The sequence below is a fragment of the Hippoglossus hippoglossus genome, chromosome 7, assembly GCF_009819705.1.
Source record: "Hippoglossus hippoglossus isolate fHipHip1 chromosome 7, fHipHip1.pri, whole genome shotgun sequence".
NCBI lineage: Eukaryota > Metazoa > Chordata > Actinopteri > Pleuronectiformes > Pleuronectidae > Hippoglossus > Hippoglossus hippoglossus.
Genome location: NC_047157.1, coordinates 18,434,921 through 18,639,500, shown reverse-complemented (window position 1 = coordinate 18,639,500; position 204,580 = coordinate 18,434,921). Strand labels below are relative to the sequence as shown.

Below are 204,580 nucleotides of genomic sequence, written 5' to 3'. Positions count from 1 at the left end.
AGAGTGTGTCTGTGTGCATAACTCGGTGTGACTGTCGCTCTGTCAAGACGGCAAACAGAGGCATCTCTCTCAAATCCACACTGGGCCGCGGCTTACAATGAGCTCACGCAAAGAGGGGAGCAGGATAAAAAAAAAAGAAGCCGCCGCTTAAGTGTGTACTCACAAGTTCAACAGGCACACCCTCCGTCCCCCCTGAGCAAATATTAAGAGAGACTTCACTCCCTGCTAATCTAATTCACAAACACGGCAGAGCACACACACAAACAGGCAAAACACACAATTTGAATGCATTACCTTGGCCCTCAACATGCAACACTCACTTATAACTAACGCTCCCACAAGCCACTGTACAACGGCAAGTGAGCAGCACAGTGATTTACATATAGATAGAGAAGTGTTTATAAAAAAACACATTTGTATATAATAGCCCGGGGCCCTGTTGTCACTCATCAAGCTGATCAAAAAGCAGCTACTATACAACACTGATGAATCTCGCAGAGCATTTTGCGAATCCGTCCTTCAACCGCAGGAAGGGAAAAAAAAAAGGAGGTGAGATAAAGGAAGAGAAATCAAGGGGAGAGGAGAGGAGCATCTAAATATAGAGAGACTCACATTTTGGAGTCAGAAAAGAGACAGTGAAAGGTATGAAGGGGGGGAGGCAGGCGGGAGATGCAAGAGAGACGGGGAGAGGAAGAGAGAAACGGAACAAATGAGGAAAGTGGTGTTGAGGCTGCGAAAGACAGAAGGAACCGGATCGATGGGTGCCGAGCCTCGGTGGGTTTCTCATCTGCTGTAGCGTTGCGTAGTGGACGACTGGCGAAGTGGACATGCAGGACACTGCGAGACTTGAGAATCCAAATACGGGACACTGTATCAACACAGAAGTTCATCAATGGGAGCGTCGATAGTGAGGCTCGGCCCCTTCGCTGATCCTTTCAATGCACTTTCACTGAGTTCCCTCTGCAAGACGCAAAAACTTAAAGTTGTTAGTCGTCTTTGTTCCTGTGCTGTGTGGTGATTGGCTGTTCATGCTGCTAAAGCTGTACTGACAAAAAAAAAAAAAAAGTCGGATTACAACTTTTTGCAACTTTTTGCATAGAAGGCGGTGTGGCTCGAGGCGACCATGTCCTGTGTGATTTACGGAAAGCGAGGTTCAGCCAGACAAACGCCTCACCTGGATCCCCCCCCCCTCCTCTCGTATCTGTCTGTCTTTTCACTCTGAGCGCGTTTACCCGAATGCGGTTTGACATTTGACTGTCACCTGTTGACTAACATTAACGGCTGCCATGGCTCGCAGGCTTTTGGAACCACGGCTGCTTTTCTCCCCTACGACAGCGACGGGGGAAGAGCTGCAAATAAAATCCATGTACAGAATAGTGGCCAGACATAAAGAGAGACAAAGAGCGAGGCAGAGACAAAAGGACCACTGTGCAAACTCTCATGATCGTGCTCGCCATCGCCGAGGACAACACCCACCTTGGAAACCTAATTTTGAAGAAGTCACACATTCCCACATTGTGAGGCAGTGCCAGTATCAGGTGTCCGTCCAAACCACCAATCAAACGCCCCCCCCCCCCCCCACCGTGACACCCCAGCGCACACACCAAAATAAGCGGGAGGGTGGGTGAGATAGAAGGCAGGAGGGAGGGGTGCGCGGGTGAGAAAGAGAGTTAAAAAAGAAGAGGGCAAGGGAAAGAACCACCGAGAGACAAAAGCAAAGAGAATGACAATGAGTGAAAAGAGGAAGAAAGGCGGGGAAAAAAAAGAAAATACAGGGGACGAGGTGAGGTGAAAAACGCACTGCCAGCTCCCCGTGTGCCTGCACAGAGCAGGAAGAGAACAAAAAGACGGCAACAATGGGACTTTCATGTATCTGCATGTTTCAGTGTGGAGCTGGAAAGAGCAGTGAGACGGCCGTTGGGGGAATTTGCCCCTCGCCACTGAAAAGGGGATGTGAACTTACTCACTTCTGTTGGCCTCACATCTCCCGTTCATAAAGGGAACTATAGGAACGCAGGAGAGCTCATAAAATGTCCAGCAGTGACGGAGCTCCACGTCTATGGCTGATTTATAAAGGTCACATAATAATACACACTTAGGAAAGCAGAAAAAGCCTGTATATATCAAGACAACACCACTTCCCCTTAGAGAAGTCACCTTCGAACCTGAACAGAGAAGTTATTCTAACTTGGATGGCTCAACTTGGCAGCTAAGAGACAGAAAAAAGTGTTTATGTTTTAGCAGAAAACTGGAATCCATGTCCATTGTTGCAAGCTGTTGCATTAACAGGATGTATAAATATGAGCTAGGGTCAGGGGAAAGGATAAAAATGAGAAACGGAACAGGGAGAGGGTAAAAATGAGAAAGGGAGTAGAGGAAGGGTAAAAATGAGAAATGGAGTAGGGGAGGCCACAGGAGGCACCTGGCCCACTTACAGCAGAGGAGGGGGTGGTGGAGGAGGAGAGGTGGAAGATTAAGGAGTGGGAGGGAAAAATGAGAAGGAGAAGGTGGAGGAGGATGAGGGAGAGGAGGAGTGGAGAGGGAGTAAAAAAAAAAAAAAATTTAAAAAGGGAGATGCAGCTGGGACGGAGCAGAGGGCACGGGGAGGACGGGGGTGGGGCTGCGAGGGTGAAGTGACGGAACGGGAAAAGGTGAGGAGGGAGAGGAAAGGATGTGGGATGAGGACGCAAGTGTGTGTGGGGGGGGGGGGGAGACAGAAGAAAATAATAGGAAGGGGGAGAAGGGCAGAGGGGGAGGTGAGAGCAGGATGAGAAAGAAAAGAGAGAGAGAGATAGGGAGAGGAGGTGGGGTCTGGAGAAGAAGAGGTGGCCTTGTGATGCAGAGAATGGAGGTGGTGTGTGCGTGCGCGGCAGGAACGTGTGGCTTTGTGTGTGTGGGTGTCTGAAATTATGACGATAAACCAACACCTCGCCCAAAGTATGAATAACCAACCACAACAGGCCAATGTAGGTTCAATCTCTTCTCCCAGCAGCCTGTCTATACCACTAATATCCCACTAATACCACCCACAGTCCTCGCTCCACCTCACATCAATGAATATTTCATGTCCTGATGGCACTTTTAAAGCAAAAACTAATTAGCAAATCCAAGTTGATCTGGCATTAGTCATATCAGGCCAATTAAAAGCCCAGTTCTACTGTACATGTTAATAGCAGCGAAGTGGAATAATTGTATGTTGAGCAGGGGAGAGAATGTTAAACAGGCCTTGTTAGCAGCACTTTAGCACTCTAGCCCGAGTCCATGGCTGGATTACAAAACTCTACAAAGCAGGATAATGTTCATCAGGAACACACACACACACATGCAGACGCACACACGCACACACACACATCTTTGAAAGCTGCAAACGAAAAAACTCCATCCATTAATTACAGAGTCGCCATCTACTCCATGGGGTCAGAGCTGGTACTTTTTAGCAAAAGAGGAGAAATATTTCCAGGGAAAATGATGGTTTTATGCGTCGGTAATAATATTAAACAGGGATCCAAATATTGGCAGAAGCCGGCAGGTCAGATGTTACGCGGTATTAGTGGGAGAAAAACCATTTTGCGCACCACGCAGTGTCTCGGCGGTCAGCGCCAGTCAACGTGAGGTTGTGGAGACAGTGTTTGTGTGGTGCTGAATAGAGAGAAGGTGTCGGTTTGTGTTCGAGTCTTTCCAACCTTTCTCTCTCTGTGTGTTTTTTTAATGCAGAAGACAGACAGCACGGACACACACAGACTAAACTGTGCCGCACCAAAAAAAAAAAAAGAGACAGAATAACAAGGGCTGGAACTCTTTTGGAGTGTTTCATCAGCCCCCCCCCCCCCTCCACAACCCACCTCCTCACTCCTTCCCCCCCCCCGTTCTCTCTCTCTCCTCCACGTCCCCTCTTTTCCTCCCTCTCTCTCTCTCTCTCTCTCTCTGCCTACCTCTCTCCCTCACCTGAGCTTTGATATGGAAATCTCTCACCAGCCAAAGCCCGAGGCTAGTTGACTGTTTCTAAAGATGTATTTGCTCAAAGCCACTCAATTTCTCATCAAATACTCACACTGTGCGTATAAAAGACAAACTCTTTCACTGGGAAAATAACAACTAACAACTTATCCAAAGCTTTCAGCGGTTTTCAAAAACCCAGACGTCACGACGACAAAAAAAAAAAAGAGATTTCCAAGCCCAAACCTTAAAGCTCTTAATAGCTTATATAAATCTGACTGAAAAGATGGTGACCTTTCTGCAAAGTGGAGAGCTGAGGACGCTAACTATCTTGTCGATAGAGTACTTCGAAAGAGTGTGTGTGTCTGTGTTCTTTCCCACTGGTTTACCAGCCGAGCAATTATACATTAAGGATGACCAGCCTGCACAGCTACATAACAGTCAGCCAAATAAAGTAACAACTACAGCCACTCAAGATCTAGAAATACGTGAATAATATAGGAAGAAGTCAGAAACTGAACAGAAATCAGTCCCATGTCTGCTCATTACCAGAATATCTGTGGCTGATGTTTCGTGATATTGTGTGAATCACAGAGATCGAGGTGATCGAGATCAGGGAAAGCAAATATTCTTATCTTTGAAAATAGACATTTTCTTCATGTTTCCTTCATGATTCTCAAAGATAAAGAAGGTAGAAGACAGAACTGAATGACACTCAGTGAAGAGCATGTCTCCGCCAAGGCCCAACCGTCCCCTGAGGAAACCATTTAAATTATTAATAATAATAATAAACTTTATCTGTATAGCACCTTTCATTCAAGAAATGCAGCTCAAAGGGCTTTACATACAATATAGATAAATAATAAAAACGTGTTAATAAAAATAAAAACATGTTCAAATGTAAAAGAAAAGAAAAAGAAAAAGAAGTCAAATACATTTTTTTGTTTAAATGCATAATAACTTATTAAATTAACTAGATCAACTTTCACACACTAAAAAATATCAGTGCCCTAAACATGCCTGATTTCTTTCATCAAGATCCAAGAATCATTCTCTGAGAAATGAACGACAATGTTGGAAAAACACCGCGTCTCGTAATGTTCAAGAAAGAAAACACACAACCAACCAACCAACAAACAGACAGGGATGAAATGATCGCCTCCTTGGAAGAGGTAGACAGAAATGTTTCAGTCAGAGTATCTTAAAAGAATAAGCTGAGTAATTATGGAGGTTATATGTAAAAATCTAAAACACGTAGAGCATTTAAAAAACATAAAGATAGAGTTTTTATCTCTTCCTTTGTTATTTTGTTAACCACTGACAGATACCTACATGATAATATGCACATCTGGCTTGTATTACCTGACGCACGCTTGTTGCAGCATCTTAACAAATGAAAATATACAGCATTTTAAAACTAATAATTAGGACTGCATTAAGCAGGAACCAAAATAAAATGTAGAAATATATATGATCCCCCAACTTCTGACATGGATGCAACTGATAAGTGATGTCAGAAAACAAGAATTATGTGATTGTTATGGGACCTGGTTTAAAGATCAGATCTGCATTCCTCAATAAAAGAAAAAAACACACCCTGATGAAAACAAACTGAAATCCCTCATCTGCCTCCTCGGCAACGTGTGATCCAAAAACGTGTTTCGCAATATCAACAACTTCTGAGAAAAATTCTGACATCTTGCCATAAAAAATCCCTTGGGTTTATTTTTAGCTACAATCAAAGTGTAGTTTTGCTTCTGGACGTTAAATTCTCCGTCGTGGATTAGAGACGTTCGAGCGGCGACTGAAAGTTAGCTCCCAATTTAAAATAAAAAATATGGAGAAAAGAAAACAAAAGAGGGCTTCTTGCTTGCATTGACATCTTACCTGCGTGCAGGTCTATGAAATATTAACACCTATGTGAAAAGACAAGTGGGGGGGTGGAGAGCGTTTTTGTGTGTGTGTGGAGGTGGGGGTGGGGGTGGCTTAAACTCACCTGTTCTCCCTGCTGGGGAGGAGGGGGTAGTATGTGAGATAGGTGGATAGAGAGGACAGCTGTAGCACACACACACACACACACACACACACACACACACACACACACACACACACACACACACACACACACCCCACAGCATCCATGTAACCCCATGGGGGATGAGGAACACCTGTATTCAGCACTGCACAATGAGCTATAGAGGCGGTTAAGCTAAAAAGCCTTGGGAGTTATTAGTGGGGGTGGGGGATGGAGGTAGTTTTGGCTCCGCGGGTTAATGTGTGCCAAGCTGTGTTCGCACAAAATCAGACGTGAGAATGATAACGTTCATGGCATGACAGATTACACACACACGCACACACACACACACACACACACACACACACACACACACACGCAAAACCCAGAGTTGTCAGAAAACTCCGGAGAGACGCGCCGACTCATGTAAGTCGTGCACATGATGCGAGTGTAAACGGTGCATTTTGCTGAGTGTAAGCCTAACAGGTGTTCCCATTAACAAGTGAACTCCGAGGGGGGACAGGGACGAGAGAACAGGCAGAGGGAGATACACGCAGAGAGATGAATGGTGTATAAGGTTGCTAACCGGGAACAAATGTGTCTTCATGGAGCATTTGGCCTCTTTTCTCTATTTCTGGAGAAATGCAGATGAGGTTAAGGCACGGTGCAATTTATTGTCATGTTGTCGACACACAAAGATGCACACGAGTGCTCCTGTGAGGGGGTAGTGTACACCGCTTCCCCCCGGGTTTGTGTAAGTTGAAGCCGACTAAACCTGCTGCCGCACGGATCAGCCCACAACCTGCATGGGAGCAGTAGGCACCACCTACACAACAGCAGGCATACACACACACAAACACACAAACACACAAATACAGCAAAGAGGCAAGTTTTACGAGCTCCAAACCCGACTACCACCAAAACCAAGCCCCCTTCCTCTCTTTTCTCACCCTGAACCACCTTCATTGATCAAAATCAAGAGTAACAACCTCCGGCGCCTTCAACAAACGTCAACTTTGGCTTTGACCAGGACAAAGAGTGAAGGGTAAATTGAACACGCGTATTATCGCCAACTTTAAAGGTCCATTCATGAGAGACTACACGAGTGGAAAGTGCTTCAAATCCTCCTTTGCAGTCACACACGCACGGCTGATATTTTTTCCATCTTTCGTCCGATCTCGCCTACACTCCTCCCCCACTCATCCTTGTGGCTGTTGTCTTGGTCTGTATTACGTTTTTCCCCCGTGGAACACACAGATGGAGAATGGGCACACACACACACACAAACGCACACTGTCACATGCACATGCACACTGATGTCCACTGCTCTTGCAATGATAATGCTACACGTGCCGCCACCTCAGGGAAGCAACCTCAGAGGGGGCAAACACACAAAGACCCAAAGCATTCTGGGAGATAGTCCGTGTCAAGGTACCAAATATAGGCAGTCAGCATTAAAGTCAGATACTGCTGCTAAGCTCAGACAAAATGTGCATGGACGGACACACATGCATGTGGATAAACATGCACACACGCCAACAGTAATTGAATTACCGAATCAAAGACTTGAGGGTTTATCATATTAAGTGCCAACCCTTAACTCTCTTCAAGGAAGAACAAAACAACCACACAAATCCAGTGAGGCCTAAGACAATTTGGAATAATCACTAGATGGTCTATTAATCCCGAAGATCCAGTTAGCCGATGTCAAACTGAGCAAAATGCTGCGATCTAACAAGCTGCGCACGTAGTTAGGGCCCTGAGCTCATAGGAAACACTCTACAGCAAAGTTTGAAATGACTTCCCTGTGCTGGAAAGTTCCTCAAACTACACAGAGAAATAACCAGACACCACACACACTGACTATTCTGATGAAGAGTTGGGGGAATCTCCTGTAAATTGCGTGGCGGTTTGATATAAAGTCAGCCGCTGACAATGTGGCTTCGAGTCCCTTTGCTCTCAAATGATCAGCAACAGCAGACTCTATCCAGACTTAACATCAAATAACAAGCAATTACACATCTCTCCAGAGGAAGAAAACCCGGTGTTCATCTATGACACACAATCTAAAAGAGTTGAGAAAAACCTCAGAGCAAAGATAATGAGCGACATGAGGTCATATCTGTGTCACTCTCACAGATCGTGTTCTCAGGACTCACCTGGCTGCAGGACACATGCCAGGACGCACAGTGCTGCGTGCGCGCGTGCACAGCGTGTGGAGGAACAAGTGGGGTTGTTCCCCTCTGAAGCATGGCAAGAAAATGGAGGAAGACGGAACTGGCCGGTTAGAGAGGGCAGACCCAGACAGCAGACACACACACACACTTACACACACTTACACACAGCACAGGAGGCAGACAGAGGAGCAGCGAGTCTGAGACGCTTTCAGCTCCAGTCGCCAGTAAACAGCGAACACTTGACGCCACACTTTTCAACTCTCGAAATGGATCAGATGGTGATCAGCGGCAGTACCTCGACAATTACAAGAAAAATTACCCGAGAGCACAGTCTGCAAACAAAAGCCCCCCCACCACCACCACCACCCCTGTCTTGTCTGGTACTCGAGGGCTGGGTGTTGACGCAGCAGAAATTTCCAGCTGGAGAAATCCCCCTTTTGAGGGTTAATCGAGGGGAGAAGGAGGAGGGCTTAAGCCCTCTTGTCTTCCAGCCTCCGAGCGCTTTCATTTTGAATCCCCTGCAGACTGACTGCTGCACGGAGCATCACTCTGCAGCCTACTTTGTGTGGCACGATATATGCGTGTGTGTGTGTGCACGACATGCCCCATGCAGCCGCTGTGGCACCGCGGCTTATGCGTGCTGTTCACAAACTTCGCACGTTTCACCAGGATCCCGCTCGATCAGCTGGAATCAAACCCAAACACAGGGCGATGAAGTGACACATCATGTGGTTGCACAACCTGAGCGTGTGTTAGCAGGTATTTCTAAAGGCACATGTGTGCAGGTGTATCACATTCATTCAAACTAATGTTCTGCGAACTGGAAATGTGTGTTCCTCTGTGCGCTCTGCGTGCGCAACGTCCAATTTAAAAGTGTTTTCCATTTTTTAAAACATGCATTATAAAGTAGATATAAACGTTTTTTCCCCCTCATTGTGTTTGTTCCATTATCATGAACACATTGTGAGAAGTGTACAATGTTCGATCCCCGTCAGAGACTGACAGCTTCTCCAAATATCCACAAGCGCAACAGACAGCTGGCTGTCACGTATGGAACAGGTAGGCGTACTTTCAGACGGGAGCCTGCTCACTCGGCCGAGTATTCAGCTGTCAGTCCACACACTCAGGCTGTGATGCCAATGGACTGGAATAAAGAATAAAAATAGAAAATAAAAAGCAGACAGGCCTTCATAGAACAGATCACAGAGCCGCGGCTGCGAAGAGTTGCATTGTGTCATGTCTCCAAATAACCTGCGCGGACACCAACTATCAGCTGGAGACGCGACGGCTCCGCGGGGGGATGAAAACTAATTGTTGACATGATGTTAAAAAAAATAAAATAAAAAAACCTGCCGCGTCTGGATGAGGATGTGTTCGCAGCGGAGCGAGGCTGGATTTGAATAAAAGAGAAAGAAAGAGGTGGAGGAGTAGTGACATGAGGAAGTCGGACATACCTGTTACCCCATGGGGTCTGGGGTGGACGCGGTGTCGGTCCTTCGGAGTCCAATCCGCGGTGACAGCCTGAGCGCAGAGCGGAGGGGATGTCCACGGCACCGGCCACTGTCCTTCCTCTCCTCCGTGTGCTTCCTTCAAGTGTTATTCCCCCTGTTTTCTCCCACTCCCCGCTCTTCCTCCTCCACCAGCCCCTTTTTTTTCTCCGTTCTCTCTCTCTCCCTCTCTCTCTCTCTCTTTCCCTCCCCTGCTTTTCCGTGTCTTGGTATCAGGAGCCTCCCCCTCCTCCCTCTCCTCCCTCTCCTCCTCCTCTGTGCATATCTATGTCTCTCTCTCTCTCTATCTCACTCTGCCCATGCAATCTCTCTCTCTCTCTCTCTCTCTCTCTCTCTCTCTCTCTCTCTCTCTCTCTCTCTCTCTCTCTCTCTCTCTCTGGGCAGAGTCAGGAAATGAGACACGCATGTGTATCCATCTGATATGAGTCTTGTCTTATCTGTTATTTAATAAACTATAATAACAATAATATTAATACAAATGATAATAATAATAACAATAATAATGATACAAAATTATAATAAAATGATAATAATAATAATGATAACTGTCTGTGTTGTGATGTAAGCAGTGGGATGTTGTATCCATGGGGCTTATGGGTCGTGCGTTTGTTGCCATAGGGCTCAATAATGACCAGGGGCTTCGTGTAACTTACCCCCTCTTGTGGCAACAGCAAGAAAACACCAGTCGGTCACATTTACAGAACACAGGAGACTGACATGTCTGCAGTTTGACACTGTTTGGCTGGAAAACACCTTTGTGTGCCACGTGACGTGCAGCATTTAGGCCAGTGTTTGGTAAAAAAAAACAGAAAAAGTCTGGGGTAATTCCACCACAGCTGGGCCTCTCCTTTTTATACTCAGGATGATTTGTTTTTTAAGTTAAGGGGGAAATTATGAGAAGATTATTTACCGCTTGGGAGACGGAACAGAGAGAACGACATGACCAGTGGTTTCTTAAAAAAACTAGAAGATATCGCAGACTAGTATGTTTTGCAGTCGTCTGTATTCTGACAGGAAATTACATGTGCAGCGCTGGTCCTAATTGGTCAAGTACCCAGTGTTGTGGGAAGTAAGCAGCCTCTTTAAATAAGTACATTTAAAAATACTCTATTGCAAGTTGCAAAGTACTGGACTCAAAATCTTAGAGTTATGTTCTTAAATCATCGATCTGTCCATTATCTAGACCACTTATCCTTTTTGAGCATTGTACCAGTCACCAGTGTAGGGCTGACATATAATAGTAACTTTATAATAATAACTTTATTCGTATAGCACTTATCTAAACAAGGTTACAAAGTGCTTCTCAAGATCAATTGCAAGAAATGAATGAGCTAAAATCAAAAGGTATTTCATTCAGTTAAATTTTAAGCACCAAATCATAACACAATAAGGTCAAGACCTTAAATTCTTATAGAGAAACACAACAGTTCCCACGATGAGCAAACGCTTTGGTGACTGTGGAGAGAGAGAAAAAACTCCCTCATTTACTGGAAGAAACCTTCAGCAGAACCAGACTCAGTGTGGGCGGCCTCGACCGGTTGGGGGTGCGCAGAGAATAATGGGGAAGAGAGGAGAGGTGGCAAAGAGGGGAGGGAAGAGAGAGAGGGGGGGGGGGGGGGGGGAGCAGTTGTGTAACCATCACATTAAAGCTCCGCCAGACTGGTTGTTACCATGAAAATAATACTAATCTTCAGTTGTACCTCGGCGTCATCGGGTGTTTCGGCCTTTTAATGGCAATAAGGTTAAAAGCCAAATCTGAGGCTAAAGGTAAATCTGACTATATACATATATATATGTCTGACATATACTACACTGTAGAGACAAACAACCCCCCATCCTCACATTCACAAAGACTCTCAAATTTACCTAACTCCAATCTGCATGTCTTTTGACTGGAAGTCAGAGAACATGCAAACACCCCACAGGAAGGCCCCAGCAAAGCCAGGGTTCGAACCAGGAACCTTGTTGCTATTACCCACTTTATCCCTGTACCACTTCCTGAAATCGTTAAAATTAAAAGTACTCGTCATGGTGAGAAATGGTCCTTGTTAGATTGCTTTAGAATGTACAGTATGTGTCATTTTACTGTTGTAGAGGGGTTACCAGGTCATTAAAGGTGATAACTAATGAAGCAGAAAAGGAAAAAAAAAAAGTTGTCTTACAAATTTGTTATGATTATTTTGTTTCGCACCCTTACCGTTTGCTTTTCTGTGAAAAAGAGGATGATTTTACTTCTCTGGGCTTTGACAGGTTAAAAGGGAAAAAAAAGTTTTGATAATTTTGATATATCTGAAATGTGACTATAGGGCCTCAACAAGACACAACTTTTTTATGTAAGGTGTCACAAGGAGGTTTCATCTTTAAAATAATCTTAATGTTAATCCTAAAATATGTTGTATTTTTGAAGCAGACGGTATTTTTATATATAGATTTGATCTGAAGAGAAACCGTTACGATAGTTGCCAGAAAAATATAGATGGGTGAAAAGTAGCCTATGCAATTTATAACAAATGTAGGGCACTGGATGTACACAGCAGCATAAAAGTAATTTACTCAAGTAAAATACAAGTACTTTTAATACTTAAAATTAGTATTTAAGTGCAGTAGTTGACTGAGTGTACTTAGTAATTTGTACCACGCTTTTCTAATGGATTCGACTATGGTTTGTATAAACAAAGCTGAGGACGAACAGTAACTGCAAAAGGGGATTGAACCTGTCTGTTTTTATTGGAAATGGGGTTCGAATTGCAGTAAAATGCTTTTGAGAGTGACTTGGTGTGTATGTGTGTGTGTGTGTGTGTGTGTGTGTGTGGGTGTGTGTGTGTGTGTGTGTGTGTGTGTGTGTGTGTGTGTGTGTGTGTGTGTTTCAGTACACAGGGTCCGCCCCTGTGTGTCTGTACTAATAAGGAAGTGAGGAGGGGCTTGTTTCTTAGGAAATAGTCGTGCTGTGAGCAGGAATCGTTGCAGGTTTGAGGAAGTGGGAAAAGTGCATGAGGAAGAGAGTCGATGGCACAGCAAAGCATGTAGTGTGTGTGTGTGTGCGCGTGTGTGTGTGTGTTTGTGTGTGTGTGTGTGTGTGTGTGTGTGTGTGTGTGTGTGTGTGTGTGTGTGTGTGTGTGTGTATTAAGAGAGTGATGTGTGGCATGACAAAGCAGGGGGGTAGAGCCATGCCTCCATCAGTCTGGGTAGTTGGCTGCTGCGGGCCGGATAACAGAGAATGTCAGGCCATGTGGATTAAGGATGTAGGTCTGTAATGCCCAGGCACAGATCTCTCTCACTCTCACTCTCTCACACACACACACACACACACACACACACACACACACACACACACACACACACACACACACACAGACAAACTGTCGCTCACTCACTCTGAGTAGGGTCCGCAAACACAATCCCTGCCTGAAACAAGCTGCTTTACTCAAAGCTGTGCTCCCTCACGCCAATGTGGCCTTCCAATCCTCCTAACATGACAAGCATGACCCCAGAGCCCCCGGTTACACTAACCCCCCCACCCCATCACTCCCCTCCTCTTTCTGCTCCTAGATGGGTTTAGGAGTCATTAGGCCACTTTCACATGTATTAAGTCCTAGGAACACTCATCGCAGCACTCAGGAGGGAGAGGAGCGATGTGAGGGGAAAGTGGGACTTCTCCGTTTTTGTGTGGTTTTGTGCCTCTGTTTGTGTGTGTGTGTGTGTGTGTGTGTGTGTGTGTGTGTGTGTGTGTGTGTGTGTGTGTGTGTGTGTGTGTGTGTGTGTGTTACCTACAGTGTGTGTGCTACCGTCTGTTCAGTCCTTGAAACACAGTTTGATGGGTGTGTTATATACGTCTGTGTGTGTTTTCATTGAGGGAGGGAGGGGGTCCGTGTATTCCGTGTTTCAGACAGAATTCTGCTGCTTGCAGAGAAAGTCACTCCTCTACTGTCTGACTTTGTGTCAGCGAGGAGACATTAGATGCAGATGCACATGTCTTTGGAAGGAAGAGAGCGATGAGGAACGTAAACGCACTTTAAACTTAAACTTTTTGAAGTCGAGCATTACTTTGCTCGACTCCCCTAGATCCCCCCCCCCCCCCCCCCCCCCCCCCCCCTGCTGCTGAGGAAAGCAGCGGTGTAATTGGTCACATTGAATTAAACAGCAAAAAAAAATACAAAATCTACAACTGTCGTAAAAATAGCACAGGGCGCTTTCAAAGCCCCATCCACTACCCTTCACTATCAATTTACCAAGGGGAACAGCTGTGTGGTGCTTGTGCCATCCTAGCCCTGCTTGTATAGAAAGCAGAGCCGGCGGCTGAAAGAACACTATCTCTACCAGGTGCAGGCAGGGGATGGGGGAAGGCTTTACAAAGGAATATTTGGCACAAGGTGTGAGAAAACAATATGTGTGAAGGTGCAGCTCAGTGATACTCAAATCAGTATTGGAAAACGACAAGGCTTTTATAAAAAAAGTCCTCCCTCGGAGAGAAAGAGCAAATTAAGAGTATACGGGAACCAAGTCCGTTGATGGTGGGAAGGAAGAGAGGACGGAAAAAAAGGATCGGGAGGGGGCAAGAGAGGAAGGAAAGTTGGCATTAATAAAGGAGGAGAGGAAGCCAGAGAACGAGCAGGTTTCTCAAAGAAAAGTGTAAATGAATGAATGGAGAATGACAGAAGGAGCAGAGTGAATCGAGGTTATTGGATTTACAGGCTGTATAATCATCTGGAGGATACAGGGAATGTGTTTGTGCTCGCTGCCCACACATTTTGTTCCTGTGTGAAGGCGACATTCGGGGGGGGTTGGGGGTGCCGGGGCTGTTCACACCACTGCCTGTCCTCACGTCACCCACAGGACTTTTCCTGTCCTCCGTGCAGCGGCAGGCCTTTTGTGTCCATTGTATGTATATGATGGAGAGATGCCTCTGGACAGGGACGCAGATATCGCTCCCCGTCACCCCTCAAGTCGTGGTGTTCGTTGATAAGAATGACTCCTGGCTGACCTCGCTCTGTCCATCTGCACGTGTGGAGTAAACACATGTGTCCCCCCCTCACCCACCCACCCCCACGCTCCCCAGTTCACGGCAGAAATAATCTTCCTCCCAAATGAAAAAGAGCCAGACTCATATTCTGGCCCTTCGTGCCCTGGATTTCTGAGATTTCAGCCCCCGTCTGCCCCTCCAAGCCACTTTACTTTAGGGGAATTCAGATCTTTCTCTGTTTATCATATCTTGCTCCTCTGTGTTATGATTCCCACATTGCACTGCCCTCCTCCATCTCTCCATCTCTCTCCCCTCTCTTGATCCCCTCCTCCTCTATCCTACCCCGTCTAAATCTCATTTACTCCAATGGAGGTAGTAGGCGAAAGAGAGAGAGAGAGAGAGAGAGAGAGAGAGAGAGAGAGAGAGAGAGAGAGAGAGAGAGAGAGAGGGGAGTACAAAATGACCTTCTCTTCCCCGAAGCAAGAACATCTTCTTATTGTGGAGGTCACCGTCTCAGTGCAGCCCCACGCTCAGAACACTACTCTGCTTGTTTTAATGATGCACAGAGCGGAGGAAGAGGGAGGGAAAGAAAGAGAGAGAGACACAGACTAAGAGAGAAGGGGGAGTGGATGGAGATGGGAGGATTGGGCTATTTTTTTTTCTACTGACTCCGTTCACCCCCACCCCCTCTCCTACCTTCCCTCCCCCTCTCCTGCGCAGAAAGTGCACCTCTCTTTCCACATCCATCTTGAAAGATTCTTCTAAGCCGTCTAACCTCTGAGCGATATTATATATTATTGCTTGCTTCAACCCACACTGAAACCTGGGTTGCTATGCTACAATAATATGACCTCTCATCTCTTCTCCTCCACTACATTTCCTTCCTCGTTGCTTCCTCTCGTCTTCTGCAGGGAGGCAGGGGAAGGGGTTAACAGCATCCCCCGTTCAGCCTCCCCCATCAGGCCTCTCTGTCTCTTTAATGACCTTCTTGGGCTCCGTGCTGCTGTTAGATTTGACCCCACTGACCGTGTGGGGTCATGACCCCATTACACACCACAACAAATTATCTTTGACCCTCATGGAAGAGAAGGGATCTTATTTATGCTAGTCCCCATCTATCTGTGTAATTATGTACACTATCTATCTATCTATCTATCTATCTATCTATCTATCTATCTATCTATCTATCTATCTATCTATCTATCTATCTATCTATCTATCTATCTATCTATCTATCTATCTATCTATCTATCTACCTATCTACCTACCTATCTATCCATCCATCCATCTCTCCATCAGTCTATCTGTCTATCTATCTATCTATCTATCTATCTATCTATCTATCTATCTATCTATCTATCTATCTATCTATCTATCTATCTATCTATCTATCTATCTATCTATCTATCTATCTCTCTATCCTGCATTTATTTTTACTGAGATAAAAGTCCAGAATTGCTAGTAACAAAGTGCACTCAAAGCAAGTTCTTGATAAAGTATTTGAACTAGTCAGAAGGTGTTTCATTGTTATTTGATCTGTAGTAATATACTCTCATATTGCATTTGGCTGAGGATGAACATATTTATTTCATATTCTATTAGCTATAGCATAACACAGCATCATGTTGTAAGACAAAATGTATATTTTAATGTCAAATTTTAATCTGAAAACAGTTGTGTGAGAAAAGTAGCATAAAAATGAAAAATCCCAAAGTAAGATACTAAATATTTTACCACAAATTTTTCCTCCAGTACAGATACTGTATGTTCACACTGCTACCTACCGACTGTCACTGGATTCCTTCTTCCAGTACAAAAAGTGAAAATGAGAATGATGGAGATATAGATATAGATAGATATGGGCTGGTATGAACTGCTGGTTCTCTCAACCCAAATCATGAGGCAGAGCCAAAATTCCCTGTTACATCATCCATCTCCAATCCTTTCCTCCTCCTCCTCGTTCTCTCCCTCTGCCATCCTCTTCTTTCTCTCTTATCTCTGCTGGCCCCGTCTCTTGGGGGTCGTTCGTTTTTTGTCATAATCACCTTGGAGATTGGGGACCGGTGCCCATGGCAGAGCTGAGCTGAGTGGAGGAGAGGAGAAAAGAGGATGAGAGAGCGATGGTATGGGGGTGGTGGTGGTGGGGGGGGGGGGGGGGGGGGGGAGTGTTGAGATGAGCAGTGGAGGACAGTCTTGCGCGGGGTGGAGGGGTGGTGGTTGGGGGGGGTGACGGCTTGTCTGGCTCAGTCCCGGCTAATGTGAGGGGACAGCCTTGGCTTTGCCTTAACCACACTTGCGCCGTCGATGCCAGCCAGAGCACGGAGGAAAGAATAGATGGATGAAACGCTCTCCTTTTCAGCGTTTCCTTCTCCCGCCCGCACTGGCTGCTATCGGGGGCGCGTGGGGCCCCAATGTCACACCCTGTAGGTGTTTAAGCTGCTTACTTACAGCAACAAGAGAAAGGGATGAGGCAACAGAAGACAGGGAGACAGAAAGGGAGAAGGAGCCGCAGAAAAAAGGATGAGAGAGGGAGAATGGGAGAGAGTCAGAAGAGGATGGGGGCGGAAGGTCACAGCTGGAGGAGGATGTAATGTGTAGCTATCCCAATTTGACTGTCTTTACTACCAAGGATGGGTTGTGTTGTATGGGGGGGGGGGGCAGCGTGGTGTGAACGTTTTTCATGTATCCGAGTGTGACGATTAGATACCGCAGTGACAAAGACAATCGGGAAGAGGCCGAGTCATCACGATGATTCAACGCGATCGGTACTTTTCCCCCAGACCCTCCCTGCTGACTTTCCGACTTCTCAGAGTTTTACACTCTCCATGGGGGAGAGTCAGGAGGTGGTTTCAGAAGTATAGGGGGAGACTGGGCCGCGGTGAGTTACGTGAGTGATCAACTCTGCTATGGAAGCTCCTGGCGTCTGCACTATGGAGTTTAAGAGCCGCTAGAATGGAGAAGTTTTGAAACTCTCCTGGTTTTAGTTTGAAATCTCCGGGGATGCATTTTAGTCTGGACGGGAACAAACAAAGATGTTTGGAAACAATGACCCTTACTTCCGCTTGCTGATTGGATCTTTTTGGTCATAAAGGGGCCTTCGCTGATTCGCCAGGCTGCTATCACATGACTCCCTTCCGCACGGAAACAAGCGCCACTGGTCTCAGCTACCACTGTACAACTCAACATGGACAATAAATTACCCTGTTGTCTTTGCTAACAGACGCTGTGCAGTAAAATTCTGTATTTTACAACGATGTGTAGGAGACGTAGCGGAGCATTTCCTGTGCACACCGGCACACGCATGGCCTGTGTGCGTGAGTGGTCACGTGATGTGCTTTTTCAGGCATGTTAGTATGGGCAGAGATACAGAACCTAAACCTAAACACTCCAAGAAATCCTGTCCTGCTGTCAGGTTGTGCTGCTAAGACCTGGGTTTCTCACTGAGGTGTGTGGGGGTGATGATGACATATGTCAGGGGGTTTATGATGTGGGGGGGGGGGGGGTGATAAGGCTTTTGTTTGGATAATTTGGGGCAATGATGGAAGAATAGACCCACACCCACACATACAAGGGGAGGGTCAGAGGGTGACGGCCTGACAAAGACCACTCTCACCAACACACCTAGTTCGACGTTGTGCTTTCACTGTGTTTTAACTGGCCTTTCTGTCCTCTCAGCAGCCTCCTTGTTGATGCATGCTGGGTAGAGTTCTCAGACACTCCCTCCTCAGCTCAGGTCGCTGACTCTGTTTGTCCTAGCCCTCCTTTCCTTCAACCCATCTCCTCCCCTCCTTCCCCTCCAACTCCCCTCTGCCTCTCCTCCTCGCCTGACCAGTTCCTCTAATTTGGTTTGTAATTTTTTTCTTCTTTACCTCATCTCCTCTCCCTTTAGCTATGTGGGGGTAAAGTCCAGCCCCTCCTCCTGTTGGCTGTGCTTGTGTTTTCTCTGGTGTGAGTCAGTGTGTGTGTGTGTGTGTGTGTGTGTGTGTGTGTGTGTGTGTGTGTGTGTGGGTACATCCAGTTGCATGTAAATCCCCTGAAGTATCCAAGGGTTTCAGCTGAAAAACAAGCCCCACATACAACTTACAGGTAACATGTTTTGCCATGTGTAAGAAAACACACACACACACGCACACACACACGCACACGCACACACACACACGCACACACACACACGCACACGCACACACGCACACACACACACACACACACACACACACACACACACACACAGTATCGAGCAGAGCAGACAAATGTGTAAAATGTTGAGCTGCAAGTCAGACTACAGTCCTACTTTGTTTTACATCTGAGGCAGAACAGATCATTTTTTCAAACATCAACCTGACAGGTTGTGAGTATGTGTGTGTGTGTGTGTGTGTGTGTGTGTGTGTGTGTGTGTGTGTGTGTGTGTGTGTGTGTGTGTGTGTGTGTGTGTGTGTATGTGTGTGTCGGACAATGAGATAGAGAAAAAAGAAAAATTGAGCGCAATGTGATAATAGAGCTTACAGTAAATGGAGACATTTAGGAAAGCAGTGGATAGACAGCCACAACACACCGATCAAAAAGGTTTGAACATTACAGTACACTGGGGAGCAAAAGGAGTAGACAGACAGAGAGAGAGAGAGAGAGAGAGAGAGAGAGAGAGAGAGAGAGAGAGAGAGAGAGAGAGATCAATACACCACAGCTTGAGCCAGTGAAGGAGCGGAGAAACTGCACGAGGAAGAGAGAGAGAGAGAGAGAAAGTGGGTCAATGAGACGAAAAAAAATGAATGTTTGCGCTCAGGACACCGAGAAGGGAACGAGAGATGTGATGGAGCAAGAACAGGGTCAGGAGAGGAAGAGCGGGAAGAGCGTGAGCGCACAAGCCTTTCCGACCCCTGCTGACCCCTCAGTCAGGAGGACCCCAGGAGCTCAGGACGAGGGGTATGGGAGATAACGGGGAAGGTCTATGGGGAGGTTGGGAGTGGAAGGAGGTGATATTGACGTGGCCGAGAGACGGGGGATGGGGACGTGATGCGTTGAGGAGGGTGAGGAGGTGGAGTGAGGGTGAGGATGAGAAGGGCCAGGGGGTCAGGAGACCATCCAAGGACAGGGGGTGGTCTTCACTTCTCACATCCATCACTGCAAACCATCATATTCACTTCACCTTCATCTGTCTCGTGTGTGTTTATCTCTCTACTGATAACTGAATGATGTCATTGAGCATCACATCACATCTGGATTACACTCAATGCCGTTTTCCACTGAGAGCCCTTTACACCAAACAGGATTTAAAGACAAATCATTTACTGTTAGAGCGTCTGCCATTTTATAGTTTTGTCTAGTGAGGCTCAAATTATCCCACAATGCATCATAACATGTGGCGAGTAATTAGAACTTTAGTTGTCATTTATCAAGTGCCAACTGGCATTGTTCACAGTTAATGCTGGATTACAAACCAGGCACAGCCGAGGAACTGCCCCAGGGCACCGTAAACAACTCCTCAGCCCAAAGCTCCAGGCAGGCAGTGCCTCCATGTTTGTGTCAGGTTAACCGCTCACTTGTTTGAGAATGCTAAAGCCCAAGAGAGACTAAATTATCTATGGGATTAATCCATTGTTTATTTGCCTGTGGTACAAGGACTACACAGCAAACATGGGGCCATTCCAGAATAGAAAAACTTAACAGGTTGCACAAATAGTGGGAGGAATAAAGGTGTTGATAGGAGCCATGTCCATAGGCCCCCTTTCCCCCCAAAACACATTCAAATGTCACAGTAGGTAAACGTCATGAAATTAAAAATTAAATTCATAATGGCTGGATTCCATTCAGTTGCTTTAGTGTGCCTGGTGTTGTGCTGCATGCTGCTGGCTCGATGAATGCAGGAGTCATTGTTAATTACTTCATCGTTTGTTTGTATATTTGTTTGTTTGTTTGCAGGAATTCACAAAAACTACTCAATGGGAATTTTTCAAAGGGGAGGGGATGAGGAAGAACCATTTTGGGGTGGATCTGGATCGGGGGCGGATCCAGGGAAATATTTTTTCTTAATTTTCTCTTACCTTGTGAGAAAGGACTTTTTCAACATTTAATTGATTTCTCAGAGAAAAATCCATGGATCTCGATAAAAAAACAAAACATGCATGTTTGGGGGAGTGATATTTATTGGTGTGTGCAATTTGGTTGGATTTCAGGCCATTTATGGTTCATTGGTTACTTCTGTTTCTGCTTTTTCCACAATGATGTCAGCCAACATGTCTGCTGTGAAAAAAGGACCATTGTGTCTGTTATTGACGGAAATCTGACAACATCTCAAAAACACACTTTGTTTGAAGTGTGAAACGTCTAAACAGCACATTTGTGATCTGCATGTGGATCAACGTGCACAGTGACAGACAACCACTGGATGCATCAGTATACACACCTACTTATTTAGTTGGTTTATTGACTTAGATATCACAATATATTGTATATATAATGTCTTTACATGGTCTTATACCAACATGCCACATATGCTCACAGGGTATGAAGTAGTACGGCTCCTCAGGTCCTCTGTTATAAAGTGCAGGACAAAAACCTTTGGTGAGGCAGCTTTTAGCTTCTATGCTCCAAACCACGAGAATACTAACAACACAAGGTACAACCTTAAAATCTTTTAGAGTGGCTATTAAGTACAGTTTATTTTATAATATTATCAGAATCCGTTGTGTTTTTACCCTATATTTTCTTCTAATTGTTGTACTTAAAAACATACTGCTATTAAAACCTTTAACATCTATTTTACGTCATCTCATTGTCAGCATTTTTATTTGTTCTGTCAGTCAATCGTGAAACACTTGAAACTGCACTAACTTATATGACAGGTGCTATATAAAAGTTTGAGTGATTTACATAACCATATAAACACCAGTATCCCATGTACACAGCACATGTTCCAACAACTTCAGGAAAGTCTGCACCTATAACCTACACTGTCCTGTCTGTCTGTTATAAATAATGATCGTCACAGTCTGTGGTCAGATTTTACCTAGTAATACTCCCTGTCTGTGATTCTGAATGTGAATGTCACCGCTCGGAGACACAGTACAAGCTGAGGGTTGTATTATGTGTGTGGAATATTTTTAGCAAGGCATCTTCATAAAGAGAAAACTGAGTGAATGGGTGGGAACGCCTTGCAAACACAAATGTCTTTTTCTCAGCCAACGCTCGCATGTGCACGTTCGCACACCTATTGTGTCTCTGTCAAGTGAAATCAATACATGTTGCAGGATGTTGAGTATAACAGTAGAAATATGTAGCGTAATGACCGCGAGCAACATCCCTCCCTGTGTTGCTCTTGCCTGTAACTCTCTCCCCCACACCCTCAGTTTTCAGCTCTGCCTCCCTCTCTCCTTCGCTCTCTTCTCATCCCCCTGCACCCTCCTTCTTGCTTTCTCTCTCTCTCTCCTTCTCTGTCTCCCTCTCTCTCTCACACCACCACCACACTCTCCCTTTCTTCAGCCTTCTCGCAGTCCAGATGGCCTAGCTGCCCCCACACTCACTCCCCCACACACACACTCACTTACTCCGTGCACTCCACCCCGCTCCTCCTCTCCCCTACAGGAACAGCACTCCCTACAGAGGAATAGACCTCACCCCCCCTCCACACACACACACACACACACACACACACACACACACACACACACACACACACACACACTTCAACACATCTCTGCTGTCCCTCCACAGACCACAGGCTTATGTACGCCCACTCGGATACACGCAGACACAGAAGATCTCGTTCAGAAATCTCCTCTTCTGCAGCACAATGCCTGATGGGAGTTTAGTGGGGATGCTGGTTATTGTTAGGTGTGATATATGGTGTTTGTGAGACAGTGATCAGATCAGAGCGTGGCTGTTCTTGCCATTTGTGTGTTTTGTTTCCGTTGTTTTTACTCTTAATTATTCCATCTCTTTCTCGACTTTTGGAAATGGGGGACTCAAGTTTCGCTTAGCTTAGATTTGATCCTTAATATTTCCTTCAATGGGAAATGCTGCCAACCTGTCACGAGTACCTGTAGCACGAACATGCCTGCATACACACGTGTTGACTTACCTTTATATTTAGTAGGATGGCACAGAGGAGCAGAGAAAAAGAGCGATGGTTGTCAGGGCAGAAAGAGAATAGAAGAAGGGAGATGTGTGACTAAGAATGAGGGAAGAGGACTATTGTTAGAGTGTGTGCATGTGTGTGTTCATAGGCCACGGAGAAAGAGAGGAGAGTTGGTGTGCGAGCGCTTTCTGGGGCTTGGTGTGTGGCGGTGGTAGGAGGGGGGTGTAGGCCGGGGGAGGAGGGTGTGGTTAACGGTTATAGCGCTCACAGGAAGCCGTGAGGCAGGGAAAGGGGAAGTGAACCACTGCCCCCCCCACACACACACACACACACACACACACACACACACACACACACACACACACACACACACACACACACACACACTGCCCCAAGGCCGCGGCGGCACTCTCCTCAGGGCTGGAGCTATAACTGACCTCAGCTCACACCAAACCTTTCAACCCTCTAACGTGCACACACACACACACACACACACACACACACACACACACACACACACACACACACACACACACACACACACACACACACACACACACACACACACAGAAGATGGATGATGCTCTGTCACTTCCTCACATAAACAGTGATTGGTCAAGTAGAAGATGGCCATCATGTAGGTTTACCCATTGGTCATTTATCTGTGTTGCACTTGCTGCTACACTGACTCACAAAAGTTTATATTTTGATATTTATATTAAAAAAAATACTGGTAATGTGTAATGTTTTAGCCCCTTTTGCAACAAATCCCATGATCTTTATATTTTTTTGAGTAATCCTTTGAAGCATATTTGAATTAAACAACAACACAATTAAAAGATTCCTTTGTCAGAGCCTTGAAAATAGCTTGACACGGATAATATGTCATAATAAACTATGTTTGTTTTGGTTATCATTATCACATAATGGACGAGAACAGAGAGAGAAAAATCCTTGCATTTAATTGCTTTGGTCGTACATTGATTCTGCATCGTGGAGTTGTTTGTCTCCTGCCAAAAAGTCTAAATGAGAACGGCCAAATATGGAAATGAAACAAATGAAATTGTTGCCTTTTACATTAAAGTCGTTGCTGCTCAGATTCATATCTAACGTATAAAGAGGGAGGATTTTCAGACGAGTCCATCACAAAGAAATCAAGAAACATAACAGTGACATAAAAAATAAATATGATTAAATATTGACTGTGATCGGGAAACCATCTCATTTAATTTTTGTTAAGTATTGACTTTCATACTGTGGAAAAAAGCCACAGTGCCTGGAAGATAGAAAGTCAGTTATAAAAAAATATACAATTTAAATACAAAAGGGCTCAAATTTAAAACGACATCTCCGAAACATGAGAGTTTTATTATAAGGCTGAAGATCAGTTTCACTTTTAAACCAGGAACATGATGAAATCTGAGTCTTCACATGTCCACAGTACATTCAATGAACTTTTCTTTTTCTTACGTGACATGAGCTGACCTGGACTCGCCCGATCAGCCTCAGACGGAGCTGTATGCCAGCACCTCGTCTCACACTCAGCCGCCAAGATCTCGCTTTTTACTCCACACACACACACACACACACACACACACACACACACACACACACACACACACACACACACACACACACACACACACACACACACACACACACACTGACACATTTTCATTCAACTCATTCATTCCCAGCAAAGTGACCCCAGGCAACGTGGCTCAAACCCTTAAACCCGGCGGACAGACTCACAAACAAATAAACAAACACACAAACAAACAAAAAAGCAAGAAACTGTCGGGGGCAACAAAGGTCAAAGCTGGGAGCTCCAACACAAAAACACACAAACAAAAAACACACACATCATTATGGTAATTCAGAAAACTGTGAGTGTTATGTTTTGTTTAATCGTTTATTATAGATTGAAATAAACATGACAACATGACGAAAACCAACATGGGCCTTTCTTTGGCTGTGAGATTAAAGTCGGAGTGTAATAAATATCAAAGTGAGTGCTCACCATTGTGACCCTGGTCATCCTGCTCGCACTTAATGTTACCTTGGTGACCTGCTTTAATCTCTCCACAGAGAGCTGGATCCCAATCTGACCTCTGACCCCAATGAAAGAAAGGTCACCAGGGTCACACACTCCTCTGGTCCCTTTTTCCACGCGACCATTTTCCTCTTAAAAGGCTGTTTGTCAAATCAGTTTTCATGGCAACACTGGACTGACGTCAATACATTTAACTGTAACCAAGTTTTCCTGATACAATTACTGCAAAGCAGATGAAATAACGTGAGAAACAACAAATACTGCAACACTCCATTGTCCTTTAAATATGGTCTGGGGTGGGACAGCGAGCACCTGCCGTCTCCTCAAAGGAGTCAATCACACTTTCTGAAAGGGAGTCGCTAACATACAGACCATTAAGCTAAAACAATACCTGCAAACCACTATAGGCCAATAAAACCACTAAAGCACATTTATAGCTGATAATCAAACGTGTGTCGTACAAGTGCAACAGCTCTACGGTGCTTTTAAGAACACGTCGACGTTTATACCCTCTCTGAAATCAACACATGCCTCATTTCCGATCCAATATTTAAAGAAAAACCATGTCAGAAGCTGTGTTGGAAAAAAAAAGACAAAAAAAAATCAGAAAATGTCTGGAGTGTATTTAGTTAAATTAATTTTACTTGTGGGGATAGGTGATGGAAAATAAAAAGCTTCGAGCTATCTCACTAAATTTAAAACGAGTTTGGACAGATCTGTTTGTGTTTCATTTAGCTCCTCATATTATACCTGGGATTTTTAGATTGATTTGCATATTAATCCCAATGAGAGATCAGCTTGTAAAAAGATGATGTGTTTGTGCTTCTGCGCAAACCACAACACAAACAGAGAAAATAGAGAATTCACCAGAAATGCCCTTTAAAAAGCAAAATTCCAAAAGAATGTCTTTCTCAGAGCTAAATGTCACTCAAACACTTTGGTTTCCTTGTAAAAAAAAAAGATATTTTCCCTTAAATTATGATTTATTGAACAGTTTGGAGAATTGGAGACAAAAAAAAGGTGTGATGTAACAAATGATGAATCTTCCAGCCTGAGATGCTTCGAGAAAACAAGTTTCCTTTTTGGAGAATGAAAGGAAACTGAAGGGCGACGTGTACGAGATTAAAGATGCAGCAAAATGCTGCGACGCATCTGTGAGCAGTTTTTTTTTGTTGGACCATCTTAAAAAAAACATGATGTACTAAACTAAACTAAAAGATAATGACCTAAGAGTTTTCAAATGTACAAATGTTTTTTTATTTTATTTTATCTTGCTTATATATATCTCATATTGTCATGTGTCCCTATTTGCTGAGGTCTGTTTAAAAATTCAAGATGATTCAGTAAATGCATAATTTATTACAAACTGGCAAAAATAATGCATTAGATTCAAAAGTCTGGTTTAAATTGTTTTTCTTTTTTAGGAATTTGGGTTCTGAGTTTAAAATATCTACCAGAAATGATGTACATGGAAAAAATGATTCATGTTGCATGAAAAAAAAAAAGGAAATTCTAAGTAACAGTTTTTTATTTATTGAAAACATTCCAAAGAGTGCAGCTAATAAAACAATAATAATAATTGAGCAGCATTATACTTAATATATGAACATACTTTCTTATCTTGCATCTTTTTAAAAAGTATTAAAATGTTCTGTTCTTAAACAATTCACATTCATTCACATATGTGTAAGCTCATAAAAAATAAAGACAAACAGAACCGATGAACAAAAATTCCATGCCACTGAACAACAATCTTACTGCGGCTTAAGTCCATCTCCAACAACAATGATATTTGGTCTCCGTGTTTTAAAATTCCATCATATTTTAACTGTGGCATGTTTCTGTCGCACAGCGTAGAAGAAACATTTGACGCTACTCACAATATATGTATTGTTATATTCAAGACATTAAAACATATTTGACGAATAGATGACTCTAGTGACTTAGTTTGGAGATTAAAATCAAAATGAGTAAATTTAATTCCAGAGGCAGCTCTCTGGTTAGTGTGCACGTTACTCCCTCTACTGGTGAATAGTGACTGGTGAACACTGTTACTCTGTATCTCTAATTCTCTCTATGCAACTTAGTTCAATATATCAGAGAAGAACCAGGAATTTAGTCAAGTCAGTTTCCGCCATGAGATAAAATATTCAGCATTTACACATTTGATTAAATAGCTTGTGATCAGCTGTTAATCTGAAATATGTTCCACCTCTGTCCAGGCAGGTTTTGATCTTTTGTTATTGGTGCTGAGGTGAGTTAGTGTTTCATGGGCTGACGAACCTGAGATTGAGCCTGAATTCACCATTCTCAGGTTGGACAGTCCGAGAAAGAACTACTCAAAAGGTTAGAGTACGACTGGCTGTCGTCCACGGGCTGCTGCGGGAGCCTCGCTGTGCACTGTCTGCAACTCTTCGGACAAAAACATAAAATTGAATAAAATATAAATAATAATGATGATAATTTGTTATCAAACAGACAAAAGATGATATAAGATTTCACAGTTGGTCATGTTAACATTGTAAATCGCCATAATTCAAAGACTTTATTGGTTCTAAAATGGTAAACTCTAAATATAATTTATTTCAAACATATATATACTCAATCAAACTGTAAAGAAGCTTTGCTGTTGGTTTTTAATTCTTGTGTTGTCAAGTTACAAAATTAATATCACGTTATAACTATGCAGCATCTTTAAAATAAATCCGATTTTCTGCTGCATGAATAATCAGAGATGTTAGATGATTTTGGAACCACAGTCATAAATCCAGTGAGGTTAAAGTGGAGAAAATGCACTTGTTGAAATAACTGCAGTTTATTTAAGCGACAACAATGATTACTATTCATTCTGATGATATTATCTCAATAGGTTTTAATGTTTACTGTTAATAAGAGGCTGCAGACACTGTGTTCACTGTAAAATATCATATCTCACTTTAGCAACAGCAATTTAAACAGAAACTGTAAACGTGGAAGTTAATTTATTCAGAAAACGGAACTCACAATATCTCAGCACAACATCTGACTGTGTGCTAACCTGAAGTGTAAGAACAGTTACACAGCCAAATAATCCTTCTGCACAAACTGCATCACATACATGATAAACTATGCAGATGGAGAGCACAGAAGAAGACACACACACACACACACACACACACACACACACACACACACATACACACACGCACACACATGCTCGAGGAGGAAAAGTAAAGACTGTCATACTTTACCCTGTTCAACAGCCCTCTTCACGTGATTCAGAAAAACTTCAGTGTCTGAATAATTCATCCTCATGTATCTGAATTAGGCCACTGTACTACTCCATCTCTTCATGTTTACAATCCAGAACACACTCACTGTCGGAGAGCACGTCCACCAAAACCAATAACCCTGAGAAAATACTACTATTTCCTCAACAATCATCAGAATAAGTTTCTGAAATCTCCTCTGCCTGCTCCTTACCCACACGGCAGATCCTCGGACTCCTCGGCCCCAGTCCGAGCAGACAGGAGGGAAGAGAAAAAGAAAAGTTAAGTTGAGACCAGGAGGAGGCACAGAGGAGGAGAGGAGAGCAAAGCTGGTGACATGAGGATGGAAAAGAAAGACAGGTCGCTGAGTTATAGCTGCCTCACTCCTGCTGTCGTTACTGAGCTGTGACCTCATCATGCTCTGTGCTAGCAGTGGGGATGCAACACACACACACACACACACATACACACACACACGCACACACACACACATCACCTTCCTGTTTGTCAGTGATGGTTGTAAACTTTCCACTGACGTCTCCATTCAAGAGACTATGAAGTTTCACACATTTTATCGTAAATCTGAAATAATGATAAAAACTGTGTTTTAGCAGATTGTCACCATGCAATGAAATATACTTTGCATGTGTGGGTTCTTGTACTTATGACTTTGTGAGGACCATTTTAAGCACAGGCCTTAAAGAGGACATTTTGACCGTTACCCACTTTTTTAATGTTTCACTGTTTGCAGGTTAAGACCTGGTTTTAGGATTATAATTAAGTTTAGGTTGGAGTTATGGTAAGGGTTAGGGTTAGGCATTTAGTTTGGGTGGTTAAGGTTAGGGTGAGGGGCTAGAAATGCATAATGTCGATGAGGGTCCTCACTAAGAAGAAGTACAAGGATGTGTGTGTGTGTGTGTGTCTGTAGGTGTGTGTGTGTGAAAGGAGAAATACAATTGTGGTGATACGAAATACAAAGCCAACTTCTCATCTTTTTGCAAATTTAAACATATAAAAATGAACTCATTACATTTCATTAAAATCTCAGGCACTTAAACTTTTGCAGAAAATTTAAATCTTTTGACAGCTGCGCTTAAAAAAAAAGACCGATAAACTAGAGCAACAGAAAAGTAAAAATGTCTGTTGCTGCCGGGCTTCCTGATATTCTTAGCGCTCGCACGTCTTTTCACTGTCCCTCTCACGCCTCCCCTCTCAGAAGAGAAGATGCCTCCTGTGGGTCAGTTCCTGCCTGATCGGCCTCTGCTTTCTAATCGTCCATCAGTCTCGTCAAACGCGTGTCAATCACACTTTAGCCGTCTGACGTCTTGACAGCTGTCAGAGTGATAATTATGGAAGTAAGTGATGGAAGATGTCAAGGTTACTTTCCATGAGAAGAGGACAACCACAATATCCTTCCTGTTCATTTTCAACATGCAGGTAATGTGTCATTGTGTCTTCAAGTGTGTGATAAAGGTAAAAATATGCAACTCATGTTCGCCCAGTTGTCAGTTTATTAGGAACCCTAAATGTTCAGTTTTGGTGTTGAGGTGTGATCAGTGTAGTTTGTGAACTGAATTGCATTATACAAAAAGCTGAGTCTGTTGTTTAGCTTACTGTCATTGAGTTGAATGAGGTGGACAGAATAATAGGAACACTTTATGCAAACACAATGCAATGTGGGTCAACAGCACCACAAACTATATCCTCCAAAACTATGGGCTGACAAAAGCCTGCATCCGACCACATTTATATCTGCTGGATCAGGATTTTTATTTTGGTCTGCATGAAGTAGATCACACACGTTCAAACAAATCCTGTAAATATCTCTGAAGTTTTTCATAAAAAATCCTCGATCCACCCCGGTCTAGATACCCACCAATATTTTATGGCTTCTTCTCTGACCTATTACACATCCTACCACCAGGTTTCGTGGTAATCTGTCCAGTAATCCTGCTCGAAAATGAACAATCCAACCAATCAACAACCGCAGGATTTATTGCAGGACTGCTGTATAAAACTGCATTAATCAGGTGTACCTAATAAAGTGAGAGTGTATATCTCAGCAGGATTTTCCAACATGGTGAATAATTTACATGACTTTTGTAACAACGCTGCCTGAAGAATATTTTAAAACGAGTTGTAGCTAAATATGTTCGACTGGGGAAATGAAACGACGCACTGGACGAAATCTAAAAGCTCCATTGCACTTTTTTTTATTAAATATACAGTATAACAAACATGCATCAGAAGAATTAAAGACCAAAAACAGCACGCGGTCAAACACTGAGGCTGCAAACACAATCACTGCATTTTCAGTACGGAGCGACTCGCTAACTGTGGAACTCCAGCAGTTGACTAAATGTTGACATAGTGCTGAACACAGTAGTAACAGTAGCTATAATGTGACAGGATGCATGGAGTTACATTTTCAACACAGTCCCCACAGTGTTTATGTTTATCCTCTTACAGTGCATGTGAATAAAATGAGTTGGTGCATTGATGATGAGTTGTGAATGCGTAGAAGAGAGCGTCACTATTAATTGCATTCGTTCAAAAAACCATGTGACACTGTGGAGAGCTGTTGAACTGATCCTTTTAAGAGCAAGGCCACGTTAAACAGGCACAGATTCTAACAAGCACATCTCATTTGTTTCAATACTGATTCCACGTGAAGAGATCAGGCACTAGCAGAAAACCTTCGACATGTTCTGAGTTCACATCCTAACAACCTTTTCTGTTTTTAACTAGAATAACACAATTCCCTCTCAAGCAGAAAAAAAAAGAGGCATAAATCAGGATGCGTGGGACAGCAATAAACACTTAATCTCTGTGTGTTTAAAAAAAAAGGAAATGCAGATGACCCATTTTCACAGCAGTAAAAAGAGGTATGACTTCTATTTTCACTGGTCAGGTCTATCCATAGTAAAAATATGTAAATGAAGGACATACTGCATAAATACACATCACAAGTGCATACTTTCAGCTGTATAATGAAAATCGGTTTTCAACACCCTTTTTAACTGGTGAGGTTGGCATCCACAGAGAAGGGAAAGGCTGAAGCAGAGAGCAAAAAAAAAAAGAAAAAAGAGACAGATACACCTACACATTTTCCGATTGAATGGTCCTTCAGAAAGTGCTCGTGGCAATGGAAGTTGAGCAACATGAGTTCATGTTCAGATTTTTTGTAACTTTTGTAAAAGTTGTGAGGAAGCTGTTTGATCGAAATGACCTTGAAGCGTGAATTGTTTTTTCTCTTGTACAGCACGTGCAAATTTACATTCAGTTGTGTCGTCCACAGTGCACGGCTTAAGGCAAGATATATCTTCTTAAAACAACGGGTCTGCAGATTTCCAAACAGAGATTGCCAAAATTCAAGAACCAAAATAAAACATTTGGACTTTATAACTTTTATAACTTAATCAACATATAAAAATATTTAACCTTCATAACACCACTTTCCACAACAGTATTTACACAAGATTAAATAATATAATTTAAAGATTTAACAAGGTGACTGTAGCGATATCTGTCCTGTTCACTGTATTTCAGGGCCCTTGTGTGGCTCTTAGAGGACAAACTGTACAGTATGTCATGGCCTGACCGAAGCAAAGAGCATGTCCTCGTATTGTCCTCAGAGGGGCACTGACCAGCAACACCAGACACTTAAGTGCACAGTCAATATCATCATTAGTAACTGGGCTCGTCCATCTCTTCATCGCTCCAGTCAGGGGGCGCATCTGTTCCAAAGTATCGATCCCCAAAGTTTCCTAAAAGTACAACAAATGAGATATAATGAGTCAATCTGTAAAAATCTGAGAAGACGTCACACAACACACAACATGAAATAATTAAAATGAATATTCTGAGGCACTTTTACACTCTGATATTAACTCAGTTTTAACCCACCTATGCCAGGTATGATGTGGAAGAGGTCGTTGACCTTCTTGTCGACGGCTGTTGTGATGATTTTGACCTGTGGAAACGCGTAGGCCACTGAATGAACTCCCATTTCCGCCATTAGCAAAGACACCAGCAGGATTTTCTCCTCCTGAACATCGTGATCCTGAAAAAAACAAAAACAAGACATGGCTGTGAAAAGTGGTGTAATGCAATTCACTGCCGTGGATGTGGATTTGTGAACCATGTGTCGCACCCACCAGCAGGACTCGTACAGCCATCATGGCAGCGGCTCCAGTGGACACGGTGCAGTCCATCAGAATCACATGATCCTCACCGATGTCTTTGGGTAGACGCAGGTAGTGAAGCTGATGTGTTCAGAGACAGGATGTGGGTTAGAGATATTTCTCATGAATGCTTATGTGTGAATAAGCAGGTATTTATTTTTAGAGTTGCCATATGTAAGATAACGGAAGCAAAAGGTTCTACACAGATCAACATGAAAGGGATTTACAGTTTCGAAATCTATAAGTCATATTTCAAACTGTACCTCTGGTTCTCCTGTGTCCTGGTTGGTCTGAATGAGGATCTTGCCGATGCGGACGTCTTTGCAGACGGCCCTCAGTGCCGGCTCCATGGTCTCCCCGGCTCGCAGGATGGACACGCCCGTGATCTAAAGAAAAACAAAGAAAAGGAAAAAAACAATTAAACTAAGGTTAATTGCATCGGTTGAGGTAGAGACAAACCCCCTCTGAATGCTCTTTGAAAAAAACATGGAGTCGAGAAAATGGCTGGAAATAAATGGAGTTCACTCACCCTCTTCCCATGAAAAGTCCTGCCTTCATAATCCTCTCCTTGGGGGGTCTGGACTAGGTGGACCTGAGATAATATTAAAAATCACAACAGTGTGAGCACATTGCTCATCACGACAGGAGCCAGGAAAATAGTCTGTGACAAGCTGCAGTGAATTACAAACAGTCACATGTGTCTGAGAGTTAAATGGTTTAGGTATGGAAACTTTCCATTGTGGTGAAATGATAAGTTTCCTTGTTCGTGCCACTCACCGCTAGGTATCTGTCTATCTGATTCTCTCTTAAGCAAAAACAAGAACTCACTCTATTTAAATTCATCTTCTATCTTTCAATCGTTTCTTTCAATGTGACACACGGTGCTGTATCTCTCTACCCATCGCTCGTCTCACATTGTCTTTCTGTTCTACGTCTCCATCCAGGCCCAGGTACAAAAAGGTTCAGAGTTCACCTCCTTAATACAAAGGACTACAGAAGCTTAGTGCTGTGCTATGAATTAATTAACAGTGAATGTCAGTGTCTCACACCTGTGAGGGGAGGAAGGAGAGCGCTCGCTCGATCAACAGACGCATCAGCCTCTTGGAGTAGAAGATGAACTCATCGCGGCTGGTTTCCTTATTTCTACATGTGGTGATTAGGAACAAGAAAGACACAAGATTTAAGTGGCATATGCTTTTACACAGCACATTTCTCAATGGAAACAGATGTAGTCGTTAATGTAACACACTCTTAAGCCTTTACCTGATGATGGTGTGCATACCCCTGACCTGGGGTGTGCTCTCCAGGACGCTGAGGGTCTGGGGGAGGGGTTGTGCCTGGTGTGCAGATGCCAGGGCTGCCCTGTAACCACGGCAACAAATGGTAGAGCGGGGGTGAAGCAGGGTGAGAGGAGCACGGAGAGGGAAGATGGACAGACATGAATAAGAGTGCAGGTAACACTGCTCTGCATGCATACGATGTGGACAGCATGTGCCAGTTCACAAATAAGTGAGCCCGCACATACTCTACATACAGTTAGAAAACACACATGAGTAGATACATGCACAAAACATATTTTAGAAGTAGTTTGAGCAAGGGTGGTGTGTACAGACTGTGAGTGGAAAAGGCAGAAACAGAAAAGTACCAAGCACACAGTGTTGACACAACAGCACAGAGACCATGATAATGGAAAAGAACATTAAGAATTTAAAATGAACAATTCAAAAATTAACATAATATATATTCCCCGGTATGATTCAAATGAAAATGCATGAATGTTATTTTCCATGACATGTCTCTACTAGTTTTACTACTACTAGTATTCCACACGTAGTTGAACACCAGGTTAGCGTAGGGCCACCCTGAGCTCTAGAGGAACACACTGTTAGAAATACTCAGTGATGCAGTCATGTTGACACTACAGTCTCCACGATGGCACTGCAATAAACATTAGCCAGATGCAAAGAAAAAGAAATTATAGCAAATCTGCTCACATATCCCAGCGAAGTTTCCTCTATGGGGAGAGTTTTTGCGATGAAACACAACAACAATCACAACAAAGAAGACACAGAGAGACGAAAATCAACAGATAAGAGGTGGAAACATGAGAAAAGACACAACATCAGGTGGATGAAGGCTTGACGGACTATCTCACACAGTGAAAAGTGTGTCAGCAGACACTAGACAATGTCAAACGTCTCTGTAAGATGCTTACCACAGAGGTGAACTAAGAAAAAATGATCTTTCCTGGTTATCACTCATTGTATTTGTCATTATCTGAGAATTAATAGAATAACAGGTCATGATTTTAAAGATCTTTATATATATTTGGGTTAAAGAGACCACAACCAAGTTTTGGACCAGATTTGGGTATCTGTACCTGTGCATGCACTGTGTGTGTGTGTGCGTGGGAGGTGCACAAGTTACTGTGCCGCTGTCACTTTTTCACCATGTGGAACAGAAGAGGTTGGTATTTCAGCTCACAGGCCCCAGCACATCCTGTGTCTAAAGACAGACATCAAGCTCATTTCCTCTCTCTCGGTCTCAGATACTGTGGCCGACACTCAATGGAAAAACTCAGCGCTTTGTAGTAGGGTATTGGAAACTTTCTCTGTGGCTGAGGTATGCGATAGTCAACAATAGCTGTAGCAAGAGCTTCCTCTCTCTCGCTTTCTGTTGTAGTCACTCTCTCTCTTATTCTCGCTGACGCTGAAAGGAGGGGTCAGTGACTTGACTCATCTGTGTATTTTTAGACACAGAAGCCAGGAAGAGTGTGAGTTGTCATTTTTCTAAAAGGTAGAAAGAGGGAAAACCAACGTCTTTAAGCTAAGTGCTGGCTGCACCACAACACTTCCAAACTTCTGATCAAAGCTACACTTTTAAAATTTATTCCATGCTGGTGTGAATTCAATCTTTACAATGTTTTTTGGCACAGGCCCATGACTGATGCTTTAGGAGCCATGTTTGTTGACAGATACAGCCCGATAGTGCCGCCTGGTGATGTGTCATAGCAGCCAGCAGATCAGTGCGGCAGAGGTTGGCTTTGCTGGCCTCTTTTTTTTCTCTCCCTCCCAGTAAGAAGCTGGAGTGATTGGGGAACTGGGCAGATGGTGAGGAAGAGAATGATAGACAGGATAAAGACCACTCTACCTGACGCTGAGCTCGCGCTGTGAGCCATGGAGGGATTTGGGGTGGGGGGAAGTGGGGGGGAGAGAGTGGGAGAATAGTCCATCAGCAGCATGTGTGTCACTGTGTGTGTGTGTGTGTGTGTGTGTGTGTGTGTGTTTGTGTGTGTGTGTGTTTAGAGTGAGGAGGAAACAAAGTAAAGTGCTCTGTGGCACAAAGTGCTCCTCATGGGCAAAAATGTGTCTTTGGTGAAAATTTGTAAATGTTGCACATCAACTCCACACAAGTACAAACCATGAATCAATGAGTTTTACATGGATAAAAGAGAAATTGACCTTCTCCTAAAGGTTCAAACTGTTTCCTTTTAAAGTAAATTATCAAGTTGTGTGAAATTGTGTCAAAACTCTAAATTAATGTTATATTCCAGTAGCTCATTGTATTAAGTACATGATTTATCAGAACACTAGTCTAAATGCATCATTAATGGGTTATATGAATGTATATACAGTAGGTTATGGAACAATTGCACTTATAGGACATCTTAACTCCCCTTTCTTCTTTTGTATTTAACCACATGTCAGAACAAAATTTGATTACCTAAAAAATGTATTACATGAGAAATATTAAGAACCTTTAAAATCTTTGTCCAAAGTGTGAAAGTACAATGTATAAGGCAAACTACCATGGACATTCATCCTCCCCTAAAGTCTATGCATTGCATTTTCTATCCACTAGAGGGAGTAATGTAGTTTGCAATCACTAACTAAGAATGATGGGCTACACAAATACTGAGTACAGATCCTCCCTGTGGTGAGTTATATAGTATATATTCATAAACTTACAAAACAGCAGGAAGTAAGACTGAAGGTTCATAATGCTCTAATATGAACATGTAATTTTAAACTGGAGTGTGTATGTGTGTGTGTGAGTCTGTCAGTGTGACCTCTCTTACCTCCTCCAGCTGACTGTGTACATGCTGCACGATCAAATCAATGGCCACCATGTTGCCGCCACCTGACAGGACGACAGACCACACACATGAGGGGACCTACTACGAGTACCTATAACTAAAAATATAAATGTAACTCAACACCTTAAATATAGCAACTGTACTACAGCTCTGTATAGTGAAATCGAGAAGTAGTTATGTGAAATGGATCCTGTATGTATAAAAACATATGCGTGTGTACGCACCACGTGGCACCACAATATCAGCCAGGCGCATGGTGGGCTCAATGTACTGCTCAAACGCTGGCTTCACAAACTTGTTGTACTGTTTGATGACGCCCTCGATGTCTCGCCCCCTATCTGTAATGTCCCTCCTCAACCGGCGCACCAAGCGAATGTCGGAATCCGTGTCCACAAAAATCTTCATGTCCAGCAACTAACAGGAGAACGTGAAAATGAGTCAGTATAAAGCTTCAAAACCCACATTCACACAAAGAGGACGAGAGAAATGGAAAGCTAAATATAACATCTTGATATTATTTTTAGCTTGTGCTATATCAGCAAACATATACACAGATTTTGACAACTCTAATGTCAGAAAGAGGATACATCAGTTCTAATCTTATTTCATCCCGATCCTTTCCCCAATTTGATTATATTAAATCAACATGTTTTTTAATCAACAATAAATTATAATAAAACTGAAAAGATTTCACATGTGAAAACATGTTTGACCTTATGCACAGAAAACAATAAACTTAAGACCAACAACTTCCAATGTGGTGAACATACTAGAGGACAATAACCTTTTCCTACCTGTAAGAGCTCTTTATCTGTAAAGGCCATGATTCCCTCAAAGATGATAACACTGGCTCCATACACAGTTTTCTGTGGTGGACAAGTGCATGTAGCATTATAGTGCAATGTGTACATAAACAACAGCATGTGAACATACAGACAGTAATGGATCACGACCACTATGGAATTTTGGGGGGCAGTGCTGATACTGATATTTGGGTGTAAAAAAATGTCCAATACTTAAATACCGGCCAATTTACATATAATTGAATACATAATAAAAAAAATGTTAGCAATGATTTCTTAGATGTCGTTTTAAAACCCTCATTTTAAAGAAATTTACAAATATCCAAATAAATATGTCGGGCTCTAAAAAGTACACATTAGCAACAATCATCAAGATCAACCAAAACTGACAGTTGCCACTGATGTAAGAATGTCCAAGTGCAGTTAATGGGCATTTAAATATAAAAGCAAGCAGAGAGAAATAACACAAATGGTTCGTCTGTGACCATCTGCAGTTGCAGATTTGCAGTGCGACTTTAAACCTCTAGTGATGGAGATTAAAAGCCTTTTAGGTAATCGAGAAACTGAGATTACTGCATTTGCAGTAGCTCTGACATGCTACTGATTAACTTACACAGTGCATTACCACATGTTTAGATGTGTGCATTCATCCTTACCCACTCCTTCTGTCTCCCATGGGTTGTAAAGTCATACACAGGGATTTTCACGCTCTTGCCTTGTTTGAGTTTGCGCAGGGTGTGTGTCAGCAAACCAAAGTCAAAGGCATCAGGGTGGTCAAAGTTATAGTCGTTACTGGCGGCAAGAATCTGCTTGTCTGGGGACAGGACCTGAGGACGAGCGCAACAATGTTGGAATGACTTTACAGCAGTAATGGCACAAAATTAAGCAACATCATTTTCTGAGTAAAATATTCTCTTTTTCTGGCACACATATTAACATTAGCATATCAAAATAAATAAATAAATACTGATAGACCAGAACTAGTGAGACAAAACACACGCGCTCAAATTATGTTTTAGATAATTTACATATGCGTCTGTAAAAACACAACACACAGGCCAGTGCTCAAGAGCAGTTGAAGTTAGGAGACCTAAATTTAGGAGAACATCATGCGCCACTGTGACGTCTGTACCAGGTGGTGTGCGTGTGTGTGCGTGTGTGTGTGTGTGTGTGTGTGTGTGTGTGTGTGTGTGTGTGTGTGCGTATGTGTGTGCGTGTGTGTGCGTGTGTGTGTGTGTGTGTGTGTGTGTGTGTGTGTGTGTGTGTGTGTGTGTGTGTGTGCGCGCCTTAGGGTGGTCAAGCATTAAAACCCCAGACGTGGTATGTGACGGTTTCAGAACAGACCAACACTCCCCTCTCAAGTTAACTGATTACACACTTAATATGACAAACCAGTGTTACCTGCTCTCAGGGGCCTGTGAGCAGGCATGAGGCAAGTCAAGTCAAATCATTGTTATTTTACGTGGCGCCAATGCAGAAGAGAAGGTATCTCACTGAAACACAGCATGACACTATGTACAAGCACTTACAGTACAGTGGTGCAGAAAACTTGTTTGAGAAAGAAAGAGAAGAGACAGAGAAAGGAAGGGGAGAGAAAGAGAGATAAGGAGAACATGGCACAAAGCAGGTTCCACCTAAATTGCTATAATGGGACTAGTAAATTAACTAATAATTAATATTTGCAGCAGCACTGGTTGTTGAGCAGGATCATGGGAGAAATTATGAAGTATTTTGGCTGCTGACCTCTGGTAATGCAATGTGCAAACTGCAACTTGCTAAAGGCTACAGCACCACTGGTCACTGGTACATCTCTGTTACTCCTGACAATCTGAACTGCCGCCGTCAGACTGTGACAGGATTACATAACTACAGTGTGGGAGGAGGTATAGACAGGCATGAATGATGGCTCTTGATTGCTCTTCTCCACTTTTTTCCCCCCAATTCACTCACCACTCTGCTTCTCTTTCAACTCATCCGCCCTCTGGTATTTTAACCTTTATGTCCTCTTTCTTTCCACTCACTCCTCATATTTTCTCTCAGGGATTCAAACTGAATCCTGTATTCTCTCTTTTACTATGTCTTCTGCACTTAACGCTTCCCTCCGGCTACTGGGTTGTTATCAGCAATACAAGACAGGGATGACGTAAAAAATAAAAGGTTGTCTCTCAAAACTCAGACAACTTAAAAGTAATAGGCATCCAGTGTCCTTACTTCTCATTGCAACATTCATAGACAGGTGTGTTGCTGTATTCAAATACACATACCCATCAATGGATTCCGAACATACTGCACACACATGCACACCTTGTAAAAAGAGTCCATTGAAAGTAGCACAACCCAAGGCACATCTAGAGCCTCGATGATTTTCCTGGCTACTGTTGTCTTTCCTGAGGCACTGCCGCCGCACAGACCTGTGACAGAACACGGATATAAAGGACATTACGTAATGTTTTCATGCATGTTTTCTGCTTACTTTGCATGTTGGGAACATACAGACAATAGCTTGACAAGACATTCTGTGATGGTATTTTCAGAAACTCCTTATATCCAAAACAACAGCAAAGTAGTGCCACCTCTAATTAGGTTTAAGCATCAATAAGGACATTGAGTGAGCTTGTCAATATACATTCGCAGAAAATATGGTCATTGCTTATTTCTGCAAAAGACACACTTCAAAAAATCTCCCTGTGTGTTTATTTTGTTTCCAAAAGATAAATATTCCTGTAGATTGATATTCAATTTTGTTTGGGTTTAGACTTTGTACTTAATCTACTACTTTTTTTCCTTCAGTTTGGAGAGCTCACTCTTAAGAAGATGAATTGGCAGTGCAATACAAGCTGATTTGTATTGTGCTGTGTGACACAGCAAATTAATAGGATAAGGTAAACATAGAAGGAAATAAAAAACATCAGTACTGTGCATCTCTTTTATGTGTTTTACCAATGACAAAGGCCTCTTTGGACTGTGTTCCATGTTCGTTGTACCAGGGCGGGCGTCCAGCGGTGTAGATGGTTCGTTTGGAGGTGCGTAGGAGAGGAGGCTCAGACTTGCACTGGCTAGTGGTTCTTTTCCGAGGTGTCAGGCCTGTGCTCACTGAGGGGAGGAGTCGGTCCAGTGATCCATCGCCACCTCCACTATAAAACAACCAACATACAACAGAGAGGACACCATTACTGTCTGGAGAAATGGTAGATAACAACTTGCTTTTGGTTAAAGTATTATTAGACTAGCAAAACGCCATAGTACAAGTTACATAGTAACAATAGTGTTCAATAGGCAAAAAGGCATTGACAGAAAGGGATGGAGACAATAAACCACAAGTGTATCTTCAAAATTGCCATCATCATCTTAAGTAAAAGAAAAGCTCCTTCCTGTTAAAGCTTCCTGTTATACTGTAACTCTAGTGTTTCATGCCTATTTGGCAAACAGACACAAACATCAGTTTATGTTTGTAACTGTGGAATCATGAAGAGAAGTGACCCAGTTACAAAGACAAAGCAAGTGTTGTGTTACTCTGGCACAGCCTATGGTTACTGTGTTTTACACTTCCACCAGGAGAGCTTTGTACAGTGTTGTAGAGCATAGTGTCACTGGCTCAGGAACCAAAGTACACTATACGTTAAGTCTGTGGACAAACAGTCATGTGATCAGTTGTGCAACTCAAACATGTGTGCATGCAGTATATGCTCAGGGTGTTGACTAGGATTAAGACAATAGTGAAGATGTGAGAAAAAGTCTTCATAAGCAAAAAACAACAAGCCAATTTAAAGCAGGTATGAGGTTCTTCAGTGGAGCCAGACACAGTGAGAATTTGCATTAATAGACTATTCAAATCAAACACACTGGTCAATCATGTCCACACGACACAACAAGAATACTGGTTACTAGATTTCCACGAAAAGAGTTGTATGTAATACTTAAGTGGGCATAAACTGAATTTGAATCATTTATATTTGAATATGAATTATTGGACAGAGAAATCCACTTGATTTCCTGCTTATTCAGCGTCATTATTGACATTTGAACCGAACCGAAGGTGGCTCTGCTTCACCACTGTTTTGGAAACAGGAGTGTGTTTTGTGCCAGAGAGGAGCTGGTGAAATACCTTCACTTTATTAATTGGGATGTTTATTTTGAAGAAAGCTGCGGTCTGTTTCTACCTGCCTCTCTACATGCAAATATTGGCCTTAAGCAACCTCAACATGCACTTCACAGGGAGTCCTGTCAAGCTAGCGCTTGTATGCTCCCACCCAGCTAAGGTATTTTTGAATAGAATACTTTAATTTAACATATATGCAAACATTGCTTATTATCTTTAAGTCAATATTTGGTCACGGGTCTGTGTGCCTGCTTCAGGAAAGATAATAATGAGAAATTATGTTTTTACTTACAATACATGTTTTCTAAATTTTGACATGTTTGTGCCTGTCTTTGCAAATTACGTGTGCTACGTTTGATATAAGTTTTCAGCATGTTGCAGCATGACCAAAGACTTGATTCACATGTTTATGAGAGGAGTTCTGTGAATCTGCACTTGATTGCTCTGCCTCGATTTTATTGGAATTAAATTCAAAATGATGTTATTAAGACACAATTACTCAAATTAAAAAACTTAGATTTTAATGTAATTATTCAAGTTGAGCAAAGTCTCTTTCAACACCAAAACTTGTGCCAAACTTTTGCAACGGCTTTTGAAATTCTGCAACAGCATTTGGCAATAAAGCTACTACTTGCTCCACACAAACAACAGTTATGTAGAAGAAGAGGAATGCACATTAACATTCAGTAAATGGTTGTGGCTAATTATGATTCAGAGCAGAGAACGACAGCACAAAGAACTGTTCAAACACATGTCTTCATTGAATTAACAAACACAATTATGTTTGCGTGATAAGTCTAACCAGGTAACGGTTACTAGCAACACTTACTGCAGCATCTGAGAGATCCACACTTCACCCAATGGGGACTGTAAGAATCCAGAAGCCATAATAATGTACGAGAGCAGTAAAAGATGTTCCTCTGTCTATTTCTCTGTTATCCAGTCAACTCTCGGCTCCCACATCGTTTTATAGGCCACACACCTCCCCAGGTACAGGATCAAAAGGTTGGAGGTGAAGCAATCAAGAGAGAGCAAAGGTTTATCTTATCGCACAGGGGTCACCTGAGCTTGGATTGAGCCTGGGAGTGTACTGAGACTTAGACAGCACTGTGAACCAAACATGAAGCATAGCACACTCAGGCTGGGTTATCAGTTAAAGTAAAACTGGCATGCCATAAAAGATTAGCCGGGTTGTACTGTGCTGAATCATGCCCTTGTTCAATGGTTAAAGTAATAGTGCTCAGTGCCCTTAAACATTACACTGATGTCTGAATGCACCTTTGTGAAAAGGATGGCATGAGGTCACAGTGGAGCTGAGACGAGACGGTGGAGACTTGTGGAGCATCTACGCCCTATAGTCGTAGATGCTCCAGAATAATTGAAGTAAATGATTATCTTATACTATGTGCAGCTTCATTATTCTCCTTTTAAAACCTTGTTTAAGACTGGTTTTACGGAGGGCGACATAAAAGCATAATGTCTCACACCGGCCAATTTACATTCATTTAACCATAAATCTACAGCAAACATGGCAACAACTGTTTATATAATATCAATTCTTAAATTGACATTCATCTAAGTTTTCTGTTTTCAACTTTTTCTGCATCTGACAAAACTCCTCAAACAACACTTAAATGACTCTTTCCAAGGTTTTTACATTATAATTTGCATCGTATAATTTATTTGTGCGACGGAATTATGTGAAAATAATAACGATCATTTCATTACATAACCATTCCACTGACTATTTGGGCGTCAGCACAAAAGCACTACCGCAGTAACTCACACCAAGTTACGAACGGACAGATGCAAACTTTCCCAGAGCATGTCAACAAAAACCTTACAGATCTACTGTTGCGTGATAAAGACTAGAGTTGTTGATCCCGTTCATCCGCATTTGGAAGACACAAACCCACACAGCTAAATCTTCACTATACAAAACACAAATTTCCAAAGTACACCTGGAAATGCTAAAGTTAAAGGGAAAAAAGGAAAAGTATATAAATAAATAAAATACACTTACCTGCCATCAGATCTTAGAGTCCAACAGCCAGATATTCTAGCTCCTGAATAAGCCGGTAGACAGTTCATGCCTGGAGACAATATAATTTTCACTCTTGTGCTCTCTTCAAGTTCTGTCTTTATCTAATATTATAGCCTCAGTATATATTCACACTCATCCACAGTAGAGCACTTAACCGCACTGCACTCTGGCATAACACATCAGAGGTAGAGAGATGGAGGGAGGGAAATTTAGAGGGGAATCGGCTTGGAGGAGAAACGAAACTTTTAACATCTGTTTAGCTTTCAGTTTCCACCATTCAGTCCTGCAGCAGAGAGGGAGCGAGGAGGGGAGGCACTGCAGCTTGGTAGAGAGAGCGCGTTCAGACTGCAACTACAGCAGAGCTTTTCCCTCCTCTTTCACGCGCTCTCCACTCCTCCCCTCAGTCGTGCAGCCAACAAATGTAAGAGGATAACCTACCCTCTAGATTATGTTCATTAGGTGGTATTAATAGCACCAGGGTAGAGCCGGACCTCCCCACTCCTGGTACATGCACTCTCTCACACACACACACACATGCACAGACACACACGCACACCAAGCTTGGGTCATCTGTCTTTGACAGTCAGTGTTGCAATATGCGGTTGGACAAGAAGGAGGAACCAGAAGGGAGTGACAGAGACACCAATAGATTGGGCCAATAGAAGAAAAGAAAAGAAAACTAAGAAAAACACACAGTGGGTACAAACAAACAGACGGCTATTGTTTTCATCTGTTATTGACATAATTGACTGAATGAACAACACAAGATGTTTCAGGCCGTGTTGGGGCGATGAGGAGAGGGAGAATTGGAAAGGGATAAGACAATAGAGGGGAATCGAAGGGGAAGGCAATATGTGTTTTTGTTTTTTTTACCTGCAGGGACTTGCCATGTCGCCATGTACCTTACACTAGAGTCTGGAGACGTCAGCACGACAGCAAACACAAACACACACATGCAATGAACTGTCCCCTCTCTAACTTGACTCACAGGGAATAAACAGCATGATGAAACCCAACACTACCTCCACCGCGACATCAGCTGACAAGTCTGCAAAACAGCTCGGGGCAAAATGCACATACAACCAACAAACACGCATGCACACGCACACACACACATGATCCCGCCCCACCCGGGCACAACTTGCACAGACAAACAAATCGTTATATACCCAGAGATCAGAAGAGTCTAACTAATTCTTTTATTAAAAACAAAACCAAGCACTGTGCAGGTTACAGTTAAAGAACCACGCCACTTAGAGAAGATTCGATTTAAACCAACAGTTAAAGCGTTTCCAAATATTCTGACTGTGGACTTGACAAGACCTCATTTCTGCTGCTTCCTTGTTAAAAACCACAGAGAAGATACACAAGGGATTTCAATTATTTCCTCTAATCTTCAGTGCAGTCAAGGAACTCTCGCTGTTTCTTTAAACTGCTTTCAGGAGACAGCTGCAACGCCAAGAAAGACACATCCAAATGAGAAGCCTGAAGTGGTTGCTATGCCAAACATTCAGCGACCTCTCCATGGCTACAGAGACACAGAGCAGAGTTTAAGGCCCCAGCTGAATTACAACTTCACAACAACTTATATTATAAGAGAGAGATGTTTGACTATTTATTCCCACAGCAGATAATGAGGGACAAATTCTCTTGTTTCTAAATTCTTATGACTCATTTAAAATCTATAAATGGGAGTCAGGTTTCACAGAGACCATGGGGGTTCACAATATTTCAACATGACCCAAATTCCAAATACTTCATATCTATTTTATAAAATAGGACAGTCTTATGCAAGTATATATATGTATGTACATAGGTTAGGCAAAATAATGAAAAACTTGTCCAATACATTACAGTTCTATATGGTAAATGTACTGCATTTATATAGTGTTTTTATAGCCTTAACAACCACTCAAAGTGCTTTACACTACAAGTGTATTCATCCGCTCACAAACACATTCATTCAGCCCTTCTACACGTCTTTTTTTTTTTTTTTACAGCAAATCATTCACACTCTAAGGGAGCAGCCATCAGGTTTAATTTCAGGTTTAATGTCTTGCCAGTTAAAATCTACCAGACGGGACTCAGGTGCAAATCAGGTTCACGGTTGGGGTAATGTATTGAAGTTATATTCACGGTACGCAGCTAACAGGAATGAATAACTGTCATCCGTTACGAGTGGAAGGGGAAAAAAACAGCCAACTGGCTAACTGGCAAGGAGAGTATTTTTCCGTACAGCGTTTGTACCTGAAGTAATAGCCGAGACTGGCAAAGCCACGGGTAGAGCGGATTGTGACAGGCACATTCTAAACCTGCAGCTGAATCGCACAACCACAGTCTGTGACGACCTTATCTTGGATTGCATTAGATTCATCTAAAGAAACTGCTTTTCAGAAGTTGAGATACACATTTCTGCCAATTTTGCATCATCAAAATACAGCAAACATACAGTAAAGGCGTGTGCATTTACTCAATGATTAACATAGAGTTCTACCCTAACTTGGCTCTTTTGACAGCAGTGAAGCAGATATTTTAGTGTAAACAAGGCTCACTGTGACCATGTGGGGGAGTTTTTTTCTACTTCAATCCTTCAAGCAGGAATAAAGTCTTGACTGGTGCAGTGACGCCCCCTTGAGGCTCAGCACGGTAGCACGGGGAGGAGATGGCGTGTGTCTGTGAGGAAGCAGCTCTCTCTCCCTGTCTGTCATGGTTGCCAGCAGCTCACACTGTGCCATGCTTCACCTCATCTGCCCTTTTTTATTTGTATTCAGCCATTTGTATTTGTATTCTCTCCCGCTTCGTCGCGGTTTAGCGCACACGTTAAGGAGCGTTAGCATTAGCCACGTAACGTTAGCTTGGTGTGTCCCCCCCCCCACTTCCGAGGAGATGGAAGTTATTTCTTCTGAGGGCACGTCGTGTAAAAAAATATGATGAAGTGTCATAACCGAATGGACAAGAGGGTCACAATACGGACTAACTGGAACTCGGAGATAATGTGATATTTGTAATAAAGTAATAATTACACTGTCCTTCAGGCAACATGCTACGTATATACACATAAGCTTTAAAGGGACTGTACTCATTATGGCACGTTGTGTGGTAGTTTCCTAAATATGCCTAAATAACTGCGGGTTATTTCCTGATAAAAGTCGCCCTATATATTCAGAATATAACTCCACACGTTACCGAATAAAAACCCGTTGTTTCTATTCATTTACCTGTTCGGTAAAGAGGCAGTTTTCTCCTCGTTCTCCATCTTTGAGAGCCTTCCTTCCTTGTTAATGGTAGACTTTACCACCCTGTCGACAAATCAGGTGAAGTACAGTAAAGCCCCGAGGCATCATGGGGCTTGTAGGCGTTTGGCGTCTCGGCACAACGATAGGCTTCCACAGCGTTGGGCCAAAGAGGGACTTCATATCCCAGAATGCAGCAGTGTTAAATTTTTTTTTTACCCTTTCACGTTCGCCACACAGCAGCCGGGCACAGATTCTTTACTGAGCTGCCAGTGCCCAACAGACCACGTGCCAGCTGGTTTCAACATCATTTCAATAATGGCTTAAAAATATATATATTTTATTGTTATGAGTTGTTGTTTATTTATTTAAAATTTGAATGTGATTTAGTTATAAATCAGAAATATATATGATGACTATATTTCTCAGGCTTTATTCTAAAAATACACTGAACTAAACAGTTGGTCACAGCTGAACTTGGCATTAAAGTATAGAGTCTGCAATAAATTCTACATTACAATGAATTACTAATGAATATAATTAAGATAAGATAAGAAAAGATAACACTCAACATGTGTTATCTTTTAACATGTGCCAGCCTGCTTCAAGATTACAGTATCAACAATAATACAATACAGGGAACACAACAAAAGAGTATTAAGTTTAAAAATATAAAGTGAAAATAAAGATTTAAAAAGTGTGTTGTATACAGAGTAATGCAGAGCCAAAATGTTATCAATAAACCTTTATTTATGAGTTTGACATGGAATAGCTAGACAACCATAAACCAATTTCCAATTTGGTGTATGGACGGTTGCTGCGCCTGGGAAGAACACATTCGATTTTATTGAGGACATCTATTAAAGGGCAGATCCAGGATTTCTTCTCACTTTCTTTAACTTGATTTTATGACAAATAAATCATTTAGGATATCTGACCACTTATTTTATCTTTTATATTTCTACTATAAGAGCAAGACATTTATGTGTTGGATTGTTTGACCTTTGCGGAAGTATGGGCTTGACCGAGTGCCATTCTAGTTTTACGAGTGAACCAGGGAATGTTGGTTAAATTAGTTGTCACACTAAATTAGTTAATTGTTAATAAAAGAAAAATATTCTTAGCATTATTTTTGAAAGCATCCTCACTTAACACTTACTGCTTTAAATGTGTTGCGACAAGTACTTCCATAATTTACCTGTCTATTAAATTCTAATTACATTCAATATAATATTTGATGTAAGATAACAGATATCCAAACTTGACACAGTCGACACAAGTTTAGTCAACAAACTTTTATTAATTAGTTGAGGGATACTAATGCACAGGTAATACAACAAGTTTTGGAGAAAAATTGTAACAGTTCAGACTCAAAGGAGGCACTGACGCCTCCCACGTTAGATACTATACAGCTTAATTTCAGATATGGAAATCTTTAATACATCATTAGTCTAATTTCACCTGTTACTTATATATTATAACCAGTTAGGAGCTACAACATCATCTCGTAAAACTCTCAACAGTTTCATCACAATGGCCCCAACAACAAAGGCGGAAACCATTTCCTGCTTTTGAAGTGTAGGTAGCATATAAAATGAACCACTGTTGGCCAAATAAAGGGTAAAATTCTCAGGCTGTCGAAGGGGATTTGTGAGGATTAAGCTTGGGTTTGGAGATAACATTGCTGACAAAGGGAAGACGCTCGAGCCTGCTGTTTCCCCAGGTACAAAAGTCACACCACACACAGTCCAGGTAACTAGAAAGCTCCAACAACACTCCTATTTCAAGCCTATTTCATGGTATAGTAAGTGCACTAAATACAGAAACAAACACACATACATATGCCTTGTTGTCCCATATTGAATAGATAATAATAAAGGACTCTCTCTCAATGTGTTTGTCGTTGTGTACTGAAAAAGCTCATTTTATGTGCATCATCAAAATGAATAAAATAACAGTGTATGCCGACACATAGGCCTACAATGTTCCTTGTGGTCTACAAATTTTTTCAACCTTTTCTTTTTTAGACTTCATAATATGTAAAAAGCATTTTTCAAAGCAAACAAACAAAAGTAGGGGAGTGAAAAAAAAAGCCATACATTTCTGAAAAGACACATCAATATCAAAATATCAGCAAGCCAACAAAAACAGCTAATTATGGTGTATTGCTGTACTCTCTAAAACATGTTGCAGTCAGCTCACACTGCGGGATAGATATGTTTTCCACATCGTAGGAAGACAGATAGTAAAGGGTGTGATAAAATATAAAATACCCACTGTTAAAAGCAGTGCTAAACTATCATATTGCAACACCAAAGCTTGTCAGGTAAACACAGTCAATGTGACGTTATTAATGAAATGAGTAACAAGCAGCTGATGAACTGATTCTGTGCCACGGCGTAACACTTGACGCAAAGTGTTACCATTTCTGACATCCAGTCATTACAAAGGTGCTAACTGTTTACCACAAACACACACACACGCACGCACACACACACGCACGCACGCACACACACACACACTCTGGACGACTCCTATTGAAAAGGTCATAGGACCAATCAGTGCTTGTCTTGCGTCTTCCCGTCCGTTGAACCTGGATAGAAGTTAAACGTCCATCCCACTACCAGAGACAGACACATGCATATTCATCCCCATCCGAATAAACTCCATCAGTTGATTAATAATGGAGGAATTCAGCTCGAATCTTTGCTTAGCAATGTAAAAGGTCACGGCGCAGGGGTGACACCACCCGGGACACGTACCGAGAAATTCAAAATCCGATGTTACGTGAAAATGTTCTGCTGACATCAGTGCTTGATTTCAATGACGACATTGACATTTGTTGGTGCAAAATTTAGAGGATGGATCAATGGACTTGAATTGAGTTGTATCAGGTCCTTAAGGTAGAATGGCAAGTAAAGCACCCTTATTATCTCACCAGAATATCCTCACATCACAACTTTCCCCAAAGCTATCAGATTGCTACCTACGTAATACACACAAGAGAATATAAAATAGATTTATCATCTGACTTATTTTAAGTAAGCAAGTCATTTTTTCATGGCCATACACCGGAAATATAAATCAAATATTTATGGAGTTTTCATTTGCTCAATTTCTTAATAGAACTTTTGGTTCAAGTACTTTAAACACATTTAAGTGAAAATATTCTCTGATTGCACACATTTTTAGATTTGAACAGATGTAATAATATCGGATTACTTCTCTTGAATCTCAAGATAAACCAACAATAAATGCGAGAGCGGTCTTAAACATGACCAGTTATGGCTTTGCGTGGTGAGTCATAATAATACGGTCATGTTGGATCACACATAATGAATAGAAAGAGCTAACCACGCTGCTCAATAACAAATTTAGATTATCTCTAGTTTAATTTTTCATCAGAGTAAAATATTCCCGCTCCTGTACCTGACGGCCGCGAGGCCAAGCTGAATTTCTCCTGGAGTGCAAAAATACAAGAGGGGAGTGAGAAGGGTTAAAGTGCAAGGCAATAACTTTGAGCACCCAGGAATTAATTCATAAACCGTTTTATAAGTATTAATCTTGATTTGCATTTTTTTCGTTTTAATAAAAGATTTTTTTCCTCAAACTCTATAAAAGATAGTATTTTTAATTCTCTCCTCTGTTCTGAGATTCAAGCTAAAGCAGGAGCCAAAACATGGCTTTCTTTAACATGGTGTCACATCATTTGATTGTGCTGCAATGGTGCAACAAGCTTCACACAAAATTCATCCTTCTGTCTAACATTGCCAGTCCTATTTTAGACAGAAAACTTCAAGTTTTTCTTGTTTAAAATCAATTAAACAAAGCCATATTAAGTATTAATGTAACTAACTCATAGCTTACAGATGTAAATCTCAAACAATCACTTTCTGCTTATTAACCTCAGTGTAAAAGAAGCGCGTAAGACACGATAATTATGGTTGTCAAAGCAGATTCCTTTCACTGCCATGTGATCCAGATGAAATAAAATCAGTGTCCCTGATGTGACACTCACGTAACTGTAGGATAAAATGGAGTAGAACAGGATTTACAACTGACCAACATTTTAGCTTATATGACAATTGCTTACTTGAGACATCAAAAGTAAAAAAAAATGAACAAAGTAAAACCAGGAAGAAATTAAAGAATCAAGTTCAAAACGACATTGCACTACAACACACACTGCAAAAACTCCTGACTGCTCATGATCCAATTGGACGTGTCAGGCTCGAAAAATAATAGATGGCATCATTGCTTTGAGTATATAGATATATAGATATAGATATTATTTATGTACACAGTACAGTATATCTGTGAAAAAATGTGAAAACAGTAGCTATCATTAAATGACTTCACCATGCTAATAGAATATCTTTTTTAAAAACCTCTCAAACATTAATGAATCTCTTGTAGAGATTTACTCTCCATTTGTTTGGAGTACTACCTCTGTTTAGAAAATCTACCCAGGATTTAATCTTTCATTACGACTGTCGCCCCCCTGCTGTGAGTACAGATACTGAAATGTGTGCCTTGAAAACGAGATAAAAGTGGAATGGAGAAATAAAACACTACTGTTACATGAGTATTGTTTTTAACAATAGACACATAAAACTCTGGGGATTGTGTTTTACTTCTTAATGGCTGTTTTAACTTTCTTCTCAGTGCCAAGTCCTTGCCATAACATTTACAGTGAGCTTCCTCTCTGTCTCCTGGGTCGACGAAAGCAGAGCTACTCTGATAACGACAGCCTCTTGGGTTTGCTTCGCCTGGTGGCCGAGGGGACGGGCTGTCTGTTTTGGCCTGAATTAGCATTGTCCGTTGGGTCGGGGATCAAGGTCGGAGATTGTGTTGGGCCCAAGGTAGGAGTCACGGCAAGGGTTGAATTTTGAGTGGCGGCAGGTGCTTCAGTGTTTGTTTCAAGAGGTGCGATCACAGAGGGGCGCTCTTTGGGCTTGCGGCCCCTCTTCTTACCAGTGGTGGCACAGTTCCTCACCTCAGGTTTGATCCCGTTATCCTCCGGTGCTTTACTCTTGCTACTGGAGACCACTTCAGTGGCTGCAGTACGAAACCAGTTCTGAAGCGCAAAAAAGTGATTTAGTGATTATCTCAAGCAGGATATGACCATATACAGCTGTAATTAGTGGGGTAAACCTCCATGTACGAATAGAGTACTATAAATATAAATGTACTGGACTGATTTCCATGAAATGTTGTGGAGAGGTGGGGAGTGACTAGAGGGAGAACCCATTACATTTTGGAGCAGATTTAGATAAACAGGCAGATCTTTGAGTATTTTTCCCATTCTGATTCCACGCAATATAGCGATAATGTGGCCAATCAACTTTGGCGGAGGTATGTCATCTCCGAGCGCCCCTCTACTTATTTTTATGGGAAGAAAATCAGTATATTGAACGAGAAATACATATACTGTATTCGAGCAGATAATTAGTATTGCAACAAGTCCTGTAGAGGTTTGGTGCAGGAAGTTGCTGATTACCACAACATAGGAAAGTATGAGAAATATCCATCTCATCTTACTGGATAGTTTTACTGTGTATGAACGGAAATGGAAATACTGCCTGTAGACGTGATACTAAATGACACGGCTGTTTGTTATAAGGCTATCTGTGAAATTTAGACTGAGACTGACCCACCTGTGAGTGTGTCTTGCTGATGTGGTACTTCACACCGCTCTCTGAACTAAACTCCTTCTGACAGATCAGACACATGTACTTCCCCAGTTCTCCTCCACCCTGCAACACACACACACACACACACACACACACACACACACACACACACACACACACACACACACACACACACACACACACACACACACACACACACACACACACACACACACACACACACACACAGCAGTCGTTAACATTAACACCACAGCATGTCACCTGTTACACACCAGATTAGGTATCAACCAACACCAGTTATCGTTTAACCAGAAGTTAAAAATTAATATATGCACCAAAGTAGACTCAATTTTCCACACACTCTTTATGTTGCATTGCTATTCTGTATTGATAGAATTAACATATTCTCTTTACATTAGCAGCTATTTATTGACATTTTTTTGTTTTCAAATCCGTTTATGTTTTTTGAGAGTCTTCTAAATAAGGTTTTTTATATGATACACATGTTCCAACTCTTATACCGCATTAACTTTCATTTTACCTCCAAATCCGTCAAACTTACTTTCTGTGTTTGTGTTTTACTATTTTTTACTTTAGTATCTACAGAGACAAATGTGATCAGGCCAGTGTCTTAGGTCCAGGTGGGTGTTTGTACCTGGCTGCAGTTGGCAAGGTGAGCTTTAAGTCCCGACACACTGGAATACACAGCTTCACAGTTCTGAGACAAAACAGAAATCAAGAGTGAACAAACAAATAACATCTTGACATCTATAAATTTCACTCTCATGGTTTTTTAATTATATAAACAAACTCGTCCCATCCAATTCAATATTTTGTTGTTATGGAAATGTTCTGTATATGGTGACACGTTAAGCCAGTTTATGTTCTTACTTCATTGGTACAGCAGATGAAGCCCTTCTCCTTGACTTGGTTCTTCCAGGTCTCTAGTAGCTCTGGGCTGAAATTGGGGAGACCAGGCCGCGTGTAGTTTAACTATACAAAAGAAAAACATGTGTATCATTATTCCTGATAGATTCACCATTTAGTGTGAGTTTAGAGGAGTCTGGGGGGTCTGGGGGACGTGTTTATCTCCTGGTTTCACCTTTATATTTTCATGGAAAGGTCGGTTTTGACGCATGTTACTGTGTAATCTTTTTTGTTGTACGTTTTTTATATTTTCATGGAGATATCTTCTTGCAGTGCAAAATGCAGATGTACAGGTATCTCTGTTCCTGGTTCTGTGTGTGAGCCGAGTATGCATCTCTCATTATTGTACATTTTGGCATGTAGGGGGCCAGTGCTTGAGATTTATTGCTATGGTGTATTTACTAGGCCACAGCTGTTGTCATCCTCAGCTGGGATGTAATTTGAACCGATTATGTGTTTGTCAGACCCTGATGAAGATGAAGACCTACACGTTGGTCTGTGTGTCTGCCAGTATGCTCAAGAATCAAATAATAATATAACTTAACTTGAAGATGAATACCTTTTTAGTTTTTTGTCATGATTCTCTGCATTTCTCAACATTCAGCAAGACTTCTGGGATCTTGTTGTTTGTACTTCTAGAGAGTTAAATCCACTGCAGCCCTTCCTTCCTTCTTTGTACACTGAATACTAATCCACTTTATGTACTCACCCTCTTGCTGTCAGGTACCAGGTCGTCCTTGATGCGCCGCTTAGTGCCCCAGTCTTTGGCCAGCTCATCCTCTGCTATCTCCTGCAGGTGGAACACTGCCACCTGAGCAGACCGGCGCCTCACTCTGCCACTGGGTGTCCGTTCAAAGTCCTCCACTGCTCTTTCATTGTCCCGCTCCCTCCCCTTTTCTTTTTCCCTGTCCTTCTGCCTGGCGTCCCTTTGCTTCTCCTTAGGGTGGCAGGCGGAAGGTGCCTTCTCCTGCCAGTCCGTCTTCTCAGACTGGCTCTGCTGCTTCTTGCCTCCTGATGGAGTCTCCTCAGGGACCACCTGGTGGAGCGGTGGGACGCCCCTCTGCGTAAAAAAAGTGGAGAAACTGCGGCTACTTATAGGCTACTACTTATTTGGCAAAATATAGAAAAATACATCAATAAACAAAACAGTGAAAAACAGCTGTCTCCTAAATAAAGTACAGTGACTGTTTTCTTACCCTCTCTTTGCCGGTGTTGTTGTTGGTGTCAGTTATATTGTCCTTGTTGTAGTTGTTAGTGGTGGCTGTCATGGTGGTGATGGTCGGGGGGTGTTCAGTACGCACATGGTAGTCTCTGCCAGCCTTGGAGCGGTAGGTCTTTCCACAGTGCTGGCACAGAAACACAGGCTTCTCATCATCAGACAACTCTCCTCCACAACGCTTCTGGTGGTACTGGTAGCCCATCAGACTGGAAAAGTGGGCTGAGCAGCCCTGTAAATGTGTGTGCGTGTTTGTACACATGATGTGTGTGTGATTGTGTGAGGCCAGTGACAAAAAAGGGACAGAATTAAAACAAACATTAAGTTGGAAAGTGGGTAAGTGAGGCAAAGTGTAGGTTTAATGGAACAATATTAGAGCACTTGGTGATTATTATGTGGTTCCGCTTAAAAAAACAGAGAAAACAGGAGTAAACTGCTCATTTTTCTGAGTGAAGACGTCACTGAAGCTGAGTCTATTTTTCGCAGCTCTCTCTCCTCCTCTCTCTGCCTTTTGCACTCCAGTGTGAGTAATGGGAAGCAGAGTGTTGATGTGGTTTTGGGCAACGTGTCAAGAACAAGGCATAAAGGAAAAAGGAGGGAGAGTGCTAAAGGAGGCGGACACAAAAAAAAAGGAGCCTGAGGAAAAGGGAGGAACGAAATCGAAACTGGCATTTGCAGAGAGAGGAAAATGTGGCTTGAAAGACAGGAAAGTTGGACAAATGGAATAAAGGACAAAGAAAAGTAAAAGTGAAGAAAAAAAAATAGAGGAAAAAAAATAGAAAGGGTCAGAAAGAAAGAAAGAGTGCATACCTCACTAGGACACTTGATTCGTCCCATCTGTTTGAGAACTCGGCGCAGCCTTTCTCTCTCCTCATGCTCGTCGCCCGTCTGGCCTTCGCTCCTTGAGGGCTGAGGGGCAACAAACACAACGGTGCATATGTATTACCCACCACAACATCGCCCTCTGCCTAATAACTTGGTTGAAATGGTGATGGAAATGTGTTTTCCATCTTCTGCGTTCTCACTGTGCCAGGATCATTAAATGGTTTCATGGTGAGGCTTTTTCTCAAGGCATGTTTATGACAACTGTCAAACTCATGTTTTTACTCGAGTGCAGGCTGGTGCCAAAACCCAGCCAAGACCAGAACAACAGATGGCGGGGCTGCCAGGGAGAGGGAAGACGAGAAGTGCAGGGGACTGGAGAGAGAGTCTGGACTTAGGAATCCCAGAGGAGTGAACTTCATGTGTTTTCTCATGTGTGAACACACAGAGAAAGAAGTAGGATGACACAACCCTAGCTTTCTGTAAAGTTAAAAGAGGAGATGAGATACCACCAGTCCTTCACTAATTCAAGTAAATCACGCTCAAGCCTGCCGGCAAGAAAACAGACACAAGCTCAGCCTTTCATTTACACTGGCAGTGGAGTAAACCATGGGACAACATCAGCATGCATTAATGCCTCTCCCACTCAAAGACTGAACACGCCTCTGACAGAAGAGATGGCGGGATCACAATCGCAGCAGCGACATCAAGGTCAAAATCAGCGGGTGACCCCTGTCCTTCTGTCAGCACACTGTGTTTTTCCACACTGCACTGGGGCTAGTCCATGTGACCATGTGCCCTGACAAAACACTAGACGCGGGGTCAGGGCATACGCCAAATTAAATCATATAAAATCAAATCAGACTTCACTTCACATACCAGGCTGAAGTAGAATCTGCTTCACAGAGGAATGATTCAACACAAATGGTAACACAACGAGCAACATTAACACAGACAAAAACACAGTGGCAGTAGAATAAAAAGAGTTAAATGAATTAGTCTCATATATGAACACACTTCTACGCAAAAATATAGGTACTTTCCTCACTGACTGTAACACAACACTATCACTGCTGTGTAGACAGCAACTCTGTTAATATGTCCTTTTGTGACCATGGGCACAAACAAGACAAATAACATGAGCCTCTATACCAAGAAAAAAATGTTGTCCACTTAAAGACACAATAAAAGTATTTTTTTACATATTTGAATTAAAAAAACTGTGTCAGCAAAACAACAAAACATGACCACAAACAAACTACAATACATAGTATGACAAATACAGTTAAAATATACACGGACAAGGTAGCACAGCAACACTCTTCTTAATGCAAAATAAAGTTTAAAAAAAAAATCTGGGAATCTGATCATCTTATTTTAACACACACACACACACACACACACACACACACACACACACACACACACACACACACACACACACACACACACACACACACACACACACACACACACACACACACACACACACACACACACACACACACAAACACACACACACAGTGCTGTCTTTTTCCCTGCTGCACTGGGATGGGGCTAATAAGGTCAGGACACAACAGGTCCACACTGAAGACAAATGGCAGTATCAAACCCTTTAGCTGGGCCCGGCACAGATGGCACAGTCATCTATTATCTCTGTCAAACTGGCAAACAACACACACCCAAAACACTCACGCACTCGGACTGTATACATTCATGTGAACATATACCATGAATACTAAAGGAAAATGTGCTCACATAAAAACACAAAGGCACTTGCAGCACGTCACAAGGTTTTCTGCACGTTCATGCATTAATCTTTCATGATACTTTTTTGAAACAGGCAGCGTTGAATTATTCAGCAAACTTCATAGCAGTGCCATTGCTCTAATGCAGGAGTGTCATGATAATATCTTAATGAAGCTCTCTGCTGTCAGAGTTAAGACAGCTGAAGAAAGAAATGTGAGCACTTTCAGGACAAGAATACCAATCACCAGTTCAAATGTATCATCGTTCACAGACCCCGAGATCAAATTTTTTTTAGAGAAGGGCTCAGCAGCTGACAGTGAATATAAAACAGACACAATGAAGTGGTGGTTCATGGGAAATGAATGGGGTTTTGACTCTGTAGGTGAATCTATATGGGACGATATCTAGGACAGCACTAAACAAGCCCAGTGCAATCTGACACCAGCATTAGATATGGTGGATTTCTAAAATAGTCACAAGTGCAAGTTTGACCAACCCCTGAATAGGTGAAGTGCTCTGGTGTGGTAACTAAAAACTAACGACCCCTGATCAGTGGGTCAGTGGGACAGTGGTGAAACATTTGCTCCCCGTCTGGATACTGAACAACTGAGTTATGGATTACTGGGCAGATTACTAGTCACACTGTCAACCTACTTTAAAGCTAAGTATTTGAATTTTTGACACTGGCTTCAGGTCCCACAGGATCAGAGGGGGTACCTTGGTGCTGTGTTCAGCCATGGTGTGGTAGTTGAGGCCGGCCTTGGATCTGAACTGTTTCTGGCACTGTTGGCACTTCAGGGCGTCCTGGAGCTGCAGAGGATGAAGGCCAAACAGAGGATCACATAACATTTCTAGGAAAGGAAACAAACAAGTAGCCCACTCTTGCTGGCTTTATTGGATCCATCAATTTAACAACATTTCATCTGTAACCTAATAGAGTTTTTTTATTAGTGCACAATTCTGGTCAAAATAAAGGACAAAGGACATGATCGAGAAACTTTGGGAACCAGATAAAGCCAATGATAAGCGCAGTGTTCCTTTCCGTAGACTTCCCTCCTCGCCTCAGTATTGATTTGGAGACAGAGGTGTTTTGATGGTGAGTGACCCAGTGGTAATGTGGTGATTCTGTCATTACTTAATGGCAGGCTGTCACTTTAATGACACACGGGCCACTGGGTGACAGAGCCATTAAAATGGCTGTAGGAACACTTCTCTCTGAGGGCCCAGAGGCGACTGCACCACTCGACACGCTGACTCGTCCTCAAGATGAGCTCAATGTAGCGCAGACGTTTTAACTTTTTCCATGTGTCACCCCAACGTCCTTTATTATTACTATTGACCACAATTGAGTGCAATGTAAACAAACCACAGAAGAGTACAGTGCCCTCCACTGATCCATTCCAACTGATATTAGCTTTCATATCAGTGCAGATGAGTGAAGGATATTACATGGCTGAGATTACGGAACTGAGATAATGCCTGATGTTATTTCTTCAGCCCTCCAATCAATATCTTTACAGTAAAGGCTCCCAAGACTCTGCACAATGGGCACCTCAGGGAGAGCTATCTAATAACACTGCCGTCAGAGTTATAATCCAATGTGGCGACACATTTCACACTGAGAAAAAAACCCCAATAATTATAGAATGGAAACAATTTGTCAATATGTAAACTGTTTTTTGAGACAGTTTCATGAGGCTCCTGTACATCACATCATGTGTATTGCAGTGTTAGATGTTACACAGAATCATACAAGGACAGCACCGTTTTAAAAGAGACATATTATGCCCATATTCAGGTGACAATTTTTGTTTTGGTTCTTACTTGATAAGGTTTACGTGCTCTAATCTTCAGTAAACATATCACGTTGTGATTGGTCAACCACTTCCAGCGCATGAATGTTAATGTCGGCCTCCACTCTCGCTGTACCTGGCTTTGTAAGGGGGCGGGCCAGACTAGCTGCTAGGCATGCATTATGCAAATGTGGGGCATCATGATGTCATATGACATCAGGATAACCTGTAAATACTGGGCTATTAACGATATGTTTCAGCAGCTTCGGGAGCAGTGTTTTCTGTGGTGGGAGAGGAGCTCACTTTACCACATACTTTGGGCTTTTTAACATTACAGAACTTTAAATACACAAAAAATGTATATAACACACAAGAGGAAAGGGGAAAATGTTAAAAGCATAAGACGTCTTTCCTGCTGACGTACATGATGTTATAACATTAAGAACATTAATGTCCTATTCAATAAGTTTTCACCAGGCAGACTCCTCCAGAAGCAGCTTCCATTGATGCAAATATCTGAGAAAGTCACAAGAAAACCCTATATAGGTTTCAGAGCTGTGACAGCACACCCACCCCGCTGCAGTCTGATGAATGGCTGTGTCACACACTGACCTTCTGGCAAATCTCCATGTGTTTCTTGAGGCCGTGGATTGTTTTCCTGGTGACGATGGAGCAGGTGGGACAGACCACTTCACCTCGCTCTGAGATTGCTCGCTGCCACTGGGTGTCAGGAACAGCACCTTAGAAACAGGATAAAAGCATTCTGTCAATTAGCCAATCAAGTGTTACTGGTGTTAGATCACTATGGGCATAACATAAAATGTCATCACAGACATTGTGTCCCTTGGCCCATCAGAACTTATGGCAAGGCAACAAACTTAAATAATTTTTTGTTATTGACCAAATTATTTCCACAGCACCAAATGCTTTATCAGTTTACAGTTTGAAACTAGTCTTCAGAAATGATTGATTGATTGATTGATAAAATGATTGAATGGAAGAAAATAGATTTTGAAGATCTTTGTAATTTGATAACTTTTTGGTTATAACACAACTGATTAATTGAACAAATTAACATATAATGAAGACACAATTGAGACATTAAGCTCTACTGAAATTAATCATTAGTTGTATTCCTATAACAATTTTACTTGTGAAATTGAGGCTTGAGAAAAGTTCTTGGACGGTGGCATGACATCAGTGGTGGATTTGGAAAAGATAACTTTCTAATGAGTAAAAATCTAGGCTTTTGATTAAATTATATATTTCTATCAACAAATTGTATCCCTTATAAAATTGACATAGAAACTCACCAGAGCTTGTTGTTGCCGGGTCTTTCTTGGAGGACTGACTTGAAGTGGGTCTTTTCTGCGGCTCCTCACTGAACCCACTCCCCTCTGGTCTCTTTGCACGACCTGCTTTTAGCTTTTCCTCCACCTTAGTCATACCTGACACACAAGCGCGCGCACACACACACACACACACACACACACACACACACACACACACACACACACACACACACACACACACACACACACACACACACACACAGTGCAGCAATTAATACTCCCAATGAAAGTATTCAAGGTAAAATGAGATACGTAAGTAGAGAACGACGGTCGGAGGACAATGCTGAACAAGAGAAATTCTAAAAAAGAGAAAGTTGATACTGAATATAAAAAAGCTGTGAGAAAGAAAGAGAGAGAGAGATGGAGAGAGAGAGAGAGAGAGAGAGAGAGAGAGAGAGAGAGAGAGAGAGAGAGAGAGAGAGAGAGAGAGAGAAAGAGAAAGAGAGAGATTGTTAATGAGTCACCAGAACAATGACAAGCAGACTAAAAGAGCAAATGAGAGAACAGTGATGGGGACGGTATGTTTGATAAATGCTGATAAAGAGTTTACACTTTATGAGTCACTATACATTTAAAACTGTGTAAATGAGATGTGAGCTTGATTCATTTAGTTGCCTATGAAACATCTCTGCAGTTGCCACATTATCTCTTGTAAAAGATCCGCACCATTAATCAGTAGTTATACTCACATAGCCAATGGCATGATATGGCAAAACATGCCTCCACAGTCCTCATCCCTATCTTCTAGCAATGGCACATTTGTACTCCCAAGGTTTCTATTATTCAGTATATAAGCACAGAGATCCTGAGGCCTGCTGTTTTTGTGAGCAATCAATGATGGATCAGCCAACACAGCACTATCTATTCTCCACAATTTCTTTTATTCACTTATTAACAGGGTTTCCCTACAGGTTTCTGGAGGGCTTAGACTCTTTGATGTATTTTTTCAGACTGTCTTTGAATGCATCATTTGAGACAGTTTTTCTCCCTGGTTCATGGTTAGACTGGCTGTAGGGAATACTGGGACAAATCCTGATTGGTCCCCGCATCAGTTGGCCAGTGGAAACTCAAGTTTACCATTATAAATATTTTACTGGCCTTGTCACTGTCTTTACCAACCCTCTCCGTGTGCCTGTCATTGGGGGTACACATGCAAATGTGCTGCACTCGAGATCAATAAATCAATTTCCTCTGTGACAGCAGAACATGTTACACCAGCATTCAGTGGCTTCTATAGGTTAAACTGGACTAACGAAACACTTTCAAAGTTTATTAACGCAGAGAGCTCACTTCGGACAGGCCAACATGAGATTACCTTATACATTTATATGACTATTATCGGAAAGTCAGCATGAATATTAAATGATTTAAACTTTTTTTTTGAACGGTTACGTGAGAAACATTTTACCGTTTTTACCTTTCAATCCAAATGTTCCAGATATAGAAGGCTGCTCTCCAGTGAATTTCTTGGGAGTTTTCTGCTTCCGTCCTGGCTCAAGAGAAAAACAGAGCAAGGAATGGTCAAACACGTATTGTGCAAGAGTGATGAGAATATGGAGTCTATGACAAGAGATATGCTGTAATCTTACTGTGCTTCATTCGCTCTGGGTCCTCATCTAGGTAAGAAGGGGGAAGACTTCCCCCATCACTCTCACTGCCCCCTGCATCAGACGATGTGCTCTGGGACTGCGACTCCTGGGACTGAGGAAAGACTGGCTGGGACTGGTGAATCTGCTGTGAAGGCTGGCCGTGGCTGTGCTGTTTCCTCTCACTCCTCTGGTGGGCCAGCTCCCCGTTCTGAGAGGGCGCGGACACCTCGTGGGTCTTTTTCACTTTGAAGAACACAGGAGAGGGTGGGCTGTTCTCCATGGGCCTGGATTCACAGACCGAGGGAGGACAGTTTTGGGCAGTCAGCATGAGGACCTTTCTAACACCATTATGTGGGTCAGTGTGGGTGGGAATTTGAACTCTAAAGCCCAGTCACCTTTTCTTGGTGTTAGACTTGACAGGAGCCTTTTGAAGTTTATGCTGCTCATCCTTGGGCTCCATAGTAACCCTGTCAGGGTGGTTCCACAGCTTGTGCTTCTGCAGGCGGACCTTTGAGGCGAACACTGCCTCACAGTAGGGGCAGCCATGACTCAGCTTCTCGGCTACAGTGGCCTGATACGAACACAGACACGAGGAGAGGGGATTTAGAGTCAGCTTCCTACCTATGCAAAGTCAGATGACAGTTGGTAGCTGTTAGTTTTAAGAAACCTTCAGTTAACTCTTCACAGGTAGATTATCGCTCTTGTATGGTCAATAAGCAAAACATTACTTATTAAATTCTCAAATTCTCCCACTCATTTCTCACAGGATTTTATGTTTGTTTATTTTAGGGTTTTCTGCAGTACTTAACATTAATTTGCGATTAAAATCTACTTGGAAGCATAAGATGGAAATAGCCGCATAGCAGGAAAGAGCAGAGATTAGTAACTCACCCCCTGGCAACGTTGATAGTGGTACTTGACGCCATAGATGCTGGGAAACTCTAACCAGCAGCCTGAACACGGACACTTAACCCTGGAGCGGCGCTTAAACTCTTCCTTCCATTGCACTATCATATGGGCCTGCTCGGGGGTGAGGAAGAGAGAATTGAATACATGCACGCTATACTGTGCAGCATATTGTGCATATTCATGGGGCGCTGCCTACTCTGTGCAAGAAAAGTGAAGCCCACTTCAAACACCCACACAGTTCAAAGAGAGATACTCACAGGGATGCTTCTGAGTTCCTGCACTTCTGCTTTGGGACGACCTTTCCTCTTCCCTTCTGCTGGCTCATCACACATTGGACCTGGCGAGATGAGAGAGAAAACAATCTCTGAGTTTGCACGGAGTAATGCCCGTGCTTCATATTCATAGAATACAGGGATTAAAGAAGTCGTTTGACAGAAATCTTCTGATGGAGAGGTAGGAACGGTGGGGGATCAGGGGATTGATTACATTCAGACACTCCTGAGTGTTACTTTTGCATCACTTAAAAAAAAATAAGTGAGTTGCCCAGCACACAAACAGCACGTTCTCATATGGCCTCATGTAGACAGTCTATCGGCCCAGCAGAATGAATCCCTGTTATCTTACACCAACAGGAAACAACACTGTGTGTATAGTTTATCCCTCATTACAAGTTCACTCACTATTACCCATGCTCTGTCTTTATAGCTCACGCTGCAAAATTTTCTTAACTCTATACTCAGTGTTAGCTATTATGTTCTGCATAAATATAAATTAGTATAATGACCCCCCTGAGGGTGAGACACTAGAAGGTATGAGCAGACTCCACAATGAAAAAAACAGAAGCAACCCATACAACCCAAACACCAACAAGCTGGTAAATAAACGCTTTTAATCCCTTATGCTGGGCTAATGTAACATATAAATAAGCTTCACAACACTTCACTAAACCCAATTATCTTTAACTAAAACATATTGACCCTCAGTTAAGATATGGATTATGTGCGCAGAGGCCAGTTCTGGGTTTTGTTCTCTGAAGCTAAACTCTCATACATGGCCTCTAGACTTAAATTGACAGAAAACGAAGAAAGCAAAGCAGAACTTCAATCCCTGAGAACAGGAATTTTACACACACATCCAACTTTAATATATATTTTCAAGTTTCCAACATATCTGAATATGATTGTATATTAAAACCTAATAGGGAAATGAATACAAGTGGAATAAAATCCTCAAATTAATCGCTAGGGTGGGTGGTGGTGGTGGTGGTGTGTGTGCGTGTGTGTGAAAGAGGAGGAGGGGAGGAGGGGGGGCTAAAGGCCTTCTATTGAGCCAAATAGATCAGCTATAAATCGCTGGTGTCGGTGTGAACCTCTGACACAGCACACAGCAGACCGACTGCCTCAGCTCTCTCTCTCTCTGCTCCCTACTCCCTCCCTCCATCTCTCACACTGCTGCTTCCCTCTTTTCTCATCCCATGTTTTCTTCACCATCCTTCTCTGTTCCCTCCACACACTCTCCCTGGTCTTCCTCCGTGTGAACTTCAGATGCCAGGCGGTGCACAGCCTCATTACTGCTCTCTTCTCTGCTACAATTAAAACCCCTGCGCTATCAGCCCCTGCACTTTATTTCCTCTATACAGTGCTACTTGAGAGAGGGAGGGAAGATGGAGAGAGCCAAGGATGAGTGTGTGCGTGTGGAAAAGAAGAGGGAGGTGGGGGGGGGACAAAGGGAGGAGAGGAGAGCAAGGGATGCAGAGGGAGAGAGGAGAGAATTGCAGAGACGTATGATTTCTTCCTCTGACCAAGCACAATGCTGGATGACAGTGCTGCAGGTAGGAGCTGAGGCTGCGGGCCCTGCTCCTCACACTGATATTTAGTGTCTTTACAAGTGCCTTCAACTCCACTGCATTCATCTGGTAAGATCAGTTAGCGGCAGCAAGCAAGAGACAGATTTAAATCGGTCATTTCAGATCTAAGAAATGTCAAAGGGAAATTACCTGAAGAAGAGATGATATTTCCTCTATTGAGAATCGAAAGAGAAACCTCGCACACTCTCTTGTATGGAGTACCAAACGTGTCACATAGATAGTAATAAAAGCAATTTATAATGAATTGTCCAATAGGCATTGAAACATTCATACATTAATACAGCAAGTTGCCTAATTCGTCCTTGATACTGTATTTTAATGAGAAATAAATAGAAAAATCTTAAATAAACGTACAAATTAAATATTCATCAATCAAGGAATGGTTTCAAATTAAAGAGAGGTTTATAAAATAATATTAAATAAAGCATTTTAAAATACATGAATTAATTTATAAATAGATAATGGATTTCAAAAATCAATGTTAAGAGTTTTAAAAGATAAATAAATAACTGGGTTCACCAATTGTATTTTAAATTGTTACGAATTTATATAACATTTTCATTATCCATTTAAAAATAGAATTATAAATTCATATATCAATAAATAATCTATAAGCACAGGGTTTTTTTGTTGTAAAATTATTTATTGATTTATGAGAGGCTTCATTACTCCTTTGACACTTGTAGTCCTTCATATTTTTAAATCAGTTGAACTTCCCCAAGCTGACAAACATGACATTGTGAATATGCCAACTGCTTTCCTCCCCTCCAAACTCATTGACAAGCGGTGACAGGATGACACATGCCCAGTGCAGCCCATTTGTGGTGGCTCCCAAAGTGGATCAGAGCACTCTGTGTGCCTACCAGGATTATACAACTGGTTGGAGGATTTCTCATCAAATAAATGAACTGACTTCCTGCCATTGCTGCTCATACGAAAGCAGCTCTAGCTGGCAAAGGCCAAAATAGCCTTCGACCCCAAAAACATCTCTCTCTGTCAGTGACGTTAATGTGTACAAGAAACACTCCAACACTAACACACCATGACCTCCCGCTCTCATTTCCCTCTGTGTTTTATTACACTGTATCAACTTTCCTTTTCTCCCTCATTCGTCTTCTTTTTGGTTCTCACTCACGAGCGCGGACCCAAACGCAGGCTGACAGATTATAACTAATCTTTTACTTCACAGTCACAATAATAAGATAGAGGGAAAATAAGGCAAGGCTGAATAAGATTGAATGAGAAGTACCACGCTGTTGCTGGCTGGTGGGAATAGTTCACGACACAAGGTGTAAACACACGTGTGAAAGCACACGCTGGTACACACGTACAAGCACACAAAAACCATTACCAGTGTGTATGAGAGCGTGATTTGTGTGCATGGATATGAGTATATTAATATTCTCCAGGCGACACAGCATTTCTCTATTAGCCGTCTGGGTAGCAGCTGGAGAGGTGATGCAGTCGACGCTGCAGCTCTTGTGCCGGGGAGGAAATTGAGCATGCATTCTAATTCCTGTCTTAGAAAATAAAGGTCTTGTAAAAGAAAGGCATAATTAATGAATTCTGCTCTTGGGAAAGATATGTTCCTGTTGCTATGGGAATAAGATCCTCTTGTCTTAGTTACCACTATCAGAGGCCTCTTTCCAGCGAGCAGAACAATTAGACCCTACGATTCAGATAGGCACGTACACACGCATGCATGCCAAGGTAGCACAGGTGCACGTGTAGATTTACTGTAAAATGAAGCATACAACAGCACACTTGTTTTTCCTGGTGTGGTATGCAAAAGGAATAAAGAGTGTTCAGTGTCTTTTACTTTGTTTTGCTTGTTTGAATGTAGCACGCTCTGTCTCTCAGTCGTCCCAGCAATTGCAGCCATTGTCTCGATCTGAAACAAAGCAGACCCATTGTGTCACATCTACACCCCGCTTCTCAGGCGCAGGCCATGGGGATAAAACAGCTGTTCAACTAATGTCAAGAGTATGACTTGCTCCCAGCTGTCTGCAACTGTTGCTCTATAGTGGTAAAGCCTGATAGAGGAGAGGAGAGGAGAAGAGAGGGGAGGAGAAGCGAAGAGAAGAGAAGAGAAGAGTCTGGGCCCAGGAGTGCTGGCAGCTGCCTAATGATCTCAAATAACCTCTGAGTTCTCCTAGCTACGCCTGCAACTGCTCCCCCACATTACCCACAAACACACACAGGCGCGCACACAGAACAGTCATTTGTTTCTTCGACAAACACTCACACAGGAGCCTTTGTCTGTGTCTGCACAGTAGGCTTCAGACATACTGTAGTGTGGAGCGACCGCACAGACAAACACAAACACGGCTCACACAACTCAGTGGAAAGAAGACGTAGTATCAGTGATTCATCAATCACAACGGACAATAGATGGAGAAACTGATACACCTGGACACACAACAGAGTAAACACGCTCACTGTATGTGGAAGCTGTCCTGGTTCACTGTGTAAGAAACAACTTACTTTCACTTTCACGACCTTCCGTCACAAAATTTGTCTTTAGTGGCACGTCAGGACACACACACGCACACACACACACACACACACAGAGCCCGACACATACGCACCTCTCTTTGAAGACGTCCCCATAGTTCCCTCCCAGTCAGGCCTGATTCCAGACAGTGAGTAAGAAGAAGGAGAGAGGTGGAGCAGCAGTCTTGCTGCCCAGACACCGAACTGAATGAAAACCAGACTCTCTCTCAGTCAGTCCGGCTCTCACCCTCTGTCTTTTGTTTTTTCCTTCCCTCTCACTCTGTTTTTGCCCTCCCTCTCTCCCTCTCTCCCTCTCTCCCTCTGTCTTTCTCTTTAACTCTGCATCTAAGATAATCTCTTAAATAAACACACCTTTTGACACACACACACACACACACACACACACACACACACACACACACACACACACACACACACACACACACACACACACACACACACACACACACACACACACACACACACACACACACACACACACACACACACACACACACACACACACACACACACACAGAAGCTTGTTTAAATTTTTTTCTCGATTACACCATTACTACTCCTGATAATTAATCAGTGAAGTATAACTGTAGAAGTAAATGTGTTAAATATCATAATACAGCTTCATGTAATTTAGGAGCTAAGAATGTACTCTCCATCTCACTACATTAGTATAATTTTTTCACATAAAGTTTGGGGAGATTTCAAAACAACAGGCGATACATCATATCTCATCCTGACTCAGACCTCAACTAACTTAATTCCCCCATAATTTAATTGTGATGCACTGATAAAACAGTTACCAGTTAATATAGTTACAGCCCTATGAGAACTGGGCAGCCTGGATGACAGCTGGAAAACCAAGTTGACGAAAATGATCAGACATGAAATACATGTACTCCCATGCTGCAAATGTGACCAATTATAAAATATAACGTAATATGCTGGTGAGTGATACGCTCTACTGAGATGAACAGTAACTGCCCAAAAGAGACACTGGCGAACACATCTGCACCGCAATGAAGCAGTGATGATATTATTAGTCAACATCACACCCAAGATTCTGTTGGGTGGGGACTTTTGACAGGGTAATTTTTAAAAATTCCAAGAGTGAGAGGAAGAAATCTGACACTAGAATTAGCGCCATGCAATTGTATGCCTCCGCTAACCAGTGCAATTTCAGTCTACATTCATTCTTCTTGCAGTCTTTCCATCTAATCAATTCATATTTTAGTCCAAGTGACAACAGGTCAAAATTCAAAGAAATTCCCTGAAGGAAGACTTGAAATATAGTGTTGAAGAGACCAAAAACATGTTTTGTGTGTGGCAATGACCTTTGACCACCCACATCTAATCAATAAATCCGTGAACATTTGTGCCATATTTGACAGGATTCACTTGGAGCAGTACTTTAGAAAGCATGCTCACGATGCAAAAAGGGTTTTGTGATGTGTTAGTGACCTTAACCCTTAACCTTTGAGCACCTTAACCCTTAACCTTTGAGCACCAAAACAGTAAGTGTGTTGTAAACAGGAGCAGAGGAAATCTGCATGTACAAGCAGGGACCATCTGAGAGAGAGGGCAGGGTTTTGAGGGAAAGCATTGCAAAATGTGATTGTGAAAAAAAGAAATAATGCTCTCAAAATAAAAGACCAGGCTCTTGAATAAAGATAGGAAAGAAACTGAATGAAGACAACCATTCCTCGGTGGAAATGTTTATCATTCTGAAGGTGCTCCGGGGGGTTGCAAGTAAGACTTTATTTTAGGGGCTCCGAGCAAAAAGGGAAAACAGCCAGGGAATCATTGGGATCATTGTAAAGAAGATGTGAGCTGCGTGCATCATCTTTTAATTTGTTACTCTCTTTATTCAGTGGTTCTGGAAGGTAGATAATGACACAGTGCGTTAAACTTTAGGGCTGTATTTAATGGGCAACACATTTCCAAGGTATAATGATGCTACTACTATCTACTCTATTTTGTTATTGGAAGCCACCATTAGCAACAGTTTAGTTGTAACAGTCTATTCTCAATGATACATAATAAAACCATTGGGTTCACCAAAGATTTGAATTTGAAAAAAACTGTTATTAATGCTAAGTCTCTGAAGAGTGTCCTAAACCCTTTACCTCTGTATAAGGAATCATTCTATGTTAGAGGCAAGGACTCACCACACACACCTGTGTTAGACTATCACCAGACCGGCATGATTAATCGCACTTTGATTTTACAGCCTTCTTCCACATCAGGTGCATGCGTCATATTATTGGAAACCTAATCTATTGCCTGATGCCCATTTGGCCTATGGGTAATGGTGTGTATGGTGACATCCAATCACAAGAGTTTCTCATGAGTGGCCACATCTGTGGCCAGTGAATTCCTTGGGGATGATGCTGACAGCCAAGCAAATAAAACGCTTTAAAATTTAAGACTGACCGGATAGAAATTAAAAACGTGATAAATACATGAGGAAGATGGTCCAATTTACAATTGTTGCACAGAGACATGTTCTGCAATAAACACGCAGCCATGAAAAAAAGCATGTGTTTATACAACAGTGCATACAGCGCTGTATATGTGAGCCAGACAGACAATGCCTGCTCCAGACTGTTTGCGGTGCCCTCCTTATGGACAGTGACTCACCAACTCAATCTCTCTCCTCACATTTCCCTGTGCTTCTTCTCATCTGCCATCCTCAAGCCTGCCAAATAAAGGTGTGACAACGATAACAAAGAACTCTCCTCAGAATGAAATGCAGCATCAGGCCGAAACAAACATTCTCTGATCTATAAATCTTTTATAGATTTTATCTTTTCTGGTATTTCTCCAAAGGGAGACTTTAAGTTTCAACAGGTGAGAACTACAAAATATAAGAAATGTGAAAGGAGTAATGATGGTCAGCGAGGATGATGGTTTGAGTAGGGGTAATAGGGTAAATCACTGCCGCTGACCATACTGCTTAATATGTGAGACAAGAGAGAGATGAAGAGTTTGAGTGGGAGAAAATGGAAGGAAACGACAGTTATGTGTGGAGAATTGAACAACAACTACCCCAGAGAGTGAGAAGTGTGTGAAAACAAAATATAAGAGAGGAAAAGAGCTGAAGAGATGGCTGCTGAAGCAAATGTGTAGGGTCAGCACATGGTGACTGTGAGTCTGAAATAAAGGTCAAAGTAGTGGACATTTGAGAAAACACGCACGCACGCACGCACGCACGCACACACGCACACACACACACACACACACACACACACACAAACATGTAAATTCAAACTCACAACACAAACCAACACATTCAACATTCACACAGACACAAGCTTACAGACCTATGCAGACAGATCACCCTTCCCCACACCAATAGAGACAGCATCGACTGGAGAACCCACCTCCCCTTACTCAATACTCAATGATCAGTGTGTCCTGTTATCAGGTACGTTCCTGCACAGCTCTCACAATCACACACACGCATATACAGACCCACACTCAGACACTGCCTGCATCACGTGTTTGTGACATCTTCTTCACTGAGGTGCTGCAGTGTCCACACAATGCCAGCATGTCCGGTGCTGCATGCTACTGCCAGCCCAATCGTTCTACACAGAGTTTGCCTTGGATAATTAATGGCCATCAATTATAATAATCATCTGCCCTTAATGAGCGGTCCGAAAAGTGAAGAGTTGAAACCACAAGGCAGTCACGTGACTTATGTTTGTTGTCAGAGCAACAGAGAGAGAAAGGGGGTCGAGAGTACGCCAGACAATAGCTAAGACACTGAAACTATGGTGAATGGTGTCAGTTTTTAAGTAATGTTGCTAATATGATGTCAATCTGACTCACCAGATCCTTTCCTTGTCTATTTTTGCTGGGAGCGATGCAAGTCACACGTGAGAAACTGACAAGATACCGAAACTTAATACTGAACACCACAGCAGAGAGACATGAGCCACACAGGCTATGTGGCCACTCTAACATGTTATCAATGTTTGTAAAAAAAGCCTTAATTCATAAATTTCCAACAGCACTTCGCAAACAAATATCAGTTGTGTTGGAGAAAAAATTACAAAGGGTTTGAACGAAATATGAACAAAATCTCAGAGCAAAAAAAGAGGAAGGCAAACAGAGAGCATGTCACCCTCAAGGACCACATCCTTTACTCTGGGTTGTCTGATGTGGCAAGGGAACAGCTGAGCCACAACACAAACTCAATTTTCAGTTTTGACTTCCATGTAAAGAAGGATGGAAGTGAAATTCAGGGGATTTCATGGAACCAAAGAAAATCTTGGTTGACTGATATCATATCTGCTCTTCAACCAATCAATTGGTCCTATAGAAAAACATCTGCACGTTATCTGGAGACTAAATCTGCCAAAGTGCACTGAGTGCATATAAATATGATAAGCTAGTATTTGCAGAATATTAAAGGATTTCAAGGTAATTAGACCAAAGATATTGGAATCTGCCAATTCTGATATGCTTTCACTTAAAGCCTCATGCTTTATAAACCTCCATCACAATGCTGGACTTGGTCAACGCCCCAAAATGTCCGTGAATGAATGATGAATAACCAGCATAGTATCTGATAATACGACAAGGAGGACGTGACCCAACTTTCCATGGAATCGCAATGAAGAATGAAATGCGACCAATGGGAGGAGGAGTGCAGATGATGCCGTTATCTGGTTATCTGACAAACAAACTGTTTACCATGGGCATAGACAAGCACGAACAAAGATCCACTGGGAGCGTTACATATTAAAGCTTTTGTTTCTCCAAACCTTGGCTCACAGCCCCCCTGGGATAGACAAGGTAGGGCCAGGTTCATTATGATTAGCAATGTAGCATTTCTCCTCATAAGCTACAGAAGGCTTAAGGCAGTCACTAGTGAGCAATATGCAAAGAAGTCCAGATTTGAAAAGATGGCTTGTATGAAAAGAAAAGTATGAAAGAGACCATGTTTTGAGGAGGGACCAGACCAATCGTAATTGACGAATACTGTCTTGCCTTGACAACGTGTACATCCTTTATGATATAACGGTTTAGGAAGACAAATTCTACAGTAATCAAGTACCTTTTTGAAAGGAAAATGTACAACTTGTGATGCATTTCTTATGCTTTCCTTTGTGACTAAATTAATCCCTACTGTTACAGTAAGTTCAGCATGTGTTTCAGAAGCTTTGTGTTTCCCCTCAGGGTTGCTGGATGTTCTTAACGGATCTTCAAACCAGAATCACATAAAACTCAGTTCACTGGCAATGTTAGGAACTAAGCCTCTCTAAAGGCCAGGGAAACTCCTGGTAATGTCCTCGATAAGAGAAACTTCCCAGCCAAATGAGACAATTCGTCAACTACAACATTGTGGAATGTAAATTCTTATCATGTGCAATCAAATTGTGCTGGAGGCTGTCCTTAAAACAGTCCTAACACAAACAGACTCCTTAGCAGAAACGTACGGTATTAAAAACAGTGATTTACTCACTGCACTGGCATTTTTGAGAAGCTTTAGCTTAATGAGAGTCAAAGGCAATCAACTGTAGAAAGAGAAAATGAAATAGACACGCAGAAACAAGAGAGTCAAATTACCAGAAAAAGTCCCGTAAATCCTGGACCAAGCCAGCACCTGGTACATCATAACTTGAACACACACACACACATCCGCACAGTCACACCACCAATCAACCGTTGTCATTAACGTACCTAAGCCGAGAGTGTTTCTCTCAATTCTAGCCTCCAGTCAGGGCTGATCCCACCACCAGCTTTACACAGATTGATTTATAAACAATCCTTGTTTATTGAGTAGTAAAGCGTAAAAAGTCTATAAAACGCAAGACATAAAACATAAGAAATACACGGCCTTCTGCTACTATAAATTCTTTAAGAGCAAATACAACACATCAGCCGTCAAACTCTGTACAGTAGGTAGCTGGAGAGTATACTCTGAGCGAGTGCTACAGAGCTAACTAAGCTTTACATTACTGTCCACAGCAAGAAAGACACACACATGCATCCACCCGCATAAACATGCAAATCCAGCCTACAGGGCTGATTATTAACACAGAGAGAGAACAAACTCAAGCACCTAGTCTTGCATCGGTGCTCTGTGTGTCTGGGGTTTAGAGTCTATTTTGTAGCAACCAAAACAACTGGGTCATATTAGAGTAGGACCCAGTTTTCCAAGTCTGCCTGACTCTATTAACAAAGTCATGATCATCTGCTCGTTATTGGATTGAAACATAATTCCCTCGCCCGGCTCTCCCTTTCCAAAATCTTCCATCCCCATCCAGATGGCTTGGGGTTTCACTCAAGTCAGTGCTTGGCAATACTTGTTTGTCGGGTTTTCTCACTGTAAGGCAGTCCGAGGAAAAAGTCTGTAGTTTCCAGGCCCTTCTGTGGCGAGAGGGGTAGAATTACATCTAGCCTCATTGATTCTGAGTAAAACATAACCAATTCAAAAAAGCAGGATAGACAGTTTTATGTTTGGTGAACAAGTCTTTGAGAAACGGTACTGAAGTTCTGAAGAGGAGGCCTAGACTTACAAAAACTCCAGCCTCAGGAAAGTCAAAGGAATTTAGCGAGGCATGTGCAAAAGTGCTATTGCAAATATCACATACATACAGTATTTGTATGTGTTGGTATGTCATGTGATATGCAGATAATAGCAACACTTTGTGCTGCATCAAGGCATGGCATTCATCTTGGAATCAGTCCAGGAGCAAACCTGGATCACACAAAAAAAGCTCTCCCAGTTCCCACATTCAGAAACAATCTGTGAAGTAACACTGTACAGATCTGAAATCACACAGTGTTTTCATTCAACAAAGTGCAGCAGCTCGTCACTCACTGTGTCTGTTGTTGTTTTCAGGGACTGGCGTAGTTCTGACAGGCTCCTGGGGATGTCCGTGCTTGGGAGTCCGGCCCTTTGGCAGCCCTGATGAGGACAGCTTCCCAAGCCTGGCGGCACTTGGGCTCTCCATGCCTGCAGTGGTAGTTGAGGGGGTTACAAACACGCAGGAGAGAGACAGAGTGAGAGATAGCTATAGGCATTGTTGGGATAGTTTCTACCCTCATTATTCCTGTTCCATCGCTTGTCAAAACATTATTAGCAATGTCCACTGCATCAATACGCCGTGATGATGCAGTCTCCTTGTTCCACAATGCACTTTCGTCATTACGGCCGTTTGGTGCTATTGGATTGAAGGTTATCTGAGTGGAGGCACACACATCATCTGCAGCGGTAATGAGGGTGTGACCTTCCATGTTTCATTTCAAAATCAATACTCTCACTTACACACTAACTCCATGCTCTGCCCATTAGACAAAAGGTGAGTCAAAGAGAGGTGGGGGGGGGGGGTACAAAGCTCCCCTGCTTTCTCTCTTTATTATGAAAAACCAGTACTGCAGCTCTTGATGAGGTCAAATGGTCAGCAGCAATGTTTTTTGGGGCTTTAAGTGGTGGCTAATCTACATTTAGTGGCTTCTAGATATATAGTCCATCAGCCCATAACATATTTCCTCGCCGCCATCATCCATAGTGAACCTATATGTCAGTTTTGGGCTGTATGTGCTGGAACACTGTCATGTCGGCCTGGAACAGAGTCTGATAGATGAAGGATGACAATCCCTAATTATGCAAAGTGGGACTGATTACGATCCGACATGCTTTCTCTTAGCACACATTCATGTCACTCCCATAATGAACTACAGCAGCACACAAAGGGTCACTAGGTGGGGGCCCCTGTGTGTCTGCTCACACACCATAATATTCACTGTACATCGAGTTATGACTGCTCATCGGTCACAGTGATTATGTGCACACAGTTTTTTTTACAAGTTGTTAACAAATTTGACATTAAGAGACATATGGTGAGAACGCTGCACGTTGCAAGTTGCAGAGAGATTGCACACAATAATAGACACCTTCCTTCCCTTTGCCTGGATTATGTGTGTCAGCGTGTGAAGAGAAGCAGCGTTTAACAAGTTGAACAAATGTGAGAACGATGGGGACACAGTAGGCCTGTCTGCTGAATTATCACTGGTAAACAAACGTTAGCTTAGGGCTGGGCACTATGGCCAAAGATGTCCAAAATGATGAGGATAAATGTTACATTATCATTTCTTTTAAGTTTAAAGCAAGACATTTTACAAATCTGAGGTAAATCAACTTTGCATCATACCTCCTAGTTGTGTTTACAAATGCATAAGCATCGTATCGATAAATATTGAACATTTGTGTTACTGTATTGCTTTTGATGAAAAGGATATTGCAATAATTATTGATATTGTTTATTGCTTACAGCCGAACTTCAGCTCACTTTAAAGAAACAGCGTGCTTGTTAGATTTACTTGTGAGCTTCAATAGACACGTTTTGTCAACACAATGCATATTTATTTCCTGTTACAACTTAACAATTCTTTTGATATTGTTGTAGGATGACACTTTTAAGACAAGACCTCAGTTTCACAAGAAAAAATAACATTGCAGCTGGTGTTTTCATAAAAGATTGATTCCACTACAGCAACCTACAGAAACTACTTTACCATATATTTCTGCTACACACAACAAAATATACTGAACTTTTGTAATATAGCTGTTGATGAAAATCATTCTAGGATAATTACTTTAGTTCACTTTAAAGAAAACCGTACTTCAATTGACACATTTTGTCTATGAAATGCATTTTTATTTAATGCTAGAACTTTAAAAAAGACACTTTCAGATTAGCCCTCAGTTTGAAAAGAAAAAATTTACATTGCAGCTGTTTTTTTCATTAAAGATTCATTCTACTACAGTTACCTACAGAAACTACATTACCATACATTTTTGCTAGACACAACAAAACCTGCTGACACCCACTCACATCATCTCCCTCATACAATGTGCTGACAGAACAACGTGGAAATAAGTATTTTAGCTCCGCACGTGGCACACTGCCACACTGTGTGTGTGTGTGTGTGTGTGTGTGTGTGGTGGCTGGTCTTTGTAGAGTTATGAGGGCCAATTATGTTTCAATACCATCATTGTGAGGACATTTTGGGCCGTTGTTTGAGGGTTGAGATTTGCTTTTAGGATTAGGGTTAGGTTAGGGTTAGGCATTTAGCTGTGGTGGTTAAGGTTGGGGTAAGTGGCTAGAGAATGCATTACGACAATGATTGTCCTAACAGCTAAAGTGACAAACACAAGGGTGTGTGTGTGCTTGTCTTTCTATAGTTATTAGTGCCAATTATGGTTCAATACCATCATTGTGAGGACATTTTGGCCAGTACTCACAAATTCAAATTGTTGTTTGAGGGTTAGGATTTGCTTTTAGGATTAGGGTTAGAATTAGGGTTAGGCATTTACTTGTGATGGTTCAGGTTAAGGTAAGGGGCTAGGGAATGCATTATACCAATGAGTGCCCCCAGAACTACAGAAACACAAGTGTGTGTTTGTGTGTCTGCGTGTGTGTGCATACTACAACAAGGTTACAGAGTTCTCCATTTGTGTGGTAAAGAAAAAAGAAAAAGAAAAGCGAGAGTGCTCCACTTTCTCCCTCCTGCTCGGCCACACCTACCTGAACTGTCGGACAGTCCCCCGGCTCCGTGGGGCCCGGTGGCCCCGGGTCACCTCCCACGTGAGGGCGGGAGGTTGGGGGTCAGGAGACGGGCACCTGAGTGGGCGTTCGTCTGTCTTCTCCTCCACCGGTGTTGCGTTACATCTCAATCCCACCTGCTGTGCGTCAAGGAGCGGTCACACCGGGGCTGCCGGTGGCGGAGGGGGGACAGAGAGGAAGTGGACAGCCGTCACCGTCGCCCTGTCCCCCCCCCACCTCCTCCCGCTCCTGCCCACTCGACGAGGTGGAGGATGAAGGAAGGAAAAAGAGAAATGTCGTCCACGCATGAACAGAAAAATCCCGGAGAGTTTTCACCTTATTCCCAGTTTCCAGTCGGCTCGCCCCCTCTGCTCCTCTCCCGCATTAACACGCAAAAAAAAACAAAAAAACCCCACGAGGTACTTCTTCTTCTTCTCCTTCCTCCTCCTCTTCGTCACCCTTCCTCAGTCTGTCTCCTCAAACGCTAATGGCCAGAAATCAGCTGGAAACAGCCCCGCGACTCCTTCGGGGTGGGGGGGGAATAAAAAAATATTAGAATACGGGACGGTTTATACAGGCAGTGAAGCAAAATGGCGACTTTATTACGAAGGAGGAGTAGTAGTGGGGGGAGAGAGGAAGAAAAAAGAAAAAAAAATCCTTGCGCTGGCTGGAATCTAAAGGAGGCACGAAGACATGTGAAGTGCGGTAATGTCGACGGCGAACGAGCTGACGGCTGGTCCGAGTCACCGCGGACGAAGCGAAGGGAGACACAAAAATCAGCGGAGACGCCACAACATCCCGCCCGGGTCCGCCTCGGCTCCTCGGCTCCTCACCTCGGGATTATTTCGCTTTTTTTTTTTTTTTTTTCCTTTTTTTAATACGGATATTATCTCGGCGGCCGTGTACAGTATTACAGTAATGTGTGTGGGGTCACGCGCGTCACCCACTCCACCTTTTGACAGTTGCAAGTACAGTCTTTTGAGGCAACTTGCAAACTCTCGCGTTGTTATTATCGATATCGAGCAGATTAATATTGAGGAGGGAGGGAGGGAGGGAGGAGGGGGGGGGGGGGCTGTCTAATAAACGCTGGCTCCTGTAGAAAGAGGAGGGGGGGGGGGATAAAGGGGGGGTCAGGGTTTTAAATTCATTTAGATCAAGTGTTTTAATGTTGTTGCTGCAAGACAAAAAAAAGTCATGCAGATTTAGCAGAGATCACACATTAAGGAAGTTGTCATCCTGGTTGTCATTGCATTACTGTCCATTGCTGTCCTCATGAATACAAGCAATGCAATGACAAATATTCCGAAAATAAACGTCTGCACAACTGAATGTGCAGCAGCATCACACACACACAGGCCTAACCCGAACCATGGAGGAAGTTATCATCTTTTCCTTTTCTGGTTGTCTTTGCATTACTGTCCAGGCCACTGCTGTGCTCGTGTATAAACACAATGCAATGACAAATATTCCTAGAATAAATGTCCTGCAGATTTAGCAGAGATCACACAGAGAGGGAAGTTGTCATCCCGGCTGTCATTGCATTACTGTCCAGGCCGCTGCTGTCCTCATGAATAAAAACAATGACAAATATTCCTAAAGAAAAAGTGTGCACAGCTGAATGTGCAGCAGCATCACACACACAGGCTCAATAAACAGATTCAGACTTTTGTGATCATGCAAATTCAAGGTCAATACTAAGACACTGTGGATTCCTCCTGTTGATGTCATTGTCAACACAGGGCTTTTGAATTCCTGTAGCTGAACACTGGCTACAGGCTGTGTGCACACTGCTGGCTCCCCCCCCCCCCCCCCCCCCCCCCCCCCATAGCTAATAATACATGTTTCACACATGATGTGAAGCCTGCGACTCTCTTGTGTCACAGCTCAGCTAATGAATAACCACTGCCACCTCACTCATCCGAGTGAAAACAACACAGGGCCTCTCTCAGTCTTTGATTGGTGCCAGTCATCGTGACCTAATATTTTCCATTAGTGGAAATCATCTGAAACCATGATGTCATGTAAAAAAAAAAAAACAGAGCTGTTTTTAACTCTGCCAGTGGAGGGCAGCAGAGCCTCAGTTTTCTACTGACTTCACTGTGATGTATCAGCCCACAGTAACAGAGGCTTAAATTAAAATTATGTTTTATTAAAGTTATTTTAAAAGAGGGGAATTACAAGGTGTTTTACCCTTTGAAAGACCATGACGCCAAGAGGTGCACACATAGAAAGTATATCCAAAAATGTCACCAGAGAACAAAGCACAAACAATCAATGGATTTAGTTAAAACATTATTAATTATATACTGCAGCTTAAAAAAGTTCAATTCATAACTTATTGTACTCTCAAGTGCTATGTCGTATTTAGCTATTTATGAAAAAATGAACACATGAATACATTTAATATTTATCACTTGAAAACATGTATTATTACATTGTCATAGTCAGTTATGTTTCATGTGATGTTCGGTGGGTTGCCTCTGCTGAAATGTGTCCTTTTGTGTTGATTGTACTGAAATGACTGTGAAAACAAATGAAACAATAAAGTATTTTATTATTATTATTACTACCTTCATACTAACTGTATGTAGGTGCTAACATAAATACTCTCAACATAGGTAAAGAAAAAATACCTGAAACCTGCCATTACTGAGTTACAACCGAAGAAGCCTTCCAGATGAGAGGTGAAGCATCTTCAAGAAACAGTTGCCTTCGTACACTTGTACGATGTCTGAAGATACCTTCAAATATCTCTTGAATGTCTACTTAAGGTTTGTCTGCATTCGTTTTCCACTAGGGGGCAGTGCTGTTCTGCGATCGGTGAGGAGCCACTCGTAAACCATATGGACACATACAGGCCCCTGCAGCATCTTTGTCACTTTTACATTTGTGTGGTTGTTTTTCATGGCAATGTGGAGCGTGTTGGTACAGACACATGGAGACTGGAGGGGGCGCTCAGCTGGTTTATGGCTCTCTGGGCCTGAGGGGTGTTTCTCCCTCGACTGACTGACAGCCGCCTGTTTCTCCTCAACAGTATGTTCCAGCTGGTTAAGCTGAATCTGTGTTCTGCTTTCTTTAATGGTTGCTGATGAGTGGTTCACGTGGGGGCTTGTCTGACCCGTGATTAATCCTTTTACCATGGCAGTGATTTATGTTCCCACTCCTCCTCTGCTGAGTGAGCAAAAGGCCACTTAATGGTTTTTAAAGCGGGCCAGGTGGAGTGGCGTGTGCCCCAGACGGCTCTCCAAGAGTCCATCCACCAGCCGTTTGTGTAATTTATCTGTTGACCTTTTCAGTGAAAGTTGAGTGAGCACATATGCACTTTTATCATACTGATGTCCTTTGCAGTGGTATGCTGAATATTAATATTTGGGTGCTGGCCAGAAAAATTACAGACTTTAGCGGTTTACGCCACTGAGCAGCTCCAGTGAAGCAGCTGCTGCAGCGAGCTTCTTGATGAGAGGGTGTTTCTCATTCGGCTTCAGTGCTGTCAGAGGACTGAGATCCAGATGATCAAAGCCACGGGCACATAACGATAAACAAGCTGGATGAGGAGGCTCACAGAGTAATGACGAAAGACAAGCTTTCAAAAACGAATTGCGCATCTCCAGACGTCACAGAGAGAAGGAACAGACACTTAACAGTAAACAGTACCCAATTAACTGCACCATCCTTCAAGCCATCTGCTCCACGGAGTTCTGGTTTGAGAGGGCCACTGTTCACTGAATCTGTTCATCATACGTGTGCCTTGTTACTAACAGGTGAGACGCTTCATGTCTCCCGGTAATTGGATCACAGTGCGTGTATGTGAGCAGGAGAGCGACAGTGTGTGTGTGTGTGTGTGTGTGTGTCTCCAGGCAGCCGCCACTGTTTTGCATTCACACAGTCTGAGTCGTGACTCCTGGCCCTGACTGATGGGTCAGAGTGCAGCAGGTGCACGTTTGAGACGTACTCACAGTCAAGGAACGTGTATAAACGGGCGCTATTTAATGAAATGAATAAATTAATAGATTCATGGATGAATTGAAAGAAGGATAAATGAGAGAGAGCAAGGATGGGAGAAACTAAGCGAGGAACAAACATTATGAGGAAGGTGGTAAAGAAGAAAAAAATCCACAAGAGCTTTGCAATAATTCTTGATTATGGCTAGAAAAAGATATCTGGCTTCACTCTGGGCCACTTAGGTGAATCAACTTAAATCAAGGAAGTTGGGTCTCTGTGTGTGTGTGTATGTGTGTATGTGTGTGTGTGTGTGTCATTTTTCTCTCCTCTTTAAGACCTATTCCAGCATAAACACTGACCTTTTCAGGACCAGTAGACATTCTGGGGACCAAAGCTTTGTCCTAATGAGGCAAAACATCATTCCTGAGGTTAAGTTTAGGGGTAAGATGTGCATTTTTGTTAGGTTTGGCATGAGATTGTTAGAGTTAAGGTTAGGGTAAATGTTTTGGTTGGGCTATGCACAATGAATGGAAGTCAATGCAAAGTCCTAATAAGGATAGGAGTCCTAATAAGCCTGTCCGTGTGTTTGTGGTTCAGGTATTATTCATGTTGTGGGGACCTAAATCTGTTTACACAGTTACATTATGGGGAGTTGTCTTCCTTATGGGGATAAAAAGCAAGTCCCCATCATGTAAATCATCAAATTTTTGGTAACAAGGTTAGTGTAAAGATAAGGAAAGTAGAGTCTCCAGGAAATCAATGTAAGCCAGTGTAAGGTCCTCTAAAGTCATGGAGATACAACTAAGTGTGTGATCTTGTAGTATTTCTGGATGCTCAGTAAGTACAATATAGTGGAATGTTTTATTTCTAAAATTGTGAATCCAAATGTTTCTGTTTCCACTTTGTGTGCCAGAGAAGCACAGAAATAAGAAATGAATGATGTTTTGGTGAAGTGGGTATGGGAGTCAGTATTAAGCAAAATTCACACTTGCTCTGTAAAGACTGGAACAGCTTAATACCAGTTAAACTTAGACTTTAAAGTGGTTTTATACTTTGGTCATGTTTCCAAAAAATGTATTCCTTAGTGTAACTGAAGAATCACTGCAAAACTAAAGACGAAACCCTGACTTTGGTCTCATATTTTCAAATTGCCAATGTATATAAACAAATCCTCCATCCCCACAGAAACAGGCTATTTTTAGATGTGCAGAGGACATTTCATCACTTCCCTCTCATATGGAATCAGCTTTGGGGATGAGACCACACACACATATATTCTCTCAACAACACTTTCATCTTCTTCACAAAGATGTTACAATAACACAATTTCTGATATACATTTTGGAAAATGTTGTTTCCACCACTGTGAGCGCTCCTCTACAATACCCTCAGATAAGATACACTTGACTTTTAGCTGCTTCAAATTGAGCTGAGATTTAGATATGACTTGATTCTGGTGTCTTTTTTAAATTGTATTTTTATTTCCTTCTAAATTCCTATCAAATGTTGTTGCTTTCATATTAACTTTGTAATCCTGGATCTACACCAAATTTTAGTGGGTTCTTCCTTGACCCATATTACTTTTATATTTCTTATATATCCATCCTTCCACCAAGTTTCATGTAATTTTTCTCACAAACAAACCAACAAACAAATGGACAAAGTGAAAACATAACCTCCTTGGCGCAGGTAAAAATGAAATCAATTCAAGAAATCAGGAGCAAAGCTTAATCTCAATTAGTTTATTCTAAAAAGACAACTTTCATCATATTCCATACCACATGTCTTCATATCTGTAAAGCAAATAAATATTTTTCATTCTTTTTTTTGCATTTCAAACAGTTCATCAATCATTTGACTAAATAAACTGAAAGTGTGTATATACAGTACGTCAGATAATCCAAAAACATGTGTTTTACTCCTTCTAACAGTCACTTACTCACTTTAGCCAAAGATTCCTCTTCAAAGGAGAGACAGGAGGATGCTGGGGGGGTTGGGAGTTTATTTATGTATGTACGCATTTATTCATTTATTTATGTGACTTTAACTTTGTCATCGTAGATAGCTGTCTGCTGCTGTCGGGGGTGACATCTCAGGTGCTCAATTCAGTCCCGCTGGGAAACTGCGTCACTGTCACAGTGTCTTGATTTCGGAGCATTTGAAAATCACAGTGTCACATCAGGGACGGAAACCAGGAGGAACACAACAGAGGCTCGTCCCTTCTCTCCACATATCTGTGTGTGACAGATGACATACACAGTACAGCACACAGAGAAGACAGAAGCTTTGAGGTTGGCAAATGCTACCACTGTAACAGGAGCAAATCTACAGTATACGTTTCCCTCAGCAGACTCCATCCCAACGGTGTAAAAAAAGGTTTCCTTGATATTTATCCAAGACAGTGCTTCTCCTTTAAGGATTGAAATTATTGCTTTGTCAAGCGTCGATAGTCAGTGATTATCACATTAACTCTGTGCCCTCTGGATCGATTTCATTAACAAAAGACTACTGTTACATACACAGATTGAATTCTATGTTATTCTACAACGCTCATACTGTATATATATGTGTGTATATTTCTAAACTTCTCACTGACAGCAGATCAGTCACAATACAAAAAGATTGATTGTGGGAATGACATTCAGCTTCAAGCGTTATTGTTGATCCCTCTGAACCCACAGTTCCAAAACTAAAGTCCTGAGGAGAAAATGTAGCGTGAGCAGTGGCCGAGGACTTGATTAGACCGGCATCACTCCAATCCATTTAAGACCAGCTGTAATTTCTTCTGAACAGGCTCCACGGAGATCGATCCAGTGGTCCAGCGGTGGCACTGCATGTGTATGTGTGTGATTCAAAGAGTCATCTACATGTTTAAGCTTCCCTGGGTTCACAGACTTGAACTCATACTAAATAATTATTCATAATAATAACCTTAACCGGGAGAGAAAGTGAACCAAAAATTGTGAATCCTCCTTGTGCATGTGTCAAAAATAAACCTGCACACATTCACCAGGTTTCTGATTAAATCGCCCAATCAGTCCAGTCCGACTGAGGCAAGAAACCAAAAGGAGATTTGCCGTGATCAGGCACATACCAGTGACAGGTCTACATCATCTCTAGGGTTGTGAATCTTACATATTATCACTATGTTACAGTGGAGTACCTCGGCCTGGAGCTTTAAGGCTTTGTCTCTGTGTCAGTGTCTGTAAACCAGATTGGCTGTGTGGAATGAGAATCCTCCAGACTGGCTGGCATGTCGTCTGTGAGGCTTGTCCTGTCCCCCCCCCCGTTCACTCATTGATTCTCCGCTCACATATCTGAAGACGGTAGCTCTTCCATGGCTCCTACTGTGACATGGGATGGGGGAGAGGGCTGCCAAATGGATCCAGGGATGAGCTAAGAGAAGTTTCCAAAGGAGGCTGCAGAGAGAGGGGAGAGGAGGGAGAGCATAATTAGGGTCCGCATGGATAGAAAAATGGAGCGTTGAGAGTGCAGCAAAAGTTTGTTCTAACATCTTGCCCCTTTGAAACCTCTGTGCATCGTTAAAAATTCAGTACATTCCTCTATATTGGTCTTTATCTGTTAATGCATCATGAAGTTGTTTGTCCTTTGTGCTGAGCCCTAAAAACACACTAGTCTCAAAGATCCAGCAAAGCTCATCTATTGGGTTCAAAGCCCCTCTGAATCCGTATGAGACCCCTGACTCCTCCAGACTTACTCTGATCGGTGTGGCCGAGCTCTCACCATGTAACACACTGTATCAATCGCAGCACAACAACCTGCAACAAACAATAATTTAGTATGAAACTAGTATGAATTAATAAGTAAGAGGATAATTGCAGTGCATGAAAATTACTGCAGTGTCACTGATGCAGGTAATGAAAAACTGACTAGAACAATGATTTACAAGCTCAAAATAAACGTGTTCTAAGTTTATGTGAGACTTTAAAGTTGGACAACATGAAAACTCTTCAAAAGTAATGCCAAATCATCTCGCAGTATAATATCTGCCTCTACCAAGTAAGCGGATGGGACAAAGTCAAAGTACATGCCAAATATTTTTTCTCAATTTCTGTCATTGGCTCCAAATTACTTCAAAAGAGCAAGATGGCAGCACCTGTATCCGGGATATGTTAGTTTAATATTACTGCAACAGGAGGAAGTGGGGACGTGTTGTCCATCCTTAAATACAGTCTATAGAAGCGGACAGTAGATATATTGTAAATATAAATATATTTTACTATAATATACCTACTAAAATATTACACTGTGGAGAGAGCAGCTATATAAATCATATATCAAAATTATGACATTATGTAAAACAGCATGTAATGAGAAGCCTTTTTTCCTTAATGTCATTATCTTTCTCTCTCTCTCTCGAAACAACAGATGTGGCCAGGTGGTTTCCCTGACAACTAGCCATCCTGAAATAACACCAAGTGTCAGTGGGAAAGCAGACATTCCTCTGTCAGACTGTTAGCATTTCAGCTCTAAAGCCCTCATTTTCTGATCCGCCAAAGAAGATGCGCCACCTGTCTGTAGACACAGACAGACGTATCGTGGCACCGGAGTGACCCTGGACCAGGAGATGACAGAGAGGCATCGATATGACCAGCGGCTTGTACAGACACAGAGGGAACCACCCCTTTGATAGAAATCATTTTAAATGAGCTCCCTGTGGAGCCGTCAGCCTTAAAGGGATAGTTCACAGAAAAATGAAAACTCACTCATCATCTACTCACCACTATGCCGATAGAGGGGTGGGTGAAGTGTTTGAGACCAGAAAACACTTAAGGAGTCTCAGGGGTAAACTTTGTTGCAGCCGAATCCGATACAATTGAAGTAATTGAGGCTTAAAACATGGTGTAAATGACACCGTTTTGAGTCGAATATGAATGTCGGGGCTTGTGGACACTTGGATGACACCACACGAGCTGTATGGAGGCATGTTATGTTCTTTCTGTTGTTTTATTACGTCTGAAGTTAAAGTCGCCGGGTACCTCAATTGTATCGGATTCGGCTGCAACACTGTTTACCCCCGAGACTCCTAAAGTGTTTTGTGGACTCAAACACTTCACCCGCCCCTCTATCGGCATAGTGGTTGGTAGATACTGAGTGAATTTTCATATTTCGGTGAACCATCCCTTTAAGGGCTGACGGGACGAAGGGACAGCTAGAACGGCAAACGGGACAAATTTGTGCTGAAGAGAAATGACATGTTCCTCACTTTGCTCTGTCTGTTACACACAGAGTTTCATTCATATTGTAAGTCAGAGCTACGGTTCAGCTGGCAGGCATCACACAGAGCCCTGAATAAAGCTTTTCAAGGCTGGGCGCCATCACAAGAGTGGTTCATAGCTGCTAACCAGGCTTACCAAGACAGTGTTCCAGGGCAGCCAAAGTGTTGCTGACAAAAGGATGAAATTTGATTTCAAGGCTTTCTGGCAGAAAGGTTTTCCTGGCTTCACTTTTCAGTTGCAGGTTTTGTTAGGTTGAGGCAGGCTTCAGAAAAGGTAATAGTTTGGGTTAAAATAGACCCTTTCAGGAGGCTCAAAGCTTTGAAGCTACACTTCTCCCATGTGTGCCACCTCTTAGAGGCTGAAACCTGGCAGCTTCACAATTGCATTGACCAACTTTGATGACATTTTGGTGTGTTGAGAAGGAAGGGCGGCGCTGACAGTTTATCATAAAGATATACCAACAACCAGCGGCTGAGGGGGAGGAGGGCACATCTAAAATCTCCCTCCACAAAGCTTTCCAGATGTTACAACAAACCCCTGCAACCCCTGAGAGAGCTATGGCTCTGGGCTGTGGAAGACATCATCTTTACCTTTCACAGATAACACAGCCTACTGAAAATACATCAAAAATACTGTAGTGTCTAAAAAATACAAGATGTATGTGCAGCACCTTTCCCAAACATTACAGGTTTATGTACAAGAAGCATGTTTAACAGACTGTGAAGTATTGCAATGCACAGTAGTGATGGATGAAGATGTGGACGGCCCTATATGTATGCATTTTCATTTAACTTTGGAGCTCTGATTTAAATTTCTACACTGTGTGAATTTTTTACTTGACTTTTGCCTCAGGTTTAAAGTTCCAACCCCCCCCCCCCGTATTCATTCAATATTCAGCAGAAATTACGTTTTTCTGTGGGAAAAACTTTGAAAATATTAGGAAGACATGGAGCACACATATAGAGCAGAGCGGGTGGATTATGCTGCAGGTGCGTACTTCTTTATCCTTTTTGTTCCACCATGAAACTAACTGTATTTTTTTGGAGCCCATTTTATCTGACAGGAATTGAACCTCTCCACGGTCTCTGCTCATGAAGCATGAAAAGGAGTCGAGTTGAGTGTTGAGCATGACTAACTTGTTTTCTTAATCCATTTTTATGTAACAAAATTTTACCCTTTGCTCAGCACAGAGAAAAACATGAGAAAATCATATCAAATTTGTGATAGTTGCATTATTCCACAGTTGTGGTTTAAGTTCATTTATTCAGCTCTTATGTTCATTGAATAAACTGCATTCTTGTACAATATTATTCCACTTCAGATTTTTTATATCAGATTTTTCTGCACTGTGTGTTATTATTCCGTCATAGTGAGCAAAGTAAGAGGAATCAAACCGACAGCGTCCTTTTAATCTTATAACATACATGTACAAAAAGCTTCTGTTTATTCAATTAAAAAAGAAGACGATGGCTAGAATGGGGACTTTATGTATTTTTACATATTAAATATCCATGTTACTTCAAGTGTTTTCTATCATGTTGAGTTAGTGTGAATAAATCAACTCACTTGAGTGAATTAATTAAATAAATTCTGTGTTTGATATAAATATTTATGTATAACTTTATTCAATTGAAATACTTAAAGTCACCGTTTTAGGCAGATTTTTTTTTTGAGAGAGACACTGAAGAGCCTGCGCGAACTGAGCTAAACCACGTCACTGTAGAAGTCACCAAGGTTAACTATATAATATAAATTCAATTCCACTGTTAAATGTCTTGAAATGATTTTCTATAAATTGTCAACTTAATAGAATAAATAAATAGAAACCAAGCTGGAAGCACAACACTGATGCGTTATCACCTCTAAACCTGATATCGTGATGTTGTGGATAAATGGAGCAACATTAGTATTTATAGGCTCTTTAGCTACTAAATGCAGTATTCACATGATACAATGAGTAAATACTTTTCCAATTTGTATGTTTTTCTATGGACATATGTTGTTATTGTGTGAACAACAGCCTTTTCAACAGTGATTTGCAAAAGAAGTAATGTGATTCCATGTTGAGTGTGAAATGTTATTATGGGGCTTTGAGTCTGCCGCAGACAGATTAGCCTGGTGCAGACAGTAGGGCCCCACAGCCAAGGAGTAAACGTGTTACCAGTCCAAGCTTTGTTTCACTCTTTCCCACTCTCATTTCTTTATCTGTGATCTGTAGATTTTATCCACAGTGTTTTTAAGGCCAGTGACGTCTGTGGCCGGAGGTGTAATGTTTCTGGGTTGTCCGTCTGTACGTCCATCTCATTATTTTGAAACTGATATCTTGGGAGTGCAGTAAGTAGATTTCTTGACATTTGACACAAATGTTCGCTTGTACTCAAAGAAGAACTGATTACATTTTGGTGGTCGAAGGTCAAAGGTTACTGTGACCACATCCGTTACCTTTCTTGTTTTTTAATTCACCAGTACTTTGCTATCACCATTGCACTTAAATTATTATCATCACCATAGTTGTCTGCTGTTTGCAAGTATGTATTTGGTTTTAATATGTTTAATCATTTGTAATCTGTATATAAATCTTTAAATGTGTGACTTATCCGTGGAGAATGGCATAACAAAACTTTGTCTCGAGAAGTCATACGCTAATTATGACAACTATCTAAAAAGATGAAATTAAGTTTTACATCCAAGGGTCAAAGGTCAACTTCACTGTTGCACCACAAAGCTCTGCAAAGACAATTTACTGGGTATCATTTATTGACACATCACAGGAACAGAAGGGGGTGAAGACTGTGACCATATCTCCTGTTGGCGAACGAGATAAGTCTGGTTTCGTATCTGTGAAAGATCTCACTTCCAGTCTCAGTTGTCCGTCCTCATCTTTATTACATGTCAGTCGTTCTTTTCTCCACTCTGTCTTTGTCCTTAACTTAAAGAACCCACTGGTTGTAAAGGTTTAAGAAATCACTAATGTGAACAATGTGAGAACCTTGTAAGGGTTGTGTTGAGCTCCGCTACAGTTGCTCAGATCAGAGACAATCTCACATCAGAGTCAAGCTTATTTGTATTTTCGTCCTCTTTTGGAAAGTTACTGTGAGATCAATATTTAATTTTTGGTAAATCTATTGGAGATGAGTCAGACTTGAGAGGCGTGTGTGGGACATGAGGCTCCGCTAAATCACAGCAGAATTGTAAATATGTCAGGATAATTGTCCAGTGAGAGGAGCTGGGAGTGTGTGTGGAGGACGGTGAGGAGAGACCAGCATGAGGGCAAATTCTGAATCTGCATTAGCTGCTGCGCGACGAGTCTGAACATTTCTTTCTCACCTCACCTTTCTGTCTTGTCCTCTCTGTTTTCAATTTCACCATCAATCAAATCACCAAAATAAGAGTCATACTTTCTATTTTCACCATGGAAATCTGCACAATTTCTTGTTCAGATGTTTTTCTGAAAATCAAAAGAGTCTTGAGTGAAAATCAAGGAACCAGCACAGCAGATTATGTTGAAATTCCTGTTGAGATATTTTCGTCTCGATCAAATCAAATCAGTCAAGACGACCTCCTGAGTTCCCACGTCCACAGCTCCCGCTATCTCTACATGCTCTATCAGCTCTTTTCATCCAATCACAAGCTGACACGCTGGCCTTGAGCCAATCACCTGTAAGCTGTTAAAGTTTAAAATGTTCTCTCTCCCTCCTGTCATTCAGGTGTCAGTCACCCACCTGCATCCCTGCAGCACCTCAACTGAACGGGTCATTGCCTCTTCATCATGCATCAATGTTTCATTCCTCAGAAGCACAACCAGTTTCTAGGCTCTGGGGAGGAAGGCTCCTTCTGCCCAAAGCACCTAATTCACAGCAACCGCCTCCATGGTGTTCTACTTCCTTCTGGGGTCTATAGTCTATTCCACCTGTTGACAATATATCTATTTTACTCATTCTCATTCGTTTCTCTTTAAGTCCTTCCTCATTGAACTAGAGCCATGAGCCTGCATTATTAAAATCATGTTCATACTGCGTGACGTGTTTGGAGAAATAAAGTTGCCGATGGCCTTTGAAGTGTTTTTCTTTTCAAAATGTTCCAGTCCCCATGTGGACGTACATCACCTCTGCAGTGATCTCCCACCATATCACCACCTCATCACACTTCTCATTTCTCAGCACCCGAAACACCCTGTTATCGCGCCTCCAGTCCAGACACCAGGGTGTCCTACCTCCATCACCTCTGAAAACCCTGTAACCATGTGGACCTCAGGTGTTTTATGAGGCCAACAAATTAGCCTGTCCTTGTCGCCTGCTGAGAGTCAGAGTCTGCTGAACTGGCAAATGACATTTGCATTGCTCTATCAACACAAGTGTCAAACAGGAATTTAATTATTCCTCTTAACCAGTCAATTGCGTCCCACTTCTCAATTTAATACAGTTTAATTCAATTCAACATGCTTCACTGCCATGAATGTCACCACAAACTTTAACACTTATAAGTTGAGTTAAAATGATGCGAGGGAATAATAACTTAGAAAACAAAATAAAGGGATTTACAGCATCCTGGTGGTCAGAAGGATTGAGGCACGAGCCAAATAGCCTTGACTTCTCTGCTTTGATTATGGCCACAAGGCTTTTGGTCACATTTCATCATCACTTCCCCGCTTCCTTCTATTTCTCATCAACCCCCTATTCACTGAAACAAAGATATTTTATGACGTTTGTTAAGTTTATGCCTAAAAAAATGGGCTGGTTGATTTGTGGTGCCTGGAACCTCAGTGTGTTTCAGTTTGCGTATGCAGAGAATTAAATAATTATATATTTTTAAAATCTTTATAATAACTGGAGAGCAGCCTTGCTTTATTATGTAACTGCTGCCCTTGTTCTTTCGTTGCTGTTGGATAATGACATGGTTCACTGTTCAGGGTTTACATGGGAATGCTTTTCCTGGACTATTTGATGTGCCCTTGTTTTACTCTATGACTTCAGCTGAATTGGGAACATTTCATTTAAAGTTTTAGTCTTTAGAGAACAACCTCTTTTTTCCTCCCTCAAACACGCACACACCACACACTTGTACTTCTATCTTAGTGAGAACACTCATTGGCATAATGCGTTTACCCTAACCTTAACTATCACAACTACAGGCCTAACCCTAACCCTAACCTAAATCCAGTTGTAACCCTAACCCTAAAACCAAGTCTTAACCCTCAAACAAGCCTTTGAAAAAGGGAGAACTCATCTTTTTGTGAGGCATGGACCTCAATACTAGACATGCTCCGATTCCAGCATCTGAAATGCCTCCAATGCTCCCGAAAATGGGGCGGGGATCGGCAAGTACGCAAATCTATGTACTGATCCGATAACGCATTTTTGTGTATTAGTTTCACTCAGGTAAAAATGCAATTGTTTTTCTAATCCGGAAATTACTTTTTCTTCATTGTCCAAAACACTAGTTGCTGTTCGTTATTGGCCGATATGCAAAGGCAGGGACGGAATAAATGGTATCAGAACATCTCTATTCAAAACACATTGTAGTACGTAAATACAATTTTTAATAAAAACAACAGCAGCAGCATGAATGGTCAGAGAGCGAATGTGAGCTTGTCATATTACAACAATGACTTCATTTACTTATTTAGATATAGCTGGTGCATAATAAATATTTGATTGCAAAAACAAGGTCATTGTTTGGGCTGAATTCTATTTTGGTCCAAAGCATTTATGCAAACAGAGATTTGTTTACAGCGAATGGTTGTGTATTTATGTTTTATTTTTATTAATAAAGGCCCTGCACCTGGACGCTCGGTGAATAAGAGGAGCACAGTAAAAACATCCAGACACGTTTTCTGCCTCTTGTTTGAGGAGTGAATTACTAGGCAGCACATTGGAAACAACTACAGCAACAAGCAGGCTGCAATTTCACTTAAATACTGCAGATCTCCTCTTATTCTGGGGAATGAGCGCTGCCAGGAGGCTGCTGCTGAATATAGGTCATGATCTTGAATAATGGAGTCCAATGGAAAACCTGAGTGAAATGGCTGGAAGGTGCTCGGTGCGTCTGGCTCGGAATACAAAATCATGAAAAACTAAGGCACTACTCATCCATCAAAAAACTTTGTGCCCTGTGAGCCTTTACTAACACAATTTAGGAGTTTAAAAATATATGTACATAATATATGTCTGTCTATATATCTGCATGTTTTACATTGTGGATGACTTTTCATCCAATTCATAGCTACCTTTTTTATCCAGGTAGTTACTGGGAATAGTTGAAATCCAGCTCTACACAGTGAAACAAAATGTGTTAGACTTTGATGCCACAAAAACAGTCACCAGAACAGGCTCATGAAAAGCGAGCCCCATCAACTGTTGAATCCAGGTCAACAGAGATGGACTGGGCCAGTTTATTGATGGCTGAATAATAAAAGCGTTTACTAGAGCCCTCATTCAAAAAGCAGGGCAGCAAATCAACAGTGTCGATCAATAAAACCGCACACAGCCACTAGCAATTGCACTTCATGTGTGTCATGGAGGACATGCATGGCCTCGGACTGTCTACATCCAATTTAACCAAACCCTACTAATCGCCTTTTGCTTGTCGGTTGGCTTTTCTTTCCCTCTCTTACATGAACACGCTTAGAAAGACGACTCCTCACAGAAATGTACAGAAAACATGTTGACTCTCACACACTCACACACACAAACTGTCTTGTTACTCACTTCTGCTCAGGAGCTGCAGGTTGCGGACCTCTTCTCTGACCTGCAGCTGGAGGACCTGTTGGAGGACCTCCTGCCTCAGCGTCTCCTGCACGATCCCCATCCTCTCAAGCTTTTCGCCGTTCAAACGCAGCAAAGCCCGTCCTGCCAAGAGGAGGTGTAGAGTGGTTAGGAATCGCTCAGAGTGGTTAGGAATTCACTCATCTAGAGAAATAGCCCTCTCTGCACGGCATTAATATGACCATAAGAGGTGAAGTAATTTGATTTAGCCTGTGGAAATCAATCATTTAAGTCAATCAGATGGTGGAATTATTGCTAACACTTATAACATAGCTGTAAGAAGATATGAGACATTTCAAGTGATTATTTATGTATGGTAATTGACGTCAATAATTTAACTATAACTCCGTATTACTCCATTAAGTAGTTAAGTAGTTATTAGATCCATTAGTGTGTTTTAGAGCATTTTACATTCACATACTGCTAATAAATGCTAAACTAGAGCGACCTAAAGTGTTTCCAAATAATTTAGTAAATTGGTCAGTGCAGTGTGATTGTATATCAGGTGTATGCACAGACACAGATGTGCTCCACAGAAATCATTCAACCAATATCTTCTTAAAATACTAATTCTGTCGGTCAGTGATACAAACACCCTTAAAATGTGTTCAGGTTCAAAACACAGCCCGCTCTCTGAGGAGTTTCTGTGTTCCTGCAGGTTTCCTCAAAGTCTTCAAACAAGTGCATTCAACAGGGAAAGGAGACTATTAATTTCCAGTTAGTCTGAATGTAACTTCCTCTCATATGCTGAGAATATGTCTGCAACTGTATATTGGATATTTTCAGATGTTTAATTTACGTCTCAGGATGAGGTGTTTATTTTCTGGTGTGCCCGGCGGCCTGGCAGTAAAAGACGGTGGCGTGGGCAGGATTACCCGTGCTGGCTGTTTGCTGTGGCTGAGCTTTACTACAGAGTTTGTCAGTTAACCCTGTGGGACACCCCCATTTAACATACCATTACCCACAGTAAACAGCTTTTACAAGCAAGCTGCTCTCACACAAACACAAAGAAAACGGGAAAAACTTGAGACATGCATGTGTGGTGACACAGGCGCACACACGCAGGTTACCATGGATATGGGAGCTATGTCCTTCACCAGTTCAGACAGAAGAGGAATCCATCATATCTGCAGCCGCTCCGTAAGATGTCCAAATCATAATTAGACTCATTACTCATGCAGCTCACTCTCTGTACCATTCATTCCCATTTTCTTCCCTTGGACATTAGTACACCCCTCTGTCTGTTGGTTCAACTCTTTATTTCCCTATACAGTATGTACATTATGTATGTGCTGCAGAGGAACAGTATCCCAAGTAATGTATGCTTTCACATAGTATGTGCTTCATACACATAATACACAAACACATGCAAGCACAGAGTTACTTTATTCATCCACAGCAGCCAATAAGCATGTCTGAGAGAGGAGAGCAGAGAGAGCAAGAGAAAGAGAAATGACAGAAAAGAAAACAACAGAATAAAAGAGAAGATGACCAGAAGAAAGTTAGTGAAAGGAGAACTGGAGTCCTTTGTCCTTTTTCTGAGCCCATGAAATATATATGTCCTTAATAGAGAGCTGGCAGTCATATTTTATAAAACAGGTTTGAGGTTGGAGAACAGACTTGAGGTTGTAACAGTGTGATAGACTCAGGTAGGTCTGTTGTGACCCCCAGTGGTTCCAGGCCTGGGCTAAAGTGCTCTGAAAGCATGTGTATAACAAACTGAGTGACTGTAACAATATCACAGTACTACAACAAACTAGAATTACTGCCCTGCGGTTGAATGCCTCCGCCAACCAGTGCAGTTTCAGTCTACAATTTTTTTTACGAGAGTCCAAGTGACAACTGGTCAAGATTGGAATAAGTTCCCTCAATAGAGACTTTTCTCATGTCCAAGAGGCCAAATCATGTTTTGTGAGGTCACCGTGACTGTGACCTTTGAAAACCCAAATCGAATCAGTACATTTTTCGGTCTAAGTGAAACATTGGTGCCAAATTTGAGATGATTTTCTCGACACGTGATAATATAAAGTATTCACAAGGTTTAAAAAAAGAGTTCTGTGAGGTCACAGAGACCTTAACCCTTTGACTGCTAGAATCGAATCAGTCTTTGAGTCCAAGTGAACATTTACACCAAATTTAAAGAAATTCCCTCAAGGTGTTCCTGAGATGTTGCGTTCATAAGACCAAAAACGTGTTGTGTGAGGTCACAGTGAGCTTGACCTCTGAGCTTTGACCACCATAATTTAATCCTCGAGTCAAACTGACCAAGAAGAATGGGACGGATGAAGAACCCTAAAACCTAATGCCTCTGTCCACTGGCTTTTTTCATCTGCGTGGAGGCATCACAATCCTTGGAGTTGTACCACATTGGTCTACAACATCCATATTCCTCTTTTGGAATATTTTTTCCTCAATTATGTGGCCAGAGTTCTCGACAGTCTTCCCATGTTTTCAACCATTTGTCCCAGTTCACTGATCTGCTGACCGATGCACTCTCACAAATCAAAGCTCATGAGGCTCTGTCTGGTCCAATCTTCATTTTCTTCTTTTTATGCAACTCTAACTGTGCACAGAGTCGTGCGCACCCTCTGGAGGTAAAACACATTTGATCAAAGTATTGAACGTTTGAGAAATCCTGTACTGAATCCAATCTCTTAGAGTGGCACTGAAGTAGGAGCTAAAGTTTGATTATCGGGACAGAGCTAGAGTTCTGTACTTTGACCCCAGAGATGAGGGAACTTTTATTGTTAACAAAGCTTTGTTGAAGTTGAGTGATTGATTCTTTGATGGCAGCAGACAGACTGAACATTATATCAGCAAGCAGCAATAATTATGGTTTTCTTCTTACATCCCATGTCTCTGAGATATGAGACGCAGCCCTCACTGGAACTTGACAGGCCAAACATGGACAGAACTGTGAACTAGTCCCCTGACAACCAAAGGGTTGAACAATGAGTACAATAACCACGTCCACTGTGGGCAAGGCATAAAAAAACAGTTAGCTCTCATTATGTTTTATTGGATGTGCGTGCGTGCGTGCGTGCGTGCGTGCGTGTGTGTGTGTGTGTGTGTGTGTGTGTGTGTGTGTGTGTGTGTGTGTGCGTGTGGTACTGTGTGATTATTAACTGCTCTTCAGAGTCCAGGTGCCCTCTTTTTCTAGCACATAGAGCTGAACAGTATATTGTGTGTGAGCACAACTACCTACGGGATACAACAACAATAGTTGTTCATTTATTTTGTGCACAGTTACACAATTTTGTGCACAAACACACTCCCGTATGCACATACACACTCATCAACCTATTCTTCCCATCGCCGCTATAGTTTTCAAAGGTGTGTTGGCCAACAGTGTGCACCAGAAATACCACTGCTGTCAGTCTCTGTCTCTCTCTGTCTCTCTCTGTCTCTCTCTCTCTCTGTCTGCCTGCATGCATGCGTGTGTACGAGCACCGAAATGAGACAAAGCAGATGAATGGAGCTCAAATCAATTCCCTTCAGACAGACTTAATACAGGTCCTATAATAATTGCCTGCAGATAGGGAAAGTAGTGCTGTCAAAGGAGAGGAAGAAAAAAAAAAGAGACACAAAAACAAAAGCTGTTTCAATAGAGATTGCTTCTCTCAATTTGGCTTCAAAATAAACTGCTTATTAACAATGTCTCTGGGCAAATGGGAAGCAGTTCTGCCTCGGCCGGGACCATAATGACGCTTAAAACAGGGTGAAAAGCAATCCAAGAGGGAGAAAGGTAAAGGCTTCCTTATAAGAGAACAACCTTTAGATTAAACCTTTGATAGGCCACCAATTCAGTCCCTGCTTTCCCTGAAGGCCTACATAATGTATCACCTCTCTGGCAGCCTGTATATACAGTAGCATCAAGGTTGAGTGTGTTGCCCTCCAGCTACATTTCCCATGTAACTCACTCCGTTTATTTCACTTTCACTCTGGGTAAATGTATACACTGTATATTCTCTCGATATATCTTCATCCCGTCTGGCTTATTTGGCACACGTGGTATTAAAATTGTGACCCGTGTCAGGATATGACCTTCGATAAGATGAATAGAACATTAATGCAAGGTGTAAATTCATGCCGCAGCAGCTGGAATGTAATTCTACCTGTAAGATCACATCTGGAGGTGGTTTAACCTGCGTTTTTGTCAGATCTCAGTCTATAAACGTACAGACCGACCGCAGATGACAGTTTATTGACTGACACCTGAGGTGCTGAAGTCGAACCTGCTGATTGACTGTATGGCTGCAGTTTCTCATGGCAGAGCGGACGGAATGTGGAGAGCAATAAATAAATGAAATCAGTAGGTGTGAATGCAGTCATGCCATTATTCAGAGAACCAATTTAGGCACAGACCACATCAATAATACCAGGGGGTATGAATAAACAGGGCTTCTGTCACTAAATCCCATTCACACCATGGCCCCCCTTTCACTGTCAAGCTTTCATCTGCCACTATTGATTAATATACACAGTTTTTTAATTACCTAAATATTTCCTTAACTTAAATTACACTAAAATCTGCTGCAGTTGTATTCAGACAGTTGACTTTAAATAACACTGGTATCTAAGTTAATTCTTTAAAATATGAAAAGTTGAACTCATAAGAAATGAAACACCCCCCCCCCACGTTCAAATCACTTCAGTCAGAGTGTTTTCTGCAGCTGCCTCACTTGATCCGATTGGAGCTTTTAGCAGCTAATGATATCAAACTTTTAAAATATGCTAGTTGCAGTGTAATTTCTGTTGTGTGATGTGTAACTTTATAAAGTTAGACTTTACAAATCTTATCTTATGTTACTGGTAAACTACATTTATGTATTTCTGATGATTCTGTAGGTCCCAGCGCACCAAAGGTTTATATTTATCAGTAAGAAGAGTAAATCACAAGGCAACTAATTTCCTTCACATATATTACTGTGTGGTGAAAATGCCTGGCAGTCAATTTCCTACCCTTGACCATCAGCAGACAGAATTATCTAAATGTAAAATATTTGGAATATAAGAGCCAGTAAAAGTATGAGGAAAGATGAAAGCATGAATTAAATGTAAGAGCGAGAGACACTGAAGAAGCTGCACTGACCTCAGGCAACTTGTTTCACGGTAATGGTGCCCTTACACTGAGAGACTGAGAGAATCACTTTACTATTACTTTTGGGTCAGTAGACAAAGATGATACACACACACACACACACACACACACACACACACACACACACACACACACACACACACACACACACACACACACACACACACACACACACACACACACACACACACACACACTCTCCATTTCTTCACTGCTGCTGAGATCCAACCTCCTTCTTTGTTTGAAAACGGCAGAGACTTTGTAACAACATAACAAATTTTCCCCAAGCCGCTCCTTCTGTGTGTGTGTTTGAAAAGACATAAATAAAAGTGATCACATCAGAGCTGCTCTAACTGTGACGGTGGCAGCATTGTTAACCCTGAAGCCAGTGTGTGTGTGTGTATATATATGTGCCTGTGTGTTTATGTGTGTATATGCAAATTTGAGTGGTGGCTAACCCCACGGCACAGAACAGCAATCTGTTCTCAGCAAGACACTAAAACAGAAACTGCTCTACCGTGTGGTCTGTCATGGCCGTCTGAGGGTGTGTGTGAATAAATGTGTGTGTGTGTTATTCTCGCTCGCAAGTGGCGTGCATTTGTGTGGGCTCACTCCAAAATAAATGCATGTGTGCATGTGTGTTTTTGTGAGGGTGTTGTTTGAACTTGAAACACGATAACCTCCCATTTTCTTCTGCGGCTTTCCCTTTCTTCTCCAAAAATAGGCTGCACTCCTTTTCGTTACCTCACATGAATGCCTTCTAAATCTCCTTTGGAGAGATTTGGGTGTAAACCTGTTTCCAGTTGAAAAGGCTAAGCCCTGGAACCACAAACCTAAAAATAATACGTGCGTGAGATTTGGTAAGCCTTTTATGGCATTGCCTTGAAATGTCTTAGTCCGCGGGAGAATCACGGAGGTCAATGAGCAAGGTCCTAAAGATATTAAAGGATTTTTTCTGCGTCAGTCTTAATATTGATGTGGATCTTGGTGCCTTGGTCTGTGCTGTAAGGTATGAGGGAGAAACTGCACCGATTTTGCTCGGTTCAAAAAACTGCACTCCCATGTTTGAGGCGCGTATGAAACCTCTGCAGTCCCACTGAGCTAAATCAAGTCGCTATATATAAAAGTTCCCCACTGAGCTGTGATGGACAGATACCTTCTAATGGTGGCATGTGGGTTTTGTTGCTGGATTTGACTTAATGCTCAAGTGTTACTAACAAAGTGAATGAGAAACACGGTACAAACATAGCTACATGTGTACTGGACAATGAATTTGAAGGGTTAATTCAAATTGTCCATCTTAACCACTGTTAGCCTCAACCTGATCCTTTTAGAATCTCTCAGGGGAAATCTACAGTTGTTTTTTATTCTGTCTAATATGCTTTAGATGAGACAGGAACAAATCCCAGTGTGTTTGGTGGACAAGAGAAAACTGGAGCGACTCCAAGACGTCACAAATATAATCCGAACCCAGAGTCAGAGTGGGTTTTTACCTAATTATTTGAGTCCCCGCAACAACTAATTTGCATAATGTTTCTTGTAGGTAGTCTCAGTGAAATACAGACGGCATGTTTGTGTGGCTGTGTATTTTGTCCCCCATTTCTTTTTTACCTATTTAATGCACACATTGACATATCAGTGTTAATAAGGTTGATTTTAAATGTTCTAAACCTATATTCTTTAACCAATCCCAGGTCACTTTCATTTGATTTACACTATCAAGAGTCACTACAACAAAAGGATTCGATATGAGCATCTGGTCTCAGCAACAAATGATGCTTGACAATGGTGTGCAATCAGCGTGGTGTGTTGTGGACTGTACCTGTGATGGCGTGATGAGAGAAGGCCTCGACGTAAGTTAGGTAGTTGTGAGGACAGTGTTTCTTAAGCCACTTGCAGACGTCCTGCTGAGTCCACAGCACCACAGGTTTGGACAGACTGGAGAGTGTCGGACTGGTGTGATACACAGTGAAGGCTTCACCCGGACGCAGCTAAAGAAACACACAAGAAGCAGAGATCATTCCAGGTTAGTGCAGGTACAGTAATAGTTATACAATGTCAGTGAGTGTAGGTATATGTGTGCGTATTGGCAAGTTCCACATTTTTCAGATAATCACCTTGTAATTGCTCCGAGCTTTTAAAATATACGCAACATGCAGAATGTTCTCATTAATGTAAAATCTGTTGCAGTGTGTTTTAATGCCACAGTTTGCAGGAAAATCCCTTTTGGTTGTCAAATAAATCAGTACGATGGAGTATTAGAGCCACTTAGAGCGAGAATAACGTAATAATAATAATATTATGAGAAAAAAGATGTAGCATTAGGAGAAAAATGTCTAATGGGCTCTTCTTGCTGTTAACTGGTAATAGTTTGGTAATTTCACTTATTTCTTATTTGTGAAATTTCCAATTATATTTTCATATGGTCCTCATTACTCATATGTGATATATCAGAAATGGAAGAGTGCATTAAATAAATCTCTTTTTTATTACAGATACAAGCCAAATCATTACTGTAGTGTTACCTATGTAATAAGCTTAAATCTAACCCACTGTAACAGTGAATTTAGTGTTTAGGTTTGTAGGCACAGATGGACAAACAGCTGCTGTTCTTCTGATTAAAGGGCTCCCAGAGAGAACACCTTTCAGAGAGAATGAAGTTCCACTGCTTCCTTTTCTCACACATTACATTATTTTAAATCTGTACTACACTCTACTGTCAACAACTCATCCTGTTGCGCTATCTACATTCCACTGGTTATTCCCACCAGCAGCACGGCTGCAAACGCTGTGTCGTATTGTGTCTGGCACGGTCATTCCCCGGAGGTAATTTTCCCAGACAGCAGTGTCTTCATTATACAGTCTGCATAATATTAGTGTGACTCTTGTCATCTTTATCTTTCAACTTTTCGCCTTTACTCCTCTCATCCTCCATTTCTTTTCTTCTTCACACGCTTCTCCTTCGCGGCCCATCCTCTGTGCTTCAATGTGCGGGGAATTAACACGGACGTTAATAAAGTCACAACCGGTTCAGATGGGCAGAAGACGCAACCAGTTGTCTTCTCAGCTCTCCCTCTCCCTTTCTCTCTCTCTCTCTGTGTTGAGCGACTTAACTCTCATATCTAATCCTTTCATTCAAGCCGTGACTGAGCCAACTCCGCAACAAAGGACTTGGCTGATTTTCAACAGAGGAACGCTGAAGTGCTGCCAAATGTTCCACATCATAACTGACTGCATTTAATGGGATTGTGTATGCTGAAATGTCGCACACTCAAACGAAAGATGCACGCGTTTCCGTGGCTTCATATCCATAGTTATCCGCTGTTAACGACACAAAGTGTAGCTCCCACCTCCATATCTCAAAATGTGATGGAAGCAAGTTCATAACCATCTTTGCCAGCTGCTGTAATGAGAACTCCTGTCGATTTAAGCACCAATCAGCCCCATCAAGTTCTGCTTGGTCCACTCGCTAAGTGTGTTCTGCTTTGTAGGCCTTAATTGGAAACAACTCCATTTTCCCTGCCCCAGTGTGTTTCCTTATTACGCGCATGCACATACATCCCGACTTGACAGAGCGTTGAGGCCATTTTAATAACCCAAATTTACTGCTCACCCCCATCATTAATTGAGATCTAGTTGGGAAAGGTGTGGAAACCCTCCCTCTCGTGGGTGATTGAGTGTAGACAAGAGAGGGTAAGAATGCTCCCTCATCTTTATGGATAATAACTGACTCCACAGAACCCTGAAGCTGCACAAAGATCTGTTCATCTTTTTATTCAAAGTTCAGTGAAGCTTTAGTCGGTACGCAGAACCCTCAACTGGAGACTCGGTTGTTGTTGAATTTGTCATAAAAGTAGTGTAAAACAAACGTAGGTATACCCACTTATTTTTCAATCTGCGAAGTGTTTACCCACTTCTAAATAGCCTGTGGTGCGCATCATTCAATCGTGTCCTGCATTCGAAGAAGAAGACTAACCTGCCGTGATGTCATTACTCAGCTCAGCTTGGTAAGTATGGGTCGCTGGAAAACATGCGAGTACTGGTAAATGTGTATTCGTGTGTAGTATAGTTCTTAGGAGTCACAAACAGAAGTATTTGTGCTGGTGTTTTATCAGCGTGTCTGCCAGTTTCCTCAGTGAACATTTCTTAGCATAGACACCATTATTGTTACTCAGCGAATTTCTTTGCATTGGTAAACCAACCATAATACCAAGCTAATTCAGAATGAGCTTGTGTTAAATTATTATGGACATTTGTGGATATAACAGCACAAGTTCACTAAATAGGTGTGTTGGTTTGAAGCCTTAACCTTCACCTTTAACAATACACATGCACGGTGGGAAGGTAATAAGATGTGTGTTCCAATGGTTGATATTGCCAAATGCACATCCCGGAAAAATTCCTAAATATTTATATAAAATATGACTTCATCATAAATAAAAGTGGTTGTTGTTGACCGTTTCTTCAGAGTGCGAATTATTTACCAGAAATTTACATTTTCTAGATACAAAACATTGCAGAAGATTTCTGAAGCGGAGACTGTGAATTATTTTTGACAGAGTCGAAGAGGATTGCTTTGTATGAAAAATTGAAATGATGCAATTGGAAAGTCATATTTCAACAGGAGAGATACGAGGTAATAGGAAAACACGAGGTGTTTTGATGTGCATCATCCAAAGACGACACTTCTCAGCTCATCAGGGAGCTTCACTCTCCAATGTATCAAAGATTAAAGATGTTTCTAAACTTTTAGGAAAAGGAGTACGTTTTTACTACACTATCATTATTTACATGTGTGCTGCCTGTATGATGGAGCTGATGTGTTTCCCTGCTGCCCCCACGGCCCATGACATTAAAACATAAATCTAAATTATCACAGTATTGAGTCAAAGATTTAGCCGGCATATTTATAATAATCCAAGGATCTATCTTATATGAGAAAATACATTTTAATACATAGTGTATACTTCTAAAAAGATGACCCAACAATCTGTAATAATTCATCTTATATTATCTTTAATAGCATCAGAGGCATTGCATCATAATAGAAGAATGAGATGTATTTAAGATCTATTGTAGGTCAAGAGAGGGGATAATATAATATTCTCTGAGATTTTAAAGTCACAAATTCACAAGAAAAAATAAATAAAATTGCGTTTTCTTCTGTGAATGAACCATATTGATTTACTCTACACGGTTGGATTTACATCATCACTCCACATATGCTGCTATTTTCAGTGTGAAACGCCTGCAGTGAAAGATCTAATCAAATTATACCTTTAAAATCGGAGTCAAGAATATGAAAAACGCTTGTCTCTGCTCACAATCGCATTATTATCAGACTTTGAAGAGAGACATTGCCATGAAGCAACATACTGATTTGAATAAGTTGAAAGCTTTGTGCATCTGGGACAACAGCGCAGTGGAAATGATGCTCAGCAAGCAGCTGCATCTCCGGTGTGATGAGATTGATACAAGCTTTCAAAGTGAAGCACATAGCAGTGTGGTTCCTGAGCAATAACACACTTCTAATTTCTGACTTTAATCTGAAAGAATTTTAGATTATTTTTCTATTCTCAGATTTTTTTCCCGTGAACATTTTTTCCGTGTAGATTTACTGTTCGGTACAGTACCAAAGAAACATGACAAATACAGGATGAACAAAGAACAACAAAAAGAAAGAGAAGACAATACACAGGGGAGTGGGGGGGGTACTCCTTGCGTGAGTAATGGCCTTCATCATCAAGAAGCCATACAGCAGGAAAATGGAATGATATGTCCCCATCATCCCACCTCCTCTCTTCCTCCTCCCCTGGTTCTCGCGTGGTTCTTTCTGCAGCCATCCATCAGTGTGTCTCCCCTCTGGCTGGCTCTCTTTCGTCCCTGTTCACCCTCTACCACCCCCACTCCTCCCCAGACCTACTTCTGTCCAGCGGGAGCAGCACCCTCATTCATTACAGGGAGGAGAGTGAGGGAGAGATGGACCGGAGGAGGGGAGGAGAGGAGAGGCACAGGCAAAGTGGAGGCTGTATGTAGAGCGGAAGCTTTAATAGGAGAATGAGGAAGAAGAGGAGGAGGAAGGTGGGAGATGTATACTGTAGGGAAAACAGACTGTATGGACAATTTGAATGACGCATCTCCACTTCCTCCCACTATCGAGAAATGAAGCAAAAATATCCCGAATACGAACGCTGCCATTTTGCACATTTGGATCCAGAGGGTGGAGGTGGAGGTGGAGGGATGGAGCCACGGAAGCGAGGTCCCACTGATAAATGCATTCCACCATTCAGCTGTCAATCATCATGTTTCATTCTAGTTTTTATAGCATCAAATAACTAACTGCAACCAAACTTACTGGAAAAAAAAAATCAACATTTGCACATACTTCAGTGTAAAAACTACCCAAAATGACATAACATTTATTTGATGTGCACTTTATGTTTGGTCCACGTACCATAACACGGAGGAGGCGGGACTTTTGACCTATAGGCTACTGTACCCAATCGAGATGCTGTGGCTTCACTCTAGGGCAGCAGTCATGTCGTCCATCTCCATCTACTCTCTATAAAATAGACTGCTACAAGTGGCTTTTTAGACAAACGGAAGGAAAACTTGTGATAATTGATATCAGACTGGGCCTTTTTCTTTAGCTCCCATATCAAATCATGTTGCAAAACAAAAAACTAAAGATTGATACCACTCTTATGTTTGTAGCTTAATATGAAACTGCAGCCATCTTAGCATCAATTTAAGGATAATGGCTGCAGTATAGGTCATAAATCCTGCCTCCTACATGTTAGTGGATGGGACACGGACCAAATTAAAAAAGTGGTTTTGTCATTTCTGGTTGTCCTTATCACAATAGTGTTCCATGGTTCATTTCTCCAGTGAGGGTATGTCCAGTCTCTTTATGCTGAACTATAAGCTAATTGGCTAGTGGCTAGCTTCAATAATGTTGTACAGATATGAGAGGGGGAAATAAGGCAAAGATACCTGATCAATTATTAACATCACAACAGATGGTAATAAAGGTGTGTCTGTTCCACATGTTATTCTGCCGTCCTGCTTCCTCACATCCCATTTCCCCTCCGACTCCACATACACTGACTTACCTCTCCGCACTTCTCTATTGATCAGTGTGTTTGTATCCCAGAGCAGCTTATTGGTCCTCCCCTGCTTACTTTGTTTTATCATGTCTCTCATCACCCCTCTGCTCGCTCCTCATAGATTTTACCCTGTGCCTGCCTGACACCCTGTCATCCCTTTCTCTGGTTTCTTCCCTTCTTCCTCCCGGACTTCTGTGCACTGGGCTATGATTTGTGTGTTTGTGTGTGTGTGTGTGTGTGCATGCCCTGCCTCACTGTGTAGCTGCTCAGGGATTAGCTGAAAGTCAGGAGAGCGTGGGGAATCCTAAACATTCCCTGTGTGGCCTGTGACACATCTCTTCTGATCCCTGCATCTGTCTCTGCACATCCAGATCCTGCTTCAGATTCATCAATGAGGCTTTGCTAATTAATTGTTAGAATCCCTCTGTGTGTGTGTTTGTTTGTTTGTTTGTTTGTTTGTTTGTTTGTTTGTTTGCTTGCGTGTGTGTGTTTGTTTGCAGTATATGCATGCACATTTGGGTGAGTGACTAAAACATGGATGCCATTAGCTCACACCTGCCGTTCCCACTCAGCTCTGCATCCTTTCGTGCGGTCACTTCATCCCCCTCCATCTCCCTTGTCTGCTCTGCTGTCCCACCTAACAACTCTCCCTTTCCATCTCCACACCTACTGTACCCATCTATCTCCTTCCCTGCCGAGAATCCGATCCCCACTCTCCAATCTGCCTCTCCTGTCCCGCAGAGTCAGACATGTCCTGACATGTGATCCTTCGTATCTCTTCCACACCTCTGTATCCCTCTTCTCATTTTATCCCATCCTTCACTCTTATCTGCTCACGTACAACAAACCCTCCTCAGTACCCCAGCTTCTGTTGCATCATTTAACTCACTTTTGTCCGCCACCACTCTGCAGAGCCTTGTGCATAAGCGTTTGAGTGTCATTGTGATTCTTTAACTGTTGATGTGCAAGATTTTGTGAGTGTCGGCTTGAATGTTCCTGTGCAAGTGAGTGTGTGAACTGTCAACCCCTGTTAGCGTTGTGCAACTGTGTCTTCAGTTGTCCTCAGGACTCTGAGTGTGTAGACGTCTTACACTCATGTGAATATGAGCGGGCTCTCAGTGGGTGGACAAAAGGCCAGATGGGATGTTTCACAAAGCTCTTGATTTTGAATGAGTCAAACATGTGTCTTGGGAAGAACGACACATCCCTGAGTGGCCGGACGAGGACGGTACAGAGTGAAGCATTTCTGCCTCACTGCACAGTGGCTCTGTGTCGCTCTGCTGTGTCTCTAAAACCAAAAGACTACACTGCATCAGTACAGCAGCACATCCACTGACTGAGGGGATGCTTCATAACAAGTCCTCAAACCTAAACCATAGACTGTAAATAAAAACTGCGAAGTATTTACTGTGTCAAAAAGCCCATATGAGAACTTTCTGATCAGAGGCTCCTATCAGCAGCATGATGTTGGTCTGTGCCCGTCAAAAATGACCCACAATTACATTAAAATTCATATGAAGGTTTGATCTGCCACCTTTATTGGTAAAGTTTAGGCAATTAAAGTTCTAGGTCAAAGTTACAGATGGTCCGGGTCCCAGGATACGAACGTGAGCCCAGTGCAGTCTGTTGCAAGGAGGTGTGACGCAAGCTGCTGCTTATGGTGTCAAAGACACTTAGAATAAACATCCACCCGCATGTCTCCTCATTCTGAGGTTTTGGAGCCAAATACAAACATCCTCATCATCATCCTCATCAATCATCATCATCATGACAATACTATATGTTTACCATGTTCACTGTCTTACATTTATATCTTAGCATGCTAACGTGTTAATAATCAGCACAGAGGAAAAAGCTGAAGTCCACACAATGACAATGTGCTATTCTTCAAGGATTTTCTATATTTGTTTGTAAAATTAATAGTATTGAGTAAGAGCCCGACCAAGATTGATTTTTTGGGGCTGATGGCAATACAGATATTCGGGAATAAAAAAAAATGAGCAATACTGATCTATACAGTATATATATATATATAACAAATAAAAAAGATGTCGGTATCAAAACCTTAAGACAAAGAAATGTAAGTGAGGTTTGATATTTTGCAGTTAAACTAAACTAAGATGATATAAGTAGCTAAAAATAAAATTACAACCAAACATAGAGCTTGAATTAAGAAAATAAACATATTTTTATGTACAATATAAAGATTAATGCACAAGTTTTCATATCAGCATTCATTGGCAAACAAATGCTGATATATATATATTTTTTTCCCGAAAGGCTCACATCTATTCCATCATATATCCAAGGTTATCGAATTTTTTCGAAGACACTGGGCTCATGTCATTGTCTGACTCCAGAGAAGAGGAGCAGGACAACAACAGCTGCAGTTTCTCATGAATTCCACATGTGAATCCATAAAATAATGAGCTTGACCGGAGGCAACCACCTTAAAAATGTAGGGTGAATCTCAGTCGTTCTGTTGAGAGGATTTGTCAAAGCTAGGTTTCTGGTGGTACATGTTTTTTTTTCTTCGTCTCCTTACGTCACCGCTTTGTGTCTGTGTCAGCTGAGGTCAGCCACTGTGTTCTCTAATGAGGAGGGAAAGAGAATCATCACACTGCTCCTTCTCATTCGCCCACCCAGCAAACTAGTGAGACTCACTTCCTGAAACGGGGGGGTAGCCAGGTCCTGATATGCAAATCTACTTCCAGTATTGTGTCTCTGTTATTCCACCTATTCCCCGGTCTCATCTAAAGGTTCATCCACAAGCTGTGTGTGTCTGAGAGCCAACCACTAACCCCCCCCCCCCCTTCATCCCATCTGGCTGCCCAAACGGCAGCCAATCGGAGGGCACAGGAGATGAGCCAGCTATGACTCATTATTTGGAAAAATCCTATCAGCAGATAGGTCTGCACATATAGGTCCACCTTCTGCAGCGTGACCACACAAACGAGTGTATAGCCTCCATTTTAACAGTTCATTTAAGCTGTTACTGGGTCAGCAGCAGCTACTGGGTGACATAACACATAGTTACACTGTTTCCAGAAGAAAAAACTTTGTGTCTATTTTGAAGAAAGATCCACAACTATTCTCTTCATGGAGGAAGAAATGTTTCATAGTGAGGTTTCAGAGTTTTTGGAAGCTGAGAGATTGGAACTCCGGCGAGCACAGTCTGTCCTTACTGCTAATTCTCTACTTTTCTTTTTCTGGAAATATTATGACTTTTTAAAATCATTAAATTATGACTTTTTTCTCGCAATCTCTTTTTTCTCCAAAATGGCCCCAACGCTGCCCTATAAACGGAATTATCCTCTATTGTTGGTATTTTTAAATTTCCACCTTTTATATTTATATTTGATTGCACTATTATACAGCGTACTTTGAAAAGTCTATACACAGAGTGATGCAGGGTGAAGGCAGCGCATAATGTGTTTTTACCAGCTATATTAAAATGATAAGGAAGATTCCCCAAGTGCCACATTATATATCTATATATATATATAAAGAAGCTGAGCTCTCTTTCACTTAACTCCCTCATTACAGCTGATGTGTGCACAACTAGTGTAATGAAGAGAAATCTAAACATCACTCCTGACACACACACACACACACACACACACACACACACACACACACACACACACACACACACACACACACACACACACACACACACACACACACACACACACACACACACACACCTGAGGGAACTGGACTGCTCTCCCATTTGTTGAATTATGCATAAAGAGGCTTGTTGCCACAAGGAAATGATAAGCCTTACTTCTCATGGTATGGAGGAGGTTTAATTATCCAGTCTCTGTGATATCACATGGAAACAGCTTCCCACTCGTCTTTTATTAAGTCTTTTATAGCTGTTATAGCTGAGGGGGCACTCATTTATGAATTATTGAAACAATCTTATGCAGTGCATATGTTCATCTTACAGCAGCAAACTTTTTTTTTTTAAAAAGGCAGCGGGAAGTCTCTAACAAATGACCTCCACTGGGCTGTGTGCTCTTTGTCGTGTGAGGAGTAGGAGCCAGGAGGGAGGCTGATGTGTAATGTGCTGTTCGACTGTGGGTCAAACACAGGCAGAATGCCTTAAAAATAGATCTTTCCCCCCCTTTGTTTTGCCTCTCTCCGGTGATGCACAGATGGGATGCTATTTTGCACAAGAGCGATATGTGGAAGTAAACGATGCTCTTATACTGCTGAGTCATTGAGCCACCAACCAGAGAGCACTGAGAGCACTTCCATATCCGGCGTGGATATCAGTTGCAAACATCTGTGGGATAAATTGTAATTTTACACGATTAACTGTAAATTCCCTGAGAGTCTATTTCCTGCGTTCCCTCGGACTGAACGAGCACAGTTACATCACAGGCCATGAGGTAACAGTTCCTTGTACCGCTCTTCTCTTACGTAACCACTTTCTCTCTGGTCGTGTCTGCCACAGGCTCCGGTGAGACCAGCCGACATCATGTACAAGAGAAAACAATTAGAACTTCCGTCACCACTGAGCTTCGACAGCTCCAGATGCAGCACTGATGCGTTTCCTCTCGTCTCCCTGATAACAGATTATCTGCCATGTTGCATTCACAGTACGAATTTTCTCCACCAAAGATAGAACAGTTTCATTCCACCAACACACAGCTTTTATGAGTCACCAGTTAATTCACACTGGACGATATTAAATTACGGCAAAGCTCCCCCCAAGGGACATAATGTTTTCTTTTAAAAAAGTTCAAACTACTTAATTAAAATATTTCATCCACTACTAAGATGTAATTTAATGCAAAAGTGAACCGTTATATTTCACTTATTACAACATGAAATAGGATGTGTTGTACTTGAAATATTGAGACACTGAAATATTGAGCTACTATATCCCCCACGCACCTGCCTGGAGATAGTCTTTCTTATACTATATCTCAGATACAGAAAATCCTTGAGATTATTTAACTGACATTTTCACCATTGATGGTTGAGCTGGTAACCTACGATCACACAGCATTTACAACATGTCACTTTATATCAGTTTGACATATTTGTTGTGTTAGAGTGTTAGACTATAATATCTGTGTGTATGGAAAGAACCATAATAAAAGATGATGCTTCACAGATGTGTGCAGGAGATTTACATAAAGGCAAACAAACAAACATTAAGGAGCGTGAACGTGTCACAGAAGTTGGGAATTCTGATTAGGAGCAGGATAAAAGGAGCAAATGGGTAAGAGATGAGTTTAATGGACCAAGAAACTGTACTTATGCACACACACCGGTCCCCAACACACTCAAAAGACCACTGACCTCTTACCCTCTATGCAAAATTAATCAGGTCAAAGAGTACGGAGCGAGTCTATGGATTTATTGGATTAGAGCCACAAAAGTACAGTCAAGAGCTCAAGGGAACATCCCAACTCAAATGTTGCAAGAGGCCTTTGTCTGCGACAGAAAATACACAAAAATCTGTTGGCTTCTGTTTCAACTTACATGTCAAAAGGCATGGCACCAAATATACATGGTCGAGAAAAGGTAGTAATGGGTAGGAATGTAAAGTAATGGGATATGAGAGTTTGGTCAAATCACATAACCCCACGTTCATCAAAGTGCTCTATCATCCCATTGGATAGAAACACATTTTAATTTTCCTTCAATGTCTCTAAAAGTGGATCTCAGATGAACAAAATCCTTAAAGTTAAGGCTTGAATATGAAAAAATACACTATTTCCTTCATATATCAATTCCGCTTATAAATTATTCTTTAAAATAGCCATTAAATGAGTCATTGGATGAACTGACTGACCCCGAACTGAACGGATTAGTGGGAAATATTAAAATACTGCATTTTTGATTTTGGCAAAAAAAGATATGTTTATATAAATTATGTAAATGATAACCACAAATTGCCGGGGTCTGAATTTATTCCTTTTGAAAACAGATTATGCCTAAATCATTTTCCTTCACCAGTGAAAGTCAAATACTTGCTTTCTCTTTACATGTTTACTGAGGTCAAACCCTCATGATTCTGAGCCGTCCCTTGTTGCTTGAACCTACTTTAGTGATCTGTGATTTTATTTTCATAGAAGAAATCTGCTTGTATATGCTTCTAATATGCTTCTAATGCAGTTGTTTGTACGTCTTTATACCTGGATGCCTTCTGTGCCAGGCTGCTGCAGTAGCTTGACGGTGCGTGTGTGTGCCGTCTTCTGGCCGCGGCCGTCGTGCCAGGTCAGGTTGCTGCCTCCGGCGCGACGCGGCAGCTGGTAGCTCAGCTCCTCAGCAGACAGCGTGTGCTCCAGGGAGGCACGGCAAAAACTGAAGCTGGACGCCGCTGAGAGGAGAGAGAGAGAGAGAGAGAGAGGGAAGAAGACGAGGGGAGACAAGCAGGAAGAGAAGAACTGATTAACTATCACTTTGTATGGTCTTTGTTTAAGGGGTTGGAAAACACGTTGTCTGTGAACTGAGCCACAGGAACACCAAAAAGAAAACAACGAAATAAATGATTGATAATCCTCAAAGAGCTTAAAAGGCTGCGCTCACTCCCGGTTACTCGCTTTGTGTGCTGACAGAGCTGCAAACAGATGGCTGTTTTGGTGATGCTGGTGGGCAGCAGTGTTACTCCACTGTGATCTCCAATTATGCTGAGTGCTCATTCACAGAGGCATGCAGGATTTTTGGGAACTGTCTCCCATGTCAGATTAATCCTTGATTATTGAAATCCCGCATTATGAATATTTGATTCATTTTTTCCTTCCCTCTGTGTCTATCCTTCCCTCTTTTCCACTAAGGATTACGTTTTTCTAAAGGTTCAAATACAGTCACTGGTCCTCTTACCTATTAGTAATGGTAATGATGAAAGAGAATATGTCTGCACATTAGCCAGACGCAACAGAAAGGAGACAGTGGAAAGGAGCAGGAAAGGTCAAAGAAATTGTGAAACAAAGTAAGAAACACTTAAGTAACCTTTACGTTTCTTGAGGCTTAAGAGAAACCTGGTTATAAAATAACATACAATGCGAAACAATGAAATCAAGGCCAACCATAAAGGAAATAAGTTGCAGTTGCACTCAGAACTCAGAGCTTTTCCACACTCCACTGCAAAGCTTCAGCATGATTCACCACAATCATACTTTAAATATACAGCACCGCTCCTGGTTGAAAATGTGATAAAGGAGAAATCAGATCACCAAGCCCCTGCCAGTAAATGCAGGGTTGCAGTACTTTGTGATTTCCATTTGAAATTCCCCTGTTTTGTGTGAGTGCATGTAAACGCTGTCATTGAGACAAAGACAGAATCGTTAATGATGGTTGTACAAGCGGAAGGAATGATAAATGTTTAAAAAAATAAAAAAAACTGTCTCTTCACAATGTCAGAGTGTTAGTTTGGAAAAGCTTCAGTTCATCTCCCACCAATGATTCTTAATTTATTTTTCCTGCTCCTCCAAAAAAAAGATTGCATTCAGTACAAGTACTGAGACGAAAAACAGCAGTTTAGCATCGAAACAGAAATGCAAAACGCAGCAAAGTGCAAAGTAATATATATATATATATATATATATATATGACAATGAGGGGTGATATCTATTTACATGAGTATGCTTAGATATATAAAGCCTATGATATCAGTGATAGTATGTAATAAAGTACATTTACTTCTTTAATGGGCAAATGTACATTTTTCATTTATCGTACTTTACTTAGGTACATTTATTTATTTTCTTATTCTTATTTAACAGCAAGTACTTACTTAGTAAAAAAAAGTTAATGAGGTATTTTTTGTTTTACTCAAATAAAATGTGAGTACTTCTTCCACCGCTAAATAATATGAGCAGGAATAACAGTACGAGTAGAAAATGACAGGTATATAAAGAAAGACTGACTTATTTGAACTCTGTGTGTAAAACTATAGGGTGTTTGAGTATGTTCATCTATTTTTCCCTTTTATGTTTCTTATTTTAGGTGAATTTGGACACTGTGATTGAGCTCTATATCCCATAAAAGAATAGGTGTGAAAATAACTCAAATATAAAACAGAGGTAACAACGAAACTAACAGATAAAACCTCAAACCAAAAGAATCCCTCCTGGACTGTTCCCATTTTAGAAATTGCACAACAGACCACTGAGACCTGCTGTATGACAGCAAAGGCTTGTGGGAAAAACCTGGTTGCAGATGAAAGAAGTGGGGAAGAAAAAAAACACACTTTTCACTTAACACTTTTCCTCAAACCAGAGGTCTGAACGAGTGAGCAGCAGAGTTCGCACGGCCATGATGAAGGAATGAAAAAGAGAGTGAAGCTGAAAAAAAAAAGAAAGGCCTGTCAGGAACCACTGGTGTGTAGCCTGTTCTGCTTCCCTCCCCTCGTACACCAGTGCCTCTCTTGTCGGGCGCTTCACTCCTGCTTTCCTCACGTCCATACGTTGCTGCTTTTTGTATCTTCTTATGCAGCAGCATCCTTCTTATACCTTCTTTTCTCTCTGGCTGTCACGTCTTCGGGGTCGTCCGGATAAACTAGGCCCGGCCCCGATGTAATTACTGTCAGTCTGACTGGGGGGGAGGAGACAGGAGGAAGAAACGTGGGAAGCTAAGTGCCTCGCAGCCCTAAAGACCTGCCAATCGCACAGAAAGAGACAAGAGAGAGACCCAAAAAGCGAGAGCGAGACAGACACGAAAGCGAGCGGGAGAGCGGCGCTGTAAATTAGCTCTCTGATCCATGCAAACCGACAGTAACCTGATCAAACTGTGTTGAGGTAAAGGAGCCCAGGGACGAGGCGGGGGAGACGCATTAATAGACCACGAAACAACTTCATTTCACAAGCTGTTAAAGATGGAGCTCTCCAGTTATTAGACAGAGACCACCCAGCACTTTATAGACATCACTTTGAAAATGAATAAGTGAGGCATCATGACTTCCCTGCGACACTGAAATCTCAATCTCTGCCACATCGCCAGACCTTGACACCCCCAAGCAGTCATAAAACGAAGACAAAGCACCCATCCTGCCCGCTTTAATGGACCCAGTCAGCTTAACCTCCTGGCACAGGATACGGCTCTGAATTTAGAATCAGCCAAAAGCAATTAAATATCCATAGATTCCCACTGACCTCTTTTTTTAAATGACATTGCAACGTGTGCCTCTGCTGGTTGCTACAAGAAAAACGCAGAGACTGGATGAAAGGATTTTGCTCAATGTCCTCAAAAGCATCTTTGTGATCAGGGATGATTATTACCATCCTTACCAATCAGCAGATGGGAGGATATATCTGTCACCTTCCCTCGCCTGCCTCAACGTGCACTTGATCAGCCCGGACCAGATCTCCTGTGTCCTATTTATCACCAAGTGCTGTTGTATTATCTCTGGCTGCCCTTGCCGGCGACTTTTATCACCTCCAGTCGACGGAGTGGAGAAGAGAAGGGATGATGGAGGGTGGCCGTAAGGAGGCAGGATGAAAAGTGAGAAAGCGTGATATGTATCTTCTGAGTTACAGTCAGTGAAAGTTCAGATTCACATAAAGAGAAGAAAGGTAGAAGAAAGAGGAAGAGAGAGAGAGAAGTGGTAGAGGTGCAAAAAAAAAAGAGGCAGATATTTGACAGTGTGTGTTTACTTGAGTTTCTATCCTTGTGAGGACCAGTTTGGCCCGTACACCTTACTTGAGTTTCTATCTTTGTGAGGACCAGTTTGGCCCTTGCACCTTACATAAGTGTGAAATGGTGTGAGCGAGGATATTTTCGCCCCCTCACTTTCTGACACACCTTCAAAGGGCTGTTTAAGGTCTTTTTCAACCACTGTGACAGGGCACACAAAAGCCGTTTTCAGACACGACCTCGGGGCAAAATCTGGAGAATTGGCTCCAGAGTTTACCCCAGTTTGCCTTTCACTCATGCACAATGCAGTGGGAGGTTCTCTGCACGGACACGTTCACAAACGGGGAAACATAAAAGAGACAAAAAGATGAACATACGTTTTTCGGAATAGTTTCTATTTGCTGCATTTTTCACATCCTTTAAAAGCGTTCCAGAGATGTTGGAGTTGCTCGAGATCAATAGGTTCATGGAAATTGGGTTTTCTTCTATTGAACATGCGATCTCAGTGGTGGTAGTGTATCAAACTGGACCACTGACATCCTGAAATAGACTTGGAAGCAATTGGGATAATTTTGCATTTCTTTGAGGAGATGAAATTGTTCCTGATGGCTTCTCAGAATTAGATGGACCCAATGTTGCCTTTCTTTTTTATTTAGGAAGCGAGAGGACCACAAAATCCTCCTCACTGCTCGACTTCATTTAATCTCCTAGTGAAAATATTCACAACAAACAGAATAATAAAACGCATCGGACTCCTATGCGGACACAAGAAACTTGGTGAACTTGGTGTGCAAAGACATGAAAGCAGAAAAAAGCTTTTGTAAAGGACAAATAAATAAATAAAAACAGTTAAATGTATCCAGAAGAAACCACATTTTTCCCCACAGAATCATGATGCATGTGCTATAAATTAATAAAACATAATATGCTACTATGTTCAATTTGTAACAATTTCAATGTTTATGCATTGTGAGATTCTTATGACTAAAATGTGCTGTGGTACCAAGAAAGGTAGAAAAACACTGGTTTAAGGGTTAGGACTTGTTTTGAGGGTCAGGGTTAGGCCTTTACTTGTGATGGATAAGGGTTAGGTTAAGGGGCCATGAAATGCACAGTGTCCTTACCAAAATAGAAGTACAAGTGTGTGTGTGTGTGTGTGTGTGTGTGTGTGTGTGTGTGTGTGTGTGTGTGTGTGTGTGTGTGGAGGTTAGGTAGGTCAACATGACTCGAGCCCAGTCGAGTGTAACCTCATATCACCTCCTCTTGACTGAGCCACATATCTGCTGTGCCGAGTGGCTGCTAAATCTCGGAGGTATTCCCCTCTGAAAAAAAGGTAATTAAGCTGTTAGGTGCGTCACCCTGGAAGGTCGTTCCAAGCCAAATCCCACAATAGATTAACATGACATCACTGGACATTACTCATTTGACACCAAAAGAGAGCATCTAAATTAGCCTATGTGAACTATTTTGCTGTGTGGGCTTTTTTCGCAGAAGTTTGATCTTTGCACAACCTTGGCATCAACTTCAGGGCTGTGTGTGTGTGTGTGTGTGTGTTCGCCTCATCCTCTCACAAGGAAAGTGGTCTGGTTAATCCACCAGGGTGCCATCCATGGTGCATTTCCCTCCCGACACCAACCACCGCTTATTCAACTCAAAGATAAAAATTTCTATTTGCAGTGCAAGTGTTATATGAAAGAGAGGAGAGGGAAAAAATAATCATTCTTATTCCTGTGTAAGAGGGGGAAACTTCATCATGGAGATTTCACGCATCCGTAATGTACCTTAAACCTGGAGTTCAACTATAGCATCAAACGGACTAATGCTGCCAGCACCGACAATTCACCTCCCAGTGAGACAGATTTGTTGCTCCTACAGTGTGTTGGTGGTGAAGCGAAGGCCTATTTACAACGCTTCCACTCCACCAGACCTGGTCCTCACCTCAGGAATGAGCCTTGAAATTACTCAATTTTTAAAAGAGCATGGGGGGTGGAATTTGGTTGCAGCTTTAAAAATAAATCTAAAACCCAGGACCCCAGGGTTTTTTCCCATGATGCATTGCGGTCCATTATCCACTCTGACATGAGACATTGTCGCCGAGGCTGGAGCTGAGGTTTACCTTTCACAAACTATCAGTGTCATGGGAGCCCGGTGATAGGGAAATGGGAGTGAACTATGGGCATCCAACACGCAGGCTGATTGAAGATAACAACACACCACCTCTCATCAGGACACAGACGGGGGAAATGCCTGCTAAAACTGTGTGTCAATGTGTGTGTGTGTGTGTGTGTGTGTGTGTGTGTGTGTGTGTGTGTGTGTGTGTGTGTGTGTGTGTGTGTGTGTAATTGAACACCGGCACGCTCATGCATACGTGAATGTGACAGCATGAGGACTTGCATATCCACATATCTGTATAATTCCTGTCTGCTGTGGTTTAGGAGAGCGGACCTGAATAAAGCTGCAAAGAGTCTGTAGCTGTGTCTCAGTTCTGGGGCTGCATCCTTCGGAAGCCGCGTTCGTAGACTGATTACATCACAGCGGTGATAGACTATTCCAATTCGAAGGCTCCTCCAAATGTGTCCTTCCACCCCTGACCACCGGATGGATCCTTCCCAGCCCAACATATCCCATGATTCATTGCGCTTCGGAGAAACGGTAATGGTGAGGCGAAAATGTCAGAAGAATTTATTTTTAAATGCCACTACTTAACCGAACAGCTAATGGCACACGTGTTATAAAAACATATTTTCAACGTTTGTAAATAAACCGAAAAACGTTTTCTTTTGTAGCTTTGTTGCTACGGCGACGGGCGGCTGTAAGGGCGGGACAAGCTGGTGACGCAATAGGAAGACCAGACTGACTCATTTCGGTTTTGAAGACCGGGGTCGGCGGGTCCTTCGAAGGATGCGGCCGCTGAATTGAGACACAGCTTGTATGTGGACGGAGGTTGAATTCTGGATTTTAGCTGCAGGGTAATTATGGCACACGATGCAAAGTGCAGCCCAGAACACAGGTGGAGTTGGCTTTTTTTGGGGGGACCTGACAGAAGACCAACTGCACTCTGAGAACAACAGAGGCTGGTAGGAGAAATGCCAAAACCGACCTTGGCCTCCTCTCTTTAGGCAGTGCTGTGACACAAAAAGAAAAAACAAACTGGTAGGCCAAGCGCTGAGGACAGGACGACTTTTACTCTCTCCACTCTGGTCCCCACTGCTCCTCCACTGAGACAGACAGAACTATTGATTATCCATCACTGTGTCAGCGAACATACAATTACAGATAGCTTAAGATAAAACATACACACACACACACACAGTCACACACACACACAGACACCATCTACCCAACTCCTCCACCCGAGGCCACTGGCTGTCACATCCACTCCCGCTCAGAGGATCTCATACACGTTTTACACAAAAGGAGGAAACGGAAGGATGTCACAAAAGAGGAGATGGAACACAGAGGTCTAACGTGGTCACGCCCTCTTGAGGGGATGAAGGAATTAAGCCCAGGGTGAATGTCGGAATAGAGAGATGTAGAAATAAATGAGATGACAAGTCACAAAAAGGGAAGACAGCTGAAAAATGATGTTCCAGAATAGAACAATGCTATTATTTGCATGAGGAAATGAAGGGTAAAGAAAGAGGGAGCGCAAGGAGAGGAGAAGGGTTTATGGAAATCGTGAGCTTCTGCTATTTTCTCCCCTTCACAGTCAAGTCCCCCTATGGTGATACAGGACAGATTACATTTCACTGACAATCGATAATTCAGCGCAAATGGCAGACAAGAAGGAGGAGGAAGAGGAGGAGGAGGAAGAGGAGGAGTGAGACAAGGTCGACTAACAGGATGTGAGGTGTGATCGGGCTGGGGAACTAGAGAACGGACAAGATCGATGAGTCCCTCTGTGTCCAAGACAGACAGGAGGAGAGAGGTACGAGAATGAAAGAGAGTCAGACAGACAAGTAGGACAGGTTGGAGAGAGAGACAGGTAAAGAGGAGAGACAAAGACACACACAGAGAGGGAGCTGATAGACAGGTAGAAGGGACGGAGGAGATAGACAGGTAGGAGGGATGGAGGAGATAGACAGGTAGGAGGGATGGAGGAGATATACAGGTAGGAGGGAATGAGGAGAGAGAAAGACACACAGATAGGGATCTGATAGACAGGTAGGGGGGATGAGAGAGACAGGATGGAGAGAATTGAATGACTGACAGTACAGGGGCGTGACGCATGTGAGGGTTCAGTCAGAATTAACCCACCATTGCTGTGAGGTGTTGAAGAGTGTTGTGGGGAGAAAAGACTTCCTGTACATGTATTTATGCTGAATGTAAACTCCCCTGCCTTGTGATGGTGCTGTGCAGAGGGTGACTTACCCTACTGCTAAGTCCAGCTCCACTCCAACCACAGAGCCAGCTTTTCTCACCAGCCTGCCCAGTTGCATAACCTCCCTGACGACTGGTATAGAACATGAGCTACTGCTCTGGTTTGTGTAGTATTCTACGTAACCTCGTTTCGAAGAAGGCTGTGTTTGCTGCATGGCTCAAATACCAACTGAAAATGAAGAATCTAATGAGAGCTGATGTAATGAGGGCTGCATGCTGAAGTTAAATTTAAAATCTTAATTTGGATCCGCAATAATTGTGTTGTCCCTTTCACTTTCATTGCAGATGGAAAAGCTAAACCCAGCAGAAGTTCAGGCAGCAAACAACAAACAGTGTTCATCCTCATCTGCTGAGGCAACTATAGACCTTCATATTGTTATGATCATATACGATAAATAGGGAATATGCAATAATGAATAAACTGCTGTCTCACGTTCCATGGAAACTACAGCAGAAGAATATTTTATTTTCTTCACAAGTGGCCCATAAAAAAAAAAAAAAAATTTCCCTCACAGATTATTTCATGGATCTTTGATCACTGTAATCAGGCGCGTTAAAAGGGACTGATCCTTCTGAGTGTGTGCAATTTCAGATCCACTAAATTTAAACTGTTGGGCCTTGGCGGAGGTATAATGAGTCTAATGAGTTCCCTGGAGACAAACACCCTCACAACTGTCTTCACATATTTGAAACAATGCTAAAAGATGTAAAATCCTGAACGGTTCACCAGAAATACACAGAGTCACCCTTTCCCCAACTTCAATCCAGTAAGGGAGAGCACATTTCAACTTTAATAGTAAATGTTAGGATCACTCATCTGCTAATCTAAGAATTTGTCTTGGTTTCAGAGAGGAGCAGAATCTCCACATGTTTAGCATTTTTCGGATGGAGGTGGTGGAATTAAAAAAGTGCACATGTAAAACTTTGACCCTGAAAACTGTGCTCTGGTCCACATACTGAAAAGCAACACGAGCATTTGCATAAAGAATTTCTAATATAATCATCACAGTGGCCCCAAGGCGTCCGTGTTTCAGGGCTTCAAGGACATGTGCTATCTGTGTTTATTTGCATGATCTTGTACGCGAGATATTAAATTATAATTCGAACAGCCAGCCTGACTGGACAGGTAATAAGATGATTAATCTGTCCTCACACAGCCACTACACTGTTAGCACTATTATGGAAACCTTTGACAAATCCATCCAAATTAACCTGGTTAGGAATTCAAAATGGAAAGAGGCATCAGATGGGATGGAGCAAATTGCATTAAAAAGGTCAAGCAGGCCGAGCATGACTTTCTGCATGTTGAAGTGTTTTAAATTCCCACAGCAGTGACATCCACAGGCAGTCAGGAGAAAGGTTATAGGCTGAGTTGTAACAGGTTTGACTGGTTGAATCATTTAATACCGGGGAAGGTCAAATGCAACAAGTCAACTGATCAAACTAGTTTCTTTCCTTTGTTGTCCAGGTTTTTCGATTGATTCAGAACTTTAAAAAAATAAACTTTAGATCCCGTCTAAAACTTTATACTTCAAAGTTTAAGATGTCTGATGTTTCTGACGAGTATTTAAACTGAGGGAAGAGCTGCCACAATGTTCAGTTACAGTCGTTTCCGCTGTCCCATAAAAATAACTTCTTTTCAGCTTTCAAATCTCAGTACGTGCTGTGATCTAAAAAGCCTTCACAGTTTGTCGTGCAGACCGTCCCCCACGGTATTATCCTGGAAAGGATCCAAGACCATGTGGGGAATGAGACGAACACAGGCACGTAACTTCTCAGCTTAGGCAAGACTGGCTTTTTAAATATTTAGTGATTGTTTACAGCTGTTCCCCTGACTGGCAAAACGCTCTGTCTGAGTGGATTAACCAACGTTTGGGCACAAAGTATTAAAGCTCTAAAGTACTCCATTTCCATCTTAACACAATGGCCTTGATAAAGACATAAACTGAATTAAAAGGAAGGAAATTAGTCATTTAGCAGGTTCACCACAAAAACAATGTCTGCATGCATTTCAATATCAAAATTCAAGTTAAATTTAGGCATTCTGCAAATGAGCCCAAAAGTGGCTGAAGCAATTGGACAAACAGATTTTACCACTGAAATCAAACATCCACTTTTCACGAGCAAACAGCGGCTCCTTGACTTCACAGCACAAATACCTTCGGTGAGAGCCTGCAGGGCCGGCCAGCAGGGATCCTCCACGCTCCCTCTGCTGAACATAGGGAAAACCAGCTCCATGTATGCTCAAGTTATAACGCTTTGCAATTTGCACGAGAGGAGAGACGGCGGCCATCTGCAGAGGTTACACTTCCCCGAGTGACCGAGTCTGTGTGCAAGTTGGCACTCACGCATGCAAACACACATACTGTACACTGGCCTGCGGTGACGAGAATGGACTACAGTTCATTGTGACCATGTGGTCTGTAAATCGATGCGGTGCACAGACGCTGTGGCCTGGTGAGAGAACGAGATGTGGCCGGGTTCAGCACTCAATACTTTATTGAACGTCCTCGAGCCATAACTATCACACAAGTAGCCTACTTTGTTTGTGCATGTGTGTGTCATCGCTCGTAAACCTCTGTGACATATTAGAGAAGAAATGTCGGGGCAATGTAGTGTGTCTACAATAACAACTAGTCGATGGCACGAAGTGTGCACACACACACACACACACACAAACAAACAAAGGTTACTGAGCACCGAGGGGTTTGCAAACAATGAAGTGAATAAATGACCGTTGTGAGAGTTAGTTGGTAATCTGCTCTACAGCATCCCTGCATCCTCACAAAGAGACCAGGATGAGGGGATAAAAGAAGATAAATGGGGATGAAAAGAGGAGGAAATAGGCTTATAGAATGGGCGGGGAGCTGGTGGAGGGAAAAAAATAGATAAAAGTTAATGCTCCACAGACGCAGAGAGGTAAACAGAGAGAGAGAAGCCGAAAAGTGCCAATGAATTTGAAGCTGAGATAGAGGGAGAAAATGAAAATTGCAGACGGGGAGTAAGTTCTTAAATTTGTGGGTAGTGGTAGCGGTGGCACTGGCAGCAGTGGTGGTGCCACTTCTGTCCTGTCAGCCGGCTGAAATATGAGAGTTTTTAAAGTTTGCTGTAAAAGAGGGAAGGAAGGAAAGAAGGAAAGAAGGAAAGAAAGAAAAGACACAGAAAGAAAGAAAGAAACTAAGAAAGAAAGTAAGCAGAGAAGAAAAAAGAAAGACAGAGAGCAAGCAAGACAGACAGAAACTAATAAAGGATTAAAAGCATGCAAGAAAGAAAAAAGACAGAAAGAAAGATAAAAAGACAACAAGAAAGCAAGAAAGCAAGGGCCAAACAGAGTCAATACTACTGAGACAGGTGAGTTGCAGGAGATTTGCAGAACTAACTAAGTTCTACGGGCGTTACAACGACAATAGATGTAAACCTGACACTTCTCCTGCACTCTACATCTCTTCAAAGTCTGCACACTGAGTTTGAAAAGTACTTTTTTTCCCCAGATGGAGCGGCAGCAGCATCAGCAGGTGTCGTCTGTGGATGGCGTGCGTGCACATCACAGTCAGCCATGTTTGATACAAGCCCTCCAGGAGCCTCCTTGTTTCCAGTCCAACAGTGAGACAAATAAGCTCACACACCTGGGGGCACTCGCCCGTTCTCCCTCGGTGTGCACTCACTCTCCACAGTCCTTCCTCTCTCTGTGGGCTGCAGCAGCAATGCTGTGCTGATTGGGGGTCTCGCTCTCTCAGCTTAATTACTGTGTTATCCAGTCCACTCCTGCACTGCCCAGGACTTTCAGTCAGATGGACATGCCAATTACCTCTCCTCCTCCACACACACACACACACACACACACACATCATCATGCACGCACACACACACGCTCATTCACTAGGTTTCCTGAGGCTGCGCGCTGTCAGACAGCAGCTAGTACAAAGTAGACAGTTTGGGATGAAACAGGAAAGATAATCAAAGCTCTTTGTCGTTCTTATACACTACACTACACTACACACACACAAACACACACAGTCCCAGTAGGAGTTTCTTGTCCAGGCCATAAGATCTCAAGGGAACTTTTTCTACTTTCATTTCCGTCTTGATCCTATACTCTAAACACACACACACACACACACACAACACACACGCACACACACAACACACACACATTTTTTCATTCATCTCTCTTTTTATTCTGAACACACTCTTTATCTGTTTCCTCATGGGTTTCTTACAGTTTCATTTCAACATTGAAATTGACAGTGGTTTCAGTGCAGTAAAGAATCTAGAGCCTGCAGGTGTTTCTGCTTAACTTAGACAGGAAGCAGGGGGAAATATACACTGGCTCAAAGAAAAAAAAAAGAGAACACATTATATCGTGTTTATTTAATCCATACAAAAACCCAAATGTAAAAATGACTAATAAGTTTGTGGAACTATTTCTTGTTTGTGTTTTGTTTAGATTATATAAATAAGGTTAGTATATAAATTGATTAGTGAGCTTTAGTGAAATTTCCCATCTGCATTTATCACTAATTTCTGTTATTTTGTTAACTGGATTATTAATTATTTAAAAAAAAGTCAAGGATAAATTGACGATGAAATCACACCACACCCCGAGCACACAGCAGGATTAACATCTTATCTGAAGGGCGCTCAGACAGAACATACCAACAGTCCTCTTATGAAACTAAAATGATGAGATGTTTTTTTGGATGTGCACCAAAATTGCAAACACAATAAATATCAGGCCAAACAAATGCAGATGAAAACATAACCTCCCTGGCAGAGGCGACCGGCATCTCATGAATGTGTCTGTGCCGGTTTCTCTGTGAACTCAATCACTTAATTATGGGACTTAATCGAACCATCCGCAGCCACAATAGTAAATCTCTTAACAAGTAATCCCCACAGTGATGGTGAATGTAATTCTGTGATTTACAAGCAAATTCCTCTTCTGATGTTCAGTGGTAAACACATCACAGCGGATGATAAATGTCAGGTTTTCAAACGCTGCTGGATTTCTATTGATAAAACCCTGAAAACGTTGAACTCTAATAACGGCAGATGTTTCATAGATAGCACAATGAAGCAAAGATCGCTCTGGGCTTCTATAGAGACCCACCTATTAATCAACATCTGTGTGTGTGTGTGTGTGTGTGTGTGTGTGTGTGTGTGTGTGTGTGTGTGTGTGTGTGTGTGTGTGTGTGTGTGTGTGTGTGTGTGTGTAAACACCGACACCACTCATGGTGTGTGTCACGGTGATTTCAGTAATTCTGGTCCAACACAGCAGCAGCCAACCAGCTCTCATTCCAACCCTCTCTCCTCTTCCACTCCACTAACGATTCCCCTATTATCACTCCGCTACTCAGACAATCTCACTCACACACAAACACATACACACATGCACGCACACACTTAAACACACTCCAATTATCCCACAGACACATCATGTTAACAATGGGGCATTAATAGCACATGCAACCCCCGCTTTTCTTCTTGCTGTATCACACACACAAAATTGTACATCTATCTTACAGAGGACATTTATTGACATAATGCATTTACCCTAACCTTAACCATTAACATTAAATGCCTAACCCTAACCTAAACCTAATTTAACCCTAACCCTAAAACCAAGTCTTAACCCTCAAACAGCCCATTAAAAGTGGGTCAAAAGGTGAGGACTGGCCAAACTGTCCTCACTGTGTAGGTTGCATAGGCTCAAAATGGTCCTCACAAATATATGTTTGCAAGTACCCACACACATATCTGTGCCATTACATCTACTCGTATGAATGTCCTGTCTGATTGTGGCGCATTTTCACTTTAGATGAGAGAACAAGAGAGAAAAGCTTTAGTGTATAACGCTTAATTATTTCACTTTAAACCAAATTAGGTGCAGCTCAAGCTCAAACCACCCAATTTCCCTCAGTACAGTGACCGTGCTCATCGCTATCCGTTATGCATGCCTCCTAAACCTGGATACCATAAAACCCTGTATGACCAGTTTATTGAAATCTGTCTCATCACCGGTGAGCCATTCTGAAAAGCTTTGATTACCTATATTGAAAACACAAAAGTTATCCTGCGAACTAAATACATGACTTGGATAAATCTTTCTGTATGCCTGACCCAGCTCCGCCAGGGAAAATGTATGTGCACACGAGGGCATAAACTGTACATATACGTAACTTGAGCTACGTGTTCAGAAGTATTTGTGTCGTCGTGTATTATTGCTTCTACCGAGACCCAAAGCCTGCAGAGCACCAGTGACCCGGTATGTAGGGCGAGACCGAGAGGCTGGTATGACAGTTTAGAGCCCACCCCCCACTAACTCTGACTGACAGCCCTGTAACCTCGGCTGCCTCCCGCGACAATAGTTTGCTCCTGCTTTCTTTTTAACGTCTGTCATTCCGGGCTCAATAAAAACAACTACGTCTGGGGCAAAGTTCCATTAAAGCATTGCGAGAGGACTGGAGGATAAAACAAATGGAATGAGGTGGAATAACTGCTTTCAAGGCGATACACTGGGACTCTGACAAACTGATGGCTGTTTATCAGCAGGAGTCTTGCAATGCCCCAGGTGGTTGTAAAGAGGCAAAAGAAACTACATGTCTGTACATGTATCACTGCAGGATCCTTTGTGACCAATGCAGCACTTAGGCAACTACATCCCGCTGCCTCTATCTGCGACTCTTGCCGGACAAATCCCTCCTTATCTATGGATAAGGTACAACAGTCGCATGTCTCACTGGATTTCATCGAAATCAGGTCAAAAGGGTGCAGCCGCACAAACGAGCATTGTTGCACACACACACACACGCACACACACTGAGCCACAGCCAGTTTTCACACCATTTGATGTGAAGGAAGCAAAAGACAAAAGGGATTAATACAACCACCAATCCAAAGAAAAACGAGGGTAAAAGGAAAACCAATGATCTCAGTAAAGAGGGAACTTAAGAAGATTTCAGCTACGCTTACTCACAGTTGAAGCCAGATTAAATTGGACATTTTTTAAATATATAAAGATGTTTAAGAGCCCGTCTCTGGCATCATGGCCGCAATCTCTTTCTGAGAATGAATCATTCAATAAGAAGTCCGGAGAAGGGCACATGAGGTAGCGGGTTACATTGAGGCTAAAAGGGATCTCTTCTGTTCAGCCTCCAGGACATTTCCTGAGCTGTGGCATTAAGAAAATCAGAGTCAGTTCTTATTTAAGGCAAAAAAAAAATCTGAATGCGCAAGAAAAAAATGTCACATTAAACTTGACAGAAAGTAGAAATATCCACATTAACTGAGCGGGATATAAATCTCTGCAATATGTATTTTCCCCCTGATGTTGATGGAGCCATATGGCTTTTATATATGCGTAAACCATTGCTTCCCCCATAGGGTTCAGTGAGTGTGAGAGTAAAAAGAAGCACAAGCTTGTGAGGTAAATATCTCAGTTAAATGTTCAGTGAGCATGCAGAGGACTGTGGGATTTGCATTATCGTTGGGGAGGGCTTTTTTTATTTAATGTAACTCCAGAGAGCTACCAAAGAGGGGGAAGAGAGCGAGAGAGATTAATGTTGTGATGAGATGAAAGTGGGAATAAAGTGCAGTTGAGATGAATCCTGGAAAACGGACAACAAATGCAGCGAATAGGCAAGAAAATGCAGGCGAGAGAGAATATTAGTTCCAGGGGGTTAGTCACACAGTTGACCTGCATTTTGACAACTCTTCCTCCCCACCTCAGCCGCGGAGCTGACACGCTGACACTTGGCTGCCTATTGACATAGCAAATTGAGGGGCCATTTGAGAAGCACTGTGACAGCCAGAGGAGGCCACAGACAGGGCTGTATATTCACAGGAAGCAGGTTCAACACACACCAGGGGGACGGGAGCGGGAACGGAGAGAGAGGAAGACAGCGGAATATGGATGGAGGAGTTGGAATGCGACAGAAGGTGGCAGCGGTGGTAAGGTGATTTAAAAAAGGGTGAAATAGGTTGGAGCAGCGAGAATGGGAACAGCTAGAGGGCTGATAAGAGGGAAAGCAATTGTATGATTTCTATTTTTGGAGGACAAGAGACCAATGATTGGGATGAGTCTAAAACATGTTCAATTCAAAACTCACAAATACACACATACTTGGATCGTTCGGAAATATGCATAAAAAAAAAAACAACTATCTGAAACGCAGAGCCAACCTGTCAGAGATCATGCTACGAGATTGAGAGTGGCAGTGTAATTGCTTTTTTTTCGAGTGCACGGACGTGACTTGTGCTCGTGAGTGTGCAAGGATGAATGCCTTGTTAGGGCGTACCTGCAGCCATTAGCCATTTGGTTTAATGGGTAATCTGTACCACGGGCGCCACTGACCCCTGGCTCTTGGTAGGAGGAGCGGGGGCCAGCTTATTAACGACGAGTGAAAATCTCCAAGCTCACCCGATCGCACAAGGCCACACTTAATTAGACTGTTTGTTCAGCGGACTCTAATGGGAAGGATAGAGAGAGTGTGTGTGTGTGTGTGGGGGGGGAAAGGTTGACTGCTCTCCTTGAAAGTGCCGGCTGAAAGACATCTGGCCAAGGATGAGATGGAGGACACAAGATATTAGTGGAACGTGGCCTCATCACATTTAGCGCTATCTCATTTTCCCGGGACAGATGGTAATGATGGGGAGCAACAATGAGCGATGTTTATAAATGGTGAATTAAAATCATTACAATTGCACAAACATATAGTCCGAAGTAGCAGGATGCCAACGCTTCATCTAAGCAGGCGCGAGAGGAAGAATACAGCGAGGAACAGAGACAGTGATGGACTTTGTGTGTTTTAAGTCAGTAAGTAACAACAGTGGGATACATGAGGGACACAACCCCTGTATCAAATTATAGCTAATTAGTGTGATCCTTCAGAAAAATTACATCTCTCTTTTTCATCCACCCTTTCAGCGCCTCTACCCGTGCAGAAGGCTAATTAAAAGAAGAGAAATTGGATATGGGCCCATGCGCACTCTAATTCAGAGAGAGGGAAGGCGAGAGGGAGGGCGGGGGGGGGGGGGGGGGAGTCGGACCTGGGACAAGGGCACTGGATCAGAACGGTGAGGCCTTATCATTTCTGGACGTATTAAAAGGGATGGCGGGGTTAGCAGTGAGGGCCGGACTGAACGTAACGGTCCAAGTGTGACGCTTCAGGACAGAGTCCAAAAAAAGGAATCCACCACACTCTGCTCATTCTCCTACACTGCTGATTTATAGTGAAGTCCGCTTTTACCACTTCATCAATCAGAGAGTCGATGTCGATCTACTGAACTGTCCTCTGTTCAGCCCACTTCGACACAGAGGGGTTAGAGGTCGAAGCAGCTGGCGGTGGATCTGAGAGGACCACTAGAAAAATCCATCAGATCAATATCTCACTGAAAATGTTTTCCTCCCTCAACAACAACAACAACAACAACAACAACTCTCCTATAGATGTTTGAGTTTGACAAAAATTGATTACTGCATTACTGTTACAGTGAGAAGTCCAAGCACCGTAACCACCGAGATACAGTGCGATACATACGAGCTCTTTGAACTTGGGTCTCATTTCCATAGGATTGTCCATCTTTCTTATTGGCACTTATATAACCTTGTTCTCACCAGTGTAATAACTGAGATCTGGGAACGTGATAATATTGTCAAACTGAAATAGCACATACCTCGACCGAGGCCCAACAGTTCCCTGAAATTCAAATACGTCATTTTTGTTTCAGCATAGTTCTAAAGCTATTGAAGATGCGTATAAGCCGTTGATTCCTTCTGAATCCACATTATCTCACCATCATATTGGCGGCAGTTCCAGGGTAGTGGCTGGAAAAAACTTTCCTCTCTAAGAAACAACATCTAAATCCGCTAGATATGGATTTTTCTTTGGATTCACACCAGATTGCACAAACTCATATATGTCAGTCCCCCTAAATATACCGCCATCAAGAACCGTGCATTATTCCCTGGGAAATAGTTGAAAAACACGCTCTTGCAATCTTGGATCAGTGCCAAAATGTAATGGGTTGTTTCTTGGCTCAGGTCCCATCCTTTCACCAAGTTCGAGGCAAGTCCATTTCGTTTTTGGGGTAATACTTCTGACAAACAAACCAACCAACTGACAGACCGGGGGGGGAAGTATAACCTTGGTGCAGGTAAAAATTATAGAATTGTATAAGCAGTCCCATGATCATACAGGTTTCAGAGAAGATTCCAGTTTAACCAAACTTATTTGGAGGATCAGATAACAAGTTTTATTGTCTTCGTTTAAACTTCAGCTAAGCTTTCCTGTCCAATCAGGGGCCGTAACCATGGGTACGATCATTCCTGTCGTTACCTCCATGTAAAGTGGTTCAGATAAAGTAAAAAAAAAAACATCCTCTAAGATGTTGATTAACTGACCGATCAATGTGAGCACTTTTCAAATCCCCTGATAAAGCAACGTGCGAACTTCAGACAGACTCCACTAGATTATACAAATACATTCTTCTCTGTCTCCTCTCTCCCTCTGTCCACTTTGTCTTTGTTGGAATCCACAGGCTCAGACCAGGTGCAGCTGCAGAGCTGCGGTGGATCAGAGACTTGATGATGGATGACAGGAGGGTGTGTGTGTGTGTGTGTGTGTGTGTGTGTGTGTGTGTGTGTGTGTGTGTGTGTGTGTGTGTGTGTGTGTGTGTGTGTGTGTTCAAGAGGATTCTCCATGAATTAAACTGAGTGACACACTGCCTGCTGTGAGGAAGCAGGGGATGATGATGGACAGGGGAAAGAGGTTAACAGCTTGCATGCTCTCTGTGACACACACACACGCACACATAAGCGCACACACAAACACACACCCACACAGCTGTATAACCCCCACCGTTCCACTGTAACTGAGGAGGGTTAACACACTATCACCATATTACTTTACCACAGAGGCCAGAAACACATTTGGCTCCAAACACCAAATGCGCCAAATGGACGCCGTCTCCAGCAGGCGACGAAACACACGCCAGAAAAACAACAAAGGGTGTATTTGTCCGTGTAAAGCTAACACTCAACACCCCCGTCCCCCCTACCAACCCACCCACTGAGGTGCCGGCTCCCCCTCTGCTTCATCTGCATGCAGACACACACAAACATAAACACGCACATGGACCAAAACACAGATTGAAATCCTGTGGTATAGCAGGAGCGCCCCACTGGAAATGGGCAGTTATTTCACAGATGAGTGAGCACACGACTGTGTGACCTGATCAGAGGGAAGGGTGTGTTTGTGTGCTGTAGGAGGTTTTGAGAGAATGGTTCCCTGTAACCGTTCCCAAGCTTAGGAGAGTTAAATAGATTCCTCAACAAGAAGACAGACAGATGCATTATTCCTCAACTAGTTATTGATAAAATGATGGTTGTTATTCTGATAACTGGCATTAAATTCATCATATATTCTCCGTGGTGAATATATGTAATTTCAGTGTCCTTTGAGGAGGAAAATCCTATTAGATCGTATTTTATTGAAAGACTTTCACTTTTTCTCCACATCTGTTAGCCCTCTTCCTACTCACACGTCCACCACAAAGGCAGCACAGAAACACCATCACCCCTCGTACAGTGGTGTGTCTACACACGCTCACAGTGACATGGGGGTTGAGATAAATACATAGGTTGCTTTTGGACTGAGATCCAGCTGTGGGCTCTTCTCCATGTGGGGCTGTCAGAATGACGGTGGGCACAGCAGCTCCTTTTTCTTTTGGCACTGTGTGTGTGCATATGTCCAGCAGTATATGGATGGATGGAAGCCACCCTCGCGTCCTCAGCACCAGTTCAAGTCCTTGTATGTCCCACAGGCAGATCTTAGTATGCCTCTGTCACCCTGCTCTCCTAGCTCCTCTTCAGATGGAAAAAAATCCCTGCATCTTGAAGTTCACTGGTCCAGGAGCATCAATTTGTGTTGCTACTTATCTCAGATATGACCATACAGCCGGAGGTCCTGGGCGATTTAAGCACACATGTGATGAATTTCATCTACGCTGAATAGGCAAACACTGAGGGAAACATATTTATAGAGCGAAACTCGCTGTGCGGCAGACAATGTAATTCTCTCAGAATGTATGAAGATGAGGTAAAAATGTCAATTATACCATTTAAAATGCAGATCAATCCTTGTAAATGATACGGTCACAGGCCTGTAGCTGAGAACCCACCTAACAATGAAAGAGCAGCCCACTGACAAATGGAAATCAGAGTAAAATTAACTCAATCAACTCAGCCATTGTCCTGTACAAGAGTTAAACAGGGATCTGAGATGGACAACTTTAAACCTCCCCTGGGTTTTCTGAGGATGAAGGATCATGTGTCTAATATTTAATCACAGATTTGACTTAAATCTTAGGGATCTGTGATCCTAATCATCTCCCCTGGTTGTCAATCCAGCCCTCAGTGTGTGTGTGTGTGTGTGTGTGTGTGTGTGTGTGTGTGCGTTTAAACAATGCAACAGTCTATTTGGACCAACACTCATTAAAGTTTAAGTGGCACAGCACACTGTCAGGGTGGTGTCCGTGCCCAGGGCATTGGGTAAATTAATGATGCTTAAGTAAACTGTGGATTAATTATAGATAGCTCAATGTGTCACTAGGCATATATGCATATCTGACTGAGTGTCTTACCTGCAGCAATGCTAATGAGGAGCTAACCTGCTTCAGCAGACCGGGGGCAGATGGGAAACACACTTGGCACTACGCTGCTGCTCTCACACACATTATTGCCCTTGAGCAGAGAGAGGCTCTGATTAGGCTTCACTTAAGTTAGTTAGCCCGGAGCAAACACCAACCAGCGAAGCACAGGGAAGAGAACCGGGCAGGAGAACAGGACCAACTAAAATGCAGAAGAGATTTTCATGCACGGTATAGTTTAAAGAAAATAATTGGTTTTGTCCGCTGAAGCTTGAAAAGCAGGGAAGAGGACGAAAACAAGATATTTGTTAAAAGCCAAGGATGAATAAAATGTGGCCTCTTCCAAAGATGTTTGATCATTTCCAACGTGTTCTCACAGAAATTGGGAGGTGACCCCGGGAGGGATATTGTCAAATTCTTATGTAGACCTATTTCTCGTTTTTAGGGCGTGTTGGATTTTTTTTAAAGAGGCAGCGCGGTGGAGGAAAGTCTCCCAAAGTCTAAAAACATGCAGGTCAGGTTAACTGGTGAAAATACCACATATAGGTGTGAATGTGAGGGCGAATGGTTGTTTATCTCTGTACGTCAGCGCTGTGATAGAGTGGCGACCTGTGCAGGGTGTACCTTATCAGCTGGGATTGGCTCCTGCACCACCACAACAAGTGACCCTGAAAAAAGATGTATGGCTGTATGGAGAGATGGATGTTTGGGGTTTTATTTAGATTACTTTTGATTGCATACATAGCAGCGGTACATAAGTTATGTTCTATTTACACCACTGTCTCGCCATCATGAGTCAAAGTAAATAATGCCGAACAAAGACGGCTGCCTCACTGTTATATATTCCAGAAGTGAATACTGTCTCCCAGGTGAACAATGTGCTGGCCCACAAACACAGAGCAGGAGAACTTATAGTTTGAGGCTGCTTGGCTGCGATGAATCTTAAAATATTCCAAAACAAGAGAACACTACTTGACTATAAAGGATGAGTCGACTGATTCGTCTCTGAGAGGATTGTGTTTTCAACCTTGCAGGAAAAAAGGATCCATCCACACATTGACACCATCTGCAAATGGGTTAGGGTTCTGAAGCAACTTAGAAATTGCAAATATAGTGTCTATATGGCTGCTTTTACTGCAGCTTTCAGCATAACAGCTCATCATGAACTCATTTTAAAAAGGCAGAAAAAGCAAATGTCCACATGGAAATACCGTTTAAAAATATATCTATATTCTAATATAAGATTCTAGGATATAAAAAGTACATTAACATCAGTATGAACTCCCTCTTACATTTCAGAATAAGCTCAGATGGAAATATTCCATAAAATGTGTCTATGGTTTAATGAGAGATTTCAAAATAAAGCAGTTAAATAAGATCAATATGAACTCATACTTTTCAGAATAAGTGCATGTCCATATGAGAATATTGTATGATAATATATTATTGGCCAATATGAGATTCTACAATGTGAAAAAGTGCATTAAGATCAAATTAAACTTCCTCTAACATTTCTAAATTAGCACGTCAATACGGAATTATTGCATTAAAATGGGTCTGTGGTCTAGCATGAGATTTTGAAATATGAAAAGTACAATAAGATCAATATTACATTTCAGAATAAGCACATATATTCCATAAAATGTGTCTATGGTCCAATATGAGATTCTGAAATATGTCAAAGTACAGTAAGATGAACGTGAACTCCTTCCTGAACATGAAGTCCCAGTTTGAACAGTGCGGGGCTCCAGTGGGAGTGATGCTGGGCGCGCTTACCGTCCACGGCCATACTCGGTCTCAGCGTGTATCTCTCCGTGGTGTCAGCAGGACTCTCCCATGCTTCTGTCAGGAAAAAAAAACCGAACCGGGAAGAGGAGCGCGTCTCTCTGTCCTCTCGGAGCCGCTATGGGAGCATTGGAGCCGGCTGCTGACTGCGGCCGTGCACCGGGAAGAGAAAAGAAAAAAAAAACCTACATCACTCTCTCACGCACATTTGTTGTGCGGGACGTCGCGGGACCAGTCGGATTTAACAGCGGCTCCCTGTGAATCTCCGCCCCCCCGCTGCTCCGCACCTGACCGCCGGGAAACAAAAGGTCATTACGCACCGACAGCTGCTGCTCCTGGAGCCAGACTGGATCCTCCTGCTCTCTCTCTCTCTATCTCTCTCTCCCGTTCTCTCTCTATCTCTCTCTCCCCCTCTCTCTCGCATGCACACAACACACACGCCCCATTTTATTATGATGGCAACCATAGGCTACAAACGAGACTGTCATTGTTTGGGATCTTTATTTAATGGAAATGTCCCAGAGAAGTTCTGATATGATATTTCCCAATATGATGGTTTTAATGAAGGGACACACAAGTGACAAATACACACATTGTCCTGTTCAAATTGGTGAATATAGGTGGGATGACATTCTTTTGTGTTTCTTTAATTTGTTTTTAAATGTATTTATATATTTTGTATCTGTTTTCATTAAAATAAAAAAAAGATGAAAAAATGGCGATGAACATTATTTTTGCAAACACCATGAGTTGATATGGCCAAAACCGCAGAGAGAATACAAATGACGTTTTCCAAGAAGGTTTACTGATTAGATACTGGGTACAACCTAGTATAACATATATACTGGGTGTCAGTGTATCTGTACCTCCAGTCCACATTTTCCTACATTCAAAACCAAACCTTAGTATTTGTGCTGGTGAAAGGAACCTGGCTGTAATAGTTATATTGTTGTTCTATATCCCTGTTGGTTGTTAAAGGCTAGATTTCTTTTTTTAATTTCATCACTTTCTTTATAGAGACTTTTCAGGGTGCAGTTGATCAGGGCACACGCCTCCCAGATTAAACAAAGGGAAACTTCAATTCAGCAGAAATCCTCGAAAGCACGTTTGTTCTTTGGGTGCAGTAAATATCCCCCCCCTGGGAATGAGCTCCCTTTATTGTAGCCTATTGTGGAAGCTATGAAAACTGCACAGTGTGTGCCTTGTCTTTTTATTTTTGCATCTTTATAACTTGCAGACACAAACCATCGTCTTGTATTCGACCCTTCTCCTCTTTAAAAGCCAGATAAATCAAAAGCAAGCCTTGTGCATGTCAGACTAACATAAAAAAAACTGCATACACAACTAAAAAAGTATAAGTTGTAAGGATTGATCAGCAATATGCAACTTCCCCTGTTTACTCATGATGATACTTTCTGTTATTATTTTGCACTTGACCCCCAAAGTTTTCCAATTCTCTTTTATTAAGGTGATGAGTGAAATATTATGAAAGTCAGAATACCCGAAAATATGGCAATAAGATCTGTGATGTAACGTACTGGGATGAACTATAGCACTTCCATGAAGACAGGGCACAAATACGACTAAAACCCGGACGCAGCAGAGGCTGAGATATGCTTTTAGTTTCCTCTGTAAATCAAGCTTCAAATCACAGTATACAATTCCTGCAGTGCAAGTAAAGAAAAACTTTTCCTGCCTGTAAAAGTTATTGTTATCGCCTAATTTGTCTCACTGGACACATTCAGTTTATAACACAAACTTTCTGTCAAAAAGAAATAAAAAATCTCAAGCCCAACCTGAATTAAGCCTGAGGGTATCATGAAGGTGACACTTTATAAAGTTGCCTCCAGAACTACAGAGGTTATTATATAGGTGCTTTTTTAGGTTCGTATAATCTGTGGATTGGCCCTTTAAGGTGATGTGTGGGATAACACCTAAGCAAACACGGCATCTTTGCACAAACCCCGAAAGAGATCCTCTGGAATATTTAGGAAACTTACAGAAAATCCTAAAAAACAGTCGTCCCTCGATAGACGCCCACGTCAGCCACTATTTGCCCATCAGACGGTCGAGTTTTACTTCAAAGCCGAGAATGTGGGAGCAGGTTGTGAACGCGTCTTCGTCAATGTACTGTTACAACATGCCCAGCTAATTGTTTCTGATTTTATTCAGACTGCTCAGCGCCCAAGCTGCTTTTTTCTTTCTCGTAGAACACTGCAGAGCTATGTCCCTAGAAGACTCCGAGACGGTCCATCAGACTGTGCTGGAAGATGTGGGCCCTCCCTGAAGCTCATGCAGACACTGGATCATCAAAGCCTGAAAGATGATGAACAAAGGACTTTCTGGTCCATCAGGGCTTCACCAGGACACACGCTGACTAGAGCTAAAAGCACACACTCACTCGCCCAGACACACACACCCATTCAGATTTATACATGATGTTGCACTCATTGTTATTCCCACGGACACAGTCACGCACACATGGAGGGATGCACATTTGCACGCACTCACTCATAATCTCAGAGACGGAGCTTAATTTAGAAATGTGCCAGCGAAATCTTTCTGCAAAAATAAAACGGAGTAGTCAAGGCGTGTAGCTTTAATTCAGAGGACGGTCAGTGCGGTGAATAATGAATAGAACCTGCAGAGATCAAGAAGCAAGATTTGCTGATACCAGCTCGCCGGGAGTCAGGTGGCAGGAACACAGCAGCTACAACACGAGCTACTGTTGTGAAAAGATATGTTTGTCCTGTGTTTTGTGGCACAGCAGCAGCAGCAGGAACGCGAAGGACCAGGAAAATGAAAATATTATTGTCTGTAGATGTTCATTCCTCACGCTGTAGCCAAGAGTTTTTCCACTGAGAGTTAAGTTAAAGCATATTTTCTGGGTGTTAAGGAATGTTATTCTCTCCATGCACCATCTGCATTCCATCATGCGACTAACAGATTATGCTATTAAACTTTTATTGTCTGTGTTAAACCATTACACAAGGCCTGTCCTGCTCATGCCGGGAGACTTTGTTGTATTGCGACAGTGCGAGACATATGCATGGTGCAAATACACAAAGCTGCAATAAAAGCTGTATGTTTGTGCTGCAAATTGCACACATACTCTTTTTTTATTCCAGCTGTAATGAAAACAGATGTATTGGGAAAAAAAGAGTATGTTTGTCCTGCAAACAGCCAGATTGTGGCTGATAACGTGTAGTAAAAGGAACATCTTGAGCCGGTGCTAGAGCGCTCCTCAAAAAAAGAAAGAAAGAAAGAGAGAGAAGCTGAGAACACTTCCTCAAGAGACATAGAGAGGCCATTGATATACTGGAGTGTGGCATCCTTGCCAAAGCTGGCGTCCTGGTGAATGGCTGTCCCTTGAGTTGGCAGAGCCCACATACAAGCGCCACAGGTGCCAAGTAGACCAGAGGAATGGAGAGAGAAGAACAGCCCAGGAGAGAGCAGACCAACCTTTGGTGCAACTGAATGTTTAGAGACAGAAAAGATTCAAAGAGGTTGGATTTCAATAGAACATAAGAGTTCTCCTCTGCCTGCACTTAATCTGATCTGAAAGGGAGGGCTCTTTCAGGTGGAAGTGAAAGCAATCTAATGAATTCCCACAGGAAGCTATTTACTCCAGCGAGATGAGTGCAGATGACAGAGGAGAATCCACTTTATAGTGTTAAGTTCTGGGCCTGAGCTGTTTTCCTAATCAGAGACCTGGGGGAGTTTTCTGTGATTCTAAGTGCATATTGTCGAGGGGCCCCTCCTTTGAAAGCTGTGTCCCCCCGCTCCGAATGAATTCAGAGAGGGGAGCAAAAGATGACAGAACCTATTTGAGAGATATATTCCCTTTGCCTGATCATCACCTCCTGTCTCCTGTTCTGCACCCTGTTTGTTTGTGTGTGTGTGTGTGTGTGTGTGTGTGTGTGTGTGTGTGTGTGTGTGTGTGTGTGTGTGTGCACATAGGGAGGTAAGGGTGGGGTGTGATTCTCATTCCACTCACTCTCTGATGGTGACCTCACTCTTATGCAAATTACCACAGTGTAACAGACAGTCTGAGTTTGACCTACACAACCCCCTGTCTCTCTCACACACGTATGCACGCACACACAAACACACACACACACACACACACACACACACACACACACACACACAACAAACACAAATCGCTCTCCATCACCATCATCAAATCACGAGGCTGCTCACCATATACTGTGTTCATTTTGTTCTTCACATTCTGTAGCTCTCTGTCTGTCATCAAATCTCTTTCAGTTTGGATGTTCAACATGATCACAAGTGATGAAACTGACCCTAACCCTTTCCATCAGCAGACAAAGCACTTACTGTTTTTTCTAAAAGTGTACACTGACACCAACCTGAAAATAAAATGGCAACCTCAGCGAGTGAAAAAAGACAAGAACAGCGTTATTATCACAAATCATCCCTTCTTATTTCGGATGTTTTCTTTGAAAGTGGCCAGTCTTCCCCCAGAGATGGTTCCTGATGTACATGATTGCACTATTATGCCTATTTCTGATGCTTTTTTGGGAGAATTATCTGGGACTATTTCTTGGAACTATGGAAGCAATAACAGATGAATAATGCATATTACTGTAAAAATAATTTGGCATCAACAGTACCTCAATATACAGAAGTCATTTCAATACATTCCAGAATTCTAATATACATACAACATTACAATCAAAGTACACAACCTGAGTAATTTCACAACCAGCTTCTGTGCCAATGTAAAATATGTACTTTAGTAAAGAATTGACTATGTTTGACTGGAATCAATCTTTGTTTCAATAATTTCTGCTGTTAGCCACAGCCTTCATAGTATAATGAAAATGATAAACTCTCCTTGTTACTGTATTGTGAACTGTCCTCTTCACAATGTGTTCAGATCTTCAACAAATGAAAATTTCTCTGAATGCAAAGAACAAAAAATGTGACAAATATGAAAAAATACGTGGTACTCTGGCTGAGTTAAGACGACACAAAGACAGAATCTGGCATGAAACGACAGATAAAGAGGACAGTGATATTTGTGTCATCTTTATATATTTTTAAAAACCTCTTGGTGTTGGGTCCTCGGGGATGATTCGGATGGGAAGGGATCCAAATTTATTCAAGCGCCATAATTTTGAGGAAGACAGGATGCTCAGTCTCACTCTAAATGTTGAAACTCAGGGATTTATATCTCTCTCCTCTCCTCAAAATAACCCATCAGCTAAATACCAGCCTCAGTCAAACAACAGGTCATATAACGGCTTCAGTCAATAACCTCATTTATCTCCCCAGCCGTCAGGGAAACAAATCAACATGGCATCGTGAGCTGTCAGAAGTTTAATGTGAGAAATATGAAAACCTCTCACTAAAACCATTGTGCATGTCATTCACTTGCCTTCCTTTCTTCTCCATCATTGAATAAAATTGAATGCTCATACAGATGTATCGTGGCGGCAGGTTGCTGCTGTGACGTTAAGTGAAAAATAAAGCACATGCTATTAGCAGTGTTACAGTATGAGCTTCTGTAAGTCTCTGTCATACAAGTCTCCTCCCAAGGTGACCCCACATTTGAAGGAGAAGAGTGTAAGAGGTCCTTTTCTTTACATGGCAATTAGTCTAACGAAGCATTTCCAATAGGATTGACCCGCAAATGCACATGTGTCACGTTTGTCAGCGCATTAGTATTCACGACACAAAATCCATCATCTTTTTCTCCTTCTCTACGCGGGCTCAGATCCGCGGCTTGGGCTAATTACTGGACTGCCCATATTCAAAGCTTTGTTGTCACACTAAGCTCAGTGGATCAATGAAATTCCATTTGAGCATCTGTTGCCCGAAACGGCTCTGGCTGGCCTCCTCTGAAGGAAGGCCCTAATAGCAATTTACTGTTGTCCTTTCACAAGGACACTTTGCTTTGTTTCAGAATGATACACACTCGGTAATTAGTGCGAAATAAATCATTAATCCTCCCCTGACTTTCACATACGAATGAAGTCAGGCTTTGTGCGTGCAGGCTGCTTTCAACTCAGAGACGCTGATGGAGTTTAACATGAGCGTGTAATAGTGAAAAATGATGTCCATGTCCTATTTTGCGTTCCCCCCCCCTTTCTTTCTTCACCCACATTGTACCGTTGATATATAATGAGCTAGAATTAACTGGCATTGCAGCTCAGGCAGTGTGAATGATGTGTCTGCATGTGTGTGTGTGTGTGTGTGTGTGTGTGTGTGTGTGTGTGTGTGTGTGTGTGTTTGTGTGCGATGCATGAAAGTGTATCAATAAACCTGTCATCTCAACATATCTCCTCCTGTGCATCTTTCTGGCAAACCTCTCAATCTGTGGACCATAAATGGGGCGTCATGTTATTCGCTGGGATATTTCATCTTGTACTCCTTTGTGTCTTCCTATATATATTTCTGCAGCATCCATAAAGCCGCAGCTACATTCTACGTATTAGACGTCTCTTAGGACAGATAGTCCAGTGGTCCACCCCTCCATCCGGTGTCATATGCACTGCGTAAACAGATTACATTGAGTCATGCATCCGTGCAAACTAGCACGCAAACGAATGCATAGACATGTAGAAACATGCAGATTACAGTATGCTTCCATGGAAATACACACAACACAGTATAACACAAAATAATTCTGCTTGTTTATAACGCATTTCAATTCACCAGGTACACATTAATTTTGTTATTTGCTTTTTTTGTGACTCTCCCTCATCAAAAATGAAATTACATCCAAATGAGGCGATTAGTCTTTGTTAAAACACAGACTAAGCTATTCAATTTTTTATTTCAGCTTTGCTCACGTTGACAAATTGCACTAATGGGTTATTCTAAATTGAGAAAGTTATTGCTTTTTTGTGTTCAGCATAATCCAAATCTGCAAATGGATTGTCAAACACAACAGTCACCATTTCTCTTAAGATCACGAGCATTTACTTTGAAAAATAAAAAGCCATCATTTCAGTGCAAATCAAATGTAACTGACACACTCTACAAATTAGTCAACACTCAATGACACAGTCGCTTTTAGACTCTGTGTCACGATCCAAGTTTTCTATAAAACATGCAGATAAACAATTTTCTCACTTGCTCATTTCATAAAACTTTTATTTATTGTCTAAATCCGGAGAAACTGAATGCATCACAGTGAAATATGTGCACTTATGTAAAATACATGTGTCCCTCTCCAACAACAGTTGTTCCTCAATCCTCAGTGAGTTTGGAATATTTAGGAGGGAAAGGAGGCTGTCGGCCTACTTAGGCAATACTGATTGTTATTTCAGTGATTCGGTGGTTCATTTTCAACATGTAAAACTGCAACTGTTGAAGAAACGTTTGAAGTTGAATCAACTTCAACCGCAAAGCAACTTTTCATGTTGAATTAACAAACATTTCTGTCTGTGAACACAGGGAAATACAATATAAAATGATGAGAAAAGAAAAAGTCCCTGTCAGGTAAGTCTGAATTATATTTAGCAACAAAACAAAAAACAGAGTCCAGAGATCAACAGCTATACAGGAAACTAACAATTGTTTCATGGAAAAACAACAAACAAACAAATCAGTTCAAATGATTCAGTGTCTCCCCAGAGTGAGCGCTCCATCTAAAAACAAAACCATAGAGGATCTCTGCTAATGTTTCTATTCCTCTTCAGTTCAGCTTCTCCTCCACTAGTGAACCACCCTCCCAAACAAACCCACAGAAGATCAGTGATGAGGAAGTAAAGTGAGAAGCTGTGGCTGTGCTGGACTCACCTCCAGCTCCAGGCCTCATGTCTTCATGTTCACAGGAGAGTCTGAGATCCAGAGTTTGTCTGGAGACAGAGCTGCAGGTGAAGCTGCTGCAGGAACAGATGCTCTGTGACACACTCCTCTGCAGAGGGAGGCGCCATCATGAGCTTTACTCTCCACATTTAAAGGTAGAAAGGCGAGATCAGTCCAGAGCAGGACACAATCTCATTGGCTGAACAGGGTCGGGGTGTGGTTTAGTTTGGGTGTGCATGAAACTTTTATTTTGAAAGAAAAATTAAAAACGTAATTTAGAGATAATGTGTTATGTAATATATTGTACAACATATAAGTATACAGTATATAATAATATATCCATGAGTGTTGGCCTCAGGTTTTCAAAGTGGCTCCAGACAGATTCAGGTTCAGTGAATGGAGGTGAACAAATAGGAGTTTTTACATTAGTTATCAAAAGGAGATCCTGTATCTGGTCGAAGAGACAGTTCATTACAGAGTTACTGTAGTTTAGGTAAATTCTATTGATTCCAACACTTCCCCTGAGTCATAGATCAACTGTTCTGTTTAGTATCTATTGTTAGTTCATGTTAGCGTGTTTGAATTGATCCCCCTTTGTGTGTAATTGAGCCAATCACCTAGTTTAATATAAATATCGTAGCTTCAGTTCAGTGCTTTATGAGCCCAGAATTTTATTGCGTGTTTCTTTTTTTCCTGTAGGTTGATTTTCCTCATTTTCAGGGTAAATTAAGCTGGTATTTGCAAAATTCCCATGTGACTCCTTCCAACTCGGGCCTACACAAACCAGATATCTCCTACTGTCACTGTCATCATGAGCATATTGTTATGCACTTCAGTCTGTGTGTGTGTGGTGCAGGTTGCTGGATTCCTGCTGAATATGTTTATTCTTATGGAAACACACTTTCATTGTTCAAAAACAGGCTGCTTCTTTATGTAGAATTCCTATTTTAGCCATTTGAATGTAACATTGTGGTTACCACTGCTGCATTAAAAATGAATACAGGGCTACACGTGTGCTTCAACCAGGCATTGAGCGATTTTTATATTGTTAGTATTGGGCCGTATTATTAATAATTTAAGTATAATAAAGAGACTGAGTGAATCATTCATCCATGGGTCAGTATTGTGATTTATTTTTTACTGCCTGTCCTTTATTGCAAAAACATATTCAGTGTGAATTGGAGCTGCACATTGTACGTGATCATATAAATCTGCATCGAAATAATTGAAAGAAATTAAAAGCAATGCAATAACTGGGTGAAATCGAGGCTCGAGTAGCACTTCATGTTCAAATTGGCTCTCGGCTGTGGGTGCCATATATCTTCTGATGTGTCTGACAGTCCATTTTCATCATAACATCTTCTCCCAGGAGTGAAATGATGTCTGCCCTCCAGGCAATGTAAATGAAGAGAAATGTGAGGGTCTGGGCTGAGGCTCAGACTATGGGTGGGTGAAGTTAAACGTGACTGAAGCTAATTGATGTATGGCCTCTCTTCGTCTCACGGGACGGAGCCCAGAAATGTCATGTTAGAGTGTAATTAACTCTATTGCCGTCTCCAGTCTCATGTTTGAATCCAGACTCTCCAACGTGAATATCTTTCACCCATAATGTAAGATAAATTATCGCTGCGACACATTAACACATGTCTGTCAGAGCTGCACTGCAATCACTTAAAATATATGGCTAACATGTTATCATCCTCTCTAAGAAATGAAGTCAGTTTCAGTTCTACTAAACTATTAATTCACAATTTTTTCAGGGAGCCAGAGTATATTAAGGCAAACTTAGTTTTACTGTGAAGCACATGCTGATCCTTTAGGAGCCATGGTAAATCTCTGAGATGATGAAGAATGGGAAGGTTTTTAATTCAGATATCATGCATGTCAGCTATGTCATATATATTCCATGGCTGGGGTCATGGGTCTATTTATGATGCTGAGTCAAGGGAATAAATGAGGTTACATCATAAAATATACAAAAGGCATATGTAGCTGATTAGTTAATTGAATTACCAGTCTTATTATACATAGGCCTTTGAAGTTTGCATTAATGCCTCCAACAAAACACTCATTATGCTTTAAATGCAAAGTAAAATCATGTATAAATATCACAAAACAGAGCATAAAAATGCACAAAATATTTGGTTTTAAAATTAGAAAGTTCTTTCTAGGAGAGTTATACGATGTCATATCACGATGTTACTTCATGCAACACAGGATTTACCCACTGGAAAAGTTGCATTAGGAAAAGTTATCTACAAACCATTAAGTTTAAACTTTAAAATTCAGAGCAAAGTCTCAACAGGCCTCTTTTTGTTGGGTATTTGGTGCCCTCCTGTGGCTTCTGTGAACAAAGTGACATTACCATGAGATAAAATAGATTAAAATTATATATAATTTCCACCACAGTTACACAGTTGGAGGTGGAAATTAAAACATTTATATGATTCACACAAACAACTTCATGAGCTTAAAACATGCCATTAGAGACTTCTTTTTTTTTTAAACAGCACCCAGACGCACCTGTGGGGGCGCTGATCTTTCCAGAAAGCTGTTCGCTGGTACCGGAAGTGCGACTGTTGTTTATCCGGCAGTGAGCATCCTCGCCGTTGCAGAAACGATGGCGAGTTCTGGTCCTAAACAGGCGCCCAAAATGTCCAAGGCATCGCAGGGAGGCGCCGGGGCCGCGGGGGCCAACGGTGCGACCCCGGCAACACCTCTCGCCTCTCCGCTCATGGGGAAAAAGAAGAAGCCTTTCCTGGGGATGCCCGCTCCGCTCGGCTACGTCCCCGGTCTCGGCAGAGGGTGAGCTAACTCAGCTAACTAGCATGCTAACAGCTCTCTAGCTAACAAGCTAAGTTCTGTCTGTTGAATGAAGTCTGTGGTTCAGCAAACTCTCCTGGTGGTAACACGCGAATACAGACACACATTAAGCATACATAATAAAAAATAATCGTTTTAACAACAGCAACACATCAGCTTAATGAACTTTGAATTAATGTTCAAAATACACAGTAGCTACTTGCAATAACTAAGGTATTAGCTCGGCATTATCTGTGATTGCATTGATTGAATAAATGAATTTATCATAACGTCAGATAAAGGAAACAAATATTAGTGGCCGACAGTACAATTGTTTTTATTGTTTATATTTGTTAAAGGTAATTGGAGCCTGTTGTCAATGCAGTGTTCATAACTTCATACATTACTTTCTCAAATCTACTCTGTTTTATGATCAGCTCTCTGACAATAGTCAATGTTGTTTATGTGCTGGTAAACTAAATTTAACTAAGAGGCCAGCTAGTTTGGTTAAATATGTCAAACAGCAAAAATGATGAGTGCCCATTTGTCACATACAACGTTTTCAAATTGTTTATTGAATTTCCCTGTTCGAGTCCTATGCCAAATTTTTATTTCTGTGATTTCTCCTCAGTGCAACTGGTTTCACCACCCGATCAGATATTGGTCCTGCTCGTGATGCCAATGATCCAGTGGATGATCGGCATGCACCCCCAGGGAAGAGGACGGTTGGGGACCAAATGAAAAAGAACGAGGAGGATGAAGAAGATCTCAATGATACCAACTATGATGAGGTGCCTGTGACTCGATTGTCTCTGGCTGTTATTTGATGTTTTTCTGATGTAAAATTGTGTATGAAGTTTCAAAACTCATAGCAGACCAGACCATTAATCTGTATATCATACGGATTGTGTGATATTTTCTGCCAACCCCATAACATTAGGCTGTTTGTTTTTCTTGTAGTTCAATGGATATGCAGGTAGCTTGTTTTCCAGTGGACCCTATGAGAAAGACGACGAAGAAGCAGATGCTATATATGCTGCACTAGACAAGAGGATGGATGAAAGACGCAAAGAAAGAAGGTAGCAATACATTTCTCCCACCTGGGTTTTGGGTTAAAGTTTACTCCAGATTTCACACAGTGTCTTCATGTTGGACATCCTTTGCAATTTATAATGTATGTGAGGCTTGTTTTTAAAGTTTTCTTCTCTCTTTTTTAGGGAGCTGAGAGAAAAGGAAGAAATTGAGAAATATCGTATGGAGCGACCCAAGATACAGCAGCAGTTTTCAGATCTAAAGGTACAAAGTTGCACATGTGCCGAACTGCTGCCTTTCTTTTCCAACCCAAATCACCCAGCTTTTTCTCGGCTGTCCTCTTCTTACACCTGTCTCTCCACATTTTAGTGACTCTGTCGCTGTCAAGCGAAAAACTTTATTTTCCTATTTTAAACTGTGTAAGAATAGGTAAACATTGTAATCATTGTTCTAACCTTGTCCACCAAGACCTTTTGAGATTTTCCAGCTGGAGTGATTAGGGTTACATGAAATCAAGCTGGTAGAGCTTTTTCACAAGATATACAGTGATTTACAGCACTATATTTGTTACACAGATGCCACATCACTCACTTTCCATTTATAAATCTCTTTATTAAATTTCATCCTTCATTTTTTTCTATCTGATCACAGAGAAAGTTGGCAGAGGTATCAGAAGAAGAGTGGCTCAGCATCCCTGAGGTTGGAGATGCAAGGAACAAGCGACAGAGGAATCCCCGCTATGAAAAGCTCACCCCTGTCCCTGACAGCTTCTTCTCCAAACACCTGCAGACTGGAGAAAAAAACACCAGTGTTGACCCTCTGCAAGGGGTCAGTATACACACAAAAACTAATTTCTTTACTGTGGACATCTACATTAAGACAGACACACATCAGTGAGCGATATGTAGTTTCATCTGGCACCAGCAGGAGTCATGATATCTCACTGCAAAGAAACAAATTACTTCAACTGTTCAATCTCAGTGGACATCGACTTTGTAACAGGATAGAATCACCTGCTTGTACCAATCTGATTGGTTAGATTGACTGTTTATGCAAGTGGAACCCATTACCACACACCTGAATTGAGAGCCAATGGGAAAATGGCCTGTTAACAACTCATTTAAAAAGTTTTCATTCTGAACATACATTATTAATATGATTACACTGTATTGTATTTGTCAGTCTGCAGCATTGGAAAGCTATTGCTTAGACTTTTTTGTGTGTATCAGTCACAGTGGTAGTGTCGCATTATCCAGGCCTTTTTTTCACAAGCCTTTTTCAAGATTAAATGCTCTTCTCTTTGATGATTATTTCTTTTCTTCCCTAGCTGGCAGGTCTGAACACCCCTTACCCTGGAAGCATGACCCCTGGTCTGATGACGCCAGGGACAGGAGAGCTGGACATGAGGAAAATTGGTCAGGCCAGGAACACACTCATGGATATGAGGCTCAGTCAGGTAACTGATGCATCATCCTCAGTCGCCTTCACTTTTACCTTGTTCTACAACTCGCACTGCACTTGATATCCCAATGCACAGTATTTATTTATTCTATGTCCCGTGTTTACATTTTACCTGTGTTCAGGTTTCTGACTCAGTGAGTGGACAGACAGTGGTGGATCCTAAGGGTTACCTGACAGATCTCAACTCAATGATCCCCACACATGGAGGAGACATTAGGTAGAAACACTAAAGAGATACCAAGATCCTTATGTGTGTAAAGTAAAATGTTGTTCGTCAGATGATTTATTTTTGCCTCCTTATGTCAAGTGACATCAAGAAGGCTCGTCTGCTGCTGAAATCAGTGAGGGAGACCAATCCCCATCACCCACCTGCCTGGATTGCCTCTGCCAGGCTGGAGGAGGTGACTGGCAAACTACAGGTGGCGAGGAACCTGATCATGAAAGGCACCGAGATGTGTCCTAAGGTAAGGATGGACAGTAAACTGAATCTGTAAATATGTTAAGCTCATTCATCTATATCTATAAACTTTAATGTATGTAATAATATTTTTACGTTTATTTAATATTTGTCCAAAGAGAGCTATTACTGGTTACTTTTTATGGCCTTCTATCCCTGTTTATTATGTGCAATCTATGTAAGTTTTCATCGAAGCACATGCATGTAATTTTTTTAATTGTAAATTGCGCTTATTCTACTTTTCTTGTACGAAATAGATAAAGTTCATTATCATCATTGTTATTATTATTTAACTTTGAATCGCCAGCTATTTCATTTAATGACACACTAATGCTGCTTGGCTGAGTCGCACATGGGTTAATTTGTTCCTCTCCCTCCTGATGCTATAATTATTTTTCTCTGCCCACCAGAGTGAGGACGTGTGGCTGGAGGCAGCCCGGCTCCAGCCTGGGGACACGGCTAAAGCCGTGGTAGCCCAGGCCGTCCGTCACATGCCGCAGTCCGTCCGCATCTACATCAGAGCTGCAGAGCTGGAGACAGATGTCAGGGCCAAGAAACGAGTCCTCAGGAAGGGTAAGGCAGTGATACAATGTTATAAAATATCTAAAATGACCATAGGAATGCTTTTAAATAATTCTCCTCTTTGTATAAATCCACTGTCAGATTGTGAGAAAGTGAAAGTGTTGAAATGAACTGTTGCTGTCATGTTGCTATGACGAGAGGCTTGTGTGTGTTCCCAGCAGCGCCCTGCATCACTTTATATTTAATGGTTTCCTTGCCAAAAGGAAGTCACCACTGTCTGCAGGGCAAAAATTCACAACCAGTCTCAATCTGTCCATTGTGTCATAAGAGGCACCCACACAGAGCTACTCACTCCCTACACTCATAAGATTGTATAAAAGATTTTATTACGGTTACATTTGGCAGCTGTGGTTCTGGCTTTTCATCAAGGCCAAGCACCCGATTAGAGCCATGGTGTCAGTGCCCTCTCTCACACACACACACACACACACACACACACACACACACACACACACACACACACACACACACACACACACACACACACACACACACACACACACACACACACACACACACACACACACACACACACACACACACACACACACTAATATTTCCCAGCAGCATACCGCAGTGACAGAGATGGATGCGGAGCTTCCTCTGTGGAAGAGGTCTCTCCGCCTCTACATGTTCAGTTGCCTCTGTGTTTTTTCTCAGACACTATTGAACTTTGTATTGCAGGATTTGCTGTTTAATAGTGTTTTTCATTATGTTCTATGCCCTGGGTCTACATTCACTGAAGCGATTAGAGTCTTTATTTTTTATGCCACTGTACACAGTGTGTTGCTAGTGTAAATAAAGGTCTGTGTATTTTCTGTATACATTTTTTTTTTTAATGTTCTTTTAAACCATTTGTTATGGCTTGATCTGAGGATTTTAACATTTTCGAGTTAGTTTTTTTCCTTGCGCAACACACAGACAGCTCACTTGTTGTAAATCTCTTGGAACAAAAGACTCAATGAAATGACTGAACTCTTATGTAACTCTTACTCATGCAGCTCTGGAGAACGTGTCCAAGTCAGTTCGACTGTGGAAGACGGCTGTTGAGCTGGAGGAGCCAGAGGATGCCAGGATCATGCTTAGCCGAGCTGTTGAGTGTTGCCCTACGAGTGTGGAGGTACGCTTAGCACACGTAGATTTCTTTCCACCAACACGATGCATCGCATGCATCCACATCAATACAATGCAAGAAACAAAGCTTTGCACCTACCTCTATATTAAATTGTTTTTGCCTGTCCTTCTCTAGCTGTGGCTGGCACTGGCCCGGTTAGAGACGTACGAGAACGCCCGTCGTGTCCTGAACAAAGCTCGAGAGAACATTCCCACTGATCGCCACATCTGGATTACTGCTGCTAAATTGGAGGAGGCCAATGGCAACACTCAGATGGTGGAAAAGATCATCGACAGAGCCATCACCTCTCTACACGCCAACGGTGTAGAGATCAACAGAGAGCAGTGGATACAGGTGTGTTGCTGTGGCTTTGGGATTTCTTTGACATCTCTGAGAGGGAAAAAGACACAGCAGCAATTCCTGCAGCTGTTTGTAGACCAATAAAGAAATGCACTTGTAAAGATCAGCTCAAAGTTTGAGTGATTTAGAAAAGAGCAGAGGAGCAAAATCTGTTGTTGAACAGAGGAGTCATACGCCTCAGTGCTGCCAAGGGGGGACCGTGCGGGGCCACCCTGATACAGTTATGGACCAATTGCTGTAGTCAGAATTTTGAATAGAAAATCTTATTTAGTAAATTACACTTGTAATAACAGTAACTGTCTACAATACTTTTTAAAAGCACAAATCATGAGGCTTGTGAAGATGCAGGGTTAAAAAATAAAATCCTGTATAGAAATAAAATTCTTTGATGCATCGATAATCGGTGTATCCATCAGAATTGAATTGAATCATGAGAGGACTAGAGATTTCCACCCCTAATGAAAACCTTATGTGTTGCAGAGTCTGTTGTGTTGATGTACAGATGTAACTAATTAACTTTGTCTTTGAGCACCACTAAAAAAGAAATGGAGCTTTGATTAAGTTATAATTCTCAGTCTACTGTCACTTCAAAATTTAGAGAAACAGTAAACAAAAAGTAACAAAGTTGTTGGTGTTTTTTATGCCCTAACAAAAACATCAGTAATGTTCACAAACACTGGAGTAAATCCAGCCCGTAGTTTCTTTTCTGTTTACACCAGTGAATTTTTTCCCCCGTGTCTCTACAATTAGAGTGAACAAATGAATGTTTTCACTTTTTAAATGTTGATGTTGAGTGAGTAGAGACTGCGTCATGTGTTTGACAGCTTGCCAGTATACTTTGGCAAAGCTACCTTCTGCTATTTCATCTGGGTGCAAAAGAAAACAAGCCAGCTCTGTGTCTTGACATTTTTAATGCCGCTCACTGTTGTTGTGCAATCACAGAATAACTTTCTCACACTTGCTCTTTTCCTGACTATCTTGTCTGGCCCTGTGTGTTGCGCTCATTGAAACCCCGATGACAGATGGACTCATATTTTATCAATCAGAAATCCAGGTTCATTTCCAGGTTTCTGGTTCCAGCTCCATCATTCCTCTCAAATTGGTGTCAGTAACTTATGCTTTAACTTTTTGCATTGTCCTCCTGTGTACCACCCAGAATCGCTTTCCCTCCTCAATGTTTCCTCTTGTCTTGCAGGATGCAGAGGAGTGTGACAAAGCAGGCAGTGTGGCTACCTGCCAGGCTGTGATAAGGGCCGTCATCGGGATTGGTATTGAGGAGGAGGACCGTAAACACACTTGGATGGAGGATTCGGACAGTGTGAGTAATGCGATGTTTTTTTTTTTTTACACAGGCCACGCTTGGACCCCAACTCCTTGAGAGGAACTTCACATACTCATTTACCTGCAGAGTTTTATAGATGCTTGTCTGTTATGTTTCAGTGTGTGTCCCATGGAGCGCTGGAGTGTGCCAGGGCCATCTACGCCCACTCTCTGCAGGTGTTCCCCAGTAAAAAAAGTGTCTGGCTCAGAGCCGCCTACTTTGAGAAGAACCACGGCACCAGGTGACCAGCTCTTCTTTTGTAAATGTAGCTCGCTCTAAAGCTGGAACTTTCTTTATTTCTTATTCACTATATTTAACATCTGCTTTTCTCTGCTTTACTCTGCTTCATCAATTTGCTCTGTGCTCCTCTCATCCATTCCTCTTTCATTGCATCTTTCAGAGAGTCTTTGGAGGCCCTGCTCCAGAGAGCTGTGGCTCACTGTCCCAAGGCCGAGGTCCTGTGGCTGATGGGTGCCAAGTCCAAGTGGCTGGCTGAGGATGTGCCTGCAGCCAGAAGTATCCTGGCTCTGGCCTTCCAGGTGATGATACAGTCAATAACATTTTGACCTGTTCATGTAGTGTCCATGTGAGCATGTGTCTTATCTATAGCTGCTTTCAGGCATGCACTGAGTTTCTGCAGACTCAGTCGGAGAAAGTTCAATCCTGCAGACGATTTTTTTGCATTTATGAACGTGTCTGAGCAGAGAACCTCCAGCTGCATTTTTGGTGTGTGAAAGGTGAACAGCGGAGAAAGTCCGGACCCAATTCTCTGGAGATCCTCCACAAGACAGGAAATGGCTTTTGTGTGACCCTTTCTTCTGTTTCTCTCTCTTAGCAATGTGTTCTACCTCTGACCCACCTCTTTAAATTGTTCTAGGCTAACCCTAACAGTGAAGAGATCTGGCTTGCTGCTGTCAAACTGGAGTCTGAGAATAATGAGTATGAAAGAGCCCGTCGACTGCTGGCCAAGGCCCGTAGCAGCGCCCCAACAGCCAGGGTGAGTGAGAAAACAAAAATAAAGTTTTTCCCTGTTTCAAACTCTCATCAGGTTTATTCTGAAGAAAATCCACTTATCTGCTGGAAAAAAAGTAGAAAAAGTTAGATTATAAAATATACTGAAAAGAGAAAAATAAGGAATGTGCATATTGTTTTTTTGTCAAGATTGATGCCATAAGAACACCATGTTCTTGGGCTATTAATTTGTACAGAGAAATACTGTCCTTTCATGACCCTGTATACCAGAACATTTTGTTTTGTTTTTCTTCAAGAAATGCTGGTACTGGTGGCTTGATTATCAGATTTTATTTCTCTCGGCTTTACAGCCTTTGTTTAATAGTCAGTCACTAGTGCATTGAAATATAGAGTTTCTACAAACATGCTGTTTTCTCAGGTTCAGGCTTGCCAGGTTCCTTTATCTCAAAACAGTTGTTCAAAACAAACCACCACTCTGCCTACCAGGTGACCTCTCCAACACTCTTTTAATGATCTGTTTTGTATTCATTGACAGATATAACTGTGTAAACCTGCTTTAACGTTGGCTGCACTGATTGTCCTGTCAGATAAGACCAATACATGGTGTTGATGAAGCAGTATTGAGATTTTGCCTGAGGAAGTTTGTATTTGAAACATTTGAATGCTGGTAGTGTATTTACAAAAGAGCCTGGCTTGATGTGAATTTTTGGGGGCAGATGCCAATACCGATATTGGGGAGAAAGAAATTACGATATATCGGCCAATATATAAATATATTTTTTAATTTCGTCATGATTCCAAAGATGTCTTCATCAAACCCTTATGACATAGATTGTTATTGAGGCTTGATATTTAACAATTTAACCATAAACTTTATTATTCATAATATTATATATTTATGAATCAACAAAATAAACATATTTGTGACATAAAATATAACAGCACATCTTTTCGGATTTGTCTATTCTGTAAAATACACTTTTCATATTAGTGCAACATAAACACAGACACACATATGTCTGTGAAAAGCCCGTATGGACAGATTTTTCTCGGTCAACCAATAAATCGTCTTGATTTCGCGTTATATCATTTGGTTATACAAATATTTTTATACAATCCTGTTGTAAGTATATTTCAAGTAGTAGTTCACAGGGTCTGTTTATATTTGCTGTCTAAACATCTTGTCTGTATTTGTAATCTCTTCAGGTATTTATGAAATCCGTGAAGTTGGAGTGGGTGCTGGGAAACATAGAAGCTGCCCAGGAGCTGTGCACTGAGGCCCTGAAACACTACGAGGACTTCCCAAAACTTTGGATGATGAGAGGCCAGATCGAGGAGCAGGGTGAAAACATGGACAAGGCCAGAGAGGCATACAACCAAGGGGTGAGCATGCAAATTTGAACATCGATTTAGGTGAATGTCCGTATTTGTCTCACAAATAATCATAAGAGTGAACTGCATTGAGCAAAAAAAAAAAAGAAGTACTGTAGGAGAAGGCGCCTCGCACAAGCTCTACTGGCCGAGTCAGAGTGCCTCCAGCCCGGCTACTCCAGGGATTACAGTGGATGGGCAGATGGGGAAATTTCATTATGTGGGGGGGGGGGAAATCGGGGAAATTTAAACTCCAGGAGAACAGCAGGAAAATCAAAAGTATGGGATGCATATTTGATCATTTATATCATATATATATGTTTTCTGGCCCATATAATAGAACAGACATTATTCACCTGCTCGTTCCTGACGGAGAACCACGTAGTTAACTACTCCCCAACACTCTAATTCTGAAAAAAAAACACAATTTACTACTTAACATCTCGATCTCTTATTGATCTGTGTACATTAAATGGAATTTCCTGTTAATTTAAGCATAATAGCACAGGCCATCGTCAGATGGTATATTACGCAGTTTTTTTCTACTTTGGATAGCTCTCTTTTTTCACCATACATGGGTTTGCATGCCTGTAAAGGAGTTCTGACTTCTAAGGGTTATTTTTGCTCGCACATGTTTTTGATGAAAATGTGCGGTTCTCTAATAAATGGCATATGTCTCGTTATTTGCTTCAGTTGAAAAAGTGTCCCCACTCGACATCCCTGTGGTTGTTGCTGTCTCATCTTGAAGAGCGAGTGGGACAGCTGACCAGAGCCAGAGCGATCCTGGAGAAGGCAAGACTCAAGAACCCCCAGAGCCCCGAGCTATGGTGAGAAAACACACAACAAACAGACTGTGAATAAGCCACTTGAATGCAAAAGCAGCATGCTGCTTGAGGAAGCACTTAAGTTTTCAAATGTGTCTCCTGTGTAGTTTATTAGTGTATTAATTATAGTAATGTGACTGTTTAAAGTGATTATTATCAAATGGGCAATTAAAAATTCAAGTGGCTTCCTTCTCTTTACTCAATTTATGTTTTGGGCTTTTTGTGGCATTTTCATTTCACTGCATGGAGGAGAAAAAGCTTGCACCAACACCCACGGACAGATTGTAATCATTTCTGTAGAAGTAGAAACTTGAATCAGAGAACATGAGACAACATGGGCTCGTGCCACATTTATTTAGATGCAGCACAGAAACACAAACTGAGATTGATGTCAAATTTAAAAACAAAAAATACCTCCACCTATCGAACTCTGACAGGCATGTGCAACTCTGTGTCTAAAAAGATGTGTTCATGATCATATTCACCAGGCTGGACTCGGTTAGACTGGAGTTCAGGGCTGGACTGAAGAACATCTCCAACACACTCATGGCCAAAGCCCTGCAGGAGTGCCCCAATTCAGGTGAGAGCATATTGTTGCTGTTGTGTGAAGTCTCCGGACATTTGTTCGATTTGTCCTAAAATCATTGTCAAAAACTACACTACAGACCTTTAACAAAAACCACAATTTTGAAAATACTTTTGGCATTTAGTTTTTTTCCGTCTGTCATCTGCAATTCTCCATTTCTCTCCACTCCCTGTTCCTTCCTACAAAGGTATCCTGTGGGCTGAGGCTGTGTTTCTGGAGGCCAGGCCCCAAAGGAAAACCAAGAGTGTGGACGCTTTGAAGAAGTGTGAACACGATCCCCACGTGTTGCTCGCTGTAGCCAAGTATGACCGCGTCTTCTCAATAATAAGCCCTGCTGTCTTTGCTGGTTTACATTCCATTTAGCTTTTAAAATTCCTGTATGACAATGTTTTGGTTCAACTTATCTTGTGTGCACGTTTCAGGCTGTTTTGGAGTGAACGTAAGATCACCAAAGCCAGAGAGTGGTTCCTCAGGACGGTGAAGATTGACCCCGACCTCGGAGATGCTTGGGGTCTCTTCTACAAGTTTGAGCTGCAACATGGGACAGAGGTGAGAGTCTTACTATTGACTGTCCTTCTCTGGGTGAGAGTCTCTGTGAGACTTCGGTGTAAAAATCGCAGTTAAACATCAGGCAAGATTGGAATCCCTGAATCCTATAAAGATCTAAATTCAGTCAATGCAATTTTACTACTTAAAAATGTGCATCATTAAGATACAAAATATGTGGTTGCGAAGAAAAAAAGTATTTGGGCAGAGGAGTGTATATACGATGCACTTGCTTTTGCCAAAAACTGTCCAACCTCACTTGTGGTTTCTTCCATCAGGAACAACAGGAAGAGGTGCGGAAGCGCTGTGAGAACGCGGAGCCCCGCCACGGAGAGCTATGGTGTGCCGAGTCCAAACACGTCCTGAACTGGCAGAAGAAGACGGGAGAGATCTTAGCGCTGGTGGCCAGCAAGATCAAGAATACATTCTGAGACTAAGGGAGGACATTTGGACTCTATACAGGTTGAGGACTCAGGCAGTCAAGAGTCTAGCAGGGAACCGCAATGGACAAGCTCAACCTGTCCGTCCCTGGAACATACAAAGTACTGAAATCTACCCCCTTTTCATGTTTTGTTGTTGGTCTCCTTTTTCTGACGATCGGTGTCAAAATCCAAATGTCAGCATCTGTGGTTTGTTGAAGACTGTGAAAGAATTAAAAAAAATGCAGAAATGAAAATGAATAATTTCAGTACCCTGTTTTAGACAAATGTACGGACACACACAGTTTGATTCCTCCTTCAACAGTTTATTTTGGACAGAACCCTGTAGGAATCTTTTAAAAATGTGTTTTGTTAAAAAATCTAAACATCACATTTTAGAGGATTTTTTAATTTTCACTCCTCGTAGTGTGGGTGTGTTGGAGGTGTAGATTTGGCTCTGTCTGTTCAACAAGATGTGAGTGTTTATAAACTCTGTCAGGGGCTAACATCTGATCTCTCATGTTGTAGTGATGATCTGCTTTTTTTTTTACACAGCTTGCTTGAAATGAGTTTGAAAAAAAATACTTCATATTATCCAATAAACAAAGTTTGTTGCACCAGTTGCTGTCGATCTGTGTTGTTAAACGCTCTGTTATGACTTGATGGGCATCATTTATTTCTGAGTGTGGTTTATTTGACCTGCACTCATCCTCCATGCTCCGTCGTTATCCAGGAGACTGGGGATTTCCTCCAGTTAAACCACCCACTGTGAAAACATGGGCTTTTAAGTATTAAATGTCTTTCGGAGAAGTGTTCCACCACGTCCACAGCTGCTGCTCCTCCTCGGTCTTGCATCTCTTCTGCAACGAAATCGAAAGAGTGAAGAACAGAGTGATTGATTGCAGAAGGTTTCCTCGACTTGATCGGACTGGAGTTTGGTGAAATCCTATGCCCAGCGTCAGCGATCCATGACGGGGGAAGGAAACTGGAGCGTGCCGATGTTAATGTTGGAGTAAACCACGGGGCACTTTATTGGAAGTCTATCCGCCACAGTGTTGACCTATCCACCGGAGGAAGCGTGAGAAAATCCTGGTGTGGAGGGGTGTTTCGATGCGATGATCCCCGCAGGATCAGGGGCTGATTCCTCGGGTCTCCGTGGTGCTGACTGAGATGGGTTTGCTCATGTGAGGATCCTGCAGCAGGACATGATAAATGGTGAGTGTGAGTTTTTAAAAACATGTGGTGGCTGATGGGGGAACTTGACAGATGTTAGTCTGCGGACACGGCGACTGCCAGCGTGAGCTCCAAACATCTGGAGAGGGACAGATGCTGGTGCGCGTCCGAGCCGGAGGCAAATGAACAATGACCCATCGTCATTGACCCATTATTCCTCCTATAATGATTTAAAGTGGATTCTTTCATAATAACACACACCTCTGTGTTTTGCAGTGTCTGACCGGATCTTTCCTCCGCAGTGTCCTGGCGCTTCTGTTGTTGGCCAATTGTCATTGTGGTAAACGCAGATGTAACTTTAAAGAAATCCTGGACTCCTACAGAGTTGTCATCTTCGTTGAGCTGCAGAATCTGGTAGGCAGATGTCTGAGTTTAAACAGATTTATATCTTATCATCAAACTCCATTAACCAGCATGCTCCTTGTGAGTGTATTCATGTGAGGGGGTGGATGTTTGAACACCTCTGTGATGAGAGGCTGCCCTCCAGTGTCTGCTGCAGTTGTCTCTGAACCAACTACTTCTGCTGTCTCATATTTTGAATGACAAGTAATTTTTAATCTATGTTGATAAATCCATATTTGGTTTCTCTTGCAGAATTTGACAGGCTCAACTCATACCTCCAAAGATCCCTGTCCCCAAGGAAAGGTAAACACAATGTACACTTTCAGCACCATGGACAGGGTAGTGATAACAACAGCATGTCACATAATCTGTCTCGGTGGCTGCTACAAATCGAGAATTAAAAAAATGCAAAGGAAAAGGGAATTATGAGCTATAACGGCAATTTCCCCACGGCAGGCACGTCGCATCCTGGTTTCAATATATGGTATGACACAGCAGGTCCGGTGTCAGAGGAGCGGCGGGCAGCGGTCGGATCTGGAGAAGCCAGTGGAGAGCATGGAGCAGCTCGTCGTTCACAACTGCAGCCCTGATTATCTGGTGAGGAGACTAAACACAACTTGTAATAGAGGAAGCAAAGAAAGAGATGTTCCACTCACCACCGCATCAAGATAGTTACAGGTTCTTTTATTTTTCAGCTTCAATCCAAGGTTGGTTTTGGGGAAATGGTTTACAGAAAATCTGTAAAAGGATATTCTCAATAATGCACCTCTGATAATTTTAGAATAGGACAAGATGGTGAATGTCCCTTGTATGTTTGAAGGTCTTCTATTTATTTAATTTAAGTTACCATCTTCTTTTTTTCACTACTGAACAATTATTTATTCTGGTTGTACTCTTTCAGGGGCGGAGAACCTCTTGTTCCACTGTCAAGAAAATACGAGGAAAGAAGAGAAAGAGGAACAAGGTGATCCAAGTTATCAAGGCGTTGATCACTTGCTGGCAGAAACTTCAGAGCGTCTACAAGCTCTCAAATTAGCAAGTGTCGTCTCGTCCTTGATTCCTGTGAACCTGCAGCTTTCTCATGAAGACATCAGGTGGATTTCCACTATAGGTTCTCCACAATCTAACAGTGGACATGACGTGACTTTTCCTCTAATACAATGTCATGAATGTTCACTGTTGTCAAGTTCTCACTGTTTTATGTAGTAAAACTATTCCAGACTTAGCTTGTCCTTGTTTTTCGGGAATAGTTTTACAGAAACCACAGATAAAGCTAAACAAAATATCCACAATGCATTGAGATCATTTCTGAACTGTCTTCCTGTTGTAGCAGCTATCATGTTTGTGTTTGTCATACACATGAAATGTTCCTCTGTCACTTGTACAACTATATAATAAAAATGTTTAATTCTTAAGTTCTTCTTCTTCTTCTTATAATTATTATTGTTGTTGTTGTTGATACTATTATAACTCTCACTATTTGTCAAACAGAAACAGCAGCATTACAGTATGTACAACTATCATACAGCTTAGTGTTAAATAGAGGAAAAAAGAAAGTAAATAATTAGGCCTAAATATTTAATAGAAAAATACTATACACTATAGTTTTATTGTTTAGTGTTTTAATGTAATTCTCATAGAGACACTGTAATAAAATAAAAATAAAATATGGGAAGATATAACATTTATATATATAATCCAACAGCAGATAGTTGATAGTTCAATAAATTGATAGATACTTTATTGATCCAGAGGGAAATGTATGCCTCCAGCATCACACAAAACAGTCAAACACAAAAGCATAATAATGATAAATAAATAATAAATAAATCTCGCCACCAGAACTACTACAAAGCTGTCACTGTAAAGAAGTATGTGCTGATGGAGATATTCACAATACAAATATTTAAAGTATAAGGGGATTGAAAGACTATTGAAGTCAAATATAAATACAGATTTAAAGATAAATATCCGAAGCTGTAAAAAGTTGTGCATCACACTAACACAGCCTGTAAAGTTATGGTACAGCAGATGTAAGTGTATTTGAAAAAAGGGAAAACAGTGCAAGAATAAAACTTAAAATACAACATTTAAAAACATAAAATCAACTCAAGATAAACATAGGCAGTAATGGTGAGAATCTATAACTTGAAGGTGATAATTGAAATAAAATAGACAGAAGTCTATTGACGGTAAACTTTGTCGGCAAAGTGACTTCTGAGATAAGCGGAACCTTTCGACTACAGCGCTGTTTCCGCCCGGAAACTTATTTTATGCTGCACAGCCTCGACTAAACGATCTCACAACGATGCGAAACATCAACAAGTCTTCATTCAAGGTAAAACAAATAAATACCTCCATCACTTCTTAAACAGATTTACGTTTTAAATAAGGTTTGTTTAAATGTTTCTATTTCCTGTTTAGTCTTTCAGCGACACACTGAGTCCTTTCATCTCCTCTGGACATGAGACGCTGTCATTTCTCAGCTGAAAGAGTTTAGTTGTTGTTCAGCCTGGTTCGGTTTAACTAGAGGTCCTGGACAGAAAGAGACAGAGACAGAGACAGAGACATGGCCAGTGGCGGCAGCAGCAGCAGCAGCGTGGACATGGATCCAGATGTTGCCCTGAGGCGGTTTGAGGAGGGGGCCATCCTGGTGCTGCTGGGGGTCCCCCAGGGCACAGAGCTGGGCATCGACTGCAAGAGCTGGCAGGTGGGCCCTCGCTTCCGGGGAGTGAAGATGATCCCCCCGGGCCTGCACTTCCTCCACTACAGCTCTGTGAACGCACCGAGCTGCGGGAGTGAAATCGGCCCCAAGAAGGGCCTCTTCCTGTCCCTCAAACCCAGAGAGATCCTGCTGGCGAACTGGGACCCCCAGGAAGAAGACCTGGACTTCTCCGCCTCCAAGGACGAAGAGCAGGTGAGCCGCACCCGGGCCACCTTGCAGGAGCTGGACCCCCACCTGGGGCCCTATCCGTATGAGGTGATCAGGAAGTGGGTGTCCCTCACCGACCGCCTGAGCGAGGAGCTGACCAAGAAGCTGCAGCCCTTGTCCGGTAGAATCTGCGCCTTCAGTGACGTGATCCCAGAGGTGGAGTTCAAACACACCAAGGACCGGGCCGAGCAGCCGAGGAACGACACGGCCTGTCAGAGCATGAAGGAGGGACTGGACAGGCTCCCCAGGATGAAGCCCAGGGAGGGGACGGAGCTGCGCTTCTCCGAAATCCCCCAGAAGACCTACCCGCCCGGGGCGACGCCAGCAGAGATCACCCGGTGCAGTCTGGACCTGAGCTATGCCCTGGAGACTGTGCTGGAGAAGAACTACGAGCTGCAGCCTCTCCACCTCCTCGGTATTTGTTGAAAACATCGATATCAGATAATTAAGATAGCCCACACTTTGATTTGATGTCTTTACTAACTTTCCCCCTCCTCTCTCAGGTGAGCTGCAGTTCGCCTTCGTGTGCTTCATTCTGGGAAACGCGTACGAGGGCTTCGAGCACTGGAAGCGCCTGCTGGCTCTGCTGTGTCGCTCCGAGGACTCCATGCGGAAGCGGAAGGAGCTCTACCTGGGACTCATCGCCGTGCTCTACCACCAGCTCGGAGAGATCCCGTCCGACTTCTTCGTCGACATTGTGTCACACAGCAACTTCCTCACCTCCACACTGCAGGTACGGGGCCCACACTCAGAGCAGCAGAGATGGAGGGGGCGAAAAAAGAATTCAAAGTTAATTCGAAAGAAGAAAAAGACTGAGACGCTCGTCTGGAAAATCTTTTATTGTCACATTTCAACATGTTGAAATAAAAGAAAAATGATCACTCGTACATAAACAATCTAGATGTAGATAATTAATCATTTAGACATTTATTATGTACATTTATGCTTTTCCTGTGACATAACTTTTAAAATTGACTATTGTAGCTTCGAAGGTACTGATGAGTTAAATAATTAAAGTATTTATAATTCAGAGCGATTTTAGTTATCATGCAAGGTAGATGCAATTGTTTAATTGTCTTAACACAGGAAAGTAATGTTTTAACTTGTTAGGAATTGTTATCAGGAGATAGAAAATCATATGACAAATATAATCACACATTCCAGTCAGTATGGAAATATAGAAAGTAGAAGATTTTATTTATCTTTGGAGATTTGGAAAAGGAAAAAGTGGATCCTACACTTATTTTCTTAGATTTTAGACAAACAGCTTTTCTGTTGTTAGTGTCATTAACATTATAACAGGCGGAGTAGATGACGGCATATTTCACTTAAATCAGTACATGCAGTGTCAGAGCCTGACCTAAGTCATTAGTGCTCAAAGGAGGTTTTACATTTATAATGGACCAATTGTTTGACTTTATTTCCTCGCAGGACTTTTTCCAGTTCGCCGCTGGCCCCGGTGTCGACGGCACGCTCCGCAAGAGGGCGGAGAAGTTCAAAGCCCACGTGACCAAGAAGTTTCGCTGGGATTTCGATGCGGACACGGACGACTGTGCCCCCGTGGTGGTGGAGCTGCCTGAAGGTGTGACAGTGGACGGAAGCTGCTCTGGACTAGATGTTGATACTGGAATCATTATCATGGAACAGGACTGAGTGTGATCTGAAGCTGAGGGAGAGCAGTGAAGCTCTGACACCACACAGAGGTTCTCACATGACTTTAACAGGAGGTTGTAACTCATCCTTATTTCAGTTACAGTGGAGATGCAGCTTACTGAATATCAACGGTGCCCTCTGGTGGTCATTTCTCTCATGCTCAACAAGCATGCTTAGAAGTTTTATAGCCACAGTCTCATCACATTTATTCCCAAATCCAACCCCCTAGTATTTAAAAAAAAATTAAATTAGAATGGTTGTAGACTTGATTCATGGTAAGAATTATAATTAATAGGCTATTAAGAGCCAGATCAATTAAGTCTTCACCACAACTGCCAAGTAATAAATGTATGAATGAAAGAGCTCTGACCGTGACGTGTAAACTAAATACCTCCGACTTTTAAAAAAGCAAAATCTACACACGTTATACAGCATTTCATTAGAGGACAATAGAGTAAAGTACTGAGTGACAGTAGTGATTCTATCCCTCATACATTAATGAATTGAATCTTTTTTTCGTTTTATGCATCCACACTTGGCAGTTGTGGTTTGTAACGGTAAATTGGTCAAATATGAAGATCACATCTATTCCTCATTTTCAGCTATTTTTTAAAAACTTTTCTATGATTTATTGGATCCAAGGTTCACTCTAATAAAAACAACACTTTTGATACAAAGAAAGTTGTGAAGTGTTTGTCAATGCATGTTTCCCATCTGGAGTCATTTCTTTCTCCTCCACTAGATGGCATTCATAGGCCTTTTGGAAAGATTTACAACTTCCCGTACCGTCATTTGAACTTTCATTGTAAATTCATAAATTTAGTTTTCACACAGAATGAAAAGCTTTTGTTTTTGTCACTGTAAAGATTCAAGTTTTAGTTGGAACCGGCAGCAGGATGGAGACGATCAAAGCTTCGTCTGATCTCAAGGAAGATGTGAGGAACAACAGGTGGAAGGAATGACGCTGCACAGATAAAAACGGGATCAACTGGATGAGATAATTACATGCAATCTATTGGCGCTCTGTCTTTCTCTGTGTGTGTGTGTGTGTGTGCTCTGTGACTGTGAAGGATTGGACAGGCCCCGTATTATCCTGTTGCTCCATCAGTCCGTTCACTCATGAATTTCTCCCCCTGCCCCTCCTGAACCCTCTGTCTCTCCAGCTGGACGTCTCTGCTTTGACGTGCCCCGGCTCTGTGAACCCATCTGTAGCCATGAAGCTGCTGTGAAAGGGACCAAAGCCATCTGATGTAATTATCTGAATCAATAGAGTCTGGGGCTTGTTGATGGAGATCCAAATACCAATGCAGGGATTCCATCCTCCTCCCAGACGACAGATGCTCTTGTGAAATCAATGGTAATGGTCGGCTTTAAGATGAAAAGCCCTCCTCTGATACATTTACACACGTCTTAAAATGAGCTCTGTATTCGGGGCCCACTCAGAGACAACTGGGGCCCCATGCGCCGGTTTGTTATTTTCCTTTTGAATGCAATTAAATGGAGAAAATGGCTTGGAACACACGGTGGAAACATCTCAGCAGCGCAACATGGAAGGAAATGTACCCCCAATTATTTGCAGATCCATTTTCCTCTCCGGGGATTGAAATACTGTACATTGTCAATGAGGAAATGACACCACAGGGACATCCTTGGCACACCGGCCCCTTCATTAAAGCTGGAATTACAGCAAGTCAGCAAACAGCCTCACTCAGTGTCCAGGGTCTCTGTGCCGCACGCATCCTCTTCACCCTCGGGGAACGGCCTCCTGCCATCTTCCTGGTATGGCAACCATTTTCCTTTTAATCTCCCCTTATTTATTTCATTTGGTGCGGCCGCCCCGAGGAAGGAAGCGGGCTGGGGAAACTGGTTTCATTGATTGTGCAGCGGAACCTCAAACCTCCACAGCAGGCCCCTGGCAGTCACGGTGAAGCTTTCTCTCTCCGTTAGATGCGAGCTGGTCATTTTCATGCGGCCGACAAACTGCTCAGCCTGTCAGTTTAAACGCAGGCCCCTCGTTTTCCTTCTCCTTCCTTCTAGCTCCCTGCATGGAGGAGGATGGATGTTGGTGTGTGTGCAGCTTCCTGACCGAGCACTGACTCTGCTTTTAATGTTAATGTGATGATAATCTGCAGTGTTTGATTATGTGTGTAAGGGGAATAATTCAATTATGACCTGTACCAGTGGTTTCTGATCAGCCAAGCATCTGCTGTGTAACATTACTGCTGCCAAGGAAGTTGTGTTTTTACTTCTCTCTGTTTATTTGTTTGTTTGTTTGTTAATTTGCAGGATTACACAAAAAACTACAGAACATAATTCCATGAAACCTGGTGGAACGATGGGACATGGAACAAGAAAGAACCCATTACATTTTCCCATCAATCTGGACAAAGAGAAAGATCCAGGGATTGTTTTACCTTTTTGTGGGCATTTTTTGAAAAGTCTTCCCAGGCAATAATTCATGGATCTTGATGAAAGAAATCAGACATATATTCTCAGATAACTTCTATGATTCTACGAGTGTGTGTGTGGCTGGGTTGAATTTAAAGGGGACTGTTGGTCCTTGGCAGAGCTGTGCGTTCTACTGAGAGCCTTTCCATTCATTCTTGAGTCTTTGTTAGTTTGCAGGATTACGTAAAAACTAAGGGACGGATTACAAGCTTTTAAATTGCAAGGTAGTGTATTTTGCAACATTTTCATTTGATTTCTCAGAGAAAACTGGATTTTGATGACAAAAATCTGTCGTGTGTGATTTGGCGCAGATCCAAATACAAACCTGCATCTAGTGAATTTAAATGTGGCTTCACAAGGGGACTGTTGGGTTTTGGTGGAGGTATGCGCTCTACTTAGTGCCATTCTACTTGTTAATGTTGCCAGTATCACTTGGGCCTTTCTTCAGGATTCGTTGCTGTTGTGAACGCGTCCGTGCAGAAAACCTCCCGCTGTGTTGGGCATGTGTGAAAGGCGCAGACTCTGGGTAAACTCCGTAGCCAATTCTCTGGATTTTACCCGGAGGTCATGTCTGAAAGCGGCTTTACTGTGACAGGTCGAAATATCTTCTGTGAAAAGAGTCTATTGTCCGCGATCGGTGTAAATTCAGAAATATATGAGCAGGATTATCAGCACATAGAGATTCAGTGCTTTCTAACGGCTGTTCCCTGTTTTCCTGATCCTTCACACGTCTCTAAACACAACATTTTTGCAGAACTTTCAGATGTAGAAGTTTAAGTTTCTCACGTTTTCCCTTCTTTCTGTTACGATTGATGATTGGCCTTTCTCTGCCTGTTGTCTGTCTTTCACCCACTGATGTGAAGTCTGTTTCTTTCTACGACCACTTTGATGTATGGCAAGATGCATAATTAGAACGAATAGCTTGTCAAAAAAAAAAGTGGGCTTCATGGTAATTGCCCGTGTCGTAAGATTACATGTGGGAAAAGATGTTGGTGCAGAAGTGGAAAGAGTTTACTGTGTGATTGCAATGGCAAAAAAAAAAGTGTATTTACAAACCTCAGCAGTGAAGTGAACAGTTTGAACTTTCACTTTCGAGGTGAAACAGTGAAAATGAAAAAATGACTTGCAACTGTCATGAAAAGTGTGTATGAACAGACACACACACACACACACACACACCAGCTGCTACTCTCTGTCACTTTTTTTGTCAACCTCAAAATTGTGTGTGTGTGTGTGTGTGTGTGTGTGTGTGTGTGTGTGTGTGTGTGTGTGTGTGTGTGTGTGTGTGTGTGTGTGTGTGTGTGTGTGTGTGTGTGTGAGAGATGACCAGGCCGTGATTCCCCCTCTTCACATGTCTGACTCGCATGACCCAAAATGTGAGCCAGGCACGTGTACATTTTCCCAGGACATGTATATGCGTGTGCGTCATGGGAGGGCGCGTGCACGCTTGGAGCTCTGGTGCCCAGACATATGGACGGGGGGGTGGGGGCACTGAAAGCGAGGATGAACGAAGTTAAAAATCTCCTCCTGGAAATTTCATACCCACCAGGGAAGAGAGAGAGAGCGAGAGAGAGAGTGTGTGAACAATATGCTCTGTTATAGTGATCTGCTGAAGTGATTAAAGCCAGGAGCTGAAAACAAAGCGGTGGACCTTTGAGGTCTGATCAGCACACGTGTGTCAGTCCGTGTCTGCCTTTCTGATCATGTACAGCACAAGGACTCGACAGCTGGCCAATACATTTCCCAGGCTGACTAATTAAAGTTGTAGAGGGGAAACAAGTACATGCTGTGATTAGCCCACTTGCAGACATACTCACGTCTCAAATGTTGTCATAGGACACGTTAAGGTTTCTGCACCTTTATCGCCCCGGAGTTTAACTAAACACCGGACGAGTCACTTTGAACGAAGCACAGTAAAGAGCCTGCATGGACCCGATTCCCAGCCAGAGTCCATCAGATAACTCTCATTCCCCCCCACCTGCCCATCAGATGACTGATCTCTGACTTCCATTTTTAGTGTGTGTGTGTGTTGTCTTTGGCTGTGGCACTCAGAGAATGAACTCTGGCAGACCTGATCACAGCAGAAAGGATTTGAATACCCCTGCACCACCAAACATGCACAGGAGGGCTCTGCTTTCACACACACACGCAAGCACGCAACACACACGGGCACAAAACTGCTCAAGAAAAACATGGGTAGAGAGAACATGAGCCGTAGACAGTGATTGTGTGTGTGTGTGTGTTCAGAGGCCAAAGCAGAGCCCTGCTGGTAGCCCCACACCCAGGGGAGAACCTGCTGAAAGGCTACAGGACAGAGAGGAAGGGCAGGAAGGGAAACCCTCGAGTGGACCAGGCCTTTTCAAATGGTGCTCTGAAAAGGATGAAAACACTCGTTCGTCACTGGTGTTCAAGTCGTTCCTCCTTTCCTCCGTACTTGTTTTGACCTCCTATCGTTTGTTTGCTTCATTCCTCCTCACTCACTCTGCCGCCTGCAGCAGCCCCGTCCCTCCATTGTGAATAATTCAGACATTTCTGATGTATTATTCAGACTTCACACACACACACACACACACACACACACACACACACACACACACACACACACACACACACACACACACAAGCACAAGCCTCCTCTCCTGCTCCCAACATGTCAGGTATGAGAGATTATTTATTAGCAGGTGGGAAGATTTTTCCCACAGAAAATAAATGACTCAGACATTTATTAAACAGTGGAATTTTCTTAAATATATAATAACCTGCCTATTTCGTAGCTTTCTCTCTAAGTAAATATAAGTAATTCAGGAGATGCAACTGTGCACAGGAGTCTCTGCTCTGTCTAGATTGTGGCTCCATGCAGGGCTGCTGCTGCTGCTCAGGTAGAAGAGCCACTCCACTGAGGTTGATGGTATCTCCCCCTGTCCACATATCATTGAGAAAGACACTAAACCTGTTGTTAACCTTACAAATCCCTGATGTGCAGGTAAATGGAAAAGAAAATTGCTTTGTACAACAACTTCTGAAAACTTTATGTTATGAAATACTTTGGATTTTGCATTAAAATTTGTAGCTCTCTATGTGGCAAAACTTGAGATTTGACAAAATGTTCAGATGATAACACATTCGAGCGGCACGGTGGTTCAGTGGTTGAGGTTTCTGGTTCGATTCTCTGGCTGGCCGGGGTCTTTCTGTGTGGGTGTTCTCCGGCCTCCTCCCACAGTCACAAAGACATGCAGCTGAGGTTAATTGAAGAAGCTAAATTATCTTTAGGTGTGAATGTGAGTTGGTGTTTATGTGCTGCGACACCCTGGTGATTTGTGTGGTCAGTGAGGATTGGCTCCTGCTCCCTGTGAACCTGATGGATGGATGGAGCATTCCATTAATCTCTTCTTTGAAGGGAAAGAAAGAACATGTATCAGTTTTTGAGAAACCCTTTGGAAAAATGAGATTCAAGCATTAATTCAGAGTCACGTGCACACATTGATACAGCACTTCCAGGCAGGAGTTTAGCATTTCGTGTCTTGCCCTAGGACACTTCGACATGTGGACAGAAGGAGCCAGGGATCAAACCACTGACCCTCTGCTCAGTGGATGACCCGCTCTACGTCCTGAGCCACAGATTAACTTCATTGTGGAGTAACTGGCTTTTTGTGGAGCTTTCAGTCACATGTCATAGTCTTTCATTTTTGACATTAATCTCACATGATATAGACTTAGATGCATGTTGATGAAGACCTTGAGATGTGGTTGAAAGCATCGCAAAAGCTAAGAAGTGGACCTTGAGTTTGATTGATGTAACTGCAATGCAAAGGTAAATTAAATATGTTCATCTCATGTCTCTGTTTGACGACATTCCAGTTTCCAGTCGTCTGTTCTTAGTCTCATTTGTTTATTTTCTCGTCTTCCTCTTTTTCTTGTTACCTCCTCATCTCTCTCAGAAGGTGTGTGTAGTCCTCGCTCACTGATCACTGATTGTAGCTCAGTCTGAAAAACCCCAGGATTTGTTTTTGGACACATGGAGCTTTTAAAAAGCCACTGGAAGAAAAAAAAACCACCTCCCCTTTTATATTCCCGCGCGTCTTTAATACAACAGTAAATCTCTCTCTTCCTGTCTCCTCTTTGCACTTTTTCCTTCATCCCAATCTTTCCTACAGTTTTCCACTTCCTCCATCACTCGGCTTCTCCCTCGTCCAGGCTCGGGCTGAGATACAAGTCCATCTTTCAGAGGAGAAGAGCAGCGAGATCTGTTTTCAGTATTTTATATTCCGCAGTCACGTTCCTGTTCTATTCTGTGTTCTTTAAAGTCTTTGGTCCCTTCTTAATCATGAGCAGACCCAAAAGGAACATCAATCCTCATCAGGGGGAGTTTATTAGGATAGTTAAGTAAATAACTCTTAATTACCACTTCCTCTAAAGTCTTTCCCTGCTTCTCTCCAGCTCCAACTCTCCTCCAGTGCTGCTGGCCAGAGTCCCAGACTCGTCTCAGCTGATCGTCCCTAATCTGAGCCCATAGCCGTCTCCTGTCCTCTCCTGCTGCTGTCACCACTGCAATTAAATCTGTCTAATTGGACAAGCTTCTGTCAGTGTGCATGAGCGCATGTGTGGATTCTCCCATGTTGTGGCCAGGATCACTGGAGCCAGGTGGCCACGTGTTTGGCTCACAAGAGGCCATTTTTCTATCGATGTTAAACCACAGGCAATAAACGCAGCCATGTGATACACACAGTGCAAAGGTTTGGTACAACGCCAAAGACTTGGCAACAGACGCATTGGGAAGACATTAGATACCAGGAACGGGACATTTCGCATCAAGTTTGCAACTGGGATAAATTTTCTATTCACAAATGAGCAGAGTGGTTTGAACCCAGTCCAAGATGTTAATCTGTGAAGAAGAGATAATGGCCCTGGATCTGAGATATGTGGCCTGTAATGGATGAGTACAGCAGCTTAACTGTAGTGGAGAATTCAATGGGTCTCTGATGAGTAGATTCAAGAGTTTATTGTCATATGCACAACGATAATATTAAGCAGTCGCTTGCAATGAAATTGACACGGGAGAGGTTTGAAGGAGCCGGGGTCAGAAAGCGAAGAACTGCAAACAAAACTAAGAGACAACTGAACATCTGCATTCAAAAAGAAAAGAAAAACAAAAAGTCTTCTGGCTTCGGGATCAACCAAACAACATGTTAGGTGTGGTGTCACTGTGGTATGTTGGCTGACAGACAATTAAGGGGCTTAAATTACTAACAACTTGCAGAAGCTGCTCCTCTGCCATGATGTCACTAGAAGCTGCAACAGAGCATCAACACTTTGGCGACAAACAGCGGCAGCAACGGCAGAAAGAGGATCACTCACATGTTCCCACAAAACCCTCTTCATTCCTTCTCTTCACCATCTTCTCTCCATTCTCCCCGTTTCACCTTCTCTCTGCTAAGTGGCTGGTGATGTTTACCTCTCCGACCCACGGTGTCTGGCCAGTAAACAGACGTTGGCCTCCCTCCTGGGCCTGGACCGGCTCCACGTATCTGCTCTGGGCCTTCTCCATATCCGCATTACCACTGAACCACAGCTGGCTAATGAAAGTCAGGCCCACTGCCCACATGAGCGCCAGGCAGCACACAAGCTACTGGAGAGCCCTGAGAGGAGGAGAGGACTTAACTGCTGTGGACGTGCCAGTGACTCTGGAGACGGTTGTATAAATATTTGAGGCTGGATGGGATACAGTAACATCAGGGCATGATTCAGTCAGTGTCATGGGCGATCCAATCCATGCAAACATACTGTACTTATGCAGAAAAAACATTAGTGTTACATTAGTATTCACTTATGTCTTAGTCCACTTCTTCAAGCTCAGTTCTGCTCCTCAGGTGACATTGAACCGCTGTTCTTTTAACCCGCTTAGCCCACAGCAGATATTATATTGCTTTCACAACTCTGTATGCATATGTATGTATGTGTGTGTGTGTGTGTGTGTGTGTGTGTGTGTGTGTGTTCATGCATGTGTGCCCAGAACACACAGACACACTAAAACCATTTCCTCTGTTTTACCAGGTGGGGTGTCAGAACCTGACAGCGGTATCCACCTCCCTGTTCAGATTCGGGGTGTCTTGTTCGTGTAGTTTCTTGAGGAAAGGCGTCCGGTCCAAAGCAAACATTTTGATCTGAGAACTCACTTAGCCACATGCAGCTGGCGCTACAGTAAAAGACGGCGCTCGCCATGTGTTGAGTTATACGCGAGGATGCAGAGTGAGGATCTGCCTTGTGGCTAATCATATTCTACTCTCACAGCTTCCAGTCTGCATCCCTTCCTGCACCCCACTGCACCAGGGGCTGCCAGGATTCATGGGTAGACAAACAAAGACCCACAAAAAGACGGAAACACGTGTGGTCATCTGGTCGCTCTTAATGGTCAGAGAGGGGAGAAGAGGAACTTACTTTTGTCTTTATAAAGGTGACGTCACATGTCTTACATTGGTTTGTCTAAATGGTTATAAGACTTTTATTAGAATCAAAAAAGGATGTAAATTATGACTGGAAAAAAATACATTCTGCCTTTCAAAAAATGCAAAGTTAAAACCAAGAGTATTTACGCTTTTCAATGCTTTCATGGGTTTTGCAGCTATTTTCTAGCTTGGCCAAGCAGGAGAGATGTAGCTCAAGGTGGCTAATGTTAGCAAACTTTAGATAGAAACTGCCAAATTAGTTTAGGAAACATTGCATATGCAGTATTTCATATTTGTTTTTATCTTACGAGAGACAGAACAATGTAAGAAAGAAAGAAAGATCCTCGCTGAGATGCTGTTTCATATACATTTGTGTCAGAGGTGTGTAGGTGGACCCAAAAATACAGAAGCAAAGTTCAGTAGCAAAAAACACTGGAAAGTACAAAAGACTCAAACAAGGCTAAACTGAATGAACATAATAAACACTAGGCAGTAGCAACAAGAAGACACTGGAAACATGACAGCGAACGACCGCCCACAAACTGACAAAGGGAAGCACAGAGACTTATATACACGAGGGAGGGGGGGTTGATTGAACACAGGTGAAACACATGAGGAACAAGTACAGACAATCACAAGGGCAGGAAACAGGACAGAGGCTGGAAATAAAGTTACAGACACACAAGGAGCTACATTTCAAAGTAAAACAGGAAACACAGAACACAAATCCAAACACAAGGAAAACAACAGGTAAAAGGAAATAAACCAAAAAAAGTCCATAATTAAAGGAGTCCAACAAAAATCCCCCAAATCTTTATCTGAGAGTTAAGTCATGACAATTTGTGTGTTCCAGTCAGAACCTCAGATAAGTAGAAGTGTTGTATAGTTTTCTTTCTTTTTTCTACATGTGCATAAACAGGAAAAGAAACCTCTCACATCCACTCACAATAACAAGGATTACATAGAGAAACATTTCACAATAAACTTTGGAGATTCATCTGCTGATGTTGGCTTCTATAAAACAGATATTTATTGTCCTTTATTATGAATGAATGAAAGACACTTTCACACAGCTGTTGGCACTATTACACTTGGGGAATTTGGGAGTATGTTCAAAGTATTAGGGAATGTTAAGTTTATTGATTTTTGAAAACAGGTCTCTTTATCTCCGTGTGCATGTCATTGTTTATTTCGCTATTTCCTTTAATTTGAAAGGGACTGTTTCACTCTCCTTTTCTTTTTTGGCAGCGCTGTCACTCTCATAAAAGCAATGGAATGACGGGCAAATCGGTGACGGTCACACCCAGCCAATTTGGAGTCCAGCTTTTCACACAATCATTTCACACGCCCGAGAGAGACCTCAGTCTGCAGCGAGGACATGGGAGCGTATCATAAATGTGCTTGTTTGGGTTTTAATGCTAAGTGGAAAAGATCCTGACTTTTGTACATGAAGCGGGTTTGTGGCTGGGACATGAGTTAGTGTGACGCCGTATATAAAATGTATACAAACCACACAAAGCTATGGGACCTCCTTTTCCCTTTGGGATGTACTGACGCCTACATGCTTTAGGGGGATTGGGGGGGCTTATCTGACAGAATTCCTGACTGGTCCACTTGGGAATAGCTTCAGTTGAAGCCAGTTTCAGCAGGAGAGCCTTAACTTCGATATCTGGGGTCACCAGCGCACACATTCTTACCTTAATAACGAATAGGCTCAGAAAACTCAATGCAGGCTCTAGATCAGCACATCAGGGTTTCCTAATCCAAACCACACAAATGTACTTACTTGTGCAGCCATGCACTCGCTCTCTCGTTCCCACACCACACACATATACACGCACTCACACACGTGTTTGACTGGCACATGTTCTGTGATTGCTGTGGCAGATATCCTTCATATCCTGTCCGGTTTTTTGTTAGCCTTTGAGATTAGAGGGTTAAAGCCATCACCGCCATTGCTCAGGGAAGCTGATGATTTTCCTTTTTTCCCCCATTAAATAAAAACATCTCGAAAGCTCCTCAAAACCACCAGGGACAGGATTCACCCTTCAAGTAAAACACTCATCTTCTGTCACAAATATCTGCGTGTCCGAGATGATGAGAACTAGGAGAAAAGGTTCACAGGCGTGAATTGAGAGTATTAATTACTTATTCATGCACACAAATGACCCAGAATTTACCCTCGATACCTGCCAGGCTTTGTACTTAAACCTGAGGAGGAGGAGAAACAGTGAATTGGAATTAACTGAGAAGGAAGTTCATTAGTACAGCATGCCTCTTGTGAAAAGCTTGAGATCCCACGTAATAGGCATGAAGGTATTTTTGTATGATTAATGAACTTGGTAGATAGGGGGGGTGCTTTGGGTCATGGGATCTGGGCTGGGGTTAAGGCCAAGGTTATGGGGTTCATGGAAAGCTTGTTGACGGGCTGCTCTGTTTTGATGGATTGTTGGTGATGCAGAAAAGCACAACTTCTGATGTTAAAGCCCAAGATGTGAACAGGCAAATATTTCTGGCTTTTATACTGATTTGAGGGAAACTGTGACCTCTGGGGAAAAAAGGCAGTCTATCAGTACTTTATTTTGAAATCCCATCAAAAAAACAACCATGAATTACATCCACTTCTGATCTTTGCGATGATCTGGCTGAGATGGTCACTCCAAGCTGTGAACGAGACACTGACTCACCAGAATCTACAGCGAGGAATTCAAGTTGTCATTCGGAGTGGGCCCCCGGTGACAAAGAGGGGGTGGATGATCAGAACTAATGTATTTTATCGTTTTATCCACTACTTGTTGAACTTTTACACACTGGCCTGGCTTCCCTCTGCAGGAAAGAAGTTAAGCTTTTAACCCAAAGTGTAACTCCTTGGACCGACGGTATAGGCGCACAATTAGGGTGAAGTGGGAACAATTATGCTGCAACCCCCCCCCCCCCCCTGCCCCCCACCCTTCTCTGGATCCATTTCCAACCCGCTCATTAGTCGTTCCCTCCAGCATCACACCCAATCCAGGCTTGGTCCTCTTGCAGTCTGGAGAAAAAATTCCTGTCTTTATTAAAATGTGAGATTTGTTTGGCAAGCACTGTGTCGTATGAAGGATTACACTGCCAGACAGAGGAGTCTGTTTAAACCTCCCTGGGCCTATACCTTTAAACCAACATGTTCCAGCTCCCATACTTAAACTGTGCACTTCATAATTGATTTATTGACACTGATCCACCTATCGGCCGCGATTACATTCCACACCGAAGACATTTTGCAGTTTGTAAAACCAAGTTGTGAGACCTAGACCCAACCCCCCCCCCCCACTGAAAGTATGAGCATATGAGGGCTTAGGACTTTTCAAGGGTATGGTGAAGTGCACATACAAGAGGGTATGTAGAGGCACTGGCAGCAGCTGTTGTGTGTTTATTATGTGTCCTATGCATTATAATAGAATTTACAGCCTTTAGCTGGCTCATAAAAGGTCCAAGACAGATACTAGGGCAAGGGTGACATTTTTGGTGATTTATACAATTCCATATCTACCCAGAAGAATCAAACCCCAACCAGAGACTGTGTACAAATTGTGTCACACTGTAAAGCTATTGTTAGTTGTGCAGTAGTTGCCCTTTGGGGCCTCACAACCTGTCCTGCCAACCTTAAAAGCAGCCATGAGATTTTGAGTAAAGGTGGATTTAGTGTCTGGCCCTCATCACCAAAACTACTAATCATATGTGTCCTACTGGGGCAAAGTCCCCCAGCTGCCACTATGGGTCTCCCAACATCAGTCAGACGAAAGCTGCTCACCAGTGTCATCATTTTGATTTGCCAAAATCCATACAACGGACATAAAGTCAATAATCCAACATAAATCACCTGACACATAACCTATCTACAGTGTTGGCTCAGTTCAGCTCAGCTCTCTCCATGTGTCTTCTCTCTATCTGTGTCAGTCTCATCTCTCTGTGCCTCGTTTTAACCAGCGAGATTGATTAGACAACTAGACTCTGCAGCACTAATCGCAGCTGTAGGTGCTCTGATGAGAAATACCTGATCACTTTCACGATTGCCACCCCAACTACAGTTACAACACACCAACACAATTATGCAAACAACACACCACGATTGTATTATAAAGCTGTTGAGTTTGATTCCATATATACATACATTTATCACAAGTGTGCACAAGGTTGTCACAATGTCAACTCATGCATTCAGTAACACAGAAGAACAAATTCCACCCTTGAGCGACACAGTGAAGGGGAAGTTCAACTTACAACTTCTCTACATCATTTTTTTAGTCTGTAGTCGGTCTAACATTTTATTGTGCGGTCGGTTATTCATTTGCCACAGTAGGAACAGTGGTTGGACCCGAAACGAGCCACAACTTAAGTGCACGTGTGCATGCATGCGGCATTGGTGCGCTCCAGTACTTATATTCAAAAAGTACACCTCTGAGCAGATGTGTGTGTGTGTGAGCCAGAGAGAAAGGAGACAAACTGTGTGTTAGTGCTTCAGGAATGTGTCGGTGCACAGTTGGTACCTGGAGCTCCACTCTGATCTTCAACTGCTACAATTGACCCTGAGAGCGTCTCATTTGTCCAAGTCCACCAATCAATTGACATCCGCAAGTTTTCCTGTCCTGAGGAAACAGTCTGCTTACTACACTGGCACTGAACACTGGCAATGGACTTAAATCGTGAGCTGCAGAATTATCCAATAGGGCTGTAATTCTTTGGCATACTGCACATACTGATTAACTGGTTTTGAATGCACACACACACACACACACACACACACACACACACACACACACACACACACACACACACACACACACACACACACACACACGTCCTTTAACCTCAACCTAAACCTAACCTTAAAAATGTCTTCGCCTCAACATTTAATGATTTAAATTATGGGGACTTGGTTTTTTGGCCTCCATCAGGAAGACAAGTCCCCATAAAGTGATTAAGGTCCCCACACTATGAGTAAAACCTGGACCTATACTCACACACTGCACCATGTGATTGGACCTCCAGCTTTCACAGCTCTCTGTGCTTCTCCTCTGTTCTGAGCTTGTGCCAGAGGCTGTGAAATGAGAATATTAAGTGTGAAATGAGGAGCTCTCCCTTTTTTATACGATCCAGGCAGCGGACAAATCAGGGTTAAAGACAGACCATGGACAGCGCTGAGAGATAGCTGCAGGCTAATGCTATGTAATGAAGGGGTGGTGGGGGGGGGGGGACTATCTTCCACATCACTGCATACAACTTTCTTTGTATTCAAGAAAAGTTTATCCAGTCAGAGGTGGAGATGATGGAGGCCGAACTATCTCCTCCAGCATGAGGTCCCTTCATAAATGATCCCAGCTTGAGCAAACATCCATCTGGGCGTGAAGTGCAGTCCTCACCTCCTAACCTGCGCCTCCTCTCGCTCGCAGCCCTCAGCAGCGTCTGCCTGACTCTGCTGCGATGGCATTCCCTGCATACCTGAGCTCTCAACTGACAGGGGCACATGCACAGGTCACAGGGCCGCAACGGGGAGCGGATGTATGCGTATTAACTCGAGTCTCCAATGACAAGCCCATTTTCCCATTATTTCAGATTAATCTTTCCCAGGCTAAAGGGATACAGGGGATAGGGATACAATATGGGTCAAGCGGCTGAGTGAAGTGAGGGTGACGGGTTGAGGCACGGTGGAGGTGAAGGTGCGAGGGGTTTCAACCCTGGTCGACTGTGACCTCTGACCTCCTGATGTGACCCTGAGGCGAGCTTAGCAGAGGCCGACCTCCTCTGACGGAGTAATTAGCGTGAACAATAACGCACAATTGGTTACAGTTGGATTAGCTTGAACCCATCTAATAAGGCATGCAATGCACCAAGTGGCTCAGAGAAGCGCTCAAGTTGGGAAATGATACACACTCTTTGATGTCTTAATGAAAGACATCTCTCTGTTTGCAGCTCACTGGCTGCTTGCTCACCATACGTGCTGCAGATAATAATAGAGTTATGAAGTTTCTGCATCAACAAAGCAACAATAAATGACATGATACGTACTAAATGACTTTCACAATATATTCACTCAAGCACTGCTGATTTCCTTCCTGACTTATTCATTTAATTCCTTGTTTTCCTGTAGCGGAATCTTCAAAAATGCCTTCTCTGACTTCTCTTGAGCACGGAACACTGTGTTTACATAAGCTTTTCCATCTGTAAGTCCTTTATTTTTAATTTCAGCGAGGTTGATCCCTCCTTTAGATGATGCAACACAACTCATGGTGCCCATTGTAGGCCTACAAAGCATTTCATTGTGATGCTCTTTTAGATTTTTTTTAAAAAAGTGTTAACGTCCAGAACCCCGGTGGGAAAACACATTATTCCACAGATTGTGGTGAAATGTAATCCATTGGACTCCCACCTGATTAGGTTTGATTGTGAGTCTCATTTTATTTGGGTAGTCTAATCCTTATACTAAACTTCCCAACAGTGTAATTTACTTACAGAGTAGCAGCTAATACAGTTTACGAATCAAATCCATTAACTTAATGTGAGTAAAGTACTTGGAGCACAATGTGATTCTGACAGTAATTGCACCAACAAGCCAAATGGACAATGATCTAATCCCCAAATTTCTATTCAAATGGGATTCATCTGCAACAATCAGCTTTTTAGGGTTACTCCCAAGAATGTGTTGAGGTTAAATAAGGTAAAATGGTTTCAAAGTAAATAAAAAATGTCCATATGAAAAGTGAAAATCAAAAGACTATTTCTAAACTAATATTTTACAGCAATATTATCTGGCACAATCAACTATAATCTAGGAGCTGATAGTTCTGGAGTTTGTTTGTTTCACCTAACAATGGCTAAAGTGCAGCCAAATAATATTGTTTGCCCCCTGGTGGCTAACTCCAGTATGGTTCATAAAAACTGCCTCCTCCATGTTAGCAGATGGGACATGGACCAAACCAGAAAGTAAAAGTACACATTAAATAAGTTTTTTCCCGAAAATAAGTTCTGTAATTCTAGATAGTTTTAATCACACTGATGTGTTTTCAAGTGTTTATTTAATAAGTTTTTGTTTTAATTATTTGATGCTACAAAAATGTGGTGAAACTGATCTGGATTAAGGTGTCGAAAGAAAAGTGGACATGGTTTTATTCAGTCTGCACTTAAATATCTCGACATTTTTCTTCTCATCACAACTAACTGGCTTGGGGAGGGTGTGTCTTCCCCAGTAGTGACGCCACCCGCTTCTTTTCACGGCTTCAGCAGGAGGGCGTATAGCATGCAAGGACATCAGTGATGTTCCCCCCCCCAACCCCTAATCCCATCCCCACAGGCGCCGTGCTAGTACAGTAAACCGTTGCGTTCGATTAGACCCAAAACAAAAGCAGTAACTGCCCTCAACTGAACCCGGGTCTCTGCAGTGGTCGGCAAGTGTGTGTTTCCCAGCACCCACCAGGCGCCCCCACTATTTATGCAGTTTAACAGAGGAGGGGTCCTGCCAGACTGCAGGCAAACGGAATAATATCTAACTACTCCCCACAAGACCACTGGATCCTGATTGGGAAATTCTTTAACAATAAACTGTACCATATTTTATTTAGTCGTTGTCATACATATAATTTACTGCTCACACACGCCGCCAACATTTTTATTGTGGCCAGGACACAAATGATGAGGTGGCTGTTCACTCACAGTGACTTCCACAAAGGCCCCAGTAGCAATTTGTTGTGTTTACTGCCTGGAGTTCTGATTGTTTCCAGTATTATTAACAGAACCGAGTGTTTCTGTCTCCGGTTCCTAACGAGCATCCAACAAACTGAAGCTGCCTTCCCTTCTTCTCTCTGCAGTCCCCCTCTGCGGGCACAAAGATTGCCTGAACGGAATGCACTTGATTCATTTCAAATGTTTTCTATTTCCATCTTTCACTGTTTTTCCCTCACAGCATCATATTAGTATTTAAAGCAGAAATGCCTCAGAACCGGACGGCTCTGAGATGTCTTGAATAGGTTTCATGTGATCAACAGTTTGCAAAAATAATGCTCAGCAAATTAAAGAAGACTTTCAAAAGAAAAGATCGAATCCCTGTTGAATGTGCAGAGATTTAATCTGTTGCAGTGGGGGAATGTGAAGTGGGGAATCATGCCAGCTTTGTCCAAGCAGGCTGTTTCCTGGGGAAATGACCAGCCCCTCTGGCTCCGTGTCTGTGTGGATCAGGAGCATATCACTTTTAACACATGCTGCCTTCATCCTTTCATTCTGCCTCAGGTTTACATTCACGGCCCTGCTCATTAACATACAGGTTAAAAAGTGAATGAAAAACGGGATTGAGAGCGATTATTACTGAGTCCTATACCGATGATAAAGAGGGACCGAGATCTCGCTGATAAGTGTAGCCACTTATCTTGATTGGTTTGCCCCCAGTGGAAAATCGCACACAATAATTTAATGTAAAATTACAACAAGGTCAGGTCGCGACGCGGAGGAAAGTCAAAGTTGAAAAGTCTCAGCTCACATTGGAATCAACCAACCGAGAATTTATGGTATAGACCCCCAGTGCTATTTAATTAGAACAGGGGTGTCAGGGGAGGACTGGCCTCCATTACCCCTGATTGGAGAGGCTGAAATTATTTCCATTCCTCCATCAACTATGTTCAGTGTTAGAGGACCCATTTATTTGTAATTACCACGCCTGGCTCTGAAATATACTCTACCCTCTGCTATTATTTTATTTTAATGCTGAACGGGCTTCGGTTGGATTAGAGAATTTTGCTGGGTTATACAACGGCGTCAGTACAGTTAGCATGAAAGTAGACGTCCGTACATTTGGCAGCGTGAATGGAAACATATCCAGCAGCAACGTTGTTTACCATGCACATTTAAAACTATCCTATAAATCAGGTTTATGAAAGCAGGATTATATTAGTAAGAGAGCTGTCATGGTTTTATTGTGGGAAAGAAAGTCATGGTATTAATGTTTTAATTTAAATGTGTTTTGGGTGATGACACAGACACAAAGCAACTTGTAAAGTTGGACCGAAATGGGGTCTAGACTGGAAGAAGAATCGTGTGACAGCACCTCTGCCACTCGTCGTTCGATGCTGTGGGTGTGTCAGTGCTCGCCAGCCAGCGAGCAGCTTGCTTGGCTGGAGACATTGTGTGAATATGCCACACACGACTAAATCCAGCAATGGGACTTTGAGCCAAACATCACTTTGTTTGTGTTGGTATCTGTAATCTCGGAGGGAAGGGGTTAAAAAAGTCATCGCACAAACTAGAATGGCACTCAAGTTATACCTTCATCAACAGTCCCCTGAAATAAAGTCAAGCCAAATTACACTCAATAGATATCAGTCCCCTCAATATGTCAGATTTTCTTTCATCAAGATCCATGAATTATTCCCTGGGAAATTCGTGAAAATGCAAAAAGACGCCATATCTTGCAATGTCCCCTTTGTCCAGATCAGATCATTCCACCTTGTTTCGTGAAAATTGTTTTTGCATAAAGCTGTTCACAAACACACAAACAAATAATTGGACAGGGGTGAAAACAAAACCTTCTTGGGTGAGGTGATAATCCGGGTTTGGGTTATTGGGCACAAATCTCTTTTTGTTTGTCAGTTTTTCAGCAAATCACTACAGAGTTGCCATCGGTATTCATTGACTTTTAGTCTCTTCTCTTTTTGACATTACAGGCCAGGAGTCCCACAATGCCTTGCGATTAACTCGTGTTCCATAGGAAATGAATAAGAGCAAACTCGTATTGATCCACACTCAGAGTCTTTATCTCGGAGCGTCTGATCGAGCATTTCCCCATTTTGCAGCATTTGAGTGACAACTGAGAGCTCCATTTATCATTAGTGGACTCTAACGTAGTTAGGACTTCAAGGGTAGGTTTGCCTTTTCCTCTGAAAGTGAACGCTCCACTTCGTGCTCCACATTTCTTTTCATCAGTCATTTTCAGTGATTCTACTCACTTGATGTTTGGTTTCATCCTTCATTATAAAAAGGAGCTGGTCCATCCAGCATTAGCTGTTTCTTAAATGGCTCCGTGGTACCAGAAACTGGCCGTATACTGTATACTGTCAAATCTCACAGACACCTCACCCCCATATGTTACCTATTGATCAATAAATAATCTATAGAGTCAAGAAGTAACAAAGTCAGTGCTTGACAAGAGGTAACAAATGTTACAAAACGCAAAAGATAAACTATTTTAAGTGTTTTCCACTCAGATATTACAACAGGCCATAGGCTCAATGATTCATGTGTTCCAGCATACCATCGAAAGCTCGTGTACATCTCATAGTTTGGAAAAATGCTCTGGAGCTTTCGTTTTTATGATCACAACCATATAAGTTATTGTCATGTGTCATCAACTTGGCCCACAGAGGCACTTGCTCTGAAACTGGGAGTAATTTTCTGTTTTCGTCCCAGAGGTCTCGCTTATTGAGGATGAATTTCAACAATGCAACAACACAGTCCCACTATTGTTTGTGCCACAGTATGTTAATGATTTACGTCTCTTACTTCATCTGCAAAGGCACAATACAATAAAATAGTTATTTCGAGGCTATTTTAAAAAAGATCTAAACCTGCGCAACACTTCACATGGGGCATTTGGGTGCACACACACACACACACACACACACACACACACACACACACACACACACTCGTTAACACACACGTTAATACAGTATGTTAACAATTTGAAAACGCACACATCCCTACCGCTGTTGATTTGTGGTTCCTCCATATGGCAGTCATAGAGAGAGAGGGATGGTGCAGAGCTGTGATCATGTGTTTGGCCGGTAGCCTGTGATAGGAGCGGTTGCACAGTTCTGTGGAAGGGACCAGAGAGATTTTCAGTGATTTTCGTTTCCAATTTGCATTTTTCATGTGGCTCCAGGGGTTATGTAACAGCCTGGCCAGTGGCTGCTGTTACATCAGCAGCAACAGGACAGCGACGTTCCTTGGAGTTGCAAGCACAGCTGAAGTCAACAGCACATGTGAGGGAGTTAAGGAGGCTTGATGGCGCTCGACTGGTTTCTAGGACCATTTGGACCCATCTTTGATAAGTGGGATTAGTTTCAACGGGCTCCAACTTCATCAGATAGGCTCATGGTTCAAAAGCCTAAAATGCTCTCTTGGCTAGATGGCGTCTGGCTGATGATGAACTGGAGGCAACCCACTGGTGGAAAGTAAAATTTCTGGAAACCCTTTGTATGGACCACGAGTCAGGTTAATAAATAATATAGGAAATAACAGGAAGCCAGGAGAGCATCTGGCTTTTGTTTGACCAGCAGGCCACAAAGCCAATTATCTGTGTTTATCTGCTCAGTTTACCTCTCCGTTGCCCTCATAAACAGCCAGCTGTGTCAATGGATGTTTGGCTATCCAGGCAATGTGTCACTCAGACCAGGGCGAGGCCTGATTTTATTTTCTGGAGTAAAATACACTGCATCTTGAGTGAAAGGAAGTAAAACTACAAAGGTACAATTGTACATTGTTCAGTTTGGGATGGCAGATTCAAATATGCTTAAATAAAGATGGATGCATGTTAACATTGATTTAATGATTGAACCCTTTTGATTCAAATTTCCAAGCATTTCATGAAGCTCAAGATGTGATTCTAATTTGGATTTTAACAGTAATAGTGGTCATCTTTTGCCACTGATGACTGATTTAAAAACATGAATCCATAAATCAGTCAATAGATAAATTGATCCTGAAACTTAATCAGAAGAGAGACAGAGAGAGGGAAAGAGAGAAGTGCTCAGTGCCTGATGGGAGTTCCCCCAGGAGTCTGGGCCTATAGAAGAATAACTAAGGGATGGTTCAGGACTCACCTGATCCAGCTCTAACTATAATGTATGAGGTGACATATCTTCCTGTGTCTCTATTAGGTTACACATGTGCCTTTGTCTTCTCCTTCAAATGGCAGAATTTGTTTATGTCTCTGATGTCATTTCCTGGACAGAATCCAATTGTGAAATACAGGCTGCTAGAATAAGGCTCTATGTCAGCATTGCCCTCACACCCTTTTAAGAACATAGTTCTACGATTGATCCTCTCATTACACCGAGGTCGGCCATTTCTGTCATATTAACAGATGATGAACTGCGACTAAACCAAGCAAAAGAGGCCCCAGTGACTGTTAATTGTTCCTCATATATCTGAGTCCATGTCACATTTGCTCTGTGATACAGTAAAACAATGAAACACAACACCCGCATTGAGGCAGAGGCTAACCAGATGTATGGCCAGCATTTCTCATGTAACTTTGCCAATATGTTCAAATCCTCCGCTGTGACACAGGATTTACAGTGTGTGTGTGTGCACTCTGCGAGACCTCCATTATGCTACTCTAGTGACTACGACCCCGCAGCCTCTCCATCCACTCTCATGTACACACGGAGGCTCCCGTCATCTCGCACACATGCCGAAGCTGTTCCCAATCACACCGAGATCTTGGGAATACCTACTCGGATAATTAGAAATTCCTCTTACAAGGGGCAGCACAGAGGTAGAAATACTGGATTATTATCAGCTTAACCTCTGACTTCAAAAGGAGATGGCAGAGGGCCGTGTTGACCCAGATGGTCACCATTACAACATAGCAACTGCAGGAGCTGCGGAGGAGAACACAACAGAGGAGTGGCACTCAGTTGTCCATCAGTGGGGTTGTTACAAAAGATGACCTCTTTAAAAAAGAAGATGGAGAAAAGAGAAAACTAAAATGGAAAACACAGAAAGAGAAAATCTGCAAAATGCAATAGGAGTGTCAAAAGAAAGATGTAACAGGAATATTATGTAGCATTGAAGCTAAATGAGGAAACAAAGGATAAAAGGTTCTTGGAGAGTGAGAAGGAATGATGCTGACAGATGTAGAGGCCCAAGGGACAGAAAGACAAAGAGAGAGAGAGAGAGAGAGAGCAGTGGCTAAACTAACAGTCAACAATCTGGTCAGAGGTCAAAACAGCAACAGGACCCTGGTGGTCCAAAACACAATTTGGGGGGATTCAGGTGTCTTGAGAGGTCAACTCAAATTGTGGAGGAATCCAACTTGTCAATTAGTATTAGTGAATAATTAGAAAAATTGGCTCTGCGTGTGTTTGGTCTCTTTGACAAAGAAAGGAGTGTGTGGCAGGTGAAGGAAATTAGCTGAGCAGGTCACGAGTTGTTTGTGAGTCAGTGAGCTGTGTGACAGTGAGTCTAACAGCCGCTCTGCAGGGCAGCTCTCCACCTGTGACTTTGATATTGGAGTAATAACCCTGAGCCCGACAGTTTCTAAAAGACTCGTCTGGCCTGTGAGACACAAAGAGAAGGGTAGGTTAGAAAACACAGAAGATGAGATGTTTCCTGGAAGGAAAAAGGAAGCGAATTTGGAATTCCAAGATTCCAAGATTCCAAGGCCCCCCCACGGTGACTGGGACGCTGCAGGAATCAGATCATCTTGAAGTGACAGGAAGGTGCAAATTCGGCTTCCTGGCAGGATGTGCATCTCAGGAAAGAAGGGGGAATGTGATTTGTGTCTAGAAAGTCCAATGACTGAGCCGCTTTCTCCCTGAAGAGTTTACATCTCTCTTTTATCTCCAATCAGGTTAAAGGCTTATTTGAACACTCACTTCTTTGTTGATGGAAAAATGAACTGCAACTAAAACTGAAATCATTTCTAAAATATGGGTATATTTGTGGATATAGCTTCTAAGTTTCAGGCCTCCTTTTGTTTGACATTTGAGGGACAATGAAAAGAGATACAGGACATTGTCTTCTCCTTTTTATCAATTACATAAAGAGTTAGCTATTCAACAGCATCGTGGGTGGACCCGTTTGAATTCCACTCAGAAAGAAGTTTTAAGCTAGTTAGCCTCACTCGCCAACATAAGCACTGAACTGGACGGCTGTGGCTCAGGAGTAAAGCGGGTTGTCCAATAACCAGAAGATCGGTGTTTCGATCCCCTGCTCCTCCAGTTTGCATTCTGAAGTGTGCGTGGGTGACATACTGAACCCCAGATTTCCCCTGATGGCTGTGCCGACATATGAGAGGTGATAGAAAAAGCTGTGTATAGAAACTTTGTATGAACCTGTGGGTGAACAGGTAATATAACGTTTATAAAACTGGAAAAAAGGCTACAGGAATACAGTTCATGTATCATTAGTGCTGATTCCCACTATGTTAGATTTTGCCCGTGTTGTTTCAACACCTAGAGACTCGAAGGCAGCTCCCGAACACTCGGTCACATGCTATACAAAGGAGGGGTCTAGCTAGTGCTAGCTGCCTCTCTTTTATGGGTCAACAGGTGCTAACAGCAGATGATCCACAGCAATGGGTAGCCCCGTGGCTTCACCACTCATGACACTGAGTCCCTGTGCCAATGAGTAACGTGGTTAGAGATAAGATTGTAAGTAGATGTATCTATGAGAATAGAGGTGTTATAATAAAATATTATAACAATCATCAAAATTCACATCTGCATTTATGGAAACATTAATATGTTTATTAATCTATTTAATAGATTGTAACGGTAGAAAAAGTGTAATGTACCTTCAAGACATTTTGTGTTGCCCAGATACCAAAGACCATTGTATCCCTTCAGTAATTTGTAAAGCATGGACAGTGCAGGAGCTTCTCCAAAGTCATGAGTGACTGATTTAGTTTTTGACATGACAGAGGGATAAACGCAGCCTTATACCATTTACACTTTTGACCAAAAAAACTACACAAGTCAAAACAATCACAATGGTTATGGTTATTTGCTGGGAAACATAGACTTTTACTGTATTTTCAGTTTGAAGCATTCAGTGTTGAAAGACGTTAAAAAAATTGTCTCTGTCCCCTCTTACATCCAACTGAGTGTTTGATCTCTGTCTGTCAAGTCACTCAGGCTTTCTCAGTGGCGCTGACATTGTGTTGGGTGGTCTTGTTATGACACTTACACATTCAAAGGCCTGCTGCAGAAATATACAAAGGGATTGCATTGCCTCAGCTTCGTCATTGTCACAAGTGATTAATACATGCTTCTTGAGTGCATGTTTACACTCCGAAAAACAATGAGTCACTGTATTGGGCAACATTTTGCCTGAGTGATTTTTGATTATTTGAAAAACATGCTGAAACAAAAACTGCAATGTGAGGATGACATAACATATTAATGTACTGGGACTAGGTGAAAACCAGAAAACTGGACGATGGGTCAGAACACAAAGCAGTGTGGGAACCAAAGGAGCGGAACAATACGGGGTCACAACAAAAGAAACAAAGACAACTGTTTCCTAATTCTGCTGTTGTGTTATTCTAATTTTGAGTCTGTGGCACGGTGGTGCAGTGGTTAGCACTGTCTCCCCACAGCAAGAAGGTTCTGGGTCAGGCGGCCTGGGCATTTCTGTGAGGAGTTTGCATGTTCTCCCAGTGTCTGTGGGGTTTCTCCGTGGGCTCTGGCTTCTTCCCACGTGCAGCTTAGGTTCATTGGAGTGTGAATGATTGTCTCTATAGCTGTGTCCCAATTCAGGGACACAACCCTCGGAGGCTGCATTTTAAGACGGATTGCGTCACAGTGCACAACTAGGTTGTCCCCTTCAAACGTAACCGACGTGCTTCCATTCCCGAGCAAAGAGGATCCACCGGATGGCGCCTTCTTTCCATCTTAGGCCGATCTTTCCCAGGATTCATTGCGCTTCCATTATGAAGCTAACGAGCTAGCTATGCATGTGGCTGTAAGTGCAGCAGCTCAAAGTAGCTAATGATGCAGTGACAAGCTGGTGAAGCAAATATGAAATCCTTTGGAGACCAGACCGTTTCGTTTTAGTTCAGCCTTCACGGTGTGCTCAGTCAATGGAGGCCACTCCTTCATAGACTGTGTAGACAGAATCCTCCAATCCTGTGATACGCTGTTGACCTGACCTTTGGCCAAATGTCAAGTAGCTCCGTGGCCCCTGTGACCCTCAAAGAATAAGTAGAATGGATAATGAATAGATGGATGGATGAGTTTGTGTTTTCACTCACTACATTCTTCTAATTGGGAAACAACTACATTAGCAACAAATTTAACGGATAGTTACAGATCTGCTCTGTAGGCGGTGGCCTGCAGAGTAAACCACCTGTGTTTGCTCTGCAGCTTGATTTTAGTCAGTGTTACCAATAGCTCAGGGCACTTACCGAGCATATGGAAGCAGTATGTGAATAAAATTCTCTCGGTGTGTTGGACGGACATGAGAGAAAATACAATGGGAGGGATGAAATCCGAAACACTAATCGAGCTGTAAATTCCGAGCGCTGGTTCTGAAAGGTCACGTAGCTGAGAACCTTCCCCTGAAACCGTTATGTCATATTTCACACGTGGCGCTAGTGCTGCGCACCAGCAAGAGTTTTTACAATTGAGATTTGTGAGAACATATAACATTTCATAATGCAGCACAAAAAACGAGGTATTAAATCCCCCGAAGCTGGGTTGTGTGTGTGTGTGTGTGGTTGTGTGTGTGGCTGGAGAGGGCGTGTCTGTGTGATAGTGCATGTGTGTAAGAGAGAGTGTACTTGGGAATGATTGTGTTTTACTCCATTATCTCTGGGTGGACCCTGATTTCTGGCAAGGATGATGAACGTATTTCCTCGAAAACACTGAAAGCCAATCTGTGACTGCCCACAACTCAAACCCCAGAAGAGGAGCCCTGTCCACGTGAAATCTAGCTCTTGTTGTTGTCCTCTGTTTTTTGACAGAGAGCTATGCCTACGTGGAATTCTCTTTTCAGGTGCCAGAGAAAAAATCCTCTTCTCTTCAGATCCAGAAACACTAATCCAACAATGGCCGTAGTGAGCATCATTTAAAATCACTCTAATGTTCATTGACATGTCCTAACAACCACCCCATCCACTCTGACATGTGGTGTCAGTCTGATGTTTCAGTCCCAGCAGGTGCCTCATGTCACGTGGCAGGTGTGTTTGGAGTCTCACAGCAAAAAGCAGCCAGAGGGCAGAGATACAAAAAAAAAAATGCCTGTCAGGGGATTCTATTTTTTACACATTTCTTTTTCACTCATTTCACTTTCCAGCTGAAAAAGGCCAAAGCGTGGAGGGATTACAGGGTACAGACATGTCCAAATATCCTCATCACTACCAGAGGCTGCAGGTGTCAGGCCGTGTTAGCATCAGCGCCCCCCCCACACTAAACACATCTGTCCCCCTGCATTAAGCTTCAAATCTAACCTCGGGCTTGCCAGGCCCCGGACAAACCACACCTGGTTTAACCTGTCCACAGAGGTTCTCTCTGTTTGAGCGAGGGAGCCGGGCAGAGCTGCTGAAAAGTGGGATTGGACTGATTCATTGGCTGCGTCCCAATGTTTGACTCCGTAATCTAAGTATCCTCGAGCTACTGTCTGAAGGAATTAAACTGTTTAGTGGCTGTTCGTTAGACTGTTTGTACAAACAAATTGGAATTAACTTCTGAAGCACAAGACTTTAAAATAGGACTCGTTTTTTTACTGCTCCAAACTTTACACTGGAACCCAAACTTCCTATTTATAACGAAAAGTGAAGTTTATTGGCCTCTGTCCATTAATAATTTATCACCTGCCCTGCAAACAGCCAGAGACAAGTGTATTGAATGAGCTGTTTTTATTCCAACAAAGTATTGCTCTGCAAACCCATCTGCTTCCACCGGACTTCGCAGGATTACACAAAAACGGATGGATGGATTATGACTAAAATTGATGAAGGATGTGATGCGGGTCAAAAAAGAACCGGTGCATGTGGATCTGGACCAGGGGCGGATCCAAGATGTTTCTTTCACTTTCTGTAACACTGCGAGGCCGTCTTCAACATTTTTGCTTGCTCAGGTAATTATTTATGGGTCTTCGTGAATATCCGACATGTTAAGGGGACTAATGTTTATGAGTGTGTGCAATTCCGAGCAGATCCAAAAGAAAATCTGGATCTAGTGAATTCAAATGTGGTTTCATAAGGGGACTGAAGGGCCTTGGCAGAGGCGTGTGCTCTACGGAGTGCCATTTTAGTTTTGTATTTTTCTTAATTGTGACGACCCCTGCTGTTACTGGGTGACCTCATATTATGGGATGGGATTAGTAATTGGTGCCTTCTGGTGACACCTCGGCTCCCAGATTATAAATCTAGGCCTTGTCATTCACTCTGTCTCTTCTGTTTACATTTGATTCATTTTGAACTCCTCACAACGTTCTTACACCACATACGTCCACACATGCACCCCCCACATCACTGATATTACTGATGTCCGCATCCCATTCCTTGGATAATCCTCTGTTGTCGCTTGTTAAAAATATTTATTTAAATTTGAATTAAGATTAAATAAATTCCTTTAAGAAATAGTGTGTGTCTCATCTTTGTCATGACCTGAGAGCCAGGTTGTGACACTAATACAGACAGAGACCAAAATGCAATTGAGATTAAATTATTCTTGTTTATATGACATTTTCCTTTGTATTACAGGTTTTGCAGAAAGTGCTTTCTTCCAGTATCACATAACTAACAACTGTCAATAAAATAACACTTGAAACTTCTGTGAAACAAGTGAATGTTTTTTGTTGTGTGCTTTTAATTGTTTATTTATAATTCATTTTCATATAGAACACACACACACACACACACACACACACACACACACACACACACACACACACACACACACACACACACACACTCTCTCTCTCTCTCTCTCTCTCTCTCTCTCTCTCTCTCTCACGGGGTCCAATGGATCCCAGATGTCTCACGCTGACTGGCTAGACAGACTCACAGTTGGCTAAAAGCGCAGGGCGAGAGCGAAAAACTGAGAGAAATAGAGAGAAAGAGAGCGAGAGAGAGAAGGAAAAGAGGATTGACGGTACTTGCCAAACCTGGATAGTTCTGCTGCTCTGTCCCACTGTAAACCTTTTGGTTTATCTGTGAAGATTCAAATACAAAAACACAATATTCAGATTAGCAGCAGTCATTGTTGTACGATTCCTTTCACTGCCAGACATCTTTCATGACCACAGAATATACCATGCAGATTGTGTTTTTGTAACTACGCTGTATTTTGAGATAAGAATCTGTTACCACACACATATAGGCCCATGTGCACACACGTCCGAGCAAAAAACACGAACCGACTCTTGTTTCCCCTTCTGTCCATCACAGACGCTTTCCCATGTATTTAATTAACTATAAATTGCTTTTGTGTTTCGCGTTGGCTCTGCAACCCGGACAGAGAGTGAACCTAATGGTGTTTTAGGACTCGCTATGATTGTCCTTGGGAAAACGTTTCATTAGCTGTAACTGCCACGGTGTCTCCAAGCAAGCAGAACAGAGACGGACCCGAGAGACGAGAGACCGCCTGCGTCCACACCGCCACTCCCTCCCTATAACCCAGATCTGCCTCTCCTCTGTGCCGCATAAAACCCCTGCATATGCTGCACAACCTGCACACTCACATGCAGTATGCACACACACACACACACACACACACACACACACACACACACACACACACACACACACACACACACACACACACACACACACACACACACACACACACACACACACACACACTTTCAGTCAGCTTCTCTCCCAAGTGGTCTAGCCTGGAACAATCTTGTAAATTGTGGAACACACCTTTAAATTGGTCTTCTGGGGAGGATACCTAATGCACGTTGCATTAAATGTTTTGACATGCTGTTGTTTTATTTATTGTGGCTGTCACATGAGCTGTGTTCGTCCAACAGCTTTTTCCATTACAGAAGGTGTATGCGTGTGCAAGCATGCATACAGTATGTGTGTGTGTATAGGAGAACGGGGTATATGGTGTCAAAACTGAGGAGAATGGCCCTAAAAAGCATCTGTGGTTGTCTATTTTTTTAAGGTTCCAGTAAATAGCTGCTCACAGATGTTCACGTCTTTCAGAGGAAGAATTTAGTGGATTGTGCAGGGCTCCAAAATTTGCCTATCAAACACAAGATGTTCCCTCTTTCCTGACATTTGTGATCTTAAAAGCTGAAGTGTTTGATGGAGCCGGGAAAGGGTGAGCAGTGAACCTCAGGGACTTGTTAAAACTTTTATCCAGTGGTTGTGAAGAAAAACTTGCTCAAAGTCGTTCACCCTGGAAGTTTTAAGGTTCTCTGTGGCTTTCTGATCACTATGTTGCTTTACAACAAGCCATACCTCCCTCATTGAATCATATGTTTATACTTGGACTAGCAGGTATTTACGTGAGTTTGACCATGTCGGTCCTCCAAGGGATCTCTTGTGGTCTTTTAACTGAAGACATTTGATGTCAGAGGCCCTGTCAGACCAGATGGCCCTTCCATTACTTTCCCCCAAATCAGCTTCAGGACCAGAGATGGCAACACATGGAAGCTGCTAATGACATGTTGACATTAAAGTAACAAGGGGGAATGTATTTCTGCTGCGTCTATTTCACATCTAAAACAGATTTGTTTATGGCCCCGTTCTAAAACTGCAGGCCGAGACTCTGCTGGGTTTCAGATGTGACTTTATACATCACAGTTTTCCTTTACTGTCAGAATAAGTTACAGTTAAGTAAAACAAAAATGTATTCATTTGTTGCTTTAAACAAACTTCTCACACCAATCAGTATTTTAATAGTTTTCATTTGACTCCTGACAGAGTTCTTTATGCAACCTTGTCAGCAGGCCTGTCAAAGTTTGGATTCAGGAGGCTGGTGTTTGGTTTTGGGCTTTTATTAGCTGCTAAACTTAGCACATCAGGCTATCTAGCTTAGCCACAAATGCTACACTCTGAGGAACAGAGATTGAAAGAAATAGTTTGTGTCCCAAATCACTCTCTCCTTCACTCCCCAGACTTAGTAGAGTAATTTTGTCTTTGCCGGTAAGAACGTCATTGTTGTCGCACAATTAAAAATCAACATTGATCAGTCTCTAATCCCATGTGAATAAATATTATGGTATATGCTACAACTTTAAGTTCCTATCAATAAAGGCTTTCTCTCCTAACCACTTCCTTCTATTAAGTCACATGTGAGGTTCTTTATTTATTTATTTTTTATTTAGACATGACACCATTTTGGTTTTGCATCGTTCCGTACTCTCTATTCTTGTCAGTTAACTGTTTTTCTATCATTTAGCACAAGTGCAATGCATGATGGTACATATTGCTTGGTGCACTATATAGGGTATAAACATTCAGAAAGCACTACAACATGGATTGAATCAATTGGGAGATTTTAGATTGCTGTTCAGCAGGCAGGGAATGAAGATTGTACCAAGTTGCATTACGGGAAGTAACTGATCCGATATTTTTGGAGGATTTGACTGCAAGACAGAGGAGATCCTGTAGAGTCACGTTTCCTTCGAGGAATCGGTAATAGTTTTGCAGAAACGCTTAAAGAAGAAAAATAACAAAACATCGTTACTAAGCTTGAAATCTTCAAAGTCCTGGAAAGAAAAACACGATGATCGACTCTGATACATCATAATAAGGCAGACACGCTGAAGCTGTAGTATCAGCTGAGGCAACACAGGGAAACACAAACAGCCAGAGACAGACAGAGAGGAGGTGGAATTCAGGAGAATGTTTTGTGATGCACAGATTCCTGAGATCACATGTAGCTGTAAGCGGCGGCCGCATGTGTGAAAGAGCTCTTTGTCTGCAGCCCAGGTTCTTGGGTCCAGCTAATCAAATGGATTAGAGGCGGCTTTGAAAGTCCGCCCATCGGAATTGGCCGTCCACACAAAAAACACTGACGCTGTGGTGGCTGCAGCCGTCCACTTTGACTAAGGTGCCTGTTTGTGTTTGTGCATGTGTGTGTCTGCATACCAGTGCACTGGACTGTATTTGACTCTTTGTGCTCTGGTGTGTGTGTGTGTGTGTGAGCTGTAAACGGGGGTCCACTTGTCCACATGTCCCATCTAATGAAGGCAAATAAAGCAAACGTGTCCCTCAAATGCTGATTAGCAGCTGTATGATTCATTTTCATGAGAAAGAAGACAGCGCAGACAGAGAGTTGCATTGTGCTGATCCTTTTCTGACCCGACACACCAGCGCTGCTGTCCAACGTGTTGTCTGTATCGCTTTCTGGTATTTTAATAAGAGCCAGATCTCATTATTCTCCGTCCCCTCTGATGCTTTCAAGTGCAGCATCTGTCCTGTGATGTCAAACCCAATCAGTGGATATTACCCACAGCCGAAATATTTTGGGATGTTTTAGGAACAAACTTCGGCTTCACGCTGATTCATTTATATTACAAACAAAACACTTGGGGCTTTTGTACCATCTACCAAACAAACAGTATTCAAACAGAATGGATCTCGGTGCAGGTTCGAGCTCAAATTTCTCGCTTGTGGGAGAATTTCGAGGGCAGAATAAAAAAGAAAAAAACTGGACAAGACCTTTGACAGCTGTGGTGAACCCGGAGTTTCGGAGTATGACAGGAGAAGGCGTCTGAGCTTATCAGTGAGGATGCAGACTCGTAACACTGCTCCTGATCCCGAGGCTGGATTACTCAGCTCTCCCAAACTGGGGAGCACTTGGACTTTCCACCCCATGTACTCCACGTGCTCGCATGAGTGTGTTTGTATTTTCTTTCCACTGCGTTGAGGAGTTTCCACTGAGTGTTTGCTTAAGAGTAGAAAAGGTCAAATTGTTGCAGGAATCAACTCGCTCTTGTGTTTCAGGGAACTGCAGATGTCCTTGTCTGTTTTCTGCTTGCATTAACTCTCTACAGTTTTTTTTGACACCCACAAACGTGCATGCAGGCAAACACACACGTAAAAACACACATAACGCCCTGAGCTCCCAGGTGGCCAGATAACTGGAAGTGATAAAGCTGGGAGGCCCCTTGAGACACAGGGAAGAGGAAAAATACGCTTTTTTGTCCAATAGATGAAGTGATACAGCACCACACCAATGAGGCCTCAGCGGAGATCGCACATAAACACAAACAGATCGGCCCAGTGGGAGGTGACAAGCGGGGCTCTGTTTACTAACACAGCACTCACATGGCTACAAGCTTCATAGATGAATACAAAAAAAACCAAGAAACTAAGTATAGTGTATGCCGGTGTGGTTTAACGATAATACACTCATAGCAAATTATTCACTTTTGTCATCACCACCGCTGAGAGAATTTTGCCTTTCCGTTCAGTTTTTTTTCATTTGGAAAAGTCACTGACTACTGTGTCTGTGTCTAATCAACCACAATGTTGATGCCGGGGAGTTTTGCGCAATGGGATGATTAATGGTTGATTACAATTCAGAGCTTTTTTTCCCCATGTTTATTTCCAGTATATGATGCAGCTTGCCGTAATGAAACCCTGCAGTCAGGCACCACATGATACATGTTCTCACTTTCACTTTCTCTCTCTCCTTCCTTATTATTGCATTAGGAAATGTAAACGTGTCGCCTTGACATTTTTCGGTGTTTACTTCGATGCATCTCTGGTCTGCAGATGTGAAAATCTGCTGCAGAGGATTCATCGACGACGCTTTTCTGATGCCTCTCAACCTTTAAGGAATGTGGAGCTGAGGCAGGGCTAACGAGATAACTGGATCCAAGACCGTGGTCTCGGCTGGTTTTGTGTCCTTGTTTGACCACGATGACCTTTTGGGAGATCATGCACTGGATGACTACCGTGCCTTACGATTATGTAAGAGAAATCAAGGAGAGGAGACTCATTATGATAAAAACAAGGAGACAATGAGGGAATATGTTGTCTGAAGTCCTTTAATTTGGAAAATGTTTTCGAATGTCTCTAATGACGCACAGACTAAATGGTAAATTGGAGATACGGCATCTGGTGTCTCCTGGTTCAGCTCTGTCCTGTCTGAGGCAACACGATGTCTGATGACTTAAGCTCCTGCTCTTGGCTTGAATGGACCCTTCAGAGATAATACCCCAGTTATTCTAATAGACACACATGTTGAGAACAGATAAGCAGGAGAAAGATGTGAAACAGCGCGACTGCTCTCAGTGAACACAACTCATACAAGCGTTCATCCATAAACGCACACACACACACACACACACACACACACACACACGCACACACACACACACACACACACACGCACACACGCACACTCACAATGCACTCAATGACAGACAGTCAGTGATGGGCTTTGGGGGCCTTTGGAGGCGCCAGATGGGACAATCTGCTGTAATTGAGGTAATCTGTGGAGTCATTCAGAGACACTGATGCAGCACTGTGGGTTACAAGTCAAAATGAGAGCAATGAAGTATTATAAGGGCTGTCGCTCTCGAGCCAATTCTGGATGAATCTCCATGGATTTCCACTGAGCTTCAGATCGCTTTCTCATTCATCTCACGCTGCATTGTCTCGCTCTGTTGCTGCTCCACGCAAGAAAATAGTGCCAAAGTCTTCGGTTACCACTGGCTTTGTCTTCAGTTGCTGCCATCAAAGATGCCACTAATCCCGAGGATGTTTTTGAGCTAAGAATCTTCTGCTGCTAATTCTACCAACTGTACCAGGAAATCTGTCCAGCGTCTCTCTCTCTCTCTCTCTGGCTTATGTCCCCGTGGTCCCGGGGCCTTGCTGCCTCCAGCTGGCGTGGTTGAGGTAACTGGGACAGCTGGGATCCTTGACCACCCGGATTACCGCAACCCACTCACCATCATCAACAGCCCATCAAGACAAAGACTTTTCCACTTCAAACCCCACCAAAATCTCTCCAACTTCCCATCCATCACTCCATTCATTGTTTCATACTTGGACATACAACAGAACTTTTCCCAAATAAAATCCTTCTAAGTCTTCTTCCTGCATTAAGTGAGTGGTTTGGCTGTTAAATCTCGTACCTGGCCATTAAGAGTTGAGAGAAGTGTTCCCCTTGACGTCCACTGTGAGAATGTTTGGACTCGGAGCAGGTTTTTGGCACGCAGATGTATGTATCCTCTGTGGATACGGTTCTCTCAACGTGCAGCGAGATCACAATATGGCTGTGGATCTGAGAGTCAAAAACAGGAAAGGGCTTTCAGCAGTAACCACCATTCCAAATCAGAGATGCATGCGGTATGAACAAAAAATGTCATCTATTGACTCTGATGGCTCCCAAAAGTTCCAGCTGGGACGTAGCACTCCCCAGTTTATCATCTGTGTACGAGCTGTGCCCATATAAAGAAGGTGTTGAATCAGATTGGAATTTGTATTGTGTGTGACCCTTCTCAGACGGTGATGGCTTCATCTATCTGTTCAAGTGATGACCTTTGGGCTTTAAAACGCTGTGTAAACTGTATAAATCTTGGAGATACTCACATGTCTTCAGGTTGAAGAGAGTTAGCTGGAACATGAGGATTTCAAAGAGGAAAGCTGGCAGTCAACAGGCTCCAGCACTGATCGATGATGACACATGATCAATACGTTTTGTTAAAGATACTTGTCCCATTTGTCACGTCTGGATACTCTGAAAGCTTTATTTTTATTTCGATTGGGAATTGTGTGTACGCTCTCCTATCATACAATGATCATCATACCAAGGCCGAGGTCAAGGCCGAGGTCAAGGCCCTGAGGTGATCTCTGATTGGCTCACATTCACATGGTTAGTACTATCTCATCGATGTCATCAGCACAAAGCGTCTTTATTCTTAGTAACTGGTGTTGTCTTTCCTGAATAAATCTTTTAAATGGACCTTGTGTTGTGGTTGTTTTGTCAACCAGATTTTCCGCCACACAAATCTTTCAGTCTCAGCTTCTAAGTCAACATTTACATTCATAGTGTATTTTTATGCTTCCACAACAGTGACATCCAGTGACCGGAGGCCTTGTTTTCAGGTTGTCTGTCCATCTGTGTGTTCTTCTCCACACAATATCTCACGAACGCCTCAACTTGGACTCAAGAATGAATTTATTACATTCTTGGTGGCCAAACGTTGAGATCACTGTGAACTCACAAAACAAGCAATGTGTCATGGCTCTGGACTGTTAGATAAAGAGTTTTTTGTTTTCGTTGGACACTTTTCTTTGTGGACATTTTGTTTGTGTTTGGTTGTTTTTCCCTGAGTTCACAGTTTCCTGTTTTATTTTGAAGTGTTTACTCCTTGTGTGTCTCTGGCTTAACTTCCTGTCATTGTCCTGTTTCCTGCCACTGTGATTGTACCTGTCCCTAATGTGTTTCACCTGTGTTCAATCACCCCCCCCCCCCCCCTTGTGTATATAAGTCTCTGTGCTTCTCTTTGTCAGTTTGTTGTTGGTTTGTCAAGGTCTTTCACTGTCTTGTTTCCAGTGTCTTCTTGTTCCTACTGTTTTCTATGTTTTTTCAGTTTAATTTAAACACTTACAGATCCATGACAAACTCCATCTGCTTCAGAGTATGTGCATTTAGTCTGTGTAATTATTATAAAAAACATAATTGAATAATACATTTATGTTGAAAAGGAGGCAAAACCAGATTTAACCTTGAGGTGTTCCCGTGGGACTTTAATGGAAAAGTAGCTCAGGGGGCTTATCCTTAACATCTACAACTGAGACGGGTTAGGGTGAGGGGTTAGGACTAATGGGTTCTTAAAAGTAGATCTTCTGAATGTGTTTATCCATCAAACAGCTGAATGGACACATCATCAGATGATGCTTCAGGCGAAGAATGTTCATGTATGTTGTTCCTGCTGCAGAATGTCCTTAATTGTCCTTCCACCAACACACACACAAGGTCGTCTCGTACACGGCATCCAATCATGTATGCACGCATTCATGAGGTTTGTCCTCGGTGATCAAACATAGGCAGAGGGCATAGATGAAGTGACCCCAGGCCCCTGTTTGGCATGGCCAGGGGCCTCCCTGTGCAGACTAGCAGTCTCCTGCCTTTGTTGGGTGCAGTCCTGGGAGAGAGCCTAACGGCCGGGGTCTGAATGTTGACCCTACGTGCTGATGGTAAACACCAGCCGAATGCCAAACAAACAAGAGCAAAACAAGCAAGATGTCCTGCTCTGTAATGAGCCTCTGTCTCTTTAGCTCCCCATTTTCCTTCCCTCCGTCTCCCTGTGTCCCCTGGAAAGCCTCTGTGGTTAATGTGCTAATTTAACATCGGAACATTAAATGAAAGGCCAGCACCAGCAGCGACCTGGAGTTCATTCAGGAGTCTGATGGAAATCCAACTCAGATTTGTTTATATATTCATTCAGAATCATTTGGCTCTAAACCATTTGATTCTTTTGTCCACACACTCAGTGTTCAAAGTTTTTGCACGTTTATACCCTCCCAAGACTTGCATGCACACACTTACAGGCAAGTGTACAGAGGCAAAATTTAGGAGTCACATGGTGATTAATGTGCTGGTTCCACAGGCACCAGCACAGCTGCTATGGTGGTTAATAGTCCCTGGCTTTTGTATCCTTGCTCTCTCTTTTCCCTCCTTATACACACAACTAATCCACTGCTAGTGTAACCAAGCCAAATCCTAGTTATGAGGTAGTCCATGGCAGGACTCCCATTAGTTTTGGCCCAAACGGTGCTACTGGGTTCCAACCTTGACCAGCAACACTGGTTCACTAACTTCTGGATCTGCAAGCAGACCGAGGCCATGTGGATTTGGACTGATTAACCACGCTCTCCCTACATTCCAGTGTTCGCCTGTAACCGAGACTAATCCCGTAAGCCCTAATAGATATTATCACTTTACTCCAAAAACCACACGCCATTTAATTAAACCCGGCTGCTGTGATCCTGCAGCTAAGTGGTGTGTTTAAGAGCTGCACCAGAAAGTTTACGTGTATTAGTTTTCATGGCGCAGTTAATTATGAGCATGGACAACCGTGCAGGTGTCAGCGGAGCGATACCTCATTATTAATGACAACTGGATAACACGATGTTATGTTCTGTCTCTCTGCGGGTTTCTCTTCCTCCGATTGTTTATGTCCATTCAGAACTTTCACTGGCTCTTGACTCTCCTCCTCGCAGTGTTTCCCCTCAGATGACTGTGCCTGCTGTTTCAGAGCTCTGCTTTTCATTGGCTTTATGAGACCAACTGTAAATTCCTGAGCGCGTCGTGTCTCACAGTCGACGCTGTCCAGTTTTTTTTTCTGGCTGGCAGGCACTTGCCCCGGCACACCTTCCACACTTTGGCTCCTGAAAACCTGGACCGATTATTATGAGGTGATAATTATTGAACACAGCTGATGACGGGTGTACTGGTTCCGGTCAAGGAAGCAGAACACCCCCCCCCCCCCCGCCCTGCGCTGTCCATTTCCCTCGGAAGGTGTGTGGCTTAATGAGCTCTGGGAGGCTTAATGTGGTTCACAGATACAATGGGGAAAAACAACAAAAACATGTGTGGGTACATTTCATAAACATCTTTTAATCCCGAAAAAATAAGAGAAAAAGAGAATTGACAAAAAGTATTGTTTGACATTGTGGTGTCCCTACCCCTTCAGTGTATAATGCAGATATTAAAGTTTGCAATAAGCTATGTATCCAGTTTAAAAAAAGAGAGAGAGAAAACTTGAGTATCACATTTCAGGAGATTATGATACTATTTAAATGGGATAAACTTTAGGATGACTCAAGGAAGACTCTGGGCACAAATACATTGTATTCATGTGAGGAAAGTTATTTACTTTTCTCTGTGAGTATGTGTAAGTGTTTGTGGCGTGATTGCACCGGCGCGTAACCAGCGGTGATGCAACAGAGGAAATGCAAAGGAACGGAGCCAGTCACAGTGACTGAGAAAATGGAATATTGCAGCAAGCTAGACAAGTGTGTGTTTGTGATACCCTGGCCCGATGGAGGCTCTTAAGACATCTGTTAATGATTTTGCAGATGTGTTTTGGGGACAGAGCGGGCTGATTTTCACTGTAACAACAGAAGCTGCATTGTGCTTTGTCTAATTGAGGTGCACTATGTTCTCTTTTTGTGACCCAGGAGCTCTGAGTATTGGCTCCCGGTTCGTACGGAATGGTTACACTTAGAAGGAAATGCCTGGAAACTAATATCGCCAGTTCTCATGGGTGCATAGATATGCACTCACACACAAACAAAAAGTAATCTCTCATATAGGAGTAATGCCTCTGGTATGTCCTGTAACCCTTTGAAACTGCTGCCATGGATTCTGTCTTATAGAAAGAAGTCAAAGGTCAGTGTTGAAGTCCCTTAAGATGAGGATATGACCTTTGACCTTAGACGTTTGGTCATAAGTAACCACAGTCTGGGACAGACGTGGGACATATTTGACTGGTGAAGATACAAACAGTGTATCAGCCTGGGCTTTATTGTGAGAAAAACACTGCCCTCAAACTATAGAAAGAGGCTGTGAATGGCATTCCACAATGAACTGAGATCTTAGCCCGCTCTTTACCGCATGTCGCAGAGAGGATGAGAAAGTAGGAGGCGTGAATGAAAGAAGTGTAGAGAGAAGCAGTGATTGGGTTGGAAAGAGAAAAGGAGAATGTCATAGAGGAGAGGAGGGAGGTGGGAGTGGGTGAGAGGCTTTCAAGAGCAATGGAGACTGAGCGGTTGAAGGGTTGTTGGGTTTGGGTCTGATAGCTCGATGTGCATCACTGATCCCAGTCCGCTCTCAGTCCATACACACTCATCCCCCTATTCTTACTCTGGCATTCAGAGGCACTTTCCCACTGGGAAGGTCAAAGCCCCATTACGAGAGCATTTTGTTGCTATTTTGTGTTTGTTGTGGGGAGAGTGAGTGGAAAGGGCGGCGTGGTAATAGAAGGAATTTGCTTCTGCCGCCCCTCTCTCCTCCAACTCAGACTCCAGTAGTTCCCACTTAGGTTGACGCTGCTCTCACACATTCAGGCTTTGATACTTGTCTAGACAGATGCAGTGTGTGTGTGTTGTTCTGTTTTCATCCTACTCAGCGAGCTATCAAGTAAAGTTAGCATTTTCCTGAATCGATTGTTTCAGATGTTTAAATGTGTGTTTTTTTAAGAGTGTGTTTGTGCCTGTGTGAGTGCGTCTGAATATCTGCTGCCGTGCTTTGACACATGTCCCGGTGTTGTGCTTTTATGTTTATTGGCACAGGTGCATGCTGCTTCACAGTCCACGACTTTGAAGGTGCCAGATACCAGATGAAATCCACAAAGTATCCACACTTATTGAGGACTTATTCCAACAGGGAAACATTTTAATACAAGCACATGACTGCGCACATTTCAATCAACATTTATGTGGAAGGTTTGCTTTAAAGCTCTTGGTACCACAGGCCTGACATGTGTCCTGCTCTGTCTACAGTCATTAGTGTGTCTAATGGTGTTTCTGTCGGGTAGGTAGCTCTGCTGTTTGACCCCCCCCCCCACACTTGGAAACCACCTAATTGCGGTTAAATTGTGAGGGGAAACAGATGTGGCAATTAGCCTCCTGTTTGGTAAAGGTATAGAGGAAGAGTTGGGAAGTCTGGGGAGTGCGATCGGGAATCTCTGTCCTGCTTGAAAAGCCCCGTCAGAATAATGCAGCGACTCAGCAGGGCTGTAATCAAAATCACATCACAGTCCTTCTCCCCGACGGTATGTCAGTATTCATAGCACGCAGACTGTGTTCTTTACGGATCTTGAAATGTTGCCCGAAACCTCTTAACTTCGGGTAGGTCTGCAGCAGTATGGTGACTGGCACCAGGAAGTGATTGGGCGTGGCACAGGAAGCCCTATTTTAGTTTTTGGTTTGTGCTGATTGGTGCTTTTTGAATAAGGGGACACAAATACATTAAGCTCCGAGGACCAGAGTCAGGAAATGCTGCACAATGACAGTATATTCAAGACATTTTTATCCCTATGTGTCTAATATGGTATTGCATACTCACGAAATGGCAACAGGATGTGACACGTTGATTCTAGCTTAAAAAGTCTATGGTGTCAGTGTGACAGCGATGGCATTCATACATGGGTGTGTGTGTCTGCCGGTAGTTAGTGTTTGTTTGAGGTTGCAGATCTAAGGTTAACATGCCCAGATTAGGAGAGTTAAGGACTTTGATTGCAATCTATGCTAAACCTGAGACGCTTGTTATCCTGTGGTGTACATGAACAAGAAGGCTGTAACTTAAGTCACATCACTCACTGGCAAACAGTGATGTCATTTCCAGACCCAATATATAATTTCTCTCTTTCTCTCGTACCCACGAGTCTCTGGATCGAGGTCTCTTTGTGGTGAAGTTTAACATAGTAATGGCTGCTGGCACCAGCCAGTGCGGCCTCCGCTGGGTTTCCTGGTTTTCTTTTATACCTAATTGCTCACCACATATGTGATGAATGACGCCAGATGCCACAATGGAGAGAAATACGGCCCTCTCAGATTTATGAGCTCCAGAGAAACAGTTGGCCTTATTTATAGAAGCATTTTTACTAGACCTGGCCCCAGGGAACGGAGAGTGACTGGACCGGGTGCACACACACAGAACGTGGCACGTGTGATCCATTAAATGTACTGGAATCATTCAGTCAGGTGTGTGGAGCCTGCTGCAGGTTGTCCGACAGTATGTGGCTTTGTTTTTGTGAGCAAGAATAGAAAGCAGAGGGTGGACAAAGCCACAGATTTCTGAGTCTTGTTGACAAAAGTGTCCAGAAGTTACAGGGACAATGGTCAGAATTACAAGAGAAGTAGTGCAGTGCCCATTCTAAACCTGCCTGTTTGGAATGAGCTGTTTGCTTGGTGTGTGGTAATACTGGTGTGGCAATGTCCGGTGCCCCCGGGGTCTCCCACACACAGCCAGAGACAAACGTGTTGCTTTTCAGCACACTTTAGTCTTTAAACAGGTGAAAACAAACTCAACACAAATAAACTTGCCAGCACTTTCTGTTGGCGTTCAGCTTTGCAGCTCAGCTCTGTCTCTCATGAAGTCTCTCTCACTCTCGTGTGGCAGCTCATTTGCTGCCTTTTGAATCCAGGGAGATTTGATTGGCCAACTAGACGAGACTAGACTCAGCTGTGCCAATCACGTCTCCCTGGTTCTCTCCCTCTCCGAGCCACCTCCACAAGTGGTTTCAGCTTTCTGTCTGAAATTGTGAAAGTGACCTGCAATAATTGAGTAATTCAATCTTTAGTGAAGCTCGACTCAGGACCCACAATCCAGAAATTGGGAATCAGTTGTTGTTGACGTTGTGGTGAACCACTGTCCTGATCAAAAACTTCAGCTACGTCTGCAACAGAGATCTGCTCCTCTGTTTATTCAGATTTCATGTATCCTGTCATTGCAGCGAAGGCCCTTAAAAATAAACAGGCAAAGATTAAAGCCGATATAATGAATGTTTTTCAGATAATTGAGGCGCACAGAGATTTCTGGACCAATTAGACATGTATAAGAGAGAGAAGCAGTGGAAAGGGCATCATAATGTTTTACCACGTCCAATTATTTCTGTAACTTTCTCATTTTTATAACCACTGCATGCAATGATCGATCAGTTGTGAGGAGATGGGAAATGAGCAGGTGTGGTAGTGGGGCGTGGTCAGCGTCGGCTGCAGGAGGGAGGGAGTGGAGATGGGGTTCTGGGATCGGGCCAGGGAGAGAGTCTGATTGTACACAGGTGTTCCACTGCAACTAATGACTCTCTCCCCTTTATCAGCAGTAGCGCGCTGGGGCGGGGGGGTCGCCCAGGAACCAGCACACAGCAAACGAAGAGACATGTCTGGTGTTGTATATTTGTATGTGTGATAATATTGGAAAATAAAGAGACTTAGAAGAAACCTACCTGATTCCCCCTTGTGTTCATGACGAGGAACCCATGGTGACGCAGATACGTGTTACAGCAGGATATGAACTTTTCTTCACCCAACTACTAAAAATGTGCACCGTTATCTCCTGTTGAAAACCTTGTGTTCGAGCCCTTTAAACACTTTACATCTAGACATGTTCAGAAGACATGTCATATAAACAGCTTTAACAATTCATGAGGCTGAACTCTATCGCCAATGAATCACAGAAGACCTTTTTGATGGCAAACATTTTGACTTGTCATGGCAGATAAAGCACAAGTGTAACCTATAACATGGAGCTTGTACTCCATTTATACATATGGTTCTGTACATACTGGGTGATGGATCATGCTCAGCGTGCAGTCAAGTGCAGCTGCTATAATGTTTGCCTCACCTGGACCATCACAGGTATTGCAGATTCAGAAAGTATCATTTGATGTAATTTGCTCGTTTTATAATCTCAACCCTAACTAAAAACGTGGTGAACCAAATCCAAATATTAGTTGCACTTTTGCCGTCACAAGTCATCAACCCAACCCTTAAAATGAGCTAAACACTCATTCTAACCTTAACCTCAAACCTTCAAACTGTCATGTCTAGGAACAGGTGAGGACCCAAATGCAGAAGCCAGACGAGGACAGATCCAACGAACTGTCGTTATTTGGACTTGCAGACAGGCAGCAGTGTGGAAAATCTTTAAGAAAAACACGAGAAATCTCACAGAGGAACTGAGGAGAAACTGACAGGATGAACTGGCACGAAGACTAAACACACAGATGAAACTAATGAAGACGGGGCAGGCGATCCCCAAAGGAGGGAAACCAGACAAAGACGGGCAGTAAAGGAAAAGAGACACATTAATGGAATTAATGAACATGTGCAAAGACATAGATCCAAAAACTAAAGAAAAGGAAAACAACAAGTTCAAAGTCCAACAAAAGATTGAAAAAGAAATCAAACAGTCCACACAGTGAGTTTGATGGAATGAGGACTGGCACAATTATCCAACACAATTGTTGGTTGGTTAAAATTTAGCCCATACATCACACATACAGCCCCATTTCATACATGTAACCCCTTAACAGAAGTGTCTGTGACGGCTCCTGAATGACCTGGAACCCTGTGCAGTGGTGGGATTGACACAGCCAACAAGTGGGCAGCTTTATTGCTCCATGTGTCTATTATACTTCCATTTGTGCTCCTTACTGTAAACTGCCTGAAGTTAAGCCTCTTAGAGAAAAGGGTGGGAGCACATGATCTGCGTTCACATAGAGCACAAAAGAATGATAAGATCAATGGTGCTGATTATAGCTGGGAGGCTGGTGAGGGGCCTCGGCCTGGCGCGGCGTTTGAGCGGCCGGGGCGGTGCGTTTGATGCTGCTCCTCTCGACTCCTCCATCCTGTCTCGGCTCCCTCAGGTATGCAGGCCAGGGGTTTCCTGGCATCCACAGCTGGAGACTGCTGCACAGATGAGCCCTGCTTTACTACATGTCTGCTCCGCTCTGCTCACAGGAAATTGTGGAGGGAGAAAACGGGGATTTAACTCAAAGACACAAATATGACCATTTTATTTTGAAGTTTAAGTCCACTGGGCTGTCTGTGTAAGTTGAATAACAGAAGGGCGATGAAGTCTCACATTCCACTTGATGAGGAGTCTATTGAGGCGATGACATGTGGTAGAGAAAATAAACAGATTCAGCATCCCATTCTTCTTCTGAATGCTCGGAGGGTCATTTAAGAAACTCATAAAAGTCCCTGTCAGCAGATCGCTGGGTTCTCTGCGAGCAAATGTTTGTATGTGCGTGTTCTGGGAGTTACGCGTGGGCGGCGAGGGTCAGAAAGAGAAACAGATTAAAAGCAGCGATGCCAATTCCACAGCAGTGATAAAAGCCTTCATTGCAGTCCCACATCACGGAACGGTAAATCGTCCCTCTCCTGCCAAAGACTCTCCGTTTCTTCTTCTCTTCTCTGTCAGTGGTGTTTATAAATCATAAACTCAACACACAGGCAGAGGTGCGCGGCTGTGGAGCTCCACGGACACGTATCTCCCCGAGTTACTGCATGTGGAAGCAACAAATTAAATCTCTGCAATTTCCCCCGAATGGAGCAAAATGCCCGGAGCATGAAATAATGTGGTGAAAATGGCATTTCGATTTAATCTTCCGATGAAATGTTTTCAGAGTGAAGAGGATTCAAGTCTTTCCTACAGCTCATTAATGATGATGGTATTTATCGACCAAAACCTAAACCCAGTAAATCTTCCTCACCTGCTGTTTCATGTGAGCTGTTGATGTTGCCGGAGTTGGCAAAGCCACTAATGCGTCTGATTTAACGAC

At 42.5% G+C, this 204,580-nt stretch overlaps 6 protein-coding genes across 19 annotated transcripts in view; 2 read left to right on the top strand and 4 right to left on the bottom strand.

The window, feature by feature from the left end:
* Positions 1 to 9,877, bottom strand: part of zbtb46 (zinc finger and BTB domain containing 46) — a 61,106-nt gene extending 51,229 nt beyond the window's left edge. Inside the window, exon 1 of one of the 5 annotated variants that reach the window (XM_034590933.1) lies at positions 9,582 to 9,877. The gene's annotated coding sequence lies outside the window, so the exon portion shown is untranslated. Of the gene's footprint in view, positions 1 to 8,109; positions 8,467 to 9,581 lie in introns of those variants that run through there. The other 4 variants (XM_034590932.1, XM_034590938.1, XM_034590937.1 and 1 more) reach the window with 4 other exon arrangements.
* A 20,280-nt stretch (positions 9,878 to 30,157) lies between these two features.
* On the bottom strand, positions 30,158 to 46,518 carry uckl1b (uridine-cytidine kinase 1-like 1b). 4 transcript variants are annotated; one of them, XM_034589506.1, is made up of 15 exons: positions 43,173 to 43,731; positions 39,991 to 40,184; positions 39,355 to 39,461; positions 37,707 to 37,877; positions 37,042 to 37,113; positions 36,472 to 36,661; positions 36,230 to 36,291; positions 34,146 to 34,165; positions 33,415 to 33,513; positions 33,201 to 33,294; positions 32,681 to 32,743; positions 32,415 to 32,537; positions 32,125 to 32,232; positions 31,874 to 32,030; positions 30,158 to 31,734 (listed from the first exon to the last, which is right to left on the bottom strand). In XM_034589506.1, exons 1-15 carry the CDS (start codon positions 43,238 to 43,240, stop codon positions 31,655 to 31,657), a joined length of 1,608 nt encoding a protein of 535 aa, XP_034445397.1. In that variant the 5' UTR covers positions 43,241 to 43,731; the 3' UTR covers positions 30,158 to 31,654. The 4 variants fall into 4 exon arrangements, with proteins under 4 accessions (XP_034445397.1, XP_034445400.1, XP_034445398.1 ...); XM_034589509.1 differs by lacking the exon at positions 43,173 to 43,731 and adding an exon at positions 46,412 to 46,518 and having other exon boundaries at positions 31,533 to 31,734; XM_034589507.1 differs by lacking the exon at positions 34,146 to 34,165 and adding an exon at positions 35,302 to 35,318 and having other exon boundaries at positions 31,533 to 31,734; positions 43,173 to 43,730.
* Positions 46,519 to 47,702: 1,184 nt separating this feature from the next.
* On the bottom strand, positions 47,703 to 77,336 carry znf512b (zinc finger protein 512B). 6 transcript variants are annotated; one of them, XM_034589499.1, is made up of 17 exons: positions 76,361 to 77,336; positions 73,651 to 73,785; positions 62,695 to 62,774; positions 62,420 to 62,548; positions 61,924 to 62,099; positions 61,529 to 61,812; positions 61,357 to 61,434; positions 59,901 to 60,035; positions 59,200 to 59,327; positions 57,512 to 57,604; positions 55,034 to 55,132; positions 54,204 to 54,455; positions 53,717 to 54,067; positions 52,972 to 53,073; positions 52,736 to 52,798; positions 52,084 to 52,182; positions 47,703 to 51,503 (listed from the first exon to the last, which is right to left on the bottom strand). In XM_034589499.1, the coding sequence occupies exons 2-17, from the start codon at positions 73,781 to 73,783 to the stop codon at positions 51,159 to 51,161; spliced, it is 2,547 nt and encodes an 848-aa protein (XP_034445390.1). In that variant the 5' UTR covers positions 73,784 to 73,785; positions 76,361 to 77,336; the 3' UTR covers positions 47,703 to 51,158. The 6 variants fall into 6 exon arrangements, with proteins under 6 accessions (XP_034445390.1, XP_034445393.1, XP_034445391.1 ...); XM_034589502.1 differs by having other exon boundaries at positions 54,204 to 54,353; XM_034589500.1 differs by having other exon boundaries at positions 61,357 to 61,428; positions 76,361 to 77,335.
* Positions 77,337 to 82,042: 4,706 nt separating this feature from the next.
* samd10b (sterile alpha motif domain containing 10b) lies at positions 82,043 to 133,307 on the bottom strand. 2 transcript variants are annotated; one of them, XM_034591032.1, is made up of 5 exons: positions 132,930 to 133,307; positions 110,687 to 110,871; positions 99,248 to 99,416; positions 92,268 to 92,408; positions 82,043 to 83,739 (listed from the first exon to the last, which is right to left on the bottom strand). In XM_034591032.1, exons 1-5 carry the CDS (start codon positions 132,940 to 132,942, stop codon positions 83,717 to 83,719), a joined length of 531 nt encoding a protein of 176 aa, XP_034446923.1. In that variant the 5' UTR covers positions 132,943 to 133,307; the 3' UTR covers positions 82,043 to 83,716. The 2 variants fall into 2 exon arrangements, with proteins under 2 accessions (XP_034446923.1, XP_034446922.1); XM_034591031.1 differs by lacking the exon at positions 132,930 to 133,307 and adding an exon at positions 120,665 to 120,758.
* Positions 133,308 to 143,254: 9,947 nt separating this feature from the next.
* Positions 143,255 to 155,189, top strand: prpf6 (PRP6 pre-mRNA processing factor 6 homolog (S. cerevisiae)). Its single transcript, XM_034591370.1, has 21 exons — positions 143,255 to 143,525; positions 144,154 to 144,313; positions 144,483 to 144,601; positions 144,740 to 144,818; positions 145,206 to 145,382; positions 145,882 to 146,010; positions 146,138 to 146,232; positions 146,323 to 146,479; positions 146,883 to 147,045; positions 148,056 to 148,174; positions 148,304 to 148,522; positions 149,724 to 149,846; positions 149,969 to 150,090; positions 150,250 to 150,388; positions 150,727 to 150,846; positions 152,028 to 152,204; positions 152,886 to 153,019; positions 153,505 to 153,596; positions 153,790 to 153,904; positions 154,025 to 154,151; positions 154,427 to 155,189. Exons 1-21 carry the CDS (start codon positions 143,341 to 143,343, stop codon positions 154,577 to 154,579), a joined length of 2,904 nt encoding a protein of 967 aa, XP_034447261.1. The 5' UTR covers positions 143,255 to 143,340; the 3' UTR covers positions 154,580 to 155,189.
* Positions 155,190 to 158,379: 3,190 nt separating this feature from the next.
* On the top strand, positions 158,380 to 161,404 carry aar2 (AAR2 splicing factor). The gene is made up of 4 exons (XM_034591371.1): positions 158,380 to 158,480; positions 158,567 to 159,489; positions 159,578 to 159,807; positions 160,506 to 161,404. Exons 2-4 carry the CDS (start codon positions 158,712 to 158,714, stop codon positions 160,725 to 160,727), a joined length of 1,230 nt encoding a protein of 409 aa, XP_034447262.1. The 5' UTR covers positions 158,380 to 158,480; positions 158,567 to 158,711; the 3' UTR covers positions 160,728 to 161,404.
* The last annotated feature ends 43,176 nt before the right edge of the window (positions 161,405 to 204,580 follow it).

Coding starts and splice junctions, on each gene's coding strand:
- uckl1b (XM_034589506.1), bottom strand. CDS start 43,240: ATGAACTGTCTACCGGCTTATTCAGGAGCTAGAATATCTGGCTGTTGG. Junction 36,662..37,041: donor CAGATAAAGAGCTCTTACAG/GTAGGAAAAGGT, acceptor TTCTCCTGTTAG/TTGCTGGACATGAAGATTTT. Junction 33,514..34,145: donor AGGAAACTTCGCTGGGATAT/GTGAGCAGATTT, acceptor CCGTGGTTACAG/GGCAGCCCTGGCATCTGCAC.
- znf512b (XM_034589499.1), bottom strand. CDS start 73,783: ATGGAGAGCCCAAGTGCCGCCAGGCTTGGGAAGCTGTCCTCATCAGGG. Junction 61,813..61,923: donor AAGTCTAACACCAAGAAAAG/GTGACTGGGCTT, acceptor CTGTGAATCCAG/GCCCATGGAGAACAGCCCAC. Junction 52,799..52,971: donor TCATCTGCTGTACCAATGAA/GTAAGAACATAA, acceptor GTTTTGTCTCAG/AACTGTGAAGCTGTGTATTC.
- samd10b (XM_034591031.1), bottom strand. CDS start 120,743: ATGGAGCTGGTTTTCCCTATGTTCAGCAGAGGGAGCGTGGAGGATCCC. Junction 110,872..120,664: donor CCTGCAGGCTCTCACCGAAG/GTATTTGTGCTG, acceptor CTCTCCTCTCAG/CGGCGTCCAGCTTCAGTTTT. Junction 83,740..92,267: donor CCTGCAGCTCCTGAGCAGAA/GTGAGTAACAAG, acceptor CTCTCTCTGCAG/CCTCCTTTGGAAACTTCTCT.
- prpf6 (XM_034591370.1), top strand. CDS start 143,341: ATGGCGAGTTCTGGTCCTAAACAGGCGCCCAAAATGTCCAAGGCATCG. Junction 144,819..145,205: donor AGCAGTTTTCAGATCTAAAG/GTACAAAGTTGC, acceptor ATCTGATCACAG/AGAAAGTTGGCAGAGGTATC. Junction 148,523..149,723: donor ACAGAGAGCAGTGGATACAG/GTGTGTTGCTGT, acceptor CTTGTCTTGCAG/GATGCAGAGGAGTGTGACAA.
- aar2 (XM_034591371.1), top strand. CDS start 158,712: ATGGCCAGTGGCGGCAGCAGCAGCAGCAGCGTGGACATGGATCCAGAT. Junction 159,490..159,577: donor GCAGCCTCTCCACCTCCTCG/GTATTTGTTGAA, acceptor CTCCTCTCTCAG/GTGAGCTGCAGTTCGCCTTC. Junction 159,808..160,505: donor TCCTCACCTCCACACTGCAG/GTACGGGGCCCA, acceptor ATTTCCTCGCAG/GACTTTTTCCAGTTCGCCGC.